This window comes from Prionailurus viverrinus, chromosome E1, assembly GCF_022837055.1.
Source record: "Prionailurus viverrinus isolate Anna chromosome E1, UM_Priviv_1.0, whole genome shotgun sequence".
In the NCBI taxonomy this organism is placed as follows: Eukaryota; Metazoa; Chordata; class Mammalia; order Carnivora; family Felidae; genus Prionailurus; species Prionailurus viverrinus.
The window spans coordinates 42,700,506-42,988,863 of NC_062574.1; the positions used below are offsets into that span (position 1 = coordinate 42,700,506).

The 288,358-nt window shown below is 40.1% G+C and overlaps 2 protein-coding genes across 4 annotated transcripts; both read left to right on the top strand.

The window, feature by feature from the left end:
• The first annotated feature begins 23,145 nt into the window (after positions 1-23,145).
• Positions 23,146-133,235, top strand: KCNJ16 (potassium inwardly rectifying channel subfamily J member 16). Of its 2 annotated transcripts, XR_007147040.1 has the most exons (4): positions 23,146-23,271; positions 107,133-108,412; positions 124,978-125,082; positions 133,166-133,235. XR_007147040.1 is itself a non-coding variant. In XM_047833817.1 (2 exons), exon 2 carries the CDS (start codon positions 107,221-107,223, stop codon positions 108,478-108,480), a length of 1,260 nt encoding a protein of 419 aa, XP_047689773.1. In that variant the 5' UTR covers positions 23,146-23,271; positions 107,133-107,220; the 3' UTR covers positions 108,481-108,677. The 2 variants fall into 2 exon arrangements, 1 of the variants encoding a protein (XP_047689773.1); XM_047833817.1 differs by lacking the exons at positions 124,978-125,082; positions 133,166-133,235 and having other exon boundaries at positions 107,133-108,677.
• A 6,433-nt stretch (positions 133,236-139,668) lies between these two features.
• KCNJ2 (potassium inwardly rectifying channel subfamily J member 2) lies at positions 139,669-151,176 on the top strand. Of its 2 annotated transcripts, XM_047833815.1 has the most exons (3): positions 139,669-139,783; positions 139,908-140,006; positions 145,864-151,176. In XM_047833815.1, the coding sequence occupies exon 3, from the start codon at positions 146,079-146,081 to the stop codon at positions 147,360-147,362; it is 1,284 nt and encodes a 427-aa protein (XP_047689771.1). In that variant the 5' UTR covers positions 139,669-139,783; positions 139,908-140,006; positions 145,864-146,078; the 3' UTR covers positions 147,363-151,176. The 2 variants fall into 2 exon arrangements, with proteins under 2 accessions (XP_047689771.1, XP_047689770.1); XM_047833814.1 differs by lacking the exons at positions 139,669-139,783; positions 139,908-140,006 and adding an exon at positions 140,699-140,842.
• The last annotated feature ends 137,182 nt before the right edge of the window (positions 151,177-288,358 follow it).

Here is a 288,358-nt window from a genome sequence, read left to right on the forward strand (position 1 = left end):
TGCTTCCTTTATATCCTGTTGTTCTTTAAAATAAAGTTTTGATACGAGTAGGTCTGTTTCTAACTCTGTTCATGTCACAACACTTGAAATGGTTCTTGCTTTCAGTGGGTTCCCCTTTATCAGCTCAGGGTCTCCTTGTGCGGCATTTTCCATAGGAAAACAATTGCTTGTTTGCAACGTAGCAAAATGGCTTCCTTGCAGACACCCAGGACAGAAGGTTATAGAACTTCCCATTTTTTAACCGGCAGATGACTGCCCAGCTGAGTAATGAAATCGTGGTAGGAAGAGAATGGCTAAGGATTTTGTGGTCCAGACTCTCTTGGAGCTATTAAAACCTTCTTGGGGCGCCTGGGTGGCTCAGTCGGTTAAGCATCCCGACTTCGGCTCAGGTCATGATCTCACAGTCCGTGAGTTCGAGCCCCGTGCCGGGCTCTGTGCTGACAGCTCGGAGCCTGGAGCCTGTTTCAGATTCTGTGCCTCCTTCTCTCTCTGACCCTCCCCTGTTCATGCTCTGTCTGTCTCTGTCTCAAAAATAAATAAACATTAAAAAAAAAAACAAAACCTTCTTTATATTAAAGATTCTATGAAGAAAAACCATTGAGTGCTCTGTTCTAGGAGAAAGACTGTGACCTTACATAATACCTATCTTTGAATCCTAGGTTGTCCACTGGTAGGCTGTACCAACGTGGACAATTATATAGCTTTGTAAAGTTTAAATATCTGTCCCAATACTCTCACTCCAGAATTCCTCATTAATTGAAGTTGGCAATAATTATGACATACGTTTGTATGGTGATGTGCCCAGTGAATTTTTATCCATGACATATATTTGTATAGTGACGTACCCAGACTGGAATTTTTATCTCAGGTAACCATTGTGTTTGGAATTTATTCAGATTTCTGCCTTTAGTTAGGGATGGTACCTGTTGATCTGAGAGATTCCCTAGAGAGGTGCCTAAGATTCACCCAGGTATCTTTCTACTGTTCTTCATGAGGAAAGCAATTGCATTTTCATGAAACTGGGGTCTGAGCTCTCTGGGGACTTGACCTTTTCATAACCATAGGTGTAATGAAATCCTGAGGGCTGGGTAGAGCTATGTGGAAATGTGTGTGAGAAAAACAAAACATTGCTTTGGCAGCAAAAGGAAGGATTGAGGATTTAGCTTCTCCCTGAAATTCCCATATGGTGAAAGTAGCTAGGTTGGCCCAAGATGGATGGCCTTGATTAATGCTTCATGTCAAGGAAGGCTGAAGTGGCTCTGAATTTGTGCCACGTACAACTCAGGCAGTTTCACGAGAAAGGTGTCTATGACTGAGTGTTGCCCCCAGTGAACTGAGTACCAGCTGATCCTGGTTCATGGTCTAATAGAGCTGGTCTTTATGGATTCTACAAAAACCTTGTAAAATTCCATTTCTATGTTAAAAAAAAAACATTCTGTCTTAGTAAAGGAGACTATTACTTATAAATCTTACTGTCTGTCAGAGTGTTCTCAGCTCCTGACCATTTGCAATCAGCTTCTAGCTCATTTGGAGTGGGATGAGAATTTGAGAGGTTTCTTAATTCTGTGGTGGGAAATGGAAAGAATTCAACTCTTGGTGGTCAAAAAAAAAAAAAAAAAGAACCCAAAACAAAACAAAACAAAAAAACTGGGGAATGATTCTTTTCATATCACTGAGAAAAACACTGGCCTGTTCTTTGGCCTTTGGTTTCATAAAGAAGCTTGTTAAGGATCCAAACAACATCAGAGCCTCAATCCCCTTGGCCTCCTGTTTTACTTTATTCTCACTATTTTCAAATGAAAGGAGTTGGTGTTTGAAGGAAGTATCCGTAGATAAAGTGTTCTTTTCTCTCTCTCCGAGTTCACCTCTGGCCCCGTTCACTCTCTTGTGTTATCCAGGAGACATAGTTATGCAAGTTCCAGATTTTCATATATTTATCAACCAGGAGGACCCCACCAGGCAGAGGCTGTCCCTTAATTCTTCACTGCTGTACTCCATTTTTTTTTCTCCAGCATGCTGACATCTTGGTGAAATCTTGACCTACTCCCAGATAAATAAGATGTACAGATGTGGAAGGATAAAAGTCTCTTAGCGTGCATCGTTCATTTGGGGATGGTATTCACTGTTCCCCATATAACACTTATCAGATAGGGATAGCACTCGACACTGTTCTCACCACGCCTTTGTGTACATTATCTAAGTTGCTTCTTGGACAACCTTCTGCAGTTGGTGGTATTATGTCCTTCTTATGGATTCATTATTCATTCCCCAAATAGAATTGAGTTATGCTATGCTAGGTATTGAGGATACAGTTTTAAAGAAGCCATGTTCTTTGCCTTAACGGAGATGATAGGCCCGTGAAGGATAAAGATAAGTAAATGGGTAATGGTATATAGGGAAATAACTGCTAGAATAGGACTGTATGGGAAGGCATAAGAGAGAGAATGTTTTGAGACTGTGGCAGAGACCCTGTTGAGGTACACCACTTGGCCATTTCTGTATCAGTGCCTGCCGGTCTGTCTTCCACCTGCCAGCACTTTCATTGGTCACTCAGGCTATTCATCCCTTGACCAAAGACTGGTAAGCATTAGTATGCAAATATCCCAGGTCCTTTGCTCTTCAGATGGGTAATTCTAGGTACATGCTTCCTACTGCATGTTGGAAGTTGGATCAAGCTCCAGAACCCACAGTGATAACTGTCTTGATAACACTCTGTTAGTGGCCCCTTGCCCTTGCATTTCACTTTGGCACTTTGTTTTTCCTGGGATCACATTCCAAATAAACTACTTGAAGTCTAAGCCATGTCTCAGAGTCAGCTTCCGGAAGAACCTAAATAAGAGGAAATGATCAATAAAGTATCTTTTAAAGGTAAAGAAAAAATATATATATGTTTCTATTTAGAATATAGTTTTCATTCTTTAATCTGTTCATTTATTTCATAATATTTGAGTACCATTTGCATACTTGGTGAGAGTTCCTGAATATCTGGGAGGAAGAAAACAGACATAATTTCTGATTTCAAGGGGCCATAGTCTAGTGGAAATAGGTCAATAAAAATAAACATATAGGAAGAATCTTTGAGAACACATATAGAGGATATACAGGAAAACATAGCAGTAGGACTCATTTTGAGAAAAATAAACACTTTGTTTTATCAGTGTGGACACTAATGCAAAGAGAAAAGGTGACCCAACCCACCTGGCCAGGATCAGGCAGAGCAAGGACAGTGGTGCAGGTCTCTGTATTCTAATTCAGTATTCTTCCTACCATACCCCTTTGTCTCTTGCTCATTGAAATGATAATGTCAATGCTCATTGAATTAACCCAAGGAAAGGGTTAAACTACTTAAATTTTGTGACTATCAGTTATGTCCAGAAAGGTATGTGATCACGTGGTAACCACCAACTAGCTGTTTCAAATGGAGTTTAAGTTAGCTAGAGGAACAAATAGGTTAGAAAATGATTTCTTCCACTTTTTCTTTAACTCCCCTCATGGGCCAAACTCAGCACTCTGAAAAGGTTTTATTTATTTATTTATTTATTTATTTATTTATTTATTTATTATTTTACTTACTCATTTATTTATTTATTTTTTTATTTTTTAATTTTTTTTTTTTAACGTTTATTTATTTTTGGGACAGAGAGAGACAGAGCATGAACGGGGGAGGGGCAGAGAGAGAGGGAGACACAGAATCGGAAACAGGCTCCAGGCTCCGAGCCATCAGCCCAGAGCCCGACGCGGGGCTCGAACTCACGGACCGCGAGATCGTGACCTGGCTGAAGTCGGACGCTTAACCGACTGCGCTACCCAGGCGCCCCTATTCATTTATTTTTGAGAGAGAGAGTGAGCACAAATTAGGGGGGATGGGCAGAGGGAGAGAGAGAGAGAGAGAGAGAGAAAGAGAGAGAGAGTCAATGCAGAGCCTGATGTGGGGCTCCATCCGACGACCCTGGGATCGTGACCTGAGCCAAAATCAAGAGTCGGACACTCGACCGACTGAGCCATCCAGGCGCCCCAAAACTCAGCACTCTTAACACCGGGCTCTTGAACAAATGTCATTTATGTAGCTGCGATGGGTTGGGAAGGAACAAGTGGCTCCAAATGCTCTTTACATCCTTGTCTTCCACCCCTGATCTCAGAGCAATCTCATCTTATAGTCCAGGCTTTCTCCCTTGAGCTGGATATGATATGTGATGGCAGCAGTGTAAGCAATGTATCCAGGATTGTGGCTTGGCAGCTCTTAATCCCACATCTTCGGTAGCTATTCACAAGGCAGAGGCCAAAAGGTTGACGTGGGTCCTAAATTGTCATCTGAATCATCATGATGCATCTGAAGGTGTCCAAAATGAAGTCCAGGGCTTTTTAGTGTTACTCTCCTCAAAAACAGAGCCTGCTCATATACTCTTCCAGCTCCCTTCATGTTTGCTGCAGCAATATTAGGTGATAGATTTGCCCATAGATCAAATTAATAGAAATAAGTTCTGATTCTTCCTAGTCCAACTGAAGCATTCTGGCAATTGCTTCTGGGTATAAGATTGTGACTTTTGCTTTGTTATTAAGGTACCTGCGGTTCATAGAAAGGGACCCTGTGCTCTCATTTCATGTTCTCCTAAATTAGAAAAATTTGGTGAATGCTTTATACACCTCCATCCCAACAAATATTCCTTGGATTTCTAGCATTCTTTACATTTATCCCCTCCTCTAGGCCTCTAGCAATTCTGAACTCCATTAACCATAATTATAAATCTCCATTATAACTTGATGTATAGAGCAATTAATATTCACGATCTGTAATCGCTCAAATGAATATTTATTTCAATACTTCAGCTGCAACATCTAAAAATGAAGGTAAATAATTTGACAGGGACCTCAAAAGCCTGGATTATTTTCTTTCAACTGGGAAGTATGTGACTTCTTAAAATATCTCAGGCTCTTTTTTCATAGAACTTATATGAATGCCCCTATTGATTTTTTCATGAGACTGGAAAGGGAAAAGATTTGGATTACAAAATTCTTGGCTATTTTTAGAAAGCATTTAACAATCAAAAGATGTACTGAGAGATTTTTTTAAGAGAATGCTATGATGTTGTGAATGTGATCCCTAGTTAGTAACTAAGGTGTTCGTGTTAAAGTGCTGATCATCATCCAAGTAAAATCATTGTCATCGTCATTGTTGTTGTCTAAGGAAAATAATATTTACTAGTTCTAGTCAGAGTTCTTAGTTAAAACAGAAATGAACAAACCAATTCTGGCTAATTTAAGGAGAAAATTATAGTTCAGTGGATCTGTAATATCTCTCAGGTTCAAGCTGGAGAACCAGGCTGAAGCAGAAGTCAAGGAAGGAAAGGTCCCTCCAAGATGTCCTCCCTGGACTTCAGGATATCACTGTTCACCAACTGACCTTTGTTATTGCTGCCATTGGTGCTTAACCCCTGGACATTGGCTAGTGCTTTGCTGAACTGCACTGTATCTGGACATTCACTGCTCTGCCATTGGAATCCCCATATTACACTGAAAATTTTCTAACTTCCTACCTGCACTTCCTTCTGTTTTCCACTTAAGGTTCAAATGCAGGTCACAGACTCTGATTGGCTGAGCTAGGTAATATTTCCAGAGCTTAGCTTCCAAGAGACACAGACAGGTTAGATTTGATGCTCCTTTTGTTTGATTGTCAAAAGTAGAATTCCCTCTCTCACCCATCATTTGGGTGACCATCATCCTGGTTGCTGGAATAGTCGTGATTTAAGCCTGTCTTTCAGATGTAATGATTAATAGTGTTCCCCTCATTCTAAAGTGTATCCAGATTTGGATGATGTTATGCAATCTGTGTTTGAGTGTCCCCCCGCCCCCATCCCCCACCTAAATTAATATGTTGAAATCTTAATCACCAACCTGATGGAATTGGGAGGCAGGGCCTTTGGGAGGTGATTAGGTCACGAGAGTAGAGTCCTCATGAAAGAGAATAGTGACCTTATATAAGAAAAAAAAAAAAAAAAAGAAAGACCTGTGAGACATCTTTTGTTTTCTTCCCCTATGTGAGAAGATAGCCCTTTATGAACCAGGACATGGATTCTTACTAGACACTGAATATGCCAGCGCCTTGATCTTGGACTTCCCAGCCTCCAGAACTGTGAGAAATTAACATTTGTTGTTTAAGCCACCCAGTCTATGGTATGTTGGGGATAACATCCCAAATGGACCAAGTCAGATGAAAAACGGCATGCTTGCCCTACTTATTCTAGGATTTCCCCCCCTGTTAAAGGGCGATTAGATACTAGGAAATCAGATTTTATACTCCTTGTGACTCACTGAGATAAGGAGTGCAACCAAGGTGCCTCTCCCCTTTTTGTCACAAAGAAATGGGGATGGAGGCATATTTTTCAGTATCACTATCTTTCAAGGTACTTTCAAGTTTAATCCCTTTGAGAAGAGCAAAACATCAATTTGACTAAGTGGAAAAATTGGCTCTCTTCACAGTCCAGTAGTGCACCTCATTTATAGGCACTTTTGTTACCGATGGGCCACAAAAGTAGAGAACATATGGACCACTAGCCTCCCATACAAACCCTTACATAATGAATGTATCACACATGTGTCTACTGTTAAGTAGCCTCATTGATTTGTGTGTGCAAGGCAAGTTTTTCATGGCTGACTACATTTTTATCTAGCTAGAAATAGTAGCTAGAGTGATTTATGGTTTATACTGATGTGAGCTTAGTAGGATCAAAGGATAAAAGGAATTTCTTTCCCTCCAATCGATAATTGGGATGATGACCAAGATAAACCACTTACCAACACATCTTTAAGTGCCATCTCCTGCCCCTTTCCCTAGTTTCTCTAGCCCTTTTCTCTGGGACATTCACTGACTTTTATCACCTGCTTGTCCTCCCTCTCTAGAGGATAAATTCCCTGACAGTCCAGGCAACTTATGTTGGGTACTTTTTGCAGTGGCAGACCATGACTCAATCATATTTGTTTCTCCAATTGCACTTGACATGGTGCTTTGCTTGTCATAGGCTCTCAAAAGTCGTAAATAAACATGAAATTTTTTTTTAAAAAAAATGGGGCACTTGGGTGGCTCAGTTGGTTGAGTGTCCAACTTCAGCTCAGGTCATGATCTCACGGCTTCTGGGTTTGAGCCCCACGTCGGGCTCTGTGCTGATAGCTCAGAGCCTGGAGCCTACTTTGGATTCTGTGTCTCCCTCTGTCTCTGCCTCTCCTCTGCTCAGGCTTGTGTGTGTGTCTCTCTCTGTCTCAAAAAAATAAATAAACATGAAAAAAATTTTAAAAATCGCTTATTCCACTAGAATTACAACTTCACAACATGCAGTGGCATACACATAAAAAAGGCTCAAAATGTGTGTGGAATGACTGAACATAATTCTGAGAAAATAGAACCGTTTGGAAATTATATACATTTCTGGATGTAGGGTCCTCAGGAGATTATAAGCTAAGTCCCACCAAGAAATAGATTTAGGAACCTTGGGAAATCTATTCATAGTTTGTGCTGCTAATATAATGCAATAAATGGGGAGGAGAACCATCTTCCTCCTAAAGAAACTTACTAGTTCCTTGGAAGTTACTATTCTGAGTTTATCCTGATGACATTATATCTTATGCATTTTTATTGTCAAAGACCACAAATCATGGTCATTATGACTTATCCTGGTATTTTAGTTCCCTGAGATGAATTTCTTCATCATCATGGAGAAGTAATAGACTGAAAATAGATGCCTCCACAAAGATCATAATAGGTGAGCTCTTTCAAAGGGGAAATTGCTTTTGCTCAAAGAAATGTTCTCACCATTTTACTGCTTTTGATTGTTCTTTCTCACCTTAGTTCACATAGGAAGACATTTTCTTTAATTACCGTAATCAAGTAGGCAGCTTATAGGAAGTGACTCAAAGGAAAAAGGTGTAGACTCCTGTGGGCTGATAACATAGAAGCTGGTGACCACACAGGAAGGCCTTCAACATGGAAAACACAATGTCAGTTTTGTGACAGGATCCCATGGCCAAGTAAAAGTCACTGTATTCCCTTATGTTTACATGAAGTCACTTTCAAGGTAGTGTTTCAATATGGATTACATCTGTGGAATTCACTTATATGTCATTATAGTGTATTGTGTAGTCTTGATGAAATGCACACTCTTGCTAGCTTTGAGTCTGAAGTGAAGAGGTGGGTATTTGTTCATTCACTGAACAAATATATATCTAGTGTCTACTATGTGCAAGGCTTTGTGCTCAGGCCTAGAGATGCGAAATGCAACAAAACAGTGCTCTTGTTCAGTGTTTGCCTATTAGGGTAACGTGGAGGGGCTGGGGTAGAAACAGATAATAAACAAGCGAACAAATAAACATATGATATAAAAATATAGCACCAGGCCATTATAAATGCTTTTGAAAACCTGCAACGAGAAGACAAATAAGCACCGCCAGTGAGGTCAGAGATTTTGACTTTTGGGTGATGGGCGTTGAGGAGGGCACCTGTTGGGATGAGCACTGGGCGTTGTATGGAAACCAGTTTGACAATAAATTTCATATTAAAAAAATAAATAAATGGGTGATCAGGAAAGTTGTCCTCAAGAGATAATCTGCGATCAGAGGGCCGATGTAGATTTAGTCAGAGAGAGGCCATGTGGATAAGTGAAAGCAGAGTTTTCTGGATAGAGAAGTCCCTGAACTTGCTGTCCGAAGGGATATCCTCTCCCCAGAGAAGGCAAGGGGCTCCGACAGTGAGGATGAGTGGTAGAAAATGAAGTAAGGTAGCAGCAGAGGCCAGACCATGTGGCTCTGTTGGCTTTGATAAGACCCCTGGATTTCAGTCCAAATGTTTACAGTATGTAGATAAGCATGAGATCCCTGAGACACCAACTTCCATGCTATAGCAACTGTCTCTTCTATTCTTCTTTCCTTGTCTCCTTTCCCTTTCCTTTTCAAATGTATCATACTTGAAGTTTTATTTTATATCTGGTTTTTACATAGAAAGGAAAAGGACCCCTTTCCTGTTGAAAAGACGTTTCTTGATAATATGACAGCTACTGTACCAAGAATATTTCCATCTGATATTTACAGTTACTTTCTGGGATCTTGCTCAGATTAATTAACTAGTCACAAGGGAGGAGAACTGGGATCCCAGGTTAGGGCTGTTTGGCCAAAAAGTCTCTGCCCCATCCTACTCTGCCCCACTGCCAACTGTGTGTTCCTTGGCTCAAGGATGAAGTGGATTCTTTTACCTGAAAATTCGTGGGTGGACTTTACCTTATATTCCAAGCTATAGCAGAGACTCATGTCTTAAAGCCAATGTCTCGCTCCTCAAGCTGTTCCCAGCCCTTGCTGTGCTGTCCTCACTTTCTTTGTTGACTGCCCTGGGGGGCTGGGGGGGGGGGCGGATATCTAAAATAAGTGTCTGGAATTGAACCTTCCAGGTTATGGTGACGATAACATCTGTCCGAGAAAGTTAGTTTGGTCTCACAGCTCACATAATTCTCACTCACAGGTGAGAGTGGTGTGGCCAAGAATGTGGCCTCCAATAAGGCAAAAATAAATGAACTGAACTATTTGGAATTTCAAGGTCTTTATAGCATGTCTGAGGTTCAAGACTAAATGAGTCATCCCTATTTCCTATATGCCTGCCAGTCCCCTTTTTATTTACATATTATGAGAGGAGAACAATATGCTGATATAAACAAAGGAATTGGCACGTTTGGTCTGGGACATGAAAATATTAAAGTCTCACTGTCTTTCTCTCCTGGTTTTTTGGTCTCAAAACCTTCTGTTAACAGCTAAGGGGTTTTCACGAAAAGGCATCTGCAAGAAATGTTTCTTCAATTGCACCTCTTAGAGATGTAATTTGTTTTATGTAAACGTTTCCCACAACATGACTGATTAGTATTGAATTGTTCATCTAAAGTGTCTTCTTAAGGACCCTCCTACCTGTGAAACTAAAAGATATATCTCAAAAGTGTGTGGTGTCCAGAATCCAGTCAAGCAGGGTTTAAATCTTTGCTCCCTGACTTACTAGCAGTATTTTCTTGCCTGATTGAGCAATGTCTAAATTCTGTAATCTGTAAGTGGGTACAATCGGTCTCATCATGACACAGAGAGGTATATGTTATTCTGTGAGATCATGTATACTAAAGTAGTTGGAGTACATTGGAGACCTCACAACTAATAATAATTACATGATGTATAATTATGAGAGTTTAGAAATATAAATATATTGTATTTGTATTGTATAATATATAAATATATTATACTCTCATATAAGTCATTAAAAAGTTATAAGTATAGATATAAATATATTGTACTCTCATATAAATATGAGAGTATGAGTATAATAACTCTCATAATTATACAGGGCGGTATATATTATTCTGTGAGATGATATATATGAAAGTACCTTTTGCATTGGAAAGCCCACAAATAATAATAGTAGACAACACTGTAATGCTGTCCACATGTGACATGTATCGTTATTCTATAAAACCTGTGATTGTCCAAGGGATAATCACTTGGTGATTAAAAAAGAAACTCTAAAATTGTTGCTATTACCCCTTTATTATATTTTTATTTAAAAATTTGTAAATACTTATTTATTTCTGAGAGACAGAGAGAGACAGCATGAGTCGGGGAGGGACTGAGAAAGAGGGAGACCCAGAATCTGAAGCAGGCTGTAGGCTCTGAGCTGTCAGCACAGAGCCTGATGTGGGGCTTGAACTCAGGGACCACGAGATCATGACCTGAGCCCAAGTCGGGCACTTAACCACTGAGCCACCCAGGTGCCCCTTATTATATTTGAAAAGAAATATTTTCATTTCTGACATCAGTTATGTGCTTGTCCTTAACACTGACCTAATTAAATAATTACAGAAAAGTCTCGCCAGGTACTACAGAAAAGTCTTGATATGAATTCAAGGTCAAACTGATATGTAGAAAAATTATTTGCTCCTGGAATTAGAATGAATCACTACTTCTTCTCACTCTTAATACAATTAAATATTGGTCATCTACGAATGGCTATCACATGAATATTCGTAGCTGACTAGATGATCAGAGCTTTAGGAAATCTAATTTCACAGAATACTGGGCATGTTGTTAGCTCTGAATCACTTAAAGATTCGTTTGTATCCTTGTTAGCTATTATTTGACAGTGGGCCAAAATAATCTATAAAGTTTTATAATTATATTTAATTATATGTATATAATTATATGCATATAACTTATAATTGTATCTTATGTAACGTACTGTGTATACCAATAATTGCTTTGCAGACAGGGATGGATTTGGGGAAAGGGGATATGATTCTTGGAAGACACAGACACATTGCAAGTTGTCCGTCACTTTTCCTCTGCATGTTGTCTACCCCTTATTGTACGTCGGCTGCTATAAAGCACCATATTTTCTCCAGTGTGTGTAGAGATAAGGCTGGGGATCAGAGGCGAGATGTGCAAGATGTGTACAAAACTTCTGTCTAAAATTTATTTTTTGCTGTTTATTTATTTTTGAGAAGGAGATAGAGGGCAAGTGGGGGAGGGAAAGAGAGAGAGGGAGACACAGAATCCAAAGTAGGCTCCAGGCTCTGAGCTTTCAGCACAGAGGCCGAGGTGGGGCTCAAACCCACGAACCCCGAGATGGTGACCTGAGCCGAGGTTGGACACTTAACCGACTGAGCCACCCAGATGCCCCATAAAACTGCTGTCTAATTGACAGTTGTCTGGGAACATGAAAGGCCTTAAATCATAGCACAGAGATCGATTACATTGAAGGGATTTTGTATGGCTTCTAGTTAAATGTTCAGAATTTGGGATGTACTGTTCTCTTTTTCTCTCCCAATGATTTATTTTTAAATATTAAACACTGTCCATCTGGTCAAAGAGCTAACTTATTCAAGTTTTTTAAGAATAATTTATCTTCAACTGTCTCTCATTTAGTCATATAATCAGCCAACAAATCTTTATGCATTGCCTACTGTATAGACAGTATATGAGACCCTGTTCTACTTTGCAGACACAATTGTGAGTAAATTCAACGTGTATGCTTCCTCCTGCCTTTTCTTCTACGTCATATTCATTGTGAGCGATTAAGAACATCCACACAGGGGGCGACACTTTGAAGTTCTGTGGCGAAAACAACGCGTGACCCCAAAGATAAAAAAAAAAAAAAAACACAAAACGGTTTCCTTCCATCTTCTAGAAAAGAGTTCAAGTTCTCCCCCCTATTCTATTTTGTGAAGAGGAAATGGGAGTTTGAATAAATCTTAAGTCTTTTTTTTATTTCCTTCAAAATATGGATATTAAGTGAGAAAAACAAATACAGGACAAAAGCCACAACAATAGCAACAGACAGAACCGGAGTCTTCTGGCTCAACCCAACGATGGTAACCTACAGGAGAGGCAACGATGCTGATTTTTCCATCCATCTTTCTATTAATAGAAGAAACACAAAGAAGTGGCCATTGTCTGGCTTCCTTTTAGCAATTGTGAACACACATTGAAAGGGAATTGGAGAAGAGAATAATTATCTCCTTAGTTGATTCATGTAAACATGTTTTTTTCCTAATTTTCATATTGACAAAACAAAAGGCATTCCCCCATAAAATTTGTAATTGTTACTAAATTATCTAGATGATCTCTTCTATTCTGTTTTGCTTCTGGCGAATGTTTTCCTTAATGTCCCCAGTAATTGCTATGGCTGTGTTCCAAAGATAAATAGAAATAACGCGGGGCTCATGCATGCTTTTTAATAGCCATATTCTAAAAAGATCATGTTTTTTTTCCCCAAACAAGTTTCACAGTGATGCTTTCTATTTTTAATTTGTACTTAACACTCGATTTCAGTTCTCACCATTCATGCGCTCTGTGTTTACTTACCTCACTTCAGACAAGTCTGTTTCCCTTTCTGTTTTATGGAAATCTTCACCATCTGTTCCCGATGCTATAATAGCCTTCCGTGAGGTTTAGGTTTACAGCAATACTGACTTATTTGAGGCGCGGGGGGGGGGGGGGGGGGGCGGGGGGCAAAGAAAGTAAAAAAAAAAAAAAAAGAAAAATGAACTGTGTTAGTTGCAACTTAATTAATGGAAAACTTTCAGGGCAGTGAAGCATTTTTATTATACACTGTAAAATGAAGCTTGAATTTCCTAAAAATGTATCTATTGCTTTATCTACTATTATTAAGTCCTTGTCTGTCTGCAGGGTGCTTTGTCTTTGAGAGTTTTCCACGGTCATGACTTGCATAAGTGAGGCCAGTGTGGAGAAAGAAGCCTTAAGCCCATGTTTACCTTAATAAGACACCAAATCAACTGAAACGGTGCACCAAGAAAATATATGAAGGGGTACTAAGCACGTGAAAAGATTCTCGATATCATTAGTCAGTGGGGAAATTGGGGAAATGCAAGTTTAAGCCATAGTGAGATACTCTTTCACACCTATAAGATGGTGATAATAAAAATAAAAATAAAAATAAAACAACCAGACAAGAGTAAATATAGAGAATCAGGAAATCTCACACGTCACTGCTGGAAATGTAAAATGGTTCAGCCCTTTGGAAAAGAGTTTGACAGTTTCTTAAGAAGTTCAACATAAATTTCTCATAGAAGCTAGAATTTCCACTCCTAGGTTTCGACCCAATAGAAATGAGAACTTACGGCCACACAAAAAGCATGTGCATGTATGTTCACAGCAACATTATTCACGACAGGCAAAAACTGGAAACCATTCAAATGTTCATTAACCAGTGAAAGAATAAATAGAATATGATGTTCCCATATCGTGGAATACAGTTTGGCGATAATAAGATAAAATACAGGCCACAACGTGGATGAACCTTGAAAGCATCATGCTAAGTGAAATAAGCCAGACATGAAAGACCACACGTGGTATAACTCCACGTACGTGAAATATCCAGAAAATACAAATATACAGAGACATGAAAACAAGTGGTTACTTGGGGCTGGGGCAGAAACAAGGATTAACTGTAAAGGGGCAGGGGGATCTCACTGGGGTGACAGAAATGTTCTAAATTAGGATGATAGCGACTGATCTTCAGTTGGGTATATTTACTAAAGATCATTGAGTTGCACACTTCAAATGGGGCTGGGGACCAGAGTGGATCTTCTGTGCAGGTGTTCTAATAGGGTTTCGATATGGAAAGGGCAGTTGCCCTCCCATCTAGGCAAGAGACTTGCCAAGAGTTAGTTCATTCTGTGTGCCTCTGCCACCTGCTCCCACTATGAAACCTTTATGACCAATAAAAACAGGAAGTAAGCCGTTCCTGGAGCTCGGGTTTTATATTTTCCTGCCCCAAAGGACAACATAAAATCCATGTTAACCTTAGATTTTATATACTTCAGGTGTTCAAAACAGGGTACAGTGTGATGTAGGGAACTTGAAAGGAGGGCATTTGACCGCCACATCCTGAAATCAGGTGTGAGCAGAAAGGAAACAAGACACCTGGTAATTAAAGCAAACCCGAGGCCAGATGAATAATAAATCTAGCAGAGAAACGGGGAGGCATCACCAGTGACGACCAGCAGTGGATTTCAGTGTGTATCCCTTCATACTTCATGGAAACTGTATATGTTAACATTCAGACGAAATCTCAAAAACGGAGATCGTTCTTCCTTCTCACTGTGCATTTATTACAGCAGCAACTTCGGAATCACTTTTTTATAATATGTCAGGATTAAAGCTCCGACACCATTCGTTCTCTTTCTTTAATACACATTACTGGGTGTCCATTCTGCAGGACACTCTACTAAAAGGAGGGGTGCAAAGGGGAATTAAATGTCACTGTTCCTTCTACTGATTTTGCGGTTTAGTGATCTAAGTGCGGTTTAGTGAAATCTAAGATACAAGCCAAGCATATACAAAAATAAATAACTGCGATAAAATTGGACAGCAGGGGCGCCTGGGTGGCTCCGTCGGTTAAGCATCTGACTCTTCATTTCAACTCAGTCATGATCTCACAGTTCGTGGGAGCGAGCCCCACGTCAGGCTCTGCGCTGAGTATGGAGTCTGCTTGGGATTCTCTCTGTCCCTCTCTCTCTGCCCCTCCCTCGCTTGCACACACTCTCTCCCTCGCAAAATAAATAAATGAATGAACATTATAAAAAACAAACAAGCAAACAGGAGAGCAGATGCTAACAGCCAGTTAGTGGTGAGTGGTAGTTCCTAAATGTCTATCAGTGAAGCGTTCCTGGACTGGTTGCATTGAAATTGTTTGGAAAATAAAATACAGCTTTCCTAGCCCTACTCCAGCCCCTTGCTTCTTAGCGTGGTCTCAGCCTTGGCGTTGGCTGGAAACTTGTTGGAAATGTACGGCTTCCAGCCCCATCCTAGACCCACTGAATCAGAATCTGCATTTTCAGTAAGCTCCCGGGGCCCTCTGTGTGCGTGTCAAAGTTGAGGAAGAGCTAGTCTGAACTATAGAATTAGACACTCCAGGCATGGGATCCTGGGAGCATGTATTTTTGACAGGCTCCCAGAAGATTCTGGGATGTAATCATCCAGGGGCAGGCGGGGCTCACTGGAGACATTGCAGGGGCTCCCCATCCTCTCGGAACCCGTTCTGCTTTCCTATAAATGTTTAGATACACACGTGCGTCTTTTTTTCATAACGGAAGAAGTGTTCCTGTTCAGAATTGTGGTAGTCTTTCTTTTGTTGCTGGATTCAGTTCCCTCTGTTTCCCTCTAAGACCTTGCCCCAACAATGACCTCCTCCTTTCCATGTCTTCAGCCTTTCCTTCTCTATGGGCTCCTTCCCTTCGGTTATAAACATGAGCAAATTTCTGCCATTCCAAACAAAAGCCACCTTTGACCTCACATGTCCGTCCAGGTACTGCCTATCACTCTCCTACCCTCCACAGCTTTGAGAAAATGAGAACTAAGGTTTTTTGTTTGTTTCCAAAAGAGATACATCCTTCTTATATAAAATTAGAAAATACAATAGGGAAGAAAAGAGAAGGCAGAACCATAATATCAATAGCTAAAGATGATAATAATCAACTTGTGTATATTTCTTACATGTTTCTGTTCATAAAAGTACTTTAAGGGGCACCTGGCTGGCTCAGGCAGTGGAGTGTGGGACCCTTGATCTCGGGGTTGTAGGTTTGAGCCCCACATTGGGTGTAGAGATTACTTAAAAGAATATTCTTTTTTAAAAAGTACTTTAATATTTTTTAAGTTTCTTTATTTATTGACACAGAGAGAGAGACAGGGAGAGCATGAGAGGGGGAGGAGGAGGGGCAGAGTGAGGGAGAGAGAAAATCCCAAGCAGGCTCCGCACTGGCAGCCTCGACACGGGCTTGAACTCACAAACCTTGAGTGAGATCCTGACCTGAGCCGAAACCAAGAGTCAGATGCTTAACTGACTGAGCCACCCAGGCACCCCTAAAAAGGTACTCTAAAAGCATAAAATGTACCTTTAGTGTTCACACTGTTTCACAAGGTGAATGTTACATTTTTAACATGGTCTGCCTCGAAGATCATTCAGTGACACTGCATTTTAATTTTCAGGGTTATCCTTAGTGGCCGTATAGTATTCAGTGGTGCAGCTGGATATTATCTTGAACGTGTAACACATGTGTTTCTCCCCATGCACACCCTCGACACCCTTTGGCTCCTGCTTATTACAGTGCCTTCTCCCAGTGCCCCCGCTCCCCACCACCACCAAAGGATACGACACATACCAGGGTTAGTATTCTTCACCTGGGTTTTATACTGCAGAAATGAAGACAGAATTTTAAAACAGACCATCATGGGGCGCCTGGGTGGCTCAGGCAGTTAAGCACCTGACTTCAGCTCAGGTCATGATCTTGCAGTTTGTGAGTTCAAGTCCTGTGCCGACAGCTCAGAGCCTGGAGCCTGCTTCAGATTCTGTGTCTCCCTCTCTTTCTGCTCCTCCCTTGCTTGTGCTCTGTCTCTCTTCCTCACACACACACAAAAATAAGTAAACGTTAAAAAATTTTTTTAAAAATAAATAAAACAGGCTTTCATGACTCATGGTAGAGGCACTAGAAATATTAGAAAGAAAAGTATTGTGCTCATGGGTGTTTCAGGGGTCTGGAAAGAGTTATGCCACAACTGTGGGCAGTGTCCAAGGTCACCATGACTAGGATTCACAGGGGTGAGTTAAAAGCAGAGTTGGAAATGATCAGGCTTGTGTTCGGTACCTTTTGAGTTAAACCCAGTGACAAAGGGCACCTGGGTGGCTCAATCGAGTAAGTGTCCGACTTCGGCTCAGGTCATGATCTCACAGTTCGTGGGTTCGAGCCCCACGTCAGGCTCTGTGCTGACAGCTCAGAGCCTGGAGACTGCTTCGATTCTGTATCTCCCTCTCTCTCTGCCCCTCGTGTGTTCACACTCTGTCTCTCTCTCTCTCTCAAAAATAAATAAACAAAAAAAATTTTTTTTAAAGTGATAAAGAGGAGAGACTCTAAATTCTATGATCTGAGAATAGAGGGGAAATGGGATGTGTGTCCCCAAAGTCCCAACGCCACCATGGAGGGCAGAGCAGAAATGGAAGTGAGGTAGAAAGGACCTGGTAAACGTTCTATGGCCCCAAACTGGTTTGGGAGGAGGGAAAGGTTTACCTGTGCTTTTATAAATGATACCGGTATTAGGTCATCAGGAAAGTTCTGGAGAACTGAAGAAAGAGTCTTGAGCCAAAGGCACCCCAACATGGGGAGTCTGCATGGGGGTCAGCATCCAGACCAGCAGGCCTGTGGGTATCTCAGGAGGTATGGGGTGGGGGAGGGGAGGACTCACAAGCCCAAGACAGGCTGACAGATACATGTGGGAATTGTAGCACAGACAGGTGCCAAGCTGCCTCTCCCTCACCTTTTCGTGGCTCTCTCAGCCCATTTTACTGATGTACTCTGCAGCTTAGAAATCTCCTGACCCCAAGTGGTGGCTTGCAATGGTACCTACTCACTGACAAGGGTCTGCCATCATTTATTTAACTTGTCTTGGAAGTTTTGTTTTGTTTTGTTTTTCTTCCCAGAAAGTCATTATTATAAGCAATGCAGAGCCAGGCATCTTCATTCCTTCTCTCCACCGGGGGCCATCCTTCATTGTTCAACTTGATGTAACCTGTTTTTTGTTCTCTCTATTCTAACAGAACTACTGTTATGAAGGCAATCAATGAACTCCACCTTGATAAACAAGGTGAACTCACCTTAACTGCTCCATATTTGGCATCAACTCCCTATTTGATGCTGATTTATAGTCCCTTCTTCTGAAACTCTTACCTCTCTTGAATTTCGCAAAATAATTTTTTTATTTGATTTCCTCTACTTCTCTGGCTTTTCTTTCTTAGTTTACTTCTCTGTCTCCTCTTCCTCCAAAACTCATTTAAACGTTGATGTTTTTCAGGTTATTCTCCTCTTTGTTTCCTTCTTATTTTCCATTTTATTCATGTGGGTTCTTAGTCAATGTCTCATGTTTGACTCTCTCCTAAATATGGTCACTCCTAAATCTTTATCTCATATCTGAAATTGTTACTACATTGCTTTATTAATATCTTCTTAAGGATGTTCATCCATCCATCCATCCATCCACTCAACTATTCATCTATCCATCCATCCATCCATCCATTCATTCATTTATCCATTTAATATTTATTGAGTACCAACCAAATGCCTGCCAGATACTAGTCTAGGACAAAACAAGTATATCTGTGCTCTGAAACTTTTCACTTTAGTTTGGTGTAATGGAGAGCAATATATAACAGGAGAAAACTGCATTTTTTTCAGTCAACAATTCTGAAATCGGGCTCACTATCTTACTCTCCGTATGTATGACTCCTCCATCAACTGCCATAGCCATGAGTGGTCTGATTACCCATTGGGTTTTTCATGTTAGAATCAACCTCAATTCCTCTTGCACTTTGCTTTGAAGGCAGGATAGCTTGTGGTTAAGAGTCTGGGCTATACCACCCTACAGACCTTGGTTCAAATTTTGTCACTTGCCAGTGGCTTTGGTCAAGTTATTTAACCTCTCTAAGATTTTTTTAAAATTAAAAAAAATCTTACTCCACAGGATTGTTTAAGTGTGTGTGAAATAATAGATAATTATGATCCTTACCTCTATATAAGATAAATGGTAGCTCTTGTTTTTTTATTATTATTATTATTTACCTGCACTCTTCAAAATGGCAGCCACAAACCCATATGGCAGTTAAGCACTTGGAATACAGTTTACCAAAATTGAGATGTGCCATAAATTTAAAATACATACTGGGTTTCAAAAGAGTACCAAAAAAAAAAAAAAAAGAATGTAAATTGTGTCAGGAAAAGTGTTATATTGATTTTATGTCAAAATGATAATATTTTTGACTATAGGGTTAAATATTATTAAAATTCATGTGTTTGTCTTGTTAAGTGTGGGTACTAAAAAATGTAAACTCACATATGTACCTATCACTATATTCCTCTCATACAGTGTTCTCAACATCTCTCAGCACGGTTCCTCTGCTCCACACATCCACGGACAATATCATTTCTCTTCTCTGTTACTGCAGTCGTAGCCTACTGGCCTCTATGTTTCTTCTCCCTCTGAACTTTCAAAGCCACCCTCTACACTGTTGCCTGGTTGATACTTCTAGAATGTTAGAAAACTTTTTCCACAGCCTGTAGGTAAGGCCTGGGGAGCATAGTTTCTACCTCTAGACTTTCCTTGGACCCTTTCTCACCTCCTCATGGAATCCCACTGCTCAAAGCTATTCAGGCTTCCATGCTTTCGTAAATAGTTTCCTCCTACCTGAAAGCAGGTTTCTCACACTGTCTACCCAAGGAATTCCTCTTTATCCCCAAGAACCGCCTTGTTACCTGTGTAAAGTCTTCCCCACCTCTTCTTTTATGTTTTGTTTGTGAAGCCCTCTCTTTCTCTGTGTCAGTTATTTATTACTCTTTTTGGACTTTGGGTTTCTTAAGAACCAGGATTGTAATTTATTAGCTGGATTCGCCATATGTGTCGGAACATTTGTAACATACTAAGTCACCAAAATGTTTAAACAAAGGAAGGATAGATTGGGGGCTTATTTTTAGAAAAATGAGCAGGCAAGCCATAAAAACAGCTAAACATTCAGTATTGTCCATTTGTGTATTTCCCCCTTGTATTTGGGAAAAAGAACAATGTCTGAGACATACCGATTGCCTGGGTAAATATAATATCACATCTTTTCCAAAGATGATGGGTGCATTTTGTATCAGAAGTCGTATTTGAATTTACAGCCAAGTTCGATTTTCCATTCCCTAGTTCAGCGAATGGAAACCATTGTAAACGCTATGTATACCCCTTGAAATCGGCATTCTTCAATAGAAGCTCTAGAACTTGATCAATTTACTCTTTGGCATGATCCTATCTTCTCTAAATTAAAAAAAAAAAAGACACAAAAAAAACCAGTAATTCCTTACCCTTGTTGGAAGTTCTGCTCTCGTATGACTTCAACTGTGAAACTCACATGAGTGACTCTGTCTCTGAGGTCCTGAGGTATGCTCCCTGAGTGTTTGCAAGCCTCTGTGCTTCCGAGGTATGGTCTCCATAGATTGCCTCTTGTCTGACAGAAACCTGGCCTGGGAACTGCCCTTACCACTGGGGAGAGCATTGAAACCACTATCAGGTGCTAATGATTTCTGAACCAGACAAAAACAACTGAGAGACGTGAACACAGATTTCTGGGCTGTCATCCCCTTCCTGGTGATTTATTAACTGGAAGGCACTGCTTGTTTTCAAAGGCGGAGGAGTTAGGCAAGGCCTACCCTCATCTCTGCAAAATCCTAAGATCCTAAAAACAGATATAATAGTATACTGACCTAATTTTCCAGGCGAGGGTTACCCAATAGGTCAGTCAGCTAATTCCACATTTTGATGTACTGTGAAAAAGTATGGTCATTGGATCAAGAAGTCAGCTGGGGGGAGGAGGGGAGTTGGCCTTTAAGGGGAAGACAGATAGCAGATGACATCATCATTGGCAGCGGCCTCGCTTGCCTTCGGGGACCAAACTTTCATAAATTATCACAGATTAATGTTTGTGCAGCACGAGTTGTATAGAGGCAAAGAGATATGATGCACTTTGCAGGAATTACTAGTACTAGGAAAGAATTTGCCACACACAAAAAAAGCTATTTCAGTTCACATGAGTTGAAAACCATGGTACAGATCCACTCAATTTTCAGATGGACTGTTGTGACATAGCAATGCACGGTGTTTTGGATCAGAACGTTATTATTATTAGCATCGCCACGGGTAATTAAATATTGTGTGAATAGATTGGAATGAATAAAATTTCTTTTCCATTTAAGAGTGCTAGTTTCACATTTAACCTCATCGTTACAAACTCTGTGTAAACATAACCTCGCTGGCTGGGTACAACAGGCATCAGCAGACTTTGCCTGTGAAGGGCCACATAATAAATATTTTAGGCACCACAGGCCATAGAGTCTCGATAGCAGTTGTTCACCTCTGTCCTTGCATCACGAAATCCATTTCATGTAAATGGAAACATGGCTATGTTCCAATAAAACTTTATTGACAGAGGCAGGAAAAAAAACAGGCAGCGGGCTGGGCTCAGCTCACAGCAGGAATTTGCTGACCCCTCTGCTATCGTATATAATACGGTAATATAATATAGTATATCTCCTAGATATACCTTCATTTACCCAACCGTTTTCTTATTGCGGGGCATTTAGATTATTCCCCACATTTCCCTACTCTAAGAAAAATTTTTTCAGCAAACATCTCTATGATGAAAACTCTCTCTTGCCTTTCCACAATTGCCCTTAGAGTAGGTTCTAGGTCAAAGGCTACAAATACTTTGAAGGCTTCCTATTCTTTCGCCACTTGTGGCAAGGGGGAATTGGTGTTCCATCTCTGGAACACAGTTTGGCAATGCCTGATTGATGCCTCCCCGAGATCTTACCAGTTCTAAATATGATCCTTTGGATAGTCAAAGAAAGAAAGCAGTGCGGATTTTCTGTTTAAAAGAAAAAAAGGTAATTCGGTGTCTTGGTTCTGTGGGTGTGACTGATGAGGGAAGTTCAACTTCTTTACAAGTTTACTGTCCCTTCACTTTTACTTTATGACAAAGGTTTCATTTATATCTTGGCCCGTTTGCTTGCTTGCTCTCTCTCTCTCTCTCTCCCTGCCTCTCTCTTTCTCTCCATTTTGTCTTTTCCTCTCCAATTTTATTCCGTTAGATCTATTTTAGATGGTAGAAATCTGAGAGCACAGGGTTCTAGAATCAGACCGCCCCAATTCATTCACTGCCACTTCCGGGCTGTGCAACCTTACTTAACTTTCCTATGCCTCATCTTCCATATTTCTAAACCAGAGTCAATAAGAGTAAAGAATAAAGAGAAAAGAACATAAAGCACTTTATGCATTGCTGAACACCTAGTAAATGTTTAATAAGTACTACCTATGACAGTGATAATGAAGGCACAGTTCCCTCATTAGTTAAATATTCTTTCTGTATCTGGTGACCAAATAAATACATTTTCTTTTGACTTCCTTATGGTTTAATTTTTAAAAATTTCCCTTGGTGCTATTTGGCTGCAAGGTATGAAGATAGGCTGTAAAATTGATTGGTTTTCCAAATAGCTGGCCAATTATTCCATTAAAAACATTTTTTTAATGTTTATTTTTTGAGGGAGACAGACACACACAGAGTGCAAGTGGGGAAGGCACAGAGAAGAGAGGGAGACAGAATCCGAAGCAGGCTCCAGGCTCTGAGCTGTCAGCACAGAGCCTGACGTGGGGCTCGAACCCACAAACCATGAGATCATGACCTGAGCTGAAGTCAGAGGCTTAACGGACTGAGTGAGCCACCCAGGCGCCTTTCCATTTTTATTTATTTATTTATTTATTTATTTATTTATTTATTTATATTGAATAGTACATTCTTTCCTCATTTGTTTGTGCTGTGACCTTCATCCAATATTTTGCTTTTTCCCATTTTAGTGTCTTCCTCTGGGAAACCTAATGTCTTAAATTTGGCTTATTCTGGCTTCTTCGCCGGTGACTTAATTACTCTGACTGTAACATTGTAACACCCGGTAATGCGACTTATTTGCATTATTCTCATCTCCCGTTTTATTTTCCTTAGACATTCTCATACGTTTATTCTCTTGGTTGCATTATAGGGCCATGTTGTCGATTTCCGGCAAGAATTGCTGTTAACGTGAATTCAGAACAGAAGTATGTGCTACTGATAGAATAACTTGAGAATACACTGTCATAAGAAGCACCCTTCCCAGCCTGGAGCATAAGGTACATCTTCATTTATTTAATTCTTCTTTGATATTTCTCAGTGGAATTTTGCCACTCCTCGTTTCATGTAAAAATAGACAATGTTTGTTGAAAATTAATTGTGTGCAAGGCATTGCTCTAAGGACTTTTAACTTCTAAGATTAAAAGAGAGAGGTTTGGCATCGTCCCCATTTAACAGGGGTGACACTGAGGAACAAGGAGGGTAATTTGTCCCTGTTCACCGTAGGTGAATAAATCGCCTTCCCTGGATTCCAGAAAATGTATGTGTGATTGCTTGGTTAATTAGAAATCCATCAGCCAAATCGAATGGTACTTGCTATTTGTTGCGGCTACTTCGGCTGCTCTCCTCCTCCTCCTCCTCCTCCTCCTCCTTTTTTTCCTCCTCCTGCATTCTTATTTTGCCCTATATAAAGTAGCTGCCTTCCCTTACACATCCATGACACATTTCCATTATACCTTCCCTTATACATTTGTCGCTGTTCACCGTAGGTCCAAAGTCAGAACCAAAGTCCGTCTCCAGAAGCCCACTTTCTTAGATTCAGTGACACACTCATCACATACAGTAGATGTTAAGAAAATTCTTAGATATTTTGCTGCGGCTGTATGAATGAGATTGTCCCCCCCCCCCCAAAAAAAATATTCCTTTTAATTGGTTACTTCTAACATAGAGAGGAAAAATAATTGTCTATTACTGATAAACCTTTATAATTTGTAAGCAAAAATCTACGTTCAGAGATTTTTAAAAGAACACAGAAAATTGGATGCAGATTACATTTCAAAGGGAGAAAGCAAGCAAGCAAGCAAGCTAAAATTGAGGTGTTTCCATGAACAAACTGAGTTTTGTTGTAGGCGTTCATCTTGCGAACTGGGAAAAGAACAATTCGAGTGTTGTGCCAGAGTGCCTTGGTTAGCCTGAGGAAGAAAAACTCTGTCTTCAGAACAGAGTTTGAGAAACATGACCAGTGATCATTCTCTATGTCACGGAAGGCTCCATGGACACCCAAGAGAAGAAATCTGAGTTTTCCTGCACGTTAGCATTCTCTTTGGTAGCTTCCTTAAGGTTTTCCACTCCGTTCTCCGTCAGAAGACATTAATAATATGCTACTGGCTTTTAAGTATTTAACTGCATCTACTAGAGTTTTCCATTCTCTCAATACCTTGTTGTCCTTGCTGAATGTTACAATATCTGTCTGCACCACTTTACAGACCAATTATGCAGCTGTTTCCCCACCCTCCACCCCTACCCCCGCCCCTGCGCCCCTACCCCCGCCCCTCACCCTATACATGTGCAGTTGCACAGGTGTGAGGCAGTATAACCAACTGTTGCCGATCAAATAATAGGCTATTCAGAACAATTAAAACATCAACCAAATTTTCTGGCCAGAAAATTGCCTGACAGTTTGCTACTGCTACATGGTGTCACTATCGGGGAAGGGACATGAGTTCTGATTTGAGATCAGAGCTTCGCAGGATAAAGATCCCTACACAGAACCAATGAAACTGTAAGAACATTTGGTTTTCTAGTATGCAAAGGGATCCGCTGGCCTGTCAGTCTCTAATGGGGAAAGATCTCTCTCTCTCTGGTCCTAGTTGGCTACCCTTATAGGTTAAGAGTAAAGTGAATTATGTTATATCCAGGAGCTACAAGGAGAAAGACGTGTTATCAGCAAATCTAATAAATCGCCTTCCCTGAATTCCAGAAAATGTATGTGTGCTTGGTTAATTATAAATCCATCAGCCAAATCGAATGGTACTTGCTATTTGTTGCAGCTACTTCGGCTGCTCTCCTCCTCCTCCTCCTCCTCCTCCTCCTCCTCCTTTTTTTCCTCCTCCTGCATTCTTATTTTGCCCTATATAAAGTAGCTGCCTTCCCTTACACATCCAGAATTTTCTTCCTGCTTTTTTCACAGGATTCCTCGTCTACTACACCCGACTTTTCTTGTGCCACTTGTCTCTATTCTATTCTAATGGAATACTTCACACAGCAGGAGTTGCATCCATTTTTTTGGTTATATTCACAGACCCTAAAAGAGCATGGGACATATAGTAGGTGCGCCATAAATATACATTGGGTGGATCATACAACATTGCTTAGAGATTAAGAGCAAATTACCTCTTTGTCTTTCAAGGTTTTACTAAGTAGAGGGATCTATGCTTAATTAGTATTTTGATGCATTAACTCCAAGCATGCTTTATTTGGGTCTCTTATATACTAGGTACTTTGATAGGTTCTCTGAAAGATTTAGAGAAAGATTAGCCATGGGTCTTATCACTGAAGTTCTGCTCTATGAGCAAAGACAAATCTGTAAAGATATGATTACATTATAATACAGCAGGTGTTGGGGCGCCTGGGTGGCTCAGTCGGTTGAGCGTCCGACTTCGGCTCAGGTCGCGATCTCACGGTTCGTGAGTTCGAGCCCCACGTCAGGCTCTGGGCTGATGGCTCAGAGCCCGGAGCCTGCTTCCGATTCTGTGTCTCCCTCTCTCTCTGCCCCTCCCCCATTCATGCTCTGTCTCTCTCTGTCTCAAAAATAAAAAATAAACATTAAAAAAAAATTTAAAAAAATACAGCAGGTGTTAGAATAAAAATACCTTTGGAACAAATAGTCGGCCCATAACTAGCAGCCATGATATAGGGACGATCCTTCCAGAGAAGGTGGATGATTAAACCAAGGACAAAAATATGGATCAAAGTTTTCTAGGATTGTGAAATGGTAGAGGACATTATGAGATTTGTCAGAGGCATGAGGGTGTGAAAAAACATAGTCTGTTAGTCTCCAGTGAATCTGGGATTCTGGATTATCCACACACTTCAACTTGTAAGTGAACTGAGGCTCGAAGTGAACCATAGGCTCTCTATGAGTTACACAACTGTCCCCAGCCTGTGTTGGTGAAAAGGGTGTGAATCTCCAGAGAGAGCCAGTGATGAAGCATACACTGCTCTCAGGTTTTTCTCGAATGCTTCGGTCCAACATGAGTTTCTCCTCAAATATTTGGTGACCATGTGGTTTGGCTGAAGGGAAGAAAGTTTACGAACACAACATAATATTGGCGTCAGAATTTCATTGATATCTGTGTCCTCATGGACTGACTGGGCTGGATATCAAACCAAGATCCTGATAAAAAGAGATAATAGAAACTGGCCAAAGCAGGAAAGGTGTTTTGCTTAGGCTGAATCAGAGGTAGCAAGAGAAGCTTAAGAGGCAGCTAACTGAAGACATTGTGAGCCTGTGAAAAGGTAAGTCAAAATTTTAAACTTAAATGATTTGTAACAATAGTAAAGGATTTTTTTTTTTCTATTGTTAATGCTGTCAGCTTTGGTCTAGATGCTTCTGTCATTAAGTATTTGCCTTTCATATTGTCTCCAAAATGAATGTTAACGGGGATTATTTAATGCTAATTTATTTTTTTATAATCACTTATTTCATGTTGAGCTATACTGTAATTAAAGATCATTCTAGAGCTTTTCATTTCACACGTGAGAAAACTGAGGCTCAGAGAGAGGAGATGGCTTATCCAGGTAACATAGTGGGTCAAGATGTGTGCTGGGAACAAGTGTCCTGACCTCTTTTATTTTTTCTAATTAAAAAAAAATGATTTATTTATTTTTGAGAGAGAGAGAGAGAGAGAGAGAGAGAGAGAGAGAGAGTGTGAGTGGGGTAGGGGCAGAGAGATGGGGACAGAGGATCCAAAGCAGGCTCTGTGCTGACAGCAGTGAGCCCGATGCAGGATTCAAACTCATGAACCATGAGATCATGACCTGAGCCGAAGTTGGCTGCTCAACTGCCCGAGCCACCCAGGTGCTCCACAAGTGTCCTGACGTCTAATTCAGTTTCCTTGCTAGAATATCTATGAATCGGGTTCATGTTTTGATCTGTTCTGGGGGGGAGGACATAGATTTCAAATCATATGCATGTCAGTTTGAATTCTAAGTCCAGTACTACTCCTTATCCCTGTGAATTTACATAGATTGCTTTAAATTCTGAGCCTCGGTTTTCCCATCCGTGGAATGGGGGTTAGAAGCTAGGGAGATAAAAGAAATCATATTTGTAAGGTTTCTAGCCCAGGGCCTTTCTCAGTCTAGGCAGCGAGTCAATGTTAGCTCAAATCACATGTTGGGTTTTACTCTGAAGGAGTAGTCTGGTATTGCGAAACTGCATTTTGGATTCTACAACCATAAATGAGAGCTCTCTAAGTGAATTTCAGCTGAATTTCCGACTTGATGGTTTTGACGTAAAGTAAACATTCATGTTCCCTGGTCTCTTGACTGGCAAAGAAGCCAGCATAGGTAATTGCTTTTCAAAACCTTACTGATGCCTCTTCCCATGGTTTCGGATCATCAGTCAAAGAGTAGCGAACGTCGTGATCAGTAAGAGAATAAGATACACCTTTGAGACCAGTACCACGGCATGTTACTTCATACCTGTTAGGATGTCGATTACCCAAAACACAAAAGATAACAAGTGTTGGCAAGGATGTGGTGATGATGTGGAAGACTCTTGTTTACTGTTAATGGGAATGTAAATTGGTACATGCAATATGAAAAAGCAGTATGGCAGTGTCTCAAAAAATTAAAAATAGAACTATCATATGATCCAGAAATCCCACTTCTGGGTATATGTCTAAAGGAATTGAAATCAGAATCTTAAAGAGATAACATGCAGTCCCCTGGAGTTTTTGTTTTGTTCTTCGTTTTGTTTTGTTTTGTTTTGATCTCTCGGACTTGTCCACATAAGTGTCCAGCAATTGTCAGTGACAGTATAGATTTTTCTACCCTGGCTCTGGTTTTCATGGAGGTTTCTGCTCTGATAACTCGTGACTCTCTGTGTTTCCTGGTTTGTGTCTCCAATTTCGGTGGTAGCAATTTTCTTTGGCAGAGCTAAGAAGAGTTGTTGATCTTTGATCAGTTTTGTATTTGTTGTTAGGATGGTGTGACAATTTCCAGCCTTCTTACGTGCCAGACCAGACCCATCATTTTATTTTAAGCTAAAAATTGTGTTATGTTTTAAAATGAGAGCTGCATCCTTCTAGAAATACAGAACTATTATATTGAGTATATGTCTAACAGTATTTTCAAATTACTGGACTTGGGAGCTCATTCTTTGTTGTAATGATTTTCAAAGTTCTTATCTAATAAAGGAGTTTATTAATCAGGTTATTTAGAAGTAGGTTCCTATATACATCTGAGCAAAGTAGATAATTTTAAATAGCTAATTCCTAAGGACAATGAATAAAGGAGGAAAAATGTATTTGGAAAATAAAGGTTTCTGGATAATTTAAGTCAACAGAAGCAGAGCCTACATATTCTACCTCAAAACTCCAAACCGAATCCAGACCATTCCTAATTGTAAACCTAAATTTATCTGAATTTACATTCAAATTCTGTCTCCCCAAGAGACCCTTCATATGAGTTGGTAAATTTCCATTTATATATCAACCCACAGCGTTTACTATGCTTGGGGAATGCCCACGTGCGACATTTCAATCCCGTCTATGGCAAATGAGCTTTGCAAAAGGAATTAAAAGGACATGAGTAGAATAGCATTGAAGGAATCAAACATAATACACCAACCCAAGTGAGTGAGGTCTGGGAACTATTGTTTGCTTTCTGTAGGTTGACCACCACTAGCCTCCAGGTGATGGAACCTGATTCCTCCAAAGTCTCCCAGACAATAACATCTTTTGTCTGGATGTATTTGCATACAAATACTGCAAAAGACCTGGTAATGTGCTAGTAAGAAACAGCTCAGGTAGTCTACCTCTCTTAAACTTCTAAACGTGTTTCTTTGCAGAAGATTTCTGGAGTTGTAAGCCCTGGGATTCATGGCTCCCTCTCAGTCAGTGAGACTCACTTACCTGAGGCAAATGCATGAAACTTTTTTGCTTAAATGCAACACCTCAGTGGGAAGCCAATAGATCAGTCAGGTGTTGCCTTTACCTTGCCAAGGGCAGACTTCTTCAGATATGAGATGTGTTCTTTAAATTTTCACTGCCGGACTTGCCAGACCATGCGTGTGCAGAAGCTAAAACAAAACAAAACACAACACAACAAAAACAAAAAGCAAACAGATAAACGAAACCCTTTTTATATTATTCTCACAGCCATTTGGCAATACCTTAGCCTTGATTTATAATTTGGCGATTAAATTTTCTTTTGTACTTGGAGAAAATATTAAATGTAGCTTCAAAGTCCCCCTCTACCCACTGATGTCAAAAGACTTAAAAACAATGGTTATGTAAGCTTCAAGGGGGTGAAGCCCATTTCGGTTGGCGGTTTTGTTTCTCTTTTCCAGCTGACTCTCTGGAAGGCCTATTTCTTCTCCAGAGGCAAGGCTCTTGTTGCTGGATATCATATCCGTAGTGGGAACTTGGAAACTGGATCTGTGGGCTGCCGCTTCTCACCCCAAGCCCTCTGACCTGTGACGCATTTTTCTTCCCCAGAAATTCCTGTGAAGGTGGGAACGTCTGACTTTGAAAATCTAGACTACCCAATTCAATCATTTCAATCCTACCACAAATCATGGCTACGGTGGGAAATGTTATTTAAGATATACGAGCCTCTATTCTAAAGAAAATGTGGTCATTTATTTATAAAATATATTCTTCAAAGGTATCCAATCACTGTGAACAACCAGTGATGTTGATGCCATTCTGGTTTCTGCCTGAGTCCCAAGATCAACTGCAGATTTCTCCAGAACACCTTAATTTTGGACAGGGTTGACAAAGAACAAAGGCCATTTCGAACAGGCTAGAAAATGCGGATTCTCCCGTGGCAGTGCAGCCTTGCCAACGTACGAAGCTGCATTTCTGTGTGAAGAGAATCATCGAGAAATTGAGAGCCAGCTCCAAAATGCAGTAAAAGGCAGGAAGGTTTGCTGTGAGCAAACAGGAAGCCTGCTGCCTTTCCTTCACTGTACAGTAGAAAGAGTCAATAAGGTCAGACTGAGGAAGTAATTCGTATCTCGGGATGCCTACCTACTTTGTGGTACAGACTAGTTGCAAAATAACATGTGCCATATTTTTCTTGAGGGGCAAGGCATTCATTCACATGAAGGACAATCAAAGGTCATTTATTCATTCACTTTTACATTTATTTAAAAAGTCGATAGGAAGTGCCAGGAAGTCACCACGAAGAGTTAGAGGGACAGAGGAGTGTGGGTGGTGGCTGCCGAAATGAGGAGACATTGAGAAGTTCACAGTATGACGGGGAAGGGGACTGTGCATATAAATAATCGTAATTTGTAGTTACGAGTCTGATCATAGTGCCTTGGACGATGTGCTATGGAAGGACACATTTTCTGGGAAGGGGGGGATTTATTAAAGATGCATGGGCCTTTAGTACGTCACCAGTAAAGTATATCTAGCTGTTCTAGACTTCAAACTTTCTCAGTTAGACAAATGAACAAATCCATTTTGATACTATGGATGTGAATGGCCCTGCAAGCAAGGCATGAGTAAGACTGAGCGGCTGAGACGTGAAATGCAAAACCAGGAACCAGTAGGTGGTGTGGCACTAATGGCCTTTGATGTTCAAGGGTCCCATGAGTTTTGGTCTCTGGCAGTCTAAGTTAATATGGTGGTGTAAGTGGGGGTAAGAAGCACCAAAACCTTGCCCTCTGGAAATGGGCACGGTTTAATACACTGCCATGTGCCTCCATAATTTCCTCTTCTTATTATGCTTGTCAAGTTTAAGGTGTGGATGTTCTTGCCTCGCTGGCCACGGCTGTGTACGTGTGTGTGCATGCATTACAATTCTGTCTAGACCTCAGCCAGGAGTTTGGGAAGTTTAGAGGGAGCGTTGAGCAGGGGTAGTGAATGAAAGAGCGGACCTAGGCCGGCCGACTCCATTTTGTTCTGTGTCCTCCATCTTGAGTGACTATAACCCCGACATGGCCCCCTTTCTGGGAAAACCACAGAAAGAAATTCCCGCTCAAACCTCAGACCACGCCTCCTCCCCTTGAGTAACTTCACGTTCACCTGTTCAAACTTCCGGTTCAAACCATGCCCGGCAACCTGCCCAACGGGACTCTGACCCTTCCCCAGCCAATCGGCTAAGGCCACGACCATGACCCCACCAACTGCCCCTAGATCCCTATAAAGCCTTTGTGCTTTTGAAACTCGCTCTCTCTCCGGCATCTCACCACTGCGTCGGTGCAGGTAGGGGATTGAGCTCGAGCTAGTTCGAATAAAGGCCCTTTGCTTTTGCATCAGACCCGGCTCCCTGGTGGTCTTTGGGGATCATGAATTCTGGGCATAACATTGAAAAACAAGATGGAAAAATTAATTTGAAAAGGAAAGGGAGAAAGAGGACAGCTTTCTAGGTTAGAGCAGATTCTGTTTCCTTGGTCCTCCATGATTTCTTCTTCCCCAGATTTTTATTGCACTTGCTGACTTGTGGAACCCATCGTCCTGGAATGTCATTGGTCAAAGTACTGTATATCAGTAGAGAACAAAATTGGAAGGCAGCTGGGGTGAAACCAGATTATGCCTGCTAAGTGGTGGTAGCTTGGGACAAAATTCTGTCTTTGGTTTTCTGACATTCCACTCTGATGATCCTGAATAATAGAATAATAGATTGTATAGACAGAATTTGCAATCAGTCAATCAATGAACGTTATGCCCAGAATTCATGATCCCCAAAGACCACCAGGGAGCCGGGTCCGATGCAAAAGCAAAGAGCCTTTATTCGAGCTAGCTCAAGCTCAATCTCCTACCTGCACCGACGCAGCGGTGAGATGCCGGAGAGAGGGAGCGAGTTTCAAAAGCACAAAGGTTTATAGGGATCATGGCCTTAGCCGATTGGCTGGGGAAGGGTGGTGGCCTCAGCCGACTGACTGCCAAAGTGTGGTCCCAGATCAGCAATTATCAGCATCACCTGGAACTTGTTAAATATTCAAATGTTGGGCCTGGTGGTCACAGACCTACTGAATCAGAAACTCTGGGGGTGGGGTTCAGCAATCTGTGTTTGAACAATCTTCCAAGAGATTCTGATGCACCTGAGTTTAAGAACCACTGTGTCTGAGGATCTCGAACATGTTTGGCCTCAGTGTATACAGAACGTTTCTCACTGGTCACCTATGAACCATTGGCTGTCAGCCTTGCTGTGCTATATAAATACCTAGCACCAAACACCATCCCCAGAGACTCTGATTAATTGGTTTGGGGAGGGGTAAAATGCTCCTAGGTCATTCTAAGCCTGGACAGGGTTGAGGCCTCCTGCCTCTGGCCCCTACCTGAGAGAAGCCCTCCCTCTTCTACTCACACTTTCCACGTCTCTCACACTCCCCTTCCTCCCACCTCAGACTTCGGAAGAAGGCATCAATTGGTAAGTTACTTAAGGGGAGGAGGCGTGTTCTGAGGTTTGAGCAGGAACTTCTTTCTGCGGCCACGTTGGGGACATAGTCACTAGTCAGCCAGCCTGGGTCTGCTCTTTCATCAATAATTTCCAAGTGGCTCTTGTGTGTTTTAATGGGTTCGTATACGAGAGTCCTTTGTATTTTTAAAACAACCTTGATGTGTGGGTTTCAAAGTATTATAACTAATGGGTAATGATAAAAATCAGTGCTTATTGAACTCAAATAATTACTTTGACTTGTAATGTAAATGCTAAATGTGTGCCTTACTTTCAAGATGATAATAAGTTACTTTATTTGTTTACTTATTTATTTAAAAATGTCTATTGATTTATTTTTTATGTTTAATATTTTACTGTTTAATATTCACTGTTTTTACTGTTTTTTGTTTTTACTGTTTAATATTCACTGTTTTTAATATTTACTGTTTAATATTCACGTTGTTAAGTCTTTACGGGTTTTCATGATGGTGGCTGTTATTTTTGTTTAATGATTAGGAAAAGTGACCCCGGACCACGCAAATCAGGTTTTCTATGGCAGTCTGCCTGGGTGCCTTTATATGCTTTCATAAAAGCAATTCCTTAAAAGGATAATCAAATTGTGTTTATTTGTAAATAAACTCGTAAATCAGAAACATATTCCACTGGACCATATACCCTGATTTTTTCCACAAAATGTCATCATTTTACCCATGATTATAATAACGTGAAAAGGCATACCTTGGAAAAAAGAAAGTTAAAGGAAACATTTTAGTGAGATTTAAAATGTGGAGCAGATATCCTTTGAATGGAAGTGAGCCTCTAGGGGAAGTCACTAAAAAGGATTGTTGAACATTAACGTATAGTTAAGGAATGAATGAAGCTGGGTATCTCCTGTAGATTTTAAAGCGAGGATCATCATATCCTGTTCAGCTTTACAATTCTTTGTCTTCACTGAGATTTTGTCAAATTCTTGAATTTCAACTTGTTCATTATAATAGATGAATGGGGCGCCTGGGTGGCTCAGTCGGGTGGGCGTCCGACTTCATCTCAGGTCATGATCTCACGGTTGATGGGTTCAAGCCCCGTGTAGAGCTCTGTGCTGACAGCTTAGAGCCTGGAGCCTGCTTCGGATTCTGTGTCTCCCTCTCTCTCTGCCCCACCCCCGTTCACACTCTGTCTTTGTGTCTCTCAAAAATAAATAAACATTAAAAAAATTTATAATAGGAAATGAAAATCCCACTAGGGTAATGCCATAGAACCAGTTTGAGACCTTCTCTTTCCATAATCCATTGTGGTTTGGATGTTTAGAACATCCAGGAACTTGCAGATCAGTATCAGTTTCAAGTGCTTAAGTAATTTCAGGAAATGAATGAAGTGCCCCATCTGACCTCCAGTAGTGTGCCTGGTTTGAGGGAGCGTGGTGTTTTCTCATGACGACCTTGAAAATCACTTCTGTGACAATGTAAGCCCTATTCTCACAGTCAGAGGAAGACAGATATTTTTTAATGAAGTAGCAAGAGTTCAAGGAAGAAAAGTGACTAACGACATATTAGCCCACTCTTGGTGAAGATGTGTGCTGAAAAGGTTTGGCATATGCTACTTCCTATTTACTTTCAAGGGAATTGCAACATCCAATTATGGCTGGGCTCTCCCAACGTGCATTTTCCTTTTTGTAGAATACCCAGAAGAAACCTGTTTTAATTCAAGGGGAAATTTCTCGTTTAGATGAAAGAGACGGACAGGTTTGCCTCTGCCCCAAGGACCATGTGCAAAAGCACATGTCAGGAAGAAGGCCAGTGATGAAGAGAACCCAGGACCCTCACCAGCCATGTGACTTTGAAGTCAACTTTTTCCAGGCTCATATTTTTATTTGTAAAATAGGAGCGATAATTTTGTGTTGACTCATGAGGTTGTAAGGATTAAATGAGATAACATACTTGAAGTGCCTAACATAGTGCCTGACCTTTAGTAAATGCTACATAGGAGAAAGCTGCTATAAATAGATCAAAATGGTTGTTTCCTGGTGAGTTTTTTTTTTTTTTCTCCCTGCATTGATTCTCTTTTAACTAGATGGCAGTCATGGATTTGTATCTATTCTGGGGAAAAATCAGGACATGCAGAACAAACCTCTTTTTCTATTCCTTTGTCATGATATAAGCTCTTCCTCAGAAAATACCTAGAGCAAGTGCAATTCAAATGTATAAGGGAAGGATTCATGATTCATCAATGGTTCTCTAACTAAGGTGAAGACTAGAAGAACCGTGGCGGGATAGGTTATTGTTTTCCTTGGTTAGCTAGGCTTAACGGGGGAGTTCTCATTATTGGAATTCGTGCCATTAGCATGGAATTAGTGTAATTGTAAGAATTAGCTCTGAAGAGGAGAATTCTGCTCCCCAAAGAAGAGCTCCCTGTTTGACCAATAAGAGAGAAGAATAGTCACTTCCTGTGACTCTATAGTTTAATGACTGATTCCTTCCCCATACATGACAGGTGCTGCCTTTTCAAAGTTGGATGGATGACAATATGATGTATATTTTGACCCCCCTACAGCACATGGTTGACCCTTCTGTGGTTTGGGGAATTTTGACCCATTTTGGCACGGTTACCTTGCTGCTGCCTGTGGCATGAGTTCAAACAATTCTTGGGTTTCACTGAGCTTATGGTTTTCCATCTGGTTGTTATGGAACAACTTTCCTTTGTCCCCTGACCAAACCAACAAATACTAAAGGATCAGGAACAAAAATTACTAGGAGCCAGGTGCCAGAATGGATGTGTTTCTATGACAGGATCCTGCTTCATTTTTAAGAAGAGCCCACATTTTTTCCATAGCTCCTAATAATACCACTAATCAGCATCCCATGGGACAAATGAAGGGCACAGCCTCCACGTATAGATTGTGTACTCTGCTCGAAACCATTTGTACACAAACACAAGACATTTCTAATTCACTTCATCAAGAAACCACACTATTTGTTGTAGAGGAAAATTCTATGCCTGAATTACAGTGTATTTGTGGCTCCATTTTTAGAGATAGGACTGATTAACATGTCATAAGCCAGCACCATTACTGAATATACCAGAATTACGTATTATACGGTCACTTTTAAGGTGAAATACTTCGGCTTATTTCATTCAAATCAGTAAATTAAAAACCATATGATAGTTGGGTTGTATGTTAGAAAGAGCAAAGGAGGATGTATCTAAAGTTCTAGCTTATTCTCATGGAACGGCAAATTGCAATTAAAATATAGGCATGTGATGGGGTGCCTCGGTGGCTCAGTTGGCTAAGCATCTGATTTGGCTCAGGTCATGATCTCAAGTTTCATGAGTTTGAGCCCCACATCGGGCTCTCCACTGGCAGCACAGAGCCTGCTTTGGATTCTCTGTTTCCCTCTCTCTCTGTCCGTCCCCTGCTTGTGCTCCCTCTCTCTCTCAAACATAAATACACCTTTAAAGTATATATGTATGTATAGATAGATAGATACACGAATATGACAAAAATTATCCAAGAATCATGGAATTTCTAAGCTGGAAAGAACCTTAGGTTTGACTTTTAGTCATCTTAATTTTGTAGATGAAAAAACTGAGCCTAAGGGAAGTTAAGTGACATCTCAAGGTCACAGATTAGTAAGTGGCAAAGTTGAGACCACAAGTTAGATCTCTCAATTTTAAGACCAGTGTTTTTCAGACTATAGAACCAAGTTGTGTCTTCTCTTCAACAATGTACAATCGAATTTAATGTGATTTAATAATCATTTAGTATTTCCCATACCTTGTTAGTTCCTACCATCTCATAATGATAACCTCTGAAACAAGTGTCATCTGGTTGATGAGATGCAATGAAATGACCCAGAAATTGCCATTTATTTTATTTCAGAAATCATCCCCCCCAAGAGTTTTATTTTTATATCTTACATATATATGTATGTATATATATACGTATATATAAGATATATTTATATCTTACATTTATATTCTATCTACATACATATATATACATATATATGTCTGTGTATGTGTATATATGTGTGTGTATATATGTGTATATACATGTATATATATGTGTGTGTATATATGTGTGTGTGTATATATATATATATACACACACACATACACACACACATATATATTTAAAATGTTTTTCTAGGATAACCAATTGAATGATGGGAATGTTCAGTCAACATATCAAGCAGAATGAGTCAGAACCACCTAACATAATCACATACCCAGACGTCAAATACCTGGTTTCCTCTATACACTTTTTTCTTCACAGACGCATGCTGGGAAATGGTTATTAGTAGAATCATTTTGCAATTCGTAGTATTATTTGTCCATCCCTGACTAATTTGAGGGAACTGGTAGCAATCTGCTTTCCATTATAGCGTGATGCATGGAGTTTGGTGCTCTCCTAGCACTACCTGGTCTGTGTGTTCAGATGATTCAGGGATTTGACTTTGCCAAGTCAATTCATTAACACATTATCTTCCTGATATATGCAGAGCACTGGCTATGCTTCAGGCACCCACACTGTGTTCCCCAGTCATGCTGGGATTTCCCTTTCATGGGTCCAAATGGAAGTACAGAAAAATAATAATGGACTTGCACTGAGGAGTTAGCTTGGCTATGGGATGAACCTAGTTGAAAGAGAGGCAAGCACCTCAAATATAGTAACGGAAAAGAATAGAAAATCCACACTCTATCTGGACAAGTGGCAAAGTGCCAGGAGACCAGCCAGTAGGTGGATCATCAGCAGATTTCAGGTAGTTTATTAAGCAAATCATTCAAGATAATCACAGTATCCAAAACAGAGCTCAGAAGAGCTTGCGTGTTAGCAGTGTCTACCTGAAGCTGAGTGTAAGGAAAGTAGCAATTAACAACAGCATCTATGTCTAGTTAAACAAATAAAAAATAATAAAAACTTGCTGGAGTAGAAATGATGAGAAGTCCTGGATATATTTTCTGCAACAGTTATATGCTATTTCTTTTCTTTTTTATAATGTTTATTTATTTTTGAGAGACAGAGCATGAGCGGAAGAGGGGCAGAGAGAGAAGGAGACACAGAATCCGAAGCAGGCTCCAGGGTCTTGAGCTGTCAGCACAGAGCCCGACATGGGACTCAAACTCACAAACCATGAGATCACGACCTGGGCCAGAGTTGGAAGCCTAACAGATTAAGCCACCCAGGCACCCCATATGCTGTTTCCTTATGCTTTTCCTTTATACTCAAATAATTTCGACTTACATTTGGGAGTTTCAGTTGGCTCTTCCCACCGCCACACTTCTATTTCTTGTCTCCTCTCCCCTAGGAACTAACTATGCAGCACGTCACCTGTCACAAGCTTAGAACTGATCAGACAGGAGTAATTTCAACTGATTGCCGTTCTCTGCTCTTCTCCAGTTACTGATACCTGAGCTGGGCCAAATGAGCGGATTTGAGACCATGTTGCCGTGCTGAATACGTTGCACAAATCAGTTTCCTATGGTTCATTCATCTGCAGCCCTCTGTCTCCTTTTCAAGATAAATCACCTTAGGCACTGTGACAGGCAGGCCCTGATGCCATACTCTAATAGCTTGGTTATGTTGGTAATTACAATCATATGAGAGGAGTCTCCCATGTAGACTATGACAACAGTAACCCAATAAGGGCAGGACGTTGGTAACTTGAGTTCCCACTTCCAAAAGAAGCCAATTTTTTTTTTTAAATATGTTTTCCTTGTTTGCTTAAAACTTCAGAAACTTCGTGAGCAGTGTTGGAGAGTTGGGGCAGTTACACAGCATTCAAATTTCAAGCTCTGATAATCTCTGATCTCTAGGGGAAAAAATAGTGACTCACCAGCCATCTATGGTTTATGGAATTATGTTGTGCTACTCTGAGAAAGCAAAACATATTGGCTCTAAAAGGGAAATGGAAACGTTTGTCTTCAAAGAAATTTAGGTAAGAGGGTTTAACACCATCAATGAAATCATGTTCCCTGTATGAAACACCTGCTCATTTTCTTTTAACTCTAGAAAGCAAATATTGTTCTCACATGGTCTCCCCATTTGGTGATTCAAACAAAGTTGCCCAAAAAGGGCCTGTGGTTGATTGATAGATATTTATTTGCTTATTTGTATTTGAGAAAATTAAGAAACATATTTCCCTAAATGTGAAGAAGTTTAAAAAGTTCTCTAAGATTCCTACTTTCTATTTTTACAATGGCAAAAGAATCCTATTTAGCAAGTTTATTAGTGTTGAGAATCCAACTCCTCTGTTTGGCTTTGCTTTTTTTTTTTTTTAATTGTGATCCCAAGTCTGGCTCTTTCCTGTGTTTCTCATCTATCATCCTGTCCAGATCAATAGATGGCCTCTGTCCCTGGATGGCACAGTTTTCTGTTACTTTCTCTTTGTATGAAGGCTTTGGGATAAATTGTCAAGAAATTGAGACTTTGAGTGAATCTTTTAAAACTCAGCTTTCTTTTGTTTCCAGAAGTCTGCACTCATGTGATGGTATTGGAGTGATAGGATTTACCCCTAGTTTTAATCTTGGCCCTCTGTTTCTGGTTTGACATAAACAAGGTCTTCTTAAGTGGCTGTAAAACTAATGCATATTATTAACACAAAACATTCTCAGGGGCACAGGAAGTTTTGAAAGTGACCTTTGGTACTGTTGTCTTAACCAATTCCTCAGGAATCAATTTAATCTCAGAAGGGATGTTTACAAGAAGGTCTGCAATGTACATACGTGTGTGCATATTTTATAGGCTGTTTTCTTGGATTAGCATTAAAAACATGATGAAAAAGGGGCCAAGCATGGTGTGGGTGTTCCTGTTATTTCATATTTACATTGGATCCTTGTAAAATCGTTTCCAAAGGGTGAGTAAGATTCCTAGACGGAGAAGCTCCTGAACTCTGCACGTTATTGAAAAACCAGATGAGATATATTGAAAAGCCTTTGCTTTGGCTATTTCATGTAAGTGGATTAGTGTCACAGAATTGGACCGACAACAACAACAGAAAAACCAAACAGTAACAACAAAATCCAACTTTAAATGAAACAAGAAAAGAACATTTCGAGGATAAGACGTTGCTAGATAAATTTTCGGAATGTAGCAATAATAAGTTGGTATGCTATGGAATACTGTGATTAAGATCCGGAACAAATAGAAGCATAAAAAAAAAAAAATACAACTAGGATAGAAGGTGGAAGATGAGCTACGGGGTAACATAATCCAATCAATAAGGTATTCCATCATGCAGGAAGAAAGGAAGCCCCCGATCAATTCCTGCAATTCTACCCTAATTATGGTCCTCTAATATGAGCAGGTAAATGGTATTATTGGGGCTAGGTAATGATTATAGAGGTAGAATGATATAATATGTCAACCCAACACTGAACACCTGTCTAGAAATCTCCAGAAGATTAAGAAAAAATTTAACTCTTCATTTGACTGTTTCAGTATTAAATAAGTATAACCTGAGAATATGCAGTCAGTTCTGCTCTAACACCTGTTTGGCAAATGTAAGTCAGTTCCAGTGCACTTGATATACAAGGGGACAATTTGAATGCAACATGGGGTGGCTTGAGCATAACGCATCATTTGAGCAAGATTTGTGTTTGCCCATACGTGATTTTGTCCTCCAGAAACTAGGTGAATGAAAACTGCTATACCTGCACCTTACCTGAGCCACACTGGAAGACACAAAATCCATCTGCACAGTCCTTGGACACCTGCAGTCACCTCCATGTACCACATGTGTTAGGAGCTCATCCACACCCCTGATATTATAACTTCCCATCAGATTTCAGATAATCTTCCTTCCACCACTTTGCTGTAACTCACAAGCTATAAACCCTTCTCCTGATGCCTACATCCACCAGTCAACCTCAGGCCTTTCTCAAGACAAAGTGCCATATTTCCTGTAGTATTTATGCATTCCTTACTACTGACCAAGTGCAAAACTGTTCCAACCCCCTCTGTTAGGGTCCTATTCTCTTTTTAAATTTCTTTTTTGAATGTATTGTTGACAAAACCTCGGAGTATTATGCACCCCCCTGCCACTTTCCCTGTAAGTCCTTTTCTTTTTCTTTTTTTCCTAGATCATGCATAGCATGGTGATTTTTAAGAAATAATAGCAGAACTATTATGTCGAAGAGAACTCATGGGTGATGGAAATGGGGGTGAGGCAGAAAACACTTCAACGTGCCAGGACTCTGTGTCCCAAAGGTGCTATTTTCTATGGGATACGATCTGCTCGCTACCTTTACTACATTAGTCAGAAAACCTAAACATGTCACTTTGTTTTCACTTGCAAATTTGCCCTCTGGTCATTTTATTCCTAATGCTCCCGTGACTTCATTTACCTAAGATAACCTAACCAGTTGGCAGTATCTCATGCCCTGAGATGGGTTTTCCAAAGACCAAATGGACCATTTTCTTGTCCTTTCAAAGAGAGCCACACAGGAAGGAAAACAAGAAATTCAACTTTTAAGCTGGGCTATTCATGGCCTTTGCTAAATCCTGGCAAAGAGTCACAGTTTTTCATTACGATTCATCTCACTGATTTCCTAATGGAATGAACTGGCCTTTTCATTAAGGCCATTGGAGAGTGAAGTTGGGTTACCCAAGTCATTAAGTGTTGTTATCTGATGAGTGAAAAATGGATTACTTTTCAATATGCATTTGGGGATCCCTGTGTTTTCTTTCACTGGGTTCTATTTTGTGAAAATTGGTTCAAGGGGAAGGAGAAGGTCAATGTTGCATATTCTCCCATGCTGGAACAAGGTATGCCTTTCTGCTCTGTGGGCAGTAGAAATAAAATAGATGGGCTCAGTAATCGGAAATGTAGTGCTAACATTCTTATTTCCCATTTTTAAGAGAGCCTAGCCATCTCACCCACTTGAGAACATTCTATTCCTGTAACCAATAGGAATGTTACTTCATTAGTTTCTTAGCTTTTCCATTAAAGCAGACAGACACGCACACACACGTGCACACACAGTGACATTTGTTCCTTCTACCAAACCCCACTTCGTAGAGATATCAGTTTGCATAAGAGAAGAGAATTGATTTATTTAAACCCCATCCTGAATTCACTATTAGGAATATAACGCTCTCTAACACTGAACTTAATAAAATACGCTGTGGCTAAACTATGTAATTACATCTTTGTTTAACTTTAGTGAAATTCACTGTGAAACACCTTCTGTAATTCACAAATTATTGAAATAAATACTTGGCATGTACTTTTTTGGGGATAATATTAAATATAACCTTAGAAGGTATTCTTTTATCTTATGAAGGTTCTATTTTATCTTACTATAGTTTAAGTCTATAACATAGACGGAACTGTTGCATATCCAGTTCATTATATTATTAAATTTTAGATAAGGAAAAATAGTAGTGGGTTCAGATGGGGATGAGATAGTATATAGGTTATTAGATACAACGTTCAATCATCCTTATTAGAAATAAGCAATCTATGGGGGGGGGACTGGGTGGCTCAGTCAGTTTAGCATCTGACTTTGGCTCAGGTCATGATCTCATGGTTCATGGATTCCAGCCCCACATCAGGCTCTGTGCTGGACAGCTCAGGGCCTGAAGCCTGCTTTGGATTCTGTGTTTCCCTCTCTCTGCCCCTCCGCTGTTCATGCTCTGTCTCCATCTCTCTCTCTCACTCTCTCTCTCTCTCTCCTCAAAAATAAACATTAAAAAATTTTTTAAAAAGAAATAAACAATCTACCATCTAAGGAATTTTGTGTACGTAGTGTTAAATACTCAGGTATTTGGTAATGTGCGGTTTTGGGGTGAGGGAGAGAATTAGCAAACTGCTTTTGAAGCTGTAGATCAGGAAAGGAGAAATTGTGAATACAATTTCTAGAATAATTGTGAGCAAAGGTTTGTCTACCCACTTCTGCTAAGTTTTGGTTCCTTCATTCTTTGTCCTTGTGAGTCAAAGCAATAGCTGAGATGTGAAATATGTTGCTTTCTAAGCTGGATTGTGATTTACAAGGGACTGAAATAACTGGGCATTGTAAATACAGTCAGCCAATTTATTGTAGAAAAAAAAATTCAAGATCTATTTTATCTTCAAACTGCACAATAGAAATCTACAACCAAATGCAAGATTTCCAAACCGGTGAAATTTGAAAGTCACTCCTTCCATTTCAGCCTTCACTAGGTAGATCTCTATTTTATATAGTATTAGCAACCTGTAGAGATGGCAATGGGAATAAGAGATATACAGAAAGGGACAGAGATTTTCCATTTTGAAGAGTAAGCATTGCTGGGAACATTTACATGTGAGCAATAGCAAATAACTTGGAAGATTGTAAAAGTGTGACTATAATCTCTTGATGTCAAATCCAGCTCCACTACTTAGGCTAAAACTTTAGGGGCACCGTGGTGGCTCAGTTGCCTGAGCATCTGACTCTTGATTTCTGCTCAGGCCATGATCTCACGGTTCTCGGGTTCAAGCCCCCCACATTGGGCTCCGTGCTGATAGCTCGGAGCCTGCTTGGGATCCTTCCTCTCCCTCTCTCTCTCCCCTCCCTGCTCATGCTCTCTCTCTGTCTCTCTGTCTCTCTAAATAAGTAACTTAAAAAAAAAACCCTCCAAATGGCTACTTTGAGTTTAAAAAACAAAAACAGAAGATATGAATCAATCAGTCCTTTCACTTTGTTATAAACAATCTTTTGTTGACTCACTCATTTATTCAGCATGTATTTATTGAGGGCATATTACAGTTTAAATACCGCTGTTAGACATTGACTTTGTAGTATAGAACAATGAAAAAAAAGCATAATCCCTGTTCTTATTTATGAAGCTTCATTTTAATGTGGACCCAGGGAATAATACAATTGTAAACCTAGAAGAAATCCTAGTGATGGTCCAGCTCTTCCTTGCTTACTAGAAAATCCCACCTGTGGTTAGTTGTCAATGCAGAACCAGGTCCCAATTTCCTGACTTTTTCTCTAGTTATGTTGCCCCTGCATTGGCTGCTTGTACTAAGTTGATACCACTGAAAAATACTCTTCTCATTAAAAAGTAAGGAATCTTCAGAAAAATTCCTCCCATGTACTCACATAATGAACACTGAGAATTATCTTTGACTCTTGGGGCACCCGGGTGCCTCAGTCGGTAAACCATCTGACTTCAGCTCAGGTCATGATCGCACAGTTGGTGGGTTCGAGCCCCACGTCCGGCTCTGTGCTGACAGCTCAGAGCCTGGAGCCTGCTTCGGATTCTGTGTCTCCTCTCTCTCTGCCCTTCCCCCACTCACGCTCTTTCTCTCTCTCTCAAAAATAAAAAGACCAGTAATTTTTTGTTTTTAAAAAGAATTATCTTTGGCTCTTTTCTCCCCTATTGCTTCATTTTATCAGCTGCTAAATAACACAAAGGCATTTTTCTTCCATTTACATTTGCCCAACTCTCTCTCTACTCACTGACTCCGGCTCTCGTTCGTAAGTGACCCCTGTCTTGCTCCTCCCCCTTTTGTTACGCCACCGCCCGGCCCAACTGTCCTTTTCCATCACACTCGTGGGCAGATTCCCGTTCTGACTCAGGCTTCTAGTGGTTCTGCGTTGCATCCCCACCAAACACAGCGTCCTCAGTGGACGAGGAAGTTCCTCCAGGATCTGGCGCGGCTTCTTTCAGACTTTGCTTCTGTAGAGGTGCCCCAAACCACATCAACCCGCAACGCTGTTGTTTCGCCAATAGTTTCTCTGTTCTGTCTTTGCTCGTGTTTCCCTTTAGGCTCAGAATCCACGCATACCCTTTCTGACCTCTTGAAAGCCCACTGGCTCCTCGTGAAATTACCACTCGCGTGCAGCTTTTGCTGAGCTCTGCCAGTGCATTGGATTGTCCTTACTTTGATCCCATACCAACTGGTTTGTGCTTTTTTTTTTTTTTTGAAGTTTATTTATATTTGAGGGAGGGGGGAGGGGCAGAGAGAGAGGGAGACACAGAATCCGAAGCGGGCTCCAGGCTCCGAGCTGTCAGCATAGAGCCTGCTGCGGGGCTCGAACTCACCTCACTGTGAGATCATGCCTTAGCTGATGTCCGAAGCCCCACCCACTGAGCCTCCCAAGCTCCCGGGTTTGTGCTTTTAAGCATCCACATTGCTTAAAATCCAGCTGTTTTGCTCTTGACGTTTCCATATGTGTTCTATTTTCCTACTAGACTAATAACGCCTTCTCATTTGAGTTCATAACTGTAGTGTTATGAACACTACAAGCCCATTCTTTGGGACTCAGGAAATGTGTGTTAAACCAAATTTTAAAAATATATAATATTTTATATTTATATATCTGTATATAAATACAGGTAGATGTAAGTCAAATTTTAAAATATATAATACATTATATATAAATATAGAGATATAGGAATAAAAATATATAGATACGTTTTTATCTATATGTAAATATAGATAGATATAAATATCTAGACCTAAATCCTATTCTAAAAGATGAGGATGCTTTCCTATCTTCTCCTTCCCTTCTGCCCTCCTTCCCTGCCTTTTTATCTCTTCTAGACAAATGCAGAAATTCTAATTCTGTATCTGTTTGATTATATAACAGGTGTAAGACTCAGTGAAAAAATTCAAGGAGTTGCAATTAAAAAAATTTTTTTTATCGTTTATTTATTTTTGAGAGAGAGAGAACGTGAGCAGGGGATGGGCAGAGAGAGGGAGACAGAACTGGAAGCAGGCTTGAGGCTCCAAGCTGTCAGCACAGAGCCTGACACAGGGCTCCAACTTACGAACTGTGAGATCATGACCTGAGCCGAAGTCAGACGTTTAACCAACTGAGCCACACAGGCGCCCCTCAAGGAGTTGTAACGTAGTGGTCTTTATTTTTTACTGTGTGAGCAATCCAAAGGTCCTAGGAATTTGGGCTTACTTAAGGAAATAGGTAAAATAGGCTGAGAGTGGACTTTATCATAGGAATACAAGGTGTAGTATGAAACTCAAAGGAAAGGTGGTCAGGGTTTGAAAGGACCTGGAAGGAGGTGGCAGTGAACTTCACATCAGAGTTCTTGGGGAGTCTAGAGCTCAGGCAGGGGCAATCTGCAGCTGAGTACTTGAGGCGGGGTGGCAGGTTCCTTACACATAGGAATCATTCTGAGCTGGGTGAAAACACTAAGCACACACTAAATAATCCTACAAAATCTTATGCTAAGATATAAATTTGCCTGATCTATTTGCCTTACATTGGCCTTTAAATCTGTCAAAAAGAGAATCTAAACTTCAGATTGTGAGATTTTCATTATAATTTAGTTGTATTTGCTTATTGTATTAACTTTCTTTCTTTCTCTATTTATTTTAACGTTTATCCACTCTTGAGAGAGAGAGAGCGAGACAGAGACACAGAGAGAATCCGAAGCAGGCTCCAGGTTTGGAGTGGTCAGCACAGAGCCCGGTGCGAGGTTTGAACCCATGAATTGTGAGATCATGACCTGAGCCGAAACTGGACACTTAACCGACTGAGCCACCCAGGTGTCCCAGGTGACTTTATTTAGAACTAGAGACACAAATACTGATCTCTAGCTGCTGTAATTTGAAATCACTTTCCTTTCATCTGGGGCTGCTGCAATTCAGCCCAGGGCTCCTTGTTGATGTCTACACAAGACAATATATTTGTTAAACCAAGGAAAGATTGGCTCGGCTGATACCTAGGCAAAAACAAGTGGTTAAGAGCTCTGGTTCCATAGCCAGATTGTGTGGGTTCATATCTTGGGGCCATTATTGACTAGATGTGGGGCTTTGAGCAGTTAATATAAGAGGCTTATGCCTTCCTCAGTTTACCCACTGGGTAAGTGAGAAAAAGAAATGGGCAGGGAGAGAGGAAGAGAGAGAGAATCCCAAGAAGCTTTCCTACTGAGAGCCTGGAGCCTGATTGGGGCTTGAACTGACCAACCGTGAGATCTTGACCCAAGGTGATATCAAGAGTCCAACGCTTAACTGACAGAGCCACCCAGGGGCCCATTGTTACTTTTATTTAGATTCTAATTATTGTCGCTTCAGTAAAAACAGGCTTGTGGAAATTTTTTAAAAATTTCAGAAAAAAATAATTTCAGAACACAGAGCTGTGTTACTTTTACAGACTTTACCATGTTGCTGTGGACATCATCTTAATCAAATCGTGTCCTTTGAAATGATACCAAATTACGTGAATATATTTATTTCACATTTTGTACAAATCACCCTTAAGAAACTGTAATTTCCTCATTTAAAAAAAAGCACTCATTGGACTATTGTGCCTTGTCTTATGAAAATGCTGAACTGGGGGCACCTGGGTGGCTCAGTCGGTTAAGCGTCCGACTTCGTCTCAGGTCATGATCTCACTGTCCGTGAGTTGGAGCCCTGCATCGGGCTCTGTGCTGACAGCTCAGAGCCTGGAGCCTGCTTCCGATTCTGTGTCTCCCTCTCTCTCTGACCCTGCCCCATTCATGCTCTGTCTCTCTCTGTCTCAAAAATAAATAAACATTAAAAAATTTTTTTAAAAAGAAAATGCTGAACTGGATTGTTCCTTGAAAAAACAAGTTCAAGTTGACTCTCCTTTCTTCTGCTTCTTGTTATATACATTCTGGAAGGCGTGGAGCATGGTAAAATGCACAGAGCGCTTTAAACAGAAAAGAAAGGAAGAGATGAAAGGGCGAGGGAGGGAGGGAAGAAGGCATGGAGAGAGGAAGAAGGAAGAGGGAAGAAGGAAGGAAAAATGGAAGGGCAGGAAGGGAGGGAGGAAGGCAGTCTGGCAGGCGAGATAGTTGAGCAGAGACTTATTTCAGAAGTCAAAGTTGTAGCTCTCTTGACACTATGAGGCATTTTGATTTGTGGTTTGTGGGAACTTTATCTCTACAAAAGGAAGAACCCCTTTTGCATAAGCAAAGGAATCCCATTTCAATTCTATTCCCCTTGGAGTTTCAAGAGCTCTCTAATTCTCCCTCCTCCAATTACAAACATCACCGCAGTCAGGCTTTTCATCGGCGCAGAAGAAGTTAAAAGACACGCGAGGCTGGTAGACAAAACAAGAAGATATACAGACTCACTGGAAACGTCTAGATTTTGAAAAGTACCTGATGTGGAAAAAAAAATTAAAAGGGACATCGGAATGGAAAATTCCTTTGCTGGCTTCCTGTTCTCCTTCCTGCTAAGGTGGGATTAGTTACCAGCTGTCAAACGAAATATCACTTGTAATTCTTATTTTGGGGGGAAGGAAAGCATTAGGGGGAAAAAAATGTCTTGGAAGGGAATGAGACAACAAGAACCTTCCTCCTTGTAATTCATTCCTGAAGTTTGACAGAGGACAAAAGGGCACAGGGAGAGCGCGATTGGAGTTCGCCTCCAGTAGGAAAAGCGAAGATGTGAAGTCATTCTGCAGGTAAAGGAGACTCCCTCAAATATTTCCTAATGAAGTGATCGGTGCGGTAAGCAAGTTAGGGGATTTGGAGCTTGAAGTATTCAGGTAATTATCTCAAATCTCTCCTTGGATAGACCAAGACAAAATTAGTAAGAGCAAAGTTGTCTCTGAAATGAAGGCGCCTTTTGAAATCCGTTCAGCCGCCTCTGATGCAGCTCTCAATCCCTCGGGAGGCGTGCTTCCTCGAGGACAGCGACAGCCTCTCAACACACGAGCCCACAGGATTCTTGCACGGGATTAGGATCTACCTAATGTTTGGGCGCACCTTCAAACGTGGCATCACATCTGCGCTTGCTTGACAGTTTATAAAGCTCTCTCCGGGCATGGTTTCAGCTAATGCCCACAGCGTGGTATAAACCATACCCGTAAATGTGGGTGTGACTGGGGAGTACTGGGAGGCCGGCACCCACGCTCCCGAAGGCCTGCTTCACTTGCCTATCCTTGGATGTTGGGAATTCCAAGGTTAGGAATGCATTCTTTTCCATTAAGACGAGAGCTCCTTGACCAAGGTTAAAAAACATGGTTCAAAATTGCTAATACAATTTGAATCTCAATTTTATCTTAAAACAATACGGGAGAAGAAGGCAAATCATTTCACCAAAGGACATTGAGGCTCCTGAGTGATTTTGATTGCTTTCTTTGCACTTTTACTCATATTATCTCCGATAAACATATGTAACTTAAACAGCCAGGAGAGATTTTTTAAAGGCATTTGTCCCATTTCTCCCTGTTCCTGCCCCTCAGAAGGATAATGCAGCTTTTTTTTTTAATGTTTATTTATTTTTGAGAGAGAGAGAGAGCAAGCAGGGGAGGGGCAAGAGAGAGAAGGAGACACAGAATCTGAAGCAGGCTCCAGGTTCCGAGTGGTCAGCACATAGCCCCAAGCGGGGCTTGAACCCACCAACTGTGACATCATGACCTGAGCTGAAGTCGGATGCTTTACCGACTGAGGCACCCGGGCGCCCCAGGATAATGCAGCTTTTAACCTGTTTGCATGATTCAGTGTATCAAGCCCTTTTGATGCAGTTAACATCATCAGTTTTATTTAAATCTTTTGTGGAAATAGAGTCCATCATCTTCTAAAAATGCTGAACTGGATTGCTCCTTAAGAGCAAATTCAGGTTAACTCTTTTTTTCCCCCTTGTCCCTCTGCCTCTTGGCATGTTTATTCTGGAGGGCTTGGAACACAGTACGTCAGACTCCTGCAAGTGACATATGAGACACATGGAATAAAAATTTGAGAGTTGGGACGACAAAGAGAAAAAAATAAACACAGGCACTTTTCTAGGAATGATGATGGTAGGTAGAGTCTCTAGACAGCACGTGGCCTTGGGCTTCTGGACAGGTGGGAAATGGACAAGGAATGACTGGGAAGCTCGTAAGACCTGGTAAGTGCTAACAAACAGATAAGGCATACTTATTTAAGAAAAGCATTCATTGTTTACCATGTACTATGTCACAGCTTTCTGCTAGATATTTTGTTGGATTGAAAGGTGGATAAGGTGCCTGGGTGGCTTCATTGGCTGAGCGTCAGACCCTTGATTTCAGCTCAAGTCATGATCCCAGAGTCACGAGATTGAGCCCTGCGTTGGGCTCTATGCTGAGTGTGGAGTCTGCTTAAGATTTCCTCTCTTGGGTCGCCTGGGTGGCTCAGTCGGTTAAACCTCCCAACTCTTAGGTCATGTTCTCAAGGTTTGTGAATTTGAGCCCCACTTTGGGCTCTGTACTGATAGTCTGCAGCCTGCTTGGGATTCTCTCTCTCCCTCTGCCTCCTCTGCTTCTCTGTCTCACTCAGGCTCTCTCTTTCTAAAATAAAAATAATTAAAAAATAATAAAACAAAGATGGATAAGACTCAGTCAATCCTTACCCACAAGTATTTAAAATTCAGTAAATGAAATGAGGGGTGCAACAAAGGACTGTAATATATAAATTGAAGGGGACAGTGCCTTTAAAAAGTTTTTTCTTTCTTTAAAAGTTTGCGCCTGGGTGGCTCAGTCGGTTAAATGGCCGACTTTAGCTCAGGGCGTGATCTCACAGTCTGTGGGTTCGAGCCCCACATGGGGTTCTGTGCTGACAGCTCAGAGCCTGGAGCCTGCTTCAGATTCTGTGCCTCCCTCTCTCTCTGCCCCTCCCCTGCTCATGCTCTCTCTCTCTCTCTCTGTCTCTCTGTCTCTCTCTTTCAAAAATGAATAAACATTGAAAACAGTTTGTTCTTTCTTAAAATTATTTTTAAAATAAATTATAAGTTGATGTTTACAGTAAGCAGAGGAAGAGTTGGTAAAAGGAAACTTGAAGGAAAGATAGGATTTTTTAAAAAAGATTTTTATCCCTTTACAGCAGTTGTAGGTTTACAGTAAAATTGAGAGAAGGTACAGATTTCTCATCTAGTCCCTGCCCCCACGCATATATAACTTCCTCCATCACCAGATCACTCACCAGAATAGTTCATTTATTTTTTAATCAAGAAGGAACCTACCCTGACACATCATAGTCACCCAACATCCATAGTTTAACTTAGGGTTCATTCTTGGTGTTGTATATTCTATGAGTTTGGACAAATGCATAATGACATGTATTCTTCATTATAAAACCATATAGAGTGTTTTCACTGCTTTAAAAGTTCTCTGTGGTCTGCCCATTCGTGTGTCCGTGCTACTGTCCCCCAAATCTTGCTGCTGTCTCCATAGTTTTGCCTTTTCCAGAATGTCACATAGTTGGAATCATACAGTGTGGAGCCTTTTCAGACTGGCTTCTTTCACTTAGTAATATGCATTTAAATTTTCTTCATGCTTTATTTTTTTATTTTAATTTTTTTAAGTTTACTTATTTGTTTTGAGAGAGAAAGAGTGAGTGACTATGCATGCACAAACAGGGGAGGGGCAGAGAGAGAGAGGGAGAGAGAGAATCCCAAGCTGACTTCGCATTGAACTTTCATGAACTGTGAGATCATGACCTGAGCCGATATCAAGATTCGCAGGCTTAACCGACAGAGCCCCCCAGATGCCCAGCTCTTCCATTCTTTAACCACAGTTTACTTATCCATTCACCAACTAAAGAACATTGTGGTTGCTTCCAAGTTTTGAAAACTATGAATAAAGCTGCTCTAAATGCCAATGTGTAGGTTTTTGTGGAAGTGTAAGTTTTTAGCTCTTTTGAGTAAAGATCCAGGGGCATAATTGGTGGATTGTACAAAAGGCAGATAAGATTTTAACTTATAGAGTTGATTTGGAGTTAACCATGCATTAATCGTTAATCAGAAAAGAGGAACATTGTCATTGGAGACTAGGGAATTGTACAGTTTAGCTAGCTCGGAGATTGGCAAACATTTTTCTGTAAAGGGCCACAAACTGTATTTTAGTTTTTGAGGGCTACATGGGCTCTGTTGAGGCTCTGAAGGACTGGACTCTACTATTGGAGAGTAAAAGCAGCCTAGACAATACATAAATGAATGAATGTGGCTGTATTCCAGTGACTTTATTTACGGATACTGAAATTTGAATTTCATATAACTTCCAAACATCACAAAATATTCTTCTTCTTTTAATTTCCCCCTCACCATTTAAACATGTAAAAATTATTCTTAGCTTGCAGGCCTTACGAAAACAGGCATCAGGCTGACCAAACAAAAACAATTTGCCAATGAGAGAGCTAGATTAGTAATACCTCAGTTCTACATAATAAACAGCCTCTTCGTATAATCTAACTTCTTTTTTTTAAGGTTTATTTCTTTATTTTGACAGAGAGACAAAGAGAGTAAGGGAGAGGCAGAGAGAGAGGGAGAGAGAGAGTCCCAAGCAGGCTCCACACTGTCAATGTGGAACCCAACATGGGGCTTGAACTCAGGAACCATGAGATCATGACCTGAGCTGAAGTTGGATGCTTAACTGACTGAGCCACCCAGGTACCCCTCTAACTTCTCTTTAGACCATTACTAAAATTGTTGAACAACATTCAAGTACATGGTATTGACAAAGAGAATTATGCATCACTTAAAGTTTTTATATTTTATTAATGAATTCTTTCATCATGTTATTACTTGACAAATCATACAACAACCAGCCCCTTCGATTTGCCTCGGTGTCTCTCTCTGTTTCAGGGAGGATTACAGTTCACCAAAGCTGACCTTCAGTGAAGTTCATTTTCAGTTAAGGTGGATGTAGGAGGCATAGACATGCAACCAAAAAGCCAACCCAGATATCATTTTCATCTGGCTTTAGAAAGTGTTTTTCTAGTTACATGTGAGTATGGGTGTGTCCGATGTTCTGGGAATTTACTTCAAACAAAGGAATGAAGCCACGCTGTGATTTTCTGACTCAGTTGGAGTTGGGAAACCATCCAATTTCTCTATCTTGCCTTCTGTCCTGCTCTTCTCTGCAGTCTTTTTTAGGCTGTGTTTAGATGTCTCATCTTCTTAGATCAATCCAAACATTCACCCAAACAAAGCCACCTTTCCTGAAATGGTCATTGCAGAGCGGAGGGTGTTATGTGTATCATGCTGTTCTTGTAAAAGTCATTTCAGATGGAATGCTAACAAAGGGAGCTCAGCTTTCAAACAAGGAAGGAGGTAAGCAGAGTAAGTGATAAAATACTCACTGAATGACCAAGTCAGACTTACTATGGCTAAACCACAATGGAAGTGGCCTCGATTAGTATGGAAATGTCCTATTTCCCCTAGCATTCAAATTGCTTTGCAAAAGAGGCAACTTGGTGTCCAATGCCTCTCTAATATTCACTGGTAATTGAAAAGATAGGTCCCTTAGAGGATTCACTCTTCTGCCTGGTTCTGTGCAGCAGATTGCAAATTAAGTGCTCCTATCAGGATCCTCAGGTCAAGATCTAAGGTAGGTCTTCTATTTATTTTTATTATCTTCATCTTACAGATGAGACAAGTGGGATACAGAGAGGGAAAGAGTTCCCAAGATCACAAAGCTAGTAACTGACAGCAATAACATTAAAATCCATATCTTATGTTCCTCGAGTGTTTCCATTTTTAGAAATGGAAACAGGAGCACCTGGGTGGCTCAGTCAGTTAAGCATCTGACTCTGGATTTTGGCTCAGGTCCTGATCTCACAGTTTGTGAGTTCGAGCCTTGCATTGGCTCTAGGCTGGCAGTGTGGAGGCTGGTCAGGATTCTCTCTCTCTCTCTCTCTCTCTCTCTCTCTCTCTGTCTCTCTCTGTCTCTCTCTTCTCCTCTCTCTCTCTGTCTGCCCCTCCCCAGCTCTCTCTCTCTCTCTCAAAGAATAAATAAACGTTAAATAAATTAATAAATAAAAATGGAAACAAAAACCAAACAAGCTCAAAATGGCAACTGTGGTCAGACCCTGGAAATGGCCCCTTAAATTTGGAGGGCTAACCAAACTGGATGGGGCCTCCTAGATCCCCTAGCTACTGATGCTCTTCAGAGTAAAGAAATATATTAATTCCTCGTCTACACAATCTTCCTTTTTAGCTCTTGTGGGTATAACTCTCTCAGGTTTGCAAGAGCTTAAGACGTTATTTATTTAGTTTCTTGTGGCTTCCTTTCACATTTTTCTGGACCTTTCTCCTGACTCTACCCTTTTAAAGCCACCTCTTCACTTATTCAATTTTCTGACTTATGGTCAGCCAACCTGACCACATGACCACTCGCCATTTCATTTAATGTCTTAGGATCTGTTGCTGGGACAGAGTAACTATCAGACTGAACCTTGTGCATTGACCCACAGCTTGCGTTTTTTATTAATCGTTTCTGTCCTAAGCTCTGATCCTTGGGATTTGGGGAGGGAACACCCTCTGGCTTCAATCTCTATCTTCCATTTATCAGGGCTCATTCAACTGGTTCTTTGGAACTGTGCTGCACATGCTCATGCTGGTTCTTTGGAACCGTGCTGCATGTGGTAACTAATCATTAAAGGAATGAATGGATGCTTAGCTCTTTCTAACTGTCCTGTCTCAGTTTTCATTGGCATTTGATCTCAACCCTCACCTACTAAGAGGTAGACAAAGAGTTCTGGTAAAAAGTTTCTTTGTTCTTCTCCCCCTCCGGGCAGGAGCGTTTCCATAGGTTAGGTCTCAACAACCCTGTTTGTAAATATTTGTCGAACGTATTTCTGGCCCAGGAAATTCTTCCTCCTTTATATCCCTGACCTCATGAAAACTTAGTCAGGGTATGCTTGAATGCCCTTCACGCTGTACCTCCCCCAGAGGGACAGGAGTGGTGAGGTAACTAACCTCTTTCTCAGCTGACTGGCTATCGCCTGCTTTATAAGATGCCAAGGGCTACCTATGTCGATTCTCAGGTGGAATTGTAGGAACAAACCTGTGTCAATGGTTAACTCAGGTTCTTGGTGTCTGGAGTTTTTCTTTCCTTTATTATTAACTAAAGGACATTTTTACCATTGCTCAGCTGGGAGCACCCAGCTTGTAGATCTTCTGTGGGGACAGTGAATAAAGGTAAGCATTTGCTCAGTTTTTGTTATTATACAAAGTCATTCAGCCTATGCTTTGCTCATGCTGGCTTCTGTATGGGGCAACCAATGCTCCGTGCCCAGCAATGTCAATGTCAATGTTGAGTTAAATGCAATTAAGATAATTTATTTTCCTATGCAAGTGCTTTAATAAGTAGGAGTCATTGTGTCGTATTCTTTGAGTTCTTTTGAGGCTTTGGTCAAAAATGCTCTCAAACTGGTCTTTACAGGGTTTATTAAACAGCTTTTACATGATACTATACATGTATATATCTAAAAGGGACTTTATCGTATTCCATATTCAATACCAGATGGAGAATTCTATAATTTCTTTCAAAAGCAAATGATTGCATCCTGTGCAAATGTATATACATTTGTGGATAGATAGCTTCCAACATTGAAATGTGCTTTTACACACCCCCTCAAAAAGCTTAAAGAAAAATAGGTTAATTTTTTCTGAGAATTGTAAATAATGATATGAGAGGAAACAAAAACATGCATGCTGAGACTTATTTTAAAATCCTCCTTTTTGCCAATTGCTTGTGTGAAGCCAATTTTTTTGAGGTAAGCTCTGTGCCCAGTGTGGGGCTTGAATTCATGACCCTGAGATCAAGAGTAGCAAGTTTTACACACTGAAAAGCTAGGCGACCATTTTTAGGTTCCTTTCAACATAAATTAGAAATAGAGAATTTTCTGTTGTCGTGTTTACTGTCGTCTCTCTAAAGCTTCCTGCCCCTCTCCTTGTGCATTAAAATCTTAGAAAGTTGTGTCTCTGAGCATTTATTTAGAGACGTGTGGACATGTTGATCTTTGTCCTCTGGATACTATGAATTCTCTATCACATATAATCGAATTGTTTCTGTTGGTGGTGGATACGGGTGGTAGGCAAGAACTTTTCTACCAACCAGGTGGATTTTGATCAGGTGCATCAAACTCTTAGATGGTCATAGGAACTGAAAGGTCCTTGGGGAAATAGAACTGGAGTATTTCTGCTGAATACTGTTACAGCTGGTCAAGAGTCAGAGCCTTAGGAAGAAAGAATAATGTGTTTTTGCCACTTTACTTTGGAAATTGTAGGCCAACCACTCCCTATGTCAGATTTTAACCAGTAGAGTCGTATGAAGAACCTAAAGCACAGCTGGTTTGCAGAATGCCATTTAAGAAGTTCTTGAAATGAAGCCAGATCATTTAAAAGTGAACAGGGTCCAGAGTTCAAGTGCATTCAAATCAGCAGAAGAAGAGAAAGAGGGAGGAAGAGAGACAGACAGACAGATACAGAGCCAGCGAAAGAGAAGGAGGAAGATATAGTGAGGGAATGAAAGTAACTGGTAGATGTAACTCCTGCTTGTGATTATTTTTAGAACATGAGAAGTGTGGTAAATCCAAGGCATTAGTCTCACACAAAACAAGACCAGGACCACATTTGAAACCGGGAGAAAAGACCCTAGTGGGAGGGGTACTCAGTATACTATTTTAACACACTTTCCTAAGTAAGCATATTTTGACTTGCAAGAGAACAAGAATCTTCAAGGACATTGAAAACTATGTGTCTTCCGTTATACATATACACACATTATACATATGTATGTATAGACGTATACTCCCATGCATATGTATACATAGTATACATACATATACTATCCATTATACCTAGGGGTGAGTCCAAGTGAAGGCTTGGATATCAACTAGTTGAGAATTAGAAATCGACCAAAAGCGTAATTTTGGGGAAAACGATAGACATATAAACGGTATGTAGAGTAAATATTTGGTATCAAAACAACCCATATATGTAGGTGAACCTCTTTTGAATCTGTAAAACTCATCATCTGAACAAACTGTGCAACTTTTGTCCCATATGAATGTATCGTCAAATATCCTACGCTACTTTCCTGTTCTAGGAACGCTGGCCCTCAAACCTAACTTTAGGCATAAAATGTGTCTACTTCACATTACCACACAGTACCCTACCTTTTCTAATCCCAATGATATTGAGAGCCAATAAGCTTGATACAAAGGACAAAGAGGAAATGCCCCCAAAAGATCTCTCATGTGTGTTCATTGGTGTGGATATATCTGAGGACACACAGGTTGCCAATAGCCTCTTCCTATGAAGCTGTGAGTGATGTTTTGTCCATGGATATTGGTTTTAACAAGTGGGAGCCTATCATCATAGCTCCATTACTCTATGTGACTGAAGGCTTAGCCCTTAAGAATCTATCCTGATTCTTTTTATAAAGTGGTGCCTGGTACTGCTCTTCTTTTCTAGGCACACAAAATAACATCACATTGGTAAAAACAGTTCTTCCAGAATGGAGGAAATTTTATCTGCTTTTTCCACAAGTAAATTGTTTTTCTTTTTGGGGGGATAATGGGAAAGAAATAAGTTAATTTTCTTTGGAGGGCAATGACCTACGTTTTGTTTGTGGAAAAGGAAATTCCAGAATTCTCACTCTCTCTTTTTCTTTTCTTCTCTTTTTTCTACCATCATAGTCTGAACCCCTTAGCCCCCGTGAGACACTGACATCAAGATGATGGGTCATCCTGCCATTTCCCTGATTTGCTTAGTGCTGCACTTAGTAAGAGGTGTTTTCCTCTGATTTATTCATTGATTGATTCTCTCAGCAAATATTTAGTAAGTGACAAAACAGTCCTAAAGCCTAAGCGTTGCGTGGGAGATTGTTTATTGCAGTGAAACCACTTTCTTTGGGAATTTAAGACAAGAGAAGGAGGAAAAACAGATGATTTGTCAATGCATAATAGGTCATGCAGTCAACAAAAATGTATTGACTGACTACTCTGTGCCAGGCATTGATTACACATATATTGATGAAAAGGACATACTGATGAAAAGAAAAACACAAAAATTCCTACCTTTATGAATCTCACATTTTAGTAGATGTTGGGGGAGACTATCGATAAGTAAAATTAAAATCATGTTAGTGACGATAAGCAGTACAGAGGAAAACATAATGGATGAAGGAATTACTGGGGAACGATGGTGGAGGAGTGAGAATATTGTATTCGTTATCTATTGCCGTGTAACAAATTTCCCCACAACTGTGTCTCAGAGCAACAATCATTTGTCATCTCCCAACTTTCTAGGTCAGGAATCCAGGTTGATCTGGGTCCTCTGGAACACATGCTGCAGTCAAAGTGTCTATTGGGACTAACCATCTCAAGCCTTACATGGGGGAAGATTCTCTTCCAAGCTCAATCACATGGTACTTGGCAGGATTGGTTCTTTTGGGGGAGTTGGGGGGGGGGGGCTCCGTTCTCCACCAGTTGTTGGCGAGAGTCCTTCCTGAGTTCCTTGCCATGTGGGCCTCTCCATAAAATATCCAAAACATGGCAGCTGGTTTCCATTAGAGCAAGCAGCAAGTAAACAAGACAGAGACAGAGTCTTTTTCAAACCTAATCTTGAAAGTGACATCCCTTCGGTTTGGCCAAATTCTATTTATTAGAAGTGAGTCACTTATTCCAGCCAACACTCAGGGGGAGGGGATTTCACAAGAACATGAACTCCAGGAGGCAGGGATCATAGGGAGCCATCTTCAAACCTGCCTATCACAGGTTTGCATTTTTAAATACAAGTGTCAAGGAGAACTTCACCAAGTAGGTGATATTTGATCAAAGACCTGGAGGTGGTGAGAAAGTGAGCAATATGGATACCTTGGAGAAGAGCAATTCAGGTGAACGGAAGAGCCAGTGCAAGACTCCGAGTGTGCCTGGCATGTCTGAGAGATGGCAAGGAGACCAGCATGGCTGAAGCAAAGTTGCAAGGGGAAGGGTAGTAGTAGATGAGGTCATGGAGATGTGCCAGAATTTTTATCCAAAATGGAGAGGATTCTGCAAGCTAAGTGTGTCAAGAGATGGTGTTTTGAGATGTTATAAAAGAGCAGGGGGAGGTGTAAATTTTAATAGCTATAAAGACAGTGAGGAAGAGTATTGTAGATGGTAGGCAGGTGATGTGGATGAAGAAAATACACAAGTGGGGATGAGGGTAAATGAAGACGTGGCCCCTCTAGTTTGACCAATGGAATAATGAAAAGGTATCTTTTTTTTTTTTTGAATGTTTATTTATTCTTGAGAGAGAAAGAGAGAGAGCAGGGGAGGGGCAGAGCGAGAGAGGGACACAGAATCAGAAGCACAGAACTGTCAGCACAGAATCTGATGTGGGGCTCGAACTCACAACCCGTGAGATTATGACCTGGGCCGAAGTCAGATGCCCAGCCAACTGAGCCACCCAGGCGCCTCTGAAAAGGTATCTTCACATCAAGACTGTGCTGAGGCCAAAGACCTGCTCACCAAATGAGACTTGTAAGAAATGTTCAATCTCATCATGACAGAAACCATGCCTTCGTTGGCCCATCCCAGCTGTTGCCAATAGACAGCGGGCTCCAAAGCAAAAGGACTTTTCTTGGGCAGAAAACAGTATCGAAGGCTTTCTCCAAATGCCTCTCCCCTGATTAGGATGTGCTCTTCTCTTAGATTTTAGCAAATAATGACCATAGGCCATCCATCAGCCTTAGCATCTTCAAATGGTTCCTTTGTTGGAACCATGGGAATAAGGGCTCTAAACAGACGGTACTTCTGAGATGCATTTTGTCTTAATCGAATCTGGCTGCTGTATCAAAAATACTACCAAAAAAAAATACTACAGATTTGGCAGCTTAAGCAACAAACATTTATTTCTCACAGTCCTGGAGGCTGAAAGTTTAGTATCAAGGTGCCAGCATATTCAGCGTCTGGTGAGACCCATTTTCTGGTTCATGGAGGGCCATCTTCTCACTGGATCCTCACATGGCAGAGGAGGCAAGAGAGCTTTCTGGGGTCTCTTTTGTAAGGGCACTGATCCCATTCATGAGAGCTTCACTCTTATGACCTAATCATCTCCCCCAAAGCTCTACCTCCTAATACCATCACATTAGGGATTAGGATTCGATGTATGGGTTTTGATAGGACACACACATTTCGTCCACAGCATCTATTAGCATTGTAATAAACTCAGATCAGTTATTTTTGTTCATGGTTTCTAGGCCCAAGAACTCAGGCTTGTCTACTCTCTGAAAGGCATCACATTGAAACATTCCTATGTAGAGACAGTTGCATCCTGCTATCTTAGCTGGCTAGCCTCAGCAGACTTGGAGGAGAATTCTCACCTTTATTCTTTAGGCCGCGTGTACCCTGGACTTTGTGGTTATTAAATGTAAGGAGCGGATGACTTAATTTTTCTTATAGCTGCTCTTGCACAAAAAAGATGGGATCAACTGTTTTCCTCCAGGGTTTTCTACTCTGAAATCAAGGATTCAGACACAAAATGTGCATAGCATTTTAAAGAGGCTTTTCCCTTTGAAATGCAACTTTTTCTAGTTACCTGGGACCCAAAGCGTATTTTATTATGGTGACTTTTAAGTTTTCACTATATTCCCTTTTAAATTAGAACCATGTTCACATGCAATCAATAATATTTTATTCAGTCTGGATACAAAGATAACAAAACCTTGGTCCCTGCCCTCAGCCTGGCAGAAAAAGGCAGGTCTGTACATAATTAAGGGCAATTCAATGGCCTAGTACCATGATAAAATAAGATAGGATTAGCACATCAACCCATTGAACTTTTTCTCAGGAAAGCAATAGGGCTACTTAAGACTTGTTTGGGGCCTGTGGGTGTTGTTCAGGGTGTGCTTCTAGAATGCAGAATGTTAGACATGGATGTTGTTTTTACTATGAGCTGTTTTACAAACTTTTTCATTGCCTTACATTTGTCATCTTCCTTTCCCTAAGTTTGGTAACTGTATTAGTCAGGGTTCTCCAGAAAAACAGAACCAATAGGGTATACAAAGCAGGCGAGAGAGAAAAAGAGACTTACTCTAAAGAGTGGGTCATGTGACCGGGAGGGCTGGCAAGTCTGAAATCTGCAGGTTAGGGGGCAGGTTGGAAATGAAGGCAAGAGTTGATATTGTAGACTTGAGTCCAAAATGTGCAGGTTAAACCAGTGGGCAGGCAATTTAGACAGAGTTTCTTATATTGCAGTCTTGAGGTAGAATTGCTTCTCCTCTGGGAAGCCTCAAATTTTACTCTTAATCCTTTCCACTGCTTGGATGTGGGCCACACGTATTTTGGAGGGTCGTGTGCTTTGCTGAAAGTCTACTTATTGTAAGTGCTAATCACATCTAACAAATATCTTCACAAAAACATCCGGAGTGATGATTGGCCAAACAACTTGACACATAACTTAGCCATGCTGATGTAGAAAACTAACCTTCAAAGTGACATAGAGCATTTTCACCCGGATTGTATTTTGTCATACAGGCATTATGAGAGTTTGAAGCTTCAGTTTCTGTGAAAAGATTAAGAACCAGACTTTGTTAGTTACTCCATTTTAAATTTCACAGAATAGATATCCTAAAAACGCCATCATTTGGTTATAGAAGTATCCATTAATTTCATGCAGTATTTTCAGTGCTGCAGCTTTTTAACACGCAGTTTGGTCAAAGACAAAGTAATTTCTCTCAATGGAGGCAAAGAATAAGTTACTTTAAAAGACATCCATTGTCTGTCCTTCCGATGGCATTGTCTCTTCTTCAATTGACTTCACAGTCTACACCATACTTTCCAACTATTATATATTCTCTCCTATATTTTCGTGCAGTTTATTTTTCATGTGTCTGAGTCCTATTTCCAAATGACTATGTTCATAGTAGTAATGCTGTGCCAGGAACTATGGAGAAGCCACAAGGTAAACGTGGAGTACTTTTTAGAAGCATTAGTTTAACTCAAGAATTTCGAAGGAGAACAAGAGGAATTAAATAATTTAACTGATAAGCAGTTTAAATAATTATTTTTGTAATTCAGGTTATTCTGAGATTTATATCAGTATTGAAAACTAGCATAGATTTTGAAGAAAAATAATAAGACCAGAACATTGTGAGCTTGAGCTCAATCTTTTGTATTATATTCTCAGATCCCCTAGGATTTGGGGTAGGGATAAGGGGAACATACTCATTTCTCTTATGATTTTTTTTTCAGGTTTTTCTTTTAATGGAAAATTTTTGAGAAGTACTATTAAAGGATGATTTTTGTGAGACCAAATTCTTGGGTTAGGTTACTACTTGATTAGTTAGTTGGCGCTGCCCCAGAAAAATATCTACTCACCCACAAACTTGGCCAGTCTTTTCACAACTATGTGCTCTTCACATCTCATGTGAGACTTTTCCAAACAATGGGTAATTCAGGACATTCTGTCTCTACTTTGGGAAAATAATCCAAAATAACCTCGCAAAACAAGGCACCTAGCATAGTGGCTGGGCCGCAAAAATTTTTCAGTAGATCTCTGATCCAGGGCTCTCCTAGAGAGAAGCTGGCATATCAATTCTGCTGTACAAGAGCTGAATAGCTCGTGCCGACTAGCACTTATCTGAATGACACGCTCAAACATCATTGATGAGATATTAGGTTATTAACTGACCTTCTAGTGCTCTGGTAATGTACTACTGAGTTCTATTTATAGATGGTTCAGTAAAATCCTTCCCTGGTCTGGCAACTACCATTGAGAAGGTGCCAGAATATTAAAGACTATGAGCCATACAGCAGGATTATCGCAGCAAGAAACATGTTCCTTTCGTATGCTTAACTTGGCTTTTGTTTAGGTCAGAATTGAGCCAACTTGTGGGTGGTTAGAGAACACTCAAGGAGAAAGTGGTGTGACTAATTGGAGAAAAGTTACACATATTTAAATTTAGGCTTTGTCGGAATAGAAGGTGGTTTTATTTCCTTATGACTAACGTTTTATTTGGCTGTATTCGATAACAGTATTGAGCTGATGATAAGATCACACCATTTGCATTAGGAGTTGAAAAGCTAAAAAAGAACTTTCAGAGAACTAAAACTAAGCAAAGCAAAATCACAAACAAGCAGACCTGAACAAAACCAAACAGAGGCGGAATGTACTGTGTTTTACACTCACAGGAGTTAAGTATGATGGAAATCCGGACAAGGTTTCCATGCATTATATTGCTATAGAAAGATTGTTTTGGGTGTGCATCTCCTGCACAACTGCATCAAATCATTCCTGTTCTTTGCTGGTGTAGACAGTGGGCATCATTTCTTCATTTGTGCGTGGAATTTGGTTATGATCTGTTGGAGGAGCTTGTGCAACGGAGGCACAGGAGTACAGCCTGAGCAGAGCGAGGCGTCGAGTGGAAGTCCAGGTTGTGTCCTGTAGACATTAGCTGTTCAGAGTCACCATGCTTCTTTTTGTGTGCGTGAGAAAAGTACGAGACTCTCTTAATTATACACAAATGAATACCATGGTAATCGCCGTATCATTAGTACCGTATTGCGGATGGTTATTTTAGGCATCAAAATAATAGCATTTGGTAACCCCGTTGCCATTCAATGGGCAGAATGTTGTCATCTGTTACACTTTGGTGTCTTGAACTGAACAAACGGCACCTCCATTCTTCTAAGTTAGCGTGCAGTGCTCACTCCACTGGGCACTGGGTATATAAAGATAGACCTATCAGTTGGTTGCCAATGGTAAAGTCAAAACCTAGCAAAAAAGACACAGGCAGAAAAACCAACTGTGCCTGGGGAATTGAGAGAAGCTTTACGGTGCATGTAATGTATGTGTTTTAGCTGAAAGAAGAAATGTCTGCTTGATTTATAAAGAACCTGACATGTTTGGAAGAATGTGAGACGTTCTGTGGTTGGCACATAGAGTTTGCAGGTGAGGGTGAAGGCAGAGCGGAAATAAATGGAATAAAAAGTGGGTATGTATGACCTAGGTAGTAGCTTGCATGCGAAGGATATTTATAGGGTCCACCCTTCTCCCCCAAATCACTCAGGACTATAGTCCTAAGACTGAACTAGCTCCCTATTACCTGCGACTGATTCTAGGAAAGGGGCAGGATTTAATAGGGAATGTGGAGAACAGAGAGGAGGGCGGACAAACTAATTAGTGATGTTTTTCTCCCTTATAGAGAAGTCTTTGGTTTGGATGCAAGGTAGGTTTTTTCGATAAAGGGAACGGTCTCTAACCCATAGAACTTGGTAACTGCTTAACAGGGTTCTACTGTCTTCCGAAGTTGTCCATTTCCTGTGCTTTATTGTTCTAAGTTGCATGGATGTTAACTGAGTGTCACTCTGTTTATGGAGTAGGTGGTCAGAATTTCTTTTCACATCTTAATGATGAGCTTAAGATGGTATTGGGAATTCACCCTACATACCAGGGGTTGAGTAGATAGACTAAAGAGACATTATGGTGCAGTGGTACATTGGGCTCAACACCAGAAGTCCTCAGTCTCCCCGTAATTACTTGCCAGTAATTAATTCTGTATCATCAGCTTCCTCATCTATAAAATAAGTACAAATTTTCCTAGTGGTTCTGCTTCTGTAATCAAACCCTGATAATTGAGCCTATTAAGTGTGTGTGTGTGTGTGTGTGTGTGTGTGTGTGTGTGTATTTATCTGATGCTGGAGCCTGAAGCCATGAGGCAGGCAGTTAGAAAGACAGATGCATTGTGAAGTAAAGGAAGACAAATGAGAAGCAGTGAAAATTAGCTGGGAGCCACCAGGATGAAATGGAGCTCACATCCATCTCTCAGCATGTGAGCCTCCAATGAGAAAATGAGGGTGGCCAGCAAGAGAAGCTGGTACCCTCTCTCATGTAACATGAAGCTATAGAAACTGAAGGAAGAGAGTCCCAGAAATTTGGGGATGATCTGCTGTCCCCTGCCAATAACATGAGCTGGCACATCAGTGACAACCTGTGTGAGCACCCACAGTACCTCATGCCCTATGCCAACCTTCTGATGGAAAAAGAACATGGCTCTTGGTTTCCTTCCACCTCACAGATCTCATGCAAAATATCTTCCAGGCTCCAGGCTAATCCGGAAGTATAAAGGAAATGGAAATCTGGAACATGTAGTCCCAGTTTCACTAAACTAATATAATCCAAACCTACCGCCTCTGACACCTGCCATTCAGAATCTAAATTAAATGATTGAGATGTAGTTCCGGCCTCCAAACAGCTAACTGTGTGATGGAAGAGAGTCTTAATTAACGCTGGTGGGTGTTATAACAGAACTGCTTTGCCTCTTTTACAAGCAAAAAGTGAGATTAATGCACATGAACAAGCTTTGGAAGTGCTAAACGTTTAGTGGCTTTCCGAGTCTTGCTTGGGCTGTGTGAAGTTAGATTACCTCTACTTTTAAAAGTAAACACTGGGAATAAGTTGAATCTAGATATCTTAGTAAATTTAGGTCCCCTGGTCTTTGCCTTATTTCACTCAAGTAGGTGTAGTGGTGCTGAATGGATAGCAACCAAATCTCTACACTAACCCAAACCCTTTCATTCATGAGATGATACCTGTTCATTTAAGTCACCAACCATTTCCCCACAGAGACAATGTGTGTCCTGATTCAGCATAACTAATCCTCCTTTTAAGCTGAGAAAATGGGACACATGAAAAACCCATAGCAAAATTCTTTGGCTATTAATTTTTAAATAAGCATTGAAGTTTGGAAATAGCCTCAAAATGTTATGCCAAAACTGTACTCTGAAAACTACTATTTATTTATTTATTTATTTATTTATTTATTTATTTATGTTTTAAAAAGTTTATTTATTTCTTTCTGAGGGGTGGGGTTAGCGCACCCACACACGAGCTGAAGCAGGGCAGAGAGAGAGAGGGAGTCAGAGAATCCCAAGCAGGATTCTCTGTGCTGTCGGTGGAACTGTCCGAGCTGGACACGGGGCTCAAACTCACCAACTGTGAGATCGTGATTTGAGCCAAAGCCAAGAGTCACACAGACACTTAACCAGGTGCCCATGAAAACTGCTTTTTAATCAGCACCATCGTGTGAAGATTATCCCTGCTCTCTCTTTACTAGAGTATGGTTGACTCACCCTCTCAACTTTGTCTTTTGCCTCATTTTCTCTTTCTTTGATGCTGTCTAGATAGGCAGATTTTGTATATTTCAGGGACTTCACATTTTCTCTGTATCTCAAAGATTGTGTTGCAGTGATGAGGTGGCCTCATTGTTTCCACAACCAAACGTTCTGTTACCAGAGTTAGGAGTAGAAGGCATTTTTGCTGAATCTTTTACAAATGATCGGAGACCACATGGGGAAATGTATGCGATGTTTCCCCTGCCGATAACAGGAACATGTGTTACTTTACTGCAGAAATAATATTTTCAGTATACTGGTTGATTTTTATTGAAAGATGATATGCTATGCACCATAGTAAGTGCTTCACAGATATTAATCTTCCATCCCCATGATAAACTTCATTTTTACATATAAGAAAACAGGGTCACTGAGAGGCCATGTAGTGTTTCCAAGATCTCATAACTAGTAAATGGCAAAGCCGATTTTGGACCAGGCAGTCTTTCTCCCCGGTATCTGTTTTTACTACTAATCTGTGCCCTTTAAAGAACCTCAATTTTCCATAAATTCATAGCTGTGTGATTATTAGGAATGCTAAATTATATTAATACATACTTTGGAGGATACCCCCAGCATTCAAGAAACCTCTGTACACAACATAGAGGGAAAGCCTGAGAAATGCTCAGACCTTGAGATGACAAAATAAAATCAAACCCTACCAATGAGACCCCACTCGCTACTCTCTAATTATTGATTGAAGTATTCTATTTTGCATGCTAGGCATTAAACTCTTCTTTCTCTGTCAAGGCATTTAAAGAATAAAAAGAAGCAAATCAGAAACAGAACAGAAGATATCTGCACTCTATTTAATGGGCAAAACCCTACCCACACCAATAGAGGGATTTGTCATTTTCATCAAAAGCTAATAAACACAAACAGAACTTTAGCACCATAAATCAATAAGGATTTCATTTCATTGAGCAAGGATAATATACAATCTAAGGAAAACAGTATTTCATTGATGGGAGAAAATGCAGCCATTCTTAATGGCCCTAATGACATATGAAAGTCTGTTGGCTTTAATAACGAATATTGAGCTAAGATCAAATAAGCCATTTGCTTGAGGGTAAAGATGTAGATACAAGTAGACCCTGGTGGGTCTTGAGAGATTTATCAGTTTAGAGTAAAAAGCTTCTCCTTAATTAATCCAATATAAAATGGCCCCTTTTTCTTTGTGCTTGTAAATATTAACTTTGTTAGAAATTACTGCTCTTGATATGCAAATATTTACAATGGGAGAGTTTTCATGGAGAAGGAAGAAACAGTCTCAGTTATTACTCTTGTATTAAAATGCCTCAGTAAAGATTAACAGTGATGAAGCCATCTGTGTTTATCATTTACTGAATAGTAAATCCTGTATTTCAATTGGTTTGGCTATGTATTACAAATGAAATCAAATGTGTATTTTCAGAAAGAGCATCAGAAGCCAGCCATCAACATAATCAAATTGTATTTTTAAAAATAAAATATTTTCAGTATTCTATGAAAGGAAGAAAACCACACATCCTAAGAAAGCTGTTAACATAAACTTGTACTAGTCAAAAACAATTGCACCAACTATTAAGAATCAAATAACATAGTATACTGATACAACAAGAAAATGATTAATAATTACATTACTTATTAATCATTTTTAGTATTCATCTTAAGACTGTCACGTGAAGAAATAGGATGCTTACTTTTTAAGTTGAAAAAAAGACTATTAGAGAAAATTTAATAGCTGCCCTACCCTTAAAACTGTTCATGCCTTCATCTCAGAGATCACTGAACTCCTGAAGTTTCTAATAAACTTCTTTGTTGTGTTTGGCACTTCCTTTTACGCAGTCTCAGCTTTTATTTATTTATTTTTTTTTTAAATTTTTTTTCCACGTTTTTATTTATTTTTGGGACAGAGAGAGACAGAGCATGAACGGGGGAGGGGCAGAGAGAGAGGGAGACACAGAATCGGAAACAGGCTCCAGGCTCCGAGCCATCAGCCCAGAGCCTGACGTGGGGCTCGAACTCACGGACCGCGAGATCGTGACCTGGCTGAAGTCGGACGCTTAACCGACTGCGCCACCCAGGCGCCCCACGCAGTCTCAGCTTTTAAACCGAAGACCAGATCATTCACTGGCATGTTTTTGTCTTTCTTGTTTCGTTCATCTTTATTCTTTTTTTGATTTTATTTTATTCCTAATGAATATAACAAAACAACACTGTGGTAGCATGCAAAGCTTAGAAAACACTTATACAGCAATGATCGTATTGTGTCTTCAAAACACCTTTGCAAGAGCAGTGGGAGTAATAGAGAATTTTTCTTATAGCGATGGAAATAGTAAGGATCAGGTGAATTAAGTGGTGTGCCGGTGGGCGGCCGGCGGGGGAGCTCTGGAGTTTGACTCCAGATCCATTTCTCTTTCCTGTACGACTGCCTTCTTCCCTTTTCTATCTCTGCACTGGAGAAATCCTAATAGGATAACAGGTATCTCCTCAGTGCGGCATCGGTTTGCATTTCAATGTCAGACAGACCTGGGTTTTAATCTAAGCTGCCGTGTGTGACTTGTAGTGGCTCTCAAAGTGTGGTCCGGGACCAGCAGCCTCAGAATCACCTGGGAATTTGTGCAAAATGCAAATGCTCAGGCTCCACCTCAAACCCACTGAATAAGCAACTCTGGGGATGGAGTCCAACATACCTCTTCCTCACACACCCTCCAGGTGATTCTGATGGATATGAAGGTTTGAAAACCAGTGGTCTAGGCCAACGCACATCACCACTATAGAAGTTCTGTTTTTTTTTTTCCATTTGGGTCAACGGTAGCTATGATGTCGGGCTCTTGTGAAAGTCAACCAGCACATAGTAGACGGGCACTTTAGAAATGTTGACATTCCCAGGGAATTGAATTGTATTGCAAGAGCTAATTCCCCCTCATTCAATAAATTCGGCCCTCTATTTGAAAACAGAAAGGAAGCGATCACCTTTCTTGAATGCAGCATTTTTTCTAAACCTGGATAAGATGACAATTTCTAACTTGTGGGTCAACTGGATGGTATACCTTGGCTATGTCCGAATTAGTTAGTAGCTGCCATCGAAAAGAAACCAAATGAAGCCAAGTGATTTTTTTTCTACCCAGCAATTTCAGTTAAAACAGAGAGGCATGGACTTTGTCACTACCATTTTATTTGTTGTCTGTTTATGTGATGGTGGCAATGGTGTCACGATAGCTTTGTCCAATGGCCAAATTTAGTCCCATGGCTGGAATTACATAAAATTTACATATCTAACTATGGCTCAGTAATTTAAAAGCCCTCAGTTTAAAAACAAAAAAACTATAAATTCAATTTTGAAACTCAAGAAAAACATTTTTCAGCCTGTGTTCACCAAAATATATGTAAGTTGGTCTTAGGTCGCCATATGGAGTATACAGGTATGAACAGGCAAGTTAAGTCAATTTCTCCTTGATTCCCCTGTTTTTCCTCTTCTTGGACCTACAAAAGTAGAGAATACTTGTTCACTATCTCCCACATGTCAGGTGCTATGTTGTACTCGAAGGGTCATCCCTGTCTCATTTATTTGACTTTGTTTATGGGAGAAAGGGTTAGATAGGAGGTGTTCTGCAACAAAAATTGGGGTCTTTAAGCCACATCAACTGGTCACCTGAGTTTTTGGTTTTAGATGGAATTAAGAGTCTTCCATAATTTGTACATGAGTTTTAACTACCAGGAAGGGGGCAGTGGCTGCCTGCCTTCAATTTAATTCTCTGTGTGCCCCAGGTTCCTGAAGTTTGAAGAGAAACAATCACTCAAAGCCATATATATATATATATACGTGTATATATATATATATATATATATATATATATATATATATATATAATTTTTTTTTTTTGCTTATTTTCTCATTAGTTCCCAAAGGTGGGATTCCTAACTTGAGGGAGACAGTGAGAAAAACAAAAACCAAAAACTTAAAAAGCCCTTATGTTACTAAGGTGTAAAAACCACAGGGTTTCCATAATTGGGGTAGTCTATAACCAGAGGGCACACTAATAAATCAGCTTAACTTGCCAGGAAGAAGGGGAAATATTTAGCTATAAACTAGACTTATAAGTGCAGGTAACATTATTTCGGACGGTTTCCATATCTCTGTTTACCAACTCTGCATGTCGATAAAAAGATTAAAAGCTAGTTACTCCAGTATTTACAGAGAACACAGGGCTCTGACTAACTCTGTTCAGAGTCTCTAGTTACAACACTATTGAGACAAAGGCGAAAGATGATACGCTAACACATCATGACCTTCGCAATAACTGCTCCCATCGCTGGGTCTAGCCCTGATGCACTGATGTTTATGGCCAGGACATCTTGAGGGGAACCGGTGGTGGCCACTTCGGTTCAGCCTCAGCTGTCTCATTGCACCGCAAAAAAAAAAAAAGCTGTTCAATCATTTGCTCGGCATTTATATTTTTAGGCTCCACCTTGCATTTAATCACGTACTTATCTTCCTGCCAAAGTATTTGTGCTGGTAAAACAGGGCAACTCAAGCCGGGCAGAACCTGCTGTTTCTGCTTCTGTCAGAAGGGTCAGCGGTGGAAAGGTGGAAAGGCTGATCACAGTGATTTTATAGTTGAATGGGGTAATTGTTCTTTTTTTTTTTCCCTTGAAAGAAAATTCTAGGCTTGAAAGCTCTAAGATAAGGGGGAAAGTCTACCTAAAAACACTGTGTGCCTTCTCCCCAACTTTTGGCTGGTAGAAAACAGATCATCTTTGTTACACTTTGGCTGGATAAAAATGCACACATTATATGGGTAATTGAGGTTAATGAAAACACTTGAAGGTTATTTTCCCAGGTCTTTTTTCTTTCTGAGCTGAATTATGGACCTAATTTGGGTACATAACCCTACTTACAGATTGAGCTGAACTCACTGGGAGCTTTTAGCGTATTAATATGCTAAAGATACCTATGAGTCTGTGGCAGTCATTTTGAATTGTCAAATTCTAGAATCTCTCTTCAATAAACTGTGATTCATCCACTTAGGTGATCAGGAATGTGCAAAGTATTGCATAATTTTGCTAAATTTCTCAAGCAGAACATCTGAAAAATGGCAGTGTCACCTATTGGCTATTTGCCTCGATTGCCAGAAATGTAACCATAAACTTGTTTGGAAATATTCTTTAGGAGACATATGGCTACTAAAAAAAGAAAACGAACAAATGACAGGATTCAGAGTCCTTAGCTAGGCAGGTAAAAGCTTTGCCATTTGGGTCCCAACATAATGTTTTGGTGTTCTCGGCCACCACTTCCCTTTTATGAATCCAGCTTTCTTGCTTTCCAAAAATGCTGGGTTCTTTGCTTCCATCTGGAGAACATAAATCTTTTCCTTTTGACTCTCATTTACCCAGGCGTTTCTCTCAAAGTGCTAGCCAAATCTGCTTTTTGCATGACACCTTACCAGATGAATTTGAATTAAACCAACAAGAAGCCTGCCCCCTTTTATACCTTGGTAGTTTCTGTTTTCTCTTCTTTTTTTTTTTTTAAGCTGATTTATTTATTTTGAGAGAGAGAGAGCTAGCATGAGCAGGGGAGGGGCTGAGAGATGGGGGGGAGAGAGAGAGAATCCCAAGCAGGCTCTGAGTTGACAATGGGGCTCGGAACCACACACCATGAGATCATGACCTGAGCCAAAATCAAGAGTTGGACGCTTAACTGACTAAACCACCCAGGAGTCCCTGTTTCCTCGTCTACTTACTTGACCTTCATCCATGATCCTTTCCCACTCATCTGACTGTTAACCAAAGTAAAACTGAAATACGAATACACTTTAAGTGGTAATTTTCTGTTTGTTCTATCTTGTCATCTAAATACCTTACTAACTTCTTGTGGGTTGGCATCATGCCTTAGAAATCGTAAATTTGCAAACAACCTGTTACCTGCCTTTAATATAGGAAGCAGAGGAAGGCCTAACCAAGAGCATGTATTTCTTTGAGGCAAAGAATACAATATTAGGCTTAGAAATGGTACAGAATAGAATTCATTCCTTGATAGAACACACTGTAAACAAATTATAAATATGCATTCTTTTATTTGGAGCCCTCTTTCCCAGCAGTACCCTTCCCTATCCCCCAACGCACACACGCGTGCACACACACACACACACATGCATGTGCGTGCACACATACTTCCTCCTTCTGATGCTTTAATTTTATCTGTGCTATTGGTTACTGGCCTAGTTCTTTGTTATTACTCCTGGTAGGTTTTTAGTTTGCTGTTATTACCCATGTAGGGCTTTATGAGACACATAGGGACTTCTTTGCTTGATTTTATTTCTTTTTAAAAATTTTTTTAAATATTTATTTTTTTTGAGGGAGGGAGAGAGAGACAGAGACAGAGACAGAGACAGAGACAGAGAGAGAGACAGAGCGTGGGGCGGGGGGAGGGGCAGAGAGAGAAGGAGACACAGTAGCCGAAGCAGGCTCCAGGCCTCTGAGCTGTCAGCACGGAGCCTGACGTGGGGCTTGAACTCACAGACCACGAGATCATGACCTGAGCCGAAGTCAGATGCTTAACCAACCGAGCCACCCAACTGCCCCTGTCTGCTTGATTTTAGCCTATACTCTTGAATCATGCTCGGTGAAGAGACACGTCTCCCTTATTTTACCCTCTCATGTAATATTTACGTTTAATTTGAGACTTTTGGGTGCCATGCTTGCAGAGTGAATAACATTAACATGTCAAGTACTACAATGGCCAGGGTGAGAGGGTAATTTGAGGCAGGTAGGAGGGCTGGTCATTTGTACTGTTTAAGCAAAGCCTCACTCCTAGGGCCAGGAAAACAGGTTTTCTACAACACCAAAAAGTCTAAAATTTGGTCTATGCCATAAATAAAAGAATCCTAAAATGTCTTTCTAGAAACACATTTAGGTGAAGCATAGCAGGTTGCTAATGTTTGGGACTTCGTTTTAATTGTTTTATGAGTCTCAGTTTTCATATAGAATCAAATGACTTAAACGATATCTTTCAAAAATGCACTTGTTCTGGGGCGCCTGGGTGGCTCAGTCGGTTAAGTGGCCGACTTCGGCTCAGGTCGTGATCTCGTGGTCCGTGAGTTCGAGCCCCGCGTCGGGCTCTGTGCTGACCGCTCGGAGCCTGGAGCCTGTTTCAGATTCTGTGTCTCCCTCTCTCTGACCCTCCCCTGTTCATGCTCTGTCTCTCTCTGTCTCAAAAATAAATACATGTTAAAAAATTAAAAAAAAAAATTCACTTGTTCTCTTTAGCCTGTGTATTCACCATGATGGAAGAAACTGCATAAGCAGACTCATCCCCCCAGGAAGTAGATGGCTAGTGATCTGTAGGTGTCATGTCAAGTTGAAGAGCAACTTTTTAAGACTTCCATCACCTCTCAACCAGAGAGTAAGCTTAATATCGACGATGACATTGCTGGAAAACAAACTCAGAACCTGAGTTATGTCAGGCAGCTGGTTTTATGGTCAGAAAGAATTGAGTGACTTACTAGTCCATCAATGCAAAGGTTGGGAGGTGGTAGAAGGTCGCTCAGAGACAAAGGAACAGATGGAGGAAAATCCTAAAAGGTGTAAAATAACCTTTCAAATGCAAGTATGGAAATTGTATGAGTTTTTTCAGGCTGCTGTAACAGGGTGGTTTAAAACAAAAACATACGGGGCACCTGGGTGGCTCAGTTGGTTAAGCGTCCAACTTTGGTTCGGGTCATAATCTGGCATCCATGGGTTCGAGCCCCGCACTGGGCTCTGTGCTGACAGTTCAGAGCCTGGAGCCTGTTTCGGATTCTGTGTCTCCCCCTCTTTCTGCCCCTCCCATGCTCACGCTCTGTCTCTCTCTGTCTCAAAAATAAATAAACATTAAAAAAAATAAAACAAAAATTTATTCTCTCACAGTTTGGGAAGCTGGACATCTTAAAATCAAGGTTACCCTCCTGCCACAGCCTCTAGGGGAGGAACCTTCTTTGCTTCCTCATCTTGTGGTAGCCCGAGGCTCCTTTCTTATGGCAATGCTACCCCAACGTCTACCTCTGTCTTCACATGGCACTCTTCTCTCTGTTTGTATGGTCCTTCTTCTCAGAAGGACACCAGTTATATTGGACTAGGGCCCACGCTAATGACCTCATTTTAACTTGACCACATCTGCAAAGTCCCTATTTCCAGTAAGATCACAATCACAGGTGCCAGAGATTAGGGCTTCAAAATACCTTTTTGGGAGGAGACAACTCAACCCATAACAGACAATGATGGCAGAAAAATGAGACACTCCACTCTTGCCTCAGAAAAGAGGAGAGAAATACAATGAAATGAAGAATGACCTTCCTTTCTTTTTCTTACAATTCTTCCTTTTATTTACAATTTTTTTTACTGTTTGTTTATTTTTGAGAGAGCGAGAGAGAGAGCGTAAGTGGGACAGGGGCAGAGAGAGAGAGGGAGACACGGAATCCAAAGCAGGCGCCAGGCTCTGAGCTGTCAGCACAGAGCCCGACGCGGGGCTTGAATCGACGAACTGCAAGATCATGAATGACCTGAGCTGAAGTTTGACACTTAATCGACTGAGTCACCCAGGAGCCTCCTTTTATATTAAAAAAAAATGTATGATAATTCTTTCTATTACTGTGCTTTTAGTTTATGTTGGCCATTATAAAATGGTTAAGATAATACTAGAGGGAAGCACTTAGTTTTTCTACTTCTTGCTTTGAATCTTTCACCCCTTTGAAGAGGCACAGCCCCACCTTTCTTTTGTAATTTGTTGCAACTATCGGAATTTGATGATTTGTCAGTAAGGAGGCAACCTTACTGCTGATAGTAAACAAAGTGGAAGACCATATTTCACAAAGAGGAAAGGAAAGGACAAAGAAAAAGGGCAAAATGAAAGGAACAAGTAGCTGTGGGTTGAAGAAAGGTGAAAGACATGAAGTATTCTGAGAAATAGCTATCCTACAAACATGGAGAAAGTTTGGGTACTTGGGTATTGACGCCACAGCCTCATGACTCAGATTTTCTTCCATAATTTCTCTTGTGCCCCAGACAGCCGTGTGTTCTGAAGCTTCCTCTATATTTTCCAGATTTCCTAGCCTAAAGAGAAAGAACAATAGTAACATTTGCATTTACTTAAGGCTTTGGAAAAAATCAAAGTGAAAATAAAAGTAACCTTCAAGGAGCGTCTGCATGGAATAACTGACTCAGCTATTTTGGCCAGGCTTGTCTTTTTTTGGTCCTTATTTTCAGGGCAGCGATTGCAATATTTTCAAACAGGGAAGGGCGGAATGGTGAGACTGTCAAACGAATCTTTCTGCAAAAGGAGACATCCACAAGCTGAAAAGACGATTGATTAGTGAGTGTTGGCATTTGTGATTTTGAAAACGTGGCAGAAATCGAAAGAACTTGCAGTGTTCACACTTAGCAAAAGTGTGCATTGTATACACAGACGCCATCTAGACCGAAAGAATGGGCTGGCAAAATATTCAAATTACCACACCCATCCATGGCCCTTTCTTAGCCACTGATGTAAGACCAGAGAAATAGAGCCAACAGAAAAGGTGGGGAAAATGGTAAAATACATCTACCTTACTTTTTGTGGCTAAAACAAATTTGACTTAGTCGATATAACAAGGCTGAAATTTATTATACACTGTGCCCCCCACCCCCAAGGTTTAAAATAAATTTGGACTATTAAAATAGAGTCACACTTGAAAGTAAATACAAAGTGGGTAAAATGTAGGAACGCCTGGGTGGCTCAGTTGGTTAAATGTCCCCCCTTCGGCTCAGGTCATGATCTCGCCGTTCGTGCGTTCAAGCCCCGCACCTGACTCTGTGCTGACAGCTCAGAGCCTGGGGCCTGCTTCAGATTCTGTATCTCCCTTTCTTGTCTTTGTCTCTGTCTCTCTCTCAAAAATAAACAAAAGCTAAAAACAAAAAAAAAGTGGGTAAACTGTCATGTGTCCAAGAACATGATGCATCCATCAGGCTAGAATTTACCAGTCCTGAGAGATGGGAGGAGGTGTTGGATCTCAAGATCCTATACTGCAAGGTCATGTAATTTCTCCACAGAAAAAATCATTATCATTGAGTATTTGTTAAAATAGCTTTCATTGAGATCAGAGTGATTCAGTTATAATTAAATCAATCCGGTTTTAATATATTAGCTAATAGATAATTAGATTTCTAAGAAAGCCAAGCTGCCCTAAAAAAAATGAGTGATTAAATGCATGTTTCTCTTTTGAGTCCTCTAATGGAGGAGTCTGAATACTTTATTTGGGGAGTTTTATTCATAGATGATCCAATTTGTAAGTACTGGTGAGGAGGCAGTAATTTCAAGAAGCATATTTATTCAAGTAGTGTCCCATATTTTATTTACCACCATATTGTGGTGTTTGTTTTGGGAGGCTGGATATACAAATGGACAGTGGCCAAGACCATCAGGACAATACAACTCTGACCCATAGCCTTTATAACAAATAGTCAGGTGACAAACCCCAGTCTGGAACAGTGAGCCCCAAATGGTCAAGACTTGGTCATTGACTTACAAATTCCCAATTCTTCTCCCTGCTTCTAAGTGAGAACCCAACCAATCACAGAGAATTCCCATTTCTAGTTAGCTTTATTCCAGCTTCCCAGGTCAATAGCCTCTGATCATACCTGAAGCTTTCCCATTTTTCACTATAAAGTATCCCTGCTTTCTTGCTTCTCTTTGGGTCTCTGCCAAACCCAAGTGATGATGGCTGACTCCCTTGCTTGTTCTCTTTTGGGTAGTCTTTGTTTATTTCCACAATCTCTATTATAATTTCTATACAGAAACCTTGAAATGGCAAGATGAGCTTTGCCCACATTTAGAAAATCATTTAGGGCCACTGGGTACTAAGTGTAGTGGCAATAATTCTGAAAGCCAGAAAAATTGTTACAGTTGGTTCAAGCACGGGTCAAGATCCCTTTGACCTAGCTCAGATCTGTGATGATTTGGCATTTGTATTACTCAATCTTACTTCTAAGTCATTACAGCAAATGTCCTACTGCTTGGGAGTCTCTTGCATACAGTCTGGTTTGGGTGGTCGTTTTCTCTGGGGAACTACTCAGGTGTAATGGACATTTCCTGTTGTTGGTTCAAACTGGCTCTCTATCCTGGAGAGGGTCGATTTTGCCTTTATTAACTGCAAAGTGTGTAGTCTTTGATATTACAAGATTTCGATTCTAATCCTGCCAATAAGTTTTACTCCTCATGGGACTCTGAGGAGAGTCTTTTAACATACTTAAGTTTAAGTTCACTTATTTAAAAATTGCTAGTAACATTAGCACCTGCCATATTGGCTGCTTCAGAATTAAAACATCATTTCTGTAAAACGGTTACCCTATTATTATATCTTGTAACAATAAAATAAATGCATATTAATGTATTTGATATTATTATATCAAAGTAGATGTTCGTATTTCCAGTGAACAGTCTTTTTTATACCTTACGAGAGGACACAGAACATTTCAAGCAAATACTTGGAAATTGCTGGCAAGTTGTTAACTCTTCAGATGGTACTAGGTAGCAGATCAGCCCGGTTACAAGACAGTACGTGCGTTACGTCATGTGGGGAATGAAGGTGGTTGTTTTCATAACTCAAGTGATGTACACCTTCTGCTGTATTAAAAACCACGTCCCTCAGAGCTGAGATGACTTGGCATGAGACAAGCAGGGATGGTTTTGACCTTTGCGTTCTCAACGGCCTCCACTGGTTGGGCAGGTTATATCCAGTAACTCGGTTAAGACTTTTGGATATAAATGTTGCTTTTTAGACTGTAGACAAAACTACATGTATATATACGTAACCCCAGAGGTACAGGAAGGCCCACGGCACAGCCAGCCGAAGAAGGTAGCACATTGCCTGATCTCTCTTACATCCCATCACCATCAAAGGAAGGCACCTGCCACGGTGAAATGTTCATTTTGCAGACATGATGTGTGCACGTTTCATTTCTGAATCAAACAAAGGAATAATTCCTGGGCATTTTATGTGCATTTTTCTTTTTTTTTTCTTTTTTTTAATTAAAAAAAATTTAATGTTTATTTATTTTTGAGAGAGAGAGAGAGAGAGAGAGAGAGAGAGAGAGAGATAGCATGAGTGGGGGAGGAGCATGAGAGAGAGGAAGACACAGAATCGGAAGCAGGCTCCAGGCTCTGAGCTGTCAGCACAGAGCCCGACATGGGGCTCGAACTCACAAACTGTGAGATCATAACCTGAGCCGAAGTTGGACACTCTACCCACTGAGCCACCCAGGCGCCACTGTGCATTTTTCTTAATATGATCACAGAATCAGGGTTAGCCACTTAATCCCAAATGAGACATGACCTCACTGGGGTTGGTTCCTTGACTAACTTTTGGAATTCCTCACAAGGACAGTATGGATCACGTTGCCTCTGCACTCCTGTCCCCTCACCGACATCTAGGATTTATTTGAGGTAGAGGTGGCATCTCCCGCCATTGTTTTCAGGGCAAATATCTGTGGAAATTTCACTGTTTTTGTCACAAACGCCATTCAGTGGCCAATCGGGAAACAAAGAAGAGAATGAGTTAACCTTGTTAAAATTCTTCAGTCAAAAAGCGTTTGTTGTGTTTGGTGGGTTTCATTAGACATTAGAGAAGCAGGTCATTACAGGGAAGTAGGATAATCTATTGGGAGCATCCAAAACACTTTTTGTGTATTGTGAATACACATATGATATTAGATTCTTTTTTTTACAGTTCATTTATATATTTTTGAGAGAGGGAGGGAGGGAGAGAGGGAGAGAGAGAGAGAGAGAGAGAAAATGAGAGTACACAGTCAGGGCAGAGCCCGATGCGGGGCTCAAACTCACAAACTGCGAGGTCATGACCTGAGTCGAAATCAAGAGTTGGATGCTTCACTGACCCAGCCACCCAGGCACCCCTGATATTAGATTCTTGACAAATGTCAACGAGAACGGGGACCCTCAATACAACCCCACATAACATATGTTTCAACTTCCCTACTGTACCTATTTCAAGTGTTTTTCCATTCTCTTTAAATCTCTAATTCCATCTCCTCTCCCCACTACCCTTCGCTCAACCAGCGACTACAGTCCCAAGCTTCTTGTGACCTACCTATAGGCTCAATCGCAGCTTCATTCTTTCCTTGGAATCATCCTGGACTGCTTCCCATCCCTCCGGTACGCAACTGTTCCTTTCCCTTCCCCTCCTTCCCCGATGGATTTCTGACTCTTGCAGATCCCATGATGGAGCCAAATAAGCAGTTTTATTTTTCCTGCTAATGCTTATTCAGTGCTAACACCATTTGTCCCAACCAGTTGCATGCAGGATGAATAGAGTAAGGGTGTAAATTACACCCTTGGGGAAATGTGACTCACGAGTAACTACTGCAGAGTGGATTCACTGAAGAACAAAAACAAACATACCCATGGCTTTTAAGAAAGTAGGAGCCTATCCAAGAGTGAAAAAAAGGCTAAACATGAAAACAAGTTTATTCACTGTAGAGTTTTAAGTTGAATATTTATAGAGTTTCCTTAATGCATGCTAAGGACTTAATACATGCTTGCTGAATTATAGGGAAACATTTAAAACTTTAAATCATGTTTTGCAGTATCCCTCTTAACAAGCCGGCAGTTTTTAATCCAGTTTTTTTTTTCCATTCCATTAACAAAACAATTTAGTGGTGTATATAATTAGGCTTAGTGGTATATAATAATTGCTTAATGGTGTATATATAATTGAATGAGAATGTGCCCTAATATATCAACTTTGCAGTTGATTTTATTTTCAGCTTTATTTCCACTACTTTGCTTCATTTCCAGGGCAAATGCCAATTTTTCTGTTCTGACCCAAATATTAGAAGCCAGAGGGTTGCTCTGTGACATGGTATATTCCCCCCATTCATAGACACTTTGATGTTGCATTCTGATGGAATTAGAGCTTTGAAGTAGAATTTCGGGTGGAGTCTGGAGTGATTCTGGGCCGAATCTGGACTGATTCTGGGCTGGTCAAAACAACACACTTCAGTAATTATGAATTAAAATATACCACATAGTAAAAGAGACCTTCAGAGGGGAGGAACCAGGATGCAGAGCAGATACTAAAACCTGGGTCATCACACAGTGCTCTGTGGGAGCAGCTCATACCGACTCAGGAGAGCCAATGGTGCCCACCTCTTACCAACTTCACATTCTACGACATCACATGGTTGGAGTATATATACTACAGAAATTGGCAAACTCTACCAGTCTGTACTTTTTTTCCCCCCCTCAGAGAGCCTATTAAAATTTACCAGCAGGTCACCGCTCATAAGTAAGTTGACTAAATGTCTCAGCAGTCCTGGTTGACAGGCCTAGTGACTCATCGTTTTAGCATTTGTCCCTACCTTTTACACTTTCAAAGGTGACAAATTAAATGATCACTATGCAGATCAGCAATAATTGGAGGCTTTGGAGATTTTTCACTCCAAGAGGTGAAGACTGAATTAGAAAGAAGCACCTGTAAGATTCTTATCTTATATTGTCTGAAGAACTTGCCCTTGGAAGTGGTACAAGGCTTGTTTTTCTGAGGCACAGCATGAGGACCGGAAAGTCTTGGGAAAGCTACAGGGAGACACATTTTTATCTGAGCTTAAGGAAGGACTTCCTCATTGGCAGCAATGAATCATCATAAAACAGGAACAGAAAATGTGTGGGCTCAGTGAGGTCCCTGTCAATGAAAATGCCCTGAGACTGAAGGCCAACTTGAGGGGATTTGGAAGGACTCAAGCAATGATTTCTTGTTGCGTCAATGCCTTCTCGAAGATTCATATTTTGAGTTGAATCCTCCTGACAGTATTTGACGCAGGCATTTTGGCAGTTCTCAGGGGGTCTTTGCTGGCTAACGTGTGTGTTTTGTAGCTGATACAACAACCAGCTGGAAAAATAATTCCTTCAAATTCAGAAAAAAAAAATGACCCAAACAGAAACCTTATTAAACCTCATGTTCAGTTTTCTAAAAAAATGAATTATTATCGCTAATTTGAGAGGAAGTACATGCTAACCAGCTTACACCGATTTATTTCTGATTCCAAAGCTGTTAGCATGCTTTACTTTAGCACAGTTTGGCCAAAGAGAAGAAAGTAAGTCAATGGGTTTCATGTAATTTTAGGATCATAAGTAGTGGGAGAGGAACACACTGTTTAGCATCAAGGACTTCAAGCACTTTGTATCCTATGGTAGCGAGAGTTAGAATAACAGGAAGCCCTCCGGCGAGCAAAAATGGCACCTGTGAAAAGTGTTTGGGTCTATCTGAAGGCATGGTTGCAGCAGGGGCTGAGGCTGTAGGAAACAGCCTACAGTTGCCCACTGAGTATGGAAAGCCCATTTAAAATAAACCATTCTGTCCTTTACCTACGGTCTATAATGGATCACATAAAAGTCAGACTTTTTCTTCCCTATTTCAGATGTCCTTACTGAATCAGTCAGTTAGATCATCATATGGATTATCGTGATTATCATTAGTTTGCAGCTCCAGCATGGTTTTCTCCAAGACCAAAGCCTCTCATTTGCACGTCTTTAAGCTTCCCTATAACTCCTCTGCCCATTCCTTCAGCCATGCAGCTTCCTCCAAAGCTTTCCATATTTTATTTGATTTGTCATCAGCCGGAAACGTGCACTCATCCACCAACCCACATGCCTCTCTCTTCATACGTCCCCAATCGGGCTGTTAGGTAACAACATAGCGATGACAGATATTATTGTCTGATACTTTTAAAGTGCTTTACAAATATTAACTTATTTACATCTCCTGAGAGCTACACGAAATAGATATGTTTGTTATCTTTCATTTACAGATGGGGGTACTGAGGCACAGAGTGCCTAATAAAGTAGCTAGAGACAGTTTCTAATCAACAGAGTGTTCCAAATCTCAGCTCTAATCAGTATGTGGCCTCTTACTTTAAAGGTAACAAATTGAGCCAATCTTAGTATGATTTTCTGTAAACCAATGTTAGCACTCATTCTTCTGTGAAAATGTGTTTTATTCCTACCCATTTTCCTGAAGTCCGCCTTTCTTCTTGTGAACATGTATTTTCACAAGTGTTGCGTCAGACCCTTATTAAAGTCGATGTTAAAAAACACTGCATCCTTTCATACACATTTTATATATGTACCTTCTCCTTAAAGCATTCACATCTATTGTGAAAGAAATGACAATCACGTGTTTTTTTGAGTGCATATTCTCTTAGAGATTCCATTAACTAAGAGTAAAACTCATCTACCCGGTTCTTTGAGTCTAAGACAGTGATTCTCACTCAACCCAGAGGTGGTTCCCCCCCACCCCAGGGGACATCTGACAATGTCTAGACACATTATTAACTGTCACACTGGGCGTTGCAGTCATATTGGCATCTAGTGGACACAGTTTAGGAATGTTGCTAAACACACTGTAAGAGCGGAACATCCTCCCACAACAAAGAATTACCTGGCTCAAATGTCAAGGCTGAGAAACCCAGTTCCAGGGTATTCTACACATTTAAAATAATTCTGTTGAGGACAGTCTATGACCGTCTTCAACAGTATTATATAAAGCTATATAAAAACTATATGCATATAAAATTAAATCTATTATTAACCTATTAGTCTGTCAGTTTAAGTAGACTCAATTTATATGTCTTATATTTTCTCTTCTCAGAAGTTTGAATAGTTTATAAAGGACACAGTTGCATAATTTAGCCTTAAAACAAATGTGACTCTTACGGAAAATTGTTCTAATAGCAGATTTCTTGTTACTCATCCATTAATTTTTTTTAAGTTTTTATTTAAATTCCAGTTAGTTAACATACAGTGTAATATTAGTTTCAGATGGACAATATAGTGATTCAGCGCTTCCATACATCACCCTGTACTCATCAGGACAAGAGCCCCCCCCTTCATCCCCATCACTTATTTAACCCACTCCCCACCCACCTCCCCTCAGGTAACCATTACTTTGTTCTAGTCTGTTTCTTGGTTGGCCCTTTTCTCTCTTTTTTCACCCTATCCTCATTGTTCCTTAAATTCCACATATGACTGAAATCATATGGTATTTCTCTTTCTCTGACTGATTTGTTTAGCTTAGCATTCTACTCTCTAGTTCTGTCCATGTCATTGCACATGGCAAGATCTCATCCTTTTTTAGGGCTGAGTAATATTCCATTATGTACCACATCATCTTAGAAGAATGCGTTAATTTTTTAAAGAATAAAGTATGAAGCATAAACTGTATACCAAGCGATGTTCTAGGCGAACAAGTAGGATTAAACTACGATAAGCTGTAGATCAATGTTAGGATTATTTTGGTTAATGTTCACTGAATAGTTATTAATGTGGGGCTTATATTTCCTGCGGTTTATTTATATCACTTCACACCATTATAAAAGCAGTTTTTATTTAAGATGAAATTAAGCAAAGTATTTTACAGAATGTAGGAAAAAATAAGAAAGAAAATATTGAAAGAAAACACCTGATTAAATTATTTGCTTTTCATCCAGTTAGGTGGAATTGGTGGTTAGTATTATATCATGCACAAAGCAGACCCAGTTACTGATCCAATAATAGTATTCTCTTCTCTCCCTATGGTTTTGTAATGAAACTCTGAGATCAAACAGGTTGGACACCTTCTTCAAGTCTCCTCAAAATACTTAACTTATAATGGAAATGACACACAGGACTAATGGTAGGACATTTCCTTTATTAAAAAGCCAATAAGTTGGCAACATCGTATTATAACTAACATGGAAATATTCCAAAAGAAAATAGAAACTCCTCCTGAAAAATAAATTCCCCCCTACCTTCCTTCCTATCCATCACAGACAGCATTTTTCTACTCCAGATGGGATACATACAAGTCTCCACTTCCTCCAGTCCTGTTTCCACTTGTTCCCAGTCTAATCAAGCGTTTGGCTCCAGAATGCTAGTGAGATGTCTTTCATCAGAGTCACCAGTGACATCACATTGCTACATCCAATGGTCAACTCTTTTTTTTTTTTTTTTTTTTTTTTTTTTTTTTTTTTGAGAAAGAGTGAGTAGGGGAGAAGGAAAGAGGTAGAGAGAGGAAAAATCTTAAGCAGGCTGCATGCTCAGCACAGAGCCCAATGTAGGGCTCCATCACACGACCCTGGGATCAGGACCTGAACTGAAATCAAGAGTCAGATGCTCAATTGGCTAAGCCACTCAGGCACCCCATTAAGGGTCAACTCTTAGTTCTCATTCTCACCATCATTAATCTCTGACACAGATAATTGATTCCCTTGTTCTTATTACATTGTCTTCACCTCAGACCACATCTCAAGGTTTCCTTTTACTTCAAACAGTTCACCTTCTCAGTCTCCTTTGTATGATCTTCTTAATCTTCCCAACTTCAATTCGGAGAGGCTGCCCCAGAGCTTAATCACTGGAACCCCTTTCTTTTCTAACTATTCTCACCTCTTGTCCGGTCTCACCCATGTTCGCGGCTATATACGTACTGATAACTTCCAATCTTAGATCTCCATTCTGGATGTCTCCCCTCAACTCCAGAGTAATGTATTGTCTACCCGCCATTTTCATTTGGTTGCCAGAGAGCATCTCCAATTACCACAAGAAAACCTCAACTTCAAAATTCTTTCTCTCTCAGTTCCATCGTCTCCGGAAACAGCACCAGTATTCACTCGATTTCTTGTAAATGTTCGCATTTTCATGACTAGCTCGTTCCAGATTATAAGGCTTCTCTATAGGCAAAAATGGACATTGAGTAAGAAGCGTATTCCCTCCCTTATCTTAGACATACAAGAAGCAAACCAACACGCCAGAAAACAAAACAGGTTGCTCAGAAAAAGATTTACACTTTGTCCTTGGAACCACTACTCAGGATGTCAGTGGTCTTCTAGGGGCACACACTTCCTTGGAACCCAAATGAAATGATGTTGGGCAAGAGGCTGTTTGCTTTAGGTGTAGGATTACATAGACAGGGTGTGTGTTTGCACAGAAAAATCTTTACCGCGACGAGAGAACACCTACACCCACAAAGAACACCCTTGGAAGAAGCTGTAAGAGTCCTGGAGGTGATAGTGAGAGAAAATGCAGCCTTCGGTTTAGGGGCAGTCTCGGGCCATTTTGCGATTTGGGGGAGATCCTTGCTGTTGAACCAGCTCACAAAGGTCTGATCAAAAGACAAAGATGTAGATGGGCAGCGGAGGAAGGGTATTTCTTCTTGATCCTTGTTTTCTGTAAGCCACCATTGGCAAGACTGTCTACTACGTGTAGGCATGGGAACCGGTTAAAGAAAGTGTCGATTCACTAGAGTGAGCTGAGAACTCGCTGGCCTTTGTGTGTGGTGAATGTGTCCGGAAAGGCAAAAAAGAGCGAGATTCTCCTGTGGGGTTTCTCATCTCCATGGCGGTAGGTGCTGACGGCTCCAGAGAGAGCAGGAAGGAGCAAAGAGAAGCGAGCCTGAGATGGGGAGCTGCACTGCTCTCAGGAGATGAAAAGGACACCGGGTTTGGGTCTGACCTTCATTATCTGTAACTGAGGTAAGACCATCGGGTGGGTGGCAGAGTGACCTAAGCCTCAACTGACTGCTTGCCTGATCTTGAGTTGCTTCTTTTTTGCGTGTGTGTCTGCTAATAGGTGCCTTTAGGAGGTTTCTTTTGACTCTTTTTTGCTGTATGTTCCATGGCTGGGAATCGTCTTTTTTCTTTTCTTTTTTCTCCCGTATAATCTCTGGGGAGTGCTGCACCAAACAGATTAAGAATGTGAGGGCCATTTATAGATCAGTTAAGGGAAGTAACATTCAGAGAGAGAGAGACTAAAAGCGTGATGACTTAGCCAGCTGAACATTACTTATTGACGTGGGACAAAGTGGAAAACGATGAGTCTTTAATTTCCTGTGGAAACAGCCATTCATAAAACCATCTCTTCTGTATGTCTTTGTCACTCTACCACTGTTCCAAAGTGACAACGAAGCGGCCTGGAGAATTTGAAACTGTGTGTGAAAAGGCGCGGTCTTTGATTTGTAATTCATTGTGTCCTTACACCTAAAAATACATAGATGGAAATGCTGGAAAGACTCATTAGAAGGAAAAAAAAGCTGCAAGCAAGTTAACTCTGATAAAGAATAAGCTTCTCAAACAGTGAAGTCTGATGAGGTATAAAAGGCCTGGGTTTTCTAACTTTTACTGTTTTTCTACAACTCATTGTTGTCTTACGATTTGCAATCTGGACCGTTGCTATGGAGTAAATAACATCTGTTACATTCCATACCTTCGGCTTTCCGTGTCACTGGTGGAAGGAACAGAGGCTGAGATAATGCGGTTCGTCTACCTGGAAGTTCTAAGCCTGCAGAGATGCAGGGCCATGGGTTTAAACATAAATATATCTTATTGATGAAACTCCTTAAGCTTTTCTTTTAAAAGCCTTTTCCTCTGCCCCTTCTTTGATTTGTGTTTCTGAGGCTTGACGTAATTCTGAGCATTCCGAGGGAGCTGGGGATGATATCCCCGGAGGTTCTGAAAGCCCATAATCCTGAAGGTAGAGCCCACACTGGCTGCTTAGCAGAAGTGTGACCCTCCCAATCTACTTAGCTTCTCTCTGCCTCCTTTTCAGAAGCCTTTAATAATGTGTGTCTGTCAGATATCACTGAATCTCATTTGATATGCCATCTGGCACATAGGGAGCGCATACTGCGTGGAGACCGTGGTTTCTAGCTCCGTGCTGGGGAGGAGGGAAACTGATGCAAATGCGATAGTGGGTTAATAGCTAAGCTCAGCATAGCATCTCAAATGGCTCCACTCCAACGAACGTAGTTCTTGTTCTCAGCCTTGAGAAAACCCCAGCCAATTGCAGCTTTGTAATGAGGAAGGCAGACTACTGTTGCAATATTGGAGGTAGTCCGGGCAATCTTCACCAGCCTCGACCTGCTTCTGACATGGTTTTCTGACCAGCAATATGGAACCTTTTGGCTCTCAGACATCTGCATTCCAGCCCCGGGCCTCACCTCTCTGATGAGCCCAATCTCTGCAGGGCAGCTAGGCAGGGGAGGTCAAGGAAGATATGTGGGGCTGGCTTGGGGGGCAATGAGGGTCAACAAGAGAGAGATGGGGCCAGGACATTCTTTTGTGTATACATAGTTTAATAAAGGCGAATCAATATTTCACACGTCGATCTCTTAAAATCAAAACATCTGCCTCTCTCAACGTCACAGTGGCTGCTTCGAATCAGCCGAGGCAAAGCTCCTAGTCTGTCCAAGTGATAAACTTCAGGTGAAAACTGCTGGCATTTGTGGGACGCCTACTGTTTTACAATGCTATCTGATTTAATTCTCTTAATCACCCTTTTTAAAGCGACGGGGATCAAAGAGGTAAAATCACTGCTCTTAATTTAGCTAGGTACATGAGATGAGATTCAAAGAGAAATCAGTCTGACTCCACAACTCAAATCTAAATGATTAAAGCAAAGGCGCTATTTTGTTTGCATTATATGAGTAATATATCTAGAATGATAGGTTATGATAAGAACCTGATAAGGTCCTTCTGAGACCAGACCATCAAAACCCGAATTTGATTCACCTACAAGAGATGGTCTGCCCAACCTCACAGTGGGACTAAGGGGCACCCTGGAACACAAGAGTAAATTGATCCAGGAGCAACTCTGGCCCTTGGAAACTTCCCTGTCAGCTGTTAACCTGGGTTTTCTCTAAATTTTTGCTAAGAAAAATCCATGATCTAGCCTGAGTTTGAGTTTTTGTTTGTTTGTTTGTTTGTTTGTAAGTTTAGGGCATACACAGAAATACAAAACGCCCAGGGGGCTCAGTTGGTTAAGCATCCAACTCTTGATTTTGCCTCAGATCATGATCTCACGGTTTGTGGGACTGAGCCCCTCATCAGGCTCTGTGCTGACTGCACAGAGCCTACTTGGGATTCTGTCTGTCTCTGCCCCTCCCCTGCACATGCACACGCTCACTCTCTCTCTCCCTCTCTCTCACACTCTCTCAAAGTAAATAAATAAACATTTATTAGAAAACACAATGAAAATAAAAACAGCTAAAATAAAAAAGTGCATGAACAAAAAACATGGGTATGATCTTTCCTCTTGTCATAACAATATGGCTTATAATAACTAAAACAAATTAGAAGACTCAAGTGTCTTTACTCTAATGGGATGATGAGGTCTTTCTGACACTTTATTTTTCATCTTTTTGGGCAGTCTTTCACCACCATTCATCTCATAGTATTGTAGTAGAGGGTATTAACTAGTTAATGAAAAAGAACATAACAGCAAATCTTTAAATCTTCGTGAACCAAAGAGACCCTCAGAGTTATGTAATTGAACCTCCCAACAAATTCAGGAAATGTCTATATATTCTTCAAGCTGATCATCCAAATTCAAGTCCTAATTTTCACTCAATTTTTAGAGATACTAACAATAAACATATTCTTCTTGGGGCGCCTGGGTGGCTCAGTCAATTAAGTGTCTGACTTTTAATTTACACTCAAGTCATGATCTCACGATTGGTGGGATCAAAGCCCCCCATTGTGCTCTGTGCTGACAGGCAGAGCCTGCTTGGGATTCTCTCTCTCTTTCTCTCTCTCTCTCCCTGCCCCACTCTGCTTCCCTCCCCTGCTCTCTCTCTCTCTCTCTCTCTCTCTCTCAAAATAAATAAATAAACACTAAAAATATTTTTCTTGTTGTGAATATTAAACCTGCTTCCCTATAAATCTCAACCCAGATCCCCCTCCAACCCCCTGGGGTTTCACACAGCCAGCTCCTTTCTTTCCTGATGGATAGAGATGTCCCATCTCTGCATTCAAGCCTATGAAGTACTAGGAGCAGGGACATGTTGAAATGGTCTCAGCACATCTGCTTCACAGTAAAGGGGGTGTAGTTGGTACTCGGCAAAGGTTCTGAACACGCAAGTGTATATTTCCTCTGATATTTTCTTCTCCTTCACTTCTTTCTGTGTTCCACTTCTTCAGCATGATGGTGACTTCTCTTAAAAAGCAAGATATCCAGAGTCAAACATGACACTGCAGAGGGGAAATACCTCGCAAGTGAACAAACGTTTGCAATTTTTGCCGGGAATTCTGTGTAGATGAAAAACTTTTTTGTTGAATCTTTGCCTTGATTTTCTGGGAAAGATATACTTTTAAGCTCGTTTATGTTTTCCTACTGCTCATCTTGGCTGGCTTCTGGGCTTGAGATTGATCAGCTTTGAGGGAAATCATTTGCCTAAGTTTCCCTGCTGTCAATGACTCCAATCCCTAGAACTAAGGGCATCGACCTTACATGCGGGCCCCTCTGCTTCCCATCTTGAAACGCGTCGATCCGCAGAGCACCTAAGTGGCTCTAAAACACACCTAATGGGACTTAGCCTGTACCTCTTGCAGCTGGCTCTGCTCTGAACCTGTGCCCAGTCGTTGTGACTGAATTTTCTCTTTTTTCCCCCTGAGATGAGGTCCAAAGACCTACTTCATCCTGATTCTAACAGTCCCTCCTCTCATTAAGGCTTAAAACTTAAAAATTTAAAATTAAAAACTTAAAAACTTCTTGTATTTTTTTTCCTCCCCCCAGCATTTACTCTCTCTGTGACCCTGACTAAATCTACCCACCAAGTTAAGCTTCAGTTCCGCATCCTGAAAATGGGAATGATGCTGATCCCTGGTTGTCAGAATTTGGGGGAAAATTAGATTCATGGACATAAAGTGCCTAGCACTTAAGATGTGTCTCCTTTCAGGCTCAGGATTGTATCTGGCCCTTATCTGTTCTCAATCTGGAGCCCAGATCCTGAACCCTAGCTCCACACCTAGAGCCAAATTACGCTTTCATGTGGAGTGTTCACCTGTCTGAGTATGTACATGATGCCTGTTCTCATTTCTCTTCAATTCACTACCTCTGTTTTTTCCCTTCCTTATTGTCCCTTGGCTTCTCACTGGGTGTCTGTTAAGCTGATTAACTGTAACTCTTTTCTGTCTTTACTGTCTTCCAGCAGCTCAGCTGAACTTCTTCTCTTCTTCTGCCATTGCATCACTAGGCTTGCTTCCAAGCACACCCAGTGTCCCCCCACTCCTTAGCTTTGACCTTAGGAGTCTGGCCATTATACTGGGTATATCTGCATATATCAGATTTGATACTTAGAAAGACATTGCCATCTTCTCCCTACATAAATGTTCACAGCCATTTGGGGCGACCCTCTCAGCTTCCTGGGCCCACGTGCTGAGAGCAAGAAGCTATGACCGCCTATCCCACAATCCGCTGCTTGCCCAGCCTTGGCTGACACTCTCGAGACTGGAAGACGCGGAACATGCTGTCCTTCACTTGCGATGTTACCAGGTACCTCTCCACAGTGAAAGGCACTAACTACTTCTACCTAAAACATTCTGGACTGTAATGGCAATATACTCTTTACCCTTGTGGAGTATTTTTTGCAATGACGATGGAAACGTGTCTTTTGCCAATCCCACTTTTAGATGGTTTTGCACTCTTTTATGAGATGGTCAGTCAGGTGTGGCCACAAGAGCAGGTGGCATTGAGGCTGAGGGAAACAGTTTGTGATACTCACAGGCCCTCAAAACAGGAGGCACAGCACACTGCACGGGGCCACATGGGAAAGACACCAGGGTGATCAGAAGACAGGAGTGATAGGAAGATCTGACCCATAACCTTTATAGGGGTTTGAGTGGAAAAGGCAAGGCAAGACAGGCCAAAGAGTTTTGCATTGGCTAATTTAAATAATTTTGGTGGGCTTTGGGCTATGGGAGCAGTCCTTAGCTGCTCGATACCTGGTCCTGGGATGGCTAAGGCAGAAGAATATTGCCTCCTTGGGTCTACAGGATGGATGGAGGAGATATGGCTCTGCATTAGTTAGTTTTTATATCAGAAGCATGTTCCAGGCTGGGTCCCTCGCTATCTCTAAGAATTGGCTAACCCTGGGAGGGGCAGTCTCTCCCCAAGCTGGAATGTTGTGTTTTTGTTTTTGTTTTTGTTTCTTTTCTTTTTAGGATGTCCAGATATCAAATACACAGACCATTTAAAACATATTTACAATACGTACTCTCATCTCTCTGATGTGACCTGACAAATAGACTGTCCTCAGTCATTGGTTATGGCATGAATTTCTCTTTGTTTTACTGTTGCCGGGCGACCACTGACAAAAAGCCCCTTGTGTTTTGGGTCCCTCTTCCCTACACCCACCTCCCCATATCTAATAATCACCATTACTATATGAGAAGGTAGATTTTTGATCACAGTTTGAGAGTGACCTTGAGGAGAGCAGGCCCATGTTCTGTCTCCCCCTGTGGAAAATGGCCTTTGCCCAACTTACAGGGATTCATGAACAATCTAGAGCATGGGTGGAGGGGAGGGGTGGGGGTGTGGATTTTCTAGCTCACAGATCAGGAACCAGACTGACACACACTCGCTCTCTCTCCAGCACTGAGTCTTTATGATTAGAACTGATCCCTCTGTAAGAGTCAAGCTACTGGCTGCACAAGGAATTCATACCAAAATAAGTCTGTGTTCTTTGGATCCAAGCAGTAGGAAGCTTTATCCTTGCTGCTTTCCTCAGGATGCTCGGTGACATCATCCACACTGGATTGTTTTTCCCTTTGTGTTCAAACACTGGCTTCATTCCAAAGGGCGTCCAAAGCCAACAAGCCTTCCCTCAAGCCCACCCATTGGCTGTGTAATCTCACAATTGGAAACATTCCTCTCCATGAAAAGGCAGCGCCCAATAAGCCCTCATTGACAGCATTCCCCAACACCCCCAACCCAGCTCTGAGTTTCCTTTGGCCTCTTTCCTTGCTGACACTTCTTAATGGCTCAATTAGGTGGGGTTTTGCTGGTTGAAAGTCACTGATGCTTGTGTATACTGGTGCGCACATCGACGACTGCTCTTATCAGTAGAGTGGGTAGATATATCTCAAGAAAGCTTGAAAACAACCACTGATGCTGAAATTATTTCCCTATAGCCCTGGTGTTTGGAGCTACAGGAATAGCACACAATTTCCTTAATTCTAGAAGATCTGTTTCGAGCCTTAGATACAAAAATATGCATATCCAAGAGCATGACATTAACTTTTATGCACCATTTATAATCCAGTTACGGAGACTTGGGCTGAAGCCTGCTTCTTTAGCAGACAACTTCATTTCTCTAAGCCTTAGTTTGTTAACTTGCAAAACATAAAAGATATAGTAAAACTTGCTTTTCAGGATTGCTATTAGGATTAGGGGAGAGGGACACAGCATTGAGGCTTCATTCAGCATTGAGCTGAAAAGAGTGGAAGGAAGATGTGACTACAAGTAGAAGCAGGGAGCACATAGAGAGACCTTGACTGGCATCACAGATTGCCTGTGGGTGGGATCTTCAAGGTTGCACCGCACTAAGCTCCTTGGTGGTAATTCTTTGACTTCCTGGCTATTGCTCTTTAGATTGTGGAGATTTTTTATTAGCACTGTTCTATTGAACTGACAGTAAAAGCTCCTTGGGGAAAGGGACTAGGGAAATATGCCCACAGACAGGCAAGGTCACAAATCCCAATGTGTTGTTTCCCTGCAAGGAGTGTTCTTTGGTTCAAATGACCAGGACAGAGGTCATGAACAGCACGGCTGGGGAGAGGAAGTGAGGATCTGTTTTGCTTAATGGCACATGCATAGATAGCGTGTTGCCAAACCAAGCCTGGTACCAGGAACCCAAGAACACAAGTGCAAGTTCTAGGTTGGTGGTGCTGGAGAGGAAGAGGTGGAGTCTTTGGTTTTCACAACATTTCAGTGCCATTTGGTCAAATATGAATGATTAACAGGACAAATATTCCTTCAGCTTGTTATGTTTCCGTTCTTAAATGCTTGTGGATATGGAAGCTGGCACGGACATTTTCCTAAGTTGTTGAAAATCTGTCTTTGAGGATGGGTTTGTCGTTTTTGTTTGTTTGTTTGTTTGTTTGTTTTTTGTTGTTGTTCAATGAGGGCATCCAATCTATCTTTCTACTGGAAAGTTACATAAAATTTGGAAGTTCAGATGCCAACGATGTTTACATTTCTCGGTTAAAAAGCCAATATTTCTTCCTCTGCTCCTAAACTCTATGAATGGAAAAAGCTATTTTAGTTCATAGCATATTCTTTCCATTAAGATTTTAAACTTCTGCAGCATTGCCAAGGCTCATCTGTTGAATGAGTTTTTCAGAAATGTTATCTACCAGACATGGGTGCAAAGTGGCATTTTTATAAAGTTGAAGCAAAAGGTAATCACATTACCAGAGAAAGCGTTCTTTTCCATCCCCTCCTCCAGTCAGTCTCAAATAAAGGGAGGCCATGTCGGCTACCGTTACAATGGTATGAATAATTTTTAATAAAATCAGTAGCTAAAAATTGTTGAACTTTCAAAATATATTGGAAACCTTTTCACATATAGCTATGCTGTGTACATTCTTGGCTCAGAATGAATTTTGATTTGGATGTGGGAAATCTATTTTGTTCAAGCCAAGCACCACTTAAATTTCCATAGGCAGATTATCTGCTGGATGAATTAGCCCAAGAAATTAAAAATAAAAATTCCTAAACTGCCTTTTGCTCAACTGCCCAGAATGTTCCCCTTGATTACATCCTGCCTGTCTGATAGCTTGAATCCAGGGAACAGAAAAATCATTTTAATAGCCTGCAAAGTACCGAAATGGGGCATTCTTTCCAAAGCATATGATTTATTCCAAGCCAAATGCAAATCGATTTCTCATTGCTTTCCTTCTGTGGCTTATCTGTAGCACCATCTTCCTTCATTAGCCTACAAAATCAAGAACTGACCACCAAAGCAGAATGCTGGGGAAGCACCTCTGCACCTTAAATGCTAGGAAAGGTCTCAAACCCAACCACCTTTCTTTTGCAGCTACAGCATCATGCCGTGTCGTTACTAATCTACCGCAGATGCCTCCACTCTCCGGCGGGTTGTCTTGACAAAATGTCTGTGGTATACTTGGCAAGATGGAGCTCCTCCAGGGCAGTGATAGTCTTCATAATCCTCAGTGATAGCTCGCACAATGCCTCAGATTAGTTAAATGTTAATCGAATCGAGGAATACACAAAGGCTGTTTCCACGATCTTTTCTAGCTAACTGTAGGCATTGATATATTTAGCCAAGTGAAACAGTCTCTTACAATGAAGGCTTAAATAGTTTGCCATGAGGTTGAGGGGAAAAACGTCCCTGTCTGCCCCACACTAAACTCCCTAGTGTCCATCACAATGAATACACTGAGAATAGTATCACTTTTCCTTTTTAAGAGAAGTATTGCTAATTTGGGTCACCTCTGTTTGTATAGGCATTCATAGATAACAGCATCAAACCTTCCAGCTTCATTCTGCTTCTATACCACTGCCGTGGAGACAGGACTATAACCTATGGAGAAAGTATAGAAGATGAAATGCATGAAAATTTGAGAGTCTGTCAAAGGCACTGATTTCCATCAGCTACTTAAGTCGTTTATTATCGGTAGTAAGTGGCAATGCTTTTTTGCCAAGTGCCCTTGAAAAGGCTAATAAAGCTAATCTCGTGTGATAGGCGACACACGGCTTAAGGTATTACCTCAATTGGCTATCTATCTGGATCTTCCCAGGGAGATCTTTTGTCCTGTATTTTAAAGACCTTCCCAATTTATCGGCATCCACAAGGGACAGTGGAAATTAAGATACGAACCAGTAACAGTTGCCTTATGTTTCTCCCCAACGAAGATGTCCTGAGTTTTCATTTTGACCGCTTAAAGTGGAAACTCAATCATTTAAAGGTTAAAGTTGTAGACACTATCCAGGGAGTTCCTGGTCTACTAGCAAAATCACATGTGTGACTTCAGTGATCCCCAGCAGATTGAATAGGTTAATAAATAGATTCTCTGTAAATTTCCAAAGAGGGCAATTTGCAGGCAGTTCTCACAAAATTGGAAAATACCAACAGAGTGATAGGACCGGGTGTTCTGTTGGAATACCATAAACACCAAACTCGAAGAAGGTCAAAAGTCACGGCACATATGTTTTCCATAGATTACATTTGTTTTGGAATGGACCGTTAGGTTCCACCAAAGTGGCTCCCGAATCAAACTATACGGGAGCTATGAAAGTTCGGTCAGAGGTGCTGGCATTTAGAAAGCAAGGTGAGTGGCTAGTACATAATGACTCCTATTCTTAATGATACTTGTGGTTTTTCTGGGCAGCTCTGTCATATCTCCCTAAAGGTGATGTCGAGACAATTAGGTGCTAGAAGGCAACTTTCAAACAAGCCTGGGAAATTGCCAATCTAATAGTGATTTATCATTAAAAACATGGCAGTCTCTCTCTCTCTCTCTCTCTCTCTCTCTCTCTCTCCTCTAGATCTATACTTGATTGAACTATAGTCATAGCTACAAGCATTGCAATTAAATATTTATTAAGTACCAGCCCCATGAAAGGAGATTTGGGAACACAGCTTCATTTACTCTTCATAGAAGTCCTATGATTTGCATTTTTCAGATGGGCAAATCGTGGCTTGACGAGGTCGAGTCATTTATGCACAAATGCACCGTGTCACTAATGATCAAGCAGACATCTGACCTCAGTCTCAGGTCTGTCAACACCCAGTGTCTCAATTCTTGAAACATTAAGGTGGTAGATCTCCATCTTGAGGATGTAGAAGGCTCAAGTGGCGATGGGGAGGGGGGAAGGAAGGGAATCCAAATGATTGGGGTGAAGCCCAAGGCTCTGAAGGTGTAAAGTGCTCCCCCAGGTCTGTGCAAGCTGGGTGGTGGTAGATTACACTTGCAGAAAGACTCTATGTTGTACTGCTGGCCGACGTGTCTTAATGAGGTTTTGGAGTTCATGAAAATGAATTCTTAAGCACCGGCCAGGGCTGTCTAGTTAGGCAAATCTACATCATAAATACCTAACTGCCCTTCTCAAATTCATCCATTTCCAAGGACTGTTTCCTTGGGTCTTAAAATCTAACAACATAGGCCTTAAAGTAGTAAAGTTGCAAAATAGCACAACTTTTAACATTTTCTTTCCAAAGTTATTGAAAATATTAAGATAAAAGAGAGACGCCTAAAACAGACTTTGGTATCCCAAGCCAAGAAATGAAGGTATTAACGGTTTAATATGTTTTGGAATGGGGAAGGGAGAAAAGGGGGCACTGAGAGGGAGGATTGTATTTGATGCCTGTTTAATTTTACCTCTGCTTTATGCATCCCTGATTTGTTACCAACTGCTTTCATGATTTCTGCAATCAGTCTCCAGTGGCCAAATCTGACCCGACTCCCTCTCCATCCCCCCTCCTTGTTTTAAATGAGATCTGGTTTTACTTAGATGAATTAAATGTCACTATATTTGTTTCTGTGAATTGTTCCAGCAAAAATTACAGCATCAATGTCTGACTTTAAACGTCTGTAGGACTGTCTGCCTCCCTGGGCTATTTATAGCTGCCTTTTAAAGGCCCTAATAAATGCTTTTAGATTGCTATTGGTTTGCTTTCCCTTTGTGAAGCCTCAGAATTGATACACTTCAAACTACCAACTGAAAAATACCTATTTCTCTTTTCTTTTCTTTTTCTTTTTTTTTTTTTTTTTTGGTTAAAGTAATGTGTGTTCCCTGTAAAATGTAAATAAGCAAATAGAAGAAACAGAAGGAGAAAAAATAATCATACCAAACAGAGAGGGCCACAATTAACATTTTGTTGCATATCATACTGTCTGTTCTCTGTTTTAAATATATTTAAATATATATATATATATATGTGTGTGTGTGTGTGTGTGTGTGTGTGTATATACACACATATATATATAAAATACTATCATACAAGCTGTTTTACAGCCCTGGATTTTTTTTTTAAGCCCTGTTTTATTTTTTCTACCAGACAATATGTTTCACATTTTTTTCTCTCATTCTCTTCCATCGCTTTTAATGGGCACATTAAAAGTAACGAGCAGTGTTAGGATTGTACCATTACCTATGAACCAATCCCACATTTATTAGATGGTGAGACCCTGGCCAAAATTTGCTACTACAAATAGTTGTACAAATTAGCCATGTCTCTATGCTCACCCATGATCATTTCTTTAGGTACAGATGGAGTTTCTGGATCAGTGGCTGCATGAAATTCGTAGACTATTGTCGCATCATGCCAACTTACCTCCAGAAATAGTTCAAATTAAATATATAATATATATTATATTTGGACATATCTTTAAAATGACAATATAATGACAGGCATCCGTGTTAGGGGAACCACATTTCTAATAATTCAATCATGGCTTTAACAAATGTTATTAAACACTTTTTAGTGCCAAGCTTGATTTCTTTTTTTTTTTTTTCCCCGGACTCCAGAGTTCCAGAGTTCTGCAGCATAGCTGCGGGCATTATCATACTGAAATCCACAGTTCTAGGGAAGCTGCTAACCTAAATAAACAGTGTGATTTTTTTTTTTTTAAACTATGTGTGAACTGGCAGCTAGGACAGGGGAGAGGCAAGGTGAGTGGAAGGAACTGAGAGCTGATGTTTGCAGAATTACCAGCGCTGATGGTCTACACTTCTAAGAATGCTGATTCTTTTACTAGAACTAAAATCTCCTTAAGGATAGTATATTGTTCAATTAGTTATTAGTTCATTCCTTCGATGTATAACTGGTGTATTAGTTCATTCCTTCGATGTATAATTGGTGAATACCTACATGCCACACGTTACTCTAGCTGCTGGGGATACAGGGGCGAAGAAGACAAGAGGATCTTTTTTCATGGAGCTTACAGTCTATTCCATGGGGCAATCCAGCCAACAAACATGTAATCCATCACTGGTGGCGAGTGTGCCTAAAATGTGCCATGAAAATCATGCTAACGATACAAAAAAGAATGATGTGGGGGAGGAGTTTAGTTCACATCCTCATCAGATATGGCCCCTCTGAAAAGGTGACATTAAAGATGAGACTTCAGTGATGATAAGTAAGAAGTCACACAGGCAGAAAAGGATGTACAAAGGCCCTAAGGCAGAGCATCCTTGGGTGTTAGAGTGGAACTTGGCAGACTTTTTCTGTAACGAGTCAGATAATAAAAATATTGGCTCCGTGAATCATGTGTGTCTGTTGCAGCTACTCAAGTCGGCAGTGGTAGCATGACACTAAGTAGCTGTAGACAATTTTACAAACAATGGTCTGAATGTGTTCCAATAAAATTTTATGAAAGCGAGAGGTGAGCCCGATTTGGCCCTTAGACTATAACTTGTGGACCTTTGTGTCAGTGAAAGAGGGAGACACGGTGATGTTAGAGAGTGAACAGTGGGAAGGAGAATGGTAGGAAGTAATTTCAAGAGGTGGGCAGAGTCAGAGGTATGTGCTGTGTATATAACACAGATTGTGCAAACTACTCTAATTGCAATGGGAAGACTGGAAAGGTGCTGGAGGGTTTTAAGCAGGGGAGTGACATGTTTTGATTTTATTTTCAAAAAGAGTAGATTAAAGTGCAAGGGCAGGCAAAGAAGATCTCTTAGTGGTCCACTGAAGATATGGTGGTTTGGACTACCAGGAGATCTGATTAGATTTGAGATCTACTTTGTTCTTTCTTTAAGTTTATTTATTTATTTTGAGAGAGAGAGAGGGAGCATGTGCAAGAGAGAGTGGGAGAGGGGAAGAAGAACTTTACTGAAGAAAGTAAGAGAGAGAGAGAGTGGGAGAGTGGGAGAGCATGTGCAAAGAGAGACACGGAGAGAGAGAATCTCAAGCAGGCCCTGTACTGTCAGCATGGGGCCCGACACTGAACTCAACCCCATGGCCTTAAGATCATGACCTGAGCCGAAATCAAGAGTCAGTCACTTAACTGACTGAGCCACACAGGCACCCCAAGATCTATTTTGGAGGTGAGCCCATAGGACTTGCTGCCGGTGTATGTGATAGGAGTAAGGGAGACTGATTAGACCATACTCTTGCCTCTTTGTATGAAAAGAGAAAACCTGATATGAGCCAAAAGCAAGAAGCAAGGCAAAATGAGCATCTTACCTGGGGGACCGTCTCACTAGGAGTTGCGACTTGTACCCTTCTGTAGAGAAACTTAGACGCGCCACCTCACCGCTGGCTTCTTGACTCCCTGAAGTTGCCTCAAATAATAGGGTCCAATACCCTTGTATCAATCACTTCCTCAAGAGTCAAAGACTTGTTTGTGAAGTTCTGATTGGTCACTCCAGGGTCATGTGACTCTGCTCCAGGTGCTGGTAAAGAAACACTGTGGTGATAAGTGGCTTTGCCACTTCCACTGGCAGCGTCCTAATCCTGACCACCGTCACCTCTTACTTGATCATTGAAATACTTTCCTGGTTTACTCCCCATGCCTGCTTTTAAATTTCTCCAGCCAATTTTCCATTGGATGGCCAGAGTGGTCTTTTTTTTTTTTTAATTTTTTTTTTTAACGTTTATTTATTTTTGAGACAGAGAGAGACAGAGCATGAACGGGGGAGGGGCAGAGAGAGAGGGAGACACAGAATCCGAAGCAGGCTCCAGGCTCTGAGCCATCAGCCCAGAGCCCGACGCGGGGCTCGAACTCACGGACCGCGAGATCGTGACCTGAGCTGAAGTCGGATGCTTAACCGACTGAGCCACCCAGGCGCCCCAGAGTGGTCTTTTTAAAAATAGAAACCTTATTATGCTGTACTGTTAGTTAAGATACTTCAATCACTTTCATTTCCAGCTTCAGCTCCCTCTCTCCTTGATTTCAGTTCTTTGGAAAGCATGCCCTGTGCATCCTTGAGTCACAGAGTCTTTGCAAATGCTGTTCCTCTGCCTGGAAAACTCTTTTTCTCCTTCTTCTTATTTAGTTGTATTCATTTTTTCATATTGTAGTTCAGATATCCATCTATCCCAGAATAGATACAGACCCAGTATTGTAAGCTATTATAAGAAACAGAGGGGAAATAGGCATTCAAATTAAGGGGTCAACAGAGACTATAAATAAAGACAGCTTCCAAGATGCTAACCATTGTGATCTTTTACATTATGCCATTTTTTCCTTATGAAAAGCGTTTTGAGAGTCAACGATTGTCCCTATGTTTCAAATAAAGAAGAGGAAGCTGAAAGATATCTGTAAGATGCTGATATCATGCAGCTGAGATGTGGAACCATGCTCAGAATCCAAGTCTTTGATCCCCATGCTCTTGTCCTTTAACAGAGCTACTGCAGGACCATAATATGGAGCTTCGACTGGATCCATGGTAGCAGGAGAAGGAGTATTTGATTTACATTTTAGGTTAGAACTACCACTCTGGATAAAGGTGGCAAGAGATGAGTTCGAAGGCTGTTATGTAGACCTGGTAAAACCAGGTTTTTACCTGATCAGGAAAGCCTGACTTTAGCGATAAAATGCAGATGCGTTCCTGTAATGATAGGTTCTTCTGAGAACCGGTTCTTAAAATTAGCTCAGAGCAAAGGGTGCAGCAGCCAGATTACCCCTGTAAATAGCGAAAGCCTTAACGACTAGATAGTGACCGTGTCTCAAACAAACAAAATACAACAGAGAACGAGGCCTGAGTCGAGAACTTTCTTACTGAAGGCCACAGGAAGGAAAAGTGAAGAGCACATCCTCACTTGGATGCCAAGTGGGCACCAAACACTCTCTGATCGCCCGGGTTAAACTGCGCCCTCTCTCCTTGCTGCGGGCCATTCTCTCTGAGTTAGTGCTTCCTTTTGCCAATCCTCAAATGCGCCTTCCGCGTAAGTGGGACTCTCACTAATTCCTAAAAGTGGGTGGGTCTGGCACACAGTAGGAGTGTAATTGAAAAAAAAAAGAATAAAAGACAAGACCAGAATGAAAACAATCAGCAACAAATTCCCATTGGAGACCTTTAGACGCCACTGGGGAACCTGACACATGAAGGTTGGACTGCGTTCTCTTAAAGGGACGTAAGATCTCATGACATCCAGCTTCTGCAACCAACCCCGATACAGCTCAAAGGAGCACCCTTCTGAGCAACCCAGGCTGGCGTCCAACCAAGACAGGGATGGGCTGATTATCACGATAAGAACAAGAGAAACCTTCAGAACTATTTTAGTAAAACATGCCCATACCTTTTAAGACAAAAAATACACATGATAACTACCTAATGGATTTCTTTAATCTGTTGACTTTGCTAAGCTTGTCAGTCTTGTTTCCTTTAGCTTGGTTGCTCAGAGAGAATAGCAGCACAATTTTTTTTTTAAGCAATGCATTTTTATCATTGAGTTGAAAGTATGTGCGTGCATGTATATGGGAGTGTGTATGTGTGTTGTGGGATAGGGGTATGTGTGCGTGTGCCTGTGTTGAGGACAAGGAGCAGGGGATTTCCCATTTGGTGACAGTTGTGAAAAGGAAAGGAATACGATCCAGTCGCTGGCGCTTTGGGAAGCTAGAAAGATGGAGAATTGGCCCCTGTAGCTCAGTAGTAGGAAACAGTGGTGCCACCCCTGAATTTAAAATAGAAGTATCTGCCGGGAGCCACATTGTCAACCCTTCGGTCAGGCAAGTGGAAAGCTCCTTGATAGGGTCAAGCAGATGTTCTGATATTTTACTGAGAGGGAAACTGAGTCTTCACAAGATTCACATTCAAACAATAATTATCTAGTAATTACCATGAAGGTTGGCACAGTGAAATATGGCTTCCCATTCACTATCTCGATCAAACTCACAATAACTCAGTCACATAGGTGTTCTTATCCCCGTATCATGCACGAGGGCACTGAGGTTCTGAGAAAAGTTACTTTCATGAACCACTCCAGATACTGGGGACAGACCTGGAATTGGAAGTCTGTCTCTCAATTCAGGATTTCTCTACAAGACCAAAAAACATTCTATTTCAGACTATTGCTTATTAAGATCATTTTTAAGGCAGAATAATTTGGAATTATAATTCTTTTTAATTTTTTTAAAGTTTATTTATTTTTGTTTAATTTTTTAACGTTTATTCATTTTTTGATAGAGACAGTGAGTGGGGGAGGGGCAGAGAGAGGGGGAGACACAGAATGTGAAGCAGGCTCCAGGCTCTGAGCTGTCAGTACAGAGTCCGACGCGGGGCTCGAAATCACGGACCGTGAGATCATGACCTGAGCTGAAGTCAGACGCTCAACCGACTGAGCCATCCAGGAGCCCCTAAAATTTATTTATTTATTTTGAGAGAGGGAGAGAGCATGTGCGGGGGAGGGGCACAGAGAGAGGGAAAGAGAGAGAGAGAGAATCCCAAGTAGGCTCCTCATTGTCAACTTGGAACCTGACATGGGGCTCAAACTCACAAACGGCAAGATCATGACCTGAGCCGAAACCAAGAGTCAGATGCCTAACCAACTGAGCTACCAAGGCAGCCCTGCAGTTATAATTCTTACTGCTTTTGTATGATCTTGACATCCAGAAAATGGGGAAACATAATTCCAGACTTTCCTACTTCTTTACAAAACAGAGCACCATTTTTGGATATGGCAGATTTATGATTAGGTTGTCGATATTACATAAGAAAAAAAAATGGGCTAGAAAGAGGCCATCCAGATAAAGTTACCAGCAATGTTGTAACACCTGGTTTCTGTTTCTCCCTCCCAGCTCCAGGATTCAGTCCGGTTGTTTGCTCGTAGCATAGCAGAACCCCCTTTCCTGTCTTAAACTGGCACAGGACTTTCTTAAATTGATTCAGGAGAGCTTGTAGAGTTCTATCAGGAAAGAGGTAAAGTCTTTCATCACTGAGAAGTTAGACGGCAGAAGTTTGAACAGAGAGGTTAAAGGTTGGAGCTCAATCTGAGACCTGCTCTGGGGATGATAGCAGCTGAGGAGAAACAGGAGAAGGCCATGGAATGTCAACAAAGGAGAAACTGTTTGAAATTTGGGAGACAGGGAGTATTTGGAGAAGTCTGGGCAGTATCTAGTGGGTTCTGGGCGAAGCAGGTGTTCAATGGCTGAATGAAGAGCTCCACCTAATTGTGTCTGAATGTCTTTGGAGGATTCCAGGCAAGACAAGGCTCTAGCATAATTCCAAGGCAATAAATTATGGAATAGGTTTTGAGCAAAATAACCTAACTGGTTTGGGTTCTGTCCTATCCCATGAACTCCGTCCTTCTTTCCTCCTCAGCGGCCAGGGCCCACCCACAAGTGCCTTCTGACCACAGGTTCTTGCTCTGGCCCCCTTCACACGCCACAGAGCTGCCCTCAAGGCAGTCTCTAAAGACAATGACCTGCACACAGAATCTAGGCCACCCTTTCTACTCTCTGCCTCATCAGCTCTCATGTGTCCACTAAAATTTATCTCATCTAATAGTTGCCAGGAAAGTAACTTGATTACCGATGACCTCGCGTAAATGATGTACGTGCTCAAGAAGGTACTTGTTAATATCAAAGGCCAGGGGCATTAATAATTGAATTTCGCCAGAGATATTTAGAACATTCTCTGTGGTGTATCTCAAATTATACAATGACAATTCATATCACTATTAAAATATTTTTGTTAAGTAGATGCTAAAGATAAGATTGAATTTTACTTTATTTTTTTAATTAATTAATTTTATTTTTTTTTAATTTTTTTTGTTTATTTTTGAGAGAGACAGAGCATGAGTGGGGGAGGAGCAGAGGGAGAGAGGGAGACACAGAATCTGAAGCAGGCTCTAGGCTCTGAGCTATCAGCACAGAGCCCGACGCAGGGCTCAAACCCATGAACAGTGAGATCATGACCTGAGCCAAAGTTGGATGCTTAACCAACTGAGCCACCCAGGAGCCCCTTTAATTTACTTTTCTAATGTTTATTTATTTTTGAGAAAGAGGGAGATAGAGCATGAGTGGGGGAGGGGCAGAAAGCAAGGGAGACACAGAATCCGAAGCAGGCTCCAGGTGTCGAGCTGTCGGCACAGAGCCTGACACGGGGCTTGAACTCCCAAGCTGTGAGATCATGACCTGAGCTGAAGTCAGACGCTGAACCGACTGAGCCACCCAGGCGCCCCTGAATTTTATTTTCAAAGTGACATGGGATTAGAAAGTTTTAACCATTTTGTTGCATTGTCACCATGCTGAGGAAAAGTTTAAGTGTGAAGAACTATCAATGAGAGCAGTCTGCTTGGTAGATAGCTGAATTTGAGAGACTGGCAAAATGGCAGAGGGATTCCTTCACAATGGGTGCATCTGACTGAGGTCCTTCTGCGTATCAAGAAATGGGGTCAGATAGGGAGGATGCTCACTTGTGCTGTTGCAAATACTCCCTATCATGTGGATAGCCCATTTGAAATTTGCTAAATCAGTAATGGTTTCTCCCCGAATTCGTATAAAGATCTAGAATACTAAGGGCTAAAAGCAGATCCCCCTCATCAAAGTAAATTACAAAGCTTTTTTTTTTTTTTTTTTTTTTTTTTTTTAATGTCTGAACGTAACACAATGAGTGGGGTTTGAAAACAGTCGCTGTCAGGATCGGGTCTGCTGACCCCTCGAACTTTCTCTGGGTCGTCTCTGTGGTGTGGAGAAAATTGTAATGACTTCGACAGCATTCTCAGGAAACAGCCCAGCATTCTGACCTGCCTTGCCTCTTACCTTTAGCTGCTCCGATAGGAGAACTCCGTGCACGACAAAGAAATTGCAGTCTTTTTTTTTTTTCCTGCCTTTGTCGTTAGTCACCTGGCAAATAATTTGAAACTGGCACCGAAGGGGGACCCCAGATTCAGCCCTTCCTTCTGAACTTTATATTCCACAATTTTGTCATTACAGTGCTCAAATTCCCATTTTTAATAAAAAATGGAATTTCACCTCCAGTGATACAGTCACTGGATGCTAGAGGGCAAGAACATGCAAAAAGACATACAGAAGTAGGAACATCGCAAATGATTTTTCGTGACGGAATGGAAGGTGATGAGATGATTGTGAATGCATGGAGGCATTCTGAAAGCTGGGTTTTCATCCTAAGAAACGTGCATGTTACACATAGAATGTCCAGCCAACCCACAAGTCTTAGCCTCTATTATTTAATGGTAAAAAATTGGGAAAGTGCTCAAATTAACACAACAGATGAGACAAGAGATTAATAAACATTTTTGTCAAGTCATTTTGACGAACGGTCATCCATAAAATTCTTTGCCCATTGGGTAATCTGAGAAATGGTTAAGACTCATTAAACTAGTTTGCTTATAATCTGGCATTTAGTGTAAAAGACCATCTCTTTTAGAAAACGTATCATGCACATGGTTGGCCAGTCAACAAATCAAATGCAGGCATCCAAACAGAATCTGAAGGCTTTTCTCTGGATAAGTTGGAATAAATGATCAATTCAACATGGTGGGCCACGGCAGGAGCACAGGGCACGGTGGGTTCAGGGCAGAACTCTCACAGCTGTAACTTGTCTCCCTGAAACGATTCCATTATTTAGACAAATTTTGCACATCATCAAATTTGCTCCCTTACAGCTTGTATTAATTGAAAATTCATTCACCAATTAGCATGCTGTTGAAGGTGTTTTTAAAATAGCTTGTTTGTAACAGTCGCTGGCACTGCTGGAATTCAAACTGCATGCCATTTCAAATGAAAACCTTTTCTTTTTTTTCTCTTGGCAGTACAAAAGAGCAGAGTCACACAGTAGCTCTTGATTTATGAACTGCGTTTTCTTATTCTCAGACTTCCACAGGGTGTGCGGGTCCCTTTCAAAGGAGCTGGGTTGGGGGCCTTTAACAAGGAAGCAATTCTATCTCCAAATCGACTTTTTAATTTCCAATCATACATGCCTTTGATTAGAATTGGTCCCATTCTCATGCCTCCGGTGATCAGCTGAGAGAATGGAGACGGAGAAACCTTCGGCAGCTTTCTTCTGTTAGGAAAGTGTCACTCAGTTAACAAATCACACAGGAACCTAGGTATGTGTTGCGAACAAAATCTGTGGAAATATTTTATGTTCAACATTCCGGTAAGCATTTTGTCAGCTCTGGGTCACATCCTGAGATTAGGCAATCATCTCTCCAAAAACCCGATTGGGGATAAAGGAGGGGATATTATGACTCAAAACATATCTGGAGGACAAGTGGGCAGAAGGCTCAGGCTGGGGGCATGGGGATGGACGGAGAGAAACGTGTACATGCTTTACAGGATGTTTTGGCTGAAAGCAGAGTTCATCCTCACAGTGGTCCCCGAAACAAAGTGTTTATTGTCCAGTGGGCCTGATCCCTGGAGAAGAAGAAAAATGATTCCTATTGACTGGAAGGAAATTAACTCTTTGCTCTCTTTTGCAGGGAAGGTGTTGGATAAGTACCTAGTGATTAATTTCCTTCATTGGTTTCACTGGGAGGGGTCTCGATGTCCGCAATAGTGTTACTCTCACTGCATTTTCTATACAGCAGTGGCTGGATTCTCTAGTGGGAATCTTTTCTCCCCCTTATCCTCCCTGCCCCCAACTGGCACCGGCAGATTATGGGGACAGCATATTCTAATAATTAATACACCATTAAATTGGGCTGCAGTGACTTTTTGTTTCTGGCATAGAAGTAGCTAAAGGCCATTTAACACTGAAGTTTTAAAACTTACTTTCAGACTTGAGCTGGGAAAACCACTGGCCTATTCCACGGATGCTAAAAGCGATAAGAACTGTATGTTCTACCCTGATCTTTTAAAGACTGAATTGGGAGGGGGAAAAATGATTTTGCTTACAGATGGCTGTGAAAACATCAGAAATACATATCAGAGCTGGAGAGAAGGGTCCAATTGTAGTAAGCTCCCTTTAAGAGGAAAACAAGATTAGAACTTTGGCAAAATTTCGGCTTCTTTTGAGAGGGAAAGAGAAGAGATTGCAGTGTCCAAAAAAAGAAGAGGGGAAAAAAAAAAAAAAAGGATGGATGTCATGAGACAAAAGCAGAAGCAATTTTATACCTTATTGAAAGCTTACCTGGGCGTGGTTTTAACTCCTCTGGGGTTAAGAATTTTTTTTTTTCTCCTCTTAAAACTAAGGGGGCTAGGGGAAAGGACTTGAATCTGAAATAGCATCCCTGTCAGTTCTGTTCTGTCCTGGGAAGTCTACAAGGAAGCAAAACCTCCGTGGAAGAGAAGGGAGGCAGCAGGCGCTGGAGGTGAAAGTCTGCGGCAACGAGTATGTAAGTTACATGTTAGCATGAAGGTGGTGATGCTTCATTGCGTCCTTTTTAGAGAACCCATCTGGGGGTGCCTGAGTGGCTCAGTCGATTAAGCGTCTGACTTAGGCTCAGGCCATGATCTCACAGTTTCTGAGCTAGAGCCTGCCCTGGGCTCCAGGGCAAAGCCTGCTTCAGACCCTGTCTCCCTTCTCTGCCCCTCCCCTGCCTTGCGTGCCCTCTCTCTCCTTCTCTTTTAAAAATAAATAAAAACATTAAGAAAAAGGAAGAAGAAAAACCATCTGACTTAAACAGAAGGCTGATAAGGCTGCTATTCAAATATGTGAATTGTGTTTTGCCTTTTTACATCATAGATGGCTTTGTTTTCTAAGTGCCCTCATGTCAGAAGAGTGAAAAAAAAAACAACCCCAAGACTTTTGTTTATATCAGGTCAGAAAAGGTAGTGAGTCTTCATTTGGGATAATCATAGTGTTTACCCAAGCCTTGTGCATATATAAAAATGTTATTTTCTCTAATTACATATTTTGTTCCTATAATGACTGAGCTGAATTCTAAACTGAAAGGAGTAATCAATACTGAATGTCTCTGCCGTTCAAATGAAGTCTTCACCATTTCAGACGGCATGAAATTGCCTCAAATTTGGCAAATTGCTACAAAGATGGAAATTAAAATCTAAGGCTGAAGTGTATTTAATTTTCTTTTTTTGCAGATCTTAACTGAAAACTGAAATCAACAGATAGGAATAGAACTAGTACTATTACGAAATCCACCCGGATGCTTGAAGGGCATAGGAAAGGATGAGCTATTACGGCAGCAGCTATCCGATTGTAAACGTGGACCCCAAATACCCAGGCTACCCCCCAGAGCACATCATAGCTGAGAAGAGAAGAGCCAGAAGACGTCTGCTCCACAAAGATGGCAGCTGTAATGTGTACTTCAAGCACATTTTTGGAGAATGGGGGAGCTACGTGGTTGACATTTTCACCACCCTCGTAGATACCAAGTGGCGGCACATGTTTGTGATATTTTCCTTATCCTATATTCTCTCCTGGTTGATATTTGGCTCTATCTTCTGGCTCATTGCCTTTCATCACGGTGATCTGTTAAATGATCCCCACATCACACCTTGTGTTGACAACGTCCATTCCTTCACAGGGGCGTTTTTATTCTCCCTGGAAACCCAGACCACCATAGGTTACGGTTACCGCTGTGTCACTGAAGAATGCTCTGTGGCCGTGCTCACGGTGATCCTTCAGTCCATCTTGAGCTGCATCATAAATACCTTCATCATTGGAGCCGCCTTAGCCAAAATGGCAACCGCTCGAAAGAGAGCCCAAACCATTCGGTTTAGCTATTTTGCACTCATAGGGATGAGAGACGGGAAACTTTGCCTCATGTGGCGCATTGGTGATTTCCGACCAAACCACGTGGTAGAAGGCACAGTGAGAGCCCAACTTCTCCGCTACACAGAAGACAGCGAAGGGCGGATGACGATGGCCTTTAAAGACCTAAAGTTGGTTAATGATCAGATCATTCTTGTCACACCAGTAACTATTGTTCATGAAATTGACCATGAGAGCCCTCTGTATGCCCTTGACCGAAAAGCAGTGGCCAAAGATAACTTTGAGATTTTGGTGACATTTATCTATACTGGTGATTCCACGGGGACTTCCCACCAATCCAGAAGTTCCTACGTTCCCCGAGAAATTCTCTGGGGCCACAGGTTCAATGACGTCCTGGAAGTTAAGAGAAAGTATTACAAGGTGAACTGCTTACAGTTTGAGGGGAGCGTGGAAGTCTATGCCCCCTTCTGCAGTGCCAAACAACTGGACTGGAAAGACCAGCAGCTCCACAACATGGAAAAAACCCCTCCGGTCCGAGGACCCGGCCCGTCAGACACCAAGGTCAGAAGAAGGTCATTTAGCGCGGTTGCCATTGTCAGCAGTTGTGAAAACCCGGAGGAGACCACCACCTCGGCCGCGGATGAGTGTAAGGAAGCACCTTATCAGAAAGCCGTCTTGACTTTAAATAGAATCTCTGTAGAATCCCAAATGTAGTTCAAATTGTGATCACGAGGGCTCCCACCCAATCATTTTACTCTGTAGCCAGTCACCTCGAGGCGAGTAGTTATGCAAGGGCTTTTAAGGGATGTTATAGCTATGTGCCATGGTGATGGGGATAGGAAGAACATGTTAAATCTGGTGAAAGATCATCTAAACATGACATAGTACCCAGTTGTTTAAACTCTTTTTTTTTTTTTGCTAGCAAATTTTGTATTAGGGATGCTATTAAGAGCCTACTTGGGGCGCCTGGGTGGCACAGTCAGTTAAGCATCCGACTTCAGCCAGGTCACGATCTTGTGGTCTGTGAGTTCGAGCCCCGCATCGGGCTCTGGGCTGATGGCTCAGAGCCTGGAGCCTGTTTTTGATTCTGTGTCTCCCTCTCTCTCTGCCCTTCCTTCCCCCGTTCATGCTCTGTCTCTCTCTGTCCCAAAAATAAATAAACGTTGAAAAAAAAAAATTAAAAAAAAAAAAAGAGCCTACTTGATTAGTTTAAATTTCATCTCCTTTTATTACACCATAGAGTTGTATCTTCAATAGGGGGTATGGTATTCAGTAATGGAGAACAAAGGTAGGGTACTGGAATAAATAAAAATAGGAAGATGGGCAGCCAGCATAAATAACACATTTTTTACATCGATACTAGTTTCCCATAAAAGCATCTTGTCATCCAACCAAGGTATGCGAGAAATGCATCCAGTAGATTGTAACGTTAAGATATTTAACTGAAGTCACCTGGCAGGTTTGATGTTTGCCCCTCGTAGTGTCTTGGTATCCTCGGAAAGAAGCAGTGGTGGTGAGAAATAGACACCTGTCACTTACCCAGGTGATGACCGTTGAGTGCTAGAAGTTGATTTGTTTTGTTTTGTTTTGTTTTGTTTTTATCACTGATAAAGCAGAGGAAGAGTGGACATGATTCAGAGCAGTATTTCTCTCTTAAATGCCTTGGTTGACTGCAACAAAGAAAGGGCTTTATGTAGAAGAGCAGAAATAAGGCAATGAACGATAAGGGGCTTCCTTTGCCCACCTCTCGTCTTCTCTTGGAAGATGGAGCTGTTTTTTGTGTGTGTGTGTGTGGCATGGGGGGTGGGGAGCATAATGGAGGGAGGGCAGGGGAAAGATACTTATGTGTGCCCAGAAGCAGTTAGGTATGCTTCCTGTCTTGGTCACTTTACAAGACATAAATGACTTGAATTCTAGATTTTAAGAAACTCTTCCTTTGAACTTGGAACAATCATGTAGATAGAAGATTTTGTGAAATAGAATTAATGTGATTTTTATGCATATTATTAAATGGATAAGCTAAGTGCTATGGAATTGCTTAAATTTTAGGACATGAGATAAATTTGTATGCTCTGTTTCTGTGTTAAAAGATGTTAATCATGGTTACTTTAAGCCCAATCCCTTATGAGTAAAAAGACACTTTAAGCTTTCTGAATCGAACAGTTAAAGGGTGCCTGGGTGGTTCAGTCAGTTGAGCGTCCGACTTCGGCTCAGGTCATGATTTCACAGCTCGAGAGTTCGAGCCCTGCATCAGGCGCTCTGTGCTGACAGCTCGGAGCCTGGAGCCTGCTTCAGATTCTGTGCCTCCCTCTCTCTCTGCCCCAACCCACTCGCATTCTGTCTCTGTCTCTCTCAAAAATAAATAAACATTAAAAAAAATTTAAATCAAACCGTTATTAGCTGCATTCAGAGTTATCTGTTTTCTTTCTTTCTTTTTTTACGTTGCTGCTGAGCTGACAATAAGTATATGCCCCAGTGTTTCTTTGTTTATTTTATTTAAATATATGTACACACACAGTTTTTGATTTCTCTGGAAAAGCTCCCTATCCCCCTCTCTCCATTTAAATTAAAGCACACAAGTAAATTGAACTGAATCATATAGTCTGTGCTTACCAATAAAAGTGAAATAGGTAGGTATGTGAAGTGTTTTTCTTTTTTTTCTTCTTCTTTTTTCTTTTTTCCATCCTCCCTTCCTCCCTTCCTTTTCCTCTTTTTCTTTTGACTATGAGCAATGAAGTTACTTTCTAAATGCACATGTGCAAATCTTTTATTCCTGTTGTTTTATGGATAAGAGTTTTGCTCAGGTCCCAAGTTGTAAAACTGTCCTGAAGCTTAATATCAGAGATCTAAAGAATGCAATTTTTTTCCTATTTGGCTCCAGAAATGCAAAACCCATTTTTAAAATTACACATGCATTGCAGATTTGGATTTGTAGCCGCGATTACTCAGCTAAATTAGAGTACTACGGTCTACCAAGTAGCAAACAACCAGCACCACGACAGATCCAAATGCCCTTCCCCTGACTTTTTAAGCTCGTTTCACACACATCTAGTTTCACTTCATTTTGCCTTGCTTCCTAGACTCTGCCTAGCCATGATTCTGGTTTTGTTAGTATCAGAATAGACGTATCAATGAGTACATTCTGCTGTGCTCTGTCTCCACCATTAAGACCTCCTACCCAGAATAAAATGTAAAATAGACATTCACCTGTAACATTTGTCCCTAATTTTCTGTTTAGATTTATAACATGCTTTGATGCCCCAACAAGTTACTTAATAATAAAGATCTCAAAGTAATGCAAAAATTGTGTGCATATGCCTGTATTTCAGATTAGTACAAACTCTGCCGATGTGGTCAGCGTTGGGTGCAGAGCACCAAAAAAAAAAAAAAAGGAGATGCTCTCTTACAGAATTAGAACATAGGCAGAACTATAAACATTTTTATGGGTTTTTAACAGCTTGTAGAACAGCTATATCCGAATTAGCAGTTGTGTTTCCGTAAGCTTTGCAAGAAGGCTCCATGCAAAATGGCATTCTAGTTTCAAAAGCTCTGTCCATGATAAGTAGGTCGAATATTCTTTCTTATGGCAGCTATTTTGTCCCTCAAGATGAAAGTATTCAGTGGACTTAATTAGACGGGAAACACACTATGGCGTCAAGGCATTCTCTGCTGTGTGCCCCACCTGTGAACTTGGCCCTTGAAGAGGGAGGGAGATCTGGGAGAGAGAAGGAAATGCTGTTTCATGTACCACCGGCTTATCAAGCACCTTATGCTTTGCACATGTACACTTAGCCCCCACAACAAAACGGTGGGGTGGATATTTTTAATTTCCATAGCATCAAATATCTATCTCATTCTCTGCTTCTTCCTGACTAACCAGTTCCCAAATGGGACAGCAACTTGCCAGACTAAAAAAAAAAAATTGCAACTATGCTTCCCAGTCTCCCTTGCAGCTAAGGGGTGGCAGGCGGGGGTGTGGGGTGGGGGTAATACTTACTTGGCATGGATCTGGCCCAGGAGATGTCAGTAGAGTTCCTTGGATGTGACCTTTAAGAAAGCTCTCTCGCTGGGTCTGAGGTGGCACACGTCCTTTTACTCCCTGCATCAATCCTTCTCCCCTAGACCTCACGGACACCCCTTAAAGGGACGTCAGGAAAGTAGGAAAGAGGCAGCCCAAGATTGCACATCTCCGGACTTCTTCTGCATGAGTGGAAATAAATGGTTTCTAACTGAACGGTGAGAGGGAAACATAGGAGAGTACGCATAAAGGGATCACTTGGGTCCAACTTGTACTCGATGGAGTTCAACTTGTACTCCATCTGATGGAGTCGGTCTCTGTGGAAAGCACATATTTTCTGGGCGTTTGAGGAAATGCCAGTATATTGTAAAACAAACACAAAAGAATTACTTTGGGCCTGGAAAGCCCTCTGAGACACTGATGGCTGAGTGACCTTGATAAGAAGATTGACTAGGACCGCTCTGGGGCCGCCCTTTATCTTCTTCCTTCCCTCCCCCCGGACTTATATCAGTAGGACTTTCACTAGGGCAAGTGACTGAAATCCACAGAGACTCAGGCAAGCAAGCACAAGTACAGCTTGGGAAAAAAAGCAAAACTCTGCTAATAACCCTTCTCAGGCTCCTAGTGAGACCGAACTGCATCAACTTATTCAAGTGGACTCTAAATACAGACCAAGGAATCTAGACCCTTACTTTGGATCTTTGTATTTCATGACTTCTGGGTTGGCCAGGATATGTGTCAAGCAGATTCTTTGGGCCACTCTCTGGGCCTAAATAATGAGGCACCAAATTTTATTTTGGCTTAAAATAGTCTGTTGGTTCCATTCATTACAAGCTCTGATTCTCCTGCTTGAATGTTCTGCAAGGCATGTGGATAAGCCCCTCTGCTTTCTTTCTTTCTTTTTTTTTTTTTTAAGGTAAGCTTCACCTGTGCGTTCCCAGAAACCACCCTACACACCCTTGGTACCCTATAAATCACAAGGCCCACCCTCAATTCTAAATTTGGTGTGGCCTTTCTTTCCTCTCTCACTTTCATTCTGAAATCAGCAGCGTGACCTATATTCCAGAAAAAAGAACTTGGGGGTGCCACATACAGAATATACAAGAAAGGATAATGACACAGACAAGACGGACAGATTAAACCGCAGGGAGGTGTTTGGCAAATTCTCTGCAGAAATTCTCCCGGGCACGAAGCCTTTGAACATGAAAGCTGGTAACTGAGACTCAGTTCAGATAAATCTGTGGGCAGAGAGCAAGCGAGGGCCTCCATTTTCCGGAAGAGGCAAAAATCACGGTTGCCAGGAAACCATCATTGGTCTGCATTGCTTTGGAGCGTTTCTTCGGTAAGAAACCCCTTAGAACCAAGAGGATTCCCAAGTTCGTCTTGCATGGCTCCTACTTTTCTTAAGCAATTTAACACAATCCTTTTAGGACTTGGGCTGTGAATTTGGCAGAGGGCAAGCAGTATCTATCCTATCATATCACCCTGTGCTGCCCCCTTTCCTCGGGAATGGCGGTGCCTGGGGTTTGGGATCTTTTGTGCGGAGACCGAAGGTTTAAGTTGACAAGGCTACACGTTTTGATGTTCAACGGACTCGTAGTTGCTGAGTACCTGGTGGATATTTTTAAATAAACTGAGCTAAATAAACTATTGCCCTCTTGTTGTTTGGTCTCATTGATTTATGCTATTTTATAAATACTGCACAGTGAAAGAATGCTGCATCTAGAGTCTATCTGTCGTCCTAAGAAAAAGGAGCTGGACTGAGATTAAGGAGCTTCTAAAAACAAACAAAAAAAAACAACCCAAGCTGGGTAATCACTGAACTCAGGCCCTGGATGCTAACTTTGGAGCCTCTGTAGGCTGCAGAGAAACAGGTTAATCATTTAAAGTTTTCAGCAAGCCCAGTGGATGAAAATCCAAACAGATTAAGTCTTGCTAAATTACATGGCCAAGGAATGCTTTTCCTCTATGCTATCATTTACCACAGGGGCCTATAAAACATCCTTAATCACTATCTAAGTAACTTGAACTTGGGACAGACAGAGCCCCAAGAGGTTTGACCCTGTGAAAACTTCTTTACAGAATGTGATCAGAAACTTACAAATTCCACATAAAATACTTGAGTCACATGCACTATGTACTGTGGGTAAAGGCTCTTTGTTTGAATTAGAAACACATGTTATCGATCAATTATTTATTCTGCTACCTGTTGGTTCCATCTGATACCAGTTTGTGTGGGAAACGGAGGCCAGCTATAGGGGACAGGTTAAGGACACAGCTGCCCATTGCCAGTTCCACAATCAGCAACTTTTGGGGCATCAGAGAGATATCAACTCATTTAATCAAATTCTATTTTGCATAACCTCCAGCATTAGAGAGGTTATCTGCCCAAAGAGACACGGCCATGGAGGGGCCGCAGAGGAAGAAGACACAGCCATCAATGCCCAACCAAGGCTCTTCTGAATGGGCAATGAGCAGTTCGGACGCTGAGGTTGAGTTGTTTTCATTATGTAATCATTAAATGGGAAAGACGATCGTCTCAGCACACTTTGTTAAAAAAGAAGCCCGTTATTTTCTAGAAGGGCTTCTGAAATGAACTGTTAGTTGGTCATTGATTATTTAGAGAGACAAGAGAGTGAGCAAGGAAAAAAATTATGTGGGAAACAGCTGATAAGAGCCATGATGAGTAAGGATGATCTTCTCCAAGATGTAAACAAAAATGATTGCATTAAAAGGGCTCACCGCTTTCCAGGGCACTGCTAATGCACATCCCCGTGCACTAATCCACAGTCACCAGGCCTTTTGCCTTGAAAGGAGGAACATTTAGTCCTCTGGCGGGGCTGCCCTTAGGGAATAAACAAACACAATGTGGCATGGGATTTATCGCCCATTAAATGGACACTGCTGTGGGTTGTTTGTTTTTCTTTATTTATTTTTGAGAGAGAGAGAGAGGGGCGGAGAGAGGGAGAGAGAAAATCCCCAGCAGACTCTGCACTGTCAGCGCAGGGCCCAAAGTGGGGCTGGATCCCAGGAACTCTGAAGTCAGGAGCTGGATGCTTAATGGACTGAGCCATCCAAGTGACACTGGAGTTTTGAAGCAGGCCCTTCAAGGAAAGGAGGCCAACCTGAGGGGGTTACACAGATCTGGGCTGACTGCAATTGCTCAATTGCTCATCTTATAAATTGGGCAACTTAGAGCAAATGACTTAGCATTTCTGATTCTTCGTTGCCCTACCTAGAGTTTTCCTTGCCATATTAAGCTGTCATGAAGAGTGGAGCCTTCAGAAACGAACTGCCTAGGTTTAGATCTCATTTCTACTGTTTTCCTGCTGTGTGACTTTGGGCAATTCACTTAATCTCCCTGTGCCCCAGTTTTCTCAGCTGCGAAGTGAGGAACAGAATAGAAACCACCTCACCGTCACTGCAAGGATTAAGTGCAGTAACATCTGTAAAACGCTTACGGCAACGTCTGGCACGTCGTGAGTGCTAGTAAAGTGCGTGCTGTTGTGGCCAGCAGCAAACTCCTCTCCTTTAGTGTTCTGTCAATTAATTTACATTCCTTGACCTTTGACATTGACTTAAGCCAATAAAAAAAAAAAAAAAAAAAGGAAAGCAAGAGAAAAGAAAAAAAAAAGAAATTAAAAAGTGTCATTTGGAATTTGATAGAAGGAATATAAATTATTCTCATCTCAACATAAATTATTTGCGTACTCTCTTACCAAAACCACTTCGGATTAAGTAAACCCCACTTCCTCCCCGTTGTGTGAAGCATCGGGATTCAGTACAATGGTGCTCTGAGAATGAAAATACCACTCCACTCACATACACCGAAGGCTTAGTGACAGTACTAAATGAAGGAAACATCAGGCTGTATCATACAGGATACGCTGCGGTATAAACTACCTAGGAGACATTGCATTTACGCAGTTTCAACCACTGTTTAACCATTTGATAACATAATGTCATGATTATGTTCAAACTTCTCAACATGTTCCAGCAAAGTAAAGGGGTTCTAAGAGAAGCAGGATCATTATCCAGCAACGACCCATCACAACCAATCAAGCCGCAGCTAACTGAACCCGGAAAAACTGCTGACTTACAAGGTGCTGGGCCCCATGACTCTGCAAAACACCCAGAAGGCTGAGAACCACGCTTCATGTGCCAGAAAAGACATGTTGCAACTCATCTGGGATGAAGGAAAAACCATTCTTTTTCTTTAAGGGAAGACATACAGTAGTAGGATGGTCATAGACTTTACGTCGGACAGAAGTGGGTTCAAATTACAAGTGTGTCCAGGGCGCCTGGGTGGCTCAGTTGGTTAAGCGGCTGACTTGGTGGGTGGCTCAGTTGGTTAAGCTCAGGTCATGATCTCAAGGTTTGGGAGTTCGAGCCCCACATTGGGCTCTGTGCTGACAGCTCAGACCCTGGAGCCTGCTTCGGATTCTCTGTCCACCTCCCTCTCTTCCCCTCCCCCGTTCACACTGTCCCTCTCTCTCAAAAATAAATAAACCCTAAAAAACAAACAAACAAACAAAAAAAACCCTTGCCGGTCATGTGAACTTGGGCAATTTCTCAGTTGTCCCTGAACATCAATTTCTTTAGAAGTGTAAATGCAGGTAATATTTACCTTGTGGGCCAATTGTGAAGTGTGTACCAGCATATTCACACACACATACATGCATGTACATAAGTATGTATGTATATACAGGCATAGACAAAACTACCTGGCACATAGGAGTTGCTCAATAAACTAATATTCCCTGTTTTCCTTCATATAAATCAGTAATAATAGCATCTTTCAAAGGGATTTGAAAGCAAAAGCATTAGTAGCTGTAGGAAAATAATGCTGTATTATCCCCCCAATTATTATTATTATTTTTTTTTGAAACAGCCATGCTTTCTTTTTGATGTCCAAATAACATTGTGGATGTATTTTCTTCCTGCCTCCAGGAGTAATTGATTTTCGTCCCAGCATTGCCACTAATTAGCTGTGGGATTTGAGGGTGTTACCCTCTCTGGTCCACTGTTTCTCAACACTAATGGCAGGGATGTTACTTTTTGCTACCCCACGGTTCCTTGTGGCCTCAAAATGTGATTTTCCCTCCTACTTCCCACCCTGATTCTTTTTGTTTGTTTATTTTTGAGAGAGAGAGAGAGAGAGTGGGAGACAGAGCAGTGGAGGGGCAAAGAGGGAGACACAGAATCTGAAGCAGGCCCCAGTCTCTGAGCTGTCAGCACAGAGCCCGACACAGGGCTCAAACCCATGGACCACAAGATCATGACCTGAGCCGAAGTCGGATGCCTAACCGACTGGGCCACCCAGGTGCCCCATCACCCTGATTCTTTTTAAATTTCTTGTTGGCTTTTTATGCTTTCTTTCAACAGCATAAGTAATTTACTGCAAACTTTCCTATTCTCATGATTACTAACTGAATTTTATAGGCAAGTTCTAGTTTTCATGTTATTTTCTACTTCTTATAAAATCCTGCTTGAATGTGTAATTGGGATGTGCCTTTTTACTTCCCATGATAATACACCGACAATTCACCTACAATAATATTTGTCGAACTTCGTTTTCAGGTCTGATATTACTGTCTTTTTCTGAAATTGGATCTGTTTTAGCAGCAAAATTTAAGGCATTTAAAAATGATGCAAGTCTTTTTTTTTAAAGGCAAAATATTGCTTCATAATTGCAATGGCAGGAAGCAGGTAGCAGCATGAAAAATGTGATCACTAAAGTAGAACACTAACATTCTCATGAGGGCCACCTAAATTTACGACAAATTCATAAAGGACATCAAATATGCTATTAAATTTTGTGAAATGCCAAGACACTTGATCTATGGAAGTTGAGGAAAAAGTTTTCAGTGAAGGATGCTACTAACCCTTTGTATCACTACTCAGGTGCTTCTTCAGATGGTGATTTATGCAGTGAACAGTCGAACAACTGTATCTGGCCAGCCTGTGTTGTTTTCAGCTGGGAAAAATGGCTGCTCTTTTATACCCTCGTGATAACTATAATTGTTTGATGATAGTATATAATTGTATACGTACAATTATATAAATAACTGTATACATACAATTATATAAATATAATTGTTTGATGATAGTATATAATTGTATGTATACAATTATATAAATATAATTGTTTGATTATATAATTGTATGATTGCAGCATCTCGCTTTCCAGGCACCAGTGGACTCTGAGTCCCCTGAGCATGAGGAGAGATGGTCTAATCTCAATACCAAACAATCATAAAATAGGTGGACAGCACATTGGAATATCCTGGGTGCTCTTCCCAAGATCATGTCTGATGTCAGACCAGGGAAAAACCCATTTGCAAATAACAGATCTGAACTTTCACTGTAAACTGAAGTTCCTAGAATGGCTTTTGTATTCCTGTATTACAAATAGATATTAGAATGGTCATGGAATGATTTAAACAAGCTCAAAAACAACGTCACATACATAAAAAAAAATATATAGTTTTGTTTATCCTTCTCCAGATATGTACCTTATCTAAGTCATTATTCCTTGTTTTAAAGCTTTGGACATTTATTAAATGAAGGAGCTACACACCTACTTGTCCTTTCTGGGGTTGGGGTTTGGGAGAAAGCAAAATATTAATGATTTAGCAGGCAGAAGGAGGATGATAAAAAATAAATAAAAGCACTTTATCTTTTCACCAACTGCTAAGGTGATACGTTGGTCTTCTGAAATACCATAATGATAATGAGGCACAGTATTAATAACAGCAATTATGTAAAAGCCTCTGGTAATTGCAATTCTATTAGGATGTTGAATATTCTTGGTCACCATTGTGCCACCTTGTGGTCACAAGAGAACACATTTTTTTTTTTTTTTCCATGAAGTAAATCTATTAAATTTTTATTTTCTCCCCACTACTATGGAAGGATATTTGGAAAATTAAGTTGGGAAGCACCTTGCCAATAAGGGCTATAAACAAAATGTAATGGGCACCAGTCACATCAGAAACTAACATACACTGAAAAACAACAGTGGTCTAGGTATGGATCCCACACTGGATTTTCCCTTTGCTACCTCAGTGTGAATTACGTATTTAGAAGATGGAATTAAAGCTCATTTAGGTTGCCATTCTTGATCTACAAATATAAACACGGAAGTCTGGATCCTGTCCATTGATAATCTAATTATTAATTCAGGAATCCCTTAGTAAGAGAAAGCAACCAGAATTTAGACATCAATCACCAATACTATATTTGAATAATCACATTCATGCCTATATAGAAACAGCTTAACAAACACAATTTTTATAAGTAAAGATTTGCTTTGTAAAATATGTGTTATAATCTCATGAGCTGTATGCTTTTCAAAGAGTTGTGATATTTGTTTAAATGATTTTTTTTTTTTAATTTCTAAATTCTACTATGTCACCATCCTGATGTGAAGAACAGAGAAAGACAGGACTGGCCACCATCCCAGAGTACTATCTACTTGGGATTAAATAATATATTTTGTAACAAATTCAGAAATTTTATGGCCACTGATTTATATTATCAGTGTTTGTCTGATCGGGGCTACAGCTTTTATCAAGGATGAAGCTATTGGTAAAAAAATGAAGTTCCAAAAATCTCTCATTATAAGTAGTGTGTGTGTGTGTGTGTGTGTGTAGAATGAGAGAGAGAGAGAAGAGAGTTTAACAAATTCTCACAGATGTATTGCTGTGCTAGTATTGATTTTTTTCTTCATCTGTTTCTTGGTCTTCTTTATACCTATTAATTTCTCTGTCTCTGTGTCTGTCTCTATTCTCTGTATTCTCTGTCTCTTTGCATCTCTCTCTCTCTTTATTACACTCTCTCATTTAACTTAGAGTGAAATCCAGGAGGTTGACTGGTCTGGATTTTAGTCCCAGCTCTCTGGATTTCTAGCAGTGTGCCCTCGCACAAAGTACTCAAACTCAGTTACCTTATCTATTAAACAGGGGTAAAAGTACTCATTTCCTACAACTGTTGTGACAATTAATGACTCATTGCATGCAAAAGTGCCCAAGACAATACTTAGCCCAGAGCAAATGGCCAGTACAAGGTGCCCATCTCTATTTTTATTGTCTAAAAAAAAAGTACCCATTCTTCATAGTCAAATCCGTATCACTGTTAAGACATTGTGACGCTGCCTCACTTAGAGGTATAATGTCACTGTAAATTACAGATGTAGCACACAGAATTTTAAAAGGGAAAAATCTCCCGTGTGCCTCTTTTCACAACGTTATCATTCAAATGCTGAATGAAATATCTTACCTACAATCATGTGATTATTAAGTAGCAGAATCCATACATGATCCCTATCTTCTGTTTGTACATCTTACCCAGAGTTCATTGCAATGAACAATAATTCTCTTTCTAAACCATGGCCTCATTTTTTGACTAGTTTTACTTTTCCCTTCTTTCCTTGCCTCCCTTTCTCCATTCCTCTATCTATCTATCAATATCCATCATTATTAATCTATTCATCTCACTATGTATCACCTATCTATCATCTATCATTATCTATCTATCTATCTATCTATCATCATCATCATCTATCTATAGATATCTATAGATATCTATCATGTATCTATCTATCTATACCTATCATCTACCTATTTATTCACTAGGACTAGAATTAATGCAGTTAGTGAGATAAAAATTTTCATTTACAGGGGCACCTGGGTGGCTCAGCCGGTTGAGCATCCAACTTTGGCTCAGGTCATGATCTCACGGTTTGTGGGTTGGAGCCCTGCGTTGGGCTCTGTGCTGACAGCTTGGAGCCTGGAGCCTGCTTCGGATTCTGTGTCTCCCTCTCTCTCTGCCCCTCCTCTGCTCATGCTCTGTCTCTCTGTCTCTCAATAATAAACATTAAAAAATTTTTAAAACTTTCATTGACAGTACGTCGTTTTTCTAACATTCATTAATTGATGTATTCGCATATTGAACATCTACTTCATGTCTGGTCCTTCCTAGACACTGTAAAAGTAATGATGAACTAAACAGGAAAAAAAATTATCTTTCTAGGAACTTCCAACCTAGGAAGAGAGACAGAAGGTAAAACAAACACATGAACAAACAAACAAAAAAAAACAAACATATTTCAATGTCAGGCACAGTTGATGGGAAAAGAAAGTAAAGGAATATACCCGTGCAGACAGGGATAGGTGCCATTTTAGCAAGGATAGTCAGGGAAGGCCTCTCTGCAGAGGTAACGTTTCCTCAGAAATCTAGAAGAGTTTTGGGGCACCTGGGTGGCGCAGTCGGTTATCCGACTTCAGCCAGGTCACGATCTCGCGGTCCGGGAGTTCGAGCCCCGCGTCAGGCTCTGGGTTGATGGCTCAGAGCCTGGAGCCTGTTTCCGATTCTGTGTCTCCCTCTCTCTCTGCCCCTCCCCCGTTCATGCTCTGTCTCTGTCCCAAAAATAAACGTTGAAAAAAAATTAAAAAAAAAAAAAAAAGAAATCTAGAAGAGTTTAGAAGGTAAAGCACATGGATGCCTGGGGAAACAGAGCCAGGGCAGAGGCCCTGAAGCTTAAACAAGTGTGAGAGTCCAGGGGAAAAGCAAAACTTAAGAGTTCAGTTTTGGCGGCAATATGTTTCAAATGCCTTACTGGATACACCCAAGTGGGGAAAAGAGTAGGAAGCTGTATATGTGGGTTTGGAGCTGTGGGAGAAGGTCAAGGCCTGAGGGGGGATATTTGGAAGCCCTCTGCAGAGATAGGTATTTAAAAGTACAGGCTTGCACGACGTCCCCCAGGAATTGAGTGAAGAGGCAGGTGGGAGGCTGCAACATCGGGAGATTGAAACAAACAAGAAAAGCATTAAAGGGAGACCAGAAGGAGCTGTCCGTGAGGTAGGAGAAAAGACAGAGATGAGTGGTTACTTAGCCAAGTGGAACAAGTGACCGAGTGATGCCCTGTCAAGTACTACTTGGAGAAAGTGTGAGAAAACAGAGTTGACCGGGGAAAGCACGCCTGGGGAGGGGGGGGGGGGTGCCCATCTCGGGGAGATTCAACGGAGAATCTGGGGCTGAGAAGACAGGGACACCTTTCGACAAGTTTTGATAAAAAGGGGAGGAGATACATGAAGTAACGGCTGGAGAAATATACAAGGTCAAGGGAAGCTTTCTGTTTTTTGTTTTGTTTTGTTTTCCTCCCCAATTTTCTTCTTTGTAGTTTTCTTTCTTTTGTTAGCGGAGAGGTAGTTCAGCATGTTTATGAGCAGATGGGGACGATCCCATCGAGAGGAAAAAATAGACAATGTAGGAGAGAGGGGATAAATAAAGAAGAAGAGGCCTTGAATAGATGAGAAGGGAAGGCGCCCAGGCTACAAATGGAGGGAGGGAGGCATCCTAGCTACATTCACAGGAGGGAAACCTGCGCGCCCAGGTGGAGATAGAGACGCGCATTTCAGGCAGAGACCTGAAGGCTGAAGACATACCCTTATCTCTGCTTCCATTTCTTTCACTGTGATGACAAGCAGGGGAATCAGCTGACAGTGAAGCATGTATGTGAGGTTTGAGTGGAGCTGAAAATGGCTCCAGTCCTACCCTGAGAGCCCGGGCATGTGATGGACCAGGGTTGCCAGGTGCTCCCAAAGTCCCTTGGAGTCCTGTGACTACATGTGTAAAGTCACAACGGCCAGCAGGTGTGTTTTTTGTCATCTAGCACATTTGTCATAAAACTGAATTCCCAAGAATTAACCAGGTTTTTAAAAATCCAGCTCCCCCCACCTCCCAAAAAACAAACAAAAAACCACCAAAAACCCAGCTTTCCAAATGAACATGTCTCATTTTTGTGAGTGACACTTGGACTCACACAATTTAATAAAAGAGATCAATTTTATCTGCCGTGGAAACATTAATTGTGAAGATCTAGAAAGAAGTGGCTAGATCACCACTCTGGCTCAGGAAGAACATTTGACCACATAAGTATACCAAAGAGGAGAAACCCTGTGACTCATTATGCTAGCTCTCCCTCCCTCTCTGGTCCTAGATTACAACCAACTGTGGAAGGCAGATGTGTAAAGTGTGTTGGGACTCCATCCTGGCCCCTGGGTCTGTATACTATTTCACAAGCTTTTTAGGATGCGGTATTAAAGTGCAGTAAAATAGGCTGTGTTGAGCACTTGAGCTAGAGAACCAGGGGCTGCTTTAAGCTGAGGTTTTTCCAGAGCTGTGGTCACCTGGCTGCTGTCGGTTTGTGCTGAGGAACACAATTTTTATTTATTTATTTTTTTTTTTTTAAATTTTTTTTTCAACGTTTATTTTTGGGACAGAGACAGAGCATGAACGGGGGAGGGGCAGAGAGAGAGGGAGACACAGAATCGGAAACAGGCTCCAGGCTCTGAGCCATCAGCCCAGAGCCCGACGCGGGACTCGAACTCCCGGACCGCGAGATCGTGACCTGGCTGAAGTCGGACGCTTAACCGACTGCGCCACCCAGGAGCCCCAGGAACACAATTTTTAATCAAACGTTTGTTTGTTTGCATGATAGTTTCACTGTGTTTTTTTTTTTTCCATCTGTGGATTTGATTTTTTTTTTTTCTCATGTATTTGGGTACAATGTTAAAACTGGCCTTTTCGGTTAAAGTCAGGCCCATCCCCTGTATCTATTCTCGATTGCTATTGATTTCCTTTCAGTGAACTCTTTCCATGTTCACTCTTTTTTGGGGAGGAGGGGACAGATCTTAATGGATTTGGTCCTGCTGTGGTTTGAGATATTCTTTGATATCTTTTTACGACAAATTCCTTTTAAATTTGATTTCTTTTTAATGTTTATTTATTTTTTAGAGACAGACAGAGAGAGAGAGAGAGCGAGCAAGGGAGGGGCGGAGAGAGAGGGAGACACAGAATTCGAAGCAGGCTCCAGGCTCTGAACTGTCAGCACAGAGCCAGATGTGGGGCCTGAACCCGCAAGCAGGAGAGATCATGACCTGAGCTGAAGTTGGACGCTTAACTGAGCCACCCAGGCGCCCCTAAATTTGATTTTTAAATTTACTTTTCATGTTTTTAAAATTTGCTGTTAGAGAGCATGTAGTTAAGTGACGCTGAAATCTAACATGGCGACTTTCGATCAGTCAATAGAATATAAAAGCTAGAGAAGTTCGCTTTTCACTAAAAGTGTTGTAAAGACAGAGGGTGATGGATTCAAGTCCAGTAATGGTTTTTCAGTGAACACGTTAACATTTGTGAAGCTATGTTTGGGTGTATATTAAGGCATGCATTATTATAGTGGTTAATGAAAAATGTTCAATGTATATTCTTAAAAGTACTGAAAAAGAGGCATCTATGATGTAAACAAAACTCTGATGCATATTTTGTCATTGTCATTGTAAGTTCAATTGTCATATTTGTGTGAGGGTTGTATTTATATTTAGTTTATAGTAAAGTTGCTGTTTATCAGGTAGCTATAGTACATTTGTTGACTATCAACATATAAACAAGAGAGAGGCTCACAAAAACTTGTTAGTATGCTTACTTACAAATACTTACAAATGAAAAACTCTTGGAAAGCATCAAATGCACTATATTTTTGTGTGTGTGTGTGTATTTGCAATGATAGCTGCCATCTAATTAGTTCTTCCAGGAGCCTATATGAAGGAAATTCATAATCCTATAAGAACATTATGTTGACCCTGAGATCAAGACCTGAGCTGAAATCAAGAGTCAGGCACAGGCAAACCATAAGAGACTCTTCAATAAAGAGAACAAACTGAGGGTTGCTGGAGGAGAGATGTGGGGAGGGAAGAGTTAAATGGGGGATGGGCATTAAGGAAGGCACTTTTCAGGATGAGCACTGGGTGTCATATTTAGAGCTGAATCACTGGGTTCTACTCCTGAAGCCAAGACTACACTGTATGTTAACTAACTTGAATTTAAATTAACAAAAAGGAAAAAAAAAAGGAAAAAAGGAAAAGAAAAAAGAAGAGAAAAGAAAAGAAGACAGAAGAAAAAAGAAAAGTAAAAAAAAAAAGTCAGATGCTTAACCAATGGTGCCACCCAAGGGCCCCAAGAATATTGTGTTGCAAAGACAGGACATTATTGTTTCTAAACTCACATACAATTGTTGGCCATGAAGAAAGAAAGGGGTGGTCTTTACTTAGTATTGCCCAAAATGGAAATTACAATGATAATGATGATAATAATAGTAATAATATTAACAGCACCTTTCTATCAACCTTCAGAGTTCATTGGATTAAAACAACTATGCAAAAACAAACAGAAGAAATATATAATGATGTCATATTGAATGTCACAGACTGAAACCACCCAGGTCATGGAGAACTAAGGTAATAACTCATATTTAATTCTGTTTACATCTTAATCATTTACATTATATGACTTTCAGAGGACTTACATTCATGCGGAAATTTTGAAAACAGATTATAACTATTTTATTTCTAGTAGACAAAGTTAAGAGGGCCAATAGCATCAGATAAAATGTCTGCCATTTTAGTTTGACCAAAGAGATCACAGAAAAGTAACTTTGGACAGAACCTTAAAGAAACTCTTGATCAACCCCCTCTTCCAAGTTTGTAGAATAAAAACAGGATGAAATAAGATAATTCATTTTTAGTCACAAATTTTTGGTGAATAATATTTAACCCCAAAGATCATTAGAATCTTTTTTTTTTTTTTAATTTTTTTTCAACGTTTATTTATTTTTGGGACAGAAAGAGACAGAGCATGAACGGGGGAGGGGCAGAGAGAGAGGGAGACACAGAATCCGAAACAGGCTCCAGGCTCTGAGCCATCAGCCCAGAGCCTGACGCGGGGCTCGAACTCCCGGACCACGAGATCGTGACCTGGCTGAAGTCGGACGCTTAACCGACTGCGCCACCCAGGCGCCCCTAGAATCTTTTTTTAATAAAAAGATATTTAAATTAAATACAAAGGATTTGAGGGAATCCTATATTGTTTGACAGAATTAGTATTACCATTACCATTTCATTAGAATAGATTCTGAAGCTCATAATTCCATTGAAATCAAGGGGCTGGCTTTATTTCTCCCTTAATTTTCTTCCTGCAATTTCTTAGGAAATGCAATAATTTATTAGTTTTTAAATCCCATCATTACCATATTTGATTTTTCTCTCTGTTGTGTTTTCCTTTAATTGATTCCTGTAGGCAATTCGGAAATTTTTATCCACACCACATGTTTTGAATGGCTAATTGTTCTCTATGGAAGCATAGCCATTATGCTACTATCTAATTACATTAAGAAAAATTAATGTCAGATGACAAATCTATCAGCAACAAGCTCCCTGAGAATCAATATTTTCAGGAAGATTTTCACATCCTAGAATCTGGTTTTCAGGGTCAATGTGTAGAGTTAGCACATTTTTATTAGTAGTAGTATGATGTCAAACCAGGGGCAGGAGAGTTAACGAGAGGATGTGTTCCCACCTCTCTCCTTTTTAAAGGAAGTACTCAAATGGGCAGAAGTCTAAAGCCCTATTTATTTAATACTGAGCTTCTGATACTAAAACAAACCGACAATAGAACTCTTATAGAATAGGCTCAAATTAGGCTTCTAGGCATGTCTAGTGGTGTTCAGGGAGAAAAGACCAAACTTCTATTAATTCTTAGAAATTTTTAGTGGGAACTATTCTTGGTGACTTTGTACTTCATTCCTCCGAGGAATTTACCAGAATTTGTGTTCTGTGAGGCTCCGGGGATAAAAGGTGCACACTGAATTATGTTGAAAACGTGCATTCTGCTTCTTACTTTTTTCTCGTTAAACCCAGGAAGGAAATCTCGCCTAGCCTCACCAGTGAACTTATATTGGTTTGGTTTAGGACTCTTTCTGCATTCACTTATTTAACAGCTAATGAACAAAATGTTATATGAATGATTGATTTAGTTGTGTTTCTAGACAGATAAAAAAAATGTTCCCTAATGAGTATAGAAATATGATTTCAAAGTCTGCATGCACTCAAAGAGCATTTACCCAATATTCTTTGTAGTCACCTCAGCAAATGAAAGATCAAATTGACATCTTGGCCTTAATAAAGACAAAATTTTAATAAAAAAGGAATGGCATCTTCTTTTTAGTTTCAAAATTATATCATGCATTAGGTTTTGTTCTTGATTATGAAATAATAAATATTTAGAGAAAAATGAGAAAATGCCGATACACAAACGTAAGACAATAAAAATAAATTATAACCACATCTACTAGGTCATTGTTAAATTTTACATGTGATATAATATTATGTTAATAACTATATTATCTTATACGTATATGGTATGTACATATATGTATGATGTTAAAGCTGAGATATGGGAGCCTGACCCATCAAAAATGGCATGGGGCCCCCAGAATACCATCTGTAGGATACCCATCTCCAAATGATTTTACATGAAGGAGAAATAGGTCTCCATTTTTTAATATATTGATATATTGAATTTTTCCATTGCAGGCAACTATAGCAAACCTGAATTTATACAATAATTTTGGCCTATTTTGCTCATTATGGGTTATTTTGCATTATTTCTCATTTTAAAAAATTATGAATTGAACTGTTATCTTGATTACTGGTTTTTCTTTTGTGCCTCTTAAAGTTCACATTTGATGTGTGTAGTCCTTGTCACATCCCAATCCTAGCACTGAAGACAAATGTAGACAGCGGTGCAGATCTAAGAACTGATTTAAACATCAAGAGTTTCTTTTCTCAACAAAATGGAATCATATAATATAATCTGCATTCAAAGTTCAGTCTTTAAACATTTTCTATGACACAACTTTTTTTGCAAATAACCCATTTTCTTCTATTATTTATTGTTTTTTATATTTTTCAATCACTAAACACTCTTTTTAAGTTTATTTATTGTGAGAGAGCAAGAGAGCATGAGCAGGGCAGGGGAAGAGAGAGAGAGGGTGAGAGAATCTAAAACAGGCTCCGTGCTGTCATCGCAGAGCCCGGTGCAAACCTTGAACGCACGAACCATGAGATCATGACCTGGCCAAAATGGAGAGTCAGATGCTTAACCAACCGAGCCACCCAGGTGCCCATCACTAAATACTCTTACGTGCAACACTTAGCAGTTGCTAACGAGGTCAAATTCAAGATTTGTTGAAGCAACACAAAGGGAAATACATGTCTGATAGTTTCACAGACTCTCTGGTCTCCTATGGATCAGCAAGCATAAAACAGGTTAGCCGTGGATTTGCAAAAATCAATCTCCATGGAGGCAGTTTTGACATTCATTGATTTTTTTTTAAATTTTCTTTTAATCTTTATTTAGTTTTGAGAAAGAGAGAAAGAGAGAGAGAGAGAGAGGGAGGGAGGCAGAGTGTAAGCAGGGCAGGAATAGAGAGAGGGAGATACAGAATCTGAATCTGAAGCAGGCTCCAAGCTTTGAGCTGTCAGCACAGAGCCCTACGACGCGGGGCTTGAACTCACAAACTGCGAGATCATGACCTGAGCCTAAGTCAGACACTTAACCAACTGAGCCGCCCAGGTGCCCCCCCATTCGTTGATTTTTAAAGGATTGCTATTAACAGTAACCTTAATTTTATTTTATGAGTCTACTTGGAAGACAGTTTTGACATGTAAGTTGACATTTGTCAACTGTCATTAAACAAAAAATTATTTATTATTCGACTACATATTTCACCATACATATATGGTTGATCCTAAAAATAAACCTCTCCACTTTAACAAGGAGCGCCCACAGTTAAATAAATCCTACAATACAATAAATGTATTCAGCCTGTTAGTACTAGAGTTGAGGGATGGCTTTCACACCCTTTTTACTCAATTCAGCCTAAAGCCCGTAGCATTATTCTGGACCAGCGGTCAGAACGCTTTTTCTGTAAGGAGCCAGATAGTATGTGGCCCACATGTGGGCTCTGTCTTCCACTCGATTCTGCCTTTGTAGCACAAAAGCAACAGAAACAATCTGTAAGCAAACAAGTGTGGCTATGCTCCAATACAACTTTACTTTTGGACAGAGAAATTTGCATTTTTAAAAAATATCCCAGTGTCACACAATATTATTATTCCTTCGATTCTTCCCCCTAAAGAAATTTAAATCATTCTTAGCTCAGGAGCTGTATAGATGATGAGGCAGATTTGGCCTGTGGTCTGTAGCTTACGGATCCCCTGTTCTAGAACAGTGGAAAGGTTGACATTTCTTAATTTAAATATCAGAAAGGCCCGGGGTTCAGGAAAAGAGAAAGTTGTATTTTCTATGGGTCTTGTAATATCAGGGTATTTGTGTATACATCACATATCTTTGCTCTGGTTCGTTTTCTTGATGTGGGTAGGCTCCCATCAAGAATGCTCAGCCCTGTATTGTTTTCATGGACAAAAAAAAGGAGGGTATTTTTGGGAGAATTCACTTCAGAGTTGGCCACATCTGGAGCCAGGGAAGTTATTCCACCACACAAGAGACTGAGGTTTTTTGTTTTTTGGTTTTTTTTGAAAAATTGATATTAAAGGAAAAAAATCTCCCAATGATGCTATCTCAAAATGTCTCAGTTTTTCCTGAAACTGGGAAGGTTTTGCTACCTTTTTCATTTTAATTGAGTCTTTCATTAGCACTTCTAATACAATTAACAGTCTTGAAAAGTCCCCAAGACCAGTTCTTCCAAGATATGTGCTGATCTAAGGTATTTGAGGTGTTTGCCAGGAAGCATCATGAAGGTCTTCCCTGAGACATCTGTGTGCAAACCACAAGGAAGGAGGAGGAGAGGGGAGGAAAAGAACAAGGTGACATCGGTAGGACCTGGACAGAGCAGCTGTTGCATACTGCTCCAGTATCCGTGGGCTCCACAGGCAAATACAAGGCCGCCCAGATGCAGCTGTGGTCAAGGGCAAAAGTGCAACTTTTCCCATCAGTGTCACAACTGATGTCCTTGCTCTCCAGCTGATGGAAAATTCCTAGAGGAGAAAGGGGAAAAAAGGAAAGGGGACTGTTGCAGGGGTGGGAGAGGGTGGTGGTGATTACAGGATCTGGGGGTGGGGAAGGGAAGGGCTGCGGTTCAGCTCTGCTTTCTATTGCCCCACCTGGATCCCCTACAGGGAGCTCAGTTTGCAACCAGTCTGCTCATCTAGGGAAGCCTCCACTGCGGGCTTAGGCCAGAGAGGACTGTAGCATTTGATCTCATCCCTAATGGAAAACAAATGCATGTCCTCTGTTTTTCTCCAGGACCAGTTTTGTTTTTTGTTTTGTTTTGTTTTGTTTTGTTTTGTTTTGTTTTGTTTTTGTTTTCTTATTGTTGTTGTTTTGTTTTTGTTTTAACTTAAAACCACTCCAGTGGCTTTTCTCTGCTCATAATTGTGTCCAAAGCCAAGTCCTTTGGCTATTTAAGCCATCCCCCTTCCTAGCAGTTAGGTTAAGATTGGGACAAACCAATCTAATTCTAGAACTTGTCAGCCAGAATTGGACCATCACAAACCAATCGCACAAGACTGCTCCCTTCAGACCAATAGTTGAGATTATTTTTCCAAGATGTAATGAACCTTTTAGCTCCTTTTGAAAGAAAAATCACCAGCAAGTACATCTCTCTGTCTAGAGATCCTTTCTAACCACAGGTTGTTGAGATCATCTGCAGTGGGTGAAAACCACTCCTTTAGGGAGAAGGTTTTTTAGACCAGAAGCATTAGTTATGGATGTTGCCATTGTTGTTCCTTGCAAGGAAGAGAATGAAAGTGTAATCGTACTAGGTCATGTGTAAATTTATGCTGTTTTTACTGGCTCTTAACCCTTTTCCTTCCAGGAATTGTTAAGTTCCTTTGCAGTCGTATATCAGTCCTTGGGTACGTTCTCACCAAGGGTGACTGTTTGACGGTAAGGTCCCTCAGTAGACCAACAGAATAGAAGTCGGGTCACATAACGGACTCCCTGGAAATTACGTAAGAGAAATAAATACCCTGGTATTTGCACAGAGAGGAAATTATGAAATTTACTTCGAGCATGAACTCATAGACTCTCAAACTCTCCTGTGAGAAAATCTTTCTTGGTCTGAGGGGGTCTTCAGTGGAGTTAGGGGTGAAACCTTGCCCGAGAGATCACCAGTCCCTATGTTGCTCGAAACAGGCTGCAGATCCTTCTGTGGAGACTCCGAAGAGGGTTCAGGAGACAGGAGAAAGAACAGGACACCTGTCCATGCCTAGGGGTCTAACTTTTTTCTTTTTTTTCCTGTTCTTTGACCTTTTGGTGTTGTGTCCATGACCTGTAAGTCAACTCACAGAGAACTGCTTTCCCTTATGGAAAAATAATTTCCAAAACGATTTTTATTTTCTTTGTTTTATTTTTGGCCGACCGGACTCTGTTACCTGCAGGGCATGGGTCGGTTTTCTATGCACTGTGCTTGATGCTTTTCCGGCACGTTGCTTTGATGGGCTATGCTTTTTAAGGGAGCCTGTGGAGGTAGATCCTGAACTGCATGTCCAGAGACGAACCAAATGCTAAAGAAGGCTAATAATACAATTCTAACTGCTCTGCCTGGATCACTGGCTATGTCTGGGTCCTCTTTTTTTGTAGGATTTGAAATAATGTATGGACCACGGAGAGGAAAAAGGAACAAGGCGAGCAATGCATGAGGAAAGAAGATAGAACATAGAGAGGAGTGAATTAATGTGTGTGCTTAATTCACTTAGGGAAGAGCGCCGACTCATTGTGAGCCCAGGATTGAGGAGACTTGCATACATTTCTACTATACTGCCTGGATTTTGATACTATGGATATAGCATTGATGACGGTCTTTGGTGCTAAATGATGCTTTGACCAAGTAGATGTTCAGATAAGTTCTGCCAGGACACACAAATAGCACTTTCATCGGCCGCTGCTCCAAGGGAACTGCTTCTGTTATGTGTACTTAGCTAGTGTTTTCCAGAAAGACTGAAGCTGTTTAGCCTCAGAGCTTTATAGATTATTCTTTTTTTGGAAAATACTGAGAGTCGCCACTATCTGCTTTGAATGTTTCGTATTTTAATGCATAAGAAATATGTGTGCAATGGGTGAGTAGATGATACTTTTTTAAAATTGCAAATTGTAAAATATAACCGAACTCTTAAACACCATACAATCAGAATCACAAAAGCAAGCTACTCAGAAATGGAGTCTCAATGCCGAGTACAGATCTTTTGTCAGAACTAAGAAACTACAAATCAAAATGTGGCCATCTTGAGCCTCTTATAAGGTCTTTAGATATGACACCATGAGGTCAAGACATAGAACTCCGAGTGTGCATGTGTTTTCATGTTTATATACTGTGAGTTTGCTTTGTGCCCACTAATTTATTAAGTACCTTCCTCCTTTCAGTTAATCCAGTACTAAGGAGGCACTACATTTTTGTATAAAATGGGTTTTAAGCTTTGCCCAAAGGGGAAATACATCATTATTTTTCAAGGATTTTTCTTTTTGGAAAGCATCACGGTGTGTGTTAACATACATAAGAGATTTAATCTCAGTAAATGTGAAAGCTAGCTTTCTTAAATGATTTGCTTTCCCCAAGTTGACCTAACAGGTATAGAAGAGAGTCTGCACGTATTTCAATTTACATGCAGGAAAATGGCAATGAGCTTACAAGAAAGCATTATTTATAGTGTCAGTTCCTGCCTTGCTAAAATTTGGTGATTCAGTTATTCAAACCATGTAACAGAATAGATTTAGTGTAAATACAAGTTTTAAAAAGAGATTTTCTTTGCTGATAAGACCAGAAGCTGAAACACAGACAGAATTGAAGTCTGTGTAGTAAATTCAGAGTTTCTCTATTACTAACAAGAGAGACAATTTTCTGAAATGCTCGTTTACAGTGATCATTCATCTGGATTTCTTTAACATTTAGAATGGACCAGGGGAAGCTCAAATCTGAATGGAGGAGAAGAAATATTTGGATTTGATCCTAGTTAGTACCTTAAAATATCTAAGTAAGCACCTATAAGATGGGCAGTAATGTAACTTGGATTTTGTTTTAGTAACCATATAGGGCTATTATTGTTATTTTTCCTGTCATCATTAGTCATTAATGTTATTGGTGACCGTGGAGTATAGCATTTTAATTTTGCATAGTTGTGATACAAGTTACTTATTTGTAACTTGTACATAGGGCTTTGAATATTAAAAGACACATTTACCAAGGGCCTGGAATTAAATATCAATGGGGGATATACGCCTGCAGAACATGAACTTGTCAATGAAAGAGGAAAAGATCGATCGTATCCTCAGATACTGATCAAATTTATTTTTAAAATGGAAGAAAGTCTCCCATAGCGAAGCACAGAAATTGAGCCAAACATTTGGAAATAGGTCTTGCGTGAGGACCTATTATACACTATACACTTTATTCAGTGTAAGAATAATTTGGGGGGAGTTAGTAACTGGCAGCAAAAATTATCAGCCCTATTCTTTGATTTCTAGATTTGTCTGAGCACGGTTGCTGTGAAAAGTTATATTTTGCAGAAAGGAGAGGAAGAAACCTTGAGTCTGAAATCAGCAGACTTAGAATCTGTTATCAACAGTCTCCACTCACATGAGGAACTTCCTTGACACATAATTTCTCTATTTCCTTATACATTAAAATTGGGATTTGGGAAAACATATGAGGAGAAATCCAGAAGAAAAGATCACATGGCAGGAATGCAGCCAGAGGCAACAGATGAAGAAATGACAGTCCGAATAACGTTCTAACAGTCCTGCTCACATCTCTTAGCCTTCTGTTCAGTCATTGGCAGATCCCTCCCCGTCTAACGAATAAAGTGTCACTCTTCATGCTTAAGGGTCTAAAATCTGGCCTGAATTTAATGTTCAATACTAATATCTCTTTTTTCATTAATTTATTCAAATGCTGACCATCACCTAGAAAATCTGCTTTGGTTTTCTCCCTCTAACAGCAACCAATATGCCGACACAGCTATAAAATGTTCCTAAACTCCTCAGATGCTTCTCTCTTCATTTATGATTTTCGTACTTAATCAGGCACTGCAGAAGATTCTAATGCTATTTAAAGGGTTATTACATCTAAATATCTCTTTAAAACATCTTATTTCCCTCCAATTAATTGATTCTATTTATTAACCTTATCGTCATTAGTAGCAGCAGTCTCAAGTAATGTCAATAATTCCATTGCCTAAGTGTTCATCGTGTGGCAAGCATTTTATGTGTCTTATTTCTCATCCTTATAGCAGCCTTTTACAGCTAGCTGGATCAATGTTGCACACACACATCAGGCTGACCCAAAGCCCAAACTCTCACCACCGTGCAATGCCGTCACCATCACCAAGGTCACATAATGCAGAACATCCCTGGCATTCAACATATCAGGATTTGCCTTGAAAGAGTTGCAATTAAACAAACAAACAAACAAACAAACAAAAAACGTTTCAAGAGATCATACCCTTTGACCTAGTCATTCCACATTTGGAAACCTAACAAAAGATGAAGATAAACAATCTATGTGAGAAGTTAATGCATCGTTATACGAGTATAAAACAAAAATGAATACAAAGGCATAAGAATAGGTGATGGCTCATTAAAGTATGATTCACACATATTACGGACATGAAATACATGTAAACATTAAAATATATGCTTTCCAATGAATTTTCATTGCATGACAAAGAAGTATAAAAAGTAAGATACTCATGTATCAAAAAGCATGACACAACTGATCTTAAAATTTTAAAAATATAAAGACACAAAAATGGAAAAAAGGAAAAAGGGGAAGATATATACCGAAGTATTCATAATGGTGAGAATATGGATTTAACTTTTTTTTAATGTTTATTCATTTTTGAGAGAGAGTGTCAGAGCATGAGTGGGGGAGGGGCAGAGAGAGAGGGAGACACAGAATCCGAAGCAGGCTCCAGGCTCACAGCTGTCAGTACAGAGCCCGACGCGGGGCTTGAACTCAGGAGCTGTGAGATCATGACCTAGGCCGAAGTTGGATGCTTAACCAACTGAGCCACCCAGGCGCCCTGAGAATATGGATTTATTTTTTATGTTTTCCTGCATTCTTCTATATTTTTAATGCTTCTCTGGTACATTTTCCACAATTGCTTTGACAGTTAAAAAAAAAAAAACAAAAAACAAAAAACAGACCTATATACACTCATACACTTGAGAACCCCACACGCACAAACTGTTAAAGCCTATATCCCCAAATCTAGACGTTCTGGTATATACCCTTTCTTTCAGAAGTAACATTACAGTATCATTGGCTTTACTCAAACTGTGTTTTGTGTTTTCTTTATAGCTTGTGGCACATTCTTTAAATGTCTATAATCGTGACTAACTTTTGTTGTCTGAAATTGTTTTTTGTTGTTGCTAGTTCTGGAAAAAGCCAAGGTGCAGGCATCTTATGGCTGGGCTCCTTGATCTAAGAAGCTGCCGTCCGTGTTAACAGAGAATGAACTGAGGCTTTAGGCTCATTACCTTTAAGGGAGCTGATGTGTCACAGACAACACAGATACAATGGTCATCGTAATCACTGTGCTAAGAGCCTGTGTAATGTAAGGTCTGGCCTGAGGATGATTATGGTATTTTCAGAGTGTAACTGTCTCACCCACATGAAATACATTAAGTCGTCCAGAGCATGACAGAAGAGAGTAATTTACTAAATAATAATTCAGCTGCACTGGAAGTGTGAATTAAAAAAAAAAATCCCACTTAGTACTGCTGGTTTAAAAATATTTGGTGGAAAATAAAGATCATATTAATGGAAACAGTAAGCACTCAAATGATTTCTCAATAAATGACTGTATGGTTTTATTGTACATATATGTATAAACATGTGCATATTTGCAGACACAAAGGTACCTCCCTTACCCGGAGGTCTTCCTCAACTATTCGTTACACAGTAAATACGGGACTAAAGCATTTAAACACTCTGAGAGGCTAAAATAGATGTCATAAATCCATATCCTGAAGCTTTTTTACCCAAAAAGGAAACTGACCAAAACAAGGTAACTCCAAGTTTGGCATCTGCTCATACTATTTCAAAAATATATATCTACTTTAAGCCTTTTAGAATATGTTTGTTTTCACTTTGCATATATTTCTAAGCAACCCTGGTTATATAAGTTCTCAGTACAGTGCAGATTAGAATCAACAAATTAGATAGAGCATGATGGCAGCCTGATATATTTGACAGAAGAAAAAATGAGAAGTGAAGGCTGTCCTTGGTGGAAAAGAGGGGAAAGAAAAAAACAAGCAGAAGACTTAAATAAGCTTAGTCTAGAGTCATTGAATGTAGATGACATTGCTCTTACTGTACCCCGATTGTCCCTCTCTGTTGCAGGTAAAAATTAAATTGCTTATGTTTATTATAATGATACTGAATCATTATTCAAAAGTTGTAGTATACTCAGAAATACTGCATTCCATCTATCAACTGACATTTATTGAAACTGACTTATTTCCTTGGCCACGTGCAAAGCAATGAGGATATAAAGACAAAAAAGATATGAGAGTGGATTTTGAAAAGCTCTTAGGTGGAAAAATATAGGGACAACTATTTGGAATAGCAGGAGAGGAACAAAATATGCTACACTAGAAATGTTTATAGTGGGACAGGAGCAGTCAAAGGCTTACAGTGTATCAGAGAAAATAGTTCCCACCACAAACAAATTTCAATTAATTAGAAAAGCCATTATGCGATACACTGCATTCCCAGGGATGCCAGGAAAAGAAGGCATCCTCACTGTGTGCTACAGTGGTAACAAATGGCAAATAAGGCTTGTGGAATAAATCCCACTGCTTTAGAAGAAACAGTGTCTGTGTAGGCAGAGACATGTAGCATTCTTAGAAGCAGCTTATAATTTATACACAGGATTGCATGTCTATGGACAGATCTGGGAGCCTACCAGTTGTTTTGGGACATAAACTGAATGAAAAGACAATCCTATCGTCTAGTAGGCTCTTAGCATCCTTAACACAACTCTACAGGGTAGTATATCATACATACCAAGTCTTCGATCCTGAACTTCCCCATAAATTCCAGTTGATTCCACAGAAACTCTTCAGAATTTTTTTTTCTTGCATGATCTATTTTACCACTTCAACCATAGGCTGCCTTATCCTGTCATTGGGCCATTTGATTTTGCTGGTGCATGGTTTGTCTTCTAATGAGAGACTCTCGTTGTGAATTCCCAGAGGGAAGAAATTGTCCCTCCCACGGCTCTTAAGTCTCCCCTATCACTCTGCATATAGCTAAAATACAAAGTATATACTCAACAAATACATTTAGTGAATTTAATATGAAGATTAACTCTTACCAATATGTAATCGAAATTGCCAAAGCTGTTTTCCCATAGATAAGATTACATTTGGTGCCTTAAAACACAATTTCCGGGAGCACCTGGGTGGCTCAGTCGGTTAAGCATCTGACCCTTTTAAAAAAAAAAAAAAAAACTCAACGTTTATTTTTGAGAGACAGAGAGCAAACAGGGGAGGGACAGAGAGACAGGGAGACACAGAATCAGAAGCAGGTTCCAAGCTCTGAGCTGTCAGCACAGAGCCCGACACAGGGCTTGAACTCACGAACTGTGAGATCATGACCTGAGCCGAAGTCAGATGCTTAACCAACTGAGCTACCCAGGTGCCCCATCATCTAACTCTTGATCTTGGCTCCAGTCATGATCTCAGTGTTCGTGAGTTCGAGCCCCATGTTTCATCCTAAGCTGACAGCGCAAATCCTGCTTGGGATTCTCTCTCTGCCCCTCTCCAGCTCTCATACAGCACTCTCTCTCTCTCTCTCTCTCTCTCTCTCTCTCTCTCAATAAATTAATAAACATTAAAAAAAATACCATTGCCAATGGCTTGTCCTCATTGCAGGAGATTGCAAACTCATCTGGTCTACGCTTTAAGTTCACCTGACATTTATTTATTATTTCTTGCTATCAATTATTACTTTGAAGATTACTAAGGGGTTCTCAAAACACAGTGGATGCAAACGAAAGGAGTTTTTCACTTCTCATCATTGTAAAATTGGACGGCATACCTGGTTAACAGAAGTCTGAAAATATATCTAATTGCTAGAGATATTTATATAAGTGCAAAGGAAAGATCTGTGTTCCTAGCGGAACAATCCCTTCTGCGTCACACAACCCTTCATAATCTAACTGTAGATCTGGATTGTGACTAATATTTGGCTCTAATATTATAGGTGGTTACTGTGGAGGGAATCAGTAAGGGCATAACTGTCATTTCCTTGGAAAAATTTAATCCACAGATGGATCCCAACACCCAACTGCATTGGTGTCCAAAACTAATGGGGATTTTTGCTAAATAAGGACTGATTCAGCCAAAAAAAGATACACTCTGACTAGAGAAATCTGTACCATGCATCACTCCAAAAAGTCCTGAAAGCTTTGGAACACTAGAATTTTCCTAATAGGGGCATAGTGACAAGTCACTTATTAATTCAAATGCACACTTAATTTTTTTTTCCCTTTATAACACGAAGCAGTGGGGTTAGTGCCCTCATGCATTTACAAAGTGTCATTTACTTACAAAACTTAATCCTTCATGTTTCCTTATTTAGCTAAATAATTAAGGTAAAACCTCTATTCAGGCTGGGAATCTGCGTATTACAAGAATCAATTTTTCTTTAACTTCAAGAAATAAGCCTTGCTGCATATCAGCCCATGGGGGGTAAGAGTGATGCTGATGAGAAAGATTAAGTACGTCTATTTATTTGCCCCCTCCATGACAAAATTTACGCAACAACCATAATCTTATAACTTCGTGTTAATTTCTTTAAAGATTCTTCTATTATATGAAACTATCTTGGCCTATGATTATATTCAGTTTATTCAGTTAGAGTATTAAAATAACACAATTTCAATCCACATGCCAGGAAAATGGCACCCCTTTCTGGGTGACTGACTTTCAAAAAGAGCTCATTACCTGGAAATAAAAATGCTGCCTCTCCGAATTCACATGGGCTGGAAAATTCTTAGCTATCTACAGATGCACAGACTGAATCATAATAAAGGACATACACATAAATGATTAATTTCCTCTTTCCCTTTAGTCTTAATATGTTTTAAGGGGTTGATTGGACCTCTCCCAACTGTTTCTTAGAAGAAATCCATGAAGAAACATATTTCAGAAGCAGCTTATTGTGGTGGGGTGAGATGTCACTCATTGTCCTTCCTCTGGCTACACAGAGTTAGCTTGTCTATCTCCACGTTTTTAGCTTTGCGCTGCAGCCTGGGTTTCTACACATCCATCTATTTGGCACAGTTAATGCAAGCTGTTCCAAAGTAATACATTACTTAATAAATATTAAAGTGGACACACACACCCCTACCGCCACCCACCCCACCCCCACCCCGGGTGAGGTATTATTCCCGCATACAAGGCAAGACGGTCACAGGGTTTGGAGTACTGTACAATCTCAGCAAGTGGGACGGAACAGCAAGACGTTTGGCTCTCAGCGCAGATACGCCGCACGCACAACTTATTTCACACTCTTAATTTCAGTCTCTCGCTCAGCGCCAGGACAGGCGGCACCCTTGCTAAAGCAGGGTTAAGTACGCATCTGCAAAACCTAGCATATTTCACCAGCACCTCCTAGGGGCCAAGTGAGGGAATGAGGCTAGGAGGTGGGTACCGGCGCAGACCCTTTCCTTGAATTGTCAAGTTTCACCTCCCCTACGCACACAAATCCACCAGTCCGGGCCGCCCTGAATACGAGCTAGACTGTGCAAGTAGTTTGGCGACTCTAGGAGGCCTTTTGGAGGTTTCAACCAACTGCACGAAGGACGCATTTGGTCGCTTGAGGAAATAAACATTACACACACACACAGGAATTTCAAACTCCGTGTAAGGAAGACTCCTAAATATACTGTGTCCTTTAAGAGCAAAGCTTCGTTAGGACGCCCAAGTAATCAGAGTTACATGCACTTACTCAATTGACACACACACAGAGACACACACACACCGACAGCCAGACACACGTACACACGGACTAAGCTGTAAAAGCCGCAGGATCCAGACGCGGTTAACACTGAAGTTGACACAGGTTTTTAAAGGGTCTACATGCTCTTGCCTGGTTGCTGGGAATGAGGGCTGGGAGGCGCTGATGCGAGGGCAGAGCTGAGTGTCTGTAGGAGTTGCTGTTCCAGAGAATTCATTACTCTAATTGCTCTGATTTTAGATCAGTAGAGCGTGCCGGGCGGCGGTGGAGAAAGAGACTGAGGGCGGACAGTGCGAGAGGGAACGAGTCGTTCACCCTTCAGAGAAGTCTAGGCGCTTTGTAAGTAATTCACGAACAGCCGGGAGCAGAAAGAGCCAAGCGGCTCTGCAGTTGCAAAAGTTGTGCGCGTCTGAAATCCAGCCGGGTTCTGCGCGCCGTCCCGGTCCCTTTCCCCCATTGCATTCGCGGCTCCTCCGCCGGCGAATTCGGGGGGCGTGGGGCCGTAGGTGGGAGCAAGGGGACAGGGAGGTGCGCCTGGGCTGCAACGCAATGCAATCTTCCCCGCCTGCAAACGGTTAGCCCAGCCCTGGCACCTCGCGGGCCCCTCGAGGAGGACGCACACAGCACGGCAGCCACCGAGCAGAGGAAAAGGGAAGTGTGGGGCTCGGAGACGGCTAAGGAAGCTCATCCCAAGGCCAGGCTGCAATTAGGCGGCCGCAAAAGCCCGGCCGCGGAGCTGCCCACCTGCTGCTGTCCCAGCTGGGGCGCAACTTCCTCCTCCCCCGGCCGGGGCCGGACTCCCCGACCCGGCTCGGAGGGCGGAGGGGGAGGAAGCGGCGGCAGGTTCTCCTCGCTGGCAGCGCCGCGGGTCGCGGGTGTAGCATCCTCCCCTCCCTGCCGCGATTCCCGGGGCCGGCCGTGCGGCCAGGCGCGCCGCGATTGGCCGGCAGAGGCCGGAGGGCGGAGCCAGGCGGGCCGGTATCTCAAAAGAGCCCAGGATATTGCAGAGCGCACTAGAGCCCTGGCCAGCGCACAGTCTCACTCGGCGCCGGCAAGCTGGGTCTTGGGGATTCTGGTTTGCTTTGGCTCACTCGCTTTTACAAACTACTGGATCTTACATGCCTCTGTACCCCCCACTTCCACTCCATGTCCCCATGCTCCTGCGCCAGCAACAGGTAAGGGCTGCTGTGTGTTTTCTTCCCTCCTTGTCTCCCGCTGCCTGTGTGTCCGGGGGAGTGGACTCGGGCCGCCGTCGCCGACCCTACCCTGCCCCGCTGCTCCAGAGGTGCCCAGCTGTCACGCTGCTGTAGCGCTTACCCACGCTGTGGAGTCCCAGATCATGCCTATGGAGTTTGTGTGCGCACCAGAACATCCCCAGAGCTAAAAATACTGAGACATGCTTGGAACAGTTGAGCAATAGAAACAGATTTCTCTGCAGCATCTGTGTGTGCTCATAACTTCCAATGCACCAGCTGTAGCGAGATACTGAGTTTGGAGACATGGGCCAGGGAGCCTGTGTTCGATTCTCGCTCTAAGGGAAAAAAAAAAAAAAAAAAAAAGGCGGGGGGTGGGGAGTGCTTCTAGAACACTGGTCTCAAACCTTGGCGAACTTGGGACTCAGCAGTAGTCTTGATCCTTGGAGTTTTTTGTTTTTGTTTTTGTTTTTGCTTTTTTTGTTTTTTTCCCTTTGTCATTGCTTCAAGTGTAGCGTCGAGTTCCAAACAGAGCGAGCGTCTCTCAAAGTTGCTTTGCTGGGGAAAGAGAGCGCGAGCCCGCGTTGGATTTGAGCCCGAAGACAGCAAAACTTTCACATCATATGTCACTCTGTCCTAAGCAACGTATTATTCTTAGTAATAATAGTATTAATACCTAAGTTGAAGACAGGGTGATTTCAGGAAAGCACAGTGGTCAAAATGACTTCTGCAAAAGGATTGCATCATAACATAGACTTGTCATGACAATTGAAAAAAAAAATCGAGATAGGAAAAGGGCAGTTTAATGTCTGTGTCTGGATAAGCCTAGCAGTAGGATGGTAACTAGGATACCGCTGTGAATCCTGGGGATTTTCATAAGCTCAGAATTTACCTGTTAGGAAACAAGGCATTGAAAACGTGTTTTAGGTATGAAAGAATGCATATTGACTTTTACCACTTACTTTCTTTTCACATTAATAACCAAAAGGCTGTCAGATTTCCTCTCACTAACCACTGCCCTGTGGCTGCTATATATTACCTGTACACTTATTAGCTTTTTCTCAGCTCCCCTCCTCCCCCACCCCTGAGTGGTTTATTTATATTTGCCAATATCTGAAAAGTCTCCAGGCTCAGGAGTAAGAGCTATTACTTCCAGGATGGTGAGAGGGGTCAACGTTGGGGTCAAGGTCATTTAACTTTGCTTTAACCCCTCCCCCTCAGGTTTTGGTGGCACTTTCTTTAATGTTATTGGCATCCATAGGAATATTTGCTCTAAACGCTTGTGAATTTGGCTTTTTTTTTTTTAAGGACACACAGTATTTCTGCTACCTTTAGATGCTCCAGCTGTAGAATCTCTGGTTAGCTGTAGAGTCCTTGAATAACTTTTCCGTAGCATGAAAGATGGGCCACATTTTTACCTGAACTGACAGACTGTTGCAGGTTTTATCTCACCAAATGTGTATATTTCTCAGCATCTGCAAATGCTGAATGATGCTACGTGCATTGCTGAGTATAAACGGTAGAGTGCTCACATAGATAAATGCATATCCCTCTGCCCTTCCCCTCCTTCCCCTCCCCCTCCCTTCTGTTTACTGAGCTTCCAAGAGGCTGCTTTGCCAGCAGTTGTGCTCACATAGCAACATGTGCCCTGAGCACACTCAGGCTGGTCTATATGGCGTCAGCTGGGGAATAACTGCTCTAAACACTCATTAGCAGACCTTTCTTTCAGCCCAGCACACTTTCTTTACCTATCCTTATTTCCTGTCCTTAGTTAGAAACTTTCTTATCCACTGTTCACCGGGACCTTATTATGGGACACATTTATTCTTCATAATTATATTTTTCCTGTTTTTTATAACCCATCTTGGAAGTATTTCCCATATGGTAAAAACGATTCAGATCCACTCATTGATACAGTGTTATCTCCTTGACCTTGAATTTATCTGTAGTGCTCTCTCTCTTTAACATCTACCTAAGATTGAAACGGCTGAACTATTTTTTTCCATTGCTTATGCTTAATTTTGGCTCAGCCTATAAATAGTCTTAACATGAACACCACCACATGTAGCCTCTCAATTTCCCAGAAATACTTTCTACCTCATTGGTTATAGCCTGGGTAAAATGATTATTTGTATCTATTAAATTTACATCAGGGCCTGAAATATTTTGGCTCAGAGGGGAATTTACACATCAAATCAACTATGGATTCTCCTGAATTGTACCCCTCAAGGAGTCACATCACTTAGTGATCTCCTCTACTCTTGATTGAATGTTTCTCACACAGTAATTTTGGATGTATGTCTACAATAAAGTTGCATGAAAGCCCTGTTCCTAATGAAAGTTTTTTTTTCTAGACACTCATGAATCGGTGATTTTCAGTGAGAGAAAAGCAGGCAAGGAAGTTTTCTGCTTGCGTAAAGTCAGTTGGGCATGTGAGTAGGTCAGTAAAAAGGACATTCATCATAATGAAATATTAAGACAATCACCCTAGCAAACTGTGGCAGGTTTAGAGTTTTGCTCTGTGATCAGTTTCCCAAAACTCTGAATATACATAATGTGTGTAGACACATATACACACAGAAATCTGTTTTGGAGCATATCTATTCGAAGTGACAAAATCTTCCATTTTGCCAAAAAACAAAAAACAAAACAAAACAAACCATCTTTTTTCTCCTTTGCAGGCAGAAGGGTAAAATTTCTAAATGATGCTCTGCATGTGGAACAAATTCTGTCATTAACAGTGGAAATAAGACAATAATAGTCGCTCAATAGAGGCTGTTTTCAAGTTCTAACTGCAGAAAGCTATCTGTAGGAAGCTGGTATTGTGTTTTGTGGAATTCGAACTAATGTCCTGGGGTCAGGATTTTTGGAAGATTGTAATTCAGTCTTTAGATTTCATATGGTTGTTATGCTTTAATGTGGAAAGAGTGAAGAAATAAGTCAGAAGAAATTTGAAACTGTCTACTCGTGGTCCCTAATGGTAACTCAGATGGAAGGCTTGTTTTGAATCATGAAAAGGGAATTTCTTGGTGTCAACTTATAATATAAGATTCTGAAGTCATTCAGAGCTCAAGGATACAAGCACTATTTAAGTGAGCTTTCTCCCCATCCCCCCTTTTTGGAAAGTACACCTGTATCTGCTGTTATATTATTATCCCTATCTGGTTTTGTGTAGAAATCCTTGGCAATTTCACATGAGCCCAATAATCTGAAATCACTGTTAAAACAATTCTTTCCATGTCCAGGACCTAGAACCCTGAGGAACAGGAGGCTTGTTCCTTTTGTCCAAGTACAAACTTCGTAGGGAAGCAGACAAAACATTGAAGCAGGTGGAAGACTGGGAAGGCACAGTAACTTCTTTTTATAAAGTAATTCAAAGGCACTTTCAAATCGGGCATCATTTAGGTGTCAAAAGCTGCCAAAATGTAACACACATTGCAATTTTCACAGATGACTAATCTCAGGAAAAATGTGTTGGGGCACATTCTTGCATAATAACTTGGATAAGGAGGGAGAAGCGAAAAGCCTGTAACGAGGCATTTTCAAAGACAATACACCTTGCCTCTCTTTAGGGGGGGTGTACAAAACAAGATACATGAACGGCTTTATTTTTTTTTTTTTGCAGTTGGCTTGGCTGAGATTGGTTCTGTTAACCACTTAATCCTAATGTGGTTTGGAGGGGGAAAGAAAAAGTGGAGTCCTCACGATCAGGGCTGCAGCAAATCTCTGCTCCTTGCCATCTGGTTTTCATTGTCCCCCTTTATTGCAGGAGATCGATGGGGTTGTTTGACAAGTGGAGGATCGCTTTTGGTTTTTATATGCCATATTAGTTTTGTTAATTTCTATGTGGCGAAGAAAACATGTTAGACTTTATCTTACACTTCTGTTTGTTGGTCAAGGAAAAAAATAGTTTTCTTTGGAGTGAAGATGGGAAGTTAAATAGATAGTTTTTACCCAGGTTAGGATAAGGCAAGAGGAAAAAATTGAAAAACTACTATTTGTTCACATTAGGTAAAGGTGAGTGCCTTCTCCATGGGAACATACAGCAAACAAGAGCGCTCGAAGTGAAAGTAAACTGACAATTATGCTCTACTCCTACAAAGTTGTCTCTGTTTGGGAAGACCCAGAATTGGACCCACATGAAATGAGTTCCTGCCTTATCTCAATTCGCTAAAGACCTGGTCCTTTGGCACAAAGGTGCTTACTTCCTAGCCTGTCATTACACATGGCAGTCCCATCTCCAGAGAATTTCAGGACTCATTGCTAGGCAACAGACTCGCTCTTTATCCCCCAGAGCAAACCTACGCCTTCAAGTCAGAATCACTTGCACTAACAGAGATGTTATCAGGCATTTCTGCAAAGTGGCTGCTTGCAGCGTGTGAAGTGATGCAGCAAGCCCAAACAGTCTCCAGAAATTGGGACCAATTTCAGATCATCATAAGGGCTGTCTACTCAGTTTTATCATTTAAACAAAATAGTCTGTGCCTTCTGCTTTCCACCGCGTCATCAAGGGCTCCCATATTCTCCCATAATGCGCCTGCAACTCAAATTAATATTAATGTTCTGCATTTATATGAAATGTTCTCTAGACATTTTGAGTTCCCAAAACCTGGCGACAGACTTTGGACTTAGCAAGCCTTTCTCCTGCTTAGTAACTCGGGACCCTAGCATGTAGAGAAGGCAAGAGAGAGAATAAGAGAGGTTATCTGTAAAATAGAATCTCCTAGACTGCTGGAAAAAAAATAGGGAGAAAAGGACCTGAAATGTTGGTTGAAAGGTGTTCCAAACAACTAACTCTTCTATGTTTATTGACTTTGTTTATATAATACAGATATTTTTTAGGGTACAAAGAAATGAAAACTCCTGTTATTCAATGCAGAGTGTATTTCTCTATCTCTGACTGTATCCTGCTAGGACATGTTGCCTTAGGGAGTAGAACCCTTCAATAATGACTTGTTTTCTAATGAATAATGTCTTTTGTCTGTCTGTTTGGTTTTTTTCAGGACATGTACCCTGGATGTCAGCTGAGTTACTAAGGTAGTGCTGCATGTCAGTAGACAGACCTTGGTAGAACCTCAAGGCTCCCGGAGACCCCCATCTCTCCTTATTTTTTTGTGTGTGTGTCCTCACTGAACATTCAAAACTGTTTCTCCAAAGGGTTTTGCAAAAACTCAGACTGTTTTCCAAAGCAGAAGCACTGGAGTCCACAGCAGAAGCGATGGGCAGTGTGCGAACCAACCGCTACAGCATTGTCTCTTCAGAAGAAGACGGGATGAAGTTGGCCACCATGGCGGTTGCAAATGGCTTTGGGAATGGGAAGAGTAAAGTCCACACTCGACAACAGTGCAGGAGCCGCTTTGTGAAGAAAGACGGCCACTGTAATGTTCAGTTCATCAATGTGGGTGAGAAGGGACAACGGTACCTTGCAGATATCTTTACCACATGTGTGGACATTCGCTGGAGATGGATGCTGGTTATCTTCTGTCTGGCTTTCGTTCTCTCATGGCTGTTTTTTGGCTGTGTGTTTTGGTTGATAGCTTTGCTCCATGGGGATCTGGATGCATCTAAAGAGAGCAAAGCTTGTGTGTCGGAGGTCAACAGCTTCACAGCTGCCTTCCTCTTCTCCATCGAGACCCAGACAACCATCGGCTATGGCTTCAGGTGTGTCACGGACGAATGCCCAATTGCTGTTTTTATGGTGGTGTTCCAGTCCATCGTGGGCTGCATCATTGATGCGTTTATCATTGGCGCAGTCATGGCAAAGATGGCAAAGCCAAAGAAGAGAAACGAGACTCTTGTCTTCAGTCACAATGCTGTGATCGCCATGAGAGATGGCAAACTGTGTTTGATGTGGCGGGTGGGCAATCTTCGGAAAAGCCATTTGGTGGAAGCTCACGTGAGAGCACAGCTGCTCAAATCCAGAATTACTTCCGAAGGGGAGTACATCCCCCTGGATCAAATAGATATCAACGTTGGGTTTGACAGTGGAATTGATCGCATATTTCTGGTGTCCCCCATCACTATAGTCCATGAAATAGATGAAGATAGTCCTTTATATGATTTGAGTAAACAGGACATTGACAATGCAGACTTTGAAATTGTTGTGATACTGGAAGGCATGGTGGAAGCCACGGCCATGACAACACAGTGCCGTAGCTCATATCTGGCCAATGAAATCCTTTGGGGCCACCGCTATGAGCCTGTACTCTTTGAAGAGAAGCACTATTACAAAGTGGACTACTCAAGGTTCCACAAGACTTATGAAGTGCCCAACACTCCCCTTTGTAGTGCCAGAGACTTAGCAGAAAAGAAATATATCCTCTCAAATGCTAATTCATTTTGCTATGAAAACGAAGTTGCCCTCACAAGCAAAGAGGAAGATGACAGTGAAAACGGAGTCCCGGAAAGCACTAGTACAGACACACCCCCTGACATAGACCTTCACAACCAGGCAAGTGTACCTCTAGAGCCCAGGCCCTTACGGCGAGAGTCGGAGATATGACTGCTTCCTTCTCTGGAATATTTACTTTAAACTACAGTCTGTTGGTCAAAGGCCCAAAACAGTTATTCAGACGACGGTACTGGTGAAGAGGTGGGTCAAGGCAAGTGGCCACAAGGGACTGAGGCTAATACAATGGTTTCAGAGAAAGACTGTAAGCTCGGAGATGAACATAAAGCACTCAACATGCCTCCCCCTCCCCACCCCTCCCACCCCTACCCCCGTGACCCAATGGCACATACATGTTGTAGAATAAGTTATGGGGTCTTTATGTATTGTTTTGTGTTTTTACAAAACTTGAACTTGCAGGCAAGCCTTGGTTGGGTATTTGACTAATCCAGAATGCTTCTCTTTAGGGAACAAGAATGTTTTTAATGGCATAACAAAGGCAAGACTCTGCCTTAATTTTTGAAAAGCTGCTAACTACATGAACACAAATTGTATTTTTGTTGTTGTGTAGTTTTTCTTTCGTGTAACTTAAAAGTCAGTGTTGAACTTTGTTGAAAGCTCATGATATGTGCTTCAAAGTGGCAAGTGTTTGCCAAGAGCTGCCAAAACGAGAGCCTGATTTTTTTGAGGCCAGTAATTTGTTTGCTAGAATTGATTTTCTCTCTCTCTCTTCCTCTCTCTCTCTCTCTCTCTCTCTCTCTCTCTCTCTCTCTCTCTTTGGTTACATAAGGGCATTATGTAACACTAGCCAAATGGTAGCCTCTGGGTTTGTTTGTTTTGTTTTTTTTTTTTCTTCCATGATGTTAATGGGTTATCTCAAATTTTAAGTTAGACTACCTAAAATAAATACCAAAGATAATGCACATTTTTGCACAGTGGAGCTTATACTAAAAGGGATAAAAAGCCCCGTGGCTGCCTTGAAATCAAGAGACAGTAACTTTGAACCTCAGCAAGACCTTGAACTGCCCTTTCCTTTTTCACCTTATTCAGAAAATAGAACATCATACACACAGAGTCTAGTAAGTGTAGTGCTCTTTCAGTTTTGTTCTTTCATGCAACTTGTGTATGATAGGAGAAAGAAGAAAGGGGAAGTAAAATTCACACATACACAATATTAAATATCTTTTCTTTCCTGCGAGGTAGGGCTGGCCAGGCTAATGCATAAGGTGCGAGATGGCGATGTGCTCTTAGATTTTTCTGGGTTTCCCCTTTTTGCACATTCCAAAATGTATTCCTAGGTTGGAGTTCGTTGGCATCCTCAAGGCTGAGCCGTCCAACATGAAAGATAAATAAGGTTAAACCCTTGTGGCTGAATTCGTTGCCCCAACTGTCAGGACACTTCCAGCTTGACTTTGCCTTTGAGAAGTTGCCACAGCTGGCCTCTAGGCTGGTTCTTCCGATCGGTCTGTGTGGAGCAAGTCCCCTGGTGTCTGGGAAGCTGCAGATGCCAAAGGGGGAGCCAGCGAGATGTGGACCAGCCACTTCTGATGTAGTACATCAGCTCAAGTATTCAGGAGGGAGAGGAGAGTTACTTTCTTTTTAGTGGTAGAGGGTAGGAATGAAAATATCGCAGTATTTGAGGGTCAGCAAGAGCCATAGAAAATATAAGGCGGCCACAAGTAGAGGAGATAATGAACTACAAGATTTACTTCTCCTTTATATATGCACACCTGGGGTTGGATCTGAGCTGATCCTTCTAGCCTGTGGATCCTGAGAGCAGGTTACTAAGGACACATTGTTTTCGAGAAGTCTCTCCTGCCTGGCTGATCGAAACTCTTTTATTTTTTCCCTCTTGCTCTAACTCAATAATGGAACTCTTTTTTTGGCTTAAAGTTCCTTATGTGTGAATTCTGGGGGGGGGGGGGGGTGGTGGTGGTGCTGACTTTTCTTTTTAATTGGAGTCTCAAAATCAACTCTCTTATGGTATTATATCCCTGTATGCCATTAAAAAACAGCTTGTTCTGGAATCCTGTATTTTGTAAATTGATGTGTGTGATAGTCTCTGGTTCTTGAACAGCCATCTCTGAAAGCCGTGCCTGCAATAATATGACAGATTCTGCTGTTCTCAGCCTTCAAAGTCGATGGGTTTGAAAACTGGTGTTCTTTTTACCGAAACCAAGACAGAGATGTCAAGCAAGGGGATGTTATTTTAAATCCAAATGTAAAGGCAGGTTTGGAAAGTTGTTTAGAGAGTTGGAGGAATTGGGGTTGATGGGACAAAACGATTGACAGAAGAGGGAACAATTTGGCTGTTGACAGTGAGTGAATACTGAGGGCTCCAGCTGCTGCTATTTCGATATGTTGCAAAGGAAAATAATCAAACCAAAGAGTATTCGGTGGTATGTAAATGAAAGGAAGATGCGATGGAGAATGGGGGTGACCACTGAGAAGGTTCCTCCCAAACACACAGTGCTGCCACTTAAAAACACTTGAGATATTTGAAAAGGGGTGGGTCTGGGGGCAAGGATGAGGGAGGGAAATCTTTCAACTTCTTTCTGAAAAAAGGAAAAAAAAATCTAACATTTCTGGTGCACAGGTTTGTTTTTGTTTTTGGTTTGTTTTTTTTTTCTTTTCCAAGAAAATTTTGCAGAAGCTATGTTTTTAAAGTGTACATTTTATAAAGTTTATCAGATATTTTCATATTTAAAGCCAAATGTAAATAGAAGTCTGTAAAGGGAAAAAAAATTGCCATAGAAAGTATAATTTCCGTAATTTCTGAGAGCGAGTACCTATATGCTACCGGTTAGCATGGTTTTAGCAAATATTTACCAGCCTTATAAGGTTCGTGTTGCTATGTTCTGTTATTTATTTCAGCATGGACTGTTCATTTGAAAGCTTTTTCTAGTTATTAGTATTTTTAACAATTACAAGCTTTAAATGGCAATTTTTTTTTTTTTTTTTTTTTTTTTTTTTTTTGTCAAGAGCCAAGACGCAGGTAATGCACAACATGTCTTGTTGCATTTTACCTTCAAAACATTTGTCCTTATTGACTGGGTCTCCTTTCCGTAATTAGTGCACATATGTCATTAGAATGAAGACAGAGGAGATTCGCCGTGAATATCTGGGGTCTGTTCCCAGCTAGGTGTTGCTTCTCTATTGCAAGCAAACCCCCGTTGAATTTACTTAGGAATTGCTCCCTTTTAAAGAATTTTTGCTCGTGTCTGGATGGGCATTATATTTTTGGGAGGAGGCATAGATTCCTGGCTATCCTATTTTTTAAATAAAAGATAGACAAAGTGAATTCTATTTTGACTATTGAGAATAGAATAGTTTTCTATCCCTCTAAGAAGTATACTTGAATCAGACATTGTAAGGATGTCGCTATAGCACTGTAGCCATTTCCAAATTCCCGGAGAAAGTCTGTTTTACCTTAAAAAAAAAAAAAACCACACCTATTAATGCGTTATTTTTTTTCTCCTCATTTCCTTTCTTCCCTATAAACTTCCATCCCAAACCTTGATGTCTGTTTGATGCACTCCGTCCCCCCAAATCATGTTACCCTCGCGAATAACAAATGTCAGTTCATGTTTTATAATAAGCCGCTCAGTAAGGGCAAGAAGCTTGTTCTGAGAAGCAGAGTGAGTTCTTTTTCACTCTGGGTCTAATAAATGTTAAGGTGAAAAATAAAAGTGTTCTATAGGCACCTCCCAACTCCTGACTAGAATCTCTTTTTCTAGTTCTGTTGGGTTTCAGCTCTGGGCTCTGGCGAGTTGAACAATCCCGGCCTTTGACAATCGTGATCACTATTATTTTCCCATTTGCCGTCTTTTTGTATCTAAAAGTCTTCCTATTGTACTGCACAAACCATGGATTGTACATATTTTTATATATTATGTCTTATTTTATTATTTCTAAATAAAAAATTAAAAATTGAGGACAAATTTGTGCAAGAGTCTGTGGGCTTCCTGTGTGATTGCTGTAGAACTGCCGAGATCGGAAGCAAATGTTTCCAAACAATAGGACATAAATCCTGACCTTTGGGAAGAATAGAGCCATAGAAATTGCCCAAACAGGGAGGTGTGGTGGAGTGGCAGATGAACTTAATCCAAGTTAGAGGAAGTCAAGCTCATATTTTGTTTTTGGACAGAATGTTGTAGGTAGAGAGAGGATGGAAAACAAAGGAGCAGATACAACTGACAAATTCATACGCTTTAGCTTTTGACTCTCTGTTTAATGATGATAGTTACCCTTTATGGAGGCTGAACCATGTGTAGGGTTCTGCCTTCTATATTATCTCACTGTCCGCCCCCCCCCCCAACCCCGGCCGATTAGGATACTATTATTCCTGTATTATAAATCAGAAGTTGGTAAAATTGTTTTCTAGGGGGCCAGACGGTAAATATTTGGGGCCTTGCAGAACAGAGAATCTGTGTCAACAATGCAACTCGGCTCTTGTAGCCCAAAAGCAATCACAGATAATATGAAAATAAATGATGTGAATGTGTTTCAGTAAAACTTGACTAATGACTGGTGGGCCAGATTTGGCCCATGGCCTGTAATTTACCAACCCTGGTTATAGAGGAAACTGAGGCTGGATTTAAAGCTAATGAATTGCTGAGATGGTATTTGAATTCAGGTTTTAACCGCCTCCCAACTCAGTTTAATCCACTAACCTATATACTGTTTCAGGACACAAAGTTGCCAGGGATAGGCAGTCTCAGAGAAAATGCCACTTCATCCAGCAGATTTGGAATAACTTAACTGTTTCTTCATGATTGGAAATACTGAGGAAATCTGCGATCTGAAATACGGGTTGCTCCTTAATATTTTTTTCTTTAACAAATACTCACAGGGCACTTCCCGTGTTTCAAGCATGGTTCTAGATTCTTTGTAAGTAGGAAATAATTTAATCCTGACAGCAACTCTATGGAGTAGGCAGTGGTATCCTCATTTAAGAAACGAGGAACCAGGCCTAGGGAGGTTGAGTGCCTTGTTCAAGCACACACAGCAACTAGGTATTAGAGCTGAGATGTAAACTGAGGCCATTGAGCACTGGGCTGTGCGCTTTTTTTTTTTTTTTTTTTTTTTGGTTTTTGTTTGATGACTACTCTATGCTTTTCCATTTGGAGGCATTCTTGGCACAAGTTTCACCATTTAACCCAAGGCCTTTCTGCTTCCTAGTTTCTATGTTCCCAGGTGATGAAAATGGATTCCTTTTCTCCACACGGGACACATGAGCCCAGGATTTCCACCTCCTTCATAACCTGCTCCTCCATTTCTCATCCAGTTCTTGGAGAGATGGAACAATTCACAAAGGGTAGAGGAACAACAAATTTAAGCATGGGTTGTGGGATCTGGGTAAATTTCAAACTTCAGATTAGTTTCCATTAACTAGGGATTGCTCGGTCCTGTCTCCAGGCGGAACCACAAAGCTCTGGTACTAACCAAGCTACGGGCATCCTACCACATTATATACACTGTGCTTTCTTCCCACTCAGGGAGCCAAAGGTGTAACAAGATCCTCTTGGTGACTGGCCTCACTAAGCAAGATATATAATGGTAACTCCAGGCAGTGAGCTGAATGCTATGTGTGCCTCACCTCTACTTAAAAAAACAATTTTTTTTTAAATTAAATATATATACCAAAAGAAAAGACAGAGGTGGGATTTCAGAGTCTTTCTGCTTAGGCCTTCTTTTCAGTGACAAACGAAACCTCCAAATCCTGGCCTGCTGAAGCAGCGGCTCCCCAGATCCTACTTGCAAAGAGGAAAACAAATTTCCCTCTAGAAATTTCCATTTTAGAGCTGGCAAAGCAGATTAAGTCAGTCAGATTTGCTTCCCAAATTTAAATAAATACATACGTAAATAAATGAAGGCTAGCTCCATGTACTTTAAGAACCAGCTCCATGATCAGCTTATTTCAAAAAAAAAACAAAACAAAACAAAAAAACCAGAGACTTTTTCTTTTTCCAAAATAATTCAGCTCAAGGACTCTAGTGACCTGATGATTTGAGCCACTATATGAGGATTATTACAATAACTTTAAAAATTACATAATTACAAGGTAACACCTGTAAGCCATGAGTCAATAATTCTACCACAGTACCTGCTTCTAGAATAGGGTGACCAATTGTCCTGGTTTCCCGGGGCAGGGGATGGGGGTGGCAGACAGAGGGGCTTCCCCGGAGGCAGGCATCACAGTGCTAAAACTGGAACCTTTCTGGGCACACTGGGATGAGTCAGTCATCTAGTTTGGAAGGTAGTGGAGTAGGATGCTGGGAAAGGAAAGGAGAGAGCCATTAAGAAGAATGTGGAAGGGGAGGAGTTTAAAATTCAACACAGGATTATTACTAACTAATACGAATAATAATGATGAATAATTACACCTAAATGGCTCTTCCCAAATAACTGCAAGTTGTTGCCTTCAGGGCATTCATTGTTTTGGAGGAAGGGCTTTCTAAAAGACTATACAATTCCCTGCTTATTAAAAAAATTGAGATGTATTATTTAATGTTTCCAAGGAAACGGGCTAATAGGTGCTGCTCTGTCTGGCGGGATGTGCTTTTAAATTTTGTCCATTAAATCACCAGCTGCGGTTCTGTCCGTTGCCAGAGTCCCTTCGCATCATTTAGGCTTCTGTTTCCCATCCGCTGTGTCCAGGACTAAGATAATCCATTATAAGGACTGTACGACTGAGGTCAGAATGCCCGGCAACCCAGAAAGGTGAGCTGAGACACAAAAGTCTGGCTTGAATAAAGGGATTTTATGATTTCTGTCCTTGTTTTCAGAGTTTTTTTTTTTTTTTTTTTTTTTTTTTTAATTTCAGGTTTGAGATTATGTGCCAAGAGGTTGAGGCTGTTAAAGGTTTTGACTTCTCAAAAATTCCGTTCAACTTGACCAAACATTTATGGAGGAGGTATTACCGGGTGCTGGTTGTTCGAAGTTTTCTATGTGGCCTTTGTCTTCATTAGATCATAGTTTAGAAAACGAGCAGTGCAGATGGATATTCGTTTGTCCTGCAGCTGTGAAAAGTAGTTGAGTTTGCAACAAAAGCAATGTATGCATAATAACAGCTGCCAGTTACCGAGTGCTCCCGATGCATTAGGCGCTGGACAACGACACAGTTCTTGCCCTCGACATACAGAAATCTTCACTTCGCTGAATATTTTTTCAGGGATGTCGCCACGGATTCAAATATGTTTGCAACAGCTTACTGGGAATTGTTGAGGTTGCTTTTGTCGAAACTTCGCCCCCAAGGATGCTGTTCTTCCCCTTCTTCGTGCTGAACGAAGGCTCTAACCCCGGTCCCCGCTGAGGTTAGTAGGTCTGGGCAAGCACCTGCCTTAGCGCCGCCGCCCCAATCCTGACGCTTGCGCAGAAAACACCCCTTGGGCAAGAGTCTGACTTCACTCCAGGTTAACAAACAAGTGAACCAAAGTCACGCTGTGTAGTTTAGTTTGGCTTTTGGTTTTCACATCTTTGCTACTATACTTCTACATCTAAATTGCTAGTTAAGCAACCTTTTATTTGAGCCTGGAGAGCGTTCCACTAAATGGCTTGTAAGAGTTTCTTTCAAAATCTATAAATGGCTGGATTAGGCGTTTAGCCACAGACCCATAAAAACAGATTATTTACCAACAGCGAGGTGTGAAAGGCAAGTGTGTACACATCCCTAACAAAACACTCTTGGCAAAAGCGCTTTCAGATGGCAATCATTGAGGGAAAGTCGAATCAACAATTCAGAGATTTTCTTCCGTCCTGCCTTAAGCTCTTTTGGTGGCCTGAATATCAACATTCGTCCCCGCCTTTTCCAGGATCAGCCTAAAGTTGCAGCCTGCATCACTCTGGCGCGCTTAGTCAATGAGGCAGCTGCAGGAGATGCCCCAGAGTTGCCATAGAAACCGAAAGAAGCATCGGAGCACCTTCTCCTTAATTTCATCTGAGTGACTTTATTCAAGAAGCAAAAATTAAAAGTGCACGAGGATGTAATTATTGAAAAAACTGTGTTCGATGATACAGTATGTACTTTGGCCTCAGTCTACAGCTCACTTCTCCCTTCTATTTCGAGACTAACTCCAACTATTCAAACAGGAGTCTTCATGTTTAATGTTCAAGGTTTAACTGAAGTGAGCCCAGATTTGCCAAGATAAGGGAATGAGGCTTTCTTCTGAATTTCGACCTTTCCCCCAGCTCACGCTTGACATCTGAATGTGAAGTCTTATAAAAGCGGGTCCATTTCGAGTGTCTGTGCACATTTGTGCACATTAGGCCCTCTGGGCTCACCAGGGCCGACAGAAACTGCTCTGCCTTCAGGCATCCGCTAGTCTAAAGCATTCTATAAGTTTATGACCATTTTGTAGGATAATAAAAAGAAGTGGACAGGAGAATGCCAAATAAAGCAATTAGTGGAGAAGCTCGCTAACAAAATTCTTCCTCTTTTTCTTCGTCTTCTTCATTTTTTTAAAAATCCTGTTGCTACTTGTATAAACAGCTCCTTTCACAATAAAGAGGTGGAGGAAGGAGATACAAGTACCTCAATAGTTAGTGCTATTTGCAATATTCACCTAGGACAGAGGGTCAGAACTAGAGTTCTTTTTACCCCTTCTGATGGGCTAATGGATTAAATTTGCTGGAAGAAAAAGTTCCCTCTGCTCCTTACTCTTTCTGTACTGAAACAAGGCCATCCTGAACCTTCCTGCTGGCATGATTTGGAAAGTGTTTAGGTTGCTATTTCCTGCTAGTGATTTGCATGAAGCCGTGTGCAATATGGAATTTACTTAAAATGGAAAACGCAAAGGTACAAGGTGTGTCCGATAAACAAGAATCCAGCCTTATTTGTTGTCTGAGTATATGCCTTGTCTGTTCTCTTGATTTGCAGGACTGTGTGTAACCCCTCTCACCATTTTACATAGTGTGTGGTCCTATGCTGAGGCTTTCTGCAAGGCAAATAAGTCTTTTATATGAATAAACTAGGAAAGAATTTCCCCCTTTTGGAGAGACAGCAGACTGCAGGTCAACAAGGTGGCAGGTTGGAGCTACTGCTTTTTGTTTTGTTTTGTTTTTCAATTTTTTTAATGTTTATTTATTTTTGAGAGAGAGAGAGAGAGAGAGAGAGAGAGAGACAGAACATGAGTGGTGGGAAGGAGAGAGAGAGAGGGAGACATAGAATCCGAAGCCGGCTCCAGGCTCTGAGCTGTAGGCACAGAGCCCAATGCGGGGCTTGAACCCATGAGCAGGGGAGATCATGACCTGGGTGTAGGTCATGCTCAACCGAGTGAGCCACCCAGGCGCCCCTTGGCTAGTGCCATTTGTAAAACCAGTCTGGCCATGCTGTTTAAATGCCTGCTGATTTCTTCACTGGATGATTTGTTTTTCGGGTGTTGAGTTTGGTAAGTTCTTTATAGATTTTGGATACTAACCCTTTATCTGATATACCATTTGCAAATATCTTTTCCCATTGCATCGATTGCCTTTTAGTTTTGTTGATTGTTTCCTTTGCAGTGCAGAAGCTTTTTACCTTGATGAGATCCCAATAGTTCATTTTTGTTTTTAATTCCCTTGCCTTTGGAAATGTGTTGAGTAAGAAATTGCTGCAGCTGAGGTCAAAGGAGTTGCTGCCTGCTTTCTCCTCTAAGGTTTTGATGGTTTCCTGTCTCACATTTAGGTTTTTCATCCATGTTGAGTTTTTTTTGGGGGGGTATGGTGTAAGAAAGTGATCTAGTTTCATTCTTCTGCATGTTGCTGTCCAGTTCTCCCAGCACCATTTACTATAGACTGTCTTTTTTTCCAACGGAAACCCTTTTGCCTGTTGGTGGAAATGCAAATTGGTGCAGCCACTCTGGAAATCAGTGTGGAGGTTCCTCAAAAAATTAAAAATAGAACTACCCTATGACCCAGCAAAACACTACTAGGAATTTATCCAAAGGATACAGGAGTGCTGATGCATAGGGACACGTGTACCCCAATGTTTATAGCAGTGCTTTCAACAATAACCAAATTATGGAAATAGCCTAAATGTCTATCAGCTGATGAATGGATAAAGAAGATGTGGTTTATATATACAATGGAATACTACTTGGCAATGAGAAAGAATGAAATCCTGCCATTTGCAGCAACGTGGATGGAACTGAAGGTATTATGCTAAGTGAAGTAAGTCAGTCAGAGAAAGACAGATACCATATGTTTTCACTCATGCGTGGATCTTGAGAAACTTAACAGAAGACCATGGGGGAAGGGAAGGGGAGAAATAATAGTTACAAACAGAGAGCGAGGGAGGCAAACCATAAGAGACTCCTAAATATGGAGAACAAACTGAGGGTGGATGGGGTGGGGGAGCATGGGGAACAGGGGAAAAAGGGTGAAGGGGATTGAGGGGGGCACTTGTTGGGATGAGCACTGGGTGTTGTCTGTAAGCGATGAACCACGGGAATCTACCCTCAAAGCCAAGAGCACACTTTACACGCTGTACGTTAGCCAATTTGACAATAAATTATATTAAAAAATTTTTTTTTAAATAAATGCCTGCTGAAACCAGCTCCATGCTTGCCAAAAATACGGAGCTGAAGAACTTGCTTGAGAATCTAAAGTTGGAAATGTTTACTTTAACGAGTCTGGAATTCCCAGACTCTTGTACCTAGAGGTACATAACAACTACTCACAGGAGGTTATGACTCTGTCCATCATAGTTATCATATCAGATAAAAAGAAGTCTGTGCAGTTACAAAGTTGCCCATTTCTAACAAGGAGCGTTTTCCTAACCACATGGTCCTTTGTTCTGGTTAGCATCTGAATGGTTTCAGGAGGTAAAAAAAGTCAAATCTCACTGGACACTCCCAGTGAAGGTGGGGCGCGGGATAAGAGAAAAAAATACTCAAGAAATAGGACCTGAAAGATAAGTTAGATGCTGTCTTCTGTGGGGTGTGTGCTAAAAACCCAGACTTAGCCTCCCATGTGAAACTTTCGGCAAAGTCCACGTTGCTTATAATGGATTTTTCAATTCTTTTGGATAAACTCAAAGAGGAGTTGAATTCTAGTTGTGAGTTGTTGTGGGGGGAAAGCAAAAACAAGTCAACACCAATGACAGCAGCTAATAGCCGGGCACAATCCATCTGAACTCAGAGCCAAACAGGTATTTAAAGCTGTGTTCGAGGAACTTCCTCCGAGTGGTTGTTACCTGCTTCTAGGTACAAAAGTTTGGAATTCTAGATTCAAGTCACTTTTGAGCTTTGAGCCTTGGTTTGCTCATTGGAAAATAAGAACAAAGACTGAATTTTGTGAGATTTAAAAGGAGATAGTTTTTGTAAGAGTGCTTTATAATTTTTGAAGTACTATATATATATTGGTATTTGTAGTAGCAATTTTTCTTTTCTTTTTTCTTTTCATTATTTCTTTTTATTTATTTTACTTTTTAAAAAAATGTTTGTTTCTTTTTGAGAAGGAGAGAGCATGCACATACATGAGGGAAGGCAGAGAGATCCCAAGCAGGCTCTGTGCTGTAAACAGCAGAGCCCAAGGCAGGGCTCAAACCCACGAACTGTGAGATCATGACCTGAGTGGAGATCCAGAGTCTGACGTTTAACTGACTGAGCCACCCAGGTACCCCTTTTTTATTTTAGAGAGAGAGAGTGAGAGTGAGAGTGAAGGAGAGGTGCAAAGGGAGAGAAAGAGAGAGAATCCCAAGCAGCTCCATACTAGGTGCAGAGCCAACTCGGGGCTTCATCCCACATCCCTGAGCCAAAAATCAAGAGTTGGACGTTCAACTGACAGAACCACGAGGTGCCCCCCTTTTAATTTCTAATACAAATGTTCTTTACTCCAAATTCAAAACATTTGTTCATCTCTCCCCCATGCTTCCTCTGCCCCCCCCCCAAAAAAAAGGAAGAAAAAAGAAAGAAAAAGAAGAAGAAAATCACCTTTTCTCATTTTGGAAACATTCACCAAGCATGCAGTACCTAAAACTATGATGTGTGTTGGAGACTCAAAGGTACTCTTTTCAAAGAGCTTGCAGTGGGGTGAGGGAGAATGAGAACAATTACAGTACACTAATTTTAGATTTCTATATTTGTGCTCTGACCTTAGCAATCAAGCCAAAAGACCTCCAATGCAGTGTCTGTGCAAGAGACGTAAGCATGCTTTCCTCCACCCTTGCTGAGAAAACCCGTGGCATTACCTGTCGTGTAATATCATATGTACTAAATGCCAAAGTGTTTTATTATTATTTTTTGGTGTTTTTTTTTTTTTTTTTGTATTGGAGTTTATAAGGTTGGAGTTTATGCACCTGGACCCTGGCACTACGTGAAGGGAAGGCGTTGTTCTTGGCAAAATGCTCAGTAACAAACCTATCAGATTACAGAGTGGATTTCCTTTATCTTGGGGCATTGGACTCTATTCAGGGGGCAAGAAGAATAGGATTTCACAGCTTGTTAGGACATGCTAGTTATTTCTTATTCTCGTTCTTTGTGAGAGAAGACTGTAGTCTCCTGGCATGCCTCCTAGTAGGGTCAATGCCCAAACAAGAACCGTATTAGGCACCCCAGAGGCCTTCGGCTGAACAAAATGGCGTCACTGGCCAAAGGAGTTGGCTCTTCCTGGAACTTGTAGCCAAACTAGAGTGGCCTTGCTCTTTTACAGAGGATTGGTGACGTTTCTGTCAGGGTTGATCATATAAGAAAACCTCCTCTACATAATCTCAGTGTCCAAAGCTACTTCCCCTCATTGGATTCCAAGGAATTCTTTTCCCGTCACTTCCTTATAGATTAGATATATGTATTTCTCTCTCTCTCTCGGCTTTCATCACATCATTTTGCAAGCCAAATCACAAAATTTTCGTGTCACTGAAATCTTTTTGGAAAATCTGCTAAAACGAACCGTTTATTTTCCTTTGATGAATTCTTTCAAAAGAAAAGCTGTATTCCTGACAGGGACTTAGGAGGAAGCACATTTTGCCCATCATCCACACCCAACCATGTGCACACCCACACACCCACACACCCACACCCACACACCACCTGCACATGCACGTGTAGAACCAAAGGCACTCCCTTTACTCCCAGAGTCCTCACTTTAAAAGAGTCTGTCTGGTGATATTGAGATCAAAGGGGAAATCCAGCCCAGAAACCGTGAGAGCATGCCACAATTTGGATCAGTTAGCCTGAGTTATTTATTGTTTGTTATGTGTGTTACAGCTACAAGAAAGGAAAGAATAATAATAGTGGGATTATGGGTGATTCTCACTTTTTGCTGATTTATTTATAATTTCCACAATTTGCCGATGAAAATGTATCATCATTTTAGGTCTTACTCAGGACTGTTGAATTGAACAAATGGTTCATTTTTTACCATTCTTTTTATCTTTGTTTTATAATGTGTGCATCAGTTTATAAAATATCATCTGGTTGCCACTTTTGCCAAAGCCCATAGGTTTTGGGGTATGTAGCATTCTTGTATTTTTAAAAAATTTTAAGTAGTTTGTGTTAACTCAAAGATTTTCAAAAAGAATCTTTTTAACTGTCCAGTTGGATATTTGTTGATCTCTTTGCATTGTTTTGTTCTTATGGGAGGAGGTTGTTTCTTTTTTTGTTTTGTTTTGTTTTGTTTTGTTTTTAATTTCTAACTTTATTCAATCATGTTCAGAAAACATGTGATATATTATTTTTCTTTTAAATATAAAGGGGGGTGCCTGGGTGGCTCAGTCAGTTGGGTGTCCAACTTCAGTTCAGGTCATGATCTCACAGTTCCTGAGTTCGAGCCCTGTGTTGGACTCTGTGCTGACAGCTCAGAGCCTGGATCCTCCTTCGGATTCTGTGTCTCCCTCTCTCTCTGCCCCTCTCCTGTTCACACTCTCTCTCTGTTTCTCTCTCTCTCAAAAATAAACATTAAAAATTTTTTAATATAATGGCAAATTTTTGTAAATATGCCATGACTATTTGAAATGAAAGTATATCTGTTCTTCATCAGGTACAAATTCTGTGCATTTATATGCCTGTTAATTACATCATTCTACAATTCAAAGTATTATATAATTCAAACATTCCATACCTTTAAATACTTTTCATCTGTGTAATCCCTTGATTACTGAAATAAGTGTGTGTAAGTCTCCATAATGATGGGGAAATAGTCCATTTCTACTTGCATTTCCAATGGCACTTTCTTCCTGTATGTCTCAGTGATCTATTGTTAGGTGTATTCACGTTAATGATTGTTCAGACTTATTGGTGGATAGTCACTTTATCAAATATAATAATCCTCTTTTTTGCTCAAACACTAATATGACAATGATGTTTTAGTGTGTGTGTGTGTGTGTGTGTGTGTGTGTGATTTGTTGCTATTTACCCAGTATATGTTTTTTTTTCTCCTTGCAATCTCTTTATTTTTTTAAAGTTTATTTATTTATTTTGGGGGGGGGGAGGGGAAAACAGAGAGAAAAAGAGAGATGGAAAGAGAGAGAATCCAAATCAGGCTCCACACTGTCAGTACAGAGCCAGATGTAGGGCTTGAGCTCAACAACCTTGAGACCACGACCTAAGTGGAAGTCAAGAGTTGGACACTTAACCGACAGAGCCACCCAGGCACCCCCACTCTCTATCTTTCTATGTAATTTTTTATATGTCTGAAGAGGAGACTATTTATCATTACTATGTATACTCATGTTTTCTGTTTTCTGTGCTCCTCTCTCTTTCCTGTCCTTTCCTGTATTGATATGTTTGTGTTTACTTTTTCTTCTGTCAGCTTATAAATATATATTCTAGTTATTTTGTTTTAGTGGTTGTCCTTATATATTCAATAGTTGTATTTAAACAAGTCATTCTGGTGGTGCCTGGGTGGCTCAGTTGCCTGAGCATCCAACTCTTGATTTCAGCTCAGGTTGTCATCACACGGTTTGTGGGTTTGAGCCCCATGTCCGGCTCTGTGCTGACAGTGTAGAGCCTGCTTGGTTTTCTCTTTCTCTCTCTCTCTCTCTCTCTCTCTCTCTGTCTCTCTAAAAATAAATAAATAAACTTAAGAGAAATAAACAAACCATTCCACAAATGCTTAGGATTTGTTTGCATTTATATCAGTTTTCTCAATAAGACAAAAACTTAACATGCTTACACTTCCCTTCTCTCATATCCCTATGCTTGGAATGTCTACACCCTATTGTACATGATAAAAATCAGAGCTGAATGCAGTCTAGTGGGTTCTTATCTTAAGTTTGATGCAAATCCGTTATGCTCTCTTCGTGAAGATGAAACAGACGTTACAGTGATTCAAGTAGAATGAAATTTGTACTATGTCAACAGAGGAATCTGTATTAAGTTGTAAATTCCAGGAAATAGGTCAAGTTGTTAATTTGATATTGAGCACAGCTGCCTTTCACAGTTCGGTCTTGAGAGCCCATAACAGCTTACCTTTCATCCAACATTGCGTGTGGTAAAGGACCACTTGTATTTAAACAGATCTTCTGAGTCATTCTTATGCATAGGAGTTTGAGAACTTAGGCACTAGACCTAACATAGATGGGCCCCACCCCAGAGTTTCTAAGTCAGTAGGCTTGGGGTGGGGCCCAGAATTTTCATTCCTAACAAGTTTCTTATTTTTTTAGGTTTATTTATTTATTTTGAGAGAGAGGGAGAGAGAGAGAGAGATGTGGAGAGAGAGAGAGAGAGAGAGAGAGAGAGAGCAGGGGAGGGGCAGAGAGAGAGGGAGAGGGAGAATCACAGGCAGGCTCTGTGCAGACAACAGGGCTCCATCCCAGAAACTGTGAGATCATGACCTGAGCTGAAATTAAGAGTCTGGAGCTTGACTGAGCTACCCAGGCACCCCTCAAACAAGTTCTTAAGTGCTGCACAAGATGCTGTCCCAAGGGCCTCACATAAGGCACAACTAGTCTAGTGCATTAAATTCTGAGCAGGAGCTTGGGGTACTTGTCTTGTCTGTAATCGACTAGTTCTCCCACTTTGGGACATTTACCTTCCAAGATTCCAGTTTCTTCAGGTAAAGGGGCAGAGGAAGGACCAGATAGTTTCTAAGATCCAGGTGACTCCAGTTTTTTGTTTTTTTCCTTTTCTCTCTGTAAAGACGCTATGATTTATTTTCTGTTTCATTTGTTAAGAGAACATCACATTAATGCATTTGTCAGTGATGTTGAGATAATTACATAAAGATGGTTATTTGTAGTATTTACATACTGGAAAAATTGCATACAAAAAGCTATAATAAGTGTGTGTGTGTGTGTGTGTGTGTGTGCTTAGAGAGAGAGAAAAAATGCATGCATGTGTGTTGTGAGCCAGGGAGGGAGCCAGAGGGAGAGAGAGAGAATCCTAAGCAAACTCCATACTCCGCTTGGAGCCCAGCAGGGGGTCAATCCCATGACCCTGGGATCACAATCAGAGCCAAAATCAAGAGTGGGACACTCAATCAACTGAGACTCCCAGGCACCCCTACAAATAGATTTGTTAGAAGCAAAAAATAAAAATTAAAAAAAAAAACGTCAAAGAAAACAAATAACCCAAACAACACCTAGGGAAGTAAAGTTCCAACAGAATAGAGAGTAGCTTATATAAGTCATGCCATTAATATTTATACGTTTAGCTAGTGGGTCAAAAATATGCTTCTGCGTATGTTGTTAGCAGCTAAATTCAAGGAAAACAGTCAAAATAAGATGCATGGTTTAAGAAACACATAAATTGCTATTGTCATCCAAAGGCAAAGGAAAATACCTCAATTCAGGGAGCCTAGTTAAAACAGAGACAAGACTTTGATGACAGGAATTTTTCTAGATAAACCTTAAATGAGGGTATGAGTTGAATAAAGGTGGTAGGGAGGACATCCCAACATACCTCCCAACCACTGCAAATACACACAAAGACATGGAAAGCCTAAGATGTATCTTGCTAACCAAGGAGACCCGTCTTGTCTGGGGCAGGGATTTTGTTCCCCAGGAACTTTGCACAATATCTAGAGACATTTTTGGTTGTTACAACTTGGCAGGGAGTGCCACTGGCATCTTAGTGGGTAGAAGACAGAGATGCTGATAACCATCTTACAATGAACAGAACAGGTCCCACAACAAAGAATTTTCCAGTCCAATATGTGAATAGAGGCAAAGTTGAGAAGCCTTGGTCTAGGGTGTAGCTTCTTTGAGACATTAATGGGGTATATGATTGGAAAGTAGCTTAAGGGTTTTAAATGATTTTATTTGAAATAGAAGGCTGGGAGCGACCACTGAAGTTTTCTGAGTAAGAGAATGGTGTAGCTATAAAGACTTTTAGGAAGACGAAATGTCAAATACATAGACTTGACTGGAGGAGTAAGAGGTGAGGATAGGAGCTGGTTATGAGTTGATGGCTCTGTTTGGATGACAGGTAATGAGTGCTTGAACTTGAGAATGGAAAGGAATCGGTCAATTCCAGAGATGCTTCAGAAGAAGAATGTACATGATTTGGCAATTTTTTAAAATTATGGCAGGGGAGAAGGTGGCAGGAAGCATCAAAGGTTGGTCACAGCGTGGCTGAATTAGGAAACAGGAGTCAGGAGAGAGGGCTGGTTGGATGGGTGGGGGATACTCACTGAATTTGAGGTGTGAGCAAGACATTAATAGGTGGACACATCAAATAGGCTGCTATTCAGAGTAATGCTTCCATGTTCCTAAAACTCTTCCAGTTGAGTTGACTCAGGTTACCATCCTCATTTGCAACAGCAGAATCTTTTCACTCAGATGGCAGGGGGCATGGACTTGACCCTTTGGCAACTCCAGTAGAGAGGCCGGCTCATCCAGTCTTATCTTAGCCGTGGACGATTGGAGTTCACTAAATGTTTAACCGTAGTCAAAAGAAGTCATGGTTTTAGTTTACTAGAAATGGTGGCTGCTTCTGGGTATATCTTCCATGATGTACAGGGCTGCAAATTTGCAAGTTCTATTTGTTTTATGGGCATGAGTTCACATTTATGTAAATCACCTTCACATGCTGCTACAAATCCACTCAAGTCGACTGTTCAGCACATCCTGACATGTACATTTGAGAGGTTTCCATGAATTACATTCTTTGTTCTAATCCCGCATTGACTCATTCCCATGTACTTGCCATCATTCCTGCTGCAACTTGACCCACGGTGCTTTGTTAGCCTTGTTATGTATGTCTTACTTTGCAGTGGGTAAAGATGCTATCCCTCCTCCTCTATGGCATGAGTAGAAGTAGCAGAGGCCAGGAATTAATCACTGCCCACAGCTGATGTACACGGCAGCCAGAAACAGGCATTTTGATGTATTCATTAGATGGAAGCATGGCCAGTTTAATTCGTTCTGACTTATGCAAGGCACATTTGCTTTCACTTCAGGATTTCCTCATGCTTCCAGCTCCATAGAATCGTGCAATGCTAGAATCCATATATTCTATATATTCCAGCCATATTTTCACCATGCAACTTGAATGTATGATACAAAGAGTAAACGTGATGTAAAGCAACTAACTCTGGTCACCTACAAAATTTCTTTCCATCTATGTCCTGTGAGCTTTCTATGATTTGCCAATGTGCTGGCCCACTTGCAGAAGTATACATGTTTTATGAATTTTATCGACTGGGTTGGATTTAGTACCTAAGCCCCTCGAGCTACTACTCACGTCCATGTCCAATAGTCACACTCACCAAGAAGATAGACATAAACCAGGATGATCTGCTGTGAAGCCTGCTGAGAGGCTGTCTCTTGGCAAACCCTTCCTACGAGTAGGAAGGGGCAAAGAGAAGGTACTTCCTTCTAGGCTACCCCCTTTCATATGCCACCAAAGAAACAACTTCTAGGCAGGCAAATTGGTCAGTGCCATTGATTTACCATGCTTGGCATGAACACCTTTTCTAATGGACACATTAATCCCTCGCTGACTTGGGACCCTGAGAAATTTCCATCTCCTCCCCATCAGGGGAAAATCTGTCTCCTGGAGATTTTTTTTGCCTGGTTGCCCACCATGATTCCCTTCCTTGCCACTTCTATGTTTTTCTGCACAAACTATAATATTTACATTCCCAAAGATCTATAACAATCATCAGCAAATGCTTTTGAAGCTGAAGATATCACAGCGGGTGACTTAAAAGAGAGACAGAGAAAAGGTTAACCAACCTCATAATTCTGTATAACTAGTCTTGCTCCACTGGCTATTTTAAGTTTGTTTGAAAATTCAGTTTGAAGAAGAAATAGAACCTAATGAGTAAAGAGTAGAATGATTTTTTTTAAAAGGAAAAAAAAAAACCTAGGAAATATGGATTCTTGGAGAGCTATGGAATGGATTGAGATTTCTTATCTAAAGGAGTAAAATGGATAAATGCATGTTTTATGTAATCATCTGAAATTCCAGGCAGACAAACATCTCCCTGGGACTCTGGAAGGGACTTCTAGAATACTATTTGTGGCAAGTTAGTTCCTTAGGGGCCTAGGAAGGAGAAAATACCTTTAGAATTTCTTTTTTTTCTCATCTAATTTATTTATTTAGAAAGAGAGGATGCACACAAGTGGGGAAGGGGCAGAGAGAAGGAGAGGCAAAATTCCAAGCAGGCTCTGTGTCATCAGAGCAGAGCCCAACGTGAGGTTTCAACTCACGAACTGTTAAAACCATGACCTGAGCTGAGATCAAGAGTTGGATGCTTAACTGACTGTGCCAGCCAGGTGCCCCCTAGAAATTCTTCTTTATTCCACATAAGGCCTAGCCAGTCATAATCTTTCTTCTCTCTTGTTTTACCAATCTGGAACAGCTTGTAGGAACTATAGTCTTCAGACTGTAAACTTTGACGGCAAGGGTATAACTTTATAGAGATGAGATGGAAAGTATGGCATTAATAATATCCCAGACTCATGGCAAGTGTTTCCAGCTCCAATGAGCCTTTCTATTCGGATCCTGTCAAAAGCGATCACTAGGACTGAGCTGGGTACTGATGCCCACCACTGCCTAAAAACCACTTTTGTCTGACTGCTCCTGGGGAGCATCACCTGGGCTTTCCAATGCTTAGCCCTTTACACATCCTCACACAGACACACACCTGCCTTATTTTCCATTTTACCTTAAACACTTCCCTCTGTCACACTCTGCCCTGTGACAACCTTGCATGAAAGAGCTTCACTCGTGCAATCACGTAGTCCTTCACCCGCAAATGGAACAGGGATTCATTAAATCTATAGAGTTAGTGCCGTTACCTAAGATTTCTACTAACCCTTAGTTTCATTTAGGATCCATAATTAGTAAGCAATTTACCCCAAGACCTTTAAGGCAATTCCTAAACTACCTGCATTAAGCTAGAGACAATTGGGAGAAAAAAAGTCCTTTGAGTCATTAGCGAATAAGAACCGTGTCTCTGCTAATTACAACCAAAGGAATCTAAAGTGTGTGGTATGTCCCCACTCACAGTGTCTCAGAGTAAAGATCTGTGTTAGCTAAGTAGTCTCCATCCCCTCTAGTCATCAGACAATGATTTAGTGTAAGTAACCAAAGATAAATATTTTTAATGGCAAGGAAAATTAGTCCTCAAGGCCACTAACCCAGCATTTGGCAGTCTTGTTGTTAACTTTACGTCTTCCTTTTAAAGAATTACAGGAAAGCTTAAATTGTTCTGGATAATTCTGGACAACCTTTGAAACTTGTGAATACTTTCATCAAAACATGGCTTTTGAAAAGGGCCCCAGTGATTTTGGAAAAGCACGGTCAATAACAGGCTTCTGAATTTTGGGGAGTTCTGACTATTTTCTCTTTGTTAAGTAGTGAAATCCCTGAGAAGGGAATCATGTTGGCATTTCTTTAAAAACAACTTAAATAGTAAATGAGTGCTGATGTTGGAGCAAAGAGAAAACCGTGTTTGGGAAATGGCGATTTGAAGTTAGTTCCTTGCGTGCTGTGTCAAACTATAATAGTTGCTTGAGTTTGGGTGATTTTGAAGTTTGAAGGAACATCATGAAAAAGGAATCAGAAATTATTGCTTTCAGGGACTTAAGTAAACTGCTTCACCTTTGTTTCTCAGACCGTTTCCACGGCAATAAATTTGTGTGCAATGCCAAAAATGTTAGGTTGCCGCTCAGGTAGATGAAGATTTAAACAAGACGAAACAAAATATTTTTACTGAGTTGGTCTGCAGCTGGAATTAGATTTGTTTTTGCTTGTGTTGTATTTAGTCAAATAACTTTTTAAAACATAATGCCAACAACAGCAATGAAAGCAACTTTGCGATGCACCACACATTATCGTGAGCGTTTGACATTCAGCGTGTATGATCTCATTTAATCCGTAACAAAATCCTTGAGGTAGGCGTGGCCACCGTCATTTTTGCATAATCAGAGAGATTTTCGAATTGGAGAGACCTTAAGAAACTTCCTCAAAATTAACTCGTTCCAGGGTGAGCCAAGCTTTCAACCAGGTCTTTTTTGAATCTGATCAATACTAATAGCTGTGCTACGCTGTACAGGATTACTATTTGTGCGACTGTATCAAATGGCAGAAGTGATACACCCCTATTGGAGACTTATCTGAATTGATATTGATCCATATTGACTCTTTTTCAGTGTGTTGTGAATCACTGATCTTACTGTTTTGTTTCGTCAGCAATGTGCAGGCTTCCGTGAAAAAACTTCTGCATTACCTAACTTGTGTGTTAACTCTTCCTTCCCACATGTGCATTTTTCTGGCCCTCAAGTCCCTTGGTGGCAACTTATGAGTTATGCAAATGTCATTCATTTGTTTAAATCAAGAAAGCACCGTGAGTATGGGGGATACGGTCAGAGGTCAGTTTAAAAGTCCCTAGGGGTGAATATATGGGTGCATTCTCAGGAGACACATTCAGAAGCAACTCTCAAACACCGCCTAAGTGGAGGTCAAGTGCGTGACAAGTCCAGGAGTGTACCTGTTCTTATGAAGTTAATGTTTATAAAGTTGAAAATAATTGCCATATTGGGTCACCAGAAAGGATAACAATATTTAGGAAATGTGTAATTAGTTCCTTTGTACACATTTTTATTTTTAGTTTAAATGACTTTTTTTTTTTTTCAGTATTTTTTGATATAGGCCCGTTGAACTTGTGGGAAAACATACATTAACCCTTATATCTTTTGCTTGAGCCTCATAATCCTCACAGCTGTACAGAGCTTGGCATAGCGTCATTAATGAATTGACACTCCAGCCATCGGACTTATTTCGCTGTGTGAGCAGGCTGAGCCACGGTTGGTTACCATGGGTGACATTTAAGTGCATGCAGTAACTAATTCCATACCCATTTAATCTGCTTAAATCAGTACTTCTAAAAGAGATGATCCAGTAAAAATCACTTTCTTTTGGCAGTCCTCCACAAAAGACACTCCACCCCAAACAACACAATTAACAAGAAAAAGAAAAGAAAGAAGAAATATCTTGCTTAATGGAATGAGGAAATGGCCACAGCTGCGACAGGAACCGTGATGACCATTTGCCAAGCAGAGTGACAATGGATAAAGACCCCTAGGAGAAGCTGTATCTTTAGCTCTTCAGCAATGCAGCTGATTGGTTGTTTTTTTTTTTTTTTCCATAAAAGCTGACAAAAATCAAAGTTTTGACCAATGGCCATTTTCTTGGAAAAGCAAAATGTAGGAGCATGAGCTGGTCCAGGGGAGATAACGTGCAACCACTCAATTTTGTGGAGCCCCCATTTCAGCCACAGAGCATCAGGAAGACGGGGAGAGGGGAGATCCCAACAGATAAATGGACAGCAAGTGGCAGGCACCTACCTTTCCTTGTTTCCATGTTTACCCTCCTGCCACATATAGATGCAGTCTTTGTTTCTTTTTTGGTTTTCTACCAAACAGTTAGAGCCCATGTGACATTCTGGGCATATCTACATCTGGGCCAGAAGAGTACATTGCGTTCTGTCTTTAACTCACAGGACCTACAGCAGGAGTCTGGGTCTCCAAAGAAGTCCTGGAATAACCGACAGATATAATTTCTCTTTCACGCTTCTTAGAGCAGTCGTGAAAAATAGGCGAAATAAATTTAATTTCAATAAGGGGGCTATCTTTGGATTCCATGAGGATGAGATAGAAGAATATGTAGTTACATTTTAATTGGTGTCAAAATAAATATTTGTATTGCCATCAAAATTAGAAACACGTTAAATTTTAAATTTTAAAATCAAGCATTCTAAAAGGGATACATGTCTTATTAATACTTTTCTTTGGCTCACTATTCTCAGGTATCAAAATGGTGACAATAATACCTGCCAGGCAGGGCTTGTATGAGGATATAAAAGAAAAGGAATTATACAAAACATCCAGCGTGGTGCCTGGTACATAGTACAGATCTAATTTCCCTCATTTTATTTATTTATTTATTTATTTATTTATTTATTTATTTATTCAACGTTTATTTATTTTTTGGGGGACAGAGAGAGACAGAGCATGAACGGGGGAGGGGCAGAGAGAGAGGGAGACACAGAATCGGAAACAGGCTCCAGGCTCTGGGCCATCATCCCAGAGCCTGGCGCGGGGCTCGAACTCACGGACCGCGAGATCGTGACCTGGCTGAAGTCAGACGCTTAACCGACTGCGCCACCCAGGCGCCCCGAATTTCCCTCATTTTAGATAGGCTCCTAATTTAAAATTTTCTGTGCCTCTCTTTCCCAGAACACTTTAGAACCATTTTTTAAATCTCATTAACATACTTGAAAGTTATAAAGTAGAGAAAGTAAAATCTAACGTTTCTAAAATGTTTGAAATCATTAATTAAAATAGTACCTGAAAATGAAGAGTTATCTATCAGGTTGAAGGTATAGTACATGTTTGCCCTTTACAGTTTGAACCATATCCAAAGTTGATTTTTTTTTTCTGTCTGACTTCTTGTACTTCTGTTCGTCAACGTCAGAGATTCAAAGACTATGGATCAGCTTCAGGCACTGGTTAAGACAAACATTCTGAGTTGGAAAAAAAGTTGGAAGGTGGTTTCTTGCCAAGCCCATTCCTGATGGTGGGAAGAACTCTCTGCAAAAAAAAAAAAAAAACAAAAAACAAACAAACAAAAAAAAAACACAAAAAAAACTCTGGGCACGGATACAGTGCTGTAACCAGCAAATCCAGCATCAGGTGACCCTGACCTCAAAAGGGAAAACTCTGAGACTTGCCTATCAGCCTGTGTTCATAGAATAGTTCTCAACCAGTGCAGCACCACTGTCCCACGTTTGGGAATATATATGGGTATTTTTGTATTTCACAATAACTGGAACGTGTTTTTAATATTTAATGCCAGAGAGCCATGGATGTTACTCTCCTGCATTGTGCTAAGGAGCTTGCAAATCAAAAGGAACTCCATCTAATTTGCATCCCCATGCATTTAAAGATAATACTACATACACATATGCTTATACACATAGGTCTATATAATATATAAATTTTACGTGTATCTACACGCAGAACCAAAACATCTTAAGATGTTAATATAAGTGAGTGCATAGAATGACTGATGCACTTCTTACCAACTGAGCTACTTAGGGATTAATCTCGTCTACTTCTGAATGTTGATTCTCACATCATTCCCCAAAGGTGCAACTCTAGGGAATAGAACTGCGTGTCCTTACCACACCCGGCTTGTGTTCAACAGGTATCTGAGAGTCATAACTCGCTTATTTTTTTCTAACCTCAGGGTTGAAAGATTACCCCTCCAAGAGCCATTGCCAGAAGGCTACTTTGGGTAGGTAGTAAATCTATGTGTGAACCTACATGCAGTACATCTTCTTTAGGAATGCATGCTTTTTAAAGAAAGATTTTTGTAGGTGGTTCTTTTTTGTTCTGACATTGCATTTATATTGGGTTCCACCTCCACATTCTTTCATTTAGTTGCATTTTCAGAAAGCCAACTCATAAAAAGAGATGTATTTTTTCTTTGTCCTATACTGGGGTGGAACCTCTTCTTATTTATATACACTGTCATAAACAGATGCTATAGAAACACAAACTCTTATTTTTGGTGGCAACTTGTCTTTCCCAACTTCATGCAGACCTGAAGGAAATTATATCCCAAGAAAATGAGAGATGGTAACACGTTGGTGAGAATAGGGTATTACTTAAGAGCTGTATTGCTCAGGACTTTCTTTCATTGCCTTCCTGGGTCCCTGGGCAAAGAGGCTTGGGTTATCCTGAGTGTCAGTGCCTAATTCTTCCAGCCAGAATGACAACGTCACAGAAAAAAGAAGAATGGGGTTTTTAAAGAAATATTTTCCTTGGAGTATAAATTTATAATTTAGGAGGGGGAAAGAAAAATTCGAAGATGGATCAAACTCTTGCTTCTTGTCAGAATAACTATTATAAGTGTGTTGTTCTATGGCAGGATCCAATATTCAAAAAAATGTCCTTAGATCATGTGTACTTGAGCTAACATCCATCTTCATATTTTCAGTTTATTTGCAAAAGATAAAAATAAATACTAGCAGTATCTATGTCATTAAGTGCTTTATTTCTTTGAGGAGGAAATTTCTCTAAATCAAATACAAGCATATCTTCACCAAAGTCAAATTTTCCATCATGGATGGGAAGACACTTCATAGTATATAAAGACCTCTTTTTTTTTTTTTTTTAAGACAGTTTTAAGTTCACCGCAAAAGTGAGAAGTAGGTACAAAAATTTCTCATAGATGGCACACCCTCACACATGCACAGTCTCCCTGATTATCAACATTCCCCCCGGACACCCCTGACCCCCGAATGGTATATTGTTAGAACTTATGAACCTACATGATAATCCGTCAAAGTCCATGGTTTACATTACGGTCACTCTTGGTGTTATATATTCTATGCATGTCATTGTATTTTAATGCTTGTATTCTAAGGCAGATATTGAGTTCACGGGATCATATAAAGTCAGAACTCTCTCATACATCTACCTAGTTCCCTGGATGAAGCTGTGTCAGTGAGAGTTGTATTCCATTTGTCTTTCGGATTCATTTACACTTCCTGGTTCTCTGTCATACTGGAAGTGCCTACATGTAGCAAGAAAGAACAGCTCTAACCTTACTGGAAACAAGAAGTGCTTAAAGGTTCATGAAAATGTGAAAGTCTTATTGTGAAATTTCTAACGCCATTGCACAAATTTAACAGTTTCTAATCCAGACTTCCCCCCTGTTGTCTCATGTGGTCTGCTATGGGAAAACCAAACCCAGGCATGCTTTTTATTTAACTTAATGAAGAGAAGTCAAGATGGAACGGGCATTAGAAGAACTTTGGAATATCCACAAAGGGTAGCTGAGAACGTCTCCTTGTCCAGCCACATTCTCCTCTGTCCTACTCACACCTCTTGGGATGTGGCTGGTGTTCTGAGCACAACCATATGGTTCACATGACCTATGTCTGAGATGCTCAATAAATGATAATATCTATTTATGTGACCACATATGTATTAGAGCGTCAACTCTTTCCCTTGGGCCATACATATAATTTATCTGCTAATCTACAGAAGTAATCATGATTACCACAGTCTCCAAGGTGGTAGCAAATAGAACCTTGAGCATAGGTATCTATGTAACAAAATAAAAATTAACTCATTAATATCCTATATTACCTGAGGAGAAGCTAGCTTAAAAGAAAGAGCACCATTTTCTAGGAGTCAAGCATTTTCAATTTAAAACAATACGGTTGACTCTTGAACAACACGGGTCTGAATTGCACAGTTCCACTTACACATGGATTTTAACTTTTTCTTTTTCCGATAAATATAGCATAGTACTGCAAAGGTATTTTCTCCTTCTTAAGATTTTCCTAGTGACATTTTCTTTTCTCTAGCTTACCTTACTGCAAGAACACAGTATATAATACACATAACGTACAAACTATGTGTTAATTAAGTATGCTGTCAGTAAGGCCTTAGGTCAAGGGGAGGCTACTAGTAGTTAAGTTTTTGGGGAGTCAAAAGCTATATACAAAATTTTTATTGTGTTCGAGGCGTTCAGCTAACCCCCATGTTTTTCAAGTGTCAACCGTAATCACTTTTTACATTTTTACTCAGCCCAAATCATATATTTCATATCCCCTGGAAATCTCAAGCTTTAATGCCTAAAATCCTTAGTAGTTCATAGAAAAAGACAGCTGCATCTACACAATTACAACCAGTCTGACTCCATAAGACTTTTGTAATAAGTCACATACAGTAAAAGACAAAACAAAACAAAACAAAAAACAAAACAAAACAAAACAAAACATGTATCCTTAAGTAGATAGGACAATATACAAGGGATTTTCCCCTCGGGGAAAAAGGGTTGTGTAGACACACTGTTATTATATAACACCACATCTTCTAAGTCACTGTTCTGCCTTAGAAAGCGTCAGTGTCTCCAATGTATCTGCTGCTGCTGGCCACTTTTGCCATGAAAAGCATAGAGACTAGCTTCCAAGAAGAGTAATAGGACAGAGCTGCAATGCAGGTATCTATTCTAGCCGTCTTGCATTGCCTCTTACAAAACAACTATATTTAGGGAATGATTTCACCAGTTTTAGACTCTAAGTTTGGGGGATAAATACAATTCAAATGTCCTCACAATTCTTCATATCAGCAAAAAAGAGAGCACAGATCTGAGTTATGCTATAATTAAAATAACAAAAACAGTATATCTGTGTTACTGCGCATGCGTGCATGCGTGTGTGTGTATGAAATTCTTCCAAAATCATACCTAAATGTTTATGGTGCTCATCTCTGGGTGATGAGCTTATGAATAATTTTATGCTCACCATGAAAATTGTAGGTACTTGCCATATTTGATAATGATTAACAAGTTAATATCATCAGGACTAAACAAAGACGTGGGGTATCGTCGGTGACATGAAATTAACATCTACTCTCTGTCTGCAGCCCTTAATTTCATAATCAGAAGCCCAAATTATTTGTCAGAGCTGTGGACTGTTCTTCAACCAGCAGAAGCACAGAGTAATGCATGATGTGTAATAAGAAGGAAGACAAAACAGTGGAATAGGAAGAAGTTATAAACACAGGACACAGTTTGAAGAGTTGCAGCCACTGAGCAAAATGTGTTTTTGTCTGGTGAAAAGGGTGTTAATCTACAGTCAGTTTTTTTTTTTAAAGTGTTACCTGAGGGGCGCCTGGGTGGCTCAGTCAGTTAAGCATCCGACTTCAGCTCAGGTCATGATCTCACGGTCGTGAGTTCGAGCTCCGCGTCGGACTCTGTGCTGACCACTCAGAGCCTGGAGCCTGTTTCCAATTCTGTGTCTCCCTCTCTCTCTGACCCTCCCCCCTTCATGCTCTGTCTCTATCTGTCTCAAAAATAAATAAACATTAAAAAAAATTAAAAAAAAATAAAGTGTTACCTGAAAGTATGACTATGACCTTGAAGGCAGATTGCTGTTTTGATAGAAAATCCAAGTCTGTAGTGAAGGATTGAGGCGGTTTGTGGAAATGAATTTAGCCAGCCTCTGTCAATGCTAATTACATACCTCTGATTTCATTTTCCGAGGTAGTATTCATTTGTTTTACTTTTGATCTCTAATGTTTGCTCTCCTTTTGCAATCTTGGAATTCTTTTTTCAAAACAAGACTCCTTAGACTTTCCAAAACCTGGTGTTGGACAAGATTGGCCATAACGTCTGTAGGGGATTTGGATGACCACCACGCTGGAGTTCGTGGAGAGGGCAATTTGTCATTTGTTATCTGTAATTTTATTTGTGCCATTCGATATTTCCAGATTTTATTTATTCCATTTGAAAGCACAGGTTGTTTATTCCTTTCTCTTGCAAAGAATCTCCGTGATGTGGAAGAATAACCCTGGTTTTGAGGGGCACATGATTACACGCTTAGTGGAAAGAATCTCTTTACCCTTCCCTGACTGCTAAGCATTCCTAGATTTGCAATGTGGATGGCTGCCTCTTCTTGAAGACCCGTGTGACAAACTCATCAGGCAGAGGCTGTGATCTCCAGGGGCCACACGGAGTGCGGGTCTGAATTTTGATGTCCTCCGAGCAGATGCACCTGTCTCGCTGCCCTGAGGAAGACAAGACGGCTCTTGGCCATTAATAACCAGAGACACAGGATCCTAACCCTGGGCGTTGGAATGGAGAATACTGATTTCAAGGGCTTTCCTTCAGAATTTACTCTGTGAGATGGAGGCATGGCCTGCATGAAAACTAAAATCTATCCTTTACAATGACCTGTCTGATATATTTTCCTCTTCTTAGCACAGAATGTGTCATCATAAACAAAAATATAGACCTGTACTTACATAGAAGCCAGAACTTGGAGAAAGACATGAGAAATGGGGATACCTTATACCTGTTTTCCATTTCCTCTATAGTCAGAGAGAGGAGCATAGAGCCTCATGCACACTGAGCACCCTGGCTGGAACATGCTACCTCCCCCAGCAACCCAAAGTGGAGGACCCCATTCACATCTCGATTCAATCATCAAGAAGACTTCTCTTGATTTCCCTGTGTTTTCATAGCACTGATATTTTCCCTTCTTAGAAAAAATGTACATTTTCTAAATGCATTCACGTTACTTTTTGTGTGTATGTGTGGTAATTGTACTCAGTCTTAATAATAGACTTAAAACTCCATGCTCACAAGAAGTTGGTCTGTTTCCCTTACACAGCTTCTCCCCTTCTTGCATTCCCATGTCTTGGAACACAAAGGTTGGTCAAATATCTATTGAATGAATGAATAAACAGATTGAATACATGCAAAAATAAATAAATAGGAAGAGCCTGTATTCTGAATCTCCTGCTAACCTGTAGCTTTTCTTTTAGTTTGCTCTAGCAACCTTGGCCCACTCCTTAGATGGTTTTCCTTGAAATTCTTCCATGTCTCTTCACATTCTACTCAAATGGGTAGAATTTGGATAGATTCATTTCATTCTTGATTGATTGATTTGTTCATTCATTTCCCTGATTCATTTCATTCCTTCTTATGGTTTCCATCAACTATGTGTACAGTGACTCCCGAACCCATGTTTCCTCACTTGACCTTTCTCTTTGGTTTAAAATGACCTTTCCCCCTTTCTGTTCGACTTCTGCAAGAGATAAGCTTGTCTAGGCAACCCCAGGTCAACATCTAAAGTGAATGTAATTCTTGCCTCCCTTTCTGTCCCACTTCTGCCCTGCTCCCTAATGAAATCACTCATCTCCAAATTGCCCACCCTAGAAATGGAGCATTATGTTTGATGCTTCCCTTTCCCTTAAACTCAGTCACTCACGATGTTTCATCAGCTCTACCTACAAATTGTCTCAAGAATGTTTTCATGGCATTGCCATTCTCTTTCTCTGTGTTAGGACAGGCTCTCCCATGGCCCCAGAACCACGTTCTTTCTGACTCCTGTCCTCACCGATGAGCGCATTTTTGTGTGTGTGTGTGGCGTCAGAATTATTTTTCTTTAACACAAATCTGCTTCTGCCATTTTCCTGCTTAAGAAAACCTTCAATGGATGTGCATTATCACATAATAAATTGCAACCACTGAAGATATCATGAAGTCAGCAGTTTTGAGCACCTCCATTTTGTCTATGTTCCAGAGATCTCTGCTAAAGTATAGAAGGAGACTTCACATGTCCCGGCATGTATATGTTGTTTCTATGTGTTAGTACATGTTTATTGTTCTGACTGAAATGCCCCTCCTTTACTTTTCTGGGCCAAAAAATCTCCCACTCATGCTGTGAAACCCAGTCTATCTCTACTGAATAGCCCTGATAGGGCTAATTGTTTCCTCATTTGTATGTCTACAGAGCTTCATCTGAATTTTTTTAGATAGCCCTATTTGAACACTGAGGGATGGATCTAATTCTCAGGATCCAGAGCAATGCCTAAAACAGCACGGATAGTTTTGCTGTTGTTAATTGAACAAACCCTTATCCCATTCTTATTTTGTTCCAGGTTCTGTGGTGTTTACAAACATTAGCTCATTTAATCTTCAAAGCAACTCATGGAATAGCTACTGTTACTGTTCCCATTAATATATGAGAACACTTAGGTACAGAGAATTTGAGTGACTTAATGTCACACACAGGCCAGGAATTCTGGGATGTCCAGCTCCCGAGTCTGTGATCTTGCCAACTTCAGCATTATGCCATATCCGTCCAATGGATGGTAGTCTTCAGGGCACGTGCATCAGTAGAATTTCAGACTAATGAAGTTGTTTCATAGGAGCTGGTAGGCTATCAGTCTCGTTATTCATTCAACCATATAGCCATAGAGTGGAGTAACCAGAAGTTTCCTTTGAACTGCAATGTTTGATTCAGGCAGTTGCTCAGAGTCACATAGCTTTATGACCTCTTCATTCACATAGTGCAAAAACCAGAACACCCTGTTCTCCATGAACCTAGTGTCTCCCAAAGTGGAGGAGATAGCTAGTTCTCATTAAGTTTTATGAAGCTACGTGCTAAAGGGAACTCAAGTTGCTTGGAGACTAGGTGTTCTCATATCTTTCGGTTGCCTGGGATATTTCCCCTGGCAGAGCTCGACAGTTGAAAGTCCAAGCCTTGGAGGTGACTTTTTATTTCCCGGGCAAGTCGGCTTTGAGATGGTTAAATAGGTTTCAAAATGTGTAAGCTGTACATGACCATGATCTTTTTTGGGGTATGTTTGTTTTCTGATTGAATAGTACAATTTCACGGTCAACCATTTTGGATGAGTATAAATAGCTTAATGGTTAATATATTTGGCCTGTAGGTAACAATATATTTCAGCATTTAGGTTACTACTCCTTTGATAAATGCTAAGTTAAATGGAAAAAAGAATCATTTTTTACAAGTCTAGGCTAATCATGCATTTCATGTTTTAGCTCTTTCCCCCTCTTCTGATTATAAAGTAATCATTTCAAAAGCAATACACTCATTATATACTTACTGTTCAAACATTACAGAAAAAATATAGCACAGAATGTAAAAGCTTCTATAAACAGCTTCTCAGAGGCAACTGTAACTAACAGTTTGGTTCACTCTTATAATTTTTAACACACAAGCATATATTTATATACATATATATTTATAATATAATTATTAACAGTAATCTTAATAAAATTATATTATATTATAAAGTGTTTTTAAACCTTGCTTTTTAACTGAGCAATAATTGTTGAGTGTAAAACTACTCAGGAAGTATTACATTATATAATTTCTCTTGTAAATGGGAATCTGATTGTTCAATATCGCCTAATTTATATCTCCAAAATGTTTTGTATTCTAATAACTGAAAACAACTTTTGACATCAAAAAAAAGTTTGCCACCTTAAATAACAGAAATTAAAATTTCTTTATTTTTCCTTGATATCATTCTTGGAATGTTCTTGACCACTGAATTGAACCAATAAATTATATGGGAACTTTGATGTTCCTCTTTATTTTAAACACATGCTATGTCTATCAGCCTCAGTGCTCACCAGATTCAACCACATTACCCATTTACTTATCTGCATCTACATTTCAACACCTGTCCACTTTGAGAACTCGAACCTCTAACATTAAAAATAATTTCCCATGAACAAACCCTTGCCTAAGTTCCCATTAAATTTTCATAGCAAATAAGTTTAATAATTTAAGTTAAACACACATACACAGAGGATAGGTGAAAAAGAAACACTTCCATGGGTTGTGTGTGCTCATAACAATGAGCAGGTTTCAGGACAGATTCCTCTCTCATTAGACTCTTTTCCACCTTGTGTAATAATTTTTTAGACGCTTCAGAATATCTATAATCACTGTTTCCATATAGGGAAGCTCTCTCTTAACCAGATGCAGAAAAACCATAGCACTATCAGGAAAGAGTAACAGAGTAGTGAGAGAGTCATATAGGTTAAAGAATATTTGAAGAATATGGGCAGATTTAGGCAGTATAACAGAATAATAAAAGAAAAGGTCTCCCTCTCCTCATTCTCTCCTCTCTCCTCTGTCCCTTTCTCCCTCTGTCACTCTCTGCATTTATTTATTTATTTATTTATTTATTTATTTATTTATTTAAGTTTACTTATTGTGTGTGTGGGGGGGGGGGGGTGGGAGACAGAATCTCAAGCAGGCTCCATGCTGTCAGCACAGAGCCTGACCTGGGGTTCAATCCACGAACTGTGAGATAATGACCTGAGCTAAAATCAAGAGTTGGATGCTTAACCCACTGCTTCTGCATTTAAGTTCCGGGGTTGGCTCAGAGCAGAGCAAAAACAGAGAAGCTGTCCTGGGGACATGTTAATAACTGAACTTAGCCATGTAGAGTATTGGCTGTATGTATGGTTGGCTCAGAGCAGAGCAAAAACAGAGAAGCTGTCCTGGGGACATGTTAATAACTGAACTTAGCCATGTAGAGAATTGGCTGTATGTATGTATGTATGTATATATGTATGTATGTATGTATGTATGTATACAATGGGGACTATATTAGAATTGGGGAAAAAATCTCAAGGAGCCAGATTTCAATATAAGAAAATGTATTTGCAGTCAGAGATGTATATGAACGACACTGTTTGTGCTGAATGGTAATGAGGATGATGGTGACGGTATTACAAACAACAAAGAATGGTTAACATGTATTGAGCATCATCAAGTGCATTACAGGCATTATCACATTGAATCTTCAAAATAACCTCATGAACTAGCTATTTTTGTTAAACCAATTTTAGAGACAGGAAATTGTGATATTAAAACATTTTCAATGTCAAAAACAAAAAACAAAAAACCTTTTTCAATGTCTTACATGAGATAAACTCAAATGAAGGGTAAGCCATATTGTACGAGTGACTTTCACTCTGGAGACCAGACTCCTAAGTCCTTTGCTGCACTGAATGGTAGTGACTCATTTATTACCGAATTAGTCATGGAATCATCTAGATGAATATTTAGCGGCCATTGTGAGGGGAAGAATACAGTGAGATTTCAACAACTGGTGAATTGTTAGATTAGCATTTTATTGGTATTATATTCTATGACCAAACAAACAAAAAGGTCACCATTTCTGGGTTGACAATATTGAAAGCCTTTTTCAAATGCTTTCATGATTATTATATGAAATATAATAATTATTATGATGAAATAGTAACCCCCCCCTGACTCCCCCCCCCACACACACACACACCCTCATTTCAGACAATACTTCCCACTTGTAGTATATGGAAAGCACCTTAAAAGCCAACAGACTTTGGAAAACTCCATCATCATTGCAGACACCATACATGCTCTTGAAAAGTCTTTCTTGTCATAGTGACAATGAAGGGCAATTCTTCATCTTTTATGTTACTCTATTCCGTTTATGTGAAATGACAAAGTGCGAGGACCAGTGCAGTACTGTGCTGGGCCAAATCTCTGCTTTCAGTTGTCCTCAGGACCCAGTATATAGGGCTCACAAAACAGTGTGTTCTCAGGGTGAGGCAATATATTGCAACATTTCATTATTGAAATAATAAATATAATAAGTGTTATGTCATGTCAAGTTTTCTGAGGATGCAGTAGCTTCTCAGCATGCATCATATATTTCTCTTCACACATACAACCTAGAATGCTCTATTTTCCTTAGTCTATGTGCTAGGATGTATACGGCTCTGACTCTGTGAGTGTGTGTGTCTCTCTCTATATATATACATATATATATATGTATATATATATATATATATACATATATATATATGTATTTTTTTTCCTTCTTTTCTTTTCTTTTTTTAACTGAAGCATGAAATTTGGTAGTGGGACTCATTGCTTGAATGTGTCAATGGCTAGGACAGAGTTCTTTCCAGTCAGACTCTTCAGAACTTGCAGAGAGATGATAAAAATAATTACAATTAACCACTAAAAATTTAGAAAAATATTTAAATTTTTGGATCACAGGTAACTGTTAATTCAAGAATCTAAGATTTCCATTACTGCCCTGGGAGTGTTTTACATCTGCACCTAGTCTACAAAATAAATTTGCATATGTTAATTTTGTATGGATTTCATGTCAATACCCACCCACCCCAAAGGAACTGACTGCTTAAAAGAAATAAACAAAAAACCCCTTTGTATTGTGACTATTGTGCACTTGATTACTTTTATGAGTGGTACATTTTTATTTCAATACGATGATTTGTACTAATTCTTGAGTGTGTTTTCAAACGTGGTTTATGAGAATTAAAGTCAGCTCCGAATTCAGAATTTTAGATAAATTGACAGTGATGTAGTTCTGATAGCATGTGATAACCCTGTCTCTTCTCTGGCAGCCCCAGGCCATTTTCCATGCCATTCAATTAAGGAGTTTCCATTATGACTAACTTTATGTGCTCTGAAGATCTTTCATCATATGGTGCAGGGAGGCATTATTTTAAAATAGAAATGCCTATAAGAAAGCTCTTTATTTTCTTCCTATTGTGACATGTTCCTTTTAAGTGTGTGTACATCGCCCATCTATGATTCCTGGTGGTGTCTGTAATTCTCCACCTTTATAAGGTCAACCTTTAAAGTTCATATGGATAAAGGAATAGGAAAATTTGTGGATATTTCAGAGTCCATCTGAGAAAAAGAAAAAGAAAAAGAAAAGAAAAGGAAAAGGAAAAAGAGCTTTGGCCTGGCCACTTCGTTCTCTCTCTCTCTGTCTCTCTCAGCCCATCTTACTTTTCCACTCTGATGAAGGCACTTGAAATGCAACATTATTTCAAGAACTGTCAAGGGGTAAAGTAGCATACTCAGGTCCCTGGACTTTCCAATTGACTTGGCAAGACATAAATAAATTCCTGAATTAAGTATGACAAGGGACTAATAACATATCAGTAAATATCTTATTTCTATGAGGTTCAGATTGCTTTAAAATGATTTATTAAAATCAGTAAATTAATGAAGAACGGTAGCTGAGCTCTCAATATTCATAAAGAACTGATTTTAAAAAATTGTAACCAAAATGAGGTCCAGTTTTCAGTTTTAGAGGATATACGTAGGCATGATATGGGGAGTTTCATCAGACTATTCTTTTGTTTAAAGATGTATCTCTCACACCGGGGAGATATATACTACAGTTATACAGTTATATAGTTATACCTAGAAACCTTGAGAGACACATAATAATAATATGAAAAAATTTTTGTTGGGATAAGAACCCTTTTTCCATATTACACAGATTTAAGTTTTGTTCTAGAAGAGAAGATGCCACAATTAACTGGGATTCATGATTCTGCTTTAAACTTAAAAAAACAATTTTTTTAATGTTTATTTTATTTTTTAGACAGAGAGACAGAGCATGAGCTGGGGAGGGGCAGAGAGAGAGAGAGAGAGAGAGAGAGACAGAGAGAGACAGAATCCCAAGCAGGCTCTAGGCTCTGAGCTGTCAGCACACAGCCTGATGGAGGGCTCAAACTCATCAATCACAAGATCATGACCTGAGCCTAAGTTGGTTGCTCAACCAACCGAGCCACCCAGGCACCCCAATCATGATTCTGCTTTGAAGCTTATGCCACTGCCAGTTGGTTACCTCTTCAACCTTCATTGTCAAACTTTCTTTCAACTGAAGAGCTTCATTTTTTTTTAACATTTGTTTTTTGTTGCTGTTGTTGTGAAGAGACAGAGAGAGACAAATAATGAGCAGGGAAGGGGCAGAGAGAGAGGGAGACACAGAATCCAAAGCAGGCTTCAGGCTCTGAGCTGTCAGCATAGAGCCCCACACAGGGCTCAAACCCATGAACCAGAAGATCATGACCTGAGCCGAAGTTGGATGCTTAATTGACTGAGCCACCCAGGTGCCCCTGGAGAGTTTCGTTTCTTAAGCAGACAACACTGAAATGTTCTTTGGCCTCCAATTATTCTCAAACTGGAATTTCTTTAGCAAAGCTACTCCTGTCCAAAGGTAAAGAAGCCCATTTGCGAGTTGGTATCTAAGAAAGAAAATGGAATTTTGTATTGATGTTCTTCCCTTTCAAGTTCAAAAAGGGATAAAACAAATTTCCATCTGAAAAGCTCATATTGTTTCATCAGCAGATGGATGTCATCTGGATGACATCCATTCACACAGATCTTTTAAATCCTAGAGATCATAAACCATTTCAAATGGCAATTGCTCTAAGTAAACATGTGATTCACAGGGAAACTTTCATACTTGCTTTACCTATTCAGTTTACTTTACCTTTCAGCAGTCCCTACTGTTCTGATGTATTAAACCATTGAACAACATGTATGAGGTTACTTTCTCAATATTTTTGAACAGTTTGTTCTTACTTGGGAACAACAGTCTTCCTTCCTTTCTCTCTTCTCCCTCTTCTTTCTCTCTTCCTTCTCCTCCTCCTCCTCCTCTGCCTCCTCCTCCTTCTTCTTCTTCTTTCTCTTCTTCTTCTCCTTTTTTAAATAAAATATTCTCTTCACCTCACGATCACTCCTGTGTTCTTTCATGTAATATTCTATTACCAAGAATCACGTTATACTGATGGCATTAATATCATATATGAAGAAGTTGCTCTACAATGGCATTTGGATGAACACAACTAGTTGACTACACCAATACATTTTCTTTTGTAATGTAACTTTAAAAAATGGTTTAAGTATGAACATCTACGTCTCTATACTGTCTTTATCTTCCAACTCACCTGTGCAAATATACTCCCAGGAAGTAGAAGTAATTTACAACAAAATTGATTTTGTTGATAGGATTTTTTTCCTTCTTCCCTCCTTCCCTCCCTCCCTTCTTCCCTCCCTTCCTTCCTTCCCTCCTTCCTTCCTTCCTTCCTTCCTTCCTTCCTTTTTGTCTTCTTGATAAATAATTCAGTAAAAGATTATTTATGTGCCAATAAATATCCAGACTGGAAATTTCACTTTGAATGGATACAGTGATACAATACAACCTAGCTTCTTATTTTTGCATCTGACTTGGCCCATTTTCAGATGAAATTCCTTTAGAAAGAGATAGTAAAGTGTCGACTAAATCACAGGTGTTTAATAGGGCATTCCTTGGTGCCAGGGTGTAGTATTAACCAGTAAACTCATTTGATGGTATTCTTATTTGTCTTCCACACAACAAAACCTAGAAAGTTCTTAGCACAGAACCTAGAACTGGGTAAACATTAATTATAATTAACATTTTATGGAAAAAATGTGTTGTGTTCTGGACAATAGTTATCCTTATAGGGTATATATTTTATTTATAACCCATTGGAAAATAGTCTATTTCCTTAAAAAGAATTTCCTTAAGTGGCCAATATTAAGGACAATACATGCTTTTCAGGATACTAATCTAAAAACCTCTCAGTCAAGTTTATGAGAGTGAGGTTGTTAAGGACCCTGAAGTATTCATCCTTCCAGTTTTATGTATGTATAGATCAAGGGTCTGTAAACTACAGTCTGTAGGCCAAATAGCTGTTTGTGTAAATAACATTTTATTGAAACATAGCTCTATTTGTTTACATATTGTTTACATATGACTGATGGCTGCTTTGAGGTAGTGTTGTAGGATTGAATAGTTGTGACAGAGACCATAAAACCTAAGATACTTACTACCTGGCCCTTGAAGAAAAATGTTTGCCAACACCTGGTACTAATGATCTGCTTCTATTTTATTTTTTATTTATTTTTAATTTTTTTAGAGAGAGAGAGAGAGTGCATGTGAGCAGGGGAGAAGGGCAGAAGGAGAGATACAGATGGAGAGAGAGAGAGAGAGAGAGAGAGAGAGAGAGAGAATATCAAGCAGGTTCCACTCTCAGCACAGAGTCCAATGTGGGGCTTGATGCCATGACCCTGATATCATGACCTGAGCTGAAATCAAGAGTCAGATGCTCAACTGACTGAGCCACCCAGGCATCTCAATCAGCTTCTATTGATCTGGCCAAAAATTAAATGGTTTATTCAACAAACATTCAGCAAACATTTTACAAGGTTTCAGACGTAGAAGACAAACACTTTCCTTACAGAGCTGAAAGTTAGTCTAGTTGAGACAGAAAAAAAAAAAAGAGTAAAACACACTAATCTATACTCTGCTTATTTTTTTTTTTTTAATTTTAGTTTGTTTATTTTTTGAGAGTGAGCAGGGAAGGGGCAGGGAGAAAGGGAGAGAGAGAATCCCAAGCAGGCTCCTCACTGTCAGTGCAGAGCTTGATATGGGGCTTGAACTCATGAACTGTGAGATGATGACCTGAACCAAAACCAAGAGTCAGACACTTAACCAACTTAGCCACCCAGGTGCCCTGCTCCACTTATTTTTTTGTAAAGCCCTTTAATATTTCAATGATTTCCCTTAATAAGGTTTCTGAGAAAAGGATTTTCCAATTCATCTCACACATGGGACTGAGTTTTGGCAGAATCTCTATTTATCAAAAGTCAGCTATCTTAAAGAAGATGTGAGATATATATATATATATATATATATATATATATATATACATATATATATATAATATTATTCAGTTATAAAAAATAATGAAATCTTGCCATGTGTAATAACATGGATGAATCTAGAATGTATAATGCTAACTAAAATAAGTCAGTCAGAGAAAGACAAATAGCATGATTTCACTCTTATGTGGAACTTATGAAACAAAATAAGGAAAAAAAGAGACAAACAGACTCTTCAATACAGAGAACAAACTGGTGGTTAGGTGCTGGGGAGCTGGGCGAAACAGGCAAATGATATTAAGAGTACAATTATTATGATGAACACCGAGTAACGTATAGAATTGTTGAATCACTATATTGTACACCTGAAACGCATACGACCCTGCACCCCTAGTGAATTATACTAGAATTTTAAGAAAGACTATCTTTTGGGGGTAAACAGAGGAATCAAGATGAGAACTCCTCTCCGCTTTGGCAAAGGAGAAGACAATAAGGTCACTTTGGACAAATCAAGAAACACGAAATTCAGAATTTGTTCCTCAAGGCAAAAATGAATCTGTTGGTACTATTATCTCGAATGTCAGAGGGTCACTTGCTCTCTTGCCACACTTTGCCGTTGAATCTCAGAGTTATCAGAGGCAGGACATGCATGGATTGTGATTTGACAAGCAACGAAATCGTCTGTTACCATCCAGTACAAGCCAGTGATGGCAAGATTTCCAATGCTACTATTGATTCTATTATTCATGCTACAAAACTAATGCTCACTCCTCTATGGGGCTGCACAAGAGCAGGACAAGTCACATGCCTCATAAACAATATCCGTCTGGAGTGTACTGTGCACTGACAATGTGATAAAACGCAAGAACGAAGGTCCTGGGCTTTGAAAATATTAATAGATGCTCAGGCAAGTTCACTGCTGCTCCTTTCACTTGCAAACTGAAAACACACCACGAGAAGGGAGTTAGCGAGTTAAATCTTCCTTGGCCAGAGCAAGCATAAAGACAATATGTAGTGCTCAAAGGAAAAACCATTAACCAGTATTGTTATAAGGCATCCCTTGACTCTCTATTGCTCATTTCAGAAGCTGACTTCAAGGATGATTATCATCACACATGCAGATTTCAAGACTTTTATGGGAGAAAGGTATGTGAACGTCTAACCTGCAATACAAAGTGCACTTTGAAATGCTTAGGTATAGTGTGAAAAGTCAGGAAAAACATCCCTTAAATTCTTTAAGGTATTTTCTGCCACCTGCAACATTAACTAGTTTCCATGAACATTGGCACTAAATTGGTGAAGAGGATACCAGCCAAAATACCATTCTCTTGGTTCAGGGATGAGATGAAAAAATGCCATGGGGAATATGTACATCTGTTTGATTCCTCTCATCAGTAGATGCTCTTACATTCTATAGATATACATACATACATATAGAGACACAGGCCTGGAGAAAATTGCTGCCCCAGTAACTAGAAGCGTCCTTGAAGGACAAATTATCTTTTCTCTGGTATTTTCCTTGAAAGATATAGAGAAGGACCCTTAGTCCTCACGGGTACTTTGGTATTTGGTTTGTCCTCGCCCCTCTAAGCCTTCAGGTTGGTCTAGCATTCCTCTGAATGCACCGACAACCAATTATCTCGGATCAAAGACAAATACAAACAAGCAGAAGGCAGTTACTTAACATTTGCAGGATATAGGGCAAGAGTTAAAATAGAGAGCCACATACCATATGTCTCACTACTTAAATTACAAGCTAACCTAAAAATGATTAAATGAAAATTCTCTATTCAACTATCTTGACAAATACAGCTTCTTCAAGCCTTGAAGATCCAAGTCTGAATTTAGAATTTTCAAAGGCTTTGAGGTTCCTGGTTGGCATGCGACAGTGAAGAAATGCCAGCCCTCAGGGTCTGGGCCGGCAACTCACGTTTCTAATGGCTTTTGGTTCTGACCAAAACCATGAAAAGACTTGCAGGAAGGTATGTCGATATTCACCCATGAGGTATAAGATCTTTCCAGACCCCCCAACATCTTTTGCCTTCCCAAATAGCTACCTTTGTCAATTCCTTGGAACCAGTGGTATACATATGGTGATGGCCTCAGGAGGACTGGCCTCAGGAGGCTATTTGCACAGGAAATTCCATGGTTCTGTAGCCCTGGAATAGAGTCTAGAAGAGAAGCATTGTTTCCATGGGGACTTATCCCTTTACTCAACCTTTGCTCCTTGGTGCATCCAGACCAAGGATAAAATGGCATCCTCTAAAGTATGATGTTGGCACAGTGGCTGGCTAGTCTTGTCCAAATCTAAAGGTAGTGCCACTCAGGTGCTTCTATGACAGAAATGTCTCCTCAGACTCTCCCATCATATATTTTCTACTTGCCTTTACATATAATTTGGAAAATATTTAACTCTCAGCTAGAGTAAAAAAGATCATGGTTACAGCATGTCATCGAACTGCATTTCATAATAACATAGATCAAAGTTCTAAATTGATAAGATCAAATCAGATTGTCTGTGCCTTGTGTAATTATTGTGTGAAGGATTTATTGAATTTAGCATGGATTCACTGCATGCAGGCCACAGTCAAACCAGCTCAGACTCCTTTTCACTTCAGACAAGAGTTTCATCGTATTTTGGGAGATTCTCTGTATGTACAATGTACTGCATCTTTCCATGAATATACTCTGGTTTAGTCTCTTTCTGTTCATTCTGATATCCCGTACATCAGACTGTTCTCTCCTATAGATGTTCTTCTTCAGATAGGAGCTCCCTGGGGTTTACTCTTGGCTCCCATCACTTTCCATGATCCTTTTGACATTTTCTGAGAAAATCTTCTCCTGTTCTTCTTTACTCTAAGAAAGTGATAACTGATGATACAGAAATGCTTTGTATCTGAAGATGAAATCTCAGTTCACACAGAATCTTCACAGAAATTTGCATATGGGTTTCACAGAAAATTGCATATGGGTCTTGGTTCTATCCTTCCCATAAAGACAGTTGGCTGAGGAAGTTTCCTTTGGAACTGGCATCTCAATGTGACCTGATCATTTGTACAATGCATAATTCATTTTATAATGTAGAGAGTCAGGAGTGGATGGAAGACGAAGGGAAAAGAAATTACTTCTGCAGTCCCCTTCCACAATACACCTACAGCTGAATATAAAACTTGGGGCTTGCTCTACAAAGAAAGGTTCAAACACCTCATCTTTTAAATCAGATGACCCTCTCAGCCCTCACTTTGAAAATGATTTTGATGCTATATCCATGACCGTAAACCCACAGATTTCTGCGCTGTCTTCACTTCCATTTGTAACAAAGCAGAATTAAAAAGTAAATAAATAAATGAAGAATGGGTCACAAAAGCAAGTCATCTTAAGCTAAGTCAGTAAGATTTTCTTTGGTTCACTGGCAAACTATGGGAGTGATAACTCCACACACATTATATACGTGTCATTAAACATGATGATAAAAGCCCACACATGAAATGCTTTTATTTTGGTTTGCATATTTATTTTTATCACTGGCATTTAGGTAGTAAAATAGACCGTTAAATGAATCTGCCTTCTCAGACTTACCCTAAAACGAGTGAAGACTTTCTACCCCAAGGTTACAGTGTCTACTTTCACATCAGCTCATCCCAAATGCAATTTGTTGGGTTGACAAGACAGACATGGTTTTCATTGCCAACATCCAGATAAGTTGTAAGTGGTTCCCTGGTGGTCAATGAGTCATCAGGAACCAAAATCTCAATTTTTTTCCATTCCACAGAATGAGACCTTTCCTCTTACTTTTTTTGTTTTGTTTTGTTTTGTTTTGTTTTGTTTTGTTTTGTTTTAAACCAGCCACATTCTATTCCAGGAATCTTGGGAGCAAGAATCATAATAGCTACAGATGACTGAGTACACATTATTCTTTGCTCAGTGCTTTACACATTTCACTCAACCCTCATTATAACGCTGTGAGCCAGGAACAGTGACCCTCTTCATTGAGCAAATACAGAAATTGAAGATCAGTACGATTTGGTGACTTGACCAAAATCCATTCTACTTAACATATGTAGAGCTGACATTGGAACCTAAACCTGGTTCTCTAAAAATCATGCTTTAATTACTATATGAGGTATTTTCATGGTGGACCTAAATCTTTGTCCTCAGAATATAGCTATGTTTCCCTGGCAATGTTAGCAGTGTTTTTGCTGAATTCTTGAGGGTCAATCATGGGGTTATTCAGTGATACCAAATTCTGAGAACCCTTTCTTTTTCTTTTAATTTTGTTTATTTTTGAGAGAGAGAGAGAGCAAGTGGGGAAGGGGCAGAGAGACGGTGATGCAGAATCTGAAGCAGGTTCTAGGCTCTGAGCTGTCAGCACAGAGCCAAACGTGGGGCTTGAACCCACGAACTGTGAGATCATGACCTGAGCCGAAGCTGGATGCTTAACTGACTGAGCCACCCAGGCACCCCTTTGAGAACGTTTTCTATGAATTGTGTTTGTTGAAGCCACTGTAGATTACATGTCACAGTGTTACTGTTCTCTTCTGTGGTTCACCAAAGAAGGCCACAAATCGATGAACACTTCCCTAACCAGTACTTGTTATTATATATCTGCTGTGCCTGTTCTCAGTGTGTGGTTCTATAATGTTCATCTCTCTCTCAATCTCTCTCTCTCTCTCTCTCTCTCTCTCTCCTGGCAGTTTTCAAACTCGTATACCTGAACAACTTAGCGACAATTCATTTAGTTAAGGCAACTTATAAAACTAAGTCAAGGTGTGTTTTTAAATACGTTATGCAATATCCCTTGTTGATTGGGTCTCAGTTGATCACAGAAGAGTCTCATGGAGTAAATTAGTGGCTTTTGAATTTCTGTTTGTATGGACTATGATGACAATACAATCATATATCATTTAAGCTCAGCCTTGGTAAAATGTTGAGACTCCTAAATTTCTAAAATCCATTGGTTTCCTGCTTCTTCTCAAATCGAAATTAGATTAAATGGAATGCTCTCTTGCTAGTGGTTTTGAAGGCTGGCCTTTTTAAACCTGCGGTAGCCAATGCTAACTAATCCAAAGGCAATTGTTCTGTTTGAGTACATCTACCTTCCTCAAACTGGATTTGACGCTTCTTTCTAATTTCTTAGAATCAGTAGGAATAAAGGCACCTAACTCTCCAGGAAGAAAAGGGAACAATCTGTTCTTTTGACTATCTGATGAAGCAACTCTAATTTTTTAATACGCTCACCATAATGAATGCTTCCTATGCATATATTTTTAATCTGGGGAATATATATGTAAAACCAGGAATAATATCATTATATTATATTATTCACACCCTCCCCAACATGAAACTCTACCACTTAAGATGAATTTATACATAGTGCCTTGTTCTTGTTTATGTTTTCAAATATGAAGAAGATTTATTTTGAGTCATTGCTATGCTTTCACTGTGTCCCAATTAATTTCTTATAAAAGTCCAGATTCATAAAGTTTAATCAACCACAATACATCATTCCAAAAAAAAGCTTGTCATTGGGTAAAGTTGGGCCCAGTTTAGGTGGTATGAATTTGTCTCCTAAAGTTAATCTTTAATCAGAGATTAGTTCATTGTGTGGAGTTCTGCTATTACAGTTGGTGGCACCATATTTACCTGCAAAGATTAGTACTTGATTATGATATTACTTGAGGACATCAGCTGTATAATGACCAGTACATGGATCGCTGGGGAAAAATAGGGTCACTTCCCTGGAACAATTAAGCAGGTCATCTTCCATACTGTTGTATACATTATATACACCATGTATGAATTTACCATCTTTCCTCACCCTGAAGTTTTAGAGGCTGATTATCAGCAGCAAGAGGTAGAGTTCTCCATTTCCCTGATCCAAAAGGAGCTTCCAAACTACCCTCTACTTATTAGGAATATTAAGTATGTGACAAAAGTAATAACAGAAAACATCTGCTATTTAGTATTGAAACAGGGCTGTGGGCAATTCAGTTTGGCTCGATTTTGGAGAAACCTTGCTCTCATTTCCATGTACATAGACAACCTATACCCAGCTCCTTCCTGTGTACAATACCAGCATAGGCAACGCTCAACGGCTCTTCCAGATTTCTAACCATTTATTTTAAGCACTTGAATAGTGACGACACAACATCAGTCCCCTTAAATCAGTATTTTTTTTAAGGTAGGAAAAAGGCAATTTAACTTCAGACTCAAAACATGATCCAACCCACATCAAGGCCGAGACCTTATTCAACAAGTTCTTGGCCAACAGAAAACTGATTCTGTCTTCCAGCAACCTCTATCCTCAGCAGCAAGTTATTTATCAAAAACGATTGAGATTAAAACATCATGTCATTTAACGTTCCAGGCAACAATTGCTTATTTCCTTACCAAAATTGGAAGAGAATAAAAATAAAACAAACCTACCCTCCCCAACAATCTCTCCAATAAACCTAGTTTTCTTTTCTGCTTTGCCTTCCTTGGACTCATCCAAGAACATGAGTTCAATGGATGAATTAAAGAAAATATGATTATTCTTATTACATTTTTCTATGACAACAATGATTATGGCATACAGATGTATTTTTTACCTAGTAAAATGGGCATCTTAATCTTTTGCAAAGAGTGTGGTTATTTCCTTCCTGGGAGTGGAAGTTTGAGTGAGCCAAGAGGCAGAGGTATACTGGAAGTTCTGTTAGCCTGCCAGGAGAAAGCCTGCTTGGCCAGTTTAGGGGACCTGAGCCTGAATGGGGTATTCTGCAACTAACGGGAATGGCAGCTTCTCTCTTGATAACTTCCTATTTGGCAAGTACAATGTGTGTTGATGTATTCAGCTGATAAGGCAGAAGAGCAGGCAGAAAATAAAAAGAAAAAGAAAGAAAGGAAAGAAAAGCACAGGATCACAGGCTAATGCACTCAAAATTGTGTCTCAGTATCCTCTAGGCTCAAGTTCAATGCACAGGTTGTTTAGATTTTCAGTGATACTTAACTGTATTGAGATAAGTGAATCACACTTGTTAGTATAAGTTTGAGTTCTTCAATTTTCCACTTCATTCAGATATTTGCATGTGTCCAAGGAAAGCTTTACATGGCTTCGGTTCATCACTTTCCCTCTCTTCTGTTAGCAGAAAGGAACTGAATGGGTTGTTTTACTTTCTCTGCTTTCCATTTCCCAAACAGCAAGAAAAATTGCCTGCAAATTGTTACCTCCGAGGTCTCTTTCCAGGACACTAGCATTCATAGCAAAAGGACTCCAAGCCAGGTAGGCACATTCTGGAAGGTGAACACCAAAACAATCTACCATCAGCTGCTACAGAATTCATTCATTCAACCATTCATTTGGACAATTTTTCACTCATTCAATTATCTGAATATCTCTGGGATGCCTTCTAGGTGTGGTAGTTGAGAAAAGTGTAAATCCCCTTGGAGGATTGATTTTGCACGGCCATTTCTCGTGGATAGCCTTAAATGCTTACTCTAGTGTTAAATGTGTGCTTTCCCAGTGCTGGACTCTTGAACAATGCTATCAACCCTTATGCACACAAAAAAGTGCACGCGCACACTTTCACACGCCAATGATCATCTACTCATATGAATAGAGAGGAATATTGATGGGGAAAAGTGCCAAAGAGAAGACAATTCAAAAGCTGATCATGCCCACAAAATACATATTTTGGGGCCATAGAGTTACCTTCCACATTAGGTTAACGTTAAAATAGATTTGTATTCGCTGAGCACGTACCAGCTGTATGTTGCGATAGGAGAGGCTGGGTGGGGTAGAGGAGGAATAAGAGGTCCCTAGTGATCGGGGGAGCAGATGGAAGCAAAGCAGCATTAAAAAAAAAAAACAAAAAACTTCTTTAATGTTTACTTTTGAGAGAGAGCGTGAGCAGAGGAGGGGCAGAGAGAGGGAGACCCAGAATCCGAATCAGGCTCCAGGCTCTGAGCTGTCAGCACAGAGCCCGACGCCGGGCTCGAACCCACGGACCCCATTATCATGACCTGAGCCGAAGTTGGATGCCTAACTGACTGAGCCACAAAACATACTCTGAATTATCCGCAGAATAAATAAAGCATATGCAGGACCAGGGTTCCATTATTGAACTTGTGTACATAATTGCATTTCTTATCTTTATGTTTCTCATCAAGTGTATTTTTTTACAAAATATTTTTCCAAATCTATATCTATATCTATATATTTAAATCTGCTCTGCCAACACTCAGAAGAACTTGTATGTTCCATGCCCACACAAGCACATGGAAAATGATCTTCTGGTTGAGGTTTGTTCATTGTGTGAATGATAGCGTCCTATATAAACACCCCTGGATATTTAGGCACCAAATCACTTTTAGCTCACTTACCAACTTGACGTAGGAATGAACCAGGGAATAAAATAGATTACGTAGGTCTTCCTTTCTTCCAACCAGGCACTTGACCCTGGGGAGAAGAGGTGTGGTTGTTAAAACAACAGATTTTGGGGCGCCTCGGTGGCGCAGTCGGTTAGGCGTCCGACTTCAGCCAGGTCACGATCTCGCGGTCCGTGAGTTCGAGCCCCGCGTTGGGCTCTGGGCTGATGGCCCGGAGCCTGGAGCCTGTTTCCAATTCTGTGTCTCCCTCTCTCTCTGCCCTTCCCCCGTTCATGCTCTGTCTCTCTCTGTCCCCCCAAAAAAACACAAAAAACAAAAAACAACCAAACAAAAAAACAAAACAACAACAGATTTTAAATCGGCCAAGTCAACTAGGAAACATCCTTTAAGGGACTCCTTGGAAGGGAACTGGCTTGGAACCTCAGCAGGCAGACCCATGAGAAGTGCTCCCTGTCTCCCACCCCCAGCCCCCCAAGCCACTTCGGAATTGCCTTTTGAGTAAAGTGGTTCCATTCAATGGTCAAAGGCCAGGCCAAAAAAACCTGCTGTAACTGGCTTTGGACAGTGCAGACAATTTCCTGGGGAAAACACCACTTTATTTCTGCTTTCCCTGAATCTGTTAAAAACATGTTTGTTTTGGCATTTTTCAGCCTTAGTGTGATTTTTAGTATTCCACAGTTTGAGAGGATTAGATTACACCTTGTGACCAAAATGAGGGCTGGGAGTAAGTTAACTCCACAGCTTAGAATCCTATAATTATGGGTTCAAATAGAAGGAGTAAGGTGAGGCTAGATAAACTTTGTTTTAAGGATTTGATGCAACATACTGAGTATGACTTAAGACATATAATGTTCCTGTGTTATATACTTTGGGCATATCACATGATACCTGTGCCTTAAACATATCATCTGCCAACATTTTACAAGGATTGTGCATGAAGGGTTGTGTCTAAAAGAACTTGGTAGCTGGAAGGGAAGTAGCCAACCCTCTTACTTTATAGAACAGACACCGCATGAGATGGAATAGAAGAGATTATCTCAGCGTCACACCAAAAAGGAACAGAGCTGTCATGAGCACTCAGGCCCCCTGACTTTCAGCCCCAGACATGTACATCCATGGGGACACTTTTGATCCTGAGCAAAAACTCCTCTGTTTAACACACACACACACACACACACACACACAACTATTTAAAATATAATAATGTATGTATGAATCATGGAAGCTGGGTTTTGTTTGGTTTTAAAATTACTGACCCAAAGTAGCTCTGAAATGCTCACAGTAGCTCTAAAAATAAAATATAAATGCACTAAAAAAAAATTACTAGATAAAGCCTAATTCTTACTCGTTAGAGCAGAGGAGGGACAATCTTGAGCAGGTTTCTAAACATGAACTCAGTTTCCATTGCTACAAGGGAGAGTTCCTTTAACAAGAGAAATAAAGAGTGAGAACCCGTTGATAGAACAAACTATCTCTTTATTAAAGCTATAGAATAATTTTCTGAGGGAATGATTACATGAAAAAAAAATCACAGGAGACATACCTACTCATCTTGTGAAATAACTACCTGCCCAGTGTCAAAAACAAGGGCAGATTTTTACATACTTGTATTTATTCATTAGGCTCTCTATAAATCCAAAAGGCCAACAGATATTTTCACTGTAATGGTGGAGATATCAGCTTTGAAGTTAATAAAAACTATATTTATGGAATCCTCACATAAAGGGATAGTAAAATGTCACCCTTCATTCTACTTTGTTGGACAAGGTTTATTATTATTATTTGACGTTTCATCCCTGTAATCATCTCATTATCACACACATTCTTAGAAAAGGAGGAGAGACTACAGAAGTCAGGCACACTGCCAAGCAGCGTATTTACCACACCAGTTCACCATGTCCACAAACGTGCAGAAAAGCAAATCCAATGCTTGGAAGAGAGCAATGGACAGCTTCTTTGTGTCTAGCTGGTGGAGACAGAGTAGAGGTGACCAAGATTTTCAGAGGAAACAAGCTTTGCCAGTAAATTACACTGAACTATAAAATTTTAGAAATAAAATCTATTTATCCCCCCATGCAGTTGCTGTCACAGCCTGAGGATCACAAGATTAGTATTAATAACAAATTATTATAAATGGTAGGAAATTGGTGGGAATAGATACCACTGTGGGGGAAAAAAAAACAGGATTAATCGGTTTCCTAGCAGATATCTTTCTTCTTCCATGTTTCTTCACCAAAAACAAAGGAAGTGTGGGAAAGGAATGTGGGTATGCAGGAGAGGTAAGCAGAGGCAAAGTTATTTTTGTTACCTGCTGGCGAATTTCCCTTATAAAAACAATATGTCTAAATAGAATTTACAGTCCTGAATCTCCTTTTATCTTCTGAGACAGAAAATAAGGGTTTAATTTAAAACTTTGTGAGTTTGTTAGCCAGATGAATTTCAGAGCTGTCCTGAATACACAGATAAGGACAGAGAATATGGAAGTGATACAGTCACAGGGCTGAAGCAGTGGGATGGCATGGAGGAGTGTGGAGGAGTGTGGGTGGGGCGTCACACAGAAGAGAGAAGCTGTATAACTAAATCATAGTGATTTAACTTTTATCTAAGGCCGAATAGTTACACCATGACTTGGAATTCTACACCGGGTTTTAAAATCTTTTTGAGATAGATGAAGGTAGGTAACGTCCATGTTACTAGAAATATTTCAGTGGTTGCTTCCCAAATCTCTCCGTTAAAGGGATAAATCACCATGTAGCTTCTGGCTTTGGAACCACCTCTGTCATCTCCTCTTCCTGCGTGTTTAAAGATGATTTGCTACTAAAAAACATAATTGTTACTTCAAAGATTTCTGTCATTACAGATGCTTTTCTGTGAAGAATTAATGATACAATGCCATTCAAATACACTGAAGGTCAGGAGGGTGGCATTTTCAAATCTAAAAGCAATTCAACTGTGGATGATTCATTATTTTCATTGAAAGCGGTCTCCTTTTATGGTTTCTAGCTTTCTCTTAGTGTCAACATTAAAGTCTTCATAGAAGTTTGAGTTAGGATGAGTGCAGCTGGTTTTATGCATTTTTCTGTTCGCTCAGTCATCCACTGAAGTACTTAATGGACTTCAGACTGTGTCAGATGCTTGGCTAGTATGGGGGCCAGAACACAGGGGGAAAAGACCTTGTCCCTGCCCTTAGAGAACTCCGAGTCTAGCAGGTGATTTAAATAGGGAGATAAATAGTAAGATATCAAGAAAGCCACAGTGTTAAGGGAACATGAAGTGTGAACTTGAAGCCCTGACATGAGTAAGGGAAAAGATGTGAGGAAATATGTTCTCAAAAAGAAGACACCAAAACTGTCACTTTATAATGAAAAGAGGTTAACTAACTGGAGGGAAGAAAAATGCATGGAAAAAGAAGACATTCTCATTATTAGATAAGGGTAGAATACGTGGAGAATTTAGTGTTTTTGTACCTTGGAGATGAGATATACTGAATGATTTTAATTAGAAGAAAGGAATGATCAAATTCCCATTTGAGAAAAGTGTGGGTCTCTTATATATTTTGGATACAGAGGTAGGAAATCAGTGTGAGAAGCAGTGTAGACCAGTGGTTAAACCAAAGACTCTGGAGGTAGACTGCCTATATTTAAATCCCAGCTCTGCCATGTGACAGCTGTGTAACCCTTGGGGAAGGTCTCTCTGTTCCCCTTTTGCCTTCTGTATTAATAATAGCACTTACTTTATACTGTTTTTATAAGGATTCATACTTGATGTATGTAAGCATGCTTAAAGCAGCACTTAGCATGTAGTGACTGTTGTGTAAGAATGAACTTATAGGAGAATTTTGCAGAAGAAAATTCTTTGTATGGAAGAAATTCTTCCATTCTTTGTATGGAAGAAATTAGGAGGATCTGGGTTAAGAGAGCACAGCGAGGCTAGAGAGAAGGAAATGGTTTTGAGAAACCTTTAAGAAGTTGAATTCCTGAGACTTGGTAACTGATCGGATATAAAGGATTAGAGAGAAACAAGCAGCTGGGATAAACCCCAGATTTCTGGTTTGAGGGCCTGGTGGATGGTGTGTCTGTTCACTGCAAGAGGCGATACAAGAAGAAAGACCATTATGGAGAGAGATGATGAATTCAGTTTTGGACATTGGCTTGGCGGTGTCTTAGTCCTTCTAATTGGTATGGTCCAATCTTGGGATCTTCGGGAAGAGAAGCTTGGCAGAAGATATAGATTTAAGGGGTCCTTAGCATATTAATGATAATTGAAGCCATGGAGCAGATGAGATCATCCTAGAGAGTGAATCAAATGAGGAGAAGGCCAAAGATAACACCCTGAAGAACATTTGAGAAGAGGGTGGAATTATAAAGCTGACAACAGAAACCAAGGAAGAAAAAATAAAGGAGAGATTCCAGCTTCTGGCCATGATGGAATAACTGCACTGCATTAATCCTCCCATTATAAACAACCATAAAACCAGACAAAATATATGAAATTACTGTTTTTCGATGTTGGATCATGGAGTGCAGTTCTCTGATCCCTGACAGAAGGGAAACGAATGAGGTGCATATGCCATGATTGCTCCAGCTTTATGCATAGAGGCATTTTCTGTCCTGCAGTGCAGGAAGGAAGCCCCATCAGTGAATGATGGTCTTGCTGAATTGAAGAGAGAGATGGAGTTCAGGGTTACTGATGCATAGCTGGAATTTGTGGGTACAGGATTCGGGAAGACCCACATAGGAAAAGAGTTCCTAACATCAGTGTGGGGGGGGGGGTGGGCACCTGGGTGGCTCAATCACTTAAGCGTCTGACTTCAGCTCAGGTCATGATCTCACAGTTTGGGGGTTCGAGCCCTGCGTTGGGCTCTGTGCTGACAGCTCAGAGCCTGGAGCCTGCTTCAAATTCTGGGTCTCCCTCTCTCTCTGCCCCTCCCTCAGTCACGCTCTTTCTCTCTATCTCTGTCTCTCTCTCTCTCAAAAATAAATAAACATCAAAAAAATCTAAAAACCAATGGGATCCCATTGAGGATTTGGTGAACACTGAGCTGTGCGTGTGTGAGATGATATTCCATGAGCCTCTGAAAAGAACAACTCCTGAATAAAGACAAGTCTTTGTGGAGCTATGAGCTAGGCAATGATCAGAGCTTGGGCAGGTCTGGGAAATCTTTAATTTCCTACCATCTAGAATGAATAAATCTTGTTTAATAGAATTAACATTCAGTAGATTTGAATCCACACATAGGAGAAGGGCATAGCTAGATACACCCTAACAAAATCTGAAAACACATTTTACAATTCTCAAATTGAGGAGCACCTGGGTGGCTCCATCAGTTAAGTGTCGACTTTGACTCAGGTCATGATCTCATAGCTTGTGAGTTCAAGCCCCATGCCAGCCTCTCTGCTGACAGCTTGGGATTCTGTGTCTCCTGCTTTCTGCCCCTCTCCTGCTTGCTTTCTCTCTCTCTTTCTCTCAAAAATAAATAAATATTAAATTAAAAAAAATTTTAAAATGCTCAAACTGATAATGAAAGCAAATTAGCTCTTCACCAGAACAAAACTCAACAAAGAAGGAACAAAATCCAAATGCTAAAGAACTTGATATCCACATGTTCATTATACATTAATGGTAAAATGTTCCCAAATTTGCTGAAAATTATAAAGTAACAAATACAAGAAACTCAACAAGCTACAGGCCAAATAATCAAAAAGAAAACAACAGCAAGGGACATCATAATAAAAAGAACTAGACCTGCAAAAGAGCAGATAAATGTGACCCTAAGCAAAATAAAAATTGATAACTATAGACTCAGAAATAAGATAATGGAATTAGAAAACAAGATGTTTAAAAGAACATTATAGACATGTTAAAAAGGTTAAAGAAAACATGAAAACAACAAAGGAAGTCTCAATAGCGAAATGAAAATTATATAAAAAAGAAACATGGAAATTATAGAAGTATAAAATATAATATTGGAATGAAAAAGCACTGAGTAGATTGCATAGCTGGTTAGACACTGCAGAATCAAAGATCAGTGTCTTTGATTCTTCCAAACGTTAAATATAGAATTATCAGGTGACCTAGCATTCCACTTTTGGATATATACCCAAAGAAATAAAAGTAGGAACTCAAGTAGATGTTCATATACTCATGTTCATAGCAGCATTATTCACACTAGCTAAAGAGGGAAGCAACCCAAGTGTCTACTGATGGATAAATGGAGTAACAAAAGATGGCATATATCTACAATCAGTATTTTTCATTCTTAACAAGGAAGGAAATCCTGAAACTTGCTATAACTTGGATGAACCTTGAGGATATTGTGCTAAATGAAATCAGCTACTCACAAAAGGACAAATGTTGTACGGTTCCACTTACATGAGGTACCTGGACTAGTCAGATTCATAGAGACAGAAAGTAGAATGGTGGTTGCTAGGGGCTGGGGGAGGAAGCAATGGGGAGTTCATATTTAATGGATACAGAATTTCAGTTGAAGATGATGACAAAGTTCTAGAGATGGATGATGGTGACGGTTGCAAAATAAAGTGAATGTACTTTATGCCACTGAACTGTATACTTAAACATGGTTAAAATGGTAAATTTTACCTTATGTATATTTTTTAAAAAATGTTCCAAGTGAGTAGTCTCCAGTAGTCAGTTTGTGATTTTTCTTTTTCTGCTCTGTATTTTGCAAGTGGTGGATAATGAAAATATAAGGGGCAAAGTAAAAAAGAGACAAAATGAAACTAAATAACTATGATCTTTATAACATTCTCTAATGCATAGAGTAGGATTTACACCCAGTACGTATGGGTGCAAAAGTCAGAAGAAGATTAATACTAAAGAATAATACATAGAGTTGGAGTAAACAAGTGATAGAATGAACTGAGTGAGTGATTTGATTTTAAGATTCCAGAGATACAGCAAAGTATTGCTTTGTTTTTGTTGCATTTTGTTTAGCTTTTGCATAATAAACATTGCCCTGACTGAAAAAAAAAAATCCAGTGACCCTGAGAGCAATAAAATCTATCCAAAATGAAGTACAAAGAGAGAAAAAGTAAATCTCTGCTATATGGCTCAGTGACCCATAGGATAATATCAAGGAATCTAGTGTACTTGTAACCAGAGCACCGAAAAGAGAAAAAATAGGTTAGCATTTGCAGAGATAAAGATGGAAGTTCTTCCAAGTTTGCTAACAGATTCAGGAAGTTCAGTAAAACCCAGGCAGAATAAACAAAGGACAAATCATAGCAAGACACATCATAAATAGCTAAAAAAAAAATGTGGTGAGAGACAAACGTTCATTGTATATAGGGGTTCATTATATATAGGAGGCAAGAAAGACTGCTGACTTCTCAGCAGAAACACTGAAAACCAGGAGACAAAGAAATGCCATCTTTCAAGTGTTGAAAGAACAATAAAAACACACAAAAATCTTTTAACCTGAAGTCCTATGTTTTGTAAAGTAATACTCTTTTTAAAAAAATTTTTTAAATGTTTATTGATTTTTGAGAGAGAGAGAGAGAGAATGCGAGCAGGGGAGGGGGAGAGAGAGAGGAAGACACAAAACCGGAAGCAGACTCCAGGCTCTAGGCTCCTGGCTGTCAGCACAGAGCCTGATGCGGGGCTCAAGCTCACGGGCTGCGAGATCATGACCTGAGCCAAAGTCGGATGCTCAACCGACTGAGCCACCCAGGCACCCCAAATAATACTCTTTAAAGTCTGTTAATTAATTAATTAATTAATTTTGAGAGAGAGAGAGAGAGAGAGAGAGAGAGAGCCAACAAGCAGGGGAGGGGCAGGCTCCCAGGATCCATGCTGTCAATGAGGGGCTCAATCTCACGAACGGTGAGATCATGACCTGAGCCAAAATCAGGAGTTGGGTGCTTAACTGACGGAGCCACCCAAATGCCCTTAATATTTTTAACATGAAGATTTTCTAGAGAGGAGAGGTGATAGAATTCATTGCCAGCAAAACTGCATCACAAGAAGTGTTAAGTGATGTTCATCAGCCTGAAGGAAAGTGATAATCTACGGAAACTCATATCTACACAAGGCATGAGGGGTAGTAGAAGAGGGCTCATGTGTTAGTGCACCATTTCCCCTCCTCAGTGATTGTGATGTTCCAGATGATTGAAGCCTCATCACCGTTGTTCTCTGAGAGAAGAACCCTTCCCCTCTCACCCTCTTACTCTCTCCCTCTGCCAAAAATTTCTATCTGGTTAACTGTCACTCATCCTGTGATCAATTCAATAGTGACTTTATCTAAGAAGTCTTCCCTTCCATCCCAAACTGTATTTAGGTCCCTTGCTGTAAGGTCTACTCTTTACTCTCTTCTTACTTCTCTAGGTTTATAATTACACCATTTTACAAAGACATTTGATATTATTATTTCAGGTATCTCTGCTTTCTTCCACTAGAAAATGTGCTCCATGAAAGCAAGGACAATTTGGCTTTGGTACACTGTTTTATACCCAAGGGCTATGTAGTTTATGTTTAGTCAATGTTTGTTGAATTAAAATCACAAGTGAAGATTGAGGGTTGAGAGGAAGAATAGTATTAATGTTTAAAACATTGGAGTTAATAGAGCTGTTTTAGGAGAAACATCTCAAAATGTTGTGATGAAGGGGGGACTCTGAAGAACGTGGAAATTGTTAGAATATTAAGGAGGTTGGAGCACTGTGAGGCTACTGTTGAACGAGCTACTCGTATGGATGAATATCCAAGTTTCATAGGATCATGAAGCCTCATGGGATGGAAAAACAAGACTGCATTTAGTGCATGAAGTGACAAGTAAGTAGATACAAAATGTCCTGAAGAGGGGCAGAGCCTCCTATAGATGAATAGCTGTGTCCTAAAGAAATAGTGATTTATATAGAGGGTAAAGGAGTATTGCTCAGAAGTAGTCTTGAGGTCTTAGGAGATTGGTGAGTCTGCCTCCAGACCCTATGGGGTTGCAAAGTGTAAAATTAAGAGCTTCTACTCAAAAGAGTTGGAAGCCACATGATAACCTGTCCCCTAGAGCAAACAGGGCACAGTATACAGGCCTCAGGGTGGGCATCATGAACACTAGGCTGAAAAAGGTCACACTGGCTTGTGAGCACAAGGAAAAGGCTACAGAGATTCCATTTGGCACTGGGGAAAAGGGTAAGATCTTTACTCCACGCCTGCCTGTTCAAAATACTTTCAGCTTGGGTTAGGCAACTCCTCTAAAGCAAATTCCATGTAAGAAAAGCCTTAGTTCTAATCCTGATGGAAAGCCCTTCTGGAATTTTATGGACCTAAAGGGATTTATCAGTCTTATGAGTGGTAAGATCCTCCTGTTTAATATTTAAATCATTTGGCTGCAGATAAAATGGGGGGAAATGAGCTTCCTCATCTGTTAAAGGGCATGTTCAAGTTTGCATTATGGTAACTACTTAACCAGAAGAAATATGTGTAGAACACTGAATTCAGATGCACTGTGATACATAAGCTTCTCTGCTGCAGGAGATGGTTAAATACCGCAGCCTGCACTGGAGCAGAACAGGTAAAACACTGATAATTTTTATAAAAGTATCCTCTGGATAAGGCATCTGGCCAACCTTTATTAAAAGTTGGGATTTTACCATAGAAACCTGGTTTAAGTTTTCAGTTCTTGTGGTAACAATACAAGTGATCTGAAGGAAAACTATAGAATGTTCCCCTTTGGAAGGCTGTTTCTTTGTTTTTCCATTTAAGAATTGCATTCATAATTATAGACATACTTTGGATTATGGGACTTTAAATATCCTAGGAATCACCCTTAAAATATCAATTCCTGCAGGAAGGACTATACGTTCAATGTCATCAGTTAATAACAACTAAACATGGGTGGATTTCTTGGCCTTTGGGGAAGAGGGTGAGGCCATGAGATTTGTTGGAAAGAATGACAGGTAGAGATTTCTGCTGTGATATATAAGATGTTGAAGTGCCCGACCTTGGAAAGTGCTCTAAGACAGGAAAATGTGTGAAGAGATAGAGTAATAAAGGGACCAGATCATGATAGCAATTGGAAGGAAAACACTGACAAACAAAATCTCAATTTTACTCTTACTCATCCCTTCAGCAAATATGGTTGAGCACCTTCTTCATACTGGGAGGTGCCATCCTGAGCAAAGCAAGCAGCAATCTGTGTCCACACGAAGCACAGATTCTAGTGGAAGGAGATAAATAATACACACAAAAAATGAGTGCATTTAAACCACATTTAAATTTAAGATCAGTGCTATGGAGTAAGATCAATATGGGGAATGGGGTAAAGATGGCCAGTGTGGACATTTGGGGTAGAATTCTAAACAGGCATCCTCATTGAGACAGGACCCTTGAACAAGGATTTCGAGGAGATGAGAGAAGGCCACGCAGACACCTGGAAGAGTGTTCTAAGCTGAAGAAATGATAAATGCAAAGGCTCTGAGGCATGAGTGTGCCTGGAATATTCAAGGAAGAACCAGAAGGCAGTGTCACTGGGGTGAATGAGCAAGAATGGGATGAGGGAGAGGAGTGGCTCTCAGTAGGACTTTGGCTTTTATTCAGTGATATGGAAAGGCACCAGAAGTTTTGTCCAGAGGAGAAACACCATCTAATATATTTTTCAAAGATGTTTTTGGCTGTTGACAAAGCAGGGAGATTAGGAAGACAGAGGCCTCTTGCTGAAAACAGAAAGGTAAAGGTGGATGGTCACAGTGCTTGCCATAGAGATGTTGAGAAACAGTCACAGCTGGTGCACAGTTTGTAGTCAAATCAACAAGATTTGCCATTAGATGCAATACATAGGAGGGAGAGAGGAGTCAAGGATGATGCCAAGATATTTGGCTGAGCGATGAGAGGGGGAAGAATCGTCATTCATTGAGTTAGGAACGATTTTGGATAGCACTGGACATTCTTAGTTTGAGATTTCTATTATGTGTCCCAGGGGATATTTCAGATAGGCACTTGGAAGGATCAGTCTAGATTCCCAGGGAGAAGTCTTGGCTGGGATATAAACTTATGCATCATCAGCATTTCTGAGGGAGGGGGTAGTAGATTGAAAAGTGGTCCCCAAACTGGACCCTTAAACATGCCTGTATTTAGAAGCTGGAGATGAAGAAGAACAAGCGAAGATATTGGGAAATCCTAGAAAGATAGGAGGACAGTTAGGTAAGTACGTGTTCTGAAAACCAAAGGGAAGGGTGTGGCCAACTGTATCAAATGAATGATCATTTGATTTTCGAAGAGAAGTCACTGATGATTATGATAAAAGCAGCTTTGGCGGAATTGGAAAGGCAACACCCTGACTGGAGTCCTGTTAAAGAAGAATGGGAAACAAGGAATTTAAGGAGGAGTATAGGCAACAGTGTGGTGCCAGTCTTCAGTCCCCAAGTCCACACAAAAATATCGTTAGTCCAGCATTAGCTGCCATTCTCTTTTGCTTAAGGCTATTGGTTATCAAGCCAAAAGCACAGATTTGACCTTGAGAGGTCTTCCAAAGTTCACATTGGAAAGCTCTTTCTCTTTAACCTCAAGGATTGCCTGCTTCTCTTCAATTCTCTTTAATTTAATGAAGTACCACAAACCAGAAAGGAAAAGGATGCACTCACAGAGCTATGGACATGCAACATCCCTGTTCTAACTATCAGAATATCAAAAATCATTTTCTGCTTATTGATTGGAATAATTGTGTAAATAACACTTCTTCCCTCCAATCCCCATCATTAAACAGACCCGCATTCCTGTGATTTCTGTACATCTGAACTATTCAGCCCACTATTTTGATTTGTGTGGAGACCAGTTTATTTTCTAGGGATGATGCACTCATGCAGTGAAGGAGCTGTGTATAGCATTTAAAGTTTTCAGAGTTTGAAAACTTACATGCTTTACGCACCTTACAGTTTGTTACTCACCCGCTTTAGAACAGAAGCAGCCTAGTGATCCTCCTTCATTGCTGAAATGGGAAGCTTGGGAGTATTCTAAATGGAGATTGGTTGCAAGATTTCATGGGACTCTCAGACACCCAGGTTGGGGTGAAGTGAAGGCTGCATCCATCTGAGGAATGTATTTCTCATTCGGTGCTATTTGACCCCAGATGAAATAAAATGTGGCTTCACCTCCAATGTAAATATTGGTCAGTTCCTATCCCATTAAGTGTTCCTGAAGACAAAGATTCTGGTCTATCAATCATAATAATACTCCCATTAGCTCTTAAGCAACATGTTTGAATAGGAAACTGCCTCTCCCTATCTCTCTCTCTCTTTTTGCCTGTTGATGATTTAGAGACAGTAAGACCTCCAGGCTTATCTTGAAAATATTTACTCAGCTTCTTTCAGGGATCATTTTAGAGCACGCTCATCAAAGTGTATGTTTCTGTAAAGCAAAGGGTGACAGAAGACAAGAAGAGCGAAGAACCTCTGTCTGGCTTCATATCTTGGTTGAAGGTGACAGGGAGATTAGAAAACCAACACTGAGGAAATGTTTCTGATTATCTGCTCCATTCAGTAAAACAGAGAAAAAAAGGCATAAATCTCCATCTGGTTTCGTTTTATCTTCAGACTTACCTACACTTCAGGCTTTTTTTGTTTTCCCCTTCCTTTTGCTTTGTCTACTTATTCCCTTGTGTTTCTGACTTGGCTTTATCCTTTGAGAAGCTAACCTGAACATGTGCGTTTTAAAAGATAACATATAAAGGTAAGAGTCCATGAGTATTAATGTCGTGTTCCTTCTTTGCTTTGGGGCAAACCAAAGAAGTAGATGAAGGTGGCTGATGGAAGGGATTTTAAAAGAACAGTTTCAGGGATTATACTATGGGGAGGATCCTATTGGCCCTATTAAAAATGATGCTTCCCAGGAGTTAACTGTTTTCAATGTTTTCAGAAAGGATGCACTTACATGAGAAAATTAATTACTCTTATCATGATACATCAGGACCTTACTTTGTCTCAGGCAAGATGTAAAGGTCTATGCATGCACTGTCTCATGTGATTACCATTTCAAAAATCTATCTTGCCTATAGCATGACTCTCATCTCTCAGTATAAGACAGTGAGCCCAGAGAAGCCAACAGATTTCTATAGAGGATCTGTGAACCCTCACTGAATGGCAGACATCTCATGTGCTGTCTGCATACAACAAGGATCACGGTGAAACCACTGAGTCAGCTTAGCATGCAAAAAAGATCTGCTTTTGCACATGTCAGGAAGGATTTCCAAACTGAAGAACAATGTCCTTAAGATTGCTGATGTAGATCTTTGACTTTGAAGTGAATGCCCACCTCACAGAGTCATGTTTTTCCAACTCCTTGGACATGCTGCGCCTCTTTTTACATGAAATCATATTCTCGATTGTGATAGGGATATGAGTTTGGGCACTTTGGTCTAGTCTTGAAGCCTAACATAAACATTCATGGTTAAAACACACGGAATTAATGTACCTGAACATGCGTGCCAATCTTTATTTTCTCCTGATATGATTCTAATCTCATTTATCTCTGTTGTAATGTAAGTGGCCTATGTGTGTAATTGCATTTTATTTCAACTTCATAAACTTATTCAAGACTTTGAAAACTGTGAAGTGATTATACTTAGAGTACTTATAGATAAAATATCTTAGGTTACCCTACAATTCCTTGAGAAAGGGAGAGTGAGTGATATTGCCATTTTGGTTATAGATTTGTTGAAAGACACAGAAGGTGAATGATATCATCCAAGATAAGAACTTGTTAGTGGAAATGACAATATTAAAACTCAAGGCCCCTGAAATACAGATCACTTTATCATTCAGCCATGATATTCCAAATCAAACCAAACCAAGTGAAAGATCCAAAAAATACACATTTATGGGATAGTGCAAAGACCATGTATGTAGGTATGGGCTAAGCACTTGGAATTTTTGACAATATTATCAGAAGGATTTTTTTTTTCTTGAGGAAAATAGCTTTGAATTCAATGTTTGGAAGAAAAAATCCATAGGGCAGAACTTGAAAAATTAAAATGTGTAATCATAGGGAAATGGTTTACCTTTCACCTTCCACTTTTAATTTTCCACTGGTCCAAAATAATAATCTTGAGTTCTAGGTTCACTATCTTCAATCTTTGGTGGCCACGGCATGTTTTACTGGAACACATTTGATAGCAGGCAATAGATTTAAAACAAAGGAAGAAAAAGAAAAGAAAACCAATATTTCCCATTCTTAGGAGTTACTTTGCCCCCGACAAATGAATGGTATTACCAGCATGTATTCAGTGCGTTGCTGAGATACTGTAGTGGTCAAACCACATTGCTTAGTAGGGAACTCCTTTTTTCCTGATACAATTGGAATGAGTTCAAAGAACAGGAATAACCAGCAAAGAAGGCCAGCCAACTGATTTATGAATGGAGATTAAAGGATAAATTAAAGAGGCCAAATAAATAGGCTTTGTCCAACCTGTATGTAAGAGAGAGTGTGACAAGAGTAGAAGTTTAATCTTGAATCATCGAAAAGTTTAAACATTAATGAAAATTATTATATGGCGCAATAAAATGAGAGCAGTATTAACATGATAGAGAACATAGGCAAAGGTAAAAAACAGTATTAAACTCATCAAGCAACTTTGCTGGTGTCCAAGAGTGATTACATTCTACAATGAGATCTCCAGCATAATAGTGGAAGCTGTTTTCTGTTCAGAGCTGGACTAAACTCAGACCAAGATGAAGTGGCCTATCACTCAGAAGTCAGAATGAAAAACAATGCTGCCTTTTTCTCATTAGGGTGGTAGATTGCAGTGTATTGACTCCCTTGAGATTCAAATATTTAAATTAATGATTATCAAGAAGTTCAGGGCTTAGCTTTTTTAAGTCGCAGATTCCTGAGTATTCAATAGATATGTTGGGATGCAGGGGAATTAATCAGCTATCTATTGCTGAGTAACAAATTGCCTCAAACACAGTGGTTTAAACATACTAATAAATATATATCCCCTCACATAGTTCTGGCAGGTCAGGAATTTAGGAATGGCTTGGGTGATTCTGGCTTAGAGTCTCCCATGAGGTGACAGTCAAGATGTCATAGCATCTGCGGTCATTGGATGGCTTGCCCGAGGCTGAAGTAATTCACTTTGGGGATGGCTCACTTGGGTGCTGCCTGGCTTATACTGGCTGTTAGCAGGAGATGTCACTTCTTGCCACATGGATTTCTTCACAGGGTTTTTTGTGTATCCTCATGACATGGCAGCTGACATTCCCCAGAATGAGTAATCCAAGAAGACACATGTCTTTTACGACGCAGGCTCAGAATCCACACACTATCATTTCTGTAATAGCCTATTGATTTTGCAGGCAAGCCTTATTCAACATGAGAGGGAACCGTATAAAAGCATGGATGCTAGCAGATGAGAATCACTGGAGGTCATCTTGAAGGCTGGCTACTTACTAAAGAATCCTATGTCAATTTAAATTTCTTTTAAAGTGTGATATTATTTTCTTGTGCAAAATAGTGCTTTCTTAGCTCCCCCATAACAGTAAATGGGGCACCAAGCTAGGTCATTGTCATTAACTTATAAAACCATCATCATTAACTAATGACATCTTCTGTGTGTATAGTAGTTGAGATTTGACAGCATATTTTATGCTTGTCAATCATTATCATGTATTCAATGCTGATTATGGTCCACACAATCTCTGCAACAATCCAGACCTCAAAACAAGAGATCTGGAGATTGAAAGGTTAACTAATTTGCCAAAGTTCACAGGGCTGGTAAGAGATGGGAGCAAATTTGAATCCACACTGAAAAAGCAGAGTCCAGAAATAGATCGCAATCCTGGAAGGAAACAGGAGGCACAAACAAATTGGGAAGTTCTAAGTGAATTTCATAAAGGGATTATTACAGTGGTGTAGGCAGGGTTAGAACCAATGATAAGAGATGTTTAATGTCTGAGACTAGTGACAGGTTACATCTTTAAGGATGGGTGGGAGGTAGAATTTACCATAAGTTACAGAGCCAACTATTCCAAGTGGACTTCTGAAGGTAGTTATGAACTGCTTTACAGGAATACAGATCATGTGGGGTGTATTAAGGGATAAGTAGTCTGCTATCACTCTCTTCCCACCTACCCAGTGCCTCCACTTAGGCAAATTCAACCAGAAGTCAGAGGCAATGGAACTCTTTGATGCAGTCTCTATATGGGTTGGGCGAAACATGGTCGAGAGAGGACCTGGAAATACCCAACACACCCACTATTATCTCCTATGCTGTATGCGTTCCCATGAACTCATTTAACTTTACAATCCCGAATACAATGAAGGGACTGAAGATCAGAGAGGAGGATTCACATGCTAAAGTTTCTACAAACTATGATGTGGTCAAATCAGCACTCAAATGTAAGCATTGGACTCCAAGCACTTTGTTTTGTACCAGAATATCAGAAAGAGTCAAGCTCCTGGTGGAAGATGGGGGTAATTCAGAATTAAGCATAGCCTATCATGTTTCAGTAATACTTCTTATTGCCATAGATTTCTGCCATCACTGACAACTTGTTCATATTTAAGTCAGCCTGTGATAAGTGGGGAAATGTATCAGTGGATTCAGTCTAAACAACTGGGGTCATCCAGAAGTGGTCTTATTGTTGGTGGATTGAGTAGTTTATGCTGGTGACGAGCTGTGGTTAGTTATGGAACCTCTCATTTGTAGTCTTACATCTTAGTCCTATTGACCTGTCTGTGAAAGTGTGCATTAGTCTTTGTCTTCTGGTTAGCATTCCCAAATTCCAGATACCTAGGACAATATCTGGTGTGTATTAAATGCCTGGTGAATGATTAATAAGTGGGTAAACAATCAACTAGATAAGCCGTATCCAATCCCCAGCTTTCTTGTCCAGACCCCAGGTCAACTCTTGGCCACCATCACTAACACTACCACCATCACCATCACCATCATTATTTTTTCAGCACATACTAAATGTCTGGTGTGGTGCCAGGCACTTTACATTATGATCTCAACATAACGATGCCAACTATCTTAAGAGGTCTGTTACCTTTCCTGTACAGATGAAGAAACCGAGGCTTAGCAAAGAAAATTAATTGTTCAAGACCACATCCCCAGTAAGTGGTAAAGGTGGAATTTGAAGCTGCTTACACTGTCTCTGGAGCCTGCATATTTAACTACTATGCTTTATTATCTCCACCCACCACTTTATCACTGGACTTCAGGCATCAATAAACAATTATCTAAGACTATATTACTCTTGCTATACTTAATATTATCACCCACAGCTTGGCCTCCCTCTTATTATTTTCCCTTGTGTATTAGAGAGTAGCTCACCCTGCCTTTTGATTCTGTTTTGTTACTGAAGATTGCTTGAATCTTCCCTGGGTCTAAAGCCTCTTCTGAGCGCAACACTGGACATGCTGGAAGAAAATCTGAGGCATGAATCTCTAGAGTCTTTTTATTCTCCCAAGCTTCTAGACCACTTGGACCCATCATTTTTATTTTTGATGGTCCTTGGATCCCAACATATTTTACATTAATCACTGCTCAGGGTATTTCAAGTTCGTGGTGGGGGAGCACTTTGCTGCTTATATTGTGTTTTATATTTTGTAGAGCAATTTAAAGAACTAAATGTAAAGCATCTGAGAGACAGAAAGTGCCTACACAATTGTTTTCCTAGCCAGTTCATTATCTCAAAATTGGAATTAAGCACTAGGGGAATAATCTCTCCGAAGGTGTCTTACTTATCAGAGCCAAACACATTTGCCAATGCCCACACTTGACGTACCTGTACTTTGATTTAGTAATCTGAAATTGAATTTGTTCATCACTTTGGTTCTGAATCTTTCCCTAGGAAAGAGAAAAAAAAATCATCGGTCTCCATGGCATCACATCTCTCTCTCTTTTTTTTTTTTTTTAGCTTTTTATAGATTAAAACCCAATTCCCGTCCTTCATGATGATTCAGGCTGTGTCTATACTACGCCAACACAACTGGTTAAAAAGGGAAAAGTTCAGTGTAATAATGGTGGAGTTTAGTTGAGAAAATTCTAAATAAAATAAAATTTCACCTATTTGGGAGTCTTTTAAAATTGAGGCTTTCTAGATTCTTAGCACTTCAACTGTTAATATTAGTCATTAAAAAAAAATCTAACCATTCTGTTTAGAGGTCCTTCTAAATTTTTAACAGATTTACATTCCAAAACACTGTAAACTAGATATCTTGAAATATGTTTCAATATGAAACACCTAGAAATACTAGGGGAAATATAAGAAACATTCCCAAAGGTCAAAAAATGAAGAGAAAGGTGGAACCATAAATAAGCTGCCACTTACTGTTTAACTGTCCTGAGAATTTGAGTTTAGTGAATAAAGTGAAAAAGAGAGAAGGTCATGGACCCACACAAGGTGGGAAGTTGGACTTAACATCTTCAAATAAAATCCAGATTTTTGAAAGATTACACCTTTAATGAGGGAGTACAATAGAAGATATCTGCTCACTAGCTGAGCGATATGACACGAATCTTGGTTTTGTTTTGGCTCTGGATTAGAGGGGAAGGGAGGGAGAAAACTCTCTTCTGAGAACTCATAACAATAGTACAGCTCTGATGAAGGTTTGGCATGCAAATTTATACTATTTGAATGGTCCTGAAGATCACAAGTCAAAAAACTCAGCATATGCACATGCATACACACATATTAGGCCCAGTTTTCCTCCCCAGAAATCCCCCTTAGACAGAAGTATATATAAGACAATAAGAAAATACTTTTAAGACTTCCTGTGCAAAGATGGGCAGGTGGGCCAACAGCATCAAAATCATTTGGAAACTTGTTAAAAATGAAGAATCTCAGGCCTTACTCTAGACTGGTTGAACCCAAACATGCAATTTAAAATATGTACATATGATTCAAATATAGATTAAAATTTCAGAAGTACTGCTCAAGAAAACAAGCTACCATAAACAAGATCTTGACCAAACCATATGTTAGACAGTCAAAAATATTCAATAGGGGAATTTTTGGAAGCAGACTTAAAAATAAATGCATTTAGAATAATGTAATTAAAAAGTGGGCCAGAATATATGAAACAACATTACAGTGTTAAAACAACAACAACAACAACAACAACAACCTTGGAAGATATGTATCAATGGAAACCATAGTTATAAAGGCACCAGAATTAAACTCAGTATAAATAATAAGTAGAAAATAAAGCATAGCTGGAGAGAGAATTAGTGAACTGGAAGGCATACATCAAGAAATTATTCAGGAGCACCTGGATGGCTCAGTTGGTTAAGCATCTGACTTTGGCCAGGTTATGATCTCACAGTTCCTGAGTTCCAGCCCCATTTAGCCAGTCTCTGTTCCAGCTGTGCTGACAGCTCAGAGCATGGAGCCTGCTTTGCATTCTGTGTCTCCCTCTCTCTCTGCCCCTCCCCCACTCATTCTCTCTCCCTCTCTCTCTTGCTCTCTCTCAAAACATGAATAAACATTAAAAAAATTAAAAAAAAGAAATTATTCAGAATGCTATACAGAGATGAGAAATCTATAAAATGAGAAAGAAAGGTTAAGCATGGAGAAGATCTATCACATGTTTAAAAGGCATTCCAGGAGAGAATAGGGAAAGCATGGGGTAGGAAATATTCACAGAGAAAATAACTAAGAAAATTCAAGAATTGTTTGAAGACTCAAATCCTTAGATTATGGAGTCAAATATATATTTGAAGCAGTATTTTTTTCAAAACTTACAAACCATTAGTAAAGAAACTATAAAACTTCAAAGACAAAGAGAACATTTTAAACACATCAAGAGAAAAAAAAAAAAAAGGGCAGGTTGCCTACAAAAGAAGCCCAATTATAGGAATAGAAAATTTCTTAACGAAAACATACGAACTCAGAAAACAGAAGCATATCTCTCAAACAAAAGAAAAAAATAACTCTCGGGGCACCTTGGTGGCTCAGTTGGTTGGGTGTCTGACTTCAGCTCAGGTCCTGATCTCACAGTTCATGAGTTCAAGCCCCACATTGGGCTCACTGCTGTCAGTGCAGAGCCTGCCTCAGATCTCTTGTTCCCCACCCCACCCCTCCTTCACTCATGCTAGCACCCTCTCTCTCAAAAATAAATAAAACATTTTTAAAAATAACGCTTTACCTTAGACTGTGAGTCATACTAAACACAAACTCCAAGATGACATAAAATAAAGACATTTTCAGACATTGAAACTCAAAACCCAAAATTACTTATTACCAGTAAACAACATGAAATGAACCACCAGCCTTGCCGCAAACTATCTCTTTGACCAGAGCCAGCAGCATGAACATTACTTAGAAGGTAACAGAAATGTAGCATCTTGTGTCTCACTTAGAACTTCTCAAACCTTAATGGAAAAAAAAAATTAGTTGTTTAGAAGGTACGTGAGGAAAAGAATTGGTAAACATGTGGGGAAATCTAGACAATGTTCATATAAAACATCAACAAATAATTTAGTTGGCAAAGAAAGCAATGTAGAAATAAAGTAATAAAAAGAATGATATGTAAGATGTGAATAAGATAATAATAGCTATACATTTTAAGGTCTTCATAATATAGGGGAAGTACTATTGATTTTTTATTATGCTAAATGAAATTAGTCAATCAGAGAAAGACAAATATCCTATGACTCCACTCATATAAGGACTTTAAGATACAAAACGGATGAACATAAGGTAAAGAAGCAAAAATAATATAAAAACAGGGAGGGCGACAAAACAGAAGAGACTCTTAAATATGGAGAACAAATAGAGGGTTACTGGAGGGGTTCTGGGAGGGGGGGATGGGCTCAATGGGTAAGGGGCATTAAGGAATCTACTCCTGAAATCATTGTTGCACTATATGCTAACTAACTTGGCATATAATGTAAATTAAAAAATTGGCATATATTTGTAAATTAAAAAAAATAAAAATAAAAGTAAAAAAATAAAAATAAAAAAAGGAGAAGTAAAATTGGATCTATATCTTCCTAAGCAATAGATGGCAAATATATATTTTATTTACTTTTTATCAGCAAGTACTACTTTCTCAGCCCACAATATTCTTTATATTAAATAATGATCCTGTTCAGAAACTTCCCACCTTTGTATGCTTCTTTTAATTCTCTTCTCATTAGCCTCCATTTTAAAGAAAGCATAGTCTAAAATAAATATCTCCATTTTGCTATTACCTACACACTCCTTAAAGACATGCCATCTGGCTTCTTCCCTTACCATCTTAAAAACCTCTTTGCTAAAAGTCACTGTTGACATTCTAGTTAGAAAATCCAATGGCTTGGGGCACCGGGGTGGCTCAGTCGGTTGAGCGTCCGACTTTGGCTCAGGTCATGATCTCATGATTCATGATTTTGGGCCCCACCTCGGGCTCTGTGCTGACAGCTCAGAGCCTGGAGCCTGCTTCGGATTCTGTGTCTCCCTCTCACTCTGCCTCTCCCCTGCTTATGCTCTGTCCCTCTTTCTCTCTCTCTCTCTCTCTCTCTCTCTCTCAAAAATAAATAAACATCAAAAAAAAAATTTAAAAAAATAATAAAAGAAATCCAATGGCTTATTCTTTGTTAGGCTCTATCAATTTCTGTAAAGTCTTGCTACTCAAAGTATATAGTCTGTGGACCTGTGACATCCGTATCATCTGGGAAGCTTGGTAGGAATGCAGAATCTCTGGCTGCACTTCAGACCTACTGAATTAGAGTCTGGGGTTTACGAGACTCTGGTGATTCATATACACATTAATGTTTGAGAAGCACTGCTATAAAATACTTGACATTGTGGACCACCCATGAGTCCTTGAAATTCTCTTCTCTCGTGCTTTCCTTATTGCCTTCTTTATTATAATAGGAATTATTATTTTTTTCATTGTTTCTGGTTGGTTTTTCTCCTTCCATTGCATAGATGCAGTTATTTACCAAATTCTTCATCTTGGCCCTTGCTTAACTCCCCCGTCCCCCACCACCACCCTCATCTTCTCTCTTCCTCTCTCTATAATCTATTCCAGTTCATGTCTTCCATTACCTTCCTAGATAGGTTGTTTGTTAACTTCAGAAAAAAAAATGGCTGCTTGTTAAAAATAAAATTTCTGGGGCCCCTCACTGGAGCTTCTAAACCAGCAGGTCTAGTTTAGGTTCAGGAATATGCATTTCGAAAGCACCCCCTTCCCTGCCCCCAAGTAATTCAGATGCAGCCAGTGCATACATTTTTATTTGGGAGCAAATGCAGTTGATTAGAAAATGGTTATGTAGATCTCCAATCTTGGCTATGTTATTAGTCATTGTAGGGCAAGTAGAAATAACCCCCCAAATATCATTGGCTTAAAGAACTAAAAGTTTGCTTGCTTGCTTGCTTGCTTATATCATAGACACCATCCTGAAGGTATCTCTGTCCCTGATGCGATTCAGGGATATGGGCTCTTTGCTCATCTGGCTCGGCCAACCCAATTCACTTCACTTCCAGTCATACAAAAGGCAGGGAATGAGAAAGAAGTAGAATGATGCACATATGTTTAAGGACATGCCTGGAAATGGTGTGCCTCAGTTCTGCCCCCATTCTGTTGTCAAACTGGTCACCTGGCTACAAACATAATGCAAGGAAGATTGGGAAGTATAATCTTCCTGCCTATGTGGGAGGAGTAAGTGGAACAGGTGAACATTTAGCCAGTCTCTGCCACAACCCTTAATCTCTGGTCTCACGTTTCCAGCTACCCACAGGATATCTTCTGAGACCAACTGCCCACAGGATATATTCTCTTGAGTGTTGACTAATGAAACCAAGTCATTATATTTTAAATGAAGTAGAAGTAATGCCTGAATGTCCATGTCCCTTTCCCAGATCGAGCTTCCTCTTCAATTTATTAATTTTGTCAATGGAATCACCTTTCTGGGCACAGAGGCTTACAGCCTGGACATCTTTATCTCCACTCTTCCCCATAACTACACCAAACTATTTGCCAAATCCTATTGCTTCTGTCTTGAAAATATTTCTTCCAACCTCCTACTTGATCACATCCTCAGTGGCATTGCCCAATTCTGGTCCATGTGATCCATTTCTTAAAATATTTCCTTTTTCTCCAATGCATGACACTTCAGCCATCCATTCTCTTTTATATTCTTGTCCTCATTTGGCTCTATGTTTCTCATTGGCTAGGTGGCCCCCTACTGATGTCCTTTGCACAGTATAAATACTACATAACAATTACAGAGCATTAATCACATGTCAAGTGCTGGGTTAGTATTTTACATGGAGTGAACGTTATTATCACCCTTTTCTTTATAAATAGATAAACAAGGCTCAGGGGTAAAGTATTTTCACTGGCTGGCAAATGAAGACTAAGGATTTAAACCATGTAATTTGTAGGACCTCGTAAATTCTAAAGCCCCTGTTTCATTATAAACAAACTACCTCATAATATCTACATCTTTACAATCTGCTCCATCCTCTTTTTGAACCTAACTGAAACCGGGATTTCTCCTGTGAACCCCACCTTTTACTGAGTCCCATCTAGCGCTTGGTTTTTATTCATTCACACAGCATGTGACACACACAGTCCAAAGTGTGGGTAAGTTTTGTCTCATCCTGAGACTTTCAGTCTATTCTTATCTATTCTTGAAAACAAGCAAAACAAAGCAAACACTTTCTTTTCTTTTAGGAATCAAATTATTCATCTATATTCCTCTCAACTTTTTTTTTGAACATGTATCGAGTTCTTTACTAATAAAATCATTCACTTTCTTTTTGTGGATTACTTGTAGACATCTCACTTTTTGCAGATCCTATAGGTCCAACTTTTATTTTTTATTTATTTATTTTTTTAATGTTTATTTTTTTTGAGAGAGAGAGTGACAGAATGTAAGCGGGGGAAGGGCAGAGAGAGAGAGGGAGACACAGAATCCAAAGCAGGCTCCAGGCTCTGAGCTGTCAGCACAGAGCCGGACATGGGGCTTGAGCCCACAAGCTGTGAGATCATGACCTGAGCCGAAGTCAGACGCTTAACTGACTGAGCCACCCAGGCGCCCCTAGGCGCAACTTTTAGTAGATGATGTGCATATCAGTGTAAACGTTATATTCAACATGCTGGCTTTGTATTTCCTTAAATTTGTAGCTTCATTTACTTCACCTTTACTCTTTCAACAACTTCCTCACTTTCAAGATTGACCTCTAGTTTTGCTATATTCACAACTTAAACTGTAATATTTCCATTCATAGCTCTCCGACTTGGCATTCTCTCATTCTTACTCCATATGATCTTTAAATTCAGGGTGGCTGCTGGTCCCGTGAGCTCCTGTATATTTTTCCAGTTTATTCATGTAAAAACAAACAATGCTTGTTTTTATTGCTTTTCTCTTGGAATGGTATTGGGCAGCTGGAGAAAGCCCTCCATCTGTACTGAATCCTAGTTACTCTCTCTTGCCTCTTCTGCCTTTACTTACCTTCCATTACTTACCAGGAACTTGTTTCCTGGTACCAGTAAGTGATACTATCTCTACTCCTTTATCTATGACATAAAGCCTTTATTCTAATGAGAACAAAAAGTCAACTTCATATGTAAAAAAGTGAGCTAATTCTATTGACATGCAGTCATTCTTCATTCACTAAACAAGGGCCAAATATCAACAGAAGCCAAAGACTTTATTTAACATTACCTCATTATTAACTAATTTATTCATTATCATCTAATGGGTAACATAAATGAATGTTGTAATTGATTGAAAGTACAGACACGTGTGTGGGTACATGTGCATTTGTGCACACCTAGGTATGTAAAATTTAATAAAAGAAAGTTAAGATAGGATTGTTGAATCAGAGACAAAACTGGTTAATGCCATACAGGGCAATATACCTTTGGGGATTATCATTTCACTCGTCAGAAATCATTTGCCTCTTTACTGGACAAAAATCTATGTCTTCCTGTTTGCCTCTACAAAATACGCAGACAATAGAAAGCCTAGCACTTCTCTGAAAGGATTCCCAGTAATCTCTTTGGCCTATTTTTACGTCTTGGATTATTTTTGATTATTTAGATTATTTTTCTAGTGTTCCCCCTTGTCCATCCGGTTCTTGTGATCATAAACAATCTTCAAAACTCATTCTTCTGACCAAGAAAGGCTAGTTTTGTTACCTTTGACCTGCAACAAGAGCATAAACTAACCATGTAACTCTCCCTGAATTTACTATGAAAATCTACAATCTTATAGGATTGAGTAAACATGATTGCCAGAGAATTTACTTCTGTTTGGGAAATTTTCACAAGGAATCTCGATTAGACTTTTCGAAAGCCTCTCTCATTTACTTCTCTATCTGGAGGCCAGGAAACCAAGCCCAAGGCATTCCTTTACCAAATGTCACTCATAGTACTTATGAATGTGGGTGGGTTTCTCTCTTCTTTTAGTCTGCAAATTCTTCTAAAGTTCCTGACCTTCCAGGAAGTGGTTCCTTTCTTACCTGTGAGCCAAGCCTGAGTCCGTGTTCCTGGAAAAATTTTATAGGCATTGGTTCCACACATAAAGTCAATCCTTATTCCTGAATACTAGGCTTGTAAGACCTGAATAAATGAGACTCATTCTCAAACATGGCACTTCTATGTGATCCTGGTTGCACAATTCATTTGTCCAATTGTGACCTGGTACAAAGGAGGACAGATTTTTATGAAGCTCAGTAAAAGTATTGGTTCCTGAATTATGAGAGACAGTGAGGTGTAACACCACTTAAAAATGTTTTATTTCAGCTTACAAATGCCTGCTAAGTTGATATCCAGAGAATGATACAGAAGAATATTAAAAAATGGTGCTAAATTATATTCCATTTAAACAAGTAAGCTTTTCTTATTAGTTCATTATGTTCTATGTAATATATTCACGGGTTGGACATTGGGAGTGAATCATCTGCTTTCATGAAGTATGTCTGCTTCTGGACTAAAAAGAACACTGGAAATCCTGACTCAGCCTACTAAAGCCTTCTGAAAATTGTCTAAGTGATGTTAGCTTAGAAACCTAACCAAGAGTGTGTTCTTAGACATATCAAAAGTTCAGATAATCTCTTTACAGGACTGTGAGATTCCCCTTTTGAAGACACAAATTTCTGTAGCAGAGACTTCAGGCAAGCACCACAGGAAAACAAAAAGCAATTTGATACTGAGATGAAAGGCTGTGGTTAATTTACTACAGTAAGCAAAAATATAATGGTGGACATCAAATTCTATTGGAGTATGTTCTAAAACATTTTATGGAGAGGAATTGATATCCTTGAGGATAAGAATATATTATGAACAGGATATGGGAATTTAAGAAACAGAACAAATGAGCACAGGGGAAAAAAGAGAGAAAGAGGCAAACCAAGAAACCAACTCTAAACTATAGAGAACAAACCAATGGTTACCAGAGGGGAGGTGGGTGGGCGATGGGTGAAATAGGTGATGGATAAAAAAAAGAATATTTTAGGAACAGAGAAAGCACTGAAGAATATATAGAGCTTTACCATAATACGTATTATATATATGGTGATTGATAGATAAAGATAAATACAGAGATACACACACAGAATAATTGCATTTCAGCTACATTGGCTTAATCTAGAAAAGGCTGAACATCGCTTCTAATCTGACAGTTGTTCCTATGCAGCTTTTATAATAGCGTTGAGTTAATTAAGAAGCATAGGGCATCTGAGACAATCGTAATTATTGCTAGCATCTCTCTTTAGAAGATGAAGGAACAAACTACTGTGATTTTCCAGGAGTCCTCTAAGAAGTCCTAAAGAGAGTTTTAGGTATGAAAGATGTCTTGACTTTGTTCCCTACTTTTAGGGTCTGATCTTGGGGAGACAAAATTAAACGTATTAACTCAAGAAAGTTTGGCACTTAATTGCAATAGGCTTATCAGGGCCTGAGAAAAAAAATAATTGGTTATTTATTTACAATAAAATTACATTAAGCTATTCTAAAAATAATATGGCAAAGAAACATGATTATACAGAACTTTATCACAAGGAAGGATGTTATAAAAGATAATTAAAGGAAAGATGAAGTGGAGACAAATCACATAATTATTATAAGATATGGAATCTCTGCTATCTGGGCAGATTACACAGACAATAAAAAAATTATCAAAATACTAACTCGAATTGAATTAAAGACTTAAATGTAAGACCTGCCAACATAAAACTCCTAGACGAAAACATAGGTACAAACTTATGTGGTGATGTAGGTCAATTATATCTGAATAAAACTAGAAAAGTAAAGCCAACTTATAACACCTGCTTGTTAAGAGCTCTAAGAACAATTTATCATTTAAACTGAGTAAAACAGTTTGAATATTGCTTTAATATAATTGTTTGACAATAAAGAGTTCACCAGTTTTTTTCCCTTCTCTTAAATAAACCCATTAACCAGAGCCAATTTTGGAAAGTTCTAACACATTTTTAGTATTTCTTTTCAGACTCAGTATTTGCAGGTCTTATAAACCAAAGCAAATAAAAATGCCCTTTCTGCAAACTTTTTCTGGCTTCTTATACCCATTTGTGCTTTGTCCCTCACTATCATTTCTCATGTTCTGGAACAACCAGGCACTTAAAGGGAAAACTTACTCTTTTTACCTTGATGAACTTACACTCATTCAATGACCTAGCTTATGTATTCACACTTCTGTGCTACCACTGGCCCAGTGTAATTTCATGTTCTGAAATATATTAGTTGTAACTTTAAACCAAGCAAATAACTTCTATTTCACAGAGAAAGCTGAGAGGTAGATAATTACTAGTCTATGGGGGTGTTTGATGGTATGCGATAATGAAATATTTCCAGCAACAGGAACACTACAAATGATGTGCCTGAGGTAGGAACGTGTTTGATGTCTTTAGAGAATGCCAAGAAACATGTTGTACATAATGCATCATACAGGCATGAGGGATATTTGAGAGCAGGCATAAAATTCAGGGGAGAAGGATCACTGATGCCAGGAAGCTCTTTCACAAACCTGCTAGAAATCTATAGACTCAAGGGGAAGAACATGGGTTCTATTCTACTTCTAGAAGTTCTGTATATCTGCATCCAATAGGCAGGGGGGTCCCACTAAAGTTGTTTTTGCTTGTTTTGTTTTTGTTTTTTTTTTTTAAAGAAAAGAACTGATGGGAGTGCCTGAGTGGCTCAGTCCTTTGAGCATCTGACTTCTGCTCAGCTCATCATGATCTCAGGATTAGTGAGTTTGAGCCCCACGTCCGGCTCTGTGCTGACAGCTCAGAGCCTGGAGACTGCTTCAGATTCTGTCTCCTTCTCTTTCTGCCCCTCCCCCCGCCGCCCCCAACCATGCTCTGTCTCTCTCTGTCTCTCTCAAAAACAAATAAAAGTTAAAAAAAAATTAAAAAAAAAAAAGAAAAGAACTGAAATGTTTTATTGTATCTTAGGAAGATAAACATGGCAAAAGTCTGCTGGTTGGATCAGAGTGGATCCAAAATGAAGAACCAGAGATGTTAGTTATGTGGAAAGAGAATCAGATGGGGAACACAGAGACACAAATTTAAACCTGAAACACGCAATTTACTAGCTGTGTGATCTTAAGCAAACACTTGATCTAAAGTTTTTCATACTGTGGGATGCAACCTATCAATTTAGTTGGTTGTGATCAGCATTTGAAAAGTGGAATAGAATGTCATAATATGGAATAGATATAAAATAGGAGAGTGCTTTGTAAGGGAAAGTACTGTCTCATGAAATTTTATTTCAGATATACTATACAATATATAGCTATATATGTGCTTAGCATCTTACAAAGCAACATGTATTTCTTACCCTGGGTTGTCTTTTTACAAGTTGCCTTTCATTGTGTATATTTTCATTAGCAAAAGAGAAGGTAAAATGTCTGCTTTTATTGTTCCGCCATGTGGTGTTGGAAAGAAAAGGATAACTAAAATGGATATGCACAAAAACATCATATAAACAGCATGATACAAATGAACAACGGGTGATTGATATTATTATGATTTCTTCTACTACTCTTACTATTTCTGCTACTGCTGTTATTTCACCTAGGATGAAATGAACTTTGAAATGTCCATGCTCATGCTTCGTGGGGGGAAGAAAAAGGAATGCATGAATGTGAGACCTTAATTTCTTGCTGTTTGTTTTCTTATCTTCTCCCTAAATCCCAAACAAGATTCTATTATAATCTAGTGCAGAATATTTAAAAAAGTAAAGATGATTGATTCTAGGGGTGCCTGGGCAGCTCAGTCAGTTGAGTGTCCAACTCTTGATCTCGTCTCCGGTCTTGATCTTAAGGTTTGTGGGTTCAAGCCCTGCATCAGGCTCCATACTCATAGCACAGAGCCTACTTGGGATTCTCTCTCTCTCTCTCTCTCTCTCTCTCTCTCTCTGTGCCTTCCCCACTCATGCTCTCTCTCTCTGTCTTTGTCTCTCTCAAAAAATAAATAAACAAGCTTAAAAAAAAGAGGATTCTTGTGTTAGGGATATGGGTGACACACACACAAATCATTGAAGAAGGGATTTATTTTAGAGGTAATTATTTACATGCTTTAAAATGTCTTTATTCTAGGGGCGCCTGGGTGGCGCAGTCGGTTGAGCGTCCGACTTCAGCCAGGTCACGATCTCGCGGTCCGTGAGTTCGAGCCCCGCGTCGGGCTCTGGGCTGATGGCTCAGAGCCTGGAGCCTGTTTCCGATTCTGTGTGTCCCTCTCTCTCTGCCCCTCCCCCGTTCATGCTCTGTCTCTCTGTGTCCCAAAAATAAATAAACGTTGAAAAAAAAATTAAAAAAAAAATAAAATGTCTTTATTCTAAATTGTAATTGTATGATCACACCTCTGCTTTGCCCCCTCAACTGTGAACCTCTTAATTCATCTTTGCATTCCAAGAAGCTAAGACAATGTCTCACATAGAGTAGATACTCAATTCATACAGTATTTACAGTGAGCTTTTAAATATTTGATCATTTCCATCCTTGCCTGAAAATACTGCAAATGTTCTCCAATGGGAATCAGAATAAAACCTTGAATTACAAGGTCCCACCATTGTGACCTAGTGCCTGCCTACTCTCTGACCCCATGTTTTGTGAATTTTCACATTGGCCACCATGATCAGCCACACTGGCCTTCTCTCTTGCTCTCAAACTTAACACACCTGTTCCCTTCTTGAGCCATTGCAGTACTTGCTCCATTGCTATGGATCGCCCTTTTGCTCAACAACTCCCACAACTCAACAACTGTCTCTCTGCCCCTCCCCCATTCATTCTCTCTCTCTCTCTCTCTCTCTCTCTCTCTCTCTCTCTCTCAAAAATAAATAAATGTTAAAAAAATTAACACTCTTATTTTCTTATTTTCTGCTCTGGCACCTAGAATATTTAACAGATGTGATCGCTTCAACGGCTTTACTCACTATTCACTCATTAGCAAAAGAATAAATTATATGTGGAAATTGCCTGTGGTTGAGTCATTTATAAACTGTCACATGCTTTACAGCCTTTTTCTGCAAAATCACCTTAAATAAACCAAAGGAAATGTTTGCAAGAAGATATTTTACAACTTTTACATGTGATTTGTTTTTGCTTCCTACTTTCTCTTAGACTTGGTCTTATGCCTATAATCTTATTCCTTATGTGTACTTTTATCTATAATATTCTGACCTAATGCTTGTCTTGGGATAACCTTGCACAGTAATTCCTCTTCATCTTGGATAGCCAGAATAATAGAATGGTAAGGTGCTTTGGAATCCTAGAGCTTGTGAATTTCTGGTAGTCACAGACATTGACATACCCAATAATTTCAGCAGTTTGCTGTTAGAAATCCATGCATAAACCCAGTGGAAATCCATCAGTCAAACACCACAAAATTTTGTTTAATTCCAACAGCTTGGGTATATGAAGGAATAGAATGAATCCCATGGAAACAAAGACTATGCCCAAAGGCAGACAACAAAGGGTATCTGATTCCTAAATCTTCAGAGTCTCCATCACACAAAGCTACTTTGTAACCAGGTTGCCATTGGTCTAGAATCAAATCCGGTATTCTTTTGTGCCAAATGAGAATTCCATTACGGATACATCTATGAGAAATAGTTTATTAATCAGTATATTGCTATATTGACGTATACCAGGATATATATCAGGGTATCAATATACCAGGATTGATTCCTGATAATTTTTTCTGATAAGAGCAGAATTATTTTATATTTTAATTATCTATAAAATCTCCAGTGTCACTGAAGCTTCTTAAGATCTGTAAAGTATTTCCCCATGTTCCTTGAAGACTGCCCACTTATTTTACCTGAGCCACTTATGATATTGTAACCAAAAATCATTTGAATTTATACAGAAATTTTCCTTTAAAAAGCCTACTCAAGTTGGTCATAGTTTGGATGTTTTGGCAATCAGGCTTCCTATGAAAAGTTTTGAGTAAACGTGGCTTGGGAGGTGTTGCTAGCAAACTCTAGTAGGGGAAAGAGTAAGGCAGGAAAAGAAAAACCAATCAAGGGTACATGATTAAGCTTGTTCTCACTATAAGCAGGTGAGTCCAGTCCTGCTGAAGAACTCTAGGAGACTGGTTTAGAATACCTCTGAACTGGCCACCCAATAACTTCTGTCATTGTTTGAAGTCTCATTCTGGGGACCTTCATTTCTCTGACACTTCTAGCTTGCCTTGTGCCCAACCTAAATATAACCTTTGAGTAGAAAATCTCAGGTGTTTATAGTGTCAAGAAAAGCTGAGATTATACAGCTATGCTACTGACAATGCCTGCTCTATCTTATGTCTGATAACCAAGTGATATATGTCGTGATCACCAATATTTATGTGACCTGTACAAACAAAGCTGCTCCGTTGCACAGATTTCATACAACAATACATCAGTCACCTCCAAACACAAGATAATTAGAAATCCATTTAAATCTCTACTAAGTTTCTGGTTCCCGGTAAGATGGAGTAAGTACACAACACTCTGTTTCTTTTTGTTTGTTTGTTTGTCTCTTATATTTACTATAGATGCAAACCTTGAACAGATCATATGCAGCAACTATCTGAAAACTATGCAAAGTCAGTAGAAGGTAAATTGGGGTGGTGTGGAGAACAAGAGTTCAATATACCATTGAACTTATTGTGAATTTACAAACAGTCTTCTTACAGTCCTCCAACCTGAATGAAATTGGGCATAGACACCAGAGTGGGCTTTGGCACAGACAGAAAAGCTAGAGAAGATGCCCTCCAGGTTTGCCTCCAGGAAAGAGAACTGACTGTGAGAAAGTACAGAAATCGCTCTCTGGTTTTATTTCACCTTTTCTTCATACTTGTACATTTCAGCCCTGAAACAATTCAGTATCTTCAGGAATGGTGAGGCCAGCAAGAACCAAAATTCTAGGAGAAGGGAATTTTCTCTTTGATTAGTACACTGTGATCCCATGAGGGTGGAGCCAATCAAGAAAGTACATGAAGGGATAGAGATATTAAAGCTCCAGCTTTTCTGGTTGGAGGAATAAAAAGGTGAGCCTCAGAGGAAAGCAAAAACAAAACAAACAAAGAAACAAAAAACAAAAACAAAGTAGAAAGGATGAGAGTAGAGATGGTGGATAGGTTAAAGTTCAGGAAAGTGACTCCATTAAACTGTGAACTGTTTGGGATAACCATGGCTTGTTTTCGTAGGTCTTATGCTAGTCCTAGGGCACTCTGGGAACTGAACCAACAGCAAGCCATGGCACACATGGGACAGGTCCAAATGGCACTTTAAAGACTTTGAAAAACAAATTCACTTTGGAACCACAGCCTATAGAAGGTGGGTTAGAATTTTCAGCTTGTCGGGCACCTGGGTGGCTCATTCAGTTAAGCATCCAACTCTTCATTTTGTCTCAGGTCATGATCCCACAGTTCATGGGATTGAGCCCTGTGTCAGGCTCTGTGCTGACAGCGTGGAGCCTGCCTGGTATTCTCTCTCTCCCTTTCTCTCTGTCCTTCCCTCTTTTGCACTCCCTTTCTCTAAATCAATCAATCAATCAATCATTTAAAAAAAGAATTTCTAGCTTGAAGCCAACAAGGTTAATTTCTTACGAAAACAAAAATATCAACATTTTCCATAGAATTAGAAAAAGACACAGAATCTCATTATATACTATTCAAAATCTATAGCACATAATTCAAAATAACTCCGCATATTCCAATTAGGAAAATCTCAACTCACAATAGGAACAGATAACTGACAGGTGCAGATAATTAACATAGCACTGATACTGGAATTATGTGAAAGATATTTTAGGCCAATTGTACAATGCTCTAATAAGCAATTGTAAACACTCTGAAACAAATAGAAATAGAAAGTCTTAGTGAATAAATAGAAGATATAAAGAAGAACCAAGAACTGAAATTAAAAAAAAACAAAAACCAAAAAACAAACACAACTCAGTGGATGGGTTCAATGGCAGTTTGGAAATGACAGAGGGAAGAGTCAATTAATTTGAAAATAAACCAATAAGAAATATCCAATCTGAACATCAGAGAATAAACCGTTTGAGAAAATGTAGGACAATAACATCCTCTAATATTCGTGTCCTTAGCTTATCAGAAAGAGAAAGAAGGTAATGCTGGAAAAAATATATTTAAAGAAGTCAGGCTAAAACTTTCCCAATTTGGCAAAAATAAACCCACAGTTTCCAGAAGGTGATTTGACTCTCCAAAGGATACGTGTAAAGAAAGAAACTCAGGCCCCCATCCATCATAATTAAGCTACTTAAAACTAAAGCAAAAACAAAATCTTGAAAGAATTCAGAGCAAAAGTGTACATTATCTATGAGGAACAATGATTCTATTCCTGCAGATTTCTCATCAGACACCATAAAGACCAGAAAGAAAGAGCAAAATGTTTTTTTTTAAATGATGACAGAAAAAAATAATTTTCAACCCTGAATCTTTATTCAGCAAAAATGTCCTTAATAATGAAGGTGAAATAAAGGCATTCTCAGATGAAGGAAAACTAAGAGATGTGTTGTCTATTCTAAAATAATTGCTAAATTAAGTTATTTAGACTACAGGGAACTGATACCAGAGGGAACTTTGGAACATCAAGAATATGAAGGAACAGCAACAGAAATGGTAAATGTCTGGGTAAAAATAATAAGAATTTTTCTCTTTGATTAGTACACTGTGATCCCAAGGGGGTGGAGGCAATCAAGAAAGTATATGATCTTCTTGAGTTCTTTAAAATAGGTTTAATGGTTGAAAACAAAATCATAACAATGTCCAATGGGGTTTTTGAAGTATGTGCAGGTAACATATAACAACTATATCAAAAAACCTTTTGGATAATAAGGTTTCCATGTTCAACTTAAAGTAGTAGAATTTTTATTATAAGTACACGGACACAAGTCAAGTCTGTAACTGTAATCCCTAGAATAATCGTTAAAATAACCATACAAAAGGTATAACCAAATCTCAGCAGATACATTAAAATGGAATACAAAAAATGGGGAGGATTCAAATAACCTAATAGAAAGTAAGAAAGGGAAAGCAGGGAGAGAGGAGAATAGAGGGCAGAAACAGAAAAATGTAAAACTAACATTAGACTTACTCGAATATCAACAACTGTGTATCTACAATTGCATTAAATGTAAATGTCTAAATATAGCACTTAAAAGACAGAAACAGAATGGATTTGCAAATATGACACAATTTTGTGCTGTCTATAAGAAACTTTCCTCAAATGTCAATAAAATGTTATTATGATCACACTCCTATCAAAACTAAATTACACAAGTCCTCATAATGAATTCTCCTTATCTCTTCCTTCCATACATATTTCTCACGGCTCCACATTCAACTTCCTGAAATATTATTTTTGTTACACAGTTTTCTGTTGCATATCTTGGGGCCAGGAACATAATAAGTTCTCAGTACATTCCCATTAAATGGAAAAATTAATCTTAAACTTCATTGACTTCAAAATGCCTGCACAGCATTTGCTAATTTTCTTAAATCAAAGAGGCTTAATTCAGGTAGAACTCTAGGTCAGAATAGGTTCCAAACATCTCATACTTTTCCAAAATGGTCTATCCTGTTATGAAAATTTTAAAATGAAATTTATAATAACTAATAAATATAATAAAATACAAATTATATATATATATATACATATATCACTATACTATTTAATAAAACAGAGTACTGCATTTTCAATAATTCTCATCAAGAATGCCTAACAAAGGAAATATTAGATTTAAGATTCCTCATTAAGTGGTAAATGAACTAAAACTGACCAATCATTTACACATATCTTGCTTCCTAATTGAAGTTTGGGCTACCATATCAATATTAATCTCATGTAACATTGCTGACTTTTTCGATGTGACAGATACATGATATATGCTTTTCACTCATTTCCTCATTGAATGTACTAAATCTACAGGGTTCAGTGTGGAGGAATAGAAAATGGATACACTTCCAGATCAGAATTCCTGAATTTGGTGTTTAAGTACTTTATTTGCAAATCTCTTAAATTCTTTGAGTCTTTGTCTCGTTAGCTGAAAAATGGCAGTGGCTAAGACCAGCCCCACTTATGACTCAAGGTGAATTCCAAAGATCAGACTACACTCACCTGTAGCACTTTGTGACCTTCATAAGTTTGAAGCCATTTCACATGTATTGCCTGCTTCCAGTTTAATGCTTTTTCTACTGTATTAAATAGTCCTCTTCACTGAAGAGAAAGGGCTTTTAAGTAATGCGATTTAAGCCTATCAACGTAGGCAGTAAAACAATGGTTCTTTTACATCCAAATTGTTCTTATTTTCATCAGTATAATCTCCTCAAAGAAAATTGTCCTCTAGACCTCCTGTGACGTTTTCTTATACCCATAGAGGAGTCAGTACACAGTCCTGATGCCGGGATAAATACAGAGAGTCAAGGGAAACCGTGTGAGTTAACATATCAAATCACTTGCACAAATAAACCATGCCATAGAAAAGAGAAGCCACGTGCCACATCAGCTGATATCTAGCTTGAATTCCACCCAGAAAGAGTAATTTTGCCTGAAGAGGGTGACTTCACTAGAAGAGAAACTCCCTGTATTAGTTTGCTGGTGTTTCCATAACAAATTACTACAGACTGGGTGACTTAAAGAACAGAAATTCATTTTCCCACAGTTCTGGGAACTGGAAGTCCAAGATCAAGGTGTTGGAGAATTGGTTTCCTCCAAGACCTGTCTCATTGGCTTGTAGATGGCCATCTTCTCTCTGTGTCCTCACATGGTCATCCCTTGGTCTGTGTTTTCTGTGTCCTAATCTCTTCTTATAAGTACAGGAGTCATGTTGGATTAGGGCTCACTTCAGTGATCTCATTTAACCTCAATTACTTCTTTAAAGACCCTGTATCCAAATACAGTCACATTCAGACATACTGAAGGTAGGCCTCAACATATGAATTTGGGGTAGGGGGGTACATAATTAAGCCCATAGCAGCCATCCCTGAGGGGCTTTACCCATTTTCATGATTCAGTAACTTAAAATTCCTTCTTGCTCAACGGTATGAGGAGGTTCCTGACTCACTCAAACATGTGCTATTGAACATGAGATGATACTTTGGATGATAAATCCAGCTCGAGTTGTGCAGATGCAAAGCAAAGACATATGTAGCTGAACAGTCATCTCAGGAAACCAAAGTGAACAGCACAGGCTCCTTTCAGGATTTATCAGTTTGAAAACAAGTGGAAATTATGTTTGATGAGAACTTGGAGCAAACTCATTCTGTGCTGAACTGAAGCCCATTCTTGGCGATGCCCAGAGAGAAGGAGAGGCTGGATGTATTACGGGGCCGTTCACCCAACAAACATTCATGTCAATTACACTCAATGGGATTGAAACCACATCTGAAGCATCTCCACAGAGGGTAAACCACAGTGTGGTGGCCAGGCATGGTGACCCTGGTCACTGCGTTTTCCACTTAAAAGCAACAGTGCCTCTCGACACCTTCCTCTGCCATTTACGGTCACCAAGAGGAGCATATTCACTTTCACAGATTATCCTGTTGGGTTCTCTTTTCTGCCTCACTGATGTTTTATTGGGGGGGAAAACAAATCAAGCTTCCGGAGTTTCTTCTCTAAGGCCATCCAAAGCAACAATTTCTATCATTTTCCGAACAGCAGCAGAGCAGAGAATCTTTTCTCTATACCCTGAGGAACAGAACATGTTTCACTGTGTCTGACTGAATTTTTTCTTTTTCTTTTCTCTCTCTCTCTCTCTCTCTCTCACTCTCTTTCCTTTTATTTTGAAGAAATAATGGAGGCAAAGAGAAGATCAGCCTTTAGGCCACGCAAAAACCGTTTAGCATAGTAAATAAATCAGACTGAATCCTAATAAACCTCTTTTTGGCTACAACTAAACAAGTTTGCAAACTGATGGTTGTGTCCCTGCATTTGCTGAGAAATTGCATAACACATCAGGTAGGCCAAAAAAGCACCAATAAATCAATCTTTACTAAACAGAAATGAGACTTGGCAAAGTTGAAGAAGAAAAGGAAGAAGCTGAAACGTGTGCACGAAATTTCCACATTAAAAACTCATCGCTCTTGCCTGGGTCCTGATGCAATTTGAAAGGAAACAGACAATTCTATAATTTTAGCAAAAATATTTATGGTACGGTATACAAGTTCACCAAAACATTCCTCCCAAGTTCTTTAAAAAAAAAAAAAAAAGCATTCCTTATCCCAGCAAAGGGGCTGCCTAAATAAATTTATTTTTAGTACATTTCAGAACATTCTGGATTCTGACTAAAAAAAAAATAAAAAATAAAAAGTAAAAAAAAAGTACGTCCACCCTTCCCACCCTCCACCTCCATCAAAGAACTCTCTGGCCTGATGCCCTGTGGCCCTGCATGCTGCTTTATACCACACTTTAGGGGAGCACATGTGCTTTGGCATACATTGTCCTTAGAATCAAGGTCAGTTGGTCAACATTTCAAAGACAACATTTCAAAGCTGCAAGAATCATGTTGCAGCTCTAAGAGGAAAAATGAGGAATTCAAATTAAAAACACTGGTTTTAAATTCTGGCCTTGAGAAACCTATGGATGCTCTATGTTTTAAGTATGCAATGTTTGGGGAAAAAGACATATCAATTTACATGAAGAATATATGAAATAAATATATGAAGAAATTACTATTTGTATCATACCAGGTTATTGTAAGAGTTGAATCAAAGGGGAAAAGTCATGTGAAGTTTGAATCATTGATTCGTTCATGCATTTACACACTCAGGAAGCCCTTACTGAGAGTCTATTTTGTACCACGTAGCACTGCAGTGATCAGGCAGAAGTCTCTGACCTTAAGGGAGTCCAACTATGGTGAGAGAGCCTGAAGGGCTGCTGTTTGTCAGTCAGCATTAGTATGGGAGAGAGGGATGCCCAGTGGTGGGCAGAGAAAACTAAGGAGGTCAAATTCAGGTCAGCCAGGCAAACTTCAACAATATAAGAGAAGGGTTTTTTTTGTTTGGTTGGTTTTTGGTTTTTGGTTTTTTTTAATCATTAAACATTGAAAAAAAAAGTTACCAAAGTGAACACGAAGATGCATAGATCTCTTTGGGCCCTTTCTCTCATAAGTCTCCCATTTGCATACCTCTCTTTGAAGACATTCCTGGTCAGTCTGTAGAAACAAGACTATAATGGTTTTTCATGGACCATGGCTGAGATGGCCCCCAGTTGCTCCAGTTCCCAGTATCTGTACCCTGTGTACCCCTCTCCCTTGAAATATGGGCAAAAGCTGTCACTGCATGAACTAACAGAATGTGGGAAGGATGATGAAATGTCACTCCCATAATTACATTACAGGAGAAAACATGTCTAGTTGGAAGACCCTCCCCACCGCTAGCTTGAGAAAGCAGACTGCTGTGTTGTCAGCTTCTGTACAGAAAGGACCATGTAACCAGGAAGTGATTGTAGCTTCTCTAAGAAATGGACCACGTAACCAGGAAGTGATTGTAGCTTCTCTAAGAAATGGACCATGTAACAAGGAAGTGATTGTAACTTCTGGCCAGTAGTCTATAAGAAATTGAGGCCCCCAGGCTAATGGGTCCCAAGGAATTTAATTTGGCCAACAATCACATGTGCAAAGAAGCCAATCCTTCCCCACCCGAACCTTGAGATAAGACTGCAGCCCCGGCCAGTGCTTTGATGGTGGCTTCTGAGACCCTGAAGCAGATGACCCAACTAAGCTCTGCAGGAACCCCCGATCCACAGAAACGGTGACATAATAAATGTGTGTTGTTTCAAGTTGCTAAGTTTATGATGATCTGTAAAGCAACATGAAATAACTAATACTGTATATAATATGAAAAAAAATAGAGAGAAACCAAATACATCAATTGTTCCTTGTGTGGAAGTGATTCAACTCACTGTTAATGATTTTAAGCACAAGTTTTTCAGGGGAATGCATATACTGTAAGGGGACATATGTGTGTTCGTACCTTTAGGGCCTTCAACTGAGGAAGACTTCACTCAGATTTTTCAGAGCAAACACATTCTGACTACAGAATATTCATATTATTGATTTTCTATTGGATTCCTTGTCATCTAAAGGTGGTAATATATGTTCTTAAAATTAAAAAACAATTAAGTTTATTTATTTATTTTGATAGAGAGAGAGAGAGCAGGGGAGGAGCAGACAGAGAGAGAGAGAGAGGGAGAGAGAGAAAGAATCCCAAGCAGGCTCCACACCAGCAGCACAGAGCCCAATGCAGGGCTGGAACCCATGAAGCACAAGATTATGACCTGAGCTGAAGCCAAGAGTTGAATGCTCAAACGACTGAGCCATCAAGGTGTCCCTATGTTCTTAAGTCCTATATCTCCTTTGGCACAATACATTTCTTTTTAAAACTTTTTTTTAAACATTTATTCACTTTTTGAGAGACAAAGCACAAGTAGGGGAGAGGAATGAAGAGAGGGAGACACAGATTCCAAAGCAGGCTCCAGGCTGTGAGCTGTCAGCACAGAGCCCAATGCAGGGCTCGAACTCACAAACTGCAAGGTCATGCCTGAGTCAAAGTCAGAGGCTTAACCGACGGAGCCACCCAGGAGCCCCAAAATACATTTCTGAAGGCAAAACTCCACTTTTCTCTAGAGGTATCTGAAAAATATAAACAAAACTTGCAGTTGAAGCAAGTTATGATGTTAAATTCTATGAATCCTACAGTTCTTGGACTCCCTTGATTTTGAGAGATATTAATGATAGATGGTTAAATAAAGGTGAAACTCTAGACCAGTCGCTGGCACACCTGTTCTGTAAAAGGCAAGACAGTAAACATTTCAGACATCATGGGCCATCTGGTCCCCATTGCTGCCACTCAAATCTACTGTTGCAGCAGATAAGCAGCCTCAGAAAATCCATAAACAAACGAACGGACACTGTGCTGATAAACAATGTATTTATACATGTTGGTATTCGAAGTTCACATAATTTTTGCAGATTAAGAAATAGTCTCATTCTTTTGATTAAAAAAATTATTTTAAAAAGTTAAAACATTCTGGGGCGCCTGGATGGCTCAGTTGGTTAAGCGTCCGATGTCGGCTCAGGTCATGATCTTGGGGTTTGTGGGTTCGAGCCCCACATCGGGCTCTGTGCTGACAGCTCAGAGCCTGGAGCCTGCTTTAGATTCTGTGTCTCCCTCTCTCTCTGCCCCTTCCCTTCTCGAGCTCTGTCTCTCTCTCTCTCAAAAATAAAATAAACATTAAAATTTTTTTTTAAAAAGTTAAAACATTCTTCACTCATGAGACATATAACAACAGCAGATGGACCGGAGTTGGTCCGTGAGTTGTAGTTTCTGAACTCCTTGCTCAAAATCATTAACTCCCATGTGTGGTGTGTGGCGATCCCAGTGATTTCTATGCTTAATATTTTCAAAATTCAATGAATTTAATTCACATTTATTAAAAAATCTACGTGTAAGAAGTAAGAGGTGCTGCGAGATTCAGAGAGATGATAAGGGAATTCAGAAGGGAGGGACCAAAGTGTCCACGGCATCCTGTAACAGGCACTCATGGGAACTCCTGCTCTAAAAAAAATGCATAGACCTACTTACCACTTTACTTTGTCATTCTTGAACCTGAACGGAAACAGATTTCATGTCAAATCTGTGTCATTATGGTAAGGTTGCCAGGGTGGGGACTGACTGACTTCCATTTACTGTATTTGTTCCCAGAAGTACAGAGCAGTTCTCCCAGTTCCCTTAAGGATTAAGGTGGGGTTTGGGAATTAAGTGATAGACACACCTATGAGCAAGTCCCAGGGACTAACTATTCTCCTTGTGCTCCACAATTCAGGCTCTCAGTCATACTTTACTCCCACCCAGTGTGTTCCACTCTGCTGGCCAGTTAATCAGACAAAGCAGGAGACAAGTATGGGCTGGTATGAGATGTCACAGCCTTGAAAGGGCAGTGCCATTCTAATACTCAAAAGCTGCAGCCTTTTAGAAACGTGAAACTTGTTCTAATATGTGTGAAAAGACCTGTTAACCTTGGGAAAATATCACCAGCCACTGAGCAAACATTGTCTTTATAGAGTATATGCTTTCATGTCTCTTTCCAAGTCTCTTAACTCATCTTTAGCTTTAAGTTTTATAAGCAAAAGGAAGCGGGAGGGCTGCTAAAGAAGGGGACAGCCCTGGGGCACCTGGGTGGCTCATTTGGTTAAGCAACCGACCTTGGCTTAGGTCATGATCTCACAGTTCATGGGCTCCAGTCCTGCGCCAGGCTCTGTGCTGACAGCTCAGAGCCTGAAGCCTGTTTCATATTCTGTGTGTCTCTCTCTGTCCCTCTCCAGCTCACCCTCTGTCTCTCTCTTTCTCAAAAATGAATAAAAATTAAAAAAAAATTAGGGGTGCCTGGGTGGCTCAGTCGGTTAAGTGTCCGACTTCGGCTCAGGTCATGATCTCATGTTCGTGAGTTCAAGCCCCGCGTTGGGCTCTGTGCTGACAGCTCAGAGCCTGGAGCCTGTTTTGGATTCTGTGTCTCCCTCTGTTTCTCTGAACCTCCCCCGTTCATGCTCTGTCTCTCTCTGTCTCAAAAATAAATAAACGTTAAAAAAAATTTAAAAAAAAAGAAGGGGACAGCCCTTAATCAATGACCTTGGATAAAGGAATCATCTTGTTTCACGTGTCCTTCCAACTCCCATTTTTAACCCTCGTAAGGCTCACTCGATGCTTTCAGAACGTTCATCAATAGGTATACTCCTCAATCTTTTGTGAAGAATAATCTATATGGTCCTTTACTTTGGGCACCCACCCAGTAAGAAGCAGATCTCGAACTCCACCCCTCCCCCCACCATGAGTGAAATATTTAAAATAGCTGTCAAACAAACTTAGATGCCTCCATCCCAGAGCACACCATACATTCGCAGAGTCTTCCTTTAGAGCAATTATATTTAAGTGAAAATAAAGCAATGTTTTTATTTTAATGGAAAGGGGAAAACTAAAGAAGCAATAGTAGAAGAACATGAATTACGGAGATGGAAGAAGTCTCTGGAAGCCATCACTTCCTTTATTTGGTTAGGTGCAGACTTAGGCTCAAGCCATATCTGAAAAGACAATGAACACATCTCAAGGAGCCCAGACCCTCACCCAGAAGTATGTAGGGAGCCACCCACAAGGTTTGTCTTAAATCCCTCGCACCGTAATTTTTGACAGTGAATATTTATTGAGACATCAGCAAGTGACACTTAACCTCAAATAGGAAGATCCCTTGTCTTTCCTGAGATGAGGGCTGCACGTGGCATGTTCTCTACAAAAATTATTTTTGTCCTTACCCATGAGCTAAAGTCCTGGCTTAGAAGCAGGATACTGGGATACAATTACAGATTCTTAAATAGACCTGGAAGGAACTTAAGAGAGCTTAACGGGAGGATCACTCATCTTGGAAACAACAATCTAGAATGTCCTGGTGAGTTGAGTTTGCTTAGCTGGTCAGTGGATGTGCTAACTGGATCAAAGACAAATGGCTTTTTTTGTTTGTTTTTTGATTTAAAAAAAAAATTTTTTTTTCAGGTTCTGAAAGTGGATCAGTTAGGTTTCTTTCATGCTACATGAATGGGCTTTTATGCAGAGACAACAGATTTCCAGTACAAAAGACAGGATTCATGCTGCTTCCTTTTTTCCACTGTCCCAGGAAAAGAGGTGTGTCCTGAGTGGGGAGGGAGTGGGGCTTCTTAGCTTGCACTCTTTTCTTTTCAAGTTTGTTTATTTTGAGAGAGAGAGGGAGAGAGAGAGAGAGAGAGAATGAGTGGGGGAAGGGCAGAAAGAGAAGGAGAGAGAGAATCCTAAGCAGGCTCTGCACTGTCAGCATAGACGCTGAGCTGGATCTCAATATGGCCATAACCAAGATGAGCCAAAACCAAGAGTCAGATGCTTAACCAACTGAACCACCCAGCCACCTCTTGCCTGGACTCTAAGCCAGATAGGCATATGATGGTAGTGGAGAGGGAAGGCAGACATTGTTCTGCAAGCCCCAGGGTCTCCTACAAACTGGATCTTGACTTGTCCTTTTAAGAGGCGAATAGTGATTCCAAGGGCAGGTCTCTTCACGTGCCACACCACTGGCAAGAAACAGAATGGATCCTGTCATCTTAGGCTGCTCCAGGGAGAGGGTCAGATGGTAAGGCTATAGTCCTAGCCCCCACAGAGGGAAGCAGGCCATTGGATCTGGGCTGCTGAGGTCCCGATGGACCACACATATTTAAAAAAAAACATAGTCAAATATAACTCCTCTTCAAACACAGCATTTTCCCCCAAATTAAACTGTTTCATTATAATGTATTGGCAAGGACCGGTTTTATACTTTTGTTCCATAGGTTAGGACCAATTTGAAAGGCAGTTTGTTGAACAAAGGAAGGGATTCTCTGAACAACTAGGCAGTTGGAAGGAGAAAACACTGGAAATGGGAAACCCCTAACTTTAAATTAGGGAAGATGTGAGGCACCTGGGTGCTCAGTTGGTTAAGTATTTGACTTCGGCTCAGGTCATAATCTCATGGTTCATGAGTTTGAGCCCCCCATTGGTCTCTGCACTGACAGTGGGAAGCCTCCTTAAGATTCTTTCTCTCTCTCTTTCTCTCTCCCTCTCTCTCTCTCTCTCTCTCTCTCTCTCTCTCTGCCCCACCCCTACTTCTCTCTCTGTCTCTCAAAATAGATAAATCAACTCAACAAAATAGGTTAGCCAAGACAGGCAGTGCTGTCTATGACTCCCAATTAAGAGGTCTCTCCAGGACACCAAGAGTGAAGTGCCTTCTGACCAAACTGTCTTAGGAAGTTTACAAGACTATGCATAATAAAAAAGAAAAACAACTTCTAGGGCAAATCAGGTGAAAAAGTCAAGTATGATGCTAAGACCAAGGGTAACATTAACTCAGATGAGAATGGACACCAAAAGTTTTATAATTCTAGACATGACCATAGATTTGGTTCAAGTTTTTTAGTAGCTCTTGGATAATCAACACATAATGGCTATGTGAATGTGTATCATTGTGCATGAGTGTGTGTGTGAGTATGCATGAATATAAGTGAGTATGTGTGTGAGTATGCATGAGGGTGTGTACAAATGTGTGTGCATGTGTGTGGGATTTGTGTGAGTGGGCATGAGTGTGTGTTCCAAAGAAATGACTTTCCTTGCTACTGTTGCGAAGGCATAGGGTAACTGGTAGTCTTTGAATGAGTTCAGCAAAGATTTGAGACTCTGATACTGGCCTATATAGATTTCTCAGTGACATTAAAGCTTGTCCGTGAAATACAAAACAGTAAATATATTAATATTTAAAATTTTGCTTTAAAATAATTTAAATTTTGAATAACTAAAATTTGTCTTATTTTTTTTTGCCGTCAGATCTTGCCTTTCCTTATTGAAATATGGCTTATTCTAGCTAAAATTAACGTGAGCTTTAGGAATGAACATGATTTCTTTGAGCTCATACCAGCCAGGACTTCGTGGCTTTGAGAAATATGATATAGACATTTCATAAACAGCCAAGCATAGCTTCATAATGTAGCATTTCACGCAGATCGCTCAGTGGTGTTTAGAATACAGTGGATCATTTTGGCTGCATGAGAGTTGAAAGATTAAAGACATCAAGATCACTATTTATTTTTTCTACAGCCTCAATTTGCTCATCCCCAAAATGGAAGAGTTGGTATCTACCTTACTTTGTAACTTGACCTCTGAATTCTTTGTCTCTTTTTTTACTGAGAAGTTATGTTGGCAATGGGATATCAACCTGTATTGTTGCATTTGTTGTTTTTAGCACAATAACACTAGTACCAGACACAGTTATTGAGTATGACCATGAACCGTGCATTGTGTTAGATAGACTCTATGCCAAGAATGATTTCAATTAATCCTCACGTTAACTTGAAAAAAATAGCTAGATCATGCTGTTGCAAATGAAGAAATAGATTCTATAACTTGACAAGATCACCCAGTTCATGTATAATTTAAATTCAAGGTTAAAATCAAGAACTATAAGGGGGGGCCTGGGTGGCTTAGTCAGTTAAGCGTTTGACTCTTGATTTTGGCTCAGGTTATGATTTCACAGTTCGTGGTATCGAGCCCCATGTTGGGCTCAGCACTAATGGCATGGAGTGTACTAAGGATTCTCTCTCTCTCTCTCTCTCTCTGCCCTTCCCCTGCTCATGTTCTCTCTCTCTCTCTCAAAATAAATAAATAGACACTTTTTTAAAATCAAGAACTATAACAACTGGGAGTTTTTAAACCCTGTATTCATCTGAGACAATTTTGGACCACATATTGTCAGCAGAAGGTAGCACTATGTCAAAGATGGCTCAGCCTGCATGCGACTGAGGCTGTCGGGGGGATATGGGTTAGCTCTCCTCTCCTAGAAAGGACCACGAAACAGCTTATGAAAGCAGAAGACATGAGTCACTTCCAAACGATAGTTTCCACCCACACTGGGCAGAGATACAGAGAATCAAAAGTTGGATATGTGACATTCTGCGCTGTGTAAGAGAAGGCAAAGTGTATAATGTGCTGGGGACACCAGAGCAGCCATTCAGATTTCTATTTTATGCACTTCTGTTTTCGCTTCGATTAAATAATTCAATTCTTTATTTCACTCTTGCAAAGGGGAGAGGGGTAGAGATGGAAGCTGAACGAGAGGTAATATAAGTGACCCATTATAAATGGTACCATAAAAGCAAGCTAAAATTTACGGCTGAAAATTATTGTAAGTAAATAGTGATGTGGGCACAGGAATGCATTGGAAATTTGGAAGTGCTGTTTTCCCCTGTGTGAGAAAGATAGCAAGTTTGTCTAAAGCCTCAGTTCGTATGCGTTTATTTCCACTGGCTTTTCTTAACCTCAACAAACACTGTGTATCCCAACTCTGTGCTGTGTGTTTGCATCAACATACAAACACACAGCAATAGACTTTCTGGAGTCTCCAGAAGTCCTAGCTGCAAGATGGTTAAAATGTTCGCTCCACTGTGCCAACTTGCTGTTCTTGTCCACAATCTCTCTGGGAATATTTATCTTTTATGAGTTTCAAAAAAGATTCCTGGCCTTAGAGGAAAGACAGATGAACAAATTAACCCCTATGGGATTGCACTGGCTGCTTCTGGTCATGCCACCTACTTAGACTAATCTTTTCTTCCTCATATCCCCATATATGGGGTGTAGTTTAATGAGGAAAATCATCATTAGAGGAATATTTATTGAGGAATCCAGAGGTCAATGCCACCCACCCTTTCCCCTTATTACTGGATTACAATAAAGATTGGGAAGCCTAATTATGTGGTGTTTGGTACTTTTTACTGTGTGTGTTAAAATGCTCATCTGTGTTTGTTGGCATTGTTTCTATTTATTGTCTTTATGTATCAGTTTGAGGGTTTTTTTTTTATGCATTTCAAATTACAATTGTAATATTTCAAGCTTTACAGAGTGAATTCTTACAGGCTACATAGATGGCAGTGATATATGACACTATTATGGTGAAGTTTAGGATTCCTAAGATTAGGATCCATATAATGACTATTCTTTTAGGCCTGCTGATAATGAAAAGGAGAATGAAATGAGGATATAAAAACCCACTTTTTAAAAAACAACCTCTCTGGCTTTAATTCAGCACCTGATGGAAATTCAAACTTATAAATACCTTACTGAGCGCATAAAATAATGTTTACAGATGTGAAAGGGACCTGGAGAGAGAACATGATACAGGTGTCTGCCTGAGCATCTGAGGTTGGATGGTTATATATGGGACTTGTATTCCAATGACAACAGTTGGTTTGGCATGGGGGCCAACTGACCAGAATGGGCAGCCATTGCTCTGAAGAAGGATTCTGGAGGGCCAATGTTGTTCTCCATCCTACGACCATGTTTTGCTGGGTAATGGGGAGGGAGTTGGGGATAAGCCATGGCATTGTGAGCTAGTTGGGGGGCCTGGACAGTAGCTATGTAGGAAACAATTTGGACTTGGACATAGGTCAATATTTTAACAAGGAATATGAGTCTACTAGATAAAACCACACACATATTAGCCCTACATATGCTTTCTTAGAATGAGCCTTCTTCTCTTTATAGAGCATTTTTCATCTAATACAAAGATTCTCAGTACATTCATCTGCAATCTCCCCAGTTGAACCATCCATGCTATGGACCTCTTATAAGAACTCTTCATTTATTTGAAAAGAGTCATTATTTTCCAGTTTTCTTCTCTTTTCCAAAGGAGTGAGGGACTGGCTAAGCAGCATTTGAGCTTTGGGGTGAGGCAGATTTGGGGTTTGAATCAAAGTTATCAGTGTTACATCATAGTACACCGTTTCATAACTCAGAGCATTTGTCTGTCTCCTTAGCTATGACGATGGCCACTCGTGGGAATTAAGTGAGGTGAGTCTGTGGACAGTGTTTGGCACAAGTTGGGGGGGCCATATATGTTTCATACCATTTGTTCCTTTTTGTCTGTATAACCCCTGTATCATACTATAAGTATTTGTCCCGGGTCTCATCTCCCTTATTCCATAACAGGCAGCATCTCAGAAGGAGTGTGTTTCAAAAATTTCATCTTTGGGGCACCTGGGTGGCTCAGTCGGTTAAGCATCCAACTTCAGCTCAGGTCATGATCTCACGGTTCGTGGGTTCGAGCCCTGTGTCGGGCTCTGTGCTGACCGCTCAGAGCCTGAAGCCTGCTTCGGACTCTGTGTCTCCCTCTCTCTCTGCCCCTCCCCCAATCGTGCTCTGTCTCTTTCTCAAAGAAAATAAATAAACATTTTTTTTTGGAAATTAACAAAACTAAATAAAACAAAATTTTCATCTTGATTTTCACCACTGCACAGAGGGCAGGACCATGGACCCAGCTAGTAATTACTATCCATTGAACAGTTCTCTCCAGCTTTTATTCCGAGGACTTCACTTTCTATCACTTCAGGCACTTTTTTCCTTTCTCCTGGATGCATTCTGGATCCTCAATATCCTTTGAATGTAACATTGGTAAAGTACCTTCCAGGGACACATGTGTAAAGAATAAAGCTTTGTCATTGGAGTCCGTGTGAATATTTTTAAAACTTTTATTTCCTTAGCTACTCCCTATAAATCTCCTTCATCTGGGCTGACAGAGCCTTTGTGTCCCCTTCTAATTTACAGTTCTTATACACTTCACACGTCACCACATAAATCCCACACACCCTCGCCCCATCCAAAAATAACTATAGACCCTGAAATTACCCAAGAACTTTTACAAACTCCTTTAGTAATTCCTTATAGAGTCACGTTGGGAGGCCATGCGGCATAATGGTTAAAAATATAGGCTCCAAGAATATATACGGGTTCAAATCTCTTCTTTCATTTGCTGGTTTTATGGCTTTTAGCAATGTAATTAATTCCTCTATGCCTCAGTCTCCCTATATGTAAAACAAGGCTAACAATAGTAGCTACATTAAAGGGTCATTTTAGAGGTCATGTAGTTAATGCATGTAAGGAACTTAAGTAGTAGCTGATAAACAGTACTTAGCAAAAGTTGGCAATAATTATTACCTGTAACCACTCTTCCCTCCCCTTCAGTTTAAACTAATAATGCATACATTATACAGTTGTATTTGAATAGTCAGCTTATCTGGGAATTTCTGACAGAAAGAAGCATTCTAGGAAAGCACTAGGGTACTTAACTGCAGCATTGTGAGCATAGTCGCAAAAATTAGCCACAATCTAAATGTCTGTTATTAGAAGAATCGTAAAATGAACCAGAGTGTACCCATTACTGTAGATTATCATACAACCATTTAAAATAATTAAAGGTGGCACTTGGGTGGCTCAGCGGGTTAAGCGTCCGACTCTCAGTTTCAGCTCAGGTCATGATCTCACGTTCGGTGAGTTCGAGCCCCACATTGGGCTCTGTCCCGAGTCCGACAGAGTCTGCTCAGGATTCTTTTCTCTCTCTCTCTCTCTTATTCTGCCACTCTCCTCCTCGCCCTCTGGCTCTCTCTCTCAAAATAAATGAACTTTAAAAAAAATAAAATAATTTCATGTTTCTAAGGTATGTTGTTAAGAATATGAAAGCAAGTTATAGAATAATACATTATGTCACATAGGTAAAGATATGAAAAATATAAACCATGTACCGTACTTCTAAGTAGATACATAGAAAGCAGTTTTAGAAGATCCACACCAAATTAAAAGCTGTGATAACCTCAGCAGAAGGTGGTGGAATGGGGCATAGTAAACTGTTTTTGTTTGGTTTTCTTTATTTCTGTATTTTAAATATTATAATACAAATGTATTTCTTGTGCCATGAAAAATCAAAATAAGAATAAACAAAGTTCAAAACAGAAAGCTAAAGTGAATACTTTGCTTCAGTGGCATTGAAAGCTATTGACTTTTTTTTTTTTTAACACTGAACTCTGTTTCTTCCTAGGATTGAGAGAAACATCATGAGAGAAAGTCAGTTTATTGATCAATAATGAGTCAACAGGGCTAATGAGCTCAACTGGTTTGAATCAATGGCATCCTTTCTTAAAGCACGTGTATATAAACAAGTCAGTTATGCATTTTCAGATCAATATTAGGAAGACTAAGATTTACTGTTGGGCTTCTTTATGTGCTTTTACAAGAAGGCACCTGTATTTTGTGGGATAAACGAATCCAGAATGAAATAAATCTAAGGACATCCTCCCTGCAGCTTCTGTGTCTCTGGAGGAGACCACATTCCTTTCTGCATTTCGTGTGTTTTACTGCATTTAGAATCCATTCTTTCCTTTAGTATCTAGGACCTTATTTCTCAATGGGGAACTTTTCCAGATCGAAAACAAAAATATCACTACGATTCTGAGTTCGGGAAATTGTGACATTATGACTTTACTGATTTTTTTTTTCCTGAATTTTATTTTTGGAAGGAGCTGTATAAACATAGCCTGTTGTCGGTCACAAGTGTTCTAAAGGCCAACAAGTGTTTATGAACAAGGACTGAGCTTGTGTGTACCAGCTGCATTGTCCTTCTCCCACTGATAGATTGTAATCTATTCTGTGGACAGGAACTCTGGCCTTTGTTGGGTTGAAAATTCTCATGAACTCAGACAAGGAAAGGCAAGCAAAAGCAATATGCAAGCATCCTCCAGTGAAAACACCAGGTTTCCCGGGATCTGGCTGAGGTCTGAGTGAAGCATGGCCCCACAGGGTCAGGAGAGAGCAAGAATATTGATCACGCCTCATGTTCCCTGTCCACAGTCTGCGGGACTGGGGGTGGGGGGGGGGGTGGGGGTGGAGGTATCCAACAACGGAAACTTTGCTGAAGACAGGGTACAATTAGTGTCACCATTTTGGAAATTAATTTCATGATAAAGTTGAAAATGTGCACATCCTTCCTAGGTATTCACCAAAAATATTAAGCGTATATACAAGCAAACCTGTTTGTATGTTTCTACAATATAATCTTGTACATATGATAAAGTGAACAGAGGTACATGTAATAACACGGACCACAAACACAATGCTAATAAAAATCTCACATGCATAGATTCTACTGTCGGCTTTACCATTCACCGTGTGTATAATCTGGACATATTTTTTAACCTCTCTGATTTTTAGATGTCTTATCTATAAAAGAGAACTAAGAATAACTTCCTCATGGTTATTGTACAATTTTAAGATAGTATGTGTCAGAAGGACCTGGAATATATAGAGATTTTTTTTTTCATTTGTAAAATGGTAACAATAGAAGTGTGGCGAAATTTAGGAAGTGTAGCCAGTGTGACAGTGTCTTGATATGTTAATGCTACTGCGCATATGATATTTAGCACGGGCAGTTGTGATATTATGCTCCAATACCCCACAGATCTCCTTACTGAACATCTGAGAGCAAATTGCTCTCATTGGAATATTGTTTGTACCTCCAATTTATTGTGTCATCACTGCATTTTTTCAAATGTTACCACTCATATATCTAAATCCATCCCAGAAGTAGATAGATCTTGTTACACAGGCTTTATTTGATCCATCCCCTAAATCGGGTATCGGGCACTTAATGAAAACCTGGCAGGTTGCTGGAATCTGGGGAGTAAGGGAAAAATACGATGTGCTATTTGACACCTGGTAGCTCACAATCCAGTATCGAGGTAGAAAATAAGGGAACAAAAAAATCGCAATGGAATAAGTGCTCAAATTTACAAAGAGCTTTGGGAAAAGGCAGTTAAGAGCAACTGATTTATCATTTGATTACCTTACCCCACTTGATTTAAATTGAGAATAAAATTATTTGTCTAAAGATACAAGAATCCTGAATTCTTCTCTCACTCTGGCTAGCTCATCATACTTTCCACCTTTAGCCGATCCGTACACTCTCCTTTGTCCTTGCAAAAGTTGTTAAACACATCTGTCTTCTTTATGATAATAGCAGCAATCCTAGTAAACTACTGAAAGAAATAAACTTAATTCTTGCATCAATTCAAAATGTATTTTTCCTAGTAGAATAAAGTCTTATCTCCACGATCTCTACTTGGCATCTAGGTCAAAAAACAACTTAGTTTCATGCTTTATGGCTCCCCAAATATTTTAGGGTTTTTTTCTTCATTTAAGAAATTCCATTTTATAGTAGTTGGAACTCTTATTAGAAGTTCATTCTAAAAAATGCTAGTTTTTTAGACCCATAAGAGTGGGTCTACCCACTCTACCATCACCCCGAATACCACAGTGCTAAACCTGATGTCAGAAAATATATGATTGGATTTGCTTCTTTGGTCATTAGAGCTTGCCAGGTTACTGACAGACACTGAAAAAGGAAGAAAAAGGAAGAAAAAAAACAAAAAAAAAGAGGCTGAGGTGGTTGCTTCAGGTGAACTATACTGGGTGTCCAACAATAGATCTAAGCAGATTTCTTTAAGTTTTCTGCTTATTAACCCTCTTTGTCTGTCTCTGTCAGCCTGTGGAGTTATTCTCTTGCAATTGCTCACTGTCGTGTGGGAGAACCGCCGACTGTATTAAGCATGAATCAGCTACTAAAATAAGTGTCGGGGGAACTGGGGTATGTCATTTGACCTTCAAATTAATTTTCCCTCGTCCCTGTTTCATTTCTCCTTTCCTGCAACCCCTGCCTCTCTCTTTTCAGCAGACCTCTGCCAGACAAATCAAAAAGCAAACTGCGCCACCGCAAATGTCCTGAACAAGCCCATCCCTCTTTGATTTCTAGGAACACTCATTTGCGAAAAGCACAATAATGTATTCATTCTTGTAGCAGCATAAAGAAATCTACAACATAAACGCACTTTGTATTTTTCCCCCTCTGATTTAGGCAGCATCTCTGTCTGTCACCGTTCTTGTCACAATGGTGCTCTGATTTCAGTTAACATGGAGATCGGAGAACAGTACATAAGTTTTATTTGGTCTCTTTGTAATGAGTTAAAACACATACACTTTCAAATTCTATAAACTGCTTGACCTGGGCAAAGCAGGCAACACGTGCTTTGAGGGACCACTGCATCCTTTATCGTCAAGTCATTCAAAATTCTACTGGGGAATAGGCAGAGCGAAAATACTCCAAATCTTCTTTTGTGTGCAAGGACAGAGATGTCACTTATGTAAAAGTTGGCTTCTGAGTCTACTCAGCCCTACATGGAAGAGTCTCCCTTGTGCCTCTCTAAGCTTTCTGTGACTGTAACTTGATAAATGGAAGTTTGGAGTGAGGACACCAATCTGAGTAAAGGCTTTGCTGCCGCTGCTCTGCCACTGAGGGGCGAGAACAGCAGACAGAGGTTAGAGTGACGTATTATGGGATGTGATGAGAGGGAGCACTCACCCAGAGCAAACACAAAGCAGACACCTGTGAGTCTAATGCCACTTAATGTGCAGATTCAACCCCAGTCGTAACAATACTGCAGGAATCACTGCATTGAGTAACAAAGGAAGAAGATGAAAGGAAGGAAGAAAGGAGAGTAGGAAGGAAGGAAGAAAGGAGAGAAGGAAGGAATGAATGAAGCAAGGAGTGAAGGAACAAAGGAAGGAAGGAGAGAAGGAAGGAAGGAAAGAAAGAAGGAAGGAGAGAGGGAGGGAAGGAAGGAAAGGGAGAAGGAAGGAAGGGGAGAAGGAAGGAAGGAAGGAAGGAAGGAAGGAAGGAAAGAAGGAAAGAAGGAAGGAAGGAAAAAAGGAAGGAAGGAGAGAGGGAGGAAAGGAAGGAAAGGGTGAAGGAAGGAAGGGGAGAAGGAAGCAAGGGGAGAAGGAAGGAAAGGATGAAGGAAGGAAGGGGAGAAGGAACAAAGGAAGAAAGGAGTGAAGGAAGGAAGGAAGGAAGGAAAGAAGGAAGAAAGGAGTGAAGGAAGGAAGGAAGGGGAGAAGGAAGGAAGAAAGGAGAGAAGGAAGGAAGGAGAGAAGGAACAAAGGAAGAAAGGAGTGAAGGAAGGAAGGAAGGAAAGAAGGAAGAAAGGAGTGAAGGAAGGAAGGAAAGAAGGAAGGAAGGGGAGAAGGAATGAAGAAAGGAAGGAAAGAAGGAAGGAAGGAAGGAAGGAAGGAAGGAAGGAAAGAAGGAAGGAAGGAAGGAGAGAAGGAACAAAGGAAGGAAGGAGATCAGGAAGGAAGGAAGGGGAGAAGGAAGGTAGACAGGGAAGGAGGGAAGGAAGGAATAGAATGACTCTCAGTCTAGTGTAAAAATGCTCAGTACCTAGGAAAGCATACCAGGTTGTATTCTTTCATCCATAAACTATGAGTCCCTTTGGAGACACCTATTTCTAAAGTTTAAGAGAGATGAATTTGACAACCAGGGCACAAGGATATTTCTAATTGAGTTTCTCCCTAATCGTAATCTGATGAATTAAAAGGCAAAGACTAGCATTTATCAAACATAGGCAAGGAAAGAAAGTATTCTTTATAGTTTACTTTTTTTTTTTTTGCTTAAATAAATGAAAGATTGGTGAGGGCCTCTCATACAGATGTGGAGAAAATGAATGTGCCAGAGAGGGCAGAATCCAGAAGACTATTAGGTTGACTTCATCCTGAGAGGCTGGGGATATAGTTAAAACAAACCACAGCAAAGTCCCCCCATTGATATGACCAGGATATTCCTCTGGAAGTTGTAATCATTTCTCTAATTACTATATGACCCTCATATGTTTGGCCAATGCTGTCAGTTTGCCAAAAAGTTGGTCGGGGGCTGTAATCCAATAAGTTTTATTTTCAATTGCACATTCGCAAATTAAACCACAGCTGCAACCCAGATCAACCCGATCTGTGCAGAGAGGCATAGGAAAAGTCAATTAGTTTTTCCACTCTCTAGGGCCAAATGGACAATTAGACTAGACAAAATGGGGGTGGGGCATGCGTGTGTGTGTGTGTGTGTGTGTGTGTGTGTGTGTGTGTGATCATTTCGTGGACAAAGTAAGACTTTGAAGACTGAAGTATCGAGTTCACATAAATCAACCCACCTAAAGCATGTCGCTTTCAAAAGGACATTTTTCTGCTATTAGCCTATAAAATTCCAGAAGGTAGGATTTATAGAATGATCATCATCTATTCACCCGCGTCTCACAAAACACATATTGTATAGAAGGCTCTTAAATATTTGCCGAATGAATGTCTGAATGATTGGTGGAAACATGATCCTCTGTGAAAACATGCATTCAGGTAATCACATTCATTTTACCACTTGTTCCTTTCCCAGCCCCCATGTAGAGTTGTCAGACCACGCTGTCCTATATTTGGAATAACAGAGAGCTGTCAATGTAGCAGGTGTCTGGGTTAGCGGTCCAATTGCCTCATTCTTTTGTGGATGTTGCCATCAAACAGTGGGTGAGTTCAAAATTAGATGAATCATCACCTCTCTTGTCACTTGGTATGCCCACCTGCTGACAGGGAGTAATTCCCCCTTAATGGGAATCATCCCCAGTGAAGATAACACACCTCCACATCATTAGAAGCAAGCAGTTCAAGGTTGACCTGGGACAGGGTGTAAGGAATTTAGTGTTTATCATATCATGATTTGCTACAAACAAAGGTAAACTGTGTTTGGAAATAATGTGTGGCAATGGAAATTTAGCTGTGCCCTTGGAAATATTTTTATCAGTGGATATCGTAGCATCGTAGCAACCACAAAATTGCTATGGACTTTTTTTTAAGCTTATTTATTTATTTTTCAGAGAGAGAGAGAGAGAGAGAGAGAGAGAGAGAGAGAGAGAGAACACAAGCAGGGGAAGGGCAGAGACAGAAGAGGACAGAGGATTTGAAGTGGGCTCTGTGCTGACAGCAGAGAGCCCATCGCGGGACTCGAACCCACGAACTGTGAGATCATGACCTGAGCCAAATAGATGCTTAACCAACTGAGCCACCCAGGTGCCCTGCTATGGACTTTTGTTAACAGGGAATCATCTCCTTGCTGTTTTCCAAAACTTTTAAGAAGAGATCATTAATTATAAAATAACATCCTAACTCAGCATGCCATTGGGGAGTCTATGTCATTGCTTGGCCAGCAATCTCAATAAACTTTTCTAATTCAGCCTCAATAGGCATGCTATGTTTTCTCACCTATGACCTCCGTTTCCTATGTCAGTAGTGCATTTTCCCCACCCATGTCCGCCTTTCTCCTGATTCATCAACCCTTAGCTCTGATCATCTGATTCACAAGTATTTCTCTGGTCTCCCTGGCCACTACTAAACTCTGTCTCTCCTGAGTTGCAATACATTATTCTGAAATTTTATTTTATTATTACTTACCACTAATTATCCATTACTTATTGTATGAAGGAATGAGTGACGGATTTGCCTTCTGGCTTTGCTAACTGTGCAAGTGTTACCTTCCTCTGAGGACAAAGATCATGAATTTTGGTTTTTCTTTGACTCAGCACTTTGCAGTACCCCTTCTACAAAGTAAGAAAGCGGGGCACCTGGGTGGCTCAGTCGGTTGAGCGTCTGACTCTTGGTTTCAGCTCAGGTCATGATCTCACAGTTCGTGGTTTCGAGCCCCACATCAGGCTCTGCACTGACAGTGTGGAGCCTGCTTGGGATTCTCTCTCCCTCTTTCTCTGCCCCTCCCCCACTTGTGTTCTCTCCCTTTCTCTCCCCCCCCGCCTCAAAAATAGATAAACATTAAAAAAAAAACAAAGTAAGACTGCAATAACTATTAGTTGAATTGAATTGTACTGAACTGGCCTCATGAGGCTTTTAGTCTAATTGGGAAAAAAGATTAAGCAGCAGAAAAAAAGAAAGGCAAAGCATCAGAATTACAACTGCAAAATAATATGGGATAAAGTGAATATGTTCATCTTGGAGAAATACACTGTAAGGAATTATTGTAGTTGAGTAAGAGGTAATCAGAAAAGATGTTTAGACATACCTCTTGCGCTAAATCTTAAAGGATATTGTTATTTTTTTGCTCCAATGACTAACATATTCAACAGTTCATTAAGAAAGTGGAATATTTGAAATGCCAGAGGTTAAAGTGAGAAAGACAGACAATGTCATATACATTCTATAGAAACATAAATTGGCATAAACTTTCTGAAAAGTACTTTGGTTTTATCAGGAAACTTTTGGGAAGTCCATAACTTCACTCCAATTATTTCATTTCAAGCAATCTATTCTATTTTTTTTAATATATGAAATTTATTGTCAAATTGGTTTCCATACAACACCCAGTGCTCATCCCAAAAGGTGCCCTCCTCAATACCCATCACCCACCCCCCCCACCCTCCCACCCCCCATCGACCCTCAGTTTGTTTTCAGTTTTTAAGAGTCTCTTATGCTTTGGCTGTCTCCCACTCTAACCTCTGTTTTTTTTTTTCCCCTTCCCCTCCCCCATGGGTTTCTGTTAACTTTCTTAGGATCCACATAAGAGTGAAAGCGTATGGTATCTGTCTTTCTCTGTATGACTTATTTCACTTAGCATCACACTCTCCAGTTCCATCCACGTTGCTACAAAGGGCCATATTTCATTCTTTCTCATTCAAGCAATCTATTCTAAATACATAAATAAACATTGGAGCAATGGTTTATATAGGATGATACTAGTCTCTCCTCTTTTATCTATACCATGGGTCAACCTTCAATTCATCACATTCAGTACACTCTAGGCTGCCTCAGAACCTTTGCTCTTGCTTTTTCCTTTGCCTGAAGTATTCTGCCGCAAAACTTTTCTTCTCTCAGCTAGATCCTATATATCTTCACCTCTTACTAAGTTTAAATATCCCTCTTCCAGGATTACTTTCCTTCTATTCCCACAGAAGAACAGAAGTTTGGTTTACTCCAAAATTCCCTCCCCCCACCAATATGCTAACATATCACTCATAGGTCCTCACTCTCCTCCAAACATTTACAGACATGTATTGACAGTCTGTCTTTTCTATATATTCTAACTTCCATGAGAACAGGAACAGCTCTATCTTTCTTATTTCCACATCTAAATGCCAAGCACAGTGTTGGCAGAGCAGGGCACACACCCGGCCAGTATTTGTTAAATAAACATGCCAATAATTTCAATAGCAACAGATTAAAAAGAAGCTAAAAATTCAAGAGCCGAGTACTTGTTTATAAGTGGTGATATAGTTGTAAGATGGTATATGACAACCATTAAAACAATGTTCACATTTGACACTCCCATAAAAATGCTTGCAACTGTAAGTGCAAACAAAAAGGTATAAGGCGACAAAAATATAGCGATCATCACTCTATGAAAGGTGGAGAAATGTTTGCAGGAAGTAATTAATGCACTAGCAGACCGTTGACACTGATCATTGCAGCCTGGAGGGCTTGTGGGTGTGCCTCGTTCAAGTTGCAGGCTTGGGCCCTGGCCGTCAGTAATAAGACGATGAGAACTTTGATCTTATGGAATTTACTTGTTCATGGTAGAGACAGATGATTAACAAGGTATAATTAAATATGTAGAAAGCCAATTCCAAGTTAGAAGCTCTTCTGGGGACCATGCAACAAGGTAGAGTGACAGAGTATATCAGTGCGAAGAGTCCTCTTGGGGTCTGGTTGACAGGGAGGGTTTTTTCCAACCAAGACCTCAGGGGTGAGAATGAGCCAAGCTTAGGAACAGCGTCCCTGAGGTGGGAGAGAACTTGTGACTTCAGTGTTCTCCCTTATGCTTTTCTGTATTTTTATTTCTCTATAATGAACATGAAACAGTTCTAGTTAGAAACAAATTAACTCCATAAAAAGCATATACATTGTCATAAAATTTGCACAGAATAGTGTGAACCACATAAAAAGGAAGAAAGAAAGAAGGAAAGAAGGAAGGGGCATGTATACCATTCATTGAACTCAGCTACCTGGTGTCTACATAATGTCAAGATCTCCCACACTGCTCATCCTGACCCCATATATATTGAGGATCTCAGCTGGAGTCTAAGTTGGGATTTCAACGTGGGAAATTAAATAATATAGTACACATAAATTACTTAAAACAGTGCCGGGTACTTAGATGGTGGGGTGACCTATTTGCCTCAGTTTACGCAGGACTGGTCCCAGTTTTAATGTTTATTTATTTTGAGAGAGAGACAGAGGGACAGAGGGACAGAGCATGAGTAAGGGAGGGGCAGAGAGATAGGGAGACAGAATCTGAATCTGAAGCAAGCTCCAAGCTCCCAGCTGTCAGCACAGAGCCTGATGCGGGGCTCAAACCCAGGAACCATGAGATCATGACTTGAGCCGAAGTTGGGCGCTCAACCAGCTGAACCACCCAGGCGCTCCTGTACTGGTCCCAGTTTTAAAGCCTGGCACCTCCACCCACCTGCCCACAGTCCTAACATACAAAGAGAGTTGGTCACTCTGTTAGCAGGTACTTTTAATGATAAACTGGTGAATGGCACTCCCATTTTTGAATGAGTGTTTTTATCCAGAGAGGAAGAGAGTTTTCATCACTAACAGCTGATTGCCACCATCCATGTGTATCTCTTAGACATCAGTTCCCTGTGCTGAGTTACGTCAGACCCTTACAAGAGGGGCTGTAGACAGAAACCAAATAGGTGATTTTCACAAAAGCCTCATGAAATAAGCATTGTTCTGATGGCTGGGTGAGTTGGGAAGGGAAAATATTCCTAACTTCCGTAGGGAATATTGCACAGCATTGGTGAATAGAAAAGAGAAGGTAAGTCAGGGCTACAGTCAACTGAGTATTTAGGTTTGTATCTTTTGAAGCCACTAAAATCTTTGAAATTTAGTACATAATTTCACCTTAGTGTAGTTTTATTACTTTGTTCATTTATTTTAAACACATGATATATTATAGCAATATTAATGAAATTGAAGGAAGTTAATAATACACAACCACATGATTCTAATATAATAGATGTTATATATTGTCCCAATATTTTTAAATATGCATTTTAAACAGTTATAAGTATAAGATGCTGCAAGTTAGGTATATATATGTTATATATATAAAATCTTTATCTTTTTAAAGCACTTTTAGATTCACAGAAAAACTGAACAAAAGGTTCAAAGGTTTCCAATACACTTCTTGCTCCCATACATGCATAACCTCACCTATTATGAGCATCCCCCACCAGAGTGGTACATATGTTGCAATTTTTTTGAGTTTATTTATTTATTTTGAGAGAGAGAGAGAGAGAGAGCAAGCAGGGGAAGGGCAGAGAGAGAGAGGGAGAGACAGAATGCCAAGCAGCCTCCATGCTCTCAACATAGAGCCTGACACGGGGCTGGAGCTCACAAATTATGAGCTCATACCTGAGCTGAAATCGAGTCGGTCAGGACTGAGCCACCTAGAAGCCTCACAACTGTGGCATCTACACTGATATACCGTAACCACCCAAAGTCCATAGTTCACACCAAGATTCACTCTTGGTGCTGCATTTTCTACAGGTTTAGAAAAATGTATGACATATATCCATCATTATAGAATCAATCATACTGAATAGTTTCACTGCCCTAAAAATTCTCTGTGCTGCACTTTTTGAGTCCTTCCACCCCAGATCTTTTTACTGTCTCCATAGTTTTGCCTTTTCTAGAATGTCATGTGGTTGGAAAAAGTATGTCGCCTTCCCAGTCTGGCTTCTTTCATTTAGGACTATGCATTTAGGATCTCCCTTGCCAAGTCTTTTTGTGGCTTCATTGATCACTTTTTTTTGGGGGGGTGCTGAATAATATTCCTATCCTGGATATATGGTATGGATATGCCATAGTCTCATTATCCATTCACCTATTGAAGAATTTCCAGATTGTGGCAATTATGAATGAAGCTACTATCAGCTCTTGTGTGCAGGGGTTTGGGTGGACATAAAATTAATACCGGAGAGTGTGATTGCTGGGTTGCATGGTAAAAGTATGTCTATTTTTTTAAGAAACTGCCATACTGTTTTTCAAAGCAGCTGCGCCATTTGCATTCCCACCAGCAAGGAATGAGAATTCCTGTGGCTCCACGTCGACACCAGCATTTGGTGTTAGTTAGTATGTTAGGTTTTGACCATTATGACAGGCATGTAGAAGTATCTCATTTTTTAATTTTTTAAAAAAAATTTGTTTAATGTTTATTTATTTTTGAGGGAGAGAGGGTGGGAGGGGTAGAGAGAGAGGGAGACACAGAATCCGAAGCAGGCTCCAGGCTCCAATCTGTCAGCACAGAGCTTGACATGGGGCTCAAACTCATGAACTGTGAGATCATGACCCAAGCCAAAGTCGGGCGCTCAATCACGGAGCCACCCCGGCACCCCTAATTTTTTTTTTAATATTTATGTATTTATTTTGAGAGAGAGAAAGAGAGGAAGTGCATGCTAGCGGGGGAGGGGCAGAGAGAGAGAGGGAGAGACAGAACCCAAGAAAGCTCTGCACTGTCAGCACAGAGCCCAATGCAGGGCTTGATCTCAGGAACCGTGAAATCATGACCTGAGCCAAAATCAGGAGTCCAACGCTTAATGGACTGATTGACCCCCGCGCCCCTAACTCATTTTTTTTTAATTTGACTTTCCTGATGATATAGCATCTTTTCAAATGTTTATTTGCCATATCTGTATGTTCTTTGGTGAGGTTTCTTAAGATCTTTAATCATTTTTAATTGGGTTGTTTTCTTACTGTTGAGTTTTAATTGTTCTTTGGATATTTTTGGTAACAGACCTTAATCAGATATGTCTTTTGCCAATATTTCCTCCCCGTCTGTGGCGTGTCTTTTAAATTTCTTGACAATGTCTTTTGCAGAGCAGAAGACTGTAATTTTAATGAATTCTACTATTAATTCCTTCTCTCATGGATTGTGTTTTTTGGTGCTGTATGAAAAACGCACTGCCAAACCCAAGATCTCCTAGATTTTTTCCTATGTCTTGTTCTAAGTGTTTCATAATTTTGAGTTTTAGATTTATGACCTTACTGTAGGTCTATGACTCATTTGGAGTTAATCGTTTATGAAGAGTAGAAAGTTTATGTCTAGATTCATTTTTTTTTGCATGTGGATATTTACTTGTTCCAGCATTCTATATTTTTATTTAATATATCATCTACATTGTTTCCAGTTCTCACATATCCTTTGCCACCATCATTTTCATCACCGACATTGTGCCATAAGGCATATTTACAGAACTGTAATTATGCCCTCAAATGCAAGAACACACTAATGTCTTTGACTGCCTTTGCTACTTACTTGAAAATGCCTGTTAGTAATTTCAAGCACCAACAGTAGGTTATGACATCTATAGACAAAAAAAAAAAAAAAAGTCTGGTGTTTTATTTTGCTTGTATTCATATTGAACATTTTTATCAAGTTTGCTTACTAGTTGTATGTCTTCTCTTGTACATTTCTTTTCCTATTTTTTCCCATTTATCTATCAGTGATTTGCTCTCCTTGACAAATATTCTTCTATTTTTACTAAGGTCTCTTGCTCTTTTCTCATCTTATTTTGTAAGAATAGTGTCTACTCTGCTGTTTACCTTTGCGTTTTGTTATATTTTTAATCTGCATAAAGTTTAAATTTTTACATAAAAATCTATTGAAAAATTTTTTCTTTTTGTGACTTTTTCACTTGTCCATTTAGAAACCTATTTCCCTTCCATGACTTTAATAAATATTCAATTCTATTTTCATTGTAAAATATACACTCTAGTTTTATATAGACATATATCTATATCTATATCTATATCTATATCTACATCTATATATCTCAATTTAATTTACTCTATGGAGAGATTTAAGACACTGTACTTTTTTATTTTCCAATTTGTTGCCACTTACTCTACTATGTACTTCAATGTGAACTCAATGGCATTTTAAAATAACATAATTGGAGTTCACATTTATGCCTTCTTTACTACTGTTGAACTATGTTTTAAGCTAAATTAATAAAGCAATGGCTATGTTGATAAAAAGCCATTTTTATAAATATCATTTGAATATTTTTTACACATTTCACTTACATACATAACCAAAGTTTGGAAAGAAATAATATCTGTCCCAAACCTGATGAAGATTTGCAAATCATCATTTTGAGGTTTTGGATTGCTTTATCTCATTTCTACTGCTCCTTGTTGTTTTTTATGACTCATTGATTAAAAGGAGATGCTATTTTAATCTATTTTGCAAACTTCTCGGTAAATAAACGAACAAGTAAATGAACAAATAAATGAACAAAAACCATATATTATTCCATGCTCAGGTTGGGGGGGTTGTAATTAATGACAAGACATAAGATTCTGCTCATATGAATAGGATAGAAAAAATATACAACTTAAAAAAATGGATCAAGATGGGGCGCCTGGGTGGCTCAGTCGGTTAAGCGGCCGATTTCGGCTCAGGTCACGATCTCACGGTCCATGAGTTCGAGCCCCGCGTCGGGCTCTGTGCTGACAGCTCAGAGCCTGGAGCCTGTTTCAGATTCTGTGTCTCCCTCTCTCTGACTCTCCCCTGTTCATGCTCTCTCTCTGTCTCAAAAATAAATAAACGTTAAAAAAAAATTAAAAAAAAATAGATCAAGAGATCATGACATAAAAAAACAAAGATTATGAGAGCTGACTAGAAAGAGCCGTAGAAGACATCTGGTTCAACTAGTTCATCAGATTTGTAATAAAAATAATAGCAGTGAATGTTAACTTGACATGACAACACAGAGACTATACTAAGTGTATTATCTCATTTATTGATCAGAATTACCTTCTACGTACTTCCAGTTTACAAATGAGGAAATTTAGGTGTGATGCCATTGTTTTGGCATGATCATGAAGACACTGGCCTCCAATGAAGAAAAGTGACTTTCAAAAATTACAGAGTTGAGTCAAGACTATCAAACACCCTGAGATATGCTGATATGATGTGGCTGGTGTAAGACAGTACACACACACACACACACACACACACATCCAGATTTTCTGATGAAGCCATTTCATTTTTTTTATTTTATTGTTGAAAAAAAATTTAATGTTTATTTTTGAGAGAGAGAGACTGAGCACGAGCAGGGGAGGGGCAGAGAAAGAGACACACACACACACACACACACACACACACACACACAGAATCCGGAGCAGGCTCCAGGCTCTGAGCTGTCAGCACAGAGCCCGATGTGGGGCTCGAACCCACAGATTGTGAGATCATGACCTGAGCCGAAGTCAGAAGCTCAACCGACTGAGCCACTCAGGTGCCCCTCATTTTTTAAATAGAATCATTTCTAAGTACCCAAAATATACAATGTACAAATATAGAAAATTATTAATACATTTATACTCCTTTAAAGATCCGCTATTGTAAAGATATTTGTGCCTCTCACAGTTGTGACAGATAGAAGTAAAATAATTAATCATAATTAACTGTTATGCTCAGGCTTTCTTGCCAAATCCGTTTAATGTAATTAGATGTGCTCCTTGCACTCCATTTTGCTGCGATGGGCTCAAATTCTGGCTGGGTTTCATGTGGTGTCATCACATCCTGTAGTCATCATTGTAATTTTCTCCATTAGGGTAGCTCCCTGACGGAGTGCCCTATGCCAGGCATATCATTCTATATTTTCTATTCTGTTAACGATGTCAAGGAATGCATCACTACCACCTTTTCTCCTCGCACCAAAATACCATGAATTGCCAACATATGATTTAAATGGGGGGGGAGGGGATCTTAGGCTACAGGGCAGAGCTCTGGCGTATAGAAGCCTGTAGTTAATCTTTTGTCTCTCTTGTAAACTAGCGGATCACTTTTGGGTCAAGTTACTTAATCTTTCTAATTCTCATTTTACCTGTCTGTAAAATGGGGGTAAGGATTCACAGAGTCTCGGGGATTTTATAGAGATTTACATTTACATGTAATTGATTCTCAAGAAATATTAAGTTTCCTTTCCGACGACAGGTTTCTTTCCATAGAAATGGGGCAGTCCTTGAGATCTTGTTTGCATAGTTATCATGGATAAGTTTTAACCCGAGTACTTCTGTTACCCTAATTCGGCCTTGAATATTAACATGGCATTCCTAATTAGGTCTTAATCTCGTTGGGAGAGTTAACAGTAAGTACTAAGGACTCACATAACACAATCTAAGCTTGCGTATTAGTCCAGAGAAGGACAGCTATAATTTTCCATTCTTCTCTGGTTGATTTTCCCCTATTAACATTATTTGCTGAAGATGGAATTTCATAGTAGGAACGGAAGGGGAGGGAGAAGAAGGATTTCAGCTTATGATGATCACAGAGCCATCTCTGAAGGGCTTGGTCTTATACATGCTGGGTGCCAAACTTTGGTCTTCATTCTGAACTTCCTTACACATTCTCTTGGATACACGAAGCGAAAAGCCGAAGCCACTGCAGCGGATAGATTTTTACAATGGCGAAATATGACGGAAAAGACTCTGGGCTCATCATTCAGAGAAACCATCTGTGCCGGAGTAACTGTCTGTAGAGGGAAAAAATAAATCATTTTCAAAAATCCCATTGCTCCAAAATCTGGTCCAGTGCCACCGTCCTGAGTGCCAACTATTCCATCTGGCAAAAGCAAGTCATGGAAAAGCACAAAAGCAATTTACCCAATTGGCCTGGGCAGAAAGTTTATTCTTCAATTATTTTTTTGTGAGTCTTCCCTCCGAGTGTGGCTCAGATAGTTCTGCACTAGGATCCCCAGCTGGGCAGGGTTCAACCAGGCAAAAACACAACTTGGGGTGAGTAGCAGTGAAATTTGCAGTTAGTCTCCCTCATTTAGAATCCTCCCTCCTGTTTAGAATCCCTCTTTCTGAATGGGTTAACCCTATCGAGTGGTTTTTAAAGAGGAGATTCCTGATAGGATCATACAGCGAGATACAGAGTGAGTTGGTATTCAAATTTACTATTACAAACTATCAGGGATCTTTGAAAATTTATAATCTGACAGCTTCGCTTCTTAGATGGGCTGCTGTGGTGAATGCAATTAATTGGGGACTTCCTCATCTCTATTCTTTTCTATTATTTTTAGGCAAAGGCTTCATTTTAAAAGTAGTCTACTTTTCCTTCAGTATCCTTGGAAACCAACCAATCCAATGGTTTTGCTGCATTGGTGAGGCCATCTATTTCTTGGGAGATTGCCATTTAGAGTATTAAAATTATAAGGCCCCAAAGAAGGAATTTTTCCAACAGCAGATCAATCTGTGTACCTTTCAGAGAGTTTTCTAGAAATTTGCTTCAGAACAGCTGAATAGATGTAATGTCATTTCAGGACTAGGACACTCAGCTCTGATAGAGGTTCTAACCAGCAAACGTTGAGAGCTATCACCAGCTGGTTATTTGCAGTCCGTGGAATACATGTTCTGTGCTCCAGAGACATGAATCACTTGTTCAATTAAAAATAGTATTTCCCCAGCAATTATTTGATCAAGAACGGGAATAACTTGTGGGTGAAATGATGGCCAATTTGCATTCCCATCTTGGAAACAGGCCTGTCGTTTTGACAGCATATACACATATCGATCTGCTTTTCTCTCTGAAACAACCAGCTCCAGAATTAATGACTGTAGATTCTTCTAGGATTTCCTTAAAATTAGGTCAAGGCTTTCCACTGTGGGAGTTAAATGCATGCTTCTCACTGTGGAATTCAGGGGGGAAATGAGTTGCCAAGAGAAAGGCATATTAAGGACCTAGTCATACACAATTCTTTACCAAATTGTATCGGAGTCCTGTTTTGCCTACTCAAGACAAAGTTAATTACTCCATAGGATTATAGCATGGAATAGCTGACCAATGACAACCTCCAAGTGTCACAATCCAGTTTAAACAATCATTTTATCTGAATTATAAATGCCTTTAATTTTTCAAAACTTTATTAGATACCTCCAATGTGTCAATTTCTCCATAGAAGCTGGGTATAATCCATTGTGGTCTAAAGCTTTAAAATGTTCACCACTGTTTGAGAAAGATTCATATAAATTAATACTTAGAAAATAAAGCATATAACATTGTGAAGGAAAAAGGATAGATCAGTTAATTATCCTATATAGATTTGATTTCTGCCTTTGGATTTGAAGCATGAAAAAGTAAAAAAAAAAAAAAACAAAAAAAGTGGAAATAAGGGTAATTCTAAACAAAGGTAGGAAGATGCCGAAGCCATTGACTTGTGAAAGTTTGGGATAATGTGGAAAATACATAAATGGTTCAACATGACTGAGTGTGGAAATAAAGGAAGTAAAGGAAGTTAAAAGGGGCCTTCTGTGCTACGTCAAAGTGTTGTGACTTAATTGTCTAGGATATAGATATTTATGGAAGAACGTTAAGCAAAAAAATGCTAAGCTCCTGTGTGCATTTTAGAAGAATGAGGTACAACAAAGAGTTTTTAGAGGGGAATCAGTGGAGACAGAATAACAAGTTAGACAGTAGGAGTCCCCCAAAGAATGAGGATTGGACCTAAAAGTAAAATTTGGGCAGATGGAACCAAGAAAACTGATGGTGAGGATGTGTGTCATTGCTGATGTCATTAACAGAAGGTAGAGAACAGAGGAGTCAAATAGATACTTGCTTTTCATTTACTCTTTGTGTTTTGGCTTGCTTCAACTATGTCATTATTTCCCTATTAATATTCATTTACTTATATAGATGGAAGTATTCTAGCATGAAATCAGGAGGAAGGACAACAAATGATAATATATGTTGTGGGTGGAGAAAGGCTACACTATCGTCTTGGATAACTGTAGTATTTCCTGGATTTCTGTTTGGGAAATCTGACTTAAATTCATTCCTACTATCCCTGATCTGTCCAGTGGCTATTTTCAAATCAGAATATTGGATTTTATATTTGATCTTTTAAATGTCACTGTTCCAGTCTGATGAGACTACTGAGAATTTTGATTCTGTTGTGTCTTATGTTCATTGTGTCTTTCACCTTTAGGTCATGAAAAGGTGAGGGGCAATATTTGTGCATATAGGATTTTCCCAAGTCACAAATACAACTTTTACTTAACAACACCAGGAACACTGTGCTGTTGAATAAAACTAAGTACTTCACTCCACTGAGATACCAAGAAACCAATCAGTCTTCCAGTGGAGTTATTCAGGAATCATAAATCTACTGCAAAGTGCTGTAATTTAGACCAAGGCTATAAAGGGAAGCTACATCGAGTGTGTTTTGCTTAAATCAATAGCTTGTAATTTCCCATTATATGTACAAAAATCCGGGGCTGGTAGCTGTAAATGTACTTCATGTACCTCTTGATTGATTATAGCTTGATGTCCTTATGTAAAATTCAAAATGATATTTCTGCTTTCAATATTTGTCTTGGCATGGTAGAGTAACATCATGGAAATAAGGTTTATTGCATTATTTTAAAAAATAGTTAGGAATGAAAAATACTTTTGTTGTAAGCTTGATCCCACTATCATCTAATAATACTATGTTTTATTAGTTAACTAAAAGGAGCTGTAATCAATTGAGTGCTTACTACATGGTAGTCATTAATCATCTAAATTGGTGATTTCAGCTAATTCTCCTAACAATGACATGATTTTAGCATCATAAGTAGTCCTGGAACATGGGTGGGGAAACTCATGCTTAGAAGAATATGGTACTTTCTCACGATATTTAGGTTACCCAGTATATATTTGAACCCACATCTGTGTACCTACCTACAAGAACCTGAACACTTCACTGGATAGTATGATGACATCTGTTAATAATCCATAGGAATAACAAATTTATTTTTCAAAGCTTCTGAACTCCAGAAACTTGAAAACTCAAAGCCTACAGTCTGACAAACATAAGATGAATTCACATATGAGCAGAGAGTGGGATAAAACCAGCTCTCTTACTGTGTTAAAAAAAAAAATGAACCAATGGAGTTCATTGGTTCAATGTCAAAGAAGGAGACACTGGGGGCGCCTGGGTGGCTCAGTTGGTTAAGCGTCCGACTTTGGCTCAGGTCATGATCTTGCGGTTTGTGAGTTCGAACCCCACATCAGGCTCTGTGCTGACAGCTCAGAGCCTGCAGCCTGCTTCGGATTCTGTGTCTCCCTCTCTCTCTGCCCCTCCCCTACTTGTGCTCTGTCTCTCTCTGTCTATAAAAATAAATAAAATGTAAAAAAAAAAAAAGGAGACATTAGATTTTCTTTAGGCAAATGTGTTTCCAATTGTTGACAATATCTGAGGTAGTTGGCTAAATTGGACATTCTTTTGAGACCTTGTTCTTTATTTGGTCTAAATTTGATTCAGTGTGCATCTCAGCAGGGATTTGAAACTACAATACTTAACAGATTATTATTCTTGCTCCTGAATGCATCATATGTCTTTATTCCTACAGACTGAGATCTGTGAAATGTTTCTCAGGTTATACCCTTTCCCTGTTGCAGAAAGGGGATTGGTGTGCATGGTATGACAACTTTGTGGCTACTCATGGGCCACGTGTCTTCACTATTTTATTTGAAGCTGTGTCCTATAGCACAAGGCCCATAAATATGCCGGTGCAAAACAACGTCCAAAGTCAAAACTTATAGCTTTTTCTTTATCTCTCCTTTGGAGCAAACAACCAAGAACTTACTGGTGTTCTTTACTTTCAATAGGTATCTGGGAAATTGCAGCACGTAGAAAGAAGACAACAGCTCAATACTCATCTCCCCGAGGACAAGTTTACTTCAGTTAAAAAAAAAAAAAAAAAACACCACAGGGTATTTTACTATTTGTAGGTTTTCTTGTAAAGGGAGAACTTGAAAGAAATGGTCTCCACCGCTGTGTACCAAAGAGGAAATGATGTTGAGAAATTGCAGACTTTTGAGGCATTAAGCAATGAGCTGTCCAGAAAAATAAATAAATAATTTCACAAGGAAAGAAAAAAAAAAACCCAACCTCCTTGGGAATTGAAATATATTAGACAATGCATCAAAGAGGGTAAAAGAAAAAAGAAAGTCAGGTAGTTTACAGTAAGATCGAGGGAGATAAAGTCCTGATTGTCCCACTTCTCATGATTAAAAACAAGGAGGCAGCACCGGGCTGTGCATTCAAGGTAGTTCATAAGGACAAACGGAAAAGTGTAAGAAACAAAACAAAACAAAACACTTCAGTCCCATGGCCTTATTTCCATCTGCTCACATTGCCCCCACCTGCTCCAGTTTATAAAGTGGCTCAGTGTCATGTGAAGGACATTCTTGTTGCGCTGGCTTGGCCTGCACAGAGCCATGTGACATGTTGGAGAAGTTTCAGCCTGTTCTTAGGTTCCCTGTGCGACTTTGGAGCTACATTCCTAACACTGAAGATAGACATTCTTCCCTCAAGTTTTCCCCGTAGATTTACACGTTTGCTCTTTTCTTTTTAAAGCAGGAGTGACTTCAGCAGTTCCTTAGATCAGGGTTTTTCTCACACACCCAGAATTTGCTTTGGTGAAGGCAGCCAGGCAAGTCAGGAAGGAGACCACTCAACACGTAAAGAATGTCATGCTGTTTTCTTCCTACGGGTAGGTATTGTGTCTTGAAGAATCACAGAAATGGAGACTATTTGATCGTCACACTCAAAAAGAGGACAGAGTTTGTTCTGCAGAAATAGCAGGGAATAAACTGAAATTTATGACCGAGAGTCAGAAAGTCAGGCCTCCATTCACAGCTTTACCTCAAGTCAGGTGACCTGAATCAAGCTCTTACCTCTCCGACCTTTAAATTCCTCATCAAAAAAAAAAAAAGTACATCAATATTTTTCAACTAGCTCCCTATTCCCCATCAGACTCATATATAGTTGTAGATATAAGGTACATGTACATCACATACATAGAGATACCTAGACATCAGGGATCAGGTTTTCTTCCAAGATTCTAGATTTAAATGGGCCGTAGGTGAAGTCCAGACACTAAAGAAATTAGTGTTGGGGTGCCTGGGTGGCTCAGTGGGTTAAGCGTTTGACTTCAGCTCAGCTCATGATCTCATGGTTCGTGAGTTCAAGCCCCACACTGGGCTCACTGCTGTCAGCATAGAGCCTGCTTTGGATCCTCTGTCCCCCTCTCTCTCTGCCCCACCCCTAGCTCACACTCTCCCTCTCGCTTTCAAAAATAAATAAACATTAAAAAGATTTTTAAAGAAATTAGTATTTATTAAAAGCTATCCAAGTGACACTAATGAGGTACCTTGGTTTAGAGCCACTTATATAGACAACATCTAAGTAACCCCCATTCTCTACCTATAGAAACCCTACTTAAAATAATTTTCAAGGAGTTTTTATGCACATGGCAATGAGGCAAAACAAAGGAGGAAGAAGAGGAGAAAGAGGGGAAGGAGGAGGATAAATGTAAATCATTATTCTTGGCCTTCAGATCCTCATAATCTCTCAGGGAGTACCCAACAATATCACTATCACAACAGCATAGGTTATGTTTAGTCAAAGGAGTTTATGGCCAAATCCTTAAAAAAATAGAAGTGAAATAATCCATTCATGAGAACTTATAGAAACAGGTGGAAATCAACAGGAATTAGAATTAGGGCATGGAAGAGATGTGTGGAAGGACAGATGACATGTGTTTATCAGGTGTGAGGGAATACGCTTTAGACACACAGGACTCTTCCTGGTCCGGATCCATCATGGGGTGTCACGCTCCTGAGCCTTTGCACGTGTCACTCTCTCCGCTCACATCACTTCTTTATCAGTTGCTTTTATGTGTCATTTCCTATTTGTGTATTTTCCTACCTTTAATAAAGATCTGATTACCCCTCGTTTTTGTTGCTGAAGGACCTCTTCATATTACCTTTTTATCACCTACTAGATTCCATGATAGTTGTTTTGAAATCTGTCTCTTTCTTTACAGCTTTTTAATTAAGTGCTTAAAGTTTCTCTTTTATGGTCAACATGTAACACAGTATCTTGCACAGAGAAAGTTAGCTTTTTAAAAAAGTTTATTTATTTTGAGAAAGAAAGAGAGAGAGAGAGAGCACGCATGTGCAAGCAGGAGAGGGGCAGAGAGAGGGAGAGAGAAAGAATCCCAAGCAGTCTCCGCACTCAGCACAGAGCCCCGATGCGGGGCTCAAACTCACGAACTGTGAGTTCCTGACTTGAGTCTAAATCAAGAGTTGGAGGCTTAACTGACGAAGCCACCCAAGCACCCCTCACACAGAGAAAATATCCTTGAGTTGAAGTAAGTATGGGCAGAAGAACAATAGCAATAAAGGTTTTTACTGAGAATGATTAGGGAATAAATACGGACACATGATGAAGACAGAATATAAAATTTGTATGTTTTGAGTAGTGTCACATTTGGAGACACACAAATAAAGGGAAGTAATTTGAAGCTATTGCAACTGGAATTCTCTGAGCAGGAAAATAACAAGAGTTGGAGACTTGATTGGAAAGGGAAGAAAATAAAGGTGAGGAATGTTCAAGAAGGATCAATAAGAACTGAGAACTAGAGATGAATTAGGAGTGCTATTGTCCTTCAGATAAAAATGTACTCATATCCGAAGCACATAAAGAGAGGATGGGGTATCCATGTGAAGACTTTTTACAGACACTGGAGGGGTGAAAATAGCGACTGAATTTTGCAAAGGAAGCTGAGGCTGGAGGTGGGGCTCTGAGAGCTGTTGACACAGGGGTGATGACTAAAGATACAGAAACTAATAGAAAGAGAGAACATGAGAAAAATGAGCAGAAGGTTAAGCATCTTTGGGAAAGGGCTTGAGGAGGAAGAAAAATCACCATGTGAGCCAGGAATAGAGAAGTCAACAAGAAGAGAAACAGTTAAACTGAAAAACAAAAACAGAAACAAAAAACAAACTTGGGTTTGTTCAAATAAACTGAATACAAAAATAAATAAATAAAAGTTAGTCCTAGATGAACCGAAATTCCACTCTAGAGAGAGAAAGCAAAATTATTAGAAGATTAAAATTAATTCCTGTCCATTTTTTTTTTCCAGCTTCCTTCTAATCTGGAGATTCTCAAAGGGGGGAGAAATGAAAGAAAAAAAAAAAAAGGAAGAGAAACCAAAAAATGTGGTATTAGAGTCTAAAAGGAACAGAGAGAGTTTCTAAAAGGAACTAGTGGCAAAGTGAAAAAATTCCCAGATAGGGAAAATAGGTATAGAAAGAATGCTGTTGTTAGTTTTAGCTAAAAGAAGGTTCCAGAAAACTCCTGAAAAAGCTTCAGTTTCTGTGCAGAAGGGAAGCTCACAGGGAGGAAGGCAATCATGTAAATTGACTGAGTAACAGAATAAAGGAGACAGTTGAGATGAATGATCGAAGCAGAAGTGAATTATTTTTCAAAGAAATGGGATGGCATTTATCTGAAAATAACTAACAAAATAAGCATTTTGTTCCATCAATCTGTATGTCTGTTACATTGTTAACATCACAGGGTCTAAATTATGGAACTCCATACATAGTAAAGCTTGAAATCTGTATGTGTGTCCTCCAACTTTGTTTTTATTCTCCCAATTGCTTTGATTATTGTAAGTCTTTTTCATTTTCATGTACATTTTTGAATCAGTTTTTCAATTTCCACCAAAAAAATCTAGGTTTTTTTTTATTGGGATTGTTTTCTTTCTTTCTTTCTTTCTTTCTTTCTTTCTTTCTTTCTTTCTTTCTTAGAAATGTTTATTTAGTTTTGGGGGAGAGAGCATGAGCAGGGGAGGGGCAGAGAGAGAGGGGGACAGAGGATCCAAAGCAGGCTCTGCACTGACAGCAGAGAGCCCAATGTGGGGCTTGAACTCATGAACTGTGAGATCATGACCTGAGCCAAAATCAGATGCTCAACTGACTTAGCCACAATCCAGGTGCCCCAGGATTGTTTTCAATGTATAGACTGATTCGGAGGAGATATGACAACTTTGATAATCTCAGGTCCTCCTGATCAATGAATATATTTTTTCACTTATGTAATTTATTTTTAAAATTTGGCTTCTCACATTCAATGTTATGTAGTCTTTTAGCATATAGATATTGCACATCTTCTTTCAAAGCTATTTCTAAAAGTTTCTTGATTTTGATGCTACTGTAACTTTTGATGCTATTTTTATTTCAATTTCTAATTGTTCATTGTTATGAAATTTTAATGTATTAGTGCTCATCTTCCTGCATTGCTAAGCTCACTTGTTAGTCCTGGTAGCTCTTTTGTAAATTCTCTGGGGTTTTCTATGTAAATTATCATCCATTCTGTAAATACAATTCTGTTTTATATCTTCTTTTCCAATGTACATGCCTCTATTTTCCTTGTTTTAAGTGGTAGAACCACTAGAACAATGTTAAGCGGACGATGTTTTCCTTGTCTTGGGAGGATCATATTCAGTTCTTCACCATTAAGTATGATGCTCCCTGTTTTGTAGGTGTCATTTTTAAAGTTGAGGAATTTCTGTCTATTTCTAATTTGCTGAGAATTTTTATAGTGAGTTGACATTGAATTTTGTTGAGTGCTTTTTCTGCGTATATACACACACACACACACACACACACACACACACACTTTGCTTAAAAGTCTAGTACACTGCTTTTGTTAATATTGAGCCACCTTTGCATTCCTAAGATCAACCCTAATGTGTCTTGTTGTGTTATCTGTTTTGGGGGTTTTTGTTGTTGTTGTTGTTGTTGTTGTTGTTATTGATGCATTCAATTTATTAACATTTTGTAAAGGATTTATATCTCTAACTTAATAGAAGATGCTGCTTTATGTTTTTTTTGTTTTATTTTGTTTTTGTAACATCTTTGGTTTCGTTAATAGAGAGATTCTGGCTTCATAAAATGAGTTGGTAAGTGTTCTATCTTCTATTTTCTGCACGATTTGTATTACTATTACTACTGATTTTTACCGTTTGGTAAAATTTGCTGGTGCAGCCATCTGGGCCTCAAGTTGTCTAAGGGGAAATATTTTTAAATTATTAACTGAATTTCATTAATGGATATTAATCTATTTCTTCTTGAATGAGCTTTGTTAGTAGTGTCTTTCAAAAAACTTGTCCGTTTCATATGTTATCAAATTTCTTAACGTAAACTTTTTTTCATAATATTCTCTTAACATTTAAAATTTTTTTTTAATGTTTATTTATTTTTGAGACAGAGAGAGACAGAGCGTGAACGAGGGAGGGTCAGAGAGAGAGGGAGACACAGAATCTGAAACAGGCTCCAGGCTCTGAGCGGTCAGCACAGAGCCCGACGCGGGGCTCGAACTCACGGAGTGTGAGATCGTGACCTGAGCCGAAGTCCGCCGCTTAACCGATTGAGCCACCCAGGCGCCCCTTAACATTTTAAAGTCTATAGAGTATGTACTGATAAGCAATTTTTCAGCTGTAATATTGTTAGATTACACCTTCTTCTACATTTTTTGATCAGTATTTGCTTTGATCTCTTAAAACAGTTTTCGGTTCCATTAAGTTTTTGATTGCTTATCTGTTTTCCTTTCCTTACTTTGAATTTTGTTCTTGTTAAAAATTTTCTTTTATCTAGAAATTTCTTTTATTGAAGTATAATTAAAATACAGTGTTATATTAGTTTCAGATGTACAATATAATCAACAATTCTATATATTACTCAGTGCTCATCATGATAAGTGTACTCTTAATCCCCTCTATTCTTTAATCTATCTCTTATTTTTATTATTCTTTTCTCATGCTTACTTTGGGTTTAATTTGATCTCTTTTTTGAGTTTCTAAGAGGGAAGCTAGACCATTGTTTTGAATCTTTATTATCTTCTATAAACATTTATTTCTACAAATAGCCTTCTAAAGTACTGCTTTAATTGCATCCCACAAATGTTGACATTTTGTATTTTTGTTTTCATTCAATTCAATTCAGTTTTCCAATTTTCCCTATGACTTCTTATTTGACTCATAGATAATTTATCTTTCTTCTCTCTTTATTTCTATTTTAATTCCTATGCAGTAAGAGGACATACTTTGTATTATTTCAATTCTTTTAAAGGTTAATTTTGTTAATGTTTATTTATTTATTTTGAGAGAGAGAGAGAGCAAGCAGGGGAGGGGCAGAGAGAAAGAGAATCCAAAGCGGGCTCTGTGCTGACAGTGCAGAGCCTGACGTGGGGCTCGATACCACAAACTGTGAGATCCTGGCCTGAGAGGAAATCAAGAATAGGACGCTCAACTGACTGGCCAGCCACCCAGGCGCCCCTCTCTAAAACATGTTAAGATTTGTTTTGTCGCACAGAATGAGTTTTACCTTTGTGGATAATATATTTTTTATTTTTTAAAATTCATTAATTTTGAGAGAGAGACAGAGAGAGCAAGTGGGGGGTGGGCAGAGAGAGAGAGGGAGAGAGAGAATCCCAAGCAGGCTCTGCTCTGATAGCACAAGCTGGACTCAGGGCATGAGCCCACGAACCGTGAGATCATGACCTGAGCCAAAACCAAGAGCCCAACCAACTGAGCCACCCAGTTGCCCCTGTGGATAATGTATTCTTAAATTACAAGTTCCTTCTGTTACTATTGGATGTAGTGTTCTCTAAACGGCTATTAGGTCAAGGTGGTTAATAGCATTATTCAGATCTTCTCTATTTTTATTTGTTTGCTTTATGCTTGTTCTATCAATTTCTGAGAGGCATGCATTGGAGTCTCCAATTATATTTGTGGGTATGTCTATTTTTCTCTTTTTAGTTCTACCTGTTTTTGCTTCATGTATTTTGGAGCTCTGGAACTAGGTACCCACATATTTAGGGTTATTATCTCCTCTTGATTTATTTAACCATTTATTATTGTATACTGTTATTATTGTTATTACTTTAATAGTCTTGGTTTTTTAGAATAGCTTTAAGTTTACAGCAAAAATGATCAGAAAGTACAGAGTATTCACATATACCCTTTGTCCCCATACATACATGGTCTCTCCCACCATCAAAATCCTGCACCAGAGTGGTTCATTTATTATGTATTGTCTTTTTTTAAAGCTGGTGATAGTTCTTATTTTTAAATCCACTTTTCTGATATCAATAGAGCACTCTAGCTTTCTTTTGATTAATGTTACATATTCTTTTTGCATCTTTTCATATTCAAGCAATTCATAAGACTTTCTCATAGACAGCATAACGTTGAACCTTTGCTTTTATTTTACCTGACAATCAATTTTCTATTTGAGGTGTCTGGATATTTAATGTAATTATTGATAAAGTATTTGAGTGTATTATCCTGCTATTTGAATTCTATTTATCTTATCTTTTTTTCTTGCATTAATTTATCAAGTATAGTTTATAATTAGTTTTCATGGTTGTATTATTTGTCTTCTTGTGTGTTTGTGGTTACAATCTACATCTTGAACTTATCACAATTATTTGCTAATATCATGCCACTTATCACATATCATAAAAATCTTACACTTGCATTCCTCCTAATTCATTACACTGACATCATACTTCTACATACATTATCAATCACACAGTGGTTAAGCCTTTTTGATTTAGATAACCAATCATTTTTAAGAAGATGATAAACAGTAAAAAAACACAAACAAAACATTTTTTTTCTTTTTAAAATCGTTTCTGGTGCTCTTCACTTCTTTTCTTTTTAAATAATGTTTACTCAATTTTTTTAAAGTTTATTTATTTATTTTGAGAAAAGGAGAGGCGGCACAAGTGGGGGAGGGACAGAGAGAGAGAGAGAGACAGAGAGAATCCCAAGCAGGCTCCTCACTGCCAGCACAGAGTCCGTTATGGGGCTCGAACTCATGAAACTGCCAGATCATGACCTGAGCTGAAACCAAGAGTTGGACGCCTAACTGACTGAGCCACCCAGGTGCCTTACTTTTCTTTTTTTTGTATGGGTCTAAATTTTATTTTATTTTTTTTTTTAATTTTTTTTTTCAACGTTTATTTTTATTTTTGGGACAGAGAGAGACAGAGCATGAACGGGGGAGGGGCAGAGAGAGAGGGAGACACAGAATCAGAAACAGGCTCCAGGCTCTGAGCCATCAGCCCAGAGCCTGACGCGGGGCTCGAACTCCCGGACCGCGAGATCGTGACCTGGCTGAAGTCGGACGCTTAACCGACTGCGCCACCCAGGCGCCCCCTAAGTTTTATTTTGATTCTATAGTCTTTCTACTTTTAACATTTCTTATGGCACAGGCATGCTAGCAATGATTCTCTCTGCTTTTGTATCTGAAAAAAACAAAGTTTTATAGATTCCTCAGTTTTAGAAGATATTTTTCCTCAGTTTAATATTTTCATTGACTCCCTCCCCCCAATTTTTTTTAAAAAAAATTTATATTTATTTATTTTTGAGAGAGAGTGTGAGTGGGGGAGGGGCAGAGAGAGAGGGAGACACAGAATCCAAAGCAGGCTCCAGGCTCTGAGATGTCAGCACAGACCCTGACGTGGGGCACAAACTCATGAACCATGAGATCATGATCTGAACCGAAGTCCGACGCTGAACCAACTGAGCCACCCAGGCAACCCTCCCCCCACCCCAAATTTAAAGACATTTCTCTATCTTTAAGCTGGCTTGTTCAGTTTCTGCAAGAAACTTGTTATTATTCTCATCTGTGCTTTTCTATATGTAATAATCCTTCATTCTTGTGCTGTCTTAAGGTGATATCTTCATAGTTTTGAGCTGTTTGTCTATGATATGTCTGTTATCTTTTTGTTTGTTCATTTCTAACCTACTTGGGGTTTACTAAGATTCTTCAATCCGTGGTTTGGTTTGTTTCCTTAAAATTGGAAAATTCAGCCCATGTTATCTCTTCAAATATCTCCTCTTTCTGTTCTCTCTCTCTCTTCCTTCCTTCCTTCCCAATTGCACGGATGTTCCACTATTGCGTCTTTCCTACTGCTCTGGTGTACTATTTGATATTTTTTAAAACTGCTTGTGTTCCCCCTGTTTTGATCATATCCATGACTCACCTTCAAATTCATTGAATCCTTTATCTTTAGCATCACATCTGCCAATAAGCCCATGGAAGTTTTCATTTCTAATATTATGTTGTAAATCTCCCACCCTGTCCGTATTCCCATTTGCTTCTTTTTATACTTTTCCATCTGCCCAGACATGTCTTCTACCTTTTCCATTCAGTATTTTAACATATTAAACATAGTCTGAGGGGTACCTGGGTGGCTGAGCATCTGACTTTGGCTCAGGTCATGATCTCTGGGTCTGTGGGTTTGAGCCCCACATTGGGCTCTGTGCTGACAGCTCAGAGCCTGGAGCCTGCTTCAGATTCTGTGTCTCCCTCGCTCTCTGACCCTCCCCCACTCACACTCTGTCTGTCTGTCTGTCTCTCTTTCTCCCATAAATAAATACATAAAACATAAAAAATTAAAAAATAAACATAGTTTGCAAAATTTCCTGTCTGGTAATCCTCACATGAGTTCAATCTCTGGATTTGGTAAGGTTGACTGACTTACCCTTTCTTTCATTCCTTCCTTCGTCCTTCCCTCTCTCCTTCTCTCTTTCCCTCTGTCTCTCCTTTTCCATCCTCCTCTCCTTTCTTACAATTCTTGTTTGAATAGTGGACACTGCTTATGTGTAAGAGTAAAGAGGGAGGTAACCAGCATGTATGGCCTGAAACGAGCACATTTGTTTTTCTTTCTGATCCTTAGCGTGGGCAGTTGAGTCAATCGGGTTGGTAATCAAGCAGATGTTGCCAGCATTCCTGCCCCTCCGCCATGCCGTCCAAAGTGTACCTTGTATTGGTGGAAGGGGAGGGTTCTTGGGTGGGAGGGATTTTCCTGTGTCTCCTCCCCAAGCAGAGGGGTTTTATTCTATTTCTTCGGCAGCCGTACTGGGCCACTGCCTGAGACCAGTGGGAGGAACGGTAGTGCCCTTCCTGCGGCTGTGGGCTATGCTATCCCCATCTCGGGGGCAGACCTCTTGCTTTGACCCCTCACTCAGCAGAAATGTACCTTGGCTTTGTCCTTCAGTAGCTGATGCCCCTTGTTTGTTTTTTCTCTCAGAGACGGTTAATCTGTGTCTGAACCTTTGGGATAGAAGGGTTGCCTGCCCCTACCCCGGTGACTTAGGGCATTTGCTTTGTATGAGAGAAGTTTCCAAGAAAGTGGGTGTGGCTTCATGCTGAGTGCTACTGAAGGGGGCTCTCTCAGGTCCCTAGCCCTGTCCCTAAGTGCTTCCCATGAACACCAGGAGAAGTCCATGAAAAAGAGGCTATAAGGGACTGTGGATTCTCCTCAGGTCTAGGGCTCCCAGGTATTTTAAGCTGTCCTGTTAGCCCATAAATTTGGCTTTTAGGAATTTGCTAAAATGTTGGCTGTTTTCTTCTTCCCTGCTGTTATGGTGGCTGACCTTTCCTTCCATATTCTGCCCCAGGCGAAACTGGTCTTTCTTCTCTCCTTAGAGTGGCTGTTATCTTTTGGAATTCACTTCATTTGGCTGCAATGTGACCTCTGTTCTCTGATAAGGTCAAGAAAGGAGATGATTTTATAAATTATCTGGCTTTCCCCCCTTCACTTTTAGGGTGGGATCAATATTCTTTTGTATATTCCTTTACCTTAAGCAGAGGCAGCACACAGGGTTTTGGGATCCACTTCCAAAGTTTATATTTGGGAAAAAAATAAAGTTTATATTTGGTAAGATCTGTCAGACCAGTCAGAGTTTACCTTTATGACTTTGTTGTGTGTATTTTTTCAATTTTACATTTAATCTCTCTTCCACATTCTGAGAAAAAGAAAACATTATAGTTCTTTAAAATTTATTCATCACATTGTGTTCTTTAGTGTAGCTGGATTCCTTCTTCTTAACGGTTAACCAAAGGCCTCAAAACAATTTATTAAATAGATCAGTTTCCCCAAGTATTTGGCTCATACAACTTAATATACACTAAATTCCCACATGTATTTCTTCCCCTCTGTGTTTACACAGATGTATGGCATGATAGGTGTGGTCAATTGTCTGCAAAGATGACTGCCAGTAATTCTTCTCATTCTTATATGTGGATGTTGCTCGCCTACCAAGAAATGGAGAGTATTTCCTCTTCCCTTGAGCATTCTCTGGCCTGAGAATTGCTTTGGTTATTAGAGGTTAGGAGTTAGCTACACCACTCCTGGGCTTTGGGTTTAAGAAGCTTGGCCGACTCTGCCTTTGCTTGCTTAGAGTTTCGATTTACCATAACTAAGTTTGGCTATCCCGCTAGAGAGATCAGATGGAGATCATGACCTTCTGAAGGGTAGAAGCCCACAGGGAAAGGAGGACCTAGAAGATGAAGGACCATGAGGAGAGTGAGCCTCAGTTTCCCAGCTGAGGCGCTAGGCATGTGAAGGAAGCCATTTTGGATCTTCCAGCCTGGACTGGGTTCAACCTGACCAAGCCCAGCTATCAACTCAGGGAGAAGAAGTAAGCTTTCCCTGCTGAGCCATGGCAAACCAGTTAGAAACATGAGCCAATTAAGTGGTGGTTGTTTTAAAACACTACATTTGGGGAATGGTTGTTATGTACAAATAGATTAATGAGGTCATGTCAGTTAGAAACAATCCAGGTCATGCCACACTTTTGTTTAAAGTGCGAGAAGATGAATCAATTCTAGGAAATAAAAGAGAATTGGATACATTTATTACTAATTGCGGGGAATTTGCCAGAGGAATTAAATGGAAGATAAGTCCACCACTCAGCACTAACGAGACCTCAAGAAGATGGACAATATTTATGTGTAAAAGACTGATCAATGCAAATTTTGGGGTACAGTTATGTTGAAATAACTGTTAATAACAAGTCTTAGGACATCTTGAAGCCAATGCATTTGCACTTGCTTTTTATGTCCTCTATTGTTAGGGATGTCCCTTTTCAATTTAGGATCCTGAGTAACACCCCACTTGTTCTTTAGGGAAGTGATTACAAGTGTGGGCATTTTTTTCAGATGAGACCCTATCCACTGACCACAGATGTCAGGCCTTATTCTCACAGTAATTGAGTTGGGTCCATTCACTTGCATTCAACCTGACCTTTTTACACACCAACTATGTGTATATTTAGAATATCAGGCAAGATGGCCACCGGGGCAATTAAAGCTGTCTGAATCCCTGTTAGAGACGCAACAGCATTGAGGGATGGAGAGGCAAAGACCAGAGCTTCTGAAGGCAGGTTTAGGAACATTAACCTCTCTCTCTCCCTGTTGTGTCTACTGTTGAAATTAGACAGCAGCCCTTGCAAGGTAAACCCCAGGCAGCAGCTGTCAGTACTGGACATCTGGCAGTTGAGCTGTGCTGTGCTTTGGCACTGATTCACCTCTCCACCCCCAGCCCAGCCCGGAACTTTCTGAGGCTGAGTATCACAGATGCTTGTACTCCATGTATCACTCTTATTGCAAAGCAGCCCCAGAGACATGAAGGGAAAAATGATGTTATGGGGGAAGGGTTGCGGAGAGATGTCTCATGAGACGTGTTCTGCACACAGAAGGTGGGATGGCTGTGATGTTTGACATCACTCAGGAGTTATTTCACATTTACAAGCCTGTGATCAGATCCTGTTCATTTATTCTACTCAAAATGACACCACAGGAACAGGGACTTGTAATGGAAAATTTTCTACCTGGGTCTTTTTATGATTTCAGCGAAGATATAAACATCCTCATTTTTCACAAGAGAATAAAAACTGTTAAACATACATCCAATGGGGCTTTGCAGCCTTTCAAGTGGAGCATTAGAAGCCAGTTTCTGCTTTGGAGTTTAAATCTTTTAAACCCGAAAGCTGCCACTCTGAGGTGATCCACTTTTCATGTTCGTGAAAGCCTGGGTGAATCTTTAAAAGTAATAAAACTTGAATCGTCCCACTGGGGACTAGGAAATGAGCTTTCAGAGCAGGTGGATTCATTCAATTGCAATCATGTGAAGCTAAAGACAGAGCAAGAGAGGGGAACAGACAAGAAGATGAAGAGAGATGGTGTGGCTGACTTGAGAGGAATGACCCGCCCTTCTCCCACGGGTCATACCCTTCGATATAGTTTCTCATGCACCTAGGAAGAGAAACACAAAAAGCCATGCCATTGGAAGGCAAGTTCAGTAAAACACAGCCACAGGAAAACTCTCTCAACGATCAGTGTGTGCATCTTCTATTTTTTTATACAAAACAAGGAGAGATTTGTGTCAGACCAAGACCTATTGCATTGTGCTTTCCTTTTTTTATTCTAATGTTTATTTCTTTCTTTCTGAAAGAGAGTGAGAGAGAACACAGAGGAAGGGCAGAGAAAGAAGAGGGAGACAGAGAATCTGTCAGCACTGAGCCTGACGCTGGGCTCGAACCCGTGAACCATGAGATCATGACCTGAGCTGAAGTTGGTTGCTTAACAGACTGAGCCACCCAGGCACCTCTCACATTGTACTTTTCTGAATAAATTATATGGATGGGGGTGGGGGGGAATAAAGCAAATTATGATGCTGCATAATTCTCTAAGAAAATAAAAACCCATAGTGGTCTGAAATTATAGTTCATACATTTTGAGGTTGGTTTTCGGTCATTTATTAGCTACATACAATGATATTTGTGAATATATAATACTTTCCAGGGGAGGAGGGGGGACAATAAAATAAAGCAAATAGCCAAATACCTGGATGTGAACAGCTATACATTTGCTGAAGCCCGGAGCTCAGATACAAGTTGTGGACAGGAGGGTTTAGTGTCACAGCCAGTAGACCACACAGCGAGGGACACCCCGAAGGCCTCTGGCTCCAGGCCTATTCCCTTTATGTGACCTTTTGCTATAAGAGGACTGTGCTAGGGGAGAGTCAGAATATTATTTTGAGACCTGGGATTAGTACCCAAACCAGCAAGAGAGGACCTGGAAATATATTTCCTTAAGCCTAATTGGCTAAAGGAATCTTCCCTCCAAGAACTCTGAGTTGCCAATGGTTTTGAGTTCTTTCTACTCAAAGCTTTGTGCAAAACAGATACAATCATATCCCCAGTTCTTTTCCCCTCAGGCCTGTTTCCTGCTGGAGGGAAAGTGTGGATATTCAGAGACGTGGAGAAAACATAGAAAACTGAACTTCAATATCTCTCTGCTGCCCTCCTACTTCTTAGGAGAAATCTCTTCTTTTCCTTCCACAGACTTTCTGCCTTCCAGAAGAGTAATTTTACCATATAGAACACAGAATGCATACAGTAACCTTAATATATGAATGCAGAACAATTCAGCCAATATGAAATCAAGACAGCTTTAGAAAGGGTCATTAATCTATATGGAGTATAAAATAAGTTTCCACTCTTAAGCTGAGCTTTTCTTTATAGCTAGGATTTTCTTTGACTTTCAGATGTGCTCACTGGAGCATTTGCTGTTATCCTCATTTTAAAGCAGAGGAAAACACGGGGTGCCTGGGTGGCTCAGTCGGTTGAGCGTCCGACTTCGGCTCAGGTCGTGAACTCGCAGTCCGTGAGTTCGAGCCCCACGTCGGGCTCTGTGCTGACAGCTCAGAGCCTGGAGCCTGTTTCAGAATCTGTGTCTCCCTCTCTCTGACCCTCCCCCCGTTCATGCTCTGTCTCTCTCTGTATCAAAAATAAATAAAGGTTCAAGCAGAGGAAAACAAGACCAACAGGTAAAGACCATCAGATTTGAGAATTTAATCACTGCAGCACACTGCATGTAACTAACACAGGTATAATTTGGTGTTTTTTTCTTCGGTAGAATCTTTTCCATTTTGGTACCATTAAGCTTGGTAAAGGCAAAAGAGACCCCAAGGGCAACACCTGCTTTAGTCTTTTTCCTCTTCCACAGCACAGCAGACAACAACACTCTTGTCAAACAGAAGGAATCCATTCAGTGTTGAGCCAGCGCCCAGGAACTTGTTAGAGAGTTTGAGGTTGCCAGGGCAGAGCACTGATTTTTGCAGACCCACCGACTTCGTGGCTCCAGGTTGCTAGATATTTGTCTAATCTTCTCCTCAAAGAGGGCCTTGATTTACTTGCTGTATTTTCAACCAAGTTTTCAACTTTGAGACCATAATCCTGTGATCAGAAATCTCTTCATTGGCATGCATCCCGAGAAAGATCCTATAACCCTGGAGTCATGTTTGCATTCTAAACAGAACATGTGTTTCATACAGTGTGAAAATGCCAACAGAAACTGCGTGCTTAATTTTATCAACTTTCTTTTTTAGAGGGTGCTGACAGCCTTGCAGAGGCAGGGCTAGAAGCTTGGATCGGTAAACCTGCATTCTGTGGCTTTTTCGTTAAGTGGTACATCAGGAGATTAATTCAGCCTGAGTTTTGCATTTGCATTTTGTACCAATGCCCAGAGGTCTTGGGAGCAAACGCATATTTGATACCTATTTATCTTTGTCAAGGGGTTGTCATGGGAGCCAAGGTGATATTGACTTTAGTGAGGTCCTTTGAGGAGAGGTGATGGGCAACCGGATATATCTGCTAGGTTCTATTTTCACATCTATCTACTGTTTGCCAAAAGGTTAAGTTTCTCCCACATCTCTGTCAGCACTTTCCAACCTTTTCCTTCCCATGGCACTTTCGCTAACACCAAGCTAACATCAAGCATCGCTGCTGGTAGTGATGATGACAAACGGGGTAGAGATGTGTGCTTATGCGTCTATTTGCTCCAGGTGAAAGTTATTTTTTTTTGAGCCTTCTAAAATTTTATAGGTTGGTGGGTGGTAGTTTAGAAGGAGAAGCCTGGGTCTTTTAGAAGGATATACCTTACTCTGTCAAGTGTGAGAGAACAGACCAAGAAAGGTAATGCATGTCAAAGAAGTATGAAGCAAAAGAAGTATAATGGAATCCTAAAAGAAAAAAAAAATTATAGCCCGGAACAATCTATTAGAGCAAAAGCTAGAACCATAGGAAAGCCATCATTTATTGACCTATCACTTAGATTCTAAGTCTGTTGTCATTTGAAACCTCTGTTATGGTTTCATCCATTACTTTAATACACTGCTTGGGGGGGGGGGGAGGAACTGAGAAATGAATTTAAATCAAGTGTTAAGTCTCCAGTTCTGAATTTGTAAATGAGCTTTCCAATGTTATATCTCCTAAGCTTACAAATAAAGACCATTTTCTGAAAGCAATGCCTAAAATAATTAGAAAGACATTTTTCCCCCCAAAACACTCCGGGCTGAAAACACATGTGCTCTCTCTCTCTCTCTCTGTCTCACACACACACACACACACACACACACACACACACCCCACACATAATTGCTGTGTTTCTGGCCAGTTTTTCTTTCCTGTTTCTAAAGCTTGAGTTTCTAATATGTGTCAAGCACTGTGCTAAGCATGTTAGCTGGATTGTGTCAGTAATCTTCAGGTTTACACAGTCTTTATACCCATTTTACAGGTGAGGTAACCAAGGCATAGAGTCCTGACACAAGTACAAGTTGAGACCCAACTAAAAGCTGGGATCTGTTCCCTGAGCCTCTGCTTTAACCCCCATCCAAATGTACTTCCCAGCTAATGAGACTAAACAATGATACATACTCTATTAGCTGCATTTGTTTTTATTCACAGCCACATTTTTTAATCTACTTAAATTGTTTTTAAATGTTCTCCTTCTGTCTACCTGTGGAAAACTAGGTTTTTAGCCATTTTCCAGTGATGACTTTTTTTACAGTAATAAACTGTGTGTATGGTTAGGTGTATATATGCGTAGACTTTTAGACATATAGCTCTGTTAAAGGATACAAAAGAAACTGTGATTGCTTCCAAAATAAGACAAACAAAAAAGATTAAGTAACATGGTTGAGGGTAAGAGGGTCAGATGTTGAAATTTCTTTCATGTTTATTTTTGAGAGAGAGCACGTGAGCAGGGGAGGTACAGAGAGACAGGGAGACGCAGAATCTGAAGTAGGCTCCAGGCTCTGAGCTGTCAGCACAGAGCCTGATGCAGGGTTGGAACCCACAAACTGCGAGAGCCATGACCTGAGCCAAAGTTGGACGCTTAACTGACTGAGCTGCCCAGGCATCCCTGTTGAAACTTCTTACATGTACTTCTATTACCCAACCAAAAGCCATTTTAAAATCAAATTGAATCAAACCAGAATAACTAAAACTTATTCCCCTGGAAGAATGTTGGCTTTCAAGTGGATAAGCAATCACCTGTGATAACTTTTATGCACCACCAATAAAACGTTATTAGCCACACCCTATTTTCTGCAAATTATTACCATTAAAAATTAGTTCAATTCCAGGGGCTCTGAGTGGCTCAGTCAGTAAGCATCCAACTCTTGATTTCGTCTCAGGTCATGATCTCACAGTTTGAGTTCAAGCCCCGCATCAGGCTCTGTGCTGACAGCACGGAGCCAGCTTGGGATTCTCTTTCTCCCCCTCTCTCTGTGCCCCTCTCTGGCTTGTGTTCGCTCTCTCTCTCAAAATAAATAAAACTTAAAAAAATTAGTTCAGTTCTAATGATCTGTTAATTATATTTGATTCTTTTAGCATGTGTCGCAATTTCAGTCTTTACATAAAAATAGATGGGCTTAATTAACTCAGGTACATTCATGCATTCTACAAAGAATCCATGTTTTATCGGTTCTTACTCAGAAGTTAAAAGTTCTAAATGTCAGCTTTATTTTGGATTTTGACAAAGCACCACCCAACAGGCTATGTGTGGTAGCAGGACAGAAATTTATGACGGCTTCTTTGAGAATGTTAGCCAACATCAGGATGCTCTATTTCAGATCTGGGCATCACTATTCACTCACGCATTCATTCGTTATTCCTTGAATTGTGCACTATGTTAATTAGGTCCCTTTCAGATGTCTGCTTTCCCTCTGGTCCTGACAATATTTGGAGAATTACGGGAGCAAAGAAGGGATTTCAACAGAATAACACAAAAGCCACCCTAGTAACCTATTCAGTTGCTGGGGTCCCAGCTGCTCCTCATCACAGACAAAATTGTGGGCACGGCATGCTCTATGGTGGCATAAATACCAGGCATTCTTTCAGACTCAGATGCGACTTAGTTGAGGTTTGTATTTGGTCATTGAATCCTTTTTTTGTAGCCAGCTGGAGTGTTTGGCTGTGATACCTGAACAATTTTCGGATGAATCATGCTGTGGTCATTACAGACCTCTCACCTAACTGAATAATTTGATTTGGTTTTCACTTTCCTTTTTAAAATGGTTGATTACACCTCCATTAGCATGCATAATGTCGGTTGGGCCCATAGAGGCATAACCAAATATATATCAGTAAAATATTCTGCAGGCAGTTTAAACAAACTGCGTGTCTGGCTGTCAAAGGCAGCACTACTTAAAATGGCTAAGACTCAGCTCTAGGGTTTTCTTGTCTGGATTTGAATGCTGGGTTTGTCCCTAGTTAGCTCTGTGTTCTGGTGTAGGTTGATTAAATCTCCCTAAGCCTTAATATACTCATGAAAAAAAAAATTTGTTGTAAGGATCAAAGTAAAGAACATGAATAAAGCTCTTAGTACAGAGCATGGTCTTGGGTAATCACTAAGTGATTAATTTTTTATTTTTGTGTTAGAGTCCCTGGATGTTGCTGAAGAGATATGCAGGAGGGCAGGGGTAATGTTGGAACTCACGTAGCTGTTCTGTAAGGGTGGGTTGAAATAGGAATTTCCTCCGATAGCTCAAATTTCTCCTCTTGCATGCAGAGTCCTCAAGGATACATTCCTAATCCTGACTTTCCTCCTCCTTCCCAACACCAACTCTGTCAGTCAGACACCTTTACTCACACCGCTCTCTGTGAACTTTCCCTTGGGGGGAATGCTCTGCCCTCTTAAACCCCATTCACATTCCTCCAGCCTACAAAACCAGTTTGAATTTCATAATAGCGAAGTTCCTCCAAAAAATATCCTTCCCTCTCCTTTCCCAAATGCCAGTAAGAGAATTAAATAATTTTTGCCACTTGTTTTGGTGGTACGTTAGTACTCTAAGCTGCCGTGACAAGTGGCCACAAGCTTTGTGGCTTCAAACAACACAACTATGTTATTTCACAGTTTTGTTGGCCAGGAGTCTGACACACGGGCTCGTGTGGCTAAGGCCAAGGTGTTAGCAGGACTTTTATTCCTTTACATAGGAATCCCCTTCTCTTGCTCATTCAGGTGTGGGCGGGATTCATTTCGGCGCAGTTGTAGGACAGAGGTCCCTTCCCTTCCTGGCATTGGCTGGAGGCAGCCCTGAGTTCCTGGAGGGCACGCTCAGGTCCCTTACACATGGCCTCCACTTCAGCTCTTCTCATGATGCCATCTGTAGACTCAACCTTCTGCCTTCCTCTTCCAATTTTAAGGACTCATGATTAGATTGGGCCCACCGGCCCCAAATAGCCAAAGTAATTTTGAAGAAGAAGACCAAAGCAGGAGGCATCACAATCCCAGACTTTAGCCTCTACTACAAAGCTGTCATCATCAAGACAGCATGGTATTGGCACAAAAACAGACACATAGACCAATGGAATAGAATAGAAACCCCAGAACTAGACCCACAAACGTATGGCCAGCTAATCTTTGACAAAGCAGGAAAGAACATCCAATGGAAAAAAGAGAGTTTCTTTAACAAATGGTGCTGGGAGAACTGGACAGCAACACGCAGAAGATTGAAACTAGACGACTTTCTCACACCATTCACAAAAATAAACTCAAAATGGATAAAGGACCTGAATGTGAGACAGGAAACCATCAAAACTCTAGAGGAGAAAGCAGGAAAAGACCTCTCTGACCTCAGCCGTAGCAATTTCTTACTTGACACATCCCCAAAGGCAAGGGAATTAAAAGCAAAAATGAACTACTGGGACCTCATGAAGATAAAAAGCTTCTGCACAGCAAAGGAAACAACCAACAAAACTAAAAGGCAACCAATGGAATGGGAAAAGATATTTGCAAATGACATATTGGACAAAGGGCTAGTATCCAAAATCTATAAAGAGCTCACCAAACTCCACACCCGAAAAACAAATAACCCAGTGAAGAAATGGGCAGAAAACATGAATAGACACTTCTCTAAAGAAGACATCCGGATGGCCAACAGGCACATGAAAAGATGCTCAACGTCACCCTCATCAGGGAAATACAAATCAAAACCACACTCAGATATCACCTCATGCCAGTCAGAGTGGCCAAAATGAACAAATCAGGAGATGATGGATGCTGGTTAGGTTGTGGAGAAACGGGAACTGTCTTGCACTGTTGGTGGGAATGCAAACTGGTGCAGCCACTCTGGAAAACAGTGTGGAGGTTCCTCAAAAAATTAAAAATAGACCTACCCTATGACCCAGCAATAGCACTGCTAGGAATTTACCCAAGGGATACAGGAGTGCTGATGCATAGGGGCACTTGTACCCCAATGTTTATAGCAGCACTCTCAACAATAGCCTAATTATGGAAAAAGCCTAAATTTCCATCAACTGATGAACGGATAAAGAAATTGTGGTTTATATACACAATGGAGTACTACCTGGCAATGAGAAAGAATGAAATATGGCCCTTTGTAGCAACGTGGATGGAACTGGAGAGTGTTATGCTAAGTGAAGTAAGCCATACAGAGAAAGACAGATACGATATGTTTTCACTCTTATGTGGATCCTGAGAAACTTAACAGAAGACCATGGGGGAGGGGAAGGAAAAAAAAAGAGGTTAGAGTGGGAGACAGCCAAAGCATAAGAGACTCTTAAAAACTGAGAACAAACTGAGGGCTGATGGGGGGTGGGAGGGAGGGGAGGGTGGGTGATGGGTATTGAGGAGGGCACCTATTGGGATGAACACTGGGTGTTGTATGGAAACCAATTTGACAATAAATTTCATATATTGAAAAAAAAAAAAAGATTGGCCCACAGGGACAACCTGGGATAACCTCCCTATCTTGAGACCGGTCACCTAAGTCACATTTGAGAAGTCTCTTCTTGCCATGTTTAGGATGTGGACATTTTTCAGGAGTCATTATTCTGCCTACCCAGGTCATTTGCTAAAATCCGTTTAGGATTATAGTGATACATATGCATGTATGAACCACGTGCATTTTTTTTTTTCAATAGTTTCTGTGTCTTGCCTCCCTGTCAAGATTCTGGAAGTTAGGGAGGGACCAGAAGCGTGTGTCTTATCTTATTTGCAGCCCTTGCCTGAGCCGCCCCAGGGTTTTTTTCGGTGAGACAGGTGATTGACAAGGCAGTTGGCAGATTGCCAAGTCATTGGTTCAGTATCTTCATATTCCTAATCTTATATCTTAAATAGTCAGATTTATAAAGGACTTATTTTTTATTGGGAGACTGATCTAAGAGATTCCCTCTGATACAGACTCTTCCTTAGGCAAATGCCATAAACTTGACTGACCATGCTTGGAATGATTTAAGTAACAGGTGTCATGCTCTTGAAGCTGAACTTCAAGGTTGAGTTTACTGGCATAGAAGAAAAGTTTATCCTAATAGCGTTTTGTGAAAGCATGAATTCTAGCAATGGCAAAAAAGATAAAGTGTCCTATACATGACAGACATTTTTTTTTTCTCCAGGAAACGGTGTTTGAATGTCCTTCATGTTTACATAATTTTATGAGTGGGCCCATTCTTTTTATCCTGGGTAATCTACTAAACTATTAGAACCTCCCTTCTGAGCTTTTTCTTGTAATATTCCCTCCTAATTCTTCCCACTTCTATTCTGTGATTCTAAATATAGAAAAACAAATCTTTAAAAGAAGCCATGCCTAACCTTTGCACAAGTTTTTTTTTTTTTCCTTCTCACCGACATAAAACATGAAGCATGCCGGTTATTTTGTATCCCTGGTAATTAGTGCCATATTTGACACCATAAACTTAAAATATGTGTGCATCAGTTGACTAATAATAGCAATCATTGAAAACATGAAATGACAAGGTGACATCTCTGGACTTTTCCCACAGAATATAATCTTAATTGCTGTTTCCCTCCTACCCACCCCACCCCCAACCCCAGCACAGCAGTATTTGGTTTTGCTTGTTTGCTCCCTGTTTATAACTGACTCTTTAGATTATGGGATCTGATTAACAACGTCAGCCTGAAAGAAACCTTTCTTCTGTTGCAGACCCCATAAAGACATTGTCCTGAAACTCTTTCTTGTGGTACAGAGCAATGTTTGACTTCCCAAGGAAACAGTAGAGTGGAACTCCTTAGCTCAAAGCTGGTAAGGACTTCTGATGTTCAGCTGACTGTATCTGTAACTTGAAGCATCTCCAGGACACCGCATCCGACCTACCACATTATGTGGAATTGGCCTGCATCATTATAATAGTCTTTATCGCTCCAGGAGCACTGGAAGACCATGTTTCACCGTGATATTATCCACCTCTGATTTTAGTTTAAATCATAAAACGTGGCTTCAATGTCCCTTTGCGTCCTCCAAATGCAAAACAGATCCACTGTTTGCCTTTACAATGATTTTTAAAATTCCCTCATTAAGTATTAGTAAACTTACATAAACATGGGGAGGTGGGATGGGGTAAGGGGTCGCCATATAATAATGCATTACATATTTATTCACCTATTAGTCTCTGTAGAACATTCTGTCCCGAGGCAAATCCTCAATATAATAAAATCATTTAGGAAAACAACAACTACCACTAGCCTGCTCTTGGCAACTAATCACGGATCTCAAAATTGTATTCTCCCGGAAACCAAAAGAAAAGAAAAATGATCTCAGAAAGGCCTGTTGTTTTGGCAAGCAGCGAAATGCAATTGCATTTCTACATATTGAGTAGCAGTTGGAATTTTATAAATGGCTAATGCTGGGATGATTCCAGGAGGCGTTAGAAATATTAGAGCCTGTGGCGCATTACAGCTCAGCGATTCTGCACAGCACTAAGGGCTGAGCAGCATCCATAGAGAGTATTTCTGACGTAGCCAGGCACTTGAGAATATGTTTCTGGAAGCAAAATGAGATGAGGAGGAGGGAAATTGTGAAACAGATGGTGCCAAGATAGGTAGAAAGGAAAATTATTCACCGGGCAAAACAAGTTCATTTGAGCATGGAAGGCATTTCTAACAATCTCTCCACCTATAGAAAGTGGACCCTGTTGAGAGTTGAAAAAAAAAAGGGGGTATTAGCAAAGGCCATAAAGGGCAAGAGTCTAGCTGATATTTGGTCATGCTTTTCTTTGAACCCCTCACATTGGAACCTGGGTACACATGTACACACACACATCACATAGCTACGTACATACATACGTACGTGTAGGTCATTGTGTAATTCAGACTATTGAATCTTTTTAATGATGATCCATTTTCTTTCTTTTTTAATTTTAACTTCCTGTTGAATTGCTGCTTCTATAATCCCCCAAATACAGAGACACACTGAGCTGCACACCTTGCCCCATTATTCCTTTGACTGGCTCGGAAGCTCAATGGCTTTCGTGCTTCCACTGTCTAGCATCCCGGTACCAGATGGCTTCACGTTTCTTTGCTCTGGGACCAGAACTCCTTGCACTGCTTTCATTCTCTACATTCAATTGCACATTTGCTGTCTCCACAATAGACTCTCACAGTAGATTCCTATCCTCTTTCTTCCACGTGGAGATTCCTATGTCAGACTTCCCCCATTTGGCCTCTTTCTCCCAGACACCCAGGCTCAAAATCCTCAAGCTTTTAATCACTTCCTTTGTCTCACGAAGGACACCTGTGTAGTCTCCAGAATCGGAATGAGCCCATATTCTCCCTCACGTCTGCCCAGTCTCTTTTGTTGCCGCAGCCCTAACCTATCATTTCAGAGCTCAACTAGAGTGGCAGCAATATGGTCATCGGTCTATCTGGCTTTATTCTTTCCCCACTCACTTTATCCTAGGCATTACTACCAAAAAAAAATAGACCATTGCATGGGACACAACCCTCACGTGAAACCATCTTCAGTGTTTCGACTTTGTTTTCAGGATAAATCCAGACTTTGCCTATCCTTCATCAAATCTACACGTTGAACTCTACCTTTATTCAACATTTTGGGGGAGGGGCTACAAAAT

Coding starts and splice junctions, on each gene's coding strand:
- KCNJ16 (XM_047833817.1), top strand. CDS start 107,221: ATGAGCTATTACGGCAGCAGCTATCCGATTGTAAACGTGGACCCCAAA.
- KCNJ2 (XM_047833815.1), top strand. CDS start 146,079: ATGGGCAGTGTGCGAACCAACCGCTACAGCATTGTCTCTTCAGAAGAA.